Source organism: Neoarius graeffei, chromosome 21, assembly GCF_027579695.1.
Source record: "Neoarius graeffei isolate fNeoGra1 chromosome 21, fNeoGra1.pri, whole genome shotgun sequence".
Lineage (NCBI taxonomy): Eukaryota > Metazoa > Chordata > Actinopteri > Siluriformes > Ariidae > Neoarius > Neoarius graeffei.
Genome location: NC_083589.1, coordinates 34,169,635 through 34,457,992, shown reverse-complemented (window position 1 = coordinate 34,457,992; position 288,358 = coordinate 34,169,635). Strand labels below are relative to the sequence as shown.

Here is a 288,358-nt window from a genome sequence, read left to right as displayed (position 1 = left end):
CAAAATCTTGCTTTTAACCTATAAAGCTCTTCATGGTTTCACCCCTTCCTATCTCTGTGAGCTAATTCATTTGTACTGTCTGTCCCGCTCCATCAGATCTTCTGTCTGTGGACTTCTGACTGTTCCACATTTTAAACTGGTATCTATGGGTGGCAGATCATTCAGTGTTGCTGTTCCTAAACTTTGGAACTCGTTACCACAATCGCTTCGTGACTGTTCCACTCTCTCTTCCTTCAAAGCTAACTTGAAAACGTTTCTCTTTACCTCACACTACTCTTCCTAATGTGGCTTTTGTTTTTTTTTTTTTTTTGGTAACTCCTGTGTAAAGCGTCCTTGGGTTTGTGAAAGGCGCTATATAAATTTAACTTATTATTATTATGCATGGGCGGCACGGTGGTGTAGTGGTTAGCGCTGTCGCCTCACAGCAAGAAGGTCCGGGTTCGAGCCCCGCGGCCGGCGAGGGCCTTTCTGTGCGGAGTTTGCATGTTCTCCCCGTGTCCGCGTGGGTTTCCTCCGGGTGCTCCGGTTTCCCCCACAGTCCAAAGACATGCAGGTTAGGTTAACTGGTGACTCTAAATTGACCGTAGGTGTGAATGTGAGTGTGAATGGTTGTCTGTGTCTATGTGTCAGCCCTGTGATGACCTGGCGACTTGTCCAGGGTGTACCCCGCCTTTCGCCCGTAGTCAGCTGGGATAGGCTCCAGCTTGCCTGCGACCCTGAAGAACAGGATAAAGCGGCTAGAGATAATGAGATGAGATGAGATTATTATGCATACTTTTGCAACTCACAGAAAAAAAAAGCACAACTTTATTCATCACACACTTGTGAAATTCCTCTCTGCGTTTAACCCATCTGAAGCAGTGAACATGTGCACTTGCTGCTGCTTGCGGCTTTAGTTTTGGGTGATTTGAGCTACTTCCTTTTGCTGAGCGTGAAAAGGTTAGAACCAGCGAATTGCCATTTGCTGCAATATTTAGCTCTGCCAACTTTGTTGGAAGAGGTTTTCACTTCAGTTTGTTTGTTACTTGCGAAAATTGGAGATTTTTTGGTGGTCTAGCATTGTTAATTCTTGACCAATCTTCACCAAAATGCACAGGACAACTCATTAGGATCACACAAAGACATCATTAGTTTTTGGTGGGTCAAGGTCAGCAAGGTCAAATCTTGTCAAAACACCTAATCGGCCATAACTTCCGTTTCTTTGTGATTTTCATAAGTATCACGACTTTTTGTTTGTTTTTCTGTTCCCACTGTAATTCAAAAAGTCGTGAACAGATTTTGATGAAATTTTGAGCAAAGGTGGGCCAAGGAACAATCGATTAGATTTTGATGCAAATCTGGATATGTGGCTTGGCAGAGTATGCACTCTTCTGAGTGTCCTTCTAGTTGTTGTTGTTCAAATTCATTTGTCACATGCACAATCATACAGTGGTGCTTGAAAGTTTGTGAACCCTTTAGAATTTTCTATATTTCTGCATAAATATGACCTAAAACATCATCAGATTTTCACACAAGTCCTAAAAGTAGATAAAGAGAACCCAGTTATAGAAATGAGACAAAAATATTATACTTGGTCATTTATTTATTGAGGAAAATGATCCAATATTACATATCTGTGAGTGGCAAAAGTATGTGAACCTCTAGGATTAGCAGTTAATTTGAAGGTGAAATTAGAGTCAGGTGTTTTCAATCAATGGGATGATAATCAGGTGTGAGTGGGCACCCTGTTTTATTTAAAGAACAGGGATCTATCAAAGTCTGATCTTCACAACACATGTTTGTGGAAGTGTATCATGGCACAAACAAAGGAGATTTCTGAGGACCTCAGAAAAAGCATTGTTGATGCTCATCAGGCTGGAAAAGGTTACAAAACTATCTCTAAAGAATTTGGACTCCACCAGTCCACAGTCAGACAGATTGTGTACAAATGGAGGAAATTCAAGACCATTGTTACCCTCCCCAGGAGTGGTTGGCCAACAAAGATCACTCCAAGAGCAAGGTGTGTAATAGTCAGCGAAGTCACAAAGGGCCCCAGGGTAACTTCTAAGCAACTGAAGGCCTCTCTCACATTGGCTAATGTTAATGTTCATGAGTCCACCATCAGGAGAACACTGAACAACAATGGTGTGCATGACAGGGTTGCAAGGAAAAAGACACTGCTCTCCAAAAAGAACATTGCTGCTCGTCTGCTGTTTGCTAAAGATCACGTGGACAAGCCAGAAGGCTATTGGAAAAATGTTTTGTGGATGGATGAGACCAAAATAGAACTTTTTGGTTTAAATGAGAAGCGTTATGTTTGGAGAAAGGAAAACACTGCATTCCAGCATAAGAACCTTATCCCATCTGTGAAACATGGTGGTGGTAGTATCATGGTTTGGGCCTGTTTTGCTGCATCTGGGCCAGGACGGCTTGCCATCATTGATGGAACAATGAATTCTGAAATATACCAGCAAATTCTAAAGGAAAATGTCAGGACATCTGTCTATGAACTGAATCTCAAGAGAAGGTGGGTCATGCAGCAAGACAACGACCCTAAGCACACAAGTCGTTCTACCAAAGAATGGTTAAAGAAGAATAAAGTTAATATTTTGGAATGGCTAAGTCAAAGTCCTGACCTTAATCCAATCGAAATGTTGTGGAAGGACCTGAAGCGAACAATTTATGTGAAGAACCCCACCAACATCCCAGAGTTGAAGCTGTTCTGTAGGGAGGAACGGGCTAAAATTCCTCCAAGCCAGTGTGCAGAACTGATCAACAGTTACTGGAAATGTTTAGTTGCAGTTATTGCTGCACAAGGGGGTCACACCAGATACTGAAAGCAAAGGTTCACATACTTTTGCCACTCACAGATATGTAATACTGGCTCATTTTCCTCAATAAATAAATGACCAAGTATAATATTTTTGTCTCATTTGTTTAACTGGGTTCTCTTTATCTACTTTTAGGACTTGTGTGAAAATCTGATGATGTTTTAGGTCATATTTATGCAGAAATATAGAAAATTCTAAAGGGTTCACAAACTTTCAAGCACCACTGTACATAGTACAACATGCAGTTAAATGCTTATTGCAATGCTCTGTAAGTCATGAAGATAGTTTGGGGGGAGGGAAAAAGGAAAAGTAATCATTATCGTCATTTCTTATTATTATAGTCATACACTTCATAATCTTCAGGACGGCACGGTGGTGTAGTGGTTTGCACTGTCATCTCACAGCAAGAAGATTCTGGGTTCGAACCCAACAGCCAGTGGAGTTTGCATGTTCTGTACGGAGTTTACATGTTCTGTCTGTGTGGGTTTCCTCCAGGTGCTCTGGTTTCCCCCACAGTTCAGAAACATGCAATTAGGTAAAAATACCCAATCACTGGGGCATACCTGTCAACTTTGAGGTTTGAAAAAAAAGGGATATTTCCCAGATTTTTAACTCAAAATAAGGGAAAATTTCAGAAAGTCATACCCTTCACCAAAAGTGAGTGTGTAGTTGAATGGGGGGCAATTTTCTATCTAGTATTTGTGATTTCCTGTACTCTAGTGCATGTTGGTGATAGCCAAGACCCAAACTCAATATGCTTATGGTTTATAGAGTGCATTTGTGAATAAACTATACATTTATTTTTATTTGCTTTCAGTGGTACCAGTTATTTCCCAAATTAAGGGCTAAAATACGTATCTTATGTTAAAATAAGAAAGGTCATTATATAACCAGTCAATAAATTCAATTCCATTGCAATTTATTATGGTTTTACCATAGTCATGGCCTCAGAACACTAGATAGATAGATAGATAGATAGATAGATAGATAGATAGATAGATAGATAGATAGATAGATAGATAGATAGATAGATAGATAGATAGATAGATAGATAGATACTGTAGATAGATAGATGTAATAAAGAGAAACTAGATGTAATAAAGAGAGAGTAATATAAGATATTAAACCAAGAGTGATTTAAAATGGGTAAGTTTCAGATAGAAAATAAAATAGACAATGAGTGGATAAAACAGTTAATACACCAATTAGTTTACACTAGGCTATTTATGAGGTCTTAGCCAGGACATACTTAATGTAAACATGTGTAGCTTACCTTTGATTATTTGGGAGGCTTTCGTTTTCCCTATGGAAAATTTCTTTGCGATGGAAGAGTCTGGGAACATTCCAGCCACGCACTTGTCGAAATCATCAAAGAAAGAGAGGCTAATGTTTTTCTTAGCTATTAGCATCGCCATCTTCACCTCAGACCTAATCAGTGTTGCCAGATACTGCTGACATTTTCCAGCCCAAAATATGTTCAAAACCCGCCAAAATGCACTTGAAACCGCCCAACTTGGGCGGGAAACCACCCAATCTGGCAACACTGGACCTAATCACTTGCTCAGCCTCACCTCCGGACGTAGTTATGTAATTACTGATGCCTGAGAGGGCGGGGACGTGAATTCATGGCCCGACTTCCTGCTGTAAACTCCTGTCAGAGGCGCATCATGAATTCTGGACCTACCGACTTTTTTATATTGTGAAAATACGGGACTTTTATATAATGTGAAAATACGGGATATTTTCGTGAAAATAAAAAAAACGGGAAGACAGCGGGAAATAAGTCAAAATAAGGGATTTCCCAGGAAAAACGGGAGGGTTGACAGGTATGCACTGGGGTTGTACAAGACAGTGCGTACTTAGCACCGGTCCCAAGCCCAGATAGATCAGGGAGGGTTGTGTCAGGAAGGGCTTCCAGTATAAAAACCTATGCTAAATCAAATATGCAGAACAGATCTGCTGTGGCGCCCCCTAACGGGAAGAAGATGACACTTCAAAAACTTCAATTTCTTCATACACTTTATAATGTCAAGTCAAGTTTATTTGTATAGCGCTTTTAAGAATAAACATTGTTGCTATTTTGAATTGCAGTGGGAACAGAAAAACAAACAAAAAGTCGTGCAGAGCATGATACTTATGAAAATCACAAAGAAACGGAAGTTATGGCCGATTAGGTGTTTTTAGAAGATTTGACCTTGGTGACCTTGACCCACCAAAAATGTCTTTGTGTGACCCTAATGAGTTGTCCTGTGCATTTTGGTGAAGATTGGTCAAGAAATAACAATGCTAGAGCACCAAAAAATCTCCAATTTTTGCAAGTAACAAACAACCTGAGGTGAAAACATAACCTCTTCCAACAAAGTTGGCAGAGCTAAATATTGCAGCAAATGGCAATTCGCTGGTTCTAACCTTTTCATGCTCAACAAAAGGAAGTAGCTCAAATCACCCAAAACTAAAGCCGCAAGCAGCAGCAAGTGGGTTTCAGGCTTGAAAAAGCTGAGTAAAGTCACTTCAGCCAGTTTAATTCTGTTTAATCCTCTGGGGTCAAGAGCTTCTCCAGCGAAGCTCGGCAGGTTTAGAATGAGTAGGTCATGTATTGAGAAATATATTTGCAAGTTTTTTATCATACAAGTATGATAAACATATTGACAGAAATTTGATACTTTCCTATGTGCCCACTGCCAAATATTATTATAAATTACCTAAATTAGATGAAACCTAAAACTTGTCACCTCACACCAGAGTCGGAGCACTGAGCACGCACTTACACATTCATAAAAGACTATTCAGATGGTAATGGAATGATAATCACTTACACTCTTTTGGTTTCATTGGTTTCTCTTTCGCGGTGAGAACGCCCACTGTAAACAGGATAAAATCTGTCAGACATAGTTTAGGTTGTTTGGAGGTAAAACTTGTTTCAAGATGACACATGGATTTTATGCACTTCGGATGATTCAGGGCAGCAATTCAATTTAATCTTGAGAACTGTGACACTGATGATGAGCGGTGCCTTTTTTTTTTCACTTCAACTCAATCCAGCTAAAGATCAACTCGAGTAAGTGTAAATATTTATTGTATTTATTATGAGCTGATCGGTTGATCTGTGAGAGCTGTAGTGCATACACAGGAAAACTGACTGAGCAATTTTTCTAGAGTTAAAAGTGTTTTCCTCAAAAATCGTTAATTTTGCTCTACTTTGATTTTAGAGAGTAAAATTAAGAGAGTTGGAGTGGGAGCAAAATTACAGAGTAATTGTGTAACAGTGTTGGTTGTGGCTCTGAACTGAGTAAAATAGTACAAGAGTTCATTGCAAGACACACTGAATAGAGCCAAATACGAAAATAAAGTCAAATACAAGATAAATGAAGCTGTTGTAAAAAGCAATTTTAGAACTGTGTTGGAATGTGTGGGAAAACATGACCTTACCCATTGGGACTTGATCTGATGGGATTAAGAGTTGGCAGTGGGAGGGATTTTCACTCTTCTTATTGAATGGAATGGAAATTTTTACCCTTCTCATTGAATACCCCTCCCACTGCCAACCTTTCATCCCAAAACAATAGCACATACATTTTTGATGGCCAGTTAATTGTCCAAATCAATGGAGCAGATTTAGATTTTTTTGCTCAATACATTCCTAAGACTGAACAGAATCACTTCAAGTGGCCAAAACAGTTTGACACAATGGGTAAGGTCATGTTTTTTTCACACATTCCAACACAGTTCATAAACTGCTTTTTACAACATCTTCATTTTTCTGTTATTTTTTTAAAGTACAATCATGACATACATACTACAGAGATATTATTGTCGCTGAACTTGTGCTGAATACAAAAAAATCCATGTGACTTTGAAAATACTACTTAGATTTGTTGAAATTGATCAAATCAGAACATGCCAAAATCATTAGAGTGCCAGAAAATACCTTCAGGCCCCAGAGGGGTTAAAGAAAGTGCAAGACCGATCACACATTGATTTCATCACAATAATGTATGCAGAAAAAAAAAATCAAAACTCACCAACATGTCCATCTCGTAAATAATATCTTGTCTACAATATTGGGAGCTTATTGACAAAAACTGTTGATTAATATTTTCCTCTAATAGGGTCTGAGGCTTTTTTGTCAAGCACACTGAGCTGGACATGTGCGTCAATTTTCAAGTCAATCAGCATGAGGAGTGTGGCCTTCCCAAAATTCTGTTTTGTGGCGTTAATTACAGCGCTATCATCTGGTTGATTGGGGTCATGTTTCTTCGGAAGGACATGCACATCATTTCCAGTTATTAGGTCAAGTTTCACATTTCTAGTTCATTCCAGTACACAGCAATTTGAGCAGCAGTGACAGACAGACGACAAATAATAACGAACTGGCACAAACACAATAGGGTTCTACCCCTTTGGGTTTCGAACAACAACAACTGTAATAATCCATAAAAAAATTTTACCCTCAATATTTTTGGTTTATTGATTTTTTCAATGTCAACAAATATTAGGGCAAATACAATAATTTTCAATTAAAGCTGAAGATTTAAGATCACATTTTTTTATTTCATGGTTCTATCTCCTGTAGAGGCTGAGAAATAAAGGTTTTTAATGAATGTTGATAATTCTGTCAAGTCTTTAAGAAAATCCTCAGGGTTTAGAAGGTTGTTTCATATAACGCCGTTGGTCTTGTTTTTTAGGGTTTTAAGGTTTTTTTTTTTTAAGAGGACACCTTTGGTCATATTGGGTTAAAACAGCTATTTTATGAACCTTTATGTGTGAAGCCTACTGCGGTCGCTTTGCAGAAAATGTCAATAATAGACATTCTGACTGATACACACTCAGATTCTGGTTGCTGCAGTTACTGAGCACAATAATCAACACAAGATACAAAGGAAGATATTGAACTACATATATCTCAGTTTGAATGAGTCATATAAGTAGTGCACTGGTGCAGCTGCTAGCATTGCTGGCTCACTCATAATTTGATGTGTTGTAGGTGTAACTTGGATATGTGACTGACTGACATTTTGACACATTTTGACAGTTCCCAGGCTTTCAGAAGCAATTAAACAGGAAACCTGTGTGAAGAAACTCGGACGGGTTCAAACAAATCTAAGACGTACAACACAGACCGAGAAGAAAAAAAGAACAAGGAACTGTTTTTCTTCACTGTCCATTTCTCTTTTTCTTAATAGATCGTACTTCCTGCTATCCCAGGTCTGAAGATGCTGCTCCCCGATACAAGAGAATTTAATGATCAATTAGGTCTCATATACACACACACTAGGCTTGTAGTACTCGAGTCCGACTCATGCCCCAGTTTTAAGGACTCGTGACTCGACTTGGACTTGAGCACCAATGACTCGGACTTGGACTCAGACTCGTACATTAACTGCATTCAGACTCGTAAATTGGAGATGAGGACTCGGATTTTTTCTTTATTTTTTGTAACATGCCATAATAATTTGGCATAAGATATTTTTTATATCTACAATAATTTTGTACTAATTTTGTGCAAGTGTGTCACACCTGCGCGCCTTGGCGCGTGAATCAGATAGACTCTCGGGTGCGCTCCGGACAGCGCGTGTGCCAAGCAGACTCTTACGCACACCGTAAATGACTTGCACCTGCACAGGATTAAGGTGCAGTCAGCACGCCTATATAAAAACTGTGAAAACACACTTACTTTGTGAAGTATTGAGTTGCTGACACATTACTGAGCCTTATTTCCTTGTTTGGTTTCCTGTTTTTGATTCTGCCGAGTCTATGATAGCCTGTTTGTGCCTCGATCGACCTATTGCCTGTTTCACTGTTTTATGATTTTGCCTGCCATTCTGGATTATTTATCTGTCTTCACTTCTATTAATAAACGCACCTTCTGCATTTACATCCATCTCCCAACCATCTCTGACAGAATACTTCACACTCCCTGATAAAGAGAAGCACATTCACCTGTTCATACATCATGTTCAGGAACAAACTAATGTTAATGGTGCTAAAACAGCCACCATCAAATGGTGCCATTGGAGTCTTGTTCTTGGACTCGAATCGGATCAACAGTGGACTTGACTCGAAATGTTTTTAATGACTTGGACTTGAACACTGGGGACTCGGACTCAGGTTTAGTGACTTGACTACAACTGAATTAAATACAGTACATGGCAAGCAAAAACACTGATATATCTCAGTTGGGTGATTTTGAATTCTTATACAGTATATATTGCTTGATAATGGACTTAGATTAGACACAACCACCCAAGGCTCCCAACCCTGTCCTTATGAACACCAGTATTATCACAGTCACCTGGAAGTAAGAAGGTTCTAGGATCGAACCTCATCTACTGGGGCCTTTCTGTGTGGATTTTGCTTCACACTCCCTGATAAAGAGAAGCACATTCACCTGTTCATACATCATGTTCAGGAACAAACTAATGTTAATGGCGCTAAAGCAGCCACCATCAAATGGTGCCGTTGGAGTCTTGTTCTCGGACTCAACTCGGATCAATAGTGGACTCAACTCAATTTTTTTTATGACTTGGACTTGACTCAGACTTGAACACTGGGGACTTGAGACTAGACTCGGACTCAAGGTTTAGTGACACAAGTAGAGAGGCAGAGAGAAAACTGGGTAAGTGATGGTATGAAGCACCCATCCAACTACTGAGCTTGCATGCACAAGTTATGTGAATTATTCATACTGAATTTGCTTACATGATGAGCATGTAGATTTTAATATACAACCTCAATTCCAAAAACGTTCAAAATGTTGAAACTGAGAAATTTTATTGTTTTTTGAAAAACATATGCTCATTTCGAATTTGATGTCAGCAACACATTTCAGAAAAGTTGGGACGGGGCAATAAAAGACTAAAAAAAAGTTGTGTAATGCTAAAAAACCCTAATTTGGTTAATTGGCAACAGGTCAGTGACATGATTGGGTATAAAAAGAGCATTCCAGAGAGGCGGAGTCTCTCAGAAGTAAAGATGTGGAGGGGTTCACTGCTCTGTGAAAGACTGCATGGGCAAACAGTGCAACAATTTAAGAATAACGTTCCTCAATGTAAAGTTGCAAAGAATCTGGGGATCACATCATCTATGGTACATAATATCATTAAAAGATTCAGAGAATCTGGAGAAATCTCTGTATGCAAGAGACAAGGCTGAAAACTGACATTGGATGTCTGTGATCTTCAGGCCCTCAGGAGACACTGCATTAAAAGCAGACATGTGTCTGGGGTAGAAATCACTGTATGGGCTTAGGAACACTTCAGATAACCATCATCTGTGAAAACACTTCATTACTGCATCCACAAATGCAAGTTAAAACCAGATATAAACAATATCCAGAAACACCGCCACCTTCTCTGGGCCCGAACTCTCTTACGATGGACTGAGGCGAAGTGGAAAATTGTCCCAAGATCTGATGAATCAAAAATAGAAATTCTTTTTAGAAAGGCCGAGAGGGAACCAACGCCCAAAACTGGGTCTGGAGCTACACCACAACCAGCGGACAAAACACTCAAACAAAAACAAACATCAAACTATACAAACACAAAAAAGAAAAACAAAAGAGAGAATAAAATAAAATAAGAATAAAAAGCTCCAGTGAGAAGCGGCAGCCAGAACGCGCATGGCGTACTCTCAACCCGTGATAAAACGTAAAAGGCTAATTAAATAATCAGATGAACTGAGACAATCACATTCTGAAGCAAATTAAATAATCTTATACCGGTAACTTAAACACACAATACAAGTTACATGTATTAATCTAAATGCAGGTAAACAACGAGTGTTGTTTTTGTTGTTTTGTATCCAAATGAGAGCCGCATCTTACCCATCTGTGTTCTCACTCCCTTGAAGGCCAACCTTGTGGCTGATTGTTTTGAAAGAATCTGACTTTCAGTTGTTCGTTCAGTTCTCCATTCATTCGCTTCTTCCACGTAAGGGCGAGATATTGCTGCTGAGGCAAGCATATCCAATGGAGAAATCAGATGGCTGGTCCACTCATTCTCCATTTTCTCCATACGGAGTACTCCGCCATTACTGCTTGGCTCAGGCAATTACTAAAACTGCGGGGAGGTCACTGCCTGAGCGATATGTCACATCCCATCCTGTTCTGTCCCGGGTTTTAGTAACAACCCTCGGCTCACACTCCAGGAGAACTGATGCAACTGAACAACTTACTGTCCTTTTCTTGTAGTTTTCTTTTCCTTTAATTGTTGATACTGCACCGTCTTTCAATACGGGCTTATAGCCAATGCTCCTCAACAGCTCAGAGGTCTCGTACGAGTCTTCAGTAAAATGTGCAGAGCAGAGGAGAGACCACGTCATAGGCGCCCGATGTGCCCATGAACTTCTCGCAAAACGCGTCGAAATCTTTGCAGTTTGAACATTCTTGGGCCATGAATGCAACATAAATCCACCTTCTGTCATGTTGCTGCACCCGCCAGCAACACATCTACGTAGCATGGTGATAAATTAGCTCAAAATGGAAGCTTGAAGTTGCAGTCAGCTCTGTGTTTTAGTACAGCAGAAATGGCGATAAGACCGATAGCCTTCCTGCTGTGACGTCACAGATGTCAAGGTCATTCACTCAGACCACTACCTATATGAATCATTTCATTAAAATTACTATATTAGATTTATTGTTCACGTTTAAAACTATTCATATGCCATTCTTGAGGTCTCAAGGCATTTATAAACAAAAAGTGAGGCCATGGTTCTGCGTATCTCCTTTAAAAGGCTTAGGTGGCTGGCATAGGATCCTGACTTTATGGTGGCATTGCAAGATTGTAGAAATAGACAATGGTTCTATTCTGGCATTACTTCATTATGTAAGATATTTAAAATATGGGAACTTAATAGTATTGACAATCTGTGTCAGATGTATGGGTTGGACAGGCAGGACTTTTATAGGTATCTACAGCTTAGTAATTGTTTTTGTAAAGAGGTAAAAGGTCCAAATGCAAGAGAGCTACCAATTGTCATCCATATATTTAGTGATGCTTATAACTCCAAGTAATAAAGGCCTTATAAGCAAGTTAGCAAGTTACAGTGGCAGCCATTGAATTTGTTCCACGTTTCCATGACTGGCCCTCAGCAGGCCCTTGGCCGTCCCCTGACTGGTTCGTGACTGTCTGCCGATTGGTCCGTGCAGATAATTTATCCCCCACAATGACGTAGTCAATGCAGTCCTGACTGGTGACGCCCCTAAGCAGCTTGTGTGAAAACCAGCTGCTATCCCTCATTTTTCCATGGGGAGGAGCAGTGATTGTCCATTTCACGAAGCAGGTTTATCAAACGCTGAGAACAGCTGATTTCAGTTAGTTAATTCAACCCGGAGGACTTTCACCGGGAGTTAAAAAGCCATAAGATTTTAATGCGCTCATACAGCGAGTTTGAATATGTTTATATATAATTGAAATAAAAGATAGATTGATTGATTGAAGTGCGCATGCTCTCTACATAAACACTGTCTAGTGCAGCATAGGCATAAATAAATAAATAAATAAATAAATAAATAAAGCCTCCGCTACTGTCTAGTCCCAGGGAGGCTCTGCGTAGGCCACTGATGAAACTATTTGGCTGTCCTACTACTAGGCAACTACTTGTCTACTACTAATACTAGGCCTTTTGTAGTAGTAGTAATAATGATATTTGCCTACTGAAAGGTGATCAGGTGAAAAGTTGAAGCCGCAGCAAGACCTTTGCTATTAAGCCTTTTGTAGGTTAAACAGGCTTCGGCAGACAACGTTCTGGAAAGGCTGTGTTTTTCTTTGTTTTGATTAGCCTACAATTTAATCTTTAAACATTATGGTTTCAGCAGTTCGCTTAAACATTGGAGGCTGCAGAGTCGGGCTGCAAGATTTCCCGACACTTGTTTAAGATGACAAACTTCATAGTAAGGAGAAAATAATTCCACAGTATTTACTGCCTCGCCAGTCTCAAAAATTAATAGTGAAGGAGCAACGCGAATTAAGTCCCAAAAAAACATCTCGTAGACCTATATTTTACATTTTCAAAAAAGTCCGGAATTGGAAGTCGGTCAGTGGAGTGTAATGAAGTGTCTCATTCACTCAGCACAAAAGGTCGGAAAACAGTGGAGAAAACAGTGATTGCTTAAATAGGCTACTAATGTTTTACATTAGTAATTTAATGTATGTGACAAATAAGTTCATTGATTAAATAGATAAAGAATCCAATACTCCGAAGCTCAAAATTCAGGAAAGTGGCTCCGGTGTCACAAGTGCACAAGAACAGTAATTTGAAAGTTAACCTAATGAATTTGTGTGTGCGCGTGCGATTTCATGAAGAACCGGGACAATTGGCATTCGGTGAAAGATTCACACCTATGACTCATTATATTCGCGCGCGCTCTCTCGCCCACTGTTGCTTCGTTTTCCCGATTTACACGAGTGTCTGAAGATGGAGTTTTCAGAAATCTCCACTCTGCCCAGAGTTTGCAAAAGTAGCTGTTTTCAGTGACTGAAACCTCCGTATAGGTGTGAATGAGAGGTGCAACCGAATAAATAAATATGTGTCTTTTTTATCCGGCTACATGTAGGCTATCACTGCGCAAAGCCTCTAATGTTGAAATGGTAGTAATACTTGTTAAAATAATAGTAGGCTAATTTCCACATTAATCGGTAAAATGGCACAAGGGATGTGATGGGGGGATGGCCGTTTTATAAGGGGAATGATTTGAGATTTTTATTTCAGAAGGGGGATGCCTCCCCCCCCCAAACTCGAGTACTGCGTATAAGGCCACCGGACACAGGCCCTTCGATTTCCATCACTAGAGCGCGTCAAATTACTTTCGGTTTTGCCAGCATGGACGCGCTTCTTTTAAATGAAAGCACAGATGTGTCAGACATCGACAAAACAGTAAAGAATAAGTGGAGATGGGCTTGGCTAAATGAAATGGGCGATAATGGCAAGCCATTTAGTTCATGGTGCAAAAAGATGAAAATGGCAGGTGTGCGCTTTTGTGTAGTTTGCCATAAAAAAAAGTCTATGGAAGCAATGGCAAAAAACTAGATGCCTTTGGCTTCACTGCGAAGAAGCAGAAAAAGTGAACTTTCACTTTACTTTTCTTGCAAGTTCTTTCTGTTCCACTCTTTTGAAAGCATGGTTCAAGTTCAACTGCACTTGCACTTTTCTCTTAACCACTGTTGTGCATTACTAAAGTATTGTTGAAATAAATTTGCACTTTGCGCTGAAAACTTGATGTTTCATCATTTATAGCCAGTAATGACAATGGTAAAGTCTTGCCTTAACTTTAGTCATTGTTAAAATTATGTAAATGTACTATAAGTAGGGGCCGAGGGGATAATGGACAACACGGCATTTAAAATTTGACGCATCGCTGATGTGGTAGGGGCCAACGACATGGAGCTTTTTTTTCAGTCAGATGATTTTTTTTTTTTTGCTTTAATCCATGAGTGCAGACATCCCAAGTCTCCCGGACGTTCCGGGAGTCTCCCGCATATTGATAGTGGCTCCCTGATACCGGCAAATTGGAGAATATCTCCCGGAATCTAGAGCAAGTGAGCAAGAGCGCGCACGTGAAACATTAATGTCTGCATCGCGCATATGACGGAGTGTGCGAGGGAGCCTGTGTGTGTGCCTGTTCATGTAGCTCATGCTCGACAAAAAACATCCTGATTGGTTTACAGACATCCAAACTCATTTAGAACAGTGTAGAAATGAGCAGGAGAAAAACAGGGAGGGCTCGGAAAATGACTGCAGGCCGGAATCAAACCCAGGTCCCTGGATTTATGGTGTGGCACCTTATCCACCTGAGCCACAAAGTCCTGCTGACATTGCTTTTAAATAGCCTACTCAAATCCTTAAAATGAGTCATGTAACGCATGTCTTGTGTGATCTGATCTCCAATGGTGAAATAAACCAGTTGTGATATGAGTACAGTCTGTTGTTTTAGAAGATAAATTTAATATATAATTTAATATATAGCCTAATGAAAAATAATATTTTATAATATCACGACATATTACTGTCTGTAACTGTTCGTCACTAAAGCGTTTTCTAAGATCATAATGTCTGATATCTCATCTCATTATCTCTAGCTGCTTTTATCCTGTCCTACAGGGTCACAGGCAAGCTGGAGCCTATCCCAGCTGACTACGGGCGAAAGGCGGGATACACCCTGGACAAGTCACCAGGTCATCACAGGGCTGACACATAGACACAGACAACCATTCACACTCACGGTCAATTTAGAGTCACCAGTTAACCTAACCTGCATGTCTTTGGAGTGTGGGGGAAACCGGAGCACCCAGAGGAAACCCACGCGGACACAGGGAGAACAGGCAAACTCCACACAGAAAGGCCCTTGTCGGCCGCTGGGCTCGAACCCAGGACCTTCTTGCTGTGAGGTGACAGTGCTAACCACTACACCACTGTGCCACCATGTCTGATATTATTATTTTTTTATTACATATTAATACTACAACATCACTTTTAGCAATTTTAACAAAAGGTCTGCAAACGTTTTTTTTTCTCAAGACCACATTTACACCGTAATGTAATCATACGAAAAATACAATTACAGACTGGTGGAGCAGCGTGCCGAAAATAATATGTATTTGGTCCAAGGTGTGGGGTTTTTTTCATACGTCGCTGGCTCTTTTGCCAGTAGTGCATCACTTGCGCAGGTCTGGGGTTACCCTGCAATTTTCGGGTTGTTCTATTATTATTAGGCTACCACATAAAAGTGGTCACATTGTGTGCTCAATACCTGTATACAGCGCTGAAATAAATGTTTTCCAATGAATAAGAAGTGTTTTGAGTTAACAGCATATTTTTAACACTAGAAGGCCCAAAGTGCAGACTTTAGTCTGCAATGAAATCCCCCCCAATTTGTGAATAAGTCTAACGTACCATTACCTGCCTCCCATTGTTGTGTAAAGAAGCCTAATTATTGTGTTACCTGAGAAATAGCCTCTTTGTTTCTAACCCTAACCAGACTTCGTCACAACCAAGAAGGATCAGTTCTAACCCTAACCCCAAATCCTGGCTCTAACCCCAACCTGAGCTCACCCCTAACCCAACCCCTAGCCTTAGCCCCTAGCCCAAAACCTAGCCTCAAATAATAATGGAATAATAACCCAAATATAACATGGGGGTGCTGACCAGGCACTTGTGGAGCATTGAGGATGGGGCTTGGGAAGGACAGTGCACCCTGCAATAATAACAGAAGCACTGAACTTTGTGTACGCTGCCACAAATACATCTGTGGCAAATGTACCGTAGGAAAGACTCACCATGGGAATGTGGAAACTACTAGATGGGACAACTCTATGCTACATTTCTGTGCTTTGTATAGCCTCCATGTGTAGTGAGTCTGCTTTTCTTAGTGTGAAATAAATGTTTATTTTCTTCCTGAAGTTATACCGTCTGTAGTTTTTCCAAGCTGAAATTGTGTTTTTTGGGGCACTAATTCCAGTCCTCTGTCCTCTGACATTGTATAAGCTTGGCAGAGTAAATTGTCACTGAAATTAGGGTGTAACCTAAAACCAAATTACCATTCATGATTAGCAACCTCAGTGGGGGGGGGGTGGAGTGGCTGTTCACAATACAATGGAGACAGTTAGCTCCTTGAGAGGAATACACAATTTTTGCAGAGAGGAGGGGGCATGCAGCAGAAGTGAAAATCTCTGGGCCTTTTTAATGAACCATGTTTATCACATACGGTAACACATTATCAACAAAGAAAGAAAAAAAAAACAATGCCAAGGATCAGGAAAAGAACCACAGCGCTGTGATTAGTTGGGCTATCAATGACTGACAGGGCCCCGGCACGTAACTAAGCATTATAAAGTTAAAAAAATATTATTCTTATTGAAAAAACAAGAATGTAATGATTTCTAAAATTTCTAAAATGATTTTACCTAACGAAATTTTCTGCTTTAATCCACATTTGCTGGTGTTGAGCGTTTTTTTTTTTTTTGCTTCTCAAAATCATCTCATCACAGATCACTCGCTGCTGTGTGCAAGCTTCCCTGCCCCCTATTTGTTGAAAATCTTCTGTAGATGTCGGGGTTTTATATTGATTTATTATTATTATAATTGTTAATAATTAAACGTGATAAATCTGGTTATTAGGAACAAAGGAGGGCATAGTGGGAAATGATACGGTAACTGTCTCTTGTCAGTTCAAATACGATACTGTTTTGTGATTACACTGTACCGGTTAATAAAAATAGACAAATGGCATGAACCTCTCTACTGTCTCTTATTACACTAAAGAAAGGGCCTGGCCGAGTCATTGCGTATTACTGAAAAAAAGAAAGAATGAATGATACACGGATTGTGTATCATTCGTTCTTTCCATTTTTAATTGGCAATCAAAAAATGAAAAAAATAATTGCTTTTCATTTCAATTTTAGGCTCATATAAAAAAATGAAAAACCAGTCATTTTTTTTGTGTTAAAATAAAAACAAATAAAATAACCAGTCACTTTTTCATTTTTTGATTGCCATTTGAAAATAGAAAGAACGAATGATACACTGATTCATGTCCTCTAATAAAAAGCAAAGTTGGTCTGACACAATATGTTGAAAGCGACAAAATGAATGCCATGTTATCATTATTTATTATTACTATCAGTGGTTGAGTTGTAAAATCAAACCGGGGGGATGGTGAAATTTTTAGTCGCATGTCGACCCATCGGTCCGTCGGTGGGAAACTGGTTTGCTTTTAGGAGGGTTTGCATACAACGTAGGTCTGTGGACCTTGTTCATTTACCAGACATACAGTATTTTGTGCTGATAAAGTGTGTAGTACACACTGTGTACCCTTTTTATTGTTGTAAAAAAAAACATAATACACTGGTATTTTACTGTAAAACATGCACAGTGTGGATGTCGTGTCATATTTAGTCAGTCTCCTGGCTGACATACCTACCACATTCTCCATATTCGGGTGAAATGCAGATGACAAATTTGAAGTGCAACTTCATAGTCATGGTAGGCTCCTTTTAAATTATTTGGTAAATAATTTATTAAAACCTCAGCAGGCAATGTAAATGAACAACTGAATCTTTTCATATCAAGTCAATAGAATTTTTATTCAAAGCTGAACATTGGGAACATTGAATTAAATACAGAGGTAGGTAGGGAACCAATAAGCTAAAACAAGCAACAGTAAATTGTAAATCTTCAGCTCTTCAGCTGTTGGTTCTCCTGCTTGCTCGTCTCACACTCCGGGTCCTCCAGCTCCTGTCGCACTGTGTTGCAGTTGCTGCTGACTGTCATCTGGAATAAAGAGCAGTGGATAAGATAATTTAATTAAATATAATTATAATGTTATTTCTGATTTATTTATTATCTGAACAAGGATTTGAGCTTTGAAAAATGACCGGATTCTTTCTGTAACGTTGATTCCCGCTGTTATCTAGGTCACATGACACCTTAACATTGACGGTTACCAAGGAGCTGCCTTGGATACTTTGATACTTTGCTTCGATACATACCAGCACTTTGATACATACTGGATACAAGCTAGCAAAATGAGTTAAAAGCAGGCATCTTTGGAAAGTTTCTTTGGAAAGGGGAAAAGGCCCATTGAGGAGACAGAAGAAGAAGAGCCTATGACGAAGAAAAAGAAAGCTGCATTTTAGCAGACACTGTCGAGTCCGACACCAATCCTGCTCTGCCTTACATGTTGTGACCGGCTCTCTAATGAGGCAATGAAGCCTTCAAAACTGCTAGTGTGATTTATTTTAGCCTTCCTGTCTTGAATAACACTTTGTTGCCTGAAGAATAACAAACGAACATCCAGGCTGATTAAATTAATGGCCTTATACAAGAAATCAAAGCTAACATGAACCTGAGTAAGCTATCGATAGCTGGATAGACTCCAAACATTCATTATGATAGCTGTGTTGTTATCTGCCGCCCACAAATTAGGCTCCATATCGGTAACTTTACAGCATGATAGTGGGCTCACAGAAAGTGGGACTGATATTCATAACTCTTGACTTACCTCCTGAAATGTTTTTTTCTTGCGATCTTAAATCCGAACTTGCTTAGGTCTTGCTGTCCACTCCGCTTGGCCATGATGCTGCAATCCGCTGCTATCACTGACACCGAATGAAATAAAAAATAACGGAACTCCAACTGAATGTCACCTCCTCAAACACTTCGCTTGCGCGTGCCCTCTCTCGCGGTAGCTTACTGTATGCTCAGTTTCAGCAAAGCTACGTGGAATGGCATTTCTAATTCCAATGTTAAATAGAAGTAATGTCCACATTTATTGATAAAATTGCTCAAGGGAAGGGAGGGGGGATGCCCATTTTAGAGGGGGGATGATTTTGACCATTTTTTATTCCAGGGGGGATGGCATCCCCCCCATCCCCCCTCAACTCGAGTACAGATTACTATTATATTGAGATAATAATAATTAAGAGATCATCAGCTTAACATTAACAGCTTAATATATTAAATGAATAGGATGTATGAATAAGTTACTTGATATATACATGCACATGCAATTTTTCTGTTTCATAGACGCAGAGATGATGATGGACTGTCGCTGAGGATCATGGGAAGGCTAATGTAGCGTGGGGAATAGAGAAAATCAATAATCGTAAATTAGAGTTATTATTTCGTTTTGGTTTCCCTGTTTATTATTTGTTCTGTTTTGAGTTGGAAAAAGGAAAACAAACACCAATCCCTCATTTTTTGGTCATACAGAAAAACAGGAAAACGAAATATTGAGTGTTTTTTTTTGTTTTTCAGATTGAATGGAATACTTGAATGATCGAATGATACAAGGACCTACATGTAACACTAAAAAGTGCACAGTGCTTCATTGCAAGAGTCTTTTTTTTAAATATTTATTTTTGAGCGAGTAAACCCAAGGCAAGAATCGAACCATATTTCAGGAGTTACCGGTACAGGACATGTGCAATAACCACCAGACTACCAAGACCCGCAGTTTCGTCTGCTCCTGCACTGAAAAAGTAACCTACCGTATAGAATTTACCCAATAAATCTGAGGTAACAATTTGCATTGACTTGTTTGGGGTAGATTTAATTCCATATATTGAGTATAAAATAACTGAAATAAAAAGCTATGAAATACTTAAATTGGGTAAAATTTACCTCACATTTATGTATCTATTCTACAGCTACTTTCTCATTGAAATCGGGAAGTGCAGGACAACAAGCTTCACACAACATTTCAAGATTTTTTATGAGAGAAACGCCATCTAATGGCGACACCGTGGAATTGAATGAATGGGCGTGTTTAGAATTAAAATAGGGGAGGAAGGGGGTCTGAGCCATTCATGGCAGCCCCCTGGCGTTCAGCTGAGAACTGCATGGCAGTCGCATGGCAGGCGGTTGGAACGGGAAAAATTCAATTGCTGCTACTGTATATGCGAGTTGGCCTGGTGGCTAGCATGTCCACCTCTCAACTGGGAGATCATGAGTTCTACTCATAGTCGGGTCACTCCAAAGACCATCATAAAAATGGTACCTAGTACCATCTGGCGAGCCATGCTGCAATACAGATATGAGTAGGGATTCAAACCAGAGGACTAGCCCCGCACTGTAACCCTAGCTATGGAACAGGCGAGAAGCCGAGGCCTACTGAAATGGAGATCAGCACCACCCAATGTGCCTTGCAGGGGCGGAGCTAAGGGGTGGCCGGGGGGGCGTGACCACCCCAGGGCACGCCTTGGCCCTGCCCTGGCCACCCCAGGGCCAGACAATAAAATTTATAAAACCGATATGTCCCACAAAATGTTAGTTCAGCCCGCTGGATTTTTGTTCCTCCTATTTGGTTTCTGCGGGGATGCATATTACCGTAGCACAAACATTTTGTGTGTTCAAGCAGCAGGTGGTATCAGATAGTCATGCTCTAGTCCGACAACACAACAACCTACGAACTATGTGAACATGCGATTAATTTGGGATGTAAGTTATTCATCTCTTATACTCTCTTCAAGTTTTCTCACTTTGTAGACATACAGTTACAATTCTGTCCTCAGACAATTCAGAGTTTCCAGAAATCTCCACTTTGCCCGTGGTTTTCGAAAGTATCCGTTTTCAGTGACTGAAACCTTTGTTTACATGTAAATGCAACCGTATAGATAAATATGCGTCTTTATAGATATCCGGCTACAGTGGGATTTGTGCTGTGTGCACACATAGACAGATACTAGATAGAAAGCAAAACGTCGGTGGTTTTCGATTGTACGACTCAAAAGAGAAAATTACGTCGGCAAGTTAGCTGTCTGTGAATCACTTTGCTCACTCTAACCGCAGAATACAACTTTTAATGTTTGTCTGTTACATGAAACTATAGAGATGTTGTGTGTTACTGGTGGGAGTACACATTGATTAATAATTGTCACACTCACACATTCTCTCAACACACACTCTCCCCCTACCCCTCTCATGCACCACATTTCTATATTTACATGTAACACACTCACTCATACACTCATTCATACACAACACTTATGCACTCTCTTAACACACTGTCTATCTCACGCTCACACACACACACGCACACAATTTGTGCACTACATTTCCATGGGTGCAAGTATAAAATTTTCAAAAACCTGAAAAGTCTGACAAGGTCAGACGTGCATGGCGCAGCCATGCAGGGGGGGTTACAAAGGGAGGTGAGCCCCCCTTAGGGCTCGAAAAAAAATTTAAATTACAAGTTAAAATGGTTGCCTCTCATGCAATCTCATGCAAACATTTATAATATTAATAGTTATATGATTTGCATATTCACATCAAATGTTTAATACAGTTCATCAATTCATCTGAAATAATATTTCAAGTACAAGGCTTGATATTTCAAAACATCTAGCAACTACTAATTTAAATGTTGAAACAACCATTTTTAATATGCTTTTGCTGTGATACCTTTTTTACAATATACTGTATACACTGGCATAGCTGTGTTGATTTGGTCGAACAATGTGCTACGTGCGTGAAACATATCATCACACATGTATAACACCATGAAACAATGGGCTAGTCAGGACCGCTCGTCGGTGAGCGGTGTATAAATTGAATGAGGTTTGTGGCAAAGACGAGATGAAAAGATTTGTCTCGTGCAGAGACTGTACCGTGGTAACCTGGTAATACGCTGAGAGTAGAGCCAATGATTTTCCGTTTCAAAATCTGGCTTTTTCCGTTTTGGACAATGAAAAATTCCGTTTCAATTCTGTTTCACAATTTCAGTTCAAAATTGTTCTGTTTGGCTCCAATTTAGTAATTCTGGCTGGCATAATTTTACTTGGGTTTCAAAGTATTGCATCTCTAGACACAAATGGTCCTTTGCATGATGAAGTCATTCATGAAAAAAAAAATATAATAAAACAATTACACTGACAGCAAGCTGATAAATTGCATTAATAAAAAAAATTAAAGTGGGATCATAGATTGAGACAACTCAAAATATTTTACTTGACATACTGATAACAGATAAATCAAGAAACTAGGATCACGGTTAACTAAAAACCCATCTCATATATAATATATGCAATATAATAGCATATATAATATCTCAATATAATAGAGTACTGATAAATTAATAGGGAAAATTAATATTCAGTAATACTTATTGAGCCTGTAATGACAATACTCATAACTGACTGTTTAAAAATATTACTCTATTTCCAGCTTTTTAGTACACCACAAACTCGTGAAACAGTGTTTCCTAACAAAACACAGAACGCACTCTCAAACAGACTAGAATAGTTTGACTTTGACTGTAATGACAGTCCTGAATGTTCCTTGCAGATCAATCGTTGAGCGCTCTCAGAGTTCCGAGAAACGCTGCTCGATATTGCCATTATGATAGAGCATCATAAGTTGTTTAGTGTTGGTCTCCGTGAGACTGAATCTTCTGTCATTTAGAAGATGTTTATACATGGAAAAGGAGCGCTCAACGTCCACACTCGCCACTGGCAACCACATGGCATCCTTGGCCACCAGAGCATTCGTTTCTTTTTCCCGGTCGCCATTCTGGTTGCGACGCGGAGAGTGAATCTGTAAACAAGCAGCTCATTGGGTGACTGGGTGTGCCACAAGCCAATCAATCACCGACAAAGCTGCCTTGACCGGAAAGGCATGTCTGCTTGGGCGTTAGCGGCAGATACGCAGAAGCCTTCTGCGGCAGTTACACTTTGACACGCGAGCAATGTTTCACGATAAAAATTCCATAATTTCTTGGCCCTATGAGAGTGAGACAGTGAGAGGGCTACCCCTATACCCCCCAAAAAAAATCTTAACGGATTTACACGATTTGGAAAAATGACTTTTTCAGAACCGAAAAAAACAGAGCTTCCGGCACATGCCGGAAAACTTGCACCCATGCATTTCTATATTTACATGTAGCATTCATACACTCTCAACACAGACACACAATTCATGAACTAAATTTGTATATTTAAATGTAACACTCATGCACTGTCTTAACACTCTCTCTCTCATATATGAACACATACTTCACTCTCTTAATACACACTATGTCTTTCTCTCACTCACTATAAGATACAACTCATGCACTCTCAACACACCCCCTCTCTTTTACACACACACACACACACACACACACACACACACACACACACACACACACACACACACACCACTCATGCATGATGCACTACATTTCTATATTTACATGTAACACACTCACTGGTATACACAACACTCGTGCACTCTCAACACACACAACACTCGTGCACTCTCAACACACACACCACTCATGCGCTCTGAACACACACTCTCACACACACCACCCATGCACTACATGTCTATATTCACATATAACACACACAACACTCATGTACTCTGAACATACACTCTCTCTCTCACACACACACACACAACTTATGCACTTCATTTTTGTATTTACATGTACAGTAACATATCTTCACACACACACACACACACACACACACACACACACACACACACACACACACACACATTTTGTAACTCAACACATTTAGTTTGTACAGTACTTGCAATGGACAATATCACAACATGTTGTAAGTGTTTACATATGTTGTACAGTATGTATGAGTTAAGTATGCAAGTATTTTCCTTTTCCTGAGCAAAGCACTCTTTATTCAAGCCTGACTAATATCCTTACTACTTCCCAGGTGCCTGGGGCAGGTGATCTTTTAGTTTTTACTTTTGCATTTTAGTAGTGATCGTTAAAATCCTGATGCTTAACTAGAGTAAACAAGTTGGATGGTTTCTTTGTTTTGCAGATGCTTTATGTTACATAAATAAATTAATACATTCATTTCTGACCTCTTGGCTCACATGGGTTTTGTTCATGAGTTAGGCACCAGATATGCCACCAGATACATCAGAATACAGGAAATCAAATCTAGCTAATTCAAAATTTCCCGGGGGAGGACCCCCGGAACCCCCCCCCCCCCTTATTTAGTCACAGCATGGCCACTCCTTGTATATCCTTGGCCCCCTTTTGGCCACCCCATGTAAAAAATCCTGGCTACGCCACTGGTGCCTTGTGGCATGGGAAGGACTTTGATTTGAAGCAAGTTATACCATGGCATCACATCACTGAATAAGGACTCCAAGAGCTATGTGAAATAATTATGGGGAAAAGAACTGGACATTGAAATAATTGAGGACATGTGGCTGAATCCCTGGGAAATAGAGTCTTCCACCATCAATTCCTTGGCCCAGAGAGACTTCTGCAGGAAAAACTTGATTTGCTTTTTTATTACTCCGAAACAGAAGTCTAAACAAATGGGCACTTTTACAGTGATGCTGCTGGAGGGAATGTGGAGAAATGATGGCTGATTTTGCTCATGTTTTCTGGTCTTATGCCAATATTCAGCCTTTCTGGAAGGAAATGGTAGCAATCATTTCAAAGTTTATGGGTTTTAATATCAGTACAACCTTCACATCCATCTCTCTTGGACATATCCCTGATGTACAAAGTAAAGATGATCCTTCCTTCTGAAAGATCCTTTTAGCTGCAAGTAAAAAAGCCATTATAAAACAGAGGCTTCAGAAAAATTGCCCTATTGTTGGCTTTTTTGTCAATATTCAACAATTACACCTTCTCGAACAGATGACTTGGTCCATATGGTACTAAAAAGAGCTGGGAGAAAAAGTGGGGGAGAAAAATGTGGTTTTCAAACTGACAAGACAAACCTTCCATAATTATTCTATTTACGGATATTTTCTTTTGTTAAACATAGAGTGAACCCTCCTATTTGAGACTACAACCCCAAATCAGAAAAAATCAGGACAATATGTTGAAATTGAAATTAAAACTGAAGACAATGATTTGTCTTTGACCTGTATCACACTCAAAACTAGAAAAGCACTCGGAGAGCGCAGACCTCCACCAAGAACCCTTTAAAAAAATCCGGGATCCAGAAGGTGAACCGGATCACCGCCAAAATTTAATGTATTGTTACTTGTGCCCAGTCACACCTCTGGAAAAAATTTCAGAGCAATCCGTTCATAACATTATTTGGTGTTTAGCCTCATGAATTTTATTGTTTTTTCAAAATTTTGATTCTTGCAACGCATTTCAAAAAAAGTTGAGACGGTAAAGTATTTATCACTTTATAATGTTGCCATTCCTTCTCACAACACTTAAAAGATGTTTAGGGACTGAAGACACCAAGTGATGGAGTGTTTCAGGTGTTATTTTGTGCCATTCTTCCTGCAAACAGGTCTTAAGGTGTGCAACACTACGGGATCGTTGTTGTCATATTTCTTGTTTTGAAATTCACCACACATTCTCTATTGGGGACAGAAGGGACACACCCTCTTCTTCCACAGCCCTGCCTTTGTAATGTGTACAGAATGCGGTTTTTCATTGTCTTGTTGAACTCTCCCTGGAAAAGATGTTGTCTTGAAGGCAGCATACTGCATGCTGCTCCAAAATCTCAATGTACTTTTCTCCATTAATGCTCCATCGCAGAAGTGTAAATTTCCTTTACCAAGCGCACTTACACAACCCCATACCATAACAGACCCTGGCTTTTGGACTTGTTGCTGGTAACAATCTGGATGGTCCGTTTCTTTTTTGGTCCGGAGCACGGTGTCCATTTCTTCCAAAAATGACCTGTAATACTGATTCACATCTGATCACACTATACATTTCCACTGTATGATGGTCCACACCAGATACTTCTGCGACCAGAGAAGTTGATGGTGCTTCTGGACACAGTTAACATAAGGCTTCCTTTTTGCACAGTAAAGTTTTAACTGGAATTTGTGGATGTAAAGCCGTACTGTAGTGCTTGACAAAGGTTTGCCAAAATAATCCTGAGCCTATTTGGTTATATCAGCTATAGATGAATGAGGTTCCTGATGCAGTGCTCTCTGAGGGACCAGAGATTACATGTGTTCAGATTAGGCTTGAGCCCTTGCCCTTTACACACCAAAATCCCTCCAGATTCTTTGAGTCCTTTAATGATATGTCTCATAGAGGGTGAAGTATCCAAACCCCTTCATATCTTTCTTTGAGAAACATTGTTTTTGAACATTTCAATAATGTCCTCATGCATTTGTTGACAAACTGGAGCTCCTTGGCCCATCTTTGCTTCTCAAAGACTAGGCCTTTCCTGGATACTGATTTTGTACCAGCTCATGATTATAATCACTTGCTGACATCACCCATTTCAAATCACATCATTATTTAATTGTTTTCTCATTACTACCTCTAAATTGCCCCCGTACCAACTTTTTTTGGAATGTGTTACAGACCTGAAATGCAGGAATGGATGTATATTAGCAAATAAAATGAAGTTGACCAGACAAAACATGAAATACAAGTTAGAGTAAATTTCAAAATAAATGATTTATTTTTTATTTGCATTTTCCATAATGTGATTTCTGATTTGAGGTTGGATATAATGAGTGGAGCCAATGTCATTGTCAACTCTATGTGATGGTAGTTGTTTTTGTAGCTTTGCAGATGAACTCCTACACTAATATGGAATACTTAGGAACTATATGACTGCCTTTTCTCTTCCCACTGTGGTCACAAAAAAAGGGGATGCTAATATAGAACAGAGTATGGGGGCGGGCATGTTGATCACATGTGGGCCAAGCCCTTGACCTCAGTACATTCTAGACATGTCCATGGAAGAGGGTAGACAGTGTTTTCCAGCAAGAGCAGTGGTTGGAGTATTGGCAGGTGATGAAATTGGGAGATGTTGTCTGTAAATTGTAGACATTACATTATCAAGTACATGAAGTGGAAAAAAACTGTCTCAGGAGCAACAGGATGGAGAAAAGTCTCACAGCAAAAATAATAAAAAGTGTCTCTGAGGGCATAACAGTATTCTATCCACATTCACTGGACATGAGCAATCGTGCACTCTGATTGGCTACTCTACTACTAGGATATCAGCTTATATACTGTGAGTAGAGAAAAACAAAATGGCAGAGCGTGTTGCTGAACCAACCAAGGACGAAATAAAAACTCTACTCGAAAACAAAACTCCAAAAATCATCAAGTATTTAAAAGAAACAGAAATAGCTAAAAGAACATAGTTTTTCATTTGTTTGGTTCCCCCCCCCCCATATCTGTTTCACCCTCCAGCCCAGTTGGTGGCAGTGATGCACCTTTAAGTTGATTTGCCAACCACCAAAAAACCCTGAAGATGAAGAACCCCCCCCCAAAAAAAAAAATACAAAAACAAGCACCATAATATGGAATAAAAGTATTTGACGATAGGAACGCATCTTTTTTTTATTTTTCAAGAATTATTATTATTATTATTATTATTATTATTATTATTATAGCATTGTTCACAAATTACTACTGTCATTTCACCAGTTTGTTTACATTCTAAGTGAAAATTATTTTGTCGAATGTTTTGGATAAAGCTTTTATTTCTTGAATTTAAGCCAACTCGGTGCTACGCCCCTCATCGACCAACAGCTCACGTACCACTCGATTTCGTGGAATAACAGTCAAGTGGTTTTTTTTCATTTATATTTGTTTTAAGCTATTGATATCAAATATACAGTAAATGTTGCAATTAAAAAGAATGCAATTTTTGCCCTCCCTCAGAAGAGTCCATCCAAAAGCAATATCATAAGAGAAAAAGAAAAAAAAACCTGAGTGGCAACACCATGCACACAAAGTGGGAGCTTTTGGAGAAGAGTTTTCTTATACATGACTTCATTCATTATCAAACATGATTCCATGCTGCTTGAGACATACAAACCACCCTGTTTGCCCCCAGAGGGAGAGAAACCATCACACACAGCAAGCGCCTGTCTGTGCAAGCTCATACACAGGGGTGTGTGTGTGTGTGTGTGTGTGTGTGTGTGTGTGTGTGTGTGTGTGTGTGTGTGTGTGTGTGTGTTGTTTATGGGGCTTTAAATAGACAAGACTTTAAGTGGTTTTATGAAGTATGTGCTCACTGGACAGTGTTTTACAACATCAATGGAACATTACACACTGTCCCTAGAAATTATTTTGACATTAAATAAAATCAAAACCGAGAATCAATTGAGTAACTTCTCTCAAGCTAAATAAAGTCAATTTTCCCCTGAGTGTGTGTGCGCTTCTGTCTGGATGCGCCTTTTCCCTGACTTGTCAAGGTAATTTATGCCCCTTGCCCTTGTGGTTACATGTTCAGTCTTTTTCATCTTGTACAATAGCATAATTTGGCATGTGACTGACTGCATTACAAAATTATACTATTCATTGGGTTGTATTGATGAACCTTACTAAAATGATGCAATATTATCACAGCAAATGTAGTCATATTTGAAATTCACAGCACCTTCATGCCCCTGTACCGTCACACAAATCTTATGAATAACACAAAAACTTTTTTTATTTTCAGCTAATTTTGTATTTTGAACAGTTTTTCCAAGTGTGGATCACAATATGGGATTGTGATTGTCTGGCAAGATTTAGTTTATGCTTTACATTTCTGAGGGTCTCTTAGAACACTCTGAGCTCATCACGCTATCAAAACTAGACAGCAGGTGGCAAAACCTCATTTTAGTCCCAAGTCCTAATTTTTCTCCCATAGTCCCATACACATTTCAAGCAATAGGCCATTTGCAGGAATTGGTCCCATGTCAATTTTCCCCATAGCAACAAGCCCATGGTGGGCAAGCTAACTTAACATTCCTTGACGACCATAAGAGTTTGACTGGCGATGCAAAGCAATCCATTTCTATAATAGCTGTTTTTACCTTTTCTACTGTCTTTTTTGACCTGAATTTTCATGTGTACTTGGAAAAAGTTTGTGGTTTTAACTTCTGTCGTAAGTTAAAGCGAATCACCGGCCGTAAAAGAGTGTTTTTTGGACTCAAGTTGGTCGCCGCCGAAAGAAATTCACGTGCAAAATGGCGAATTTCTCAGGTATGTTTTTAACTTATAATTTCTCCTTTTCTACCTTTATCATTCGCTCAAAACCCCTTTTGCACTGTTTCTTTTGCAAACATAGCATTGCTTCTTAAGTATTTGAATCAGTTTCTTACCTGTCGACACGTCGTACGATTTTTCTTCTTTGCTTTACAGTACCACTCCAGTTAAAAACAGAAGGTACAACACCAGATTTTAGATTTCTTTTTCCTTTGGTAATTGTTGTTCGATAATCAATTTCTTTCAGCAGCGACCAACTTGAGTCCAAAAAAAACCTCTCTTTTACGGCCAATGATTCGCTTTAACTTATGACAGAAGTTAAAACCACAAACTTTTTCCAAGTACACACGAAAATTCAGGTCAAAAAAGACAGTAGAAAAGGTAAAAACAGCTATTATAGAAATGGATTGCTTCACATCGCTAGTCAAACTCTTATGGTTGTCAAGGAATGTCAAGTTAGCTTGCCCACCACGGGCTTGTTGCTATGGGGAAAATTGACACATAACCAATTCCTGCAAATGGCCTATTATTCTTTGAAGGTACAACATGTCCAATATTTGCATCTACAACCCCGATTCCAAAAAAGTTGGGACAAAGTACAAATTGTAAATAAAAACGGAATCCAATAATTTACAAATCTCAAAAACTGATATTGTATTCACAGTAGAACATAGACAACATATCAAATGTTGAAAGTGAGACATTTTGAAATTTCATGCCAAATATTGGCTCATTTGAAATTTCATGACAGCAACACATCTCAAAAAAGTTGGGACAGGGGCAATAAGAGGCTGGAAAAGTTAAAGGTACAAAAAAGGAACAGCTGGAGGACCAAATTGCAACTCATTAGGTCAATTGCCAATAGGTCATTAACATGACTGGGTATAAAAAGAGCATCTTGGAGTGGCAGCGGCTCTCAGAAGTAAAGATGGGAAGAGGATCACCAATCCCCCTAATTCTGCACCGACAAATAGTGGAGCAATATCAGAAAGGAGTTCAACAGTGTAAAATTGCAAAGAGTTTGAACATATCATCTACAGTGCATAATATCATCAAAAGATTCAGAGAATCTGGAAGAATCTCTGTGCGTAAGGGTCAAGGCCGGAAAACCATACTGGGTGCCCGTGATCTTCGGGCCCTTAAACGGCACTGCATCACATACAGGCATGCTTCTGGATTGGAAATCACAAAATGGGCTCAGGAATATTTCCAGAGAACATTATCTGTGAACACAATTCACCGTGCCATCCGCCGTTGCCAGCTAAAACTCTATAGTTCAAAGAAGAAGCCGTATCTAAACATGATCCAGAAGCGCAGACGTCTTCTCTGGGCCAAGGCTCATTTAAAATGGACTGTGGCAAAGTGGAAAACTGTTCTGTGGTCAGACAAATCAAAATGTGAAGTTCTTTATGGAAATCAGGGACGCCGTGTCATTCGGATTAAAGAGGAGAAGGACGACCCAAGTTGTTATCAGCGCTCAGTTCAGAAGCCTGCATCTCTGATGGTATGGGGTTGCATTAGTGCGTGTGGCATGGGCAGCTTACACATCTGGAAAGACACCATCAATGCTGAAAGGTATATCCAGGTTCTAGAGCAACATATGCTCCCATCCAGACGACGTCTCTTTCAGGGAAGACCTTGCATTTTCCAACATGACAATGCCAAACCACATACTGCATCAATTACAGCATCATGGCTGCGGAGAAGAAGGGTCCGGGTACTGAACTGGCCAGTCTGCAGTCCAGATCTTTCACCCATAGAAAACATTTGGCGCATCATAAAACGGAAGATACGACAAAAAAGACCTAAGACAGTTAAGCAACTAGAATCCTACATTAGACAAGAATGGGTTAACATTCCTATCCCTAAACTTGAGCAACTTGTCTCCTCAGTCCCCAGACGTTTACAGACTGTTGTAAAGAGAAAAGGGGATGTCTCACAGTGGTAAACATGGCCTTGTCCCAACTTTTTTGAGATGTGTTGTTTTCATGAAATTTGAAATCACCTAATATTTCTCTTTAAATGATACATTTTCTCAGTTTAAACATTTGATATGTCATCTATGTTCTATTCTGAATAAAATATGGAATTTTGAAACTTCCACATCCTTGCATTCCGTTTTTATTTACAATTTGTACTTTGTCCCAACTTTTTTGGAATCGGGGTTGTATAATTTTTCCCAATTCACACACAAATTAGCAGGCATGATTTGGTATTTTCATAAATCAGGGCTGAGGTGCATCATGGGTGCAGGGTAGCCGATATCTAGCCTTAGTCTAAGTTCGACATTTCCCCTCCCCACCAGCAGAGGTCACATCCTCCAGAATTGACGACGTCTTCCATATCTCACTTCTGAGTCATCTCCTGGTTTGACCTTATATAAAAGGATTATGAACATTCAGTTATTGCAAAGTCTTGCCAAGAGTTTCTACTGATTTACTTCTGAACTATGTCCTGTGTTTTGATCTTTGCCTTCTTGCCTTTTTTTGCCAAACATATTAAGTAACTATTAAACATAACCCTAATCACTGATTATTTTTTTAAAATTTGCTTCATACATAAGGTTTATGATATCCTAAAAGTATTCATGTAGACTATTCTGTATATCAATAATTTTAATGGAGTGGTTTTTTTTCTGTTTTATCAGGCAAGCTGCGTTAAAGGATTTCAGATACAGTGTCTTTGTGTTTGTCCTGTTTTTTCGTATTACAAGCTGGACTTAAAATGGATTGTTAGGGGGTTAGCATCATTTGATTTACACAACATGCCTACCACTTTAAAGGTGAAAATTGTTGTTTTATTGCGACACAAACAAGAAGATGAAAAAAAACCCAGAAATCTGGAGTGTGCATAGGTATTCACTCCCTTTCATATGAAACCCCTAAATAAGAGCTGGTCCAACCAATTCACTTCATAAGTCACATAATTGGTTGTTTAAGATCCACCTGTGTACAGTCAAAGTGTCACATGATGTCTGTACAAATCAACCTGTTCTGGAAGGACCCTGACTCTGCAACACTACTAAGCAAGCAACATGAAAACCAAGGAGCCTCCAAACAGGTCAGAGACAAAGTTGTGGAGAAGTATAGATCAGGGCTGGGTCATAAAAAATATCAAACTTTGAATATCCCAGGGAGCACCATTAAATCCATTATAGCAAAATGGAAAGAATATGGCAGCACTACAAACCTGACAAGACAAAGCCGCCCACCAAAACTCACAGACCAGGCAAGGAGGGCATTAATCAGAGATGCAAAAAAGACACCAAAGATAACACTGAAGGAGCTGCAAAGATCCACAGCGGAGATGGGAGTATCTGTCCATAGGACCAGTTTAAGCAGTTTAAGCTCCACAGAGCAGGGCTTTATGGAAGAGTGGCCAGAAAAAGTAAATTGTTGTAGAAAACACGTTTGGAGTTTGCCCAACAGCATGTGGCAGACTCCCCAAACACATGGAAGAAGATTCTCTGGTCAAATGAGACTAAAATTGATCTTTTCGGCCATCATGGGAAATGCCATATGTGGCACAAACCCAACACCTTGAGAACACCATTCCTACAGTGAAGCATGGTGGTGGCAGCATCATGCTGTGGGGATCTTTTTCATCTGCAGGGACAGGAAAGCTGGTCAGGACTGAAGGAAAGATGGATGGCACTAAATACAGGGCAATTCTGGAGGAAAACCTGTTTGAGTCAGCCAGAGGTTTGACATTCCAGCAGGACAATGACCCTAAACATACTGCTGAAGCTACACTGGAGGGGTTTAAAGGGAAACATTTAAATGTTTTGGAATGACCTAATCAAAACCCAGACCTCAATCCAATTGAGAATCTGTGGCATAATTTGAAGATTGCTGTCCAAGGAGTTGGAGCAGTTTTGCCTTGAGGAATGGGCAACCATCCCAGTGGCTAGATGTGTTAAGCTAATAGGGACATACCCCAAGAGACTTGCAGCTGTAATTGTAGCAAAAGGTGGCTCTACAAAGTATTGACTTTGGGGGGGGGGGGGGGGGGGGGTGAATACCTATGCACACTCCAGATTTCTGTTTTTTCATATTATTGTTTGTCACAATAAAACAGCAATTTTCACCTTGAATGTGGTAGGCATGTTGTGTAAACCAAATGGTGCTAACCTCCCAAAAATCCATTTTAATTCCAGCTGGTAATGCGACAAAACAGGACAAATGCCAAGGGGGATGAATACTTTTGCAAGACACTGTATAATAATAATAATAATAATAATAATATGGTGTAGTGGTTAGCGCTGTCGCCTCACAGCAAGAAGGTCCGGGTTCGAGCCCTGTGGCCAGCGAGGGCCTTTCTGTGCGGAGTTTGCATGTTCTCCCCGTGTCCGCGTGGGTTTCCTCCGGGTGCTCCGGTTTCCCCCACAGTCCAAAGACATGCAGGTTAGGTTAACTGGTGACTCTAAATTGACCGTAGGTGTGAGTGTGAATGGTTGTCTGTCTCTATGTGTCAGCCCTGCGATGACCTGGCGACTTGTCCAGGGTGTACCCCGCCTTTCGCCCGTAGTCAGCTGGGATAGACTCCAGCTTGCCTGCGACCCTGTAGAAGGATAAAGCGGCTAGAGATAATGAGATGAGATAATAATAATAATTCTATACAATAAATCATTATACTGTGGAATAATAATCTATATCTATACACTGTGGAAGATGCACAGTTTTCATTTTATTGCAGGGATGGATCCAGCCCAAGAGTCTGACAGATACATACTTGCAGAAATATTTTCACAAATTTACCAGATTGCTATGGATTTTCACCGAGGCATAGAGCACACTGAGCCCTTTCCGAAGAGGGCAGCCACAGCCCGCTACAACCACGGCTCGGTCTGCTATTCGCCCTCGAAACCCCGCGCAAGCGTTACTCGGTGAACACTTTAATATGAGCCCTGGCTCCAGCCGCACATGCATGTAGGGATTTAAAAATTCATAACTCTGCCACCGAAAGTCCTAGCCCCGCCAAACTTTACATGCACCTCCCTCTTCCTGTGCCCTTTTGAAACAGCCCAGGCATGGCCCACTACAACCGCAGCTCAGCCAGTTATTCGCAGCGAATTTCAACCTCTTTCTGGAGCATTTTATTGGTTTGACCTAGATTCTTTGTCTCAGGTCACTCAATACAAAGCATCATGAGAATACAGGTAATTAGGTCAGGTAAGCATCACCACTTACCACATGTGGTTGGATCCAGAACCATTGGTTTTTTGGTTGAGCGTGGCTATAGCCCATGTAGCCGGCTAGCGGTAAAGTAAACAAACGCCCTGTGACCAATGCCAAATGGTGCACATATATTTCTGCCCGATGCATGTGCATCAGTTGCATCAGTCTGGATCCATCCATGTTATTGTGCACTATAATTACGATACTCAAGAAAAAAAAATACAACCCCTAATCAGAAAAAGTTTGGATGGTATGGAAAATGCAAATAAAAAAAGAAAGCAGTGATTTCTAAATGGAATTTGACTTGTATTTCATTGCAGACAGAATGAACATAAGATATTTCATGTTTTGTCTGGTCAACTTCATTTTATTTGTTAATATACATCCATTCCTACATTTCAGGCCTTCAGACATTCCAAAAAAAAGTTGGGATGGGGGCAATTTAGGGCTAGTAATGAGATAAAACAATTAAATAAGGATGTGATTTGAAACAGGTGATATGAACAGGTGACTGTAATCATAATTCAGTACAAAATCAGTATCTAGGTAAGGTCTAGTTTTGAGGAACAAAGATGGGCTGAGGATCTCCAGTTTGTCAACAAATGCATGAGGAAATTATTGATATGTTCAAGAACAATGTTCCTCAAAGAAAGATATGAAATGGTTTGGATATTTCACCCTCTATGGGGCATATCATTAAAGGATTCAAGCAATCTGGAGGAATTTTGGTGCATAAATGGCAAGGGCACAAGCCTAATCTGAACACCTGTGATCTCCAATCCCTCAGACAACACTGCATCAAGAACTGTTATTCATCTATAGCTGATATAAATCACATGGGCTTGGGATTACTTTGGCAAACCTTTGTCAAGCTCTACAACATGGGGTTACATCCACAAATGCCAGTTAAAGCTTTACCATGCAAAAAGGAAGCCTTATATTAAATGTGCCCTGAAGTGCCATTGACTTCTCTGGGCTCAAAGGCATCTGGGATGGACCATCACAAGTGGAAACGTGTACTGTGATCAGAATCAGTATTCCAGGGCTTTTTTGTAAGAAATGGATGCCATGTGCTCCGGACCAAAGATGAAAAGGACCATCCAGATTGTTACCAGCAACAAGTCCAAAATCCAGGGTCTGTCATGGTGTTGGGTTGTGTCAGTGCCCTTGCTAAAGGAAACTTACACTTCTGTGATGGAGCATTAATTCAGAAAAATAAACTGAGACTGTACACTTGTGGTGATGGGAGCCGTCAAGCTGCAGGAGGAGTCCTATCGGGCTTAGTTAGCCTGTGGGTCTCCAGAGGCAGCTGACAGATACCAACGGGCCAAGCAGAATGCGGCTCTGGCAGCCACTGAAGCAAAAACTCGGGTGTGGGAGGAGTTCAGAGAGGCCGTGGAAAGCGACTTTTGGTCAGCCTTGAAGAGATTCTGGCAAACCGTCCGGCAGCTCAGGAAAGGAAAACAGTGCTCCGTCCCTACTGTTTACAGCGAGGATGGAGTGCTGTTGACTTCAACTGGGGACATCATCCAACGGTGGAAGGAATACTTTGAGGATCTCCTCAATCCCACCTTCATATTGCCTGGGGAGGACGCAGAGTCTGAGGGTGCTTGGGAGGACTCGCCTATCACAGGGGCTGAGGTTGCCAAGGTGGTTAAAAAGCTCCTCGGTGGCCGGGATCCGGGGGTGGATGAGATTCGTCCTGAGTTCCTGAAGGCACTGGATGTTGTTGGGCTGTCTTGGCTGACACGCCTCTTCAACATTGCATGGAGGTCAGGGACAGTGCCTCTGGATTGGCAGACTAGGGTGGTGGTCCCCTTTTTTAAAAAGGGGGACCGGAGAGTGTGTTCCAACTATAGGGGGAATCACACTTCTCAGCCTCCCTGGGAAAGCCTATGCTGGGGTGCTGGAGAGGAGAGTCCGGTCGATAGTCGAACCTCGGATTCAGGAGAAACAATGTGGTTTTCATCCTGGTTGTGGAACACTGGACCAGCTCTTTACCCTTGCGAGGGTACATGGGAGTTTGCCCAATTGGTCTACATGTGTTTTGTGGACCTGGAGAAGGCTTACAACCGTGTCCCTCGTGGTGCCCTGTGGGGGGTACTTCGGGAGTATGGGGTTCAGGGCCCACTACTGCAGGCCATTCGGTCCCTGTATGACCGAAGCAGGAGTTTGGCTCGCATTGCCGGCAGTAAGTCAGACTCATTCCCGGTGCATGTTGGACTCCACCAGGGCTGTCCTTTGTCACCGGTTCTGTTCATAACTTTTATGGACAGAATTTCTAGACACAGCCAAGGGGCAGAGGGTGTTTGGTTTGGTGGCATCAGAATCACGTCTCTGCTTTTTGCGGATGATGTGGTCCTGTTGGCTTCATCACTGTGTGACTTACAGCATGCGCTGGGACGGTTTGCAGCCGAGTGCAAAGCGGCTGGGATGAGGATCAGCACCTCCAAGTCAGTGGCCATGGCGCTCAGCTGGAAACAGGTGGAGTGCCTACTCCAGGTAAGGGGGGAGTTGCTACCTAAAGTGGAGGAGTTTAAGTATCTTGGGTTTTTGTTCACGAGTGAGGGTAAGGGGGAGCGGGAGTTGGACAGAAGGATCGGGGCAGCATCAGCAGTGATGCGGACACTAAACCGGTCTGTTGTGGTAAAGAGAGAGCTGAGCCAAAAGGCAAAGCTCTCAATTTACTGGTTCATCTACGTTCCCACTCTCACCTATGGTCACGAGCTATGGGTAGTGACCGAAAGAATGAGATCACGGATACAAGCGGTAGAAATGAGTTTTCTCCGCAGGGTGGCTGGGCTCTCCCTTAGAGACAGGGTGAGAAGCTTGGTAATTTGGGAGAGACTCAGAGTAGAACTGCTGCTCCTCTACATCGAAAGGAGTCAGTTGAAGTGGTTTGGGCACCTTGTTAGGATGCCCCCTGGATGCCTCCCAAGGAAGATTTTCTGGGCATGCCCCACCAGGAGGAGGCCCCGGGGCAGACCCAGGACACGCTGGAGAGATTATATCTTTCAGCTGGCCTGGGAACGCCTCGGTATTCCCCCAGAAGAGCTGGTGGAGGTGGCCAGGGAGAGGGAAGTCTGGGCTGCTCTGCTTAGGCTGCTACCCCGTGACCCGGATCCGGATAAGCAGTAGATGATGGATGGATGGATGGATGGATGGATGGATGGATGGATGGATGGATGGATGGATGGATGGATGGATGGATGGATGGATGGATGGACACTGAGATTTTGGAGCAACATATGCTGCCTTCAAGACGACATCTTGTCTAGGGAGATTTCAACAAGACAATGTAAAACCACATTCTGCACACATTACAAAGGCATGGCTGTGGAAGAAGAGGGTGTGTCCCCTCTGTCCCCAGTAGAGAATGTCTGGTGAATTTTGAAACAAGAAATATGACAAAGATGATCCTGTACTGTTGCACACCCTAAAACCTGTTTGCAGGAAGAATGGGACAAAATAACAGCTGAAACATTTCATCACTTGGTGTCTTCAGTCCCAAAACTTCATGTAAGTGTTGTGAGAATGAATGGCAACATTATAAAGTGATAAATGCTTTACTGTCCCAACTTTAATTTGAAATGTTGTCAGAAGAAACAAAATAAGTGTTTTTTTTTTTTTTTTTGGGGGGGGGGGGGGGGGGGGATACAATTAATGAGGTAAAATTTCATATAATATGCAGTTGTATTGTTTTGACTGCAGTACAGACTAAATATTATTTACAAATAACTGTTTTCAGTTTAAATTTCAACATACAGTCCCAACTTTTTCTGATTTGGGGTTGTAGTCTTAAAAGGAGGCATCACCCAATGTTTAAAGACAGAATGAGGAATGTGTAAAGGACATTAGACACTGGATGCTTATTAACTTCCTTCTGCTTAACTCTGACAAGAGAGAAGTACTTGTACTAGGACCACATGCAGCTAGAAGTAAGTTTTCTGATTACACAGTAACTCTGGATGGCCTTTCTGTTTCCTCATGTGCAGCAGTAAAAGACCTCAGTGTGATTATTGACCCCAGTCTTCATTTGAAACTCCTATTGATAACATCACCCGGATAGTTTTCTTTCATCTCAGAAATATTGCTAAGATAAGAAATTTAATGTCACTACATGACTCAGAAAAACTAGTTCATGCTTTCGTTACCTCCAGGTTGGATTATTGTAATGCCTTACTGTCTGGATGTTCCAATAAGTGCATAAACAAGCTCCAGTTAGTTCAAAATGCAGCAGCAAGAGTTCTTACTAGAACTAGAAAATATGACCACATCACCCCTGTCTTATTCACACTGCATTGGCTCCCAATCAAATTTCGTATTGGTTATAAAATACTACTATTGACCTTTAAAGCACTAAATGGTCTAGCACCATAGTACCTGAGTGAACTTCTGCTCCTCTATGACCTGCCACGCCTACTTAGATCAAAAGGTGCAGGCTATCTGCTGATACCTCGTATAGTGAAGGCTACATCAGGGGGCAGAGCCTTTTCTTACAAAGCTCCACAGTTATGGAACAGCCTTCCAAGTAGTGTTCGGGAATCAGACACCATCTCAGCATTTAAGTCTAGGCTGAAAACATATCTGTTTCGTCAAGCTTTTTGTTAATGGTGTTTATGAGGTAAAGGAGTAGATCTGGAGGGTCCTCAGACAGAGTGTTTTGGTAAACTGGGAAGTATGGATGCTGTCAGTCCCCACTCGCTTGCTCACTCGAGTTTGTTGACGGTGTAGTGGCTGGCTGCTTTATGTCCCGGGGCTCCCTCATGCCTGTGTTACCTTATGTCTCTCCCCTTTTAGTTATGCTGTCATAGTTAGTTTTGCCAGAGTCCCTGCTTGTACTCAGCGCAAAATGTATAGTTCCTACTCATCGGGTGACATTGGACATACCCAATAACCTGTGTTCTCCCCCATCTGTCCCTCTGAGTTACATGTCAATCCTGAGATGGAGATGCTGACCTCTTCTGCTCCTCAGACCTGTCTGATCCATCCTGATGCCCTACGTCTGGTTGGAGTCTCATCACATCGCTTATGTAGAGGACGGCCCCATATGGACAGTTGAAAGTCACACTTGGAAGATGCTCTGGACACTTACAGTAATGCTTTTATGGCTGAGGACTACAGTTGACTTGCTAACTTTAGGACTGCAGTTGTCATGAACAGTTTTGCACTCAAGCTTCCATCAATGAAGAGTTATAACATCAACGAAAACAGTTAAAACTGTTAATGTTATAATCATGTTGTCTGTTGTTGCCCAAATTAGGATGGGTTCCCTTTTGAGTCTGGTTCCTCTCAAGGTTTCTTCCTCATGTCGTCTGAGGGAGTTTTTCCTTGCCACCGTCACCACAGGCTTGCTCATTGGGGATAGATTAGGGATAAAATTAGCTCATGTTTAAAGGAACAGTCCACTGTACTTCCATAATGAAATATGCTCTTATCTGAATTGAGACGAGCTGCTCCGTACCTCTCCGAGCTTTGCGCGACCTCCCAGTCAGTCAGACGCAGTCAGACGCGCTGTCACTCCTGTTAGCAATGTAGCTAGGCTCAGCATGGCCAATGGTATTTTTTGGGGCTGTAGTTAGATGCAACCAAACTCTTCTGCGTTTTTCCTGTTTACATAGGTTTATATGACCAGTGATATGAAACAAGTTCAGTTACACAAATTGAAACATAGCGATTTTCTATGCTATGGAAAGTCCGCACTATAATGACAGGCGTACTAACACCTTCTGCGCGCTTCGGCAGCGCATTGATATCTGAGCTCCGTACCAATGCGCTGCCGAAGCGCGCAGAAGGTGTTAGTACGCCTGTCATTATAGTGCGGACTTTCCATAGCATAGAAAATCGCTACGTTTCAATTTGTGTAACTGAACTTGTTTCATATCACTGGTCATATAAATCTATGTAAACAGGAAAAACGCAGAAGAGTTTGGTTGCATCTAACTACAGCCCCAAAAAATACCATTGGCCATACTGAGCCTAGCTACATTGCTAACAGGAGTGACAGCGCGTCTGACTGCGTCTGACTGACTGGGAGGTCGCACAAAGCTCGGAGAGGTACGGAGCAGCTCGTCTCAATTCAGATAAAAGCATATTTCATTATGGAAGTACGGTGGACTGTTCCTTTAAAGTCATTTAAATTCTGTAAAGCTGCTTTGGGACAATGTCTATTGTTATAAGCGCTATAAAAATAAACTTGACTTGACTAGAATCTTAGTTTGGCAGGTATTTAGATGATACTAATTCCAGTTTAATTTCACACAGAATTATTGTGCGATTTTGTGAATACAAAATAGGTTCCAGTCTTTGTTGACTTTTGCATGTTCTCATGTGTACATTTCATTTGCTCTTTTTTTCCTCTTGATTAGCTGCTTTTTCCAGTGGGTGAGTCATTATGAGCAACTGCCAAGTGAATCTTACATGGTGAATAAAAATCAATATAAATCATGTGGTTTATTCCGACAGAACCTCTCATTGTGAAAAAGTGAGCAATGAAAAGACATTTGTTTACCTTGCTTGTAAGTACGGCCTGAAGCAATTATTCCGAAGTGCAGGTTTAACCATCAGCCATTAAATGAACGTTTGTCTTGGTGTGGTTTTTCCTCTGCTGCTGTTATCTTCACAGAAGGCAAACAAAGTTTATCAGTGCATCAAGTGCTTTTTATGTACAACAAAGATCCAAGTGTCAGAATTATGTTAGCATACTTTTACACACAGTCTTTTGTTGCTGGCATGCGTGTATGTGTGTATGAAAAGCTTGTAAGGTTTTGGTATGCACCCATATAGGTTCCCATGAAGGAAGGGTGTGCGTGTGTGTCCTATTATTCTTTTACTATGGTTAAGTTATCCTTTGCTCATTCGTTGAGCAGATGCTTTTTCCTGAAATGATCTGCCAAGTGGGTTCAAATCCAATTCAAGCAAAGAGCTGATGACACTTCCTTTTTAGATTATGATGGTATGTTGTGTATGCATGTTTCTAAAGCAGCTTTGAAATCATTGGATTGTTGACCATTCAGCTTTAAGGTTCAACATCAAATCCGAAAAGCTGAAGTCATCACTGTGATCTCTGTGATTGCGCTCCTCTTTCAGTTAGAAGATAGAGACATTGGAGTATTGTGTATAAAAAGACGCACGAAAAAATGACAAACAATTTACATTCTTAAAAATGCATTCAATTTGATGTTCCACTGGTGAGATCGGAAAATCCAAGATCTGACTACTTTTGGTCATCGTCACAGAAATAAATTTTTAAACTGCTTATAAGGGAAATGTTTCAGAATTATCGTGCTTGGTTTTTTATTGTTATACAGCAGTGTTGTAGTCGAGTCCCTAAACCTCAAGTCCGAGTCCAGTCTCGAGTCCCCAGTGTACAAGTCCGAGTCAAGTCCAAGTCATTAAAGAAAATTTTGAGTCAAGTCCACTACTGATCCAAGTCAAGTCTGACACAAGTCCCGCCATTGACAGGACAAATAACATGAGAGAGGGTTAACACTAGCAAGTTCATCAGTCAGCAAGCCCCGCCCACTATCAACAGAGCATTGAACATACAGTAGCATGTCACTTCCTTCTCTGAGTGGAGTCTTGCCAAATGATGATTGAAGTTCGAGGTTGTCCCCATTGTCTCCTCGATAGTTCTTCTACATATGGAACACATAGCAGTGTATTTTTTTTTCCCACTGCACGAGAAGTCTGAATAAGCAAAGCGGACAATCCCAGGGCGTTCTCTCCAGGCATTTTAGCGCCGTTAACGTTAGTTTGTTCCTGAACATGACATGAACAGGTGAATGTGCATTCTCTTGCATGAAATTAGGACAAAAATTAATGTACACTACCGTTCAAAAGTTTGGGGTCACCCAGACAATGTTGTGTTTTCCATGAAAAGTCACACTTTTATTTCCCACCACAAGTTGTAAAATGAATAGAAAATATAGTCAAGACATTTTTCTGGCCATTTTGAGCATTTAATCGACCCCACAAATGCGATGCTCCAGAAACTCAATCTGCTCAAAGGAAGGTCAGTTTTATAGCTTCTCTAAAGAGCTCAACTGTTTTCAGCTGTGCTAACATGATTGTACAAGGGTTTTCTAATCATCCATTAGCCTTCTGAGGCAATGAGCAAACACATTGTACCATTAGAACACTGGAGTGAGAGTTGCTGGAAATGGGCCTCTATACACCTATGGAGATATTGCACCAAAAACCAGACATTTGCAGCTAGAATAGTCATTTACCACATTAGCAATGTATAGAGTGTATTTCTGATTAGTTTAAAGTGATCTTCATTGAAAAGAACAGTGCTTTTCTTTCAAAAATAAGGACATTTCAAAGTGACCCCAAACTTTTGAACGGTAGTGTAGATATAAATATCTTATGCCAAATTCTCATCCCCATTCTCATTATCTCTAGCCGCTTTATCCTTCTACAGGGTCGCAGGCAAGCTGGAGCCTATCCCAGCTGACTATGGGCGAAAGGCGGGGTACACCCTGGACAAGTCGCCAGGTCATCACAGGGCTGACACATAGACACAGACAACCATTCACACCTACGGTCAATTTAGAGTCACCAGTTAACCTAACCTGCATGTCTTTGGACTGTGGGGGAAACCGGAGCACCCGGAGGAAACCCACGCAGTCACGGGGAGAACATGCAAACTCCACACAGAAAGGCCCTCGCCGGCCCCGGGGCTCGAACCCGGACCTTCTTGCTGTGAGGCGACAGCGCTAACCACTACACCACCGTGCCACCCCTTATGCCAAATTATTATGGCATATTACAAACAATAAGGAAAAAAATATCAGAGTCCTTGTCTCCAATTTACAAGTCTGAATGCATTTAATGTACTGTTTGAATCCAAGTTCAAGTCCAAGTCGAGTCACGAGTCCTTAAAATTAGGGCATGAGTCGGACTCAAGTCCGAGTCCTGGAATCGAGTACTACAAGCCTGTTATGCAGTGCTCTTATAGCAATAAGCCATGAGAGAGTGTGCATTACAGTGATTTCATGATGGGTAAAGGTGTGTTCTTAAAACTTCCTAACCTGAAATAAAGTTACTGTAATATACTCTAAAGTGTTTTATTGCTTTTATAAAATGGGGGAAAAGATAATATCCAGTGTTCAATCTATAATTGCATGAATAATATTCACAATATATGATTACTCTGCTATAGAATATAGTTTGTTACCAGTAAGCTTTGTTTGTTAAGCAACACAAAGATTAGAGCATTCAATGGCCAGAACAAATATACTGTATTTTGATATATTCAAGCTTCTTTGGTATTCATTGCAATGAATCTTGTACTCAACATCAAGTTGGAAGAACAGCATTGAGAAACAGCCAATGAGCGTCTGCTGTCATGCGCAGCAGATCTCTGAATCCAGTTCACATCCATCTAATTGGGTGAAAGAGTAAGAGTAAAACATATGAACAATAATATTTAAATAATATTGGCTGGCGTTGACTGGTGTATCAGATATATGCCATTCAGCAAGCATGACATTGAACTCATCTTCGACTCATTCAGTGCCATGCTAGCTGAATGAAATGTATCTGATATATCACAAAAAAAAGCCAGTCAATATTATTAAACATACACATTCCTTTTAGGTGTTCAACGCATCTTTCTCTTTCAAAATTCTCTCAAAATTTTCCATATTTAACGAAGCAAACCTGGCAGCCATGTTTGTTTCCAAATTGTCACAGTCACTCGCTAGCACAGAAGTTTTACGTCTCCGACGTGTCTCTTTTCCAGTTTTTCGATGTCCGTTTGTATGTTTTTCTCTTGTAAATATGTGTGAAGAATATCTAATGAAGTTTTGGTAGCCTTTCAGATGTTCAGCGTGTCTTTCTCTTTCCCAGCGAATACAGAAATGCACAGCAAAAAACTCTCTCATTGGATATTCACATCAGCTCCACCATATTACATCATGTTGCCTTGACAACCATGCAATAACGTAAACCATGTTCAATGCTCATTCTCCATTGGGTAGAGTGGCGTACAGTAATACATGTAAGATGAGCGATACGCTAACAATATTGCATGCTATCAAACCAAATGAATGAAACCTGCTAGAAGGGAATAGAACATTTTTATTCCATTGAAAAAGTGCCGTGTGTGTATAATAATTACTTTTATGTCCCTTATTAAAAAAATCCTGTGCAGGGATTGGCTCAGGGTGGTTCATGTGACATAAAATAGTTTCACCATCCATTAAGCAGTGTCTCTCATGACATCAAAAATAAAAAAAAATTTAAAAAAATGGATATGGTAGGAGGGTGGCACGGTGGTGTAGTGGTTAGCACTGTCGCCTCACAACAAGAAGGTTCTGGGTTCGAGCCCAGCAGCTGGCGAGGGCCTTTCTGTGCGGAGTTTGCATGTTCTCCCTGTATCTGCGTGGGTTTCCTCCGGGTGCTCCGGTTTCCCCACAGTCCAAAGACATGCAGGTTAGGTTAACTGGTGACTCTAAATTGACCGTAGGTGTGAATGTGAGTGTGAATGGTTGTTTGTCTCTGTGTGTCAGCCCTGCGATGACCTGGCGACTTGTCCAGGGTGTACCCCGCCTTTCGCCTGTAGTCAGCTGGGATAGGCTCCAGCTTGCCTGCGACTATGTCGAACAGGATAAATGGCTACAGATAATGGATGGATGGATGGATATGGTGGGAGTCAGTTATGATATATCTTGGATATACCATTAATTGAGGTCACAATTTCAAGCTATACAGCCAACTCGAGTCACAACTGTGGCTCCACAAGCATTTCATGTTGGAGAGGAACAAAGATGGTTGAGTTAGATCTCTTTTTTTTTCCTCAGATTTATTTCTAATTCTTTGTCGTTAACACTTTGCTTGGAATTTTTTGATGAAGGATATAAATCTAATATACCATGCAATGAAAGACACCGGTAATTATGGCATCTCTTCGGTGACTAGTATAGTACTATTTTCTTCAGGGCTGCGCCCCTCAGTCACCTCAGAGAATCCATCATTTCAACCACAGTCTCTCAGTGCATGGTATATTTGATGACTATCAGAAAGTATTTGGCATGGTCATTAGAGACGACAAAAATAACAAACATGACCGCTATAAAATAGCTATATTTCTTTTCACTATACTGTACCTCCAGTTCTCTTTGCAGAACAGACGATCCACACTTTGCCTGGGATCCCTCCAGGTGCACTTGTGTCATGGGTGAGAATTGTCTCTGAACACTTATGTAGTGTGTGCACCGTTACATCCACAAAACACAGTTTGCAAGTGATAAATGTCATGTAGTGTGAGCAGTACCGCAATTCTGAGATTTTGAAAATCACGTCGTGACTGCTAAAGGTTAGGGTTATGGTTGTATTGGTTTAAAATTTGGGGCATCAAAAGAGAAGTCAATTATTGTAATGTGGTCACTGGTGCGTGCGTGTGTGTGTGTGTGTATATATATATAAACTTTACAACAGCTTGTTGAACTGAACTGATCTGTTTTATCAGTGTTCTTTTTTATGCTGTGTGTCTGAACGCTGTTTGCGGTAACTGCTCTGCTGTCGTCTTGGCCATGTCTTGCTTGGAAACGATATTTTTCTCTCAATGTGACTATCCTGATTAAATAACAGTTTAACTGAATAAATAAATAAATAAACAAACAAACAAACAAACAAGATCAACTGTGAGCTACTGCTCACTTACGTCTCCCCCGCTCTTGCTTATATCAGAACGCAAGCAATCGAAGGAACAAGACACTTATTATGAATGTTGACTTCAACAAATAATTCACCCTGAAACGAGTAAGTAAAGAGCAGTGTCTCTCCCCAGGGATTTCAAACAGCATCCTGGTACACTGTCATTTTGAAACAGCATTTTGCTTCTTGAAATAGCATCAAAATCCACCCTATATGTTTCGTAAATACATTCAGTCGGTAAACAGGAAGTCAATGTACAACAGACCTGAAAATGGTACACACAGTATAGAACCCCAAGCTGAAGCTTGCTACCAAATATCAAGCAGTTGTGATTTGTAGTTGCTGAGAAAAACGTTACAAAATTTTGTAAATCCACGCTATATGTTTTGTAAATACATTCAGTCGGTAAACAGGAAGTCGATGTACGACAGACCTGAAAACGGTACACACGGTATAGAACCCCAAGCTGAAGCTCGCTACCAAATATCAAGCAGAACCCCAAGCTGAAGTTCGGTACCACGTGACTATGATTTGTGGTTGCTGAGAAAAAGGGTGTTTTGGACAGACGGAGATACAGATGGACAGAGGTAAATAAACCAGTATAGCCCCCTCCTTTGGAGCAGGGGTATAATCTCATCTCATTATCTCTAGCCGCTTTATCCTGTTCTACAGGGTCGCAGGCAAGCTGGAGCCTATCCCAGCTGACTACGGGCGAGAGGCGGGGTACACCCTGGACAAGTCGCCAGGTCATCACAGGGCTGACACACAGACACAGACAACCATTCACACCCACATTCACACCCACGGTCAATTTAGAGTCACCAGTTAACCTAACCTGCATGTCTTTGGACTGTGGGGGAAACCGGAGCACCCGGAGGAAACCCACGCGGACACGGGGAGAACATGCAAACTCCACACAGAAAGGCCCTCGCCAGCCCTGGGGCTCGAACCTGGATCTTCTTGCTGTGAGGCGACAGCGCTAACCACTACACCACCGTGCCGCCCCGGGGGTATAATAAATAAATTAATTTCTGGCATGGAAACTGTACTTTATTTTGCTATAAGAAAAAAGACAGGTCATAATAAGCGAGTGAGTGTTTTCGCTGCGCTAACACACCTGATTCACCTCATCAGGTAATTCCTGATCCCTCCGTGACCCGAGTCAGGTGTGTTACTGCAGAGAAAACATCAAACATGGAGAGCGTATGCGACCAGAGAGCCTGTAGACTAAACAGAGACACTGTGGGTTGAGCAGACTGATAAGCTGTTTTCAGTACAGTGTGACAGTCAGTAGAAATTATAGGGGTCTGACAGGATACAGTGATCACTAAATCAGAAATATCTGCACTGTTTACATTATGCTATACTGGTATAGTGTTGCAATTCTGCAACTTTTTTCTGTCTCAATGTCCCTCGTTCACAATGTGGGGCTTGGAAGATCAGGAATGATATCTCTTTAGAGGAATATAAAAGGAGACTGCTGATGACAATGGTGGCATGTTTGAGCCCATCATATCAGTCCTGTTAACAACCGACGCCCACAGTTGTATTCTCCAGCTTTGTGTTAGCTTCACAATTTTCTTTGCGCCATGCTAGTATTTGTGTAATACAGCATTATTCTACACTAAAGAAACGCTTCAAGGACAATCTCAAAGTGTCCCTCAAAACCCTAGAAATTGAGCTTAACTCCTGGAAGTCGTTTGCTCAGGATCGTCCAGCACCGCGAGCAAAGCAAAGTGACGCACACGCAGCGGAGATGAAACACATCACCGAGGCCCAGAAGAAACGAATTGCGTGGAAAACTTGAACCATCGCCACCCCCATGTGCCTGACATGTGGGCATACCTTCAAAGCCCGGATTGGCCTCATCGGTCACCTGGAGGTATAGTGAAAAGAATTGGAACAGTCATCATTGTCTGTCCACAATTTACAAAAATCGCTACTCCTGCTACAGGATTGATCGGATTTTGATCAAACTTACGTCCAGTGTTCCCCAGGTGGGTGCGTATAAAAGTTGACAAGATAGGTGCACCACCTGTCATATTTGCGTCTGAAATTTTTGGGTGACTAGTCACATTAAACACTATTCTTCGTAAACTGCTGGAACGTTTTCACTGAAACTCACCCAGAAGACTCTAAAGACATATTCCAACAAGAGTTGTTCACCAGGTGGCGCCACCTACGATGGATGAGGCTGCACGGGGGCTATGTGCAATTTCACAAAAATTGCTACTCCTCCTTCAGGAGTGATCAGATTTTGATCAAACTCATATGGAATGTTCTCCAGGTTGGTGTGTATAAAAGTTGTCAAGACGGTAGTACCACCTGTCATATTTAACATTTTATGGGCGTCTGAAAATTTTGGGTCACTCGTCACACCAAACACTACTCTTCGTAAACTGCTGGGACATTTTCACTGAAACTCACCCAGAAGACTCTAAAGACACATTCCAACAGGAATTCTTCACCAGGTGGCGCCACTTGCCATGGATGCAGCTACACAGGGGTCACAAAAATCACGACTCCTCCCACAGGATTGATCAGATTTCAAACTCGCACACAATAACAGTGACCGGTATGAGCTATAGCGTCATTGAGGCTATTTTTTTAAATATATGTACACTCATTCTGAATCTGATGCCTGCAACATGTCAAAACGCTTAGAAAAGTTGGGACGGGGCGTTTACCAATGTGTTACATCACCTTTTCTTTTAACTTTGTTGTATGCATTTGGGAACTGAGGACACCAATTGCTGCAGTTCTGAACGTGAAATTCCTGGAAATCATAGCTGCACTCTGTAAATATTGGATAACAATGGACTGGTGCCTTTGATTGCTGCCAGGAAACAGATTTTCTCCTCTGATTTGTGTTTGGAGAAAAGGAAGAGATTGTACATTTCGTTCATTTTTATTTGGAAGAGAGACGTCACATGGAACATTGCAGTTCGCAATGGTTTTCTGTTACTATTATGACTTTACTCACTCTGATGTTAATTTTCCAGCAGCAAGCTTCTTTTCCCATATTTCAGTCATAATGATGAATCTGGTGTCTGGTCTCCCAAACACGGCAAGCCTGATGTTAATTTATTTCTAGAGATGAGCAAAGTGAGTTATAAATAAGAAGCATGTTAAATAATTGAAATAAATGTACATGATTGGATAAACAGACTTAGCAGTTTTGCCAAATGTTGATCAACTCTGCTACGACATTTTACCAAACGTCTTTGTAGTTGAACTGGTTGCATTGGGATGGATGAATGTAGCACTCCTGACTACTAACATTTGTGCTTAGTTGCAACTCTCGCTCATCGTCATTCCCTAACACCGGTTTTTGATAAACAGGAGAAATTTACTTAGTTTTTTTTTTTTTCTTTTTTATCAGACATCTAATTTTTGGGTTTGTTTACCTGACATGTTTCGACGTGCAACTGTCGTCTTCCTCAGAGTGTCACCGGATGTTATTGGTGACGCATCTTTTATCAGCTGATGTTTCCGAAGGCGTGGCCTTCCTGTCTGGATTGACAGGTCGGTCACGCCTTCTACTGTCAGTTCGTCCCCTGCAAGATGGCACTCCAGGTATGGGAGAGCATATATGCTCCCTCATCTCGGTTGATGGTCCTCGGGCTTCGCTTACGGATCTCCATGGCCTCCCTGATCCAGCGCTGATGTTTATTATCTTCTGTGCAGATGACTCTGGCATTCCCCCAGTCCATAATATGATTTTCCCTTTTGCAATGATCTGTTATAGCTGACTTATAATTTTCCTGTTGTGCCTTTTCTTTTATTGTTCGGGTTTGTCTTGTAGCTGTCTCCTTTTCGCACTCTTTCTTATGTTCATTTTTTCTTGTGTTGAAACTCCTTCCTGTTTCCCCAGTGTAAGTTTTATTGCATAATTGACATGGAATCTCATATATGGTGTTGCATCTGTTGTCCGGATGTATTCTGTCTTTGGGATGAACCAGGATCTGACGGAGTGTTGTGTGTGGTTTGACAGGTGTGTTAATGTTGTATTTCCTCATTGCTCTTTGAATGCGTTCCGTTATTCCTCTGATGTATGGTAATGTCACTACTCCCCTGTGTTCTTGTTTGTTGGATTGTTTTTTCTCTTTCTTCTGTGTTTTGTTGTTTTTGACCTGTTCCGCCCCTTTGGATATTGCCCAAAAGGAGAAATTTACACTCATTGATCAATTCTGTCAAATCATACAGGTTAACATGTTTGTTTACAGTGACATTATGGCTTTTAACAGGTGAACTGCAGTCTCTTCTTCACCACCATAGGAACACTTCTATCCACATATTATTTGGACAGAGGATTCTCTTCAGTGCAGACACGATAGTGGCGTATGTGTCTGGCGCAGCACAGGTATGAGTGCATCAAGTGCAGGGGCATCACTGCTGGGTTGAGTAACAGTCTAATAGCCAAAAATATCCAGCCAGCTGCAGGGCAGAGGAAGATTAAACACACACTATACTGTATGTCTACAAGGTGGACCAACAGGGTAGATGTGTCCCAAAACATCAGTGTTCATATCATGTCTGTCTGTACTGCCATCTTGTGGCTAAATGCACACAGTGCAGGTTTTGCTCTAGCCTTAGACATGCATAACATCCCATCCTTCATCTTAGATCAGACTTAACAGAAAGGATCCAAACTATGGCAACAACGCGTACTTGTATTCTCGACACAAACGGCTGAGAGCTCTTCTTTTAAAAAATCATTTACTTTATCAGTATATTTTATATTATTCTATTCACATTCACTGGATATGAGCAATCACATGCTCTGATTGGCTGATTGGCTACTCTACTACTAGGATATCAGATCATATACTGTGAGTAGAGGAAAAACAAAGTTGCAGCTTTGTTATCAAGTATTTAAAAGGAGCAGAAATGGCTAAAAGAATATAGCCCCCCATATCGCCTGCTCCACGCTCCAGCCCGGTCGGTGGCGGTAATGCACCTTTAAGGCCAAGTTTACATTAGACCGTATCTGTCTCATTTTCTTCACGGATGCACTGTCCGTTTACATTAAAACGCCTGGAAACGCCGGGAAATGGGAATCCGCCAGGGTCCACGTATTCAATCCAGATCGTGTCAGCTCTGGTGCTGTGTAAACATTGAGATACGCGGATACGCTGTGCTGAGCTCTAGCTGGCGTCGTCATTAGACAACGTCACTGTGACATCCACCTTCCTGATTCGCTGGCGTTGGTCATGTGACGCGACTGCTGAAAAACGGCGCGGACTTCCGCCTTGTATCACCTTTCATTAAAGAGTATAAAAGTATGAAAATACTGCAAATACTGATGCAAATACTGCCCATTGTGTAGTTATGATTGTCTTTAGGCTTGCCATCCTTCCACTTGCAAGTAGTAAGTGATATGCGCTGGGATCACACACACAGCGGCTCAGTCCCGAATCGTGGCTTGTGCACTTCACTCGTGCGCTATGTGAGCTGCGCAGGGCCGGAGTGCGCACCCTCCAGAGGGCACTCGCTGTTCAGGGCGGAGTGATTTGGAGCGCAGGATGCCTGCGGAGCTGAGCGTATCCGTGTATTGGTGTTGCTGTGTGCACGCAAATCGTGTATTGGTGTTGCTGTGTGCACACTAATCGTTTTAAAAACGTTAATCTGATGATCCGCTGATACGGTCTAATGTAAACATGGGCTTAGTTGGTTTGCCAACCGCCAAAACAAACAAACAAACAAACAAACAAACAAACACCTAAAGACAATGACAAAAAAAATGGCGGAGCGTGTTACTGAACCCACCGAAGATGAAATAAAAACTCTACTCTAAAACAAAACTCCAAAAAAATGCAACAAAATGTGGAATAAAAATATTTGATGGGAAGAACATCTTTTTTTATTTTTCAAGAATTATCATCACATTTTTCACAAATTGCTCCTGTCATTTTGCCGGTTTGTTTACATTTTAAATGGAAATGATTGTGTTAGACATTTTGTATAAAGTTTTTATTTGTCAAATTTGCAAAAAAAAAAGAAAATTAAAATGCTCTGTTTCTCAAAATCCAGTGAACGTGGATAGAATAAAACAGTTATTCCACTCAATCTCATCATACATGGTTTATAGCCGACTCGGTGCTACGCTCCTCGTCAGCTATCAGCTCATGTACGACTTGATTTTGTGGAATAACTGTTAATTATCTATATTTTAATCAGTTTAATATTGCCTTTAAAACGGTTTAATATAAAATTGCATTTATCTTTTTTGTCTTTATATTATAAGGTTTTAAACATTCTACAAATTAAAATAACATGTATTTTTATTACCATATGTTTCCAAAATGCCCCGTCTTCCAACAAGTCTAGACAAGAAATATTTGAGATTTGCAGTCACTAATGCTGTGTCTTTATGTTTTATAAAACATAAATACAACCAACACGTGACATGATGTCAGCTCACATACTTGGGGTGGCACGGTGGTGTAGTGGTTAGCACAGTCGCCTCACAGCAAGAAGGTTCCGGGTTCGAATCCAGCGGCCGGCGAGGGCCTTTCTGTGTGGAGTTTGCATGTTCTCCTCGTGTCTGCGTGGGTTTCCTCCGGGTGCTCAGGTTTCCCCCAGAGTCCAAAGACATGCCGTTAGGTTGACATGGGGTGGCCTTGGGCTGAGGTGCCCTTGAGCGAGGTACTTAACCCCTGACTGCTCCCCAGGCGCTCTAGTGTGGCTGCCCACTGCTCTGGGTATGTGTGTGTGTGCGCACGTGTTCACTGCTTCAGATGGGTTAAATGCAGAGGATGAATCTCACTGTGCTTGAAGTGTACATGTGACAAATAAAGGTTTCTTCTTCTTAAGTAATCTATCATTTTGTGTGTAACATATTCCAGAAGAAACTTTGCTAATTCCACACTGACAATTTTTCCGAGTTATTTCACTGCCCACTGTCACATTTCCAATGTGGGAATAAAATAATGAGAGTATTGCTGGGGGTGGCACAGTGGTGTAGTGGTTAGCGCTGTCGCCTCACAGCAAGAAGGTCCGGGTTCGAGCCCCGTGGCCGGCGAGGGCCTTTCTGTGTGGAGTTTGCATGTTCTCCCCGTGTCCGCGTGGGTTTCCTCCGGGTGCTCCGGTTTCCCCCACAGTCCAAAGACATGCAGGTTAGGTTAACTGGTGACTCTAAATTGACCGTAGGTGTGAATGTGAGTGTGAATGGTTGTCTGTGTCTATGTGTCAGCCCTGTGATGACCTGGTGACTTGTCCAGGGTGTACCCCGCCTTTCGCCCATAGTCAGCTGGGATAGGCTCCAGCTTGCCTGCGACCCTGTAGAACAGGATAAAGCAGCTACAGATAATGAGATGAGAGTATTGCTGGAGTTGTAGTGTGCTACATTTGGTATAAGGTGGTCAGAATAGCTGGCTCAAGTCAGTCTTTTTCTCGTCTTGATGTTCTGATAAAATCAAACATGTTTAATATTATCTTTAGTCTTGGCTTGTGCAAATAGTGGCACTGCAAGATCCTCAGTCATCTGGTGTAAGACTTGCATAACTCTATGACTGATGACACATTGTCTTTAGATGTGAGAAGGTGCCGGACTTTAGTCTTTTAGAAGTATTTTCATAAACTTTTCAAAAGCTTCTAGTGCAGTGTTTCTCAACCACCGGGCCGTGATGTGCCATCTAGTGGGCTGCACATTTTTTTTCAAAGTTGAAGCTAATTTTTACTCGCAGTAGGGTATAATTGCTGAGTTGCATCCGACGTCACATCCGCCTCATTAAGCTATGTTCACACTCCAGCTCATGATGCTTTGCGAAGGGTTATCGATTAAAATGAGGCATTTTGGTGGCGATGCATGGCGATATACACGTGAGCTAAAAGTTGTGGTCACACAGTAGGTGAACACTTGACTGTCACAGCTTCACGCATTTGAGCCGCGCTCGCTCACAGAGCACTTTTTCTGCACTCTTGGGACCCAGTCGTTATGGGAAACACCTGATACTGATTTAAGTGCAATCAACACGTGCAGACACGGACGCTGTTTTCACAGAGGCTTTATGAAGTATTCTCATTATCACGGTCACGTTTGTTTCTAGCCATGTGTATAACTCTGTTTAAATACTCTGCTTTGCTTTCATTTTTGTAAACATCATGCCTAAACACGCTTCCTGCACTTAAATCCGTCTACCACCATCTATCTGGTAGTATCCTGATCCCCAGGTCTTTAACCCAGCCACATATAAAAAGTTGTACTCCTCCATGCTCTTCAAGGTTTTCATCTGTATGTCTGTGTAGAACGATGTCTGCAGCAGGTAGTTTGAGATGTCGGGGAACTCAACGGATGGATAATTTCCCAGCTCATCGGAAAAATCCTTCTTTGTTAGTGTAAGGATCTAATCCCATTGAGTGGTTTCTATATCCACTTCTTTTGAGTGTACTTCTGGGTTTTAATCACTTGCTTGTTTTCTGAACACAAACATGGCAATAAGTTCTTGTGTTAATGGACCAGACTCCACTTTTGGATCATTAATCCCTTTTGACTGAGAATGCCCTGCATGCATGGTTTTGTTGGCTTCTGGCACATCCATACAGTTTTAAATACAATACCTGCAATTAAAAACAGTGTGTTTTTGTTGTATTTAATTCCTGGGCTCCCATCTATAACAGAGAGTGATGTTGCATCTCATTAATACATGTTACAATAGATTATTAGACTCTAAAGAATAGATGAGACAAAATAATTGGGATTTTTTTTTTAATGGGCCCTGACTGGTTACAAGTATGAATAGGTGGGCCTTAAAGCAGAAAAGGTTGAGAACCCCTGTTCTAGTGTATGGTTAGAATAATTTTGGGGCATGGCCATTGATTGTGGGTGGAGTTAAGTTCAATTAAGTGCTTCTGAAATTTGATATGCTGCATCTATACGCTAATACATATATAATGGTAATATTTCTCAATCATCACCTGTCAGATTATAGTCCTATGAAAATCCATGACCTTGAGTTTGACATTTCAAAGTCATTCAAGGTCAAAAGTCATGGCAGCAACGGAAAGCCCATATGGCACTTCCTACAAGTTCATCTCATCTCATTATCTGTAGCCGCTTTATCCTGTTCTACAGGGTCGCAGGCAAGCTGGAGCCTATCCCAGCTGACTACGGGCGAAAGGCGGGGTACACCCTGGACAAGTCACCAGGTCATCACAGGGCTGACACATAGACACAGACAACCATTCACACTCACACCTACGGTCAATTTAGAGTCACCAGTTAACCTAACCTGCATGTCTTTGGACTGTGGGGGAAACCGGAGCACCCGTAGAAAACCCACGCGGACACGGGGAGAACATGCAAACTCCGCACAGAAAGGCCCTTGCCGGTCACGGGGCTCGAATCCAGACCTTCTTGCTGTGAGGCGACAGCGCTAACCACTACACCACCGTGCCGCCTTCCTACAAGTTGATAATGGTAAATATCTGTCTACCATCACCCGTTTTCAAGTTACAGCCCTCTGAAAATCCGTGACCTTGAGTTTGACTTTTCAAGGTCACTCAAGGTCAAAGATCATGGTGCCAAATGAAAGGCCATATGGGAGTTCCTACATGCTCATAATAGTAAACATCTGTCTATGACAACCGTTTTTGAGTTATAATGGAAAATGTTATTTTGAGCAAAAGATTGACCTTTCCGGTGACCTTGACCTGATTACCCCCAAAATTTAAATCAGGTGATTTATGGACTGTTGCCTACCTACCCTGAAAACTTTAAGTCAGTTGGTGCAACCATCTAGATGGTAGATTGTTAACAGGCACACACACAAACAGCACTGATTACAATACTTCGCTCTGCTTACTCCGTTGCAGGTGAGATAAAAACTCCAACGGCTAACCCCAGGCTAGACGGGACACAGCCTGGGTTGGTCTAGACCGATACGAGCTTACACAGTGGGCAAGGAAGCAGGGGAGAGGTGTAGTCTGAAGAGATGAGTCTTCAGTCTGCGCTTGAAGGTGGTCTGGAAGTCAGCAGTTCTGACCTCAATGAGAAGGTCATTCCACCAATGGGGAACCAGGACAGATAACAGTCTTGAGCGGGCTGGGCAGGAGAGGAGAGGAGGAGGGGCCAGGCGAACAGTTGTAGCGGAGCGTAGGGATCTGGCTGGCACATAGGGTCGGATCAGACTCTGGAGGTATGCATTTGAAAGGATTAACATTGAACTACCTTCATTACACTTGAGTGGTATGTTCCTCGAGGCACCATTGTTCCCATATGCAACCTCATACAAGCCATAAAATGTGCCTTTTGGCACATTTAGCACCACCCACCAAGACTAAAGATCATTTGCATAATGTGTGAAACTGATTTTTGACTGTCACCCATTGACAGCCTGGTAAGCTAGCATTGAGCAGGATGTTCATCAACCATCTCTTTAGTGTTCTATGGTGAGAATTGAGGTATTTCACCTGACGTCACAGGGTCACGTGACGCCCCGGTGTCCGCCATTTTGAACGTCAAGCTACATACTAACGCTGCAGACTGAGAGGGAGAACCAGCTTGAAAAAAAAACGTGTTACAGACACCTGGAATAGATTAATTTGTCAGTAAGCACTCTATAAATAACCATGGTGTTTGCTTGTTGTGCTGTGGGCTGCCACAACAGACAGGGACAGCGTGCAGGACGCTCCTTTTACCGGTTTCCGACTGACCCAGACAAGAGGGCCAAATGGATTGCAGCTGTGAAGAGACAGGATTGGGAGCCAACAGAGTACTCCAGACTTTGCAGTGATCATTTCATTTCAGGTTAGTTTATCAGTTAACGCAATTTTGATAAAATATATAGCAAAAAGTAAATGGGTCAGTGTTTGTTAACCCATCTGAGCAGTGAAACAAGGCAGTGTTAATTTGTCTAGGGTTGCATGTAGCAGGCATCAGAAATAAAACGCAATAACAGAGGCTAGAAAGAAACGGGACACAGAAATAAATAAACAGGGCTCCATACCAAGGCTGGGTACAGTGTTTGTGATAAAAGACAGATCCAATTTAACACGAATCACAGCTTACTTTCTTGTTAAAATGTGCAAAGGTCTCCACCATCTCATACCGCCTTGCACTGAAGGACTTAAGCGTACCGTCCAAAATGGCTGCGTCACGCGACTTGGTCACGTGGGTGAAATACCTCAATTGGCCTTCGAGTGGCGACACTTGGGAAGAGTGCTTGGACCCATCACAATCATCATCACACCAAGACAACATGATTTGAATGATGAACCCCCTGGAGGGTTTCTTTTATTAGACAAAATTATTTTTTGATCAAGTTGCACTTAGTAGTTTAAACAAAACGAAAAAAAAAATCCTCCTGTTTGAATAATCACAACAGAAACTCTGTATCAAAATGCACTATTCTTTAACAGTGTACACACACACACACACACACTCAGGCCTAAAGTAGCACTAACGATACGAGTGGATGGGAATACACGGGTCAGCCTGAGAGTTGTGCTTAGTAGATTCCACATGACGTGTATATATAGATATAACAGCATGAATATTATGCCTTTTTAGTGTTTAAGTTTGTGAAATGTCGATTTCATATAAAATGGAAAATGTGATGTACATTGTATAAAAAGTGTTCTAGTAGTCTGTTTGGTGAGGTGCTGAAATACTGAGAGTGCAACAGATACGAGACACTTCAAAATAAGTTAATATCCAGTGAGAAGGCTAGATGGAGAATACAGCATGGGTCATGTTCCATTCAAACTGGACCCGTTCTTACTTCTAAACACTTTGATCTGGTCAATCCCCGTAGTACTCGATGATCATTGGAAACAGGAAAAAAAAAACAACAACAAAAAAAACAAAAACTATGTAGTGCAGTAAATACAGTGATGACAGAGAAGTTAAGGAGTGTTAGCAGGAGGAATATCGGGACCAGCTGAAGTGTGTATACAGGTCAGTACACACACACATTTACAATCTCTCTATACTGTACTTTTTTATAGATTGTATAAAAGCCAAAATAATTGTTAGCAGTTCCAGACTGTAGGTCATTAGCATCCAGGCTAATGCAGAAGAATGGGTCAATTTGAATGTAGTGTTTACTGAATGAAAACATTTTTAATATCTCCTCTCATCTCATTATCTGTAGCTGCTTTATCCTGTTCTACAGGGTCGCAGGCAAGCTGGAGCCTATCCCAGCTGACTACGGGCGAAAGGCGGGGTACACCCTGGACAAGTCGCCAGGTCATCACAGGGCTGACACATAGACACAGACAACCATTCACACTCACATTCACACCTACGCTCAATTTAGAGTCACCAGTTAACCTAACCTGCATGTCTTTGGACTGTGGGGGAAACCGGAGCACCCGGAGGAAACCCACGCGGACACGGGGAGAACATGCAAACTCCGCACAGAAAGGCCCTCGCCGGCCACGGGCTCGAACCCAGACCTTCTTGCTGTGAGGCGACAGCGCTAACCACTACACCACCGTGCCGCCCCTATATATATGAGTGATTCCACGCTTATGGGTACTGAAATGGGGACATGAACTTATTCACCTAAAACCATTTCTTTTTTTTACCATCAGGTCACAAAACATGTAATCTTTAATGAATGATATGTTAAAAGATAACTTTAATTTTCTGAGATGTAATAAAAACATATTTATATGCCAAAGTCAAGCCTATGAGTTCCAAAATGATGTCTGTTACATTACTTCTGTTACGATTGTCCATCTCGCGTCTGTTACAAATTAATTACAATCTAGCTATATACCATGTTAATCTTATTGAAAGAATGTGTATGTTTATTCTACTACACATGTTTATTAATTATATTTGCTAAAACATCACCTTCCTATGTTTCAAAAAGTAATTCTACATTGTTAAAATTGAGAATATATATGTCCACAACACTTCTGTTACGTTCTGACTTTGGCATATAAATATATTTTTATTACATCTCAGAAAATTAAAGTTATCTTTTAACATATCAATCATTAAAGATTACATGTTTTGTGACCTGATTGTAAAAAAAGAAATGGTTTTAGGTGAATTTTTAAAAATAAGTTCATGTCCCCATTTCAGTACCCATAAGCGTGGAATCACTCATATATTTTTTTTCCCATCCCACTGCACAAAAAAGAGCAAGCCCACAAATAAAACGAAGCCATCTGCATGATTATGTAATACATGGATCTTAAAAACTGCAGACTTGTACACAAATTGTCTAGAACTGTCCTCCCTCCATCACAGTTTCTGTAATACTCTGCAACTTTCATCATCTCGACATTTATTCCTGAAGTAAACTGCAGTTACTGCATTTTCTGGAATGAAAGATAAGGCGCGCGGGACAGAAGGTGCTCTTTCTGCTTCAGGTGGAGCGAAAAAACATTTTTTAAACAAGTTTTGTTTTTCAGCGTTTGTGTTTTGAAATCTAATTTATTTACACAAGGCGATAATGTTCGCCTGAACTAATTTCAAAGATATTTTTCAAACGTGTTTTGTCCTCCACTTTTCTAACGCAGGAGAAAAATAGATCTTCCCTTCCAAGATCAAGCTCTCTCCTATACTTCTTGCATGTTAAAAAAAAATCATAGCAAATATAAACTGACAAAACACTGCTACTCTGTTAGATTTTTTTTTATTTTTTGTTGCTATCTGATTGCTTACTAACATTGACTTAAAAACAGGATTCACATCTTTCCCATGTTGCCAGTTTATTAGGTATGACTAAAAAAAAAAAAAGTTTCCATCTAGCATCTTAAAGGTTAGAGAAGCAGCTCTGGAATCAAAAGGTCACTGGATCTATTCCCTGGACCAGCAGGAATGGCTGAAGTGCCCTTGAGCAAGGCATCTAACCCCCAACTGCTCTGGGCATGTTTTATGTCACTCTGGATAAGAGTGTCTACTAAATCCCTGCAATGTAATGTAAAGTGTTCTTTAGTGCATGTCCTTGAAAGATTCTCCATAAAACGGTGCACCAGAGGTTTTCGCTTTCAGAGCGAAAGATATGAACTTAGGTTCCAAGATATGAACTTGGAGGTAGGGGTAACTGTATTTTTCTAAAGGTGTATGTAGTTGCATTGTGTAGCTTTATGAACGCACACTGAACACGTCAGTCTCTCTCTCTCTCTCTCTCTCTGCCCCGTCTATGAAAAAAAAGGAAGAACCCATGATAAACAGAAAGTAAGAATAAGTAGAAGTCGAGGTTTTCATCGCGAGTGGGATCCTCCAGGACCCTGAGGCCCAAGAAAACTGATGGAGGAACGGAAAATCTTGACGTTCTTGCATGCTGTTCGATATAAAGTTTGCAGGGCAAAGAAACACCACGTTCATTATTAACATGTTCTAGTACTCATGAGGCGCTGCATGATGGACTGTTTTCTTAAATTACGTACTGTAAATGTCTAATTCTGGTTGTTTTGACTAATTTTGCTTACATTTTGAGTAACAAAATTCATCAGAATGATGAAGAGAGTAATAATTGCGGAAATGGGTGGAACTGGGATTTAAAAAAAAAAAAAGTCTCAACACACCTCTAGTTACAAGTACCTAATAAACTGGCAGCTCATGTTCAGTATACTGACTAAATAAAGCTAAAGAATAAGTTATATATATATATATATATATATATATATATATATATATATATATATATATATAAATATGGCATGCCGTTCAGGAAATTAATCTTTGAATATATTGAATGAATCCCCAAATATATTGAATGAAACTTTGAATATATGGAATGAATCCCTGAATATATGGAATGAAACTTTGAATATATTGAATGAATCCCCGAATATATTGAATGAATCCCTGAATATATGGAATGAAACTTTGAATATATGGAATGAAACTTTGTATTTTGCCCCCGCTCCCACAGCTCGGCAGACAGACAACAGGTCCCAAGAAAAACTCTGACTCAGAGGAGAGTATTAGAGTATATTGAGAAACGCTGTAAAACTCGACAAACAAAATTTACAAATTAGTTTTATATACAGAAAACACTGTTATACAAATATGATCCACAAGGGAAATGACTTTGTCACCGTAGCTTCGTTGCACATAAAAGAAGTAAACACTAATAAAACCACAAGCATTCGCCAGAGTGTTAACAATGTCTTCATTGTTTAAAATAGCCGCAACCAAATCCCGAGCCGGCTGACTCATTTTTGCTGCAGGACGGCAGCAGTGCCTTCATGACGTCAGCCAAGTTTCATTCCATATATTCAGAGTTTCATTCAATATATTCGGGGATTCATTCCATATATTCAGAGTTTCATTCCATATATTCAGAGTTTCATTCCATATATTCAAAGTTTCATTCAATATATTCGGGGATTCATTCAATATATTCAAAGTTTCATTCCATATATTCAGAGTTTCATTCCATATATTCAAAGTTTCATTCAATATATTCGGGGATTCATTCAATATATTCAGTTTCATTCAATATATTCGGGGATTCATTCCATATATTCAGAGTTTCATTCAATATATTCAAAGTTTCATTCAATATATTCGGGGATTCATTCAATATATTCAGTTTCATTCAATATATTCAGGGATTCATTCAATATATTCAGTTTCATTCAATATATTCGGGGATTCATTCAATATATTCAGTTTCATTCAATATATTCGGGGATTCATTCCATATATTCAGTTTCATTCAATATATTCGGGGATTCATTCCATATATTCAGGGATTCATTCCATATATTCAGAGATTCATTCCATATATTCAAAGTTTCATTCAATATATTCGGGGATTCATTCAATATATTCAGTTTCATTCAATATATTCGGGGATTCATTCCATATATTCAGAGTTTCATTCAATAAATTTGGGGATTCATTCAATATATTCAATGTTTCATTCAATACATTTGGGGATTCATTCAATATATTCAAAGATTAATTTCCTGAACGGCATGCCATAATATATATGAAAGAGAGAGAGAGAGACTGCTTTTTGTGTAGCTGATGACAGTATTTTGATGCTGTTCTCTTAATAAAAAAAAAAGCAGCTTTTGTTACAAAACCTTCCCTACCCTGAGCGTGTGCCATGATTAGATCAGTGTACAGACATTTCTTCTTTTCTAATCCTGATCTGATCTCGCGATAGAAAGACTCCTGCAGAATGTGATAAGTTGGATGTTCGGTTTGCGCTGATGCTCGTGACTCATTACAGGGTTTTACTGTGTGGCAGAAGGATGACGGCAGAATTCAGGATCCACCCGGTGATCAAACTCTCTATAGACTTGCACAGTAATCACATACAGGTTTCTTTCACTGCATAAACCCTTGAGAGAGAGAGAGAGAGAGAGAGAGAGAGAGAGAAATCTCCATACTGAGGAAAAAAATGTGGTTCATGCAAAAAAAAAAAAAAGATATAATTTGGGATTTTTTTTCTAATCTTAGCTCATTTTTAAAAAAATATTTACAACCCCAATATAATAAACTGAGCTCAAAAATATGTATGCAGTATATACATATAAAATTGTTATGCTTGTGAAAAACTAAATTATTAAAAATGATATTGGAAAAAAAAATTATTTTCTCTCCAATTCATGCTATTAACAAGCATGGTTAAATACATGGGAAAAAAAAAACTTTCTGTACAATTTTAAATGTAAAAATTTGGAAATTAAAAAGTGTTGCTGTGAAGGATTAAACTATTTAAGTTGAGAAAACAAACAAACAAAATCTTTAAACAGTCAGCCAGTCATACGGTTGATCGGTATAAAGATCTGGAGCTGGTGGGACCTGCCGTGTCGGTTCGGAGGGCAGAGTGAGTCATGACGAGGAAACACACTAAACAAACCAAAGAGATCCCTCTCACACACACACACACACACACACTCTAGATGACCAGCAATTCTACTTTCTATCCATCATTATTCTCTCCAACACTCACTTTTTCACTTCATATTTCTCTCACACTCTGACGTATCTTTATCTCCCTCACTCACTCTAACCACAGTCTCTCGCTCTTTTGGTCCATGTCTTGACTTCAGTCCCCATCTCACATCCTCCCTCTCTTTCTCTCAGAGCAGCATCGACTCCTGCATGGCGAAGGCCTCTTGTCGGTAATGAACTCCTCCGAACACCGTAGGCATCTGTGTCCTGCCAGTCGCGGCTCTGTAGTGCATCACGCTGTCTGAGACGGGCACTGGTGGGAAGCTGAACTCCTGCCCGAGGTGTACAGGTGAGAGCTGGGCTTTCTGAAAGCTGGATGACCGGGGTAACCTACCCGGAGTGTGCAGGAACGCCACGTCCACATCCGTCTCACCGTGCCAGCCCTGGTCTTGCCACTGCCTCTCATATCGCTGATCTACGTGACGAGTAGGCTGCCTCAGGAAATGCCCGCTTTCAACAAGGTTGTCCATCTGGCCTACAAAATCGGGATTGCTTGGCTGGCGCCGGTATGTGGTGTAGCTGTTATTCATCAGCACTCTTTCTGGTGAGCGATTTGGGGGTGTGGAGCGTGTTGGAGTACCGTATGCCCTCTCGTCATATGCCATTCCATACGCTCGGTTTTCCGGCTGCATTTTGGGTGGATATTGGGAATAAACAGGCATCACGCCTGGTGTGTGGTGTGAAGGTTGGCGAGGGTCAGACATCAAGTGTACGGGTGGATTTTTAGGAATTCGGAAAGTTGGAGCAGCGATACCACCACTAGGGGGCCTTGTAGGGCTGCCGTGTCTAACAGACGGTGCGACGTGCTGATGAGAAGGTTCCGAAACTTGCGTAAAACCCATAACGTCTACAACATCTCCATCGGTCACTGGGACATTGTCATACTGTGATGCGTTAGAGCCACGGTTGGAGCCGGGCACGAAACCTCGCGAGCGAGGACGATGATGACGGCGCTGTTCGTTGGCCACTGACATGGCAGGAGAAGACGGCACCGTACCACTGAGGATCATGTGCCCCTCCATCATGGCCGCCAGTCTGCCCTCGGATGGTTTTACCCACCGTGGCCCGATGTCTCTCCGCCCACTGGGACCCAAGTTCAAGTTCTGACTCAATGACCCTTGTGGTTTTCCGCTCTCAGTGGGCGTGGCTTCTTTGGTCCCATCCTTTTTCTCTGCCTTTTGTGGTGTTTTAGTCACCGAGTCTTTTTTCTCTCCGTTTGCTGAAACGGTTATTTCCGTGGCTGTGCTTGGAGAGGGCAGAGCCTCCATACGCCCATTAGCGATGTGATTGGCTTTCTCTGGTGCCAATCGCTCAGGCTCTGGTGGAAGCTGGCCGAGTGGCTTTGTAGGAAACTCCTCGTCTTTACCTGTACAGGCGAACACACAAATCTAATCAGAGCACGAAAAATGACAAATATCACATGGACTTCAACCTCTGAATGAATTATCCTCGCGTTTTTCAACCTAGTCTCTATTCAGCGTGTGTGAGATTACACCTGACAAAAATTTCAACACGTTTTTCTGACCTGACAAAAAAAAAACCCTGTTTAGTCGAATACAGCTCTCGACAACAACGGATTCATAATAAGACAAACAAGAACGAATGTCTGATTTTGAAAACCAAAGCTGCTTTTGTCTTGTTTTTACGTAGACCAATACAAAATCAAGTAATTTTGCTCTCCATACAGTTCCATCAGACCGTTCAATTCAGAAAATTTGTCACATCTTGAAAACAGCGAATTTTAAAAATTACACCTCAATTTACAAGTACCTTTGACTGAAGAATTTATGAACGCATCTAATAAAAAAATGTTGTTTCACATGAACATTTATTGATTCCCAAATAACTGCCTGTAGATCAGCGTTAAAAGTGAGTTCTGAACAAACAGGTTTTAGAAGACGTACAGTACCAGTCAAAAGTTTGGACACACCTTCTAATTCCATGTTTTTTCTTTATTTTTATGAATTAAAAAAAGTCACTTCATGTCTTAAAGTGATGATGGATGTCGTTTCTCTTTACTTAATTGAGCGGTTCTTGACATAATATGGATTACTACAGTTGTGGAATCGGGCTATTTACTGTATTATTATTATTTACTATTTGATCCCAAACCCATTAAGGCAGCAAGAAATTGCACTAATTAACTTTTGACGAGGCACCTGTTAATTGAAAAGCATTCCAGGTGACGACCTCATGAAGCTGGTTAAGATGACGCCAGTAGTGCGTAAAGCGTCATCAAGGTAAACGGGAGCTACTCTGAAGACTAAAATACACTACCGTTCAAAAGTTTGGGGTCACTTTGAAATGTCCTTATTTTTGAAAGAAAAGCACTGTTCTTTTCAATGAAGATCACTTTAAACTAATCAGAAATCCACTCTATACATTGCTAATGTGGTAAATGACTATTCTAGCTGCAAATGTCTGGTTTTTGGTGCAATATCTCCATAGGTGTATAGAGGCCCATTTCCAGCAACTCTCACTCCAGTGTTCTAATGGTACAATGTGTTTGCTCATTGCCTCAGAAAGCTAATGGATGATTAGAAAACCCTTGTACAATCATGTTAGCACAGCTGAAAACAGTTGAGCTCTTTAGAGAAGCTATAAAACTGACCTTCCTTTGAGCAGATTGAGTTTCTGAAGCATCACATTTGTGGGGTCGATTAAATGCTCAAAATGGCCAGAAAAATGTCTTGACTATATTTTCTATTCATTTTACAACTTATGGTGGGAAATAAAAGTGTGACTTTTCATGGAAAACACAAAATTGTCTGGGTGACCCCAAACTTTTGAACGGTAGTGTGTGTGTATATATATGTGTATATATATATATATATATATATATATATATATATATATATATATATATATATATATATACACACACACACACACACTAGCAGGTTACCCAGCGTTGCCTGGGTTTTGCAAAATTCTGGGTTGCCCCCAGACTTCCATGTCAAATTTGGTGAAGATCCATAGAGAAATGGTGATGTTAACCCAAGACAAACAAAAATCCAAACATCCAACACCCAGGGACCCCCTGGGGCCCGAATATGGAATTTCTGAGTTCTGCCAAATTGTGGCTATCTCCTGTACCTACGTACCAAGTTTAGTGAAGATCTTTCAAGAGTTTGTGTTGATAAATGTAATGTAAAAGGCATTTGGGGCGGGTGGATGTTGTGCCCCCCAGGGACTTCCCTGGGGCCCGTACATCAATTTTGTTTATATCTGCAAAATTCCAGGTCATCCCCGGACCTACTTGCCAAATTTGGTGAAAATCCGTCGAGAACAGCGATGTTAGCTCAAGACAAACAAACAAACTTTGCCGCTTATTTTCTATTCATTTTACAACTTATGGTGGTAAATAAAAGTGTGACTTTTCATGGAAAACACAAAATTGTCTGGGTGACCCCAAACTTTTGAACGGTAGTGTATGAACCATTATTTGTTGAACACTTTTTTTTTTTTACACTACATAATTCAATTTATGCTCCATGTGTGATTTCACAGTTTTGATGTCTTCAGTATTGTTCGACAGTGTAGAAAATATTCAAAATACAAAAAATCGTCAAACGAGTAGGGGTGTACAAACTTTTGACTGGTACTGTGTATCAGCTTTTACATTAATCACACTACAGATGCCGTACACTGACTTTCAAGATTAGGTTGAAAAACACTAGAGTATCTGAAGAGTTTCATTCCAAAAAAGTTGTTTATCCATTTTTAGAGATTATTGTCGTGAAACGTAGGAAACCTGGGCAAGCATTTTATTCTTTCATTTCAGCACAGGTGTGTGTAAGAACATATAAATGTATTCAAATATATTAATGACACACTTTTTAAATTTATTAAAAAAAACCTATCAATTTATTTCCATCAGAACCAACAAAATTCCACGAGCTTGAACATTGAACACAACTAATATTAAAAATAAATTATTAATAGTCATGGATAGCAACACCAGAATGAGCAAAAGTATCATGCATAAAAATATTAAAATAATAGAATTCCACAAATTAATCAAATTATATTAATGCTTTTAAAATACCAAGTGTATAAAAAAAGCAATATCATTATCTGTTATTATTATTATTATTATTACTACTACTACTATTGCTGCTTTCTGAGGGAAATAAATTAACATTTTAAATGAACGATTTAAGTTTTAAATTAAATATTGACGTAACGTTGATGTGCTTGCCTTTTCACTGTGCCTCGTGTGAGCACGTCTTAAAATTATCCTCCTCCATAAAATAAAACTACAATCGATAAAACACATTTTTGCAAAGAAACTCCTCCTCGTTCAACTGCGTAAATGACCATATTTGCTTCTAATGTGATCACATAATTACTACATATGACTCATGAGCATTCAGCTTCACCGATATAAACATGAAGTGAAGATTTGGTGCATAACGCATTTTGGAAAACAACCTCATTTCAGAAAATCACACACAGCTCTGCAAAAAAAAAAAAAAAAACTATTAAACTAATAAATAAACAAACAGTGAAGTGTAAGCAGTCATGCAGCAGGACATCCTTCAGAGAATCAAAAATAAAATAAAAAGTTAGTATCCACATTCACTGTGAGGGAGAAAAAAAACGTCAAGCGACAGTGATCTCACCACATCAAATACAAACACTGATCACAAAGTCGTCGAAAACCACGTGAGGCCCAATTAAAACACAGCAGGATGTGTTGGGAGGTGCGACTCGTGACCATACAGGTGGCACACAGAAGGGAGACGGTGTTCAAGTGTGAAACAGAAACAGATAAAACAGACAGACACGTACACGGATGGTCATGTTGACACTGAGGCCTGTGTTAACGGGACTGGATCTGATTACAAAGTAGGATCCTTTCTCACGGACGAAGAGCACTCTTTCCTCGGTTGACACTTTATATTTCTAAAAGCATTTAACCCTTGGCTTTGAGAAATTCTCAGAAATTCCCTCCAAGCAGTCACGCATGTACAACCCCGATTCCAAAAAAGTTGGGACAAAGTACAAATTGTAGATAAAAACGGAATGCAATGATGTGGAAGTTTCAAAATTCCATATTTTATTCAGAATAGAACATAGATGACATATCAAATGTTTAAACTGAGAAAATGTATCATTTAAAGAGAAAAATTAGGTGATTTTAAATTTCATGACAACAACACATCTCAAAAAAGTTGGGACAAGGCCATGTTTCCCACTGTGAGACATCCCCTTTTCTCTTTACAACAGTCTGTAAACGTCTGGGGACTGAGGAGACAAGTTGCTCAAGTTTAGGGATAGGAATGTTAACCCATTCTTGTCTAATATAGGATTCTAGTTGCTCAACTGTCTTAGGTCTTTTTTGTCGTATCTTCCGTTTTATGATGCGCCAAATGTTTTCTATGGGTGAAAGATCTGGACTGCAGGCTGGCCAGTTCAGTACCCGGACCCTTCTTCTACGCAGCCATGATGCTGTAATTGATGCAGTATGTGGTTTGGCATTGTCATGTTGGAAAATGCAAGGTCTTCCCTGAAAGAGACGTCGTCTGGATGGGAGCATATGTTGCTCTAGAACCTGGATATACCTTTCAGCATTGATGGTGTCTTTCCAGATGTGTAAGCTGCCCATGCCACACGCACTAATGCAACCCCATACCATCAGAGATGCAGGCTTCTGAACTGAGCGCTGATAACAACTTGGGTCGTCCGTCTCCTCTTTAGTCCGAATGACACGGCATCCCTGATTTCCATAAAGAACTTCAAATTTTGATTTGTCTGACCACAGAACAGTTTTCCACTTTGCCACAGTCCATTTTAAATGAGCCTTGGCCCAGAGAAGACGTCTGCGCTTCTGGATCATGTTTAGATACGGCTTCTTCTTTGAACTATAGAGTTTTAGCTGGCAACGGTGGATGGTACGGTGAATTGTGTTCACAGATAATGTTCTCTGGAAATATTCCTGAGCCCATTTTGTGATTTCCAATACAGAAGCATGCCTGTATGTGATGCAGTGCCGTCTAAGGGCCCGAAGATCACGGGCACCCAGTATGGTTTTCCGGCCTTGACCCTTACACACAGAGATTCTTCCAGATTCTCTGAATCTTTTGATGATATTATGCACTGTAGATGATGATATGTTCAAACTCTTTGCAATTTTACACTGTCGAACTCCTTTCTGATATTGCTCCACTATTTTTCGGTGCAGAATTAGGGGGATTGGTGATCCTCTTCCCATCTTTACTTCTGAGAGCCGCTGCCACTCCAAGATGCTCTTTTTATACCCAGTCATGTTAATGACCTATTGCCAATTGACCTAATGAGTTGCAATTTGCTCCTCCAGCTGTTCCTTTTTTGTACCTTTAACTTTTCCAGCCTCTTATTGCCCCTGTCCCAACTTTTTTGAGATGCGTTGCTTTCATGAAATTTCAAATGAGCCAATATTTGGCATGAAATTTCAAAATGTCTCACTTTCGACATTTGATATGTTGTCTATGTTCTATTGTGAATACAATATCAGTTTTTGAGATTTGTAATTTATTGCATTCTGTTTTTATTTACAATTTGTACTTTGTCCCAACTTTTTTGGAATCGGGGTTGTACATGTCTAACAGAGCTCGGATATCTGAACTCTGATCCTGACTCAGTTAGAGAGTCTCCTGCAATGCTTTCAGCTTCCTCACAGAATGACTGCCACGCCGTTCTTGAGTTGTTCGAGAGCTATGTGCCATGTCGAAAGGGATAGACAGTGAGGGGGGAATAAATATTTAGACACTTTTTGTTATTTAATATAATCCCATTGCATATATCCACTTCAGACTTATATGTGAGGTCAGAAGTTTACTCATCATGGATGTACCGTGGCTATTTTGGGTTTTCAATTATTTCTTTGAATTGTTCTTTTTCTGTGGCAGAATGATTGTCCAACACGTATTAATGGGGGGGGGGGGGGGGGGGGAATTCGGTGCTTAAGTTTTAATTTGTGTTCTCTGAAATCAATACAGGGTCAAAAATATACATGCAGCACACCTAGTATTTGTTAAAATGTCCCTTAGAAAATTTTACCTTGAAAGGGTTCTCCAGAAAATCTGATGTAGCCGGCTAAAAAAAACAAAAAAACGCAATATCCCCCTGCTGGCAACTATGCCATAACTCTGGTAAAATGCGACTGAATTGAATGAAATTGCAATCTGCGTCTCTTGGGCAGCACGGTGGTGTAGTAGTTAGCACTGTCACCTAGATTAGATTAGATTAGATAGAACTTTATTGATCCCTTTGGGAGGGTTCCCTCAGGGAAATTAAAATTCCACCAGCATCATGACAGGATAAACAGAGAATAGAAAATAGAGAAAACTTCTAGATAAATTAAAATTATTTACATATACAAATATAAAAAGGAATAAGATATGGGAAAAGAAGAAAGAAAAAGTCCAGCAGGAGAGGTATTGCACATTTATACTGCACGTTGTCCAGTATTGCTTTTTGTCAGGCTAGGCCACTGCTCCTTCCTGTCCTCTGTCTTCCTGTTACCCCCCCCCCAGACAGGAGTTGTACAGTCTGATGGCGTGAGGGACAAAGGAGTTTTTAAGTCTGTTCGTCCTGCACTTGGGAAGGAGCATTTTGTCACTGAACAGGCTCCTCTGGTTGCTGATGACGGTGTGCAGAGGGTGACTGGCATCGTCCATGATGTTCAGTAGTTAACCTCACAGCAAGAAGGTTCTGGGTTCAAGCCCAGTGGCTGACGGGGGCCTTTCTGTGTGGAGTCTGCATGTTCTCCCCGTGTCTGCTCCGGTTTCCCCCACAGTCCAAAGACATGCAGGTTAGGTTAACATGGGGCAGCCATGGCCTGAGTTTGGGCTGAAGTGCCCTTGAGCAAGGCACCAAACCCCCAACTGGTCCCCGGGTGCTGTAGCATAGCTGCCCACTGCTCTGGGTATGTGTATGTGCTCATTGCTCACTTGAGTGTGCATGTGTGTGTTCACTGCTTCAGATGGGTTAAATGCAGAGGAGGAATTTCATTGTGTGCTTAAGTCTGTGCTTGAGTGTACGTGTGACGAATAAAGGCTTCTTGGCTTGGTATTACTGACATATAACAAAGAATCCTGCCAAGTTTCGTGAAATTCCTCCAAAAATTGTGAGAGGAGTTGATTTCAGAAGCTTCCCGGGACGGACTGACGAACATCGCCACGACATAATCCCCCTTCGGGCCTTTCAGCCAGCGGGGGATAATAATAAATAGTAGTAGGTGGCTCTGGAATTTGAAATTTACATGCCTTCTGGTGGCTGCAGGTGCATTCTTAGCTAATAAATTACTAACCATTTCCATGTAAAATACTTGCAAAATATGTATGAAATTTCCCACCAGATGTGTGCACGCTTGGCTTTCTTAGTTCCCCTCTGTAGTATGCTGCCTGGCTCTGTAACATAACTACATATGCTACGACGCGGTAACGTGGTTCGGCTCAGCCAATCAGAGAGTGAGAATCGATCTACAAATATGGTGTCGCTTCCGGTCATGTTAGACCCGAATTGAAGACAATTTCGTGGTGGAATAATTGGATCTGCAGTAAATTAAGCCTCGGTCACAACCGGCCGTACGTGCTCCTACGGCCGGTCTACGTGCAAAAAACGCAAGAAACGCACGGAGGGCGAGCGTGTGACGTGCTGATTTTCGAGCCGTAGACTGACCGCAGAGGTTCTTTGTCATGTCAAACAAACTCTACAGGCGCTTATGTTTTTTTTCAGGTTGCAAGACAAACTTACGGCCAACGTGCGTCTTTCTCCATGAACAAAAAAAAAACGCAGCGATTTGGGAAACGCCAAAAATCGCACGGCCAAAAAACCGTACGTCCGGTTGTGACCTAGGCTTTATGGGCAGCGGAGAGGATATAAACCGTTTGAACATTGAAAGGCAATTTTTTTTTTTCTGGGATCGAGTAGCCGGCGCAGACCGTCTGTGTAGCTGGAGAAAACCGCCGGTCGCTGGCGCTTGGGGACATCTCCGTCTTAACCAGATGCTTTTAGCAGCCGTTAACAAGCTTCTTACAAAATTCTGGTTGGATATTTGCCCACTCTTCTTGGCAGAATTAGCAAAATTCAATTACATTTTTTGGTTTTCTGGCATGGACCTGACTTTAAAGCATGGTCCAGATTTTTTCCACAGGGTTGAGGGTCAGGACTTTGGGAAGGCCATTCCTAGAGCTAAACATCAGCCTGCTTTATCCATTCCATAACCAGCTCTGATGAGTTTTTGGGGTCATTGTCCTGTGAGAAGACACAGTTTCAGCAGTCTAGCTGATGGTTTGAGGTCACGTTGAAGAATTCTGAGGTAGTCCTCCTTCTTCGTGATTCCGTCCACTTTGTTTATGCATGCTTAACAGTTGGTACAGTGTTCTTGAGTTGAATGCCTCACCTTTACTCCACCAAAAACATACTCCTGGTCACTGTGGCCAAACAACTTAATCTCTGCCTTATCTGACCATAAAAAATTCCTTCAGGCTTTTTCTTTGTCTATATGTGATCAGCTTCAGACTTTAGCCAAGCTTGAAGGTGTCGACTTTGGAGCAGGGGTTTCTTTCTTGGACGGTAGCCTCTCAGTCCATGCTGATGTAAAACTGGCTTTACCGTAGACCGTGACACTAGTGTTCCAGCAGCTTCCAGGTCATGGCAGGTCGATGCCTTGGAGGTTCTTGGGTTGTTCCTGACCATCCAAACCAATTTTCTCTCTGCTGAGGGTGACAGCTCGGGTCTTCTTCCAGACCTTGGCAAAGTGGCTACACGTCCCAAAAACTTGTACTTTCCAAACAAACCCTTTTTATGCTTTACAGAGAAGCTACCTGCTGTAGTCAACCATGATCACGGACAGGAAGTTAAGAAGCATTGGCCTTGACAGGTTCAGACGTTTTGGAACTTTCACCACGACTGGGTGTGTGAATATTTTTGACCCTGTATGTAGAATTTTAACTTTGTGTTGATTTCAGAAAACCTCAAATAAACTAAAACTAGGAGCAATTTATTGGTTTTTCTATTTAAGCTCTACGTTCTAAAATCATTCTTCGCCAGAAAAACAACAGTTCAAAGAAATCACTGAAAGCCCAATATTGCCTCGACATTCACGTCCATGATGAGTGTACCGTATGTAAACCTCTGGCCTCAGCTGTACACACATAACGTCTCTTGACTTTGTACTTACAAATGTGAACGAAGAAGTATGTATCCACAAGATTAAACAAAGATATGCTATATGGCCAAAAGCATTTGAACACATGACCATCACACCTATGAGCTTGTTGGACATCCTATTCCAAATATCACGGGCATTAATATGTAGTCAGTCCCGCTTTTGTGGTTGTAACAGCCTTCAGGCTTCGAGAAAGACTTCTGTACAAAGTGTGGAGTGTGTCTGTGGGAAATTGTTCCCATGGAATACGCACTGCAAGTACAGTATATCAAATAACAAAAACAAATATGTCTGAATCCTTACTCCTTACTTCCCTTCACTGTCATCTTCGAACTCTTTCTCTCTAAATTTTAGGTTTCACTGTCTCTCTTGTAATATTGTATATTATTCTATCCCCGTTCACTGGATATGAGCAATCACGCGCTCTGATTAGCAACTCTCCTATAAGGCTATCAGATCATATACCGTGAGTAGAGAAAACAAAATGGCGGCGCGTGCTGCGGAACCAACTGAGGATGAAATAAAAACTCTACGTGAAAACAAACCCCCAAAAAATACCAAAAAAAAAAAGCAACAAAATATGGAATGAAAGTATTTATTGGTAAGGGCGTATCTTTTTTTTTTCCCCCCAAGAATTATTATTATCGCATTTTTCACAAATTGCTCCTGTCATTTCACCGGCTTGTTTACATTCTTCATCTTTAAGCATTAAAATTTGTTGAATTTTTTTTTTTTAGACTGGTTCGAAAGCTCAAAGAAGTTTGAAAATTACAGAACTGAAATGTCTGAGGAAGAATTAAATAAATGTCTAAATCTATTCTATACCTCGGCACGACAGCAAGACGGCATTTTCTACAAAAAACAAACAAACAACAACAAAAAAACCCCACTAAAGTCAATTCATGCACCCATCGATAGGTTTTTAAGAAGTCTGCCTAAGCGGAAATGATTTTGTCCGATGTTTTGTACAAAGTTTTTATTTACTGAATTTGCAAAAAAAATAAAAATGCTCCGTTTCTCAAAATCAAGTGAATGTGGATAGAATAAAACAGTTATTCCACTCAATCTCATCGTACGTGGCTTATAGCCGACTCAGAGCTACGCGCCTCATTGGCTACCAGCTCATGTACGACTTGATTTCGTGGAATAACTGTTAATTATGTTTTAAGAAAGACATCCAGAAATACCCTCATATTATTATTATCCGCCTCTAGTAGTGATGATTTTGGATATTACCGTCCTGGTAAGTCTTTGAATAGATTTTATTTTTAGTACACAACAGATTGAGCGCCTCCCCATGGAGCTACCCAGGAGACAGGCCATTATACTGTCAGGCAGTAATATGTGGTCTAAAATAGTGAGCACACGCTCACTAATTACCTACCCTCAACTGCCCTCGCCTCATCAAATATGCTAATTCTAATGATTTTATCCTGCTCTGAAAACTTCTGCTTTAAAAACGCTTATTATGAAACATTTCTGGGGCTTTCAGTGGTCACAGTTGTTACAAGAAAAAAAAAATGAACAACACATACCGAGGCTTTGTTACTGACAAAAAGGACAGACGGAAGGATGTGTACGAGCATGAGTGTGTGTTCATTTTGAAGGGTGCAGAGGGCAAGGCGTGGGACACACAGGAGGATGACTGAAAGACAAACACCGTTGCCCACCGGTTGTGTTTGATGGAGGGGGTTTTGTCCCCTTTCCCAACTGCACTATTGTTGACTGGAGCCGAGTTCAGTTCGGAGGGAGAGAACGAGAAGATTAAGAGTCAGACAGATTAGATAAGATTGAGAAATTTAGACAAGTAGATCAGACGAGAGGAACGAGAGAGAGAGAGAGAAGCATCCAAGAGAAGATCAGATAAGGGGAAGAAAAAAAAATGAGAACAAGGTGGTTCTGTGAGAAGATCAGATGAGAAGAAAAACAGATAAGAAGAACAAAAAAAAAAGTCAGTGAGATGATAAGACAAGGGGAAAAAGTAGATAAGACAAGAATGAGATTAGACCAGATGAGGAAAATTAAATTAGAGACACCCAGAAGATTAGACACAAATAATGCACTGTATGGTAGCAGTCATATATATTTACTCTATGTGTGTGTGAATACAATTATATATGAAGAATATGAGACTTGATCACTATTACAGAATATATTAATATCACTCCAAAGTATTATTTGTTGGTGTGTGTGTTTAATGCCAATGACTGCTAATATCTCAGAACGGTTACTGAAAACTCATGAAGCACTCTTCTCACCACCACACATGAGCGTGTGGGCGTTACCTGGAGGAGGAAGCTCTAGTTTGTGGCGTCTGAGTTCAGACATCGACATATGGAGCTGCTCGATGACATAATCATCAGTGAAGAGGAAATCCTTCGAGAGAGCAACTTGGAGGAACTCCACCAGGTCCTCCATGGAGTGCTTCATCAGGGTCTCTGGACACACACACACACACACACAGACACACTCTTGTATCGCTGGAACCACATGTTCTCATCAGGTCAGTTTCACACATACACAAAGGTGCCATTACTTTTGTGGAGCTTGAGGATGGTGTAGGACATCGCAGGCAGAACTTTCTCTCCCTCGAGTATGTAGATGTCCCATATCCTGAGGGTTAATGTGAAAGGGGTCTGTCAAACAGGATGGAAAACACACACACACACACACACATACATTAAACAAGGGCAAAGAGAGAGTAAATGTGTAGGGGGTGATTTCATCTGTTAAAAATCACTGGGCTCCTTCTCCATTCAAGGTCCTTATTAATTATTCATAAGCAATAGGTGCTGTGAGGAAGCCCTGTCTCTACAAGGTGTTCCAGGGGGCGGAGCCACATTAATTAACCTCCACCTTAAAGGAGAACTGAAGGGAAATTTTTTATTATCAAAATTCTCTCATTTTATTAAATATCGGAACGCATTTTTGATCGCTATTTTGTCGCTGCTATAGTGAGTTATGGGTGTTTGAAATATGCTCTGTAATATATCAGTCCATATGTCAAAGCAACGGCCGTAAACGAGATTCGTTGAGACCTGTGCGAGACATCGTAGAACGGAAGTAAAACGTACAGCGGAAATCAAAGCGACCGACATCTGCCAACGTTGTCAAAAGACGCGCGCGCCCTCTTTCGAATGCTGATGTAATCAAGCCGGAAGTTTTGTTTGCTTTGATCACAATCAGGAAAGTTTGTAAAAAGTAGGCAGTAATTGTCATTTAGACTCATTTTTGTGCAATACTTCGTTTGGAAAACAGTTTTCAAAATGGCGACACTGACACCTGGCTGACACTTCACGTTTCGAAGTCTCGCACAAGTCTCGTGAAGATCGCGCGGATAAGCGACGCCTGCCGTGGACCAAACGAACTAAATTCAACATGACTAAAAACCGAATAGGCCGATAAGTATAATATTTAATTGCAATTAGTTGCCAATACGAGTCACGATAAAAGGTTACTAAAACCGAAAACATAACTGAATAACACGTTAAGAAATAAAGCAAATTTAAAAATGACTTCAGTTCTTCTTTAAATTATACTCTCGAAATCTTCCCAACTTCCCACCGCTGCAGTCTCAGGTGGCATTTAATGGCATCCTGTACAGACAGGAAGTTGGGGGGAAAAAACCCTTATATTTATGATATGTTAAACATTTCCAGCCCTAATGTCAAGTCATCCCAATTTCTGATTGGACTGAGGATGCAGTGTGTGAGAGTCTCTTACACGATCCAGAAAGCACTGAAAGAACCACTTCATGGTATAGAGACTGGTGAAAACCTCCTGACTGTCCTGTGGAGGGAAACGGAAACACACACAGTTATTAAAGAGTACGCTAAAGAAACATTTCTCCACTCCGTACCCTGTGACAATACACCGGCCGACTTTTCGTTTTCTGATACTAAGCTGTAACTCCAGTCGCAGACAGGTTTGTTGATGAAATGATCTAATCACTTAATCACTACTAATCACTTATTAACTGAGCTTTACAGGAAAATATCAGACTGAGGTCGACAGTACGGACTGAACTATACGCGAGGTCCGTACAAAAATATCTCGGTCTGATGTTTTCCCGTAAAGACCGAGCAAGCGAGGTTAATAAGGAGTTTATTACATGGCTTTTTTATTTCTAAGATTAAAATAGACGCTCATTACAATGAGGCGTGACGCTGCTTTCAGTCACGTTATATTTATAACAGTTGAGTCACGCATGCAGAATAAACAGCTAGCGGTTTCAAAACTGAATTTCTGCTAGCGGTTTCTGAACGCTCTTCGTTGCTCATTTCTTGAATAATTCTGACACTTTCTTTGTCTTTCGGCCGGTTTCGATTCGATTTTGAGTTCCAATTCTTTTTTTTTTTTTGTCATTTTGGTTTTTTGCATCATTGAAAGCCGGCGCCTTGGAAAGAAAGTCCGTAAGAAAGTCGCCCACGGGCATTATGAGAAAATACTGCCCGCCAAGGAACCAATCAGAGCGCACGATTTTACCGGAAGTAGCTCGTGCCTTATCATAAAATGTTATAATTATCATGTTAATAAATTCCACAATACATGGTAAATGTTTTTACTACAATAGCAGTTACTGTGCAATAACATGAAGCAGTATTGACAGTTTGTTACATGCTATTGTACATGCAAGGCTCACAAGAGGCTTGATAATTAGCGTGCGCGCGCACACACCTCCTGCCTAATGAGTTCCAATTCATTATAAACGTCTCCTTTCACCACACGTATTAATTAATCATTCACTGACATTTAGCTCAGTGAGATGTGCTTTCCAGATATATGCACGAAAATTATTAAACTAGTGAAAAAATGATAACTGAAATAATTAGGAATAAAAGTAATTCCTCATTATCTTCAGCAGTAACTGTAGCGAGGTAACAATCAGGAATGTCTGCTGTATTCAGTGACTGCAGGTTATTTTCATTCATCTGCTTTATTCTGCCTTATGTACTAATATTATCATCTTGTCTGTAATATCATATGTAAATACCTTTGGGATTTCAGACATCTCATCTCATCTCATTATCTCTAGCCGCTTTATCCTTCTACAGGGTCGCAGGCAAGCTGGAGCCTATCCCAGCTGACTACGGGCAAAAGGCGGGGTACACCCTGGACAAGTCGCCAGGTCATCACAGGGCTGTCACATAGACACAGACAACCATTCACACTCACATTCACACCTACGGTCAATTTAGAGTCACCAGTTAACCTAACCTGCATGTCTTTGGACTGTGGGGGAAACCGGAGCACCCGGAGGAAACCCACGCGGACACGGGGAGAACATGCAAACTCCGCACAGAAAGGCCCTCGCCGGCCACGGGGCTCGAACCCAGGACCTTCTTGCTGTGAGGCGACAGCGCTAACCACTACACCACCATGCCGCCCGATTTCAGACATAAAATTAAAAAGTGCTATAAATTAAGAATTACTCTGGCCATGTTGAATTTTCCGTTCTGATATTAATGCGCTTGTTCTCATTGTCATCATTTTCAGATTAACAGCTAATTCACAAAGACTCGGAGGGCAGGTGCTAAATTTTTCCGTGAGGAGATTTCACATTTTTGGAAGGAGTCTCCAGTGTCGACGCTTTGTAACATTCGGAGATAAAACTGTAACGTTTACCAGGCATGAAAACGGGTCGGGGTGAAAAAGGTGAGAAGGGTGCGCGAGTGGTGACATGGCCTCTGGTGTTGTTTTGTTTGGGGGGGGGGGTCCTCCCCCAGAATAAATATTATAGCCTCCTTACTAAGTATACTGTATTGACATTTGCACAAGGACATACAGTACAAATACATGTAGTTATAGTGAAATTATGCCCTGGAAAAAAATGCGAATAATAGAATGAAGAAAGTGGAGAACACGCAAGGAATAGTGATCATTTTTTCCTTTTATTTGCCTGGACCACCAGTGTCTCCATGGCCCGCTTTCGCCGAGTTGCCACATGTTTCAGCCTTGCCCGCTTCTCTCCTTCAGCAGTCGGTTTCATGGCCTGCTGAGCACTGCAAGTTGCTTGAGAGCCATACTTGCTCTGCTGCTTTCCCTCCTTGTTCACCCTCCGCTGGTGTTTGTATGTGGCTGCTGCAGAGTTAATGTCCTTGCACAATGTTCTGTCCACTTCCCCAAACTTCACGTCCTCCCTTCTAAAGAGCTGCATAGCTGTCTTCCCCCTGGACATCAGCGTGTACTTGACCGTCTGTATTGCATTAAATGTTTCCACATTCATGTTGCCACTCCTTTGATCAATTACATCATTCATCAGACTAAATGAGGACTCGACTCTAGGTCCATGAAAGATGGAGAGGCAACACTTAACCAGTGCACCCAGGGAGGGGTACTTGTCTGGTCTGTCGAAGACATGACCCCACCACTCCACGATGCTCTCTCCCTCCTTGAAGCTGGGGATGGTCAGGTCAACACTGAACCGCACAAGTTCCCTCTGGATATCCTGGTCTGCTGGCAAGAGGTGCCCCAGCATACCACTCAGCCTGCCAAGATATGGAAGTACCTGCAGCTTTCAGCTCTTTTTAAATCAAGGCTGAATACTTTCTTCTTTGCTGCTGTCTTTTATTAAATCAAATTTGAGACTTTTAATTTGATTTCTTTCAGCACGGACAGCACTACAAAATGGCGTCTCCACTATACAGTGCCCTATATAGTGAGTAGCGAGCAATTTCGGACACAGGGATTGTCAAAAGATGCGCGCACCCTCTTTCGAATGCTGACATAATCAAGCCGGAAGTTTTGTTTGTTTTGATAGCGATCAGGAAAGTTTGAAAAAAGTAGGAAATTCAGTCCGATGACTCAATCCAGCTTCCAGCGGTCTGGCCTGCACTCTGACTGATGTGTGCACGCTCTGGCCAGCAGGAGAAGAGGCACGAAATGATGCTGCTTGCCCTTCGCAGCGAGATGTACTCGTTGCTATGGCGTCAATATCAAAGCAGGAGGAAGAGGCGCAAACCGTCACGAACTGTCTATGGGTGCGAAGCGACCTCCTTGCCCTTTGGGTCAATATCAAACCCCCCCCCCCCCCCCAATTTTTTTTTCTCATCGGATCTACACGGTTCATGTAGGTCACCCATTTTGGTTTCAAAATGGCGAATTTCGCCGAAAGGTGAGGGATTTTCATGCATGGTTTACACAAGAAAGTGTTCAGGAAAGGGCACTTTACGATTTCTGCGTAACATCAAGTCGCTGTTTTTTGTTCGTTGTATTAACTTTAAGGCTGAGAAAAAAATAAAGAACAGCTTGGGAAAAATGACTGGTTTTCGCTGCAGTAACATAAGTGATAACAGGAACTAACTTGTCTTATGGACATCTCATCTCATTATCTCTAGCCGCTTTATCCTTCTACAGGGTCGCAGGCAAGCTGGAGCCTATCCCAGCTGACTACGGGCGAAAGGTGGGGTACACCCTGGACAAGTCGCCAGGTCATCGCAGGGCTGACACATAGACACAGACAACCATTCACACTCACATTCACACCTACGGTCAATTTAGAGTCACCAGTTAACCTAACCTGCATGTCTTTGGACTGTGGGGGAAACCGGAGCACCCGGAGGAAACCCACGCGGACACGGGAGAACATGCAAACTCCGCACAGAAAGGCCCTCGCCGGCCCCGGGGCTCGAACCCAGGACCTTCTTGCTGTGAGGCGACAGCGCTAACCACTACACCACCGTGCCGCCCCGTCTTATGGACATTTCACAACAATTCATGATTCGATTCAAGATATTGGGTTCACATGATTCAATTTTCCCCAAGATATTTTTTTGAAAACAAGACCAAAAAAAATTATTACCAAGAAAATGCAAAATTTATTTTCCTACTCTGTATCAACTTAAAAACACCTTTGTTAAATTAAAAAAAAAATTAAAAATCTTTCATTTAATTAATAACCAACAATAATTAATTACACACATTTGTAAAGGCGGGAGTGAAATATATATATATATATATATATATATATATATATATATATATATATATATATATACACAGGGAGTGCAGAATTATTAGGCAAGTTGTATTTTTGAGGATTAGTTTTATTATTGAAAAACAACTATGTTCTTGATGAACCCAAAAGACTCATAAATATCAAAGCTGAGTATTTTTGGAAGTTGGAGTAGGGCTTTCTTAGTTTTAGCTATCTTAGGAGGATATCTGTGTGTGCAGGTGACTATAACTGTGCATAATTATTAGGCAACTTAACAAAAAACAAACATATACCCATTTCACTCATTTATTTTCACCAGGGAAACCAATATAACAACTCAACATTCACTAATATACATAGCTGGCATTCAAAAACAAAAAAACAAAAACAAATCAGTGACTAATATAGCCGCCTTTCTTTACAAGGACACTCAAAAGCCTGCCATCCATGGATTCGGTCAGTGTTTTGATCTGTTTGCGATCAACATTGCGTGCAGCAGCAACCACAGCCTCCCAGACACTGTTCAGAGATGTGTACTGTTTCCCCTCCTTGTAGATCTCACATTTGATGAGGGACCACAGGTTTTCTATGGGGTTCAGATCAGGTGAACAAGGAGGCCACGTCATTAATCTTTCTTCCTTTAGACCCTTTCTGGCCACCAGCCATGCTGTGGAGTACTTGGATGCGTGTGATGGAGCATTGTCCTGCATGAAAATCATGTTTTTCTTGAAGGATGCTGACTTCTTCCTGTACCACTGCTTGAAGAAGGTGTCTTCCAAAAACTGACAATAGGACTGGGAGTTGAGCTTGACGCCGTCCTCAACCCGAAAAGGTCCCACAAGCTCATCTTTGATGATACCAGCCCATACCAGTACCCCACCTCCACCTTGCTGGCGTCTGAGTCGGACTGGAGCTCTCTGCCCTTTGCTGATCCAGCCACGAGCCCATCCATCTGGCCCATCAAGACTCACTCTCATTTCATCTGTCCATAAGACCTTAGAAAAATCAGTCTTGTGATACTTCTTGGCCCAGTCTTGACGTTTCATCTTGTGTGTCTTGTTCAGTGGTGGTCGTTTTTCAGCCTTTGTTACCTTGGCCGTGTCCCTGAGTATTGCACACCTTGTGCTTTTTGACACTCCAGTGATGTTGCAGCTCTGAAATATGGCAAAACTGGTGGCGAGTGGCATCTTGGCAGCTTCACGCTTGACTTTCCTCAGTTCACGGGCAGTTAGTTTGCGCCTTTTTTTTCAACGCGCTTCTTGCGACCCTGTTGACTATTTTGAATGAAGCGCTTGATTGTTCGATGGTCACGCTTCAAAAGCTGGGCAATTTTAAGAGTGCTCCATCCCTTTGCAATATATGTCACTATTTTTGACTTTTCTGAGTCCGTCAAATCCCTCTTCTGACCCATTTTGCCAAAGGAAAGGAAGTTGCCTAATAATTTTGCACACCTGATATAGGGTGTTGATGTCATTAGACCACACCCCTTTTCATTACAGAGATGCACATCACCTGGTATGCTTAATTGGTAGGAGGCTTTCAAGCCTATGCAGCTTGGAGTAGGCCAACATGCATAGAGAGGGTAATGTGGTCAACATACTCATTTGCCTAATAATTCTGCACTCCCTGTATATATATATATATATATATATATATATATATATATATATATATATATACACACACACACACACACACACACTAGTGCATCTCAAAAAATTAGAATATTGTGAAAAAGTTCAATATTTTCCATCAGTTATTTAAGAAAGTGAAAATGTTATATATTATAGACTCATTACACATAAACTAAAATGTTTCAAACATTTTTCTATTTTAATTTTAATCAGTATGGCATACAGTACAAAAACATAAAAAAAAAAACCATCTCAAAATATTAGAATATTTCATTTCGAGTTTGAGTAAAACAGTATGAACACAGTGTATCTCTCGGTCTAGGTCAGTACACACAACCACAATCATGGGGAAGACTGCTGACTTGACTGTTGTCCAGAAGATGATCACTGATGCTCTCCACAAGGAGGGTAAGCCACAAAAGGTCATTGCTGAAAAGGGTGGCTGGAAAAGGTGCACAAGCAACAGGGATGGCCGCAGTCTTGAGAGGATTGTCAAGAAAAGTTGATTCAAGAACTTGGGAGAGCTTCACAAGGAGTGGACTGAGGCTGGTGTCAGTGTATCAAGACCCATCACGAACAGACATCTTCAAGAAAGGGGATACAACTTTCGCATTCCTAATATCAAGCTACTCCTGAGCCAGAGACAATGTCAGAAGTGTCTTATCTGGGCTAAGGAGAGAAAGAAATGGACTGTTGCTCAGTGGTCCAAAGTCCTCTTTTCAGATGAAAGTACATTTTGCATTTAATTTGGAAATCACGGTTCTAGAGTCTGGAGGAAGAGTGGAGAGGCACAGAATCCAAGGTGTTTGAAGCCCAGTGTGAAGTTTCCACAGTCTGTGATGATTTGGGGTGCCATGTCATCTGCTGGTGTTGGTCCACTGTATTTTATCAAGTCCAAAGTCAACACAGCCATCTACCAGGAGATTTTAGAGCACTTCATGCTTCCATCTGCTGACGAGCTTTTTGGAGATGCCGATTTCCTTTTCCAGCAGGACTTAGCACCTACCCATAGTGCCAAAACTACTACCGAATGGTTTGCTGACCATGATAGTACTGTGTTTGATTGGCCAGCCAACTTGCTTGACCTGAACCCCATAGAGAATCTATGGGGTATTGTCAAGAGGAAGATGAGAAACACCCGACCCAAAAATATAGATACGCTGAAGGCCACTATCAAAGCAACCTGGGCTTCAATAACACCTCAGCAGTGCCACAAGACTGATCACCTCCATGCCACACCACATTGATACAGTAATTCATGGTAAAGGAGCCCCAACCAAGTATTGAGTGTATAAATGAATATACTTTTCAGAAGTTGGACATTTCTGTATTGTAAATCCTTTTTTTGATTGATCTTAGGGAATATTCTAATAATTTGAGATACTGGATTTCTGATTTTCATGAGCTATAAGCCATAATCATCAAAATTAAAACAAAAAAAGGCTTTAAATATTTCACTTTACATGTAATGAATATAGAATATATGAAAGTTTACCTTTTTGAATTAAATTATGAAAAAAGGAACTTTTTCATGGTATTCTAATTTTTTGAGATGCACTAGTGTGTATATACAGTGGGGCAAAAAAGTATTTAGTCAGCCACCAATTGTGCAAGTTCTCCCACTTAAAAAGATGAGAGAGGCCTGTAATTTTCATCATAGGTACACTTCAACTATGAGAGACAGAATGGGGGGAAAGAATCCAGGAAATCACATTGTAGGATTTTTAATGAATTAATTGGTAAATTCCTCAGTAAAATAAGTATTTGGTCACCTACAAACAAGCAAGATTTCTGGCTCTCACAGACCTGTAACTTCTTCTTTAAGAGGCTCCTCTGTCCTCCACTCGTTACCTGTATTAATGGCACCTGTTTGAACTCGTTATCAGTATAAAAGACACCTGTCCACAACCTCAAACAGTCACACTCCAAACTCCACTATGGCCAAGACCAAAGAGCTGTCAAAGGACACTAGAAACAAAATTGTAGACCTGCACCAGGCTGGGAAGACTGAATCTGCAATAGGTAAGCAGCTTGGTGTGAAGAAATCAACTGTGGGAGCAATTATTAGAAAATGGAAGACATACAAGACCACTGATAATCTCCCTCGATCTGGGACTCCACACAAGATCTCACCCCGTGGGGTCAAAATGATCACAAGAACGGTGAGCAAAAATCCCAGAACCACACGGGGAGACCTAGTGAATGACCTGCAGAGAGCTGTGACCAAATTAACAAAGGCTACCATCAGTAACACACTACGCCGCCAGGGACTCAAATCCTGCAGTGCCAGACGTGTCCCCCTGCTTAAGCCAGTACATGTCCAGGCCCGTCTGAAGTTTGCTTGAGAGCATTTGGATGATCCAGAAGAGGATTGGGAGAATGTCATATGGTCAGATGAAACCAAAATAGAACTTTTTGGTAAAAACTCAACTTGTCGTGTTTGGAGGAGAAAGAATGCTGAGTTGCATCCAAAGAACACCATACCAACTGTGAAGCATGGGGGTGGAAACATCATGCTTTGGGGCTGTTTTTCTGCAAAGGGACCAGGACGACTGATCCGTGTAAAGGAAAGAATGAACGGGGCCATGTATCGTGAGATTTTGAGTGAAAACCTCCTTCCATCAGTAAGGGCATTGAAGATGAAACATGGCTGGGTCTTTCAGTATGACAATGATCCCAAACACACCGCCTGGGCAACGAAGGAGTGGCTTCGTAAGAAGCATTTCAAGGTCCTGGAGTGGCCTAGCCAGCCTCCAGATCTCAACCCCATAGAAAAGCTTTGGAGGGAGTTGAAAGTCCGTGTTGCCCAGCGACAGCCCCAAAACATCACTGCTCTAGAGGAGATCTGCATGGAGGAATGGGCCAAAATACCAGCAACAGTGTGTGAAAACCTTGTGAAGACTTACAGAAAATGTTTGACCTCTGTCATTGCCAACAAAGGGTATTATAACAAAGTATTGAGATGAACTTTTGTTATTGACCAAATACTTATTTTCCACCATAATTTGCAAATAAATTCTTTAAAAATCCTACAATGTGATTTTCTGGATTTTTTTTTCTCATTCTGTCTCTCATAGTTGAAGTGTACCTATGATGAAAATTACAGGCCTCTCTCATCTTTTTAAGTGGGAGAACTTGCACAATTGGTGACTGACTAAATACTTTTTTGCCCCACTGTGTGTGTGTGTGTGTGTGTGTGTGTGTGTGTATGTATATATATATATATATATATATATATATATATATATATAGCTGGGATGTCTGTATCGTGAAATACTGTGACTGAGGAGGCCCTCTGGGCCGAGGTCAGTATTCAAGGCCGAGGTCACAGTATTTCACCATACGGACCGACCTTCAGCTGGTAAATAATATATTAATTTTTTTCTTTACCAAATTCTAACAGAAAACAAGAGCGCCCGAAAGGTAAACCATATTTAGAACAAACCTGCTACAAGCTCATAAAAAACCTGTTTGACAAGCTACGTCAGCTCGAAATTTTCCAAAAATAAAAAACTTGATCTCTGCGACACAAAACCAGGTGCTTTCGCGTTCGCTGTGAACACTGTCGTTATCGCTATCCATGCTGTAAAATTAATGCTATTATACTGAGAAATGCGAAAATAAATGTTGACAAAAAATTGCTACAATGTTTGTTGTTGTTGTGAACGAGCGAGTCGCCAAAGGTCCGTAACCAGGGTCCAGATCGTAGGATTCCGGGCCGCTCGTGATCCAATCAGAGGGCATGATTTGATGGAAACTGGACTGCGAAAAAAATATATACTTATTGACTGAGTGGGAGGGCTGGACGGAAAAATATTTGGCTCGAGGTCATACAGACAGAGTGCAACTAGGTCCGTACAAATGACCAAGAGCCAAATATTTTCCCATCTGGCCCAACCTAACACAGTCAACAAGCATTTTATCATATATATGACCTTTACGTCAGGTCCATCGTTTAAATTTCCTCTCTTCTCTGCTTGTATATAGAAACTACATAGCAAGCTGTCTAACTCCTTAGAGGGGATGACTTGTATCTCTTTCCTCCTTAACTTCATCAAGAAATCTTTTGAAAATGTTCACGTCGTACTTAGGTTTTTTTTTTCACTGCGTTTTCTTGTTGTCCTTGTATAAACAAGTGAATTTCTTTGCTTGAAAGTATCTTTTTTCCCCATTTTCTTTGACAATTTCAGCTTATTCAATTGGGTCTGTGTCTAATAAATAATCTAGATAATAAAATTCACTCTTGCTGTGCTCAGTTGTGTTGCTCATTTTTCAAAGTAACAATTCAGAGCAAAATGAAAACGGCGGAACCGACGGAAACGGGTCCTGGGCCACATATGGCTTTTTCCGAACTAGATTCAAAACACTGTATCTGCCCAGTCACGTGACTTTTTCCCAATGGTTTTATTAAGAGCACGCACACGGGTCCGTATGGATCATATGATAAAATAGCCTATTAACTAAAGTATTCCTTTCATTCCAAAGTGAAAAGTTAAGAACAAATAGGTCTTTTCTTAATAAACATTTATGAACATCTGCATTCCCTCCATCTGCTTCGCTTTATCTTTCAGCAGTCTGTAAAAACAGAGCTCTGATGTTTTGTTAAATCTATTTGTACAGTCAGTCAATCATACAACAGCTCTTTCACGGTTTAGATCTGGTTTTTGTGCGTTTTTGCGGCATTAGAGCTGTGTGACTTCCACTTACAGTGAAGTCACATGTATTCCCACTATTGTACGTTATTCTGCCCTCTGCTGTCTAAACAACACAATTACAGCTAAGAAAAAAAAACAATTACACAGCCTGATAATAATCGCAATTCATTTTTTTCTTTAATCGATTCAAATCATCATAAAATGGTATCATGATTTATCATCGCACAATATATTGTTACATGCCTGTTAAAAGGCACATTCTGTTCTTAATGTCTAAAAAAAAATTGCTCGCATCTCAAAACTGATGTGGTATAAAAGGAATAAAACACTCCGGGACACACTGCATCAACCTGATGAGTATTTTGCTCGTACTGCACGCCTCGCTGAGTTATCCCTTACACATATTACGATCAATGATTAAATTATGCATTTATGATGCACGAACACTATTCTAAATACATGTGATATTCTAAAGCAGATGATTTACACAGATAGATAAAATATTATAATACAAGGACATGAGTGTTTTACTGGGAAATACACCACTCGTATTTTTCATACGAGCGCCATCTGGGACATGGAGAACCAAAAGCGTGACATAAATCTCTATACGTCACTCATAAGGAAGTCGGTGAATTGTTCTGATATATTTTGGAACTTTTTAATTGTGAATATGTCTGTATAAGAAAAAGAAAATCACATGTTGGCTTGAAGATATGAACTTTATCTTCTCATGCTGAGAAACTTGCATTTTTCATACAAAATACATCGCGGATCTGAGTAACAAATTTCCAGATATCTCACGCCGATGACGTCACTCCCAGTGTTTTCTCACTGACTGGATGCGTGTTGTCAAAATGGTGAACCGGTTCAACATTAAAATTATTTTGAGTAACTTGCATATTTTTCGTGGATGTGTCCACATGACACGGTGGCGCGAAGACATGAAGTTGATCTTCTCATGTTGAAAAATATTTTCACTCGTTTGCTTCGCTCACTCATGATGCATACATTCTCCACTCGAAGATAAACTTCATATCTTCACACCACCGTGTAATATTCTCTCTCATTTATCTATATAATACGCGGCAAAGTTTGTTTGTTTGTCTTGAGCTAACGTCGCTGTTTCTCGACGGATTTTCACCAAATTTGGCAAGTAGGTCCGGGGATGACCCGGAATTTTGCAGATATAAACAAAATTGATGTACGGGCCCCAGGGAAGTCCCTGGGGGGCACAACATCCACCCGCCCCAAATGCCCTTCACGTTACATTTATCAACACAAACTCTTGAAAGATAAACTTGGTACATAGGTACAGGAGATAGCCACAATTTGGCAGAACTCAGAAATTCCATATTCGGGCCCCAGAGGGTCCCTGGGTGTTGGATGTTTGGATTTTTGTTTGTCTTGGGTTAACATCACCATTTCTCTATGGATCTTCACCAAATTTGACATGGAAGTCTGGGGGCAACCCAGAATTTTGCAAAACCCAGGCAACCCTGGGTAACCAGCTAGTGTGTGTGTATATATATATATATATATATTAGTGCTGTCAAGCGATTAAAATATTTAATCGCGATTAATGTCGCGACTGTCATAGTTAACTCACGATTAATCGCAATTTAATCGCACATTTTTGTCACATGAAAAAACATTGTAATTCTCTTATCAGCATAAAAAAGTGAATGGGCTTGCTCACCGTTCGAACTACGGGGGTACTCGGGGGATCTGAGATCCCCTGAAACAGACATGAGATCCCTTGAAAACATGATTTGGGAAATGTTGGGGGGTCTCTAAAATATTGGCAAAATGATGTTTACTGACATAGCAATCGTGTGTAACGGGAAGCATTTGCATATCCGAAGTGAGCGCGCGATGGAGATCAAGCGCAAGCACCCCCCCCAAGGGAAAAAAAAGGGACCCCCCGAAAATATCGGCATAGTTCGAACACTGGTTGTACCAATGTGTTTTTTTTTTTATTGCAGAGCATAACACGTCTTGTCACAGCCACTGCAAAGTGCGGCTGGAGCCGCCGATGGGAAAACGAAACTTAAGCCGAGCACCGTGGCTCTTCGGGGGAGGGCAGAGGACTCTGGCTGTGCGGGGTGTGGCATCATGTCACAGAGCGTTAATCTCGCGATAAAAAAATTATCGCCGTTAAAATTGAGTCAAGTTAACGCGTTAATAGCGCGACATTTTTGACAGCACTAATATATATATATATATATATATATATATATATATATATATATATATATACACACACACACACACACACACACACACACTCCCGTTCAAAAGTTTGGGGTCACCCAGACAATTTTGTGTTTTCCATGAAAAGTCACACTTTTATTTCCCACCATAAGTTGTAAAATGAATAGAAAATATAGTCGAGACATTTTTCTGGCCATTTTGAGCATTTAATCGACCCCACAAATGTGATGCTCCAGAAACTCAATCTGCTCAAAGGAAGGTCAGTTTTATAGCTTCTCTAAAGAGCTCAACTGTTTTCAGCTGTGCTAACATGATTGTACAAGGGTTTTCTAATCATCCATTAGCCTTCTGAGGCAATGAGCAAACACATTGTACCATTAGAACACTGGAGTGAGAGTTGCTGGAAATGGGCCTCTATACACCTATGGAGATATTGCACCAAAAACCAGACATTTGCAGCTAGAATAGTCATTTACCACATTAGCAATGTATAGAGTGGATTTCTGATTAGTTTAAAGTGATCTTCATTGAAAAGAACAGTGCTTTTCTTTCAAAAATAAGGACATTTCAAAGTGACCCCAAACTTTTGAACGGTAGTATATATAAAAGTCACTTCTTTGATGAAACACTTCAACCATATTTCCAGATTTAACACGTGTATGTCTTACTAGATGTTGTTTAAGCTTGGGGATCATCTTCTTCAAGATGCGGTCATGATGCTCTTGGAAGCGCAGCAGCTTTGGAAAACCTGGCACGAAAAATCCTGAACACACACACACACACACACACATACACACAGTTTAGCGTCACATCACTGAAGATCAGTTCAGCTGAAATGAAAAGTGTCGCTCACTAAACCCAAATGTAGCTGAACTGTCAGGACATGTTGTGATATTCGTTTCTTCTTTCTGCACCGGCGCTCGAAGGCTCATGTTGCTAATTATGAAAAGAAGTCTGTTTGACCTGGAACATTTTCATTTCTAACCATTTATACATCATAGCTCCAGGGATACAAGGATTTTTGCGTATTTACAATGCTTTGCAGAAGTATTCACCCCCTTGGACTTTTTTTTTTCCCACGTATTGTACTGCTCCAAGCTGGAAATCAAATCGAGGTAATTAGGACTATACCAACGCTACACAATAATATCGCACTGGATGAGAGGAGGGGAAAAAAACAAAACAAAACTATCTAGTTTTATAGTTTACAAAGCTATAAAAATAACATAGGAGCAGTGATTACAACTGTATTTGCACCTCCATTGTTGTGAAACCCAACAAGCTGCCATTAAAATCAACAGAAATAAACCTGTTATCTGTGGTTGGTAGAAGAGAGCAACTGGACTTGCTTGAAAAGTCTTGAAGACGTTTCGCCTCTCATCCGAAAGGCTTCCTCAGTTCTGTCTGTCTAATAGGGAGTATCAAGTATTTATCCTCTCATGGATCATCATAGAATCCGAATCAGAATGCTGATGGCTGCATTGTAGTCCAGTTGCTCTCTTCTACCAACCACAGATTACTATGTACCTGGATGACTGAGTATCTTCACAGATAAATAAACCTGTTACTCGAAGTAAACTAGCTTCGTTAGAGAACGTACGGAAATAAAATACAAGGTTCGGTCAGGATTTTCGAACCAGTCCACAGTTTTCCTCGACAGAATCTTATTAGAAATGTTGTGAAATCTGTCTCAAGATTTTTTGTTTATAAAACCAAACATAAGTGTTGTGCAAGTAATGTTACAGCCATATATAATGCATGTATGTGTCTTCTGTATAAAGTGATCGTGTAGAGGTGTGTGTGTACCGTGCATCGCATGTTTCTGTCCAGACAGCAGTCCGACCAGAGCCCAGAACGCGTCCTCTTCAGTCATATAAATCAGGAGGAGAGCAGTGATCTGGCTCATACCTTGACAATATCCCACCTCCTGCACACACACAATTATAGCTGTATGGTATTTCCTTTAAATCCGTGTATTAGTCAATCAGTCAGTTTTGAATAAATAGCTGTTATAAGTTCCTCGTTTTGTACAGAGAGCAATTTCAAATCGCAATATCTTGAGTTCATCTCAAATACAAATAATACATCCGTTTCCTGAATCGTGTGAGGTTTTTAAAATCGCTCTTATGCTAATTCCTGAGTCAGAAATTAACCCAAATGAGTTCTGGGACCTGCCAAGAGCATGCAGCTCCAAAACTGTGCACCAGAGTGTGATGTATTCTAATAAAGCAGCTTGGCATGCGTGAATTCATCCTCTCATTGAATCCACGCTAATGAGTTTGTTTCATTAAGGATGCTCGGCTCACCAACCGTGCCTCAAAATAAACTGATGATTTATGCGGAGACACCCAGACACGATCAGTACGGAGTTCAAAAACCCTTCCTTGAAGAAATTAAAGATCCAGATCTTTCTGCCAAACATACTTTCACGAAACTGTATATATAATTCATCAGAACGAAAAAAAAAAACCCCAGAAATGTTTGTTTATTTTGTAATCTAGCCTAGGCTTTCTGCAAAGATCATGCTGGGTGAGGAGTTGAACAAACATGGTGGTAGAAACAGTGAGCTTGTCTCAAGGTGTCTAAAACCGAGCTTGCTCAGTGTGATGACCTCACACGGTGAATGTCAGGCTGTGATCAAGTTGTTGGATTGCTGTGTGCTGTATGTACGGTAGCAGGACAGACACAAGCTGAATCAATTCAGGTTGTTATCAGATCCCAGCTATCATAATGTCCCTGATGCCGATATATACAAACGCTTCTTCTTCTGCCCCGTGTCTCCACTGGAGAAAAGGGCCATTAGTTTTTTGATGTTTTCCATCCGCCCATCCCTGATGCGTGCTTGTCTGGTTAATTCCATCCAAGATGTTTTCTTTCCTTCTCGACAGTATGTCTCTATGTCTCTTTTCGTCTTCCTCGTTTGCGTTTACCGTCCATCTGGTGTCCATCTAAGAGCAACTGAAGGGTTCTTGCTGTTTCTGTCGTTATCTAGTCAAGTCAAGTTTATTTCTATCGCGCTTTTGACAATAGACATTGTCGCAAAGCAGCTGTACAGAATTTAAATGACTTTAAACATGAGCTCATTTTATCCCTAATTTATCGTCAATGAGCAAAAGCCTGTGGTGACGGTGGCAAGGAAAAACTCCTTCAGACGACATGAGGAAGAAACCTCGAGAGGAACCAGACTCAAAAGGGAACCCATCCTCATTTGGGTTCTTTCTTAGGGCCCCAAGATGGCCCCCAGACCCCCGGCTCCATTGTTCTGGGCCTTTGGTCTGTCATCCGGACAGGCTGAAATTGGGAAGGACGGACAACATTTCAGACTTGCCTGTCCTGTGACATTCTCCTTATTTCCCACACTGCACCGACTCATTCATAGCGTCTGTATTTTGAAGAACAGAACAATACTGAAAACATAAAAACTCTGAAATAACACAGGGAACATACACTACCGTTCAAAAGTTTGGGGTCACTTTCTGAAATGTCCTTATTTTTGAAAGAAAAGCACTGTTCTTTTCAATGAAGATCACTTTAAACTAATCAGAAATCCACTCTATACATTGCTAATGTGGTAAATGACTATTCTAGCTGCAAATGTCTGGTTTTTGGTGCAATATCTCCATAGGTGTATAGAGGCCCATTTCCAGCAACTCTCACTCCAGTGTTCTAATGGTACAATGTGTTTGCTCATTGCCTCAGAAGGCTAATGGATGATTAGAAAACCCTTGTACAATCATGTTAGCACAGCTGAAAACAGTTGAGCTCTTTAGAGAAGCTATAAAACTGACCTTCCTTTGAGCAGATTGAGTTTCTGGAGCATCACATTTGTGGGGTCGATTAAATGCTCAAAATGGCCAGAAAAATGTCTTGACTATATTTTCTATTCATTTTACAACTTATGGTGGGAAATAAAAGTGTGACTTTTCATGGAAAACACAAAATTGTCTGGGTGACCCCAAACTTTTGAACGGTAGTGTATACGGAATTGTGTGTGTGGGGGAGACCTTAAAAAAAAAAATTTTCATATTTTAGATTCTTCAAAGTAGCCAGTGTTTACCTTGATGACGCTTTACACACTATTGGCGTGATCTTAACCAGCTTCATGAGGTCGTCACCTGGAATGCTTTTCAATTAACGGGTGCCTCGTCAAAAGTTAATTTGCGCAATTTCTTGCCTTCTTAATGCGTACGAGATCAAACAGTCAACAGTAAATAACAAAAATACAGTAAATAGCCCTGTTCCACAACTGTAATAATCCTTCTCAAGAGCTGCTCAAGTAAGTCAAGAGAAACGACATCCATCATGACTTCAACACATGAAGTCAGTGTCTTAATTAATAGATTTAGAAGGTGTGTGAAAACTTTTGACTCGTCCTGTATACGTGTCTGACTCGGCGTATCTCTTCCTGTAAATCTGTAAACCCAGTATAATTTTTACAAATGCTTTTCAGATACTTAATTTGAGCTGCATGTCCATGAGCTGCTCTGTTTTTTATGCCTTGCTGCCATCATGCCTCTCGTACTTTACATAACACAGCAACGGAAACGTGCATGAAGGTGACTTGGCTTCTGTAGTCAGCATTTCTTGTACTGGGAATTATTTAAAAAAAAGAAGTTGTAAATCCGAGAATAGGGTACTGTATGTGTAACCGAGCAGATGCCCAATAGGGGGCAGATCAGTGTTGTTTCCGTTTAGCTGTGTCAGTTTTGTTGATCTGTAAAATACAAGTGATTTGACGTCAACTATTTCAGAGATGTAAACATCACTGTAGATATCATACTAACGCTAACCGGCTCGTCATTGTTATGGGTGAAACAGTTCGTTCCAACTGCTCCAGACACTGTATCACATAATGCTGTACCGTCCCTATATGACTTATACACTAGAGTTGAGCCGGATACTCGGCTGAAACGAGTATCTGGTATGGATAAAGCACTTTTGCCGAGTATGAGTATTATACGAGTAATACGAGTCAATATCTGTGCTCGGCCTGAATGAAAATCCTCACACAGCGTCACAGCGCCCCTCCCCTACACACACCGCTCTGCTCACTCACACAGAGAACAGCTCTCTGTCTCTCCCTCAGTCACTCAGGTTCGCGGCTCTTTTCCGTTAACGTTTCAGGTTTCTTCAGCTTCAAGTTTGTTTTTATTTCAGTTTGTACTTACTTATAACCAGTAGAGTTCTGGTAAACGTGGGTTCGTTCAGACGTGGTGCTTGGTAGAAAGCGACTCGCGTTGTGTCTCTGCCTGTCGGAGATTTTTTTTTTTAACCGTCAGTTAAAACAGTTTTTTTGACTTCACGCATTGAGTGTCTGACACTTTCTTGCTGTAATTCATGTAAAAATAAAGGTAGTAGTGGTATAAGTATTACAAATTAAGCTACACACACACACTCATGGGCGCCGCCGGGGGGGAAAGGTTAGAACAATTCTAGGGGCCCAGCACTGCCATGGGGCCCTTTAAGGGGCTGATAATATGCTTTTAATGATTTTAATAAGACTTTTGAAATAACAACAATGCAATATTCCATCTGGTAAAATGAGCTAATTGAACAAGGTTGTCTATTTCTTGAGTTCTTCAACATATTGTCATTTAACCCTCCCCCTTTTGCGAAATGGTACGGTCCAGTTCTGGTAGAAGCGCGATGCGTTAAACCTGTGTGCTAATCAGTGCAACGCTACTTGCTGCTGTGTCGCGGTGTAGCAGCCAGCCAGCCAGCAGTGGAGTGCGTACAGTCTATGATCGCTAAATATGAAGAGTGGCTGTCAAAAACGTAAAGAAAGGCAGCTGAAAGCTGAGAGGGACCGGAGAGGCAGGCAACTGGTCACTCAGTTTTTCCCAAAGAAAGGTAGCTATCGCTCACATGTGTGTTCAAAATATTAGCGAATGGTAAATGAACAGTATGAACGTGGTTGGATTAGCCTATCAAGAGAACACTTTTACAGTTTGTACAGTGACATTTTTTCCATTTTAATAACTGAACTGACTTGTGTGATAAACAAGATGAAATATTACGTTATGCTGGTGCTAATAACCAGTGCTAATAACCAGTTTCATAACTAATGGGGTGCCCTAAATATGCACAGATTCAGCCTCAGGGGGACCTCTGCCCTACCAAACCACTGAACCCCCCCTTTGGAGAAGGAGGTAAGCAGCAATACAACCCATAAATGCTTTAGGATTTAAGTTTTTAATGAGCGAGCGCCATATACAGTTTGCTAGATTAAAGTGTTGTTAATAACGGACAGCAGTCACATCACACATTTCACTACCAACTGTCCTAGCACAAGAAGGCATGTGGCAAAATCTTGAATTTTCATTTGTGATTGTAAATGCACCAGAATTAGTCACTGACCAGTTTTCATCTAGTCCCTGGTAGGTTAATACATAAAATGTAATAACAAAGTCACAAACTCAAGGTCCATGGGCTATCAAAAGTCAAATAATGACAATAGTGCAATTGTGACGAGGGTGGGCAAAGTTGGGGGGCCCAAAATTCTAATCTTTCATGGGGCCCAACATTTCTGGCGGCGCCCCTGCACACACTCTCTCTGCCGGTCGTCAGAGTTTTTTTTTTTTAAACCGTCAGTTGGCTCTACCCAGTTTTATTTTACTTCACGCACCGAGTGTCTGACACTTTCTAGGTAGTAGTGGTATAAATAATATTACAAATTAAGCTACACACACACACACCTGGTGTGGAAATAAAATAAAAAATAAAAAAGAACACCCCCCCCCCCAAAAAAAAAAAAAAAAAAAATATCACACTGATCATAAAAAAATTAAAAGTTAAAAAAAGAAAGTTATGTTGAGTATGAAAACTCTTGTTCATTACATTTCATAATTGCAACCGCATGTGTTGTATTCACTGTTGCAAAATTTGTTCTGTAAATAGTTCGTTTGCTATCGTGATCAAAACCATTGATCTGAAGCTCAATGCTGATGCTGTCCTGTAAATAGTTTTCTAATCAGCAATAAATATAACAATTTCTGATCAACCCATATCAACTGCATGCTTAAAATAACATACTGGTTAAAGCCCCGCCCGTTTCAAGACAACCAGACCCACTTCCGTGTTAAATCCCGCCCACTTCCGGGTTAGGCCCCGCCCACTCCGAGTACAGAGACAGATAATTCATATGGTTAAACAGATACAGATAATGCTGTACTCGCTCATCCCTAATATACACTTATTAACCAGATTAATGCAATTCCTTTTCAGAACAACAACTTTCATCTCGTCTTTAACTGCAATCTACTGTGAATCAAGTCCACAATCTTGAGGATGGTGCAGATGTTGCAGTGACTCACCCTGTTGTACATAGAGTAGGCCGTGAGGACGTGGAACAGGTCCTGCTGTCTGCAAACACAAAACATGCGCATCAATAATCAAACACGGTTTCGGTTAATCAAACATGAGAAACGAGCCTACTTAGCGCACACATGCGGTTAAAGACATGCAGTGAGGTGAACATGGGGCAGCCATGACCTGACGCTGGGCTGAACCTCCGGCTTTGGCCCATATTTGGGGTCAAAACTAGACAGTAATGACAGAAAAGCAAATTCTGTATCTTCTTTTAAATCACGCGCAAGAAAGAAGGATCTTACATCGACAGTACAAGGCAGCTGTGCCTCATGCTCTGCGAGTCAAAGTTAAGATACCACGACCTAGAATACATAACACCACAGAATTTCATACGGAAATTTAGATTTTAAGAATTGAGGAGTTTTATTTAGAATATACATTAAACATTAATATAGAATTAAGATTTTATCATATATATGGGTCCGTCTCAGAAACTGGTCTCTCATTTGGGACATTATGGTCAAAAAATAAATTTTCTAATTTTACTTTTTTTTTTTGCATTTACCTAACACTCAATGTTTTTGTCATGTTTAATAAGAATAAAGATAGCATCTTGCTTTATCTGGCCTCCAGTGTGGAAAATTTTTTACGATGTTCTGAAGTTCACTTGCGTAACATGGAAACGTATGCATTTAAAAACCCTCTTTCATAACTAAGGAATATCTTTTTCTGTACATATATTTGTTTCTTTAAATGCAATTATTGGACAGAAAAACAAACGTGTTATCATTATTTTTAAAATTTTACTCCTTGGTTTTGAATGTTCATCAGTTATCATACATTTTATTAAACTTTACTTTGTTGTGCCTGCAGAATGTCATGTAGATACGCCCCTTATTTTGTACTAAATTATCAATTAGCATAATAGTAATACACAGACAAAAGGTTTGAAACTGTCACACAATATCCCATTGATTTATTCAATTATTTGCTTTTTTCATCACATGGAAATGTTTATTTTTCTACTTTCTTTTTACAATGAAGATATCATTACTTATATCACATCTGAACAAGTTGCAGATTTACACACTGCATTAAAATGTAATCATTCTCACAACTTAAAGTTAAATTATATTTTGATTACAACTCAAATGCTTTTGTAAAATTGATTTCCATATAAAATAACTACATTGTGAAGAATTAAAGCTCCTCCTTCACAGAGGAGTGAAAATATTGAATACATTTCCTCTTTTTGATTGCTTGGGTTAAAAATGGCAAGTTATGATGACTGAATTGATGATTCACTTAAATATGAATAATATGATACAGTTTGGGTATTTGATATGGCGAAATAGGACACAATGGAAAAATCAAGAACGCACCGGAAAGATGAGAATAACGGCGGTGGTAAAAGAACAGCGACTGTACCGGCTGAAGGTCGCGCGGGTCTCTGCTGCGGCGCGCGAGCAACGGGACATCACTACCGCACCGGACGGAGTGGGGGCGAGGCAAAATGACTGGCCATAGATTCTATCAAAAGTTCGATCTAAATTGACCATGGTTGCAAAATATTGGCCAAAAATACGCAAACACTATGAAATATGAAAGTAAGATGAAAAAGAAACATTCTATTGCCTTATACTGCAAGACTAAAACAAAATAAAACTGTCAAAACTCACCTTTTCAGTGATAACGTCTGAACAGATCACCCGCGTAACAAAGACCGCAAATGGAAGCACGATCAACTTCTAACTGCTGGAGTGGAAAATTCCATTCTACACATGCAAATTGTTAATGTGCGTCCTTCCCCGCACACAAATAACACGCTACGGTAAAAAAATAGACCACAACTCATTTTATAGCTCAGAAATTCATACAAGACCAGCTACCATCGTAACATATTCTGTAAGAAACATATTCTATACCGAACTTTCAGCTTTCGTTTAAAAAACAAAATCGCAGATTTATAACTAAATGTTTATATGGCGTAGTGATTTTAAGTTCCTACTTTTGGTGAGGTAGTGACCTCGACCCTGAGGCTTTCCGTTTAAATCAAAACACACGATCATATTGGTTTTGGGTTTGCGGAAAATAGAGTTACAACGGTGATCGAATATTTTTCATGATGTTTTATTACGGTTATGATTATTCTGTGAGTGCACCAATCCTTAGGTGTATAAAGTTACAGCTTAAAATACAATTAGTGATAACTGTAGACTTTTCAGTGGACTACAACCTTTTTAAGGGAATGCGATGTAGTCAACCGTTTATCATGTCCCAGATCAAGCCGCCATTTTTCCACAAATTTGCAGAATTTTTGCCAAATTCTGAATAGAGTATTCACATCACAGATTTAGTTTTATCTGTATTATTTCTTTCATCATTTTATTTCAAATTAAAACCAACAACACCATTCAAAACCGTATAGTTTATTGACTGAGTATATTTAGTGGGGTACCCCCACAGTACCCAGTTTCTGAGACAGACCCATATATATATTTAAGATTATAGATTTGTGTATATATTTATTTAATATTTCCTTCATATCTATTTATTTATATTCCATTCTAATCAAGGATATTTATTTATTTGTCAAGAATAACAGTTAGGACTTTCTAAGTTAATATATTTCAGATTTTATTCATATTTATTTATTTACAGCTAATGTCCCCAATTAGTAGGATACTCGTGGTCAGCTACTGTATAAGTTTGACACTTTAATAAAGTTGCTGGCTGGTTGACTGATTTGTTGAAATGCCCTTGAGCAAGGCACTTAACCCCCAACCAGGCTTGTAGTACTTGAGTCCAGGACTCGTGCCCTAATTTTAAGGACTGGTGACTTGATTTGAACTTGAGCACTGATGACTTGGACTCGTAAATTGGAGACGAGGACTTATATTTTTCTTTTTTTTGTAACGTGCCATAATGATTTGGCACAAGATATTTATATCTACATTAATCTTTATACTAATTTGGTGCAAGAGAATGCACATTCACCTGTTCATACGTCATGTTCAGGAACAAACTAACGTTAATGGCGCTAAAATGCCTGCAGAGAAGCCCCTAGGATTGTCCGCTTTGCTTATACAGACTTCTCGTGCAGTGGGAAAAAATGCACTGCTACTGTATGTGTTCAACATGTAGAAGAACTATCGCGGAGACGACGGGGACAACCTCGAACTTCAATCATCATTTGGTACGACTCCACCCAGAGAAGGAAGTGACATGCTATGTTCACTGCTCTGTTGATAGTGGGCGGGGCTTGCTGAGCGATGAACTAGCTAGTGTTAACCCTCTCTCATGTTATTTGCCCTGTTGATAGTGGGCGGGGCTTGCTGAGCGATGAACAAGCTTTTTATCTGTAGCCTGTTAACTAAAACGGGGCAGTCGAGCAGGAATGTTAGTCCGACGCAGCAGCAGAGACGCTTTCACATAAAGGCAGCAACAGCTACTGTCAAATGGTGCAGGTGGAGTCTTGTTCTCGGACTCGAAATTTTCTTTAATGACTTGAACACTGGGGACTTGAGACTGGACTCGGACTCGAGGTTTAGTGAATCGACTACAACACTGCCCCCAACTGCTCCCCGGGCGCTGTAGCACAGCTGCCCACTGCTCTGGGTGTGTGTGTGCACGTACATGTGTGTGTTCACTGCTTCAGATGGGTTAAATGCAGAGGAGACATTTCACTGTGCTTAAGTGTACATGTGATAAATAAAGGCTTCTTGTCTTGACCCATCTTGTGTGTGTGTGTTAGAAAAACAGATGCCGCACATTAGAAACACAACCCAAGCCAAATGTGTTCTACTCTGTCTGTCCCCTTCTATCCCTACTTCCCTTTTATTATAATAAGCTGTATAAAATGTTGAAGAATGCAGTGTGTGTGTAAGCCTGTGTGTACATGACAGTGTGTGTATCACGCACTTGACGTCATAGCGACGCATAAACATGATGTGGTCTCTGTATGTGCGGTTCACATCCAGATCTATTTGACGAATATCAGGGGACAAACCTCTCGCTCTCATCTTCAGCTTCTGCAGAGAGAGAGAGAGAGAGAGAGAGAGAGAGAGCACAAAAGAGAGAGAGAGACAGATAGAGTGAGCGCACAAGACAGAGAGAGAGCGAGACAGAGCGTTCATGCGCGAGAAAGAGAGCGTGAAAGAGAGACAGAGAGCGAGCAAGAGAGAGAGAGACAGAGTGAGAGAGACAGACAGACAGAGCATGCGAGAGAGAGAGAGACACAGCACGAGAGAGAGACAGATAGAGCGAGCGCGAGAGACAGACAGAGAGTGTGCACAAGATGGAGAGAGAGAGCCCAAGAGAGAGTGAGAGAGAGTGAGCAAGAGACAGAGCGCGCGTGCGAGAGAGAGACAGACAGAGAGCGAGCAAGAGAGAGAGAGAGACACAGACAGACACAGACAGCGAGAGAGAGAGACAGACAGACAGAGCGCGCACGAGAGAGAGAGAGAGAGAGAGAGAGAGAGAGAGAGGGCGCAAGAGAGAGAGAGAGACAGAATTAATAAAAATGAACGTTAGCTAAATTAAAAATCAACACTACAGTTCAAATAGGACTCTTCTAGCAGAGAGAGGGGCAGCCAGCAGTGCAATCAACACACACGTGCAGATGTGTATTTATACACAGTGTTGGTCAAAAGTTTGTACACCCGTACTCATTCATAGACTTTTCTGTATTGTGACTATTCTCTACATTGCAGAACATTACTGAGGACACCAAAACTAACGAAAGAACATCTGGAACATACATGGAATTATGTGGTAAACAAAAAAGGGCTTAAAAAAACAATATGCTTCATATTTTAGATTCTTCCAAGTAGCCACCGTTTACCTTGACGCTTTACACACTACTGGCATTATCTGAACCAGCTTCATGAGGTCGTCACCTGGAATGCCCTTCAATTAACAAATGTGCCTCGTCAAAAGTTAATTAGCACAATTTCTTGCCTTCTTAATGCGTTTAAGATCAAATAGTAAATAATAAAAACAGAGTAAATAGCGCTATTCCACAACTGTAGTAATCCATATTATGTCAAGAACCGCTCAACTAAACAAAGAGAAACAGCATCCATCATAAGTTTAAAACACGGTCAGTCAGTCTGAAGAACTGCAAGAACTTTGCATGCATCTTCAAATGCGGTTGTCAAAACTAATCGAATGCTCTGATGAAGCTGGCTCTCCTGAGGACTGTACCAGGGAAGGAAGACCAAGTTTTACTTCTGCTGCAGAGGATAAGTTCATTAGAGTTACCAGCCTCAGGAACAGCGGATTAACAGCACCTCAGATTACAGCCTACACGAATACTTCGGAGTTCAAGTAGCAGACACATCAGCATCAACTGTTCGGAGGAGACTGCGTGAATCAGATCTTCACGGTCCAATTGCTGCAAATAAACCACTACTGAAGGAGACCAAAAAGAAGAGCAGGAGAACTGCTTGGGCCAAGAAACACAAGGAATGAACATTCGACCAGTGAAAATCTGGACTTCAGTGTGAGGAGTCCAAATTTGAGATTGTTGTTTCCAACCGCCGTGTCTTTGTGAGACGCAGAAAAGCAGGACGGATGGTATCTGCATGTGTGAAGCATGAAGGAGGAGGTGTGATGGTATGGAGATGGTCTGCTGGTGACACTATAGGCAATTTGTTCAAACTGAAGGCACAATTCACCAGCATCACTACCACAGCGTTCTGCAGCGACATGCCATCCCAGCTGGTTTGGGCTTAGTGGGACCATCGTTTGTTTTCAACAGAACAATGACCCAAAACACACCTGCAGGCTGTGTAAGGGCTATTTAACCAAGAAGGAGAGCTGCATCAGAAGACCGAGCCTCCACAATCACCTGACCTATACCCAAGTGAGACAGTATGGGATGAGTTGGACTGCAGAGTGAAAGAAAAGCAGCCAACAAGAGCTCAACGCACAGTATACGAGAACGCTTGCGAGACTGGTGGAAAACCATTCCAGGTGACTGCCTCATGAAGCTGGTTGAGGGAATGCCAAGAGTGTGCAAAGCGTCATCAAGGTAAAACAGAACATTCTGGTTTGTTTGGACCTTTTTGCTTACTACACAATTCCATGTGTATTTCACAGTTTTGATGCCTTCTGCATCGTCCGACAACAGAGAAAATAATAAAGAAAAAGCAGTTTAATTACAAGGTGTGTCCAAGACTTTCGACTGGTACTGTAAGAAAGAGCAGAAAGATTCATTTCTAACTGCACCATGTGTTGCTTTCTGGAAAATCACTGGTGAGTGTTTTCTCTGTGGCTTCTCTCTCTCTCTCTCTCTCTCGCACACACCCCATGGATTAAAGCAAAAAATAATAATTTGACTGAAAATTTACGAGGGGGGGGGGGGGGGGTTATGGGTGGATTTCGATGAAATTCCACAGGGGGGGTTATGGCTGGATTTCGATGAAATTCTACGGGGGGGGGGGGGGGGGGTTATGGGTGGATTTCGATGAAATTCTACGGGGGGGTTATGGCTGGATTTCAATGAAATTCTACGGGGGGGGGTTATGGGTGGATTTCGATGAAATTCTACGGGGGGGTATGGGTGGATTTCGATGAAATTCTACAGGGGGGTATGGGTGGATTTCGATGAAATTCTACAGGGGGGTATGGGTGGATTTCGATGAAATTCTACGGGGGGGTTATGGCTGGATTTCAATGCAATTCTACGGGGGGGGTTATGGGTGGATTTCGATGAAATTCTACAGGGGGGGTATGGGTGGATTTCGATGAAATTCTACAGGGGGGTTATGGCTGGATTTCGATGAAATTCTACGGGGGGGGGTTATGGGTGGATTTCGATGAAATTCTACGGGGGGGGGTATGGGTGGATTTCGATGAAATTCTACGGGGGGGGTATGGGTGGATTTCGATGAAATTCTACAGGGGGGGTATGGGTGGATTTCGATGAAATTCTACAGGGGGGGTATGGGTGGATTTCAATGAAATTCTACGGGGGGGGTTATGGCTGGATTTCGATGAAATTCTACAGGGGGGGTATGGGTGGATTTCGATGAAATTCTACAGGGGGGGTATGGGTGGATTTCAATGAAATTCTACGGGGGGGGGTTATGGCTGGATTTCGATGAAATTCTACGGGGGGGGGGTTATGGGTGGATTTCGATGAAATTCTACGGGGGGGGTTATGGGTGGATTTCGATGAAATTCTACGGGGGGGGTATGGGTGGATTTCGATGAAATTCTACGGGGGGGGGTATGGGTGGATTTCGATGAAATTCTACGGGGGGGTATGGGTGGATTTCGATGAAATTCTACAGGGGGGGTATGGGTGGATTTCAATGAAATTCTACGGGGGGGTTATGGCTGGATTTCGATGAAATTCTACGGGGGGGGGGGTTATGGGTGGATTTCGATGAAATTCTACGGGGGGGGGTATGGGTGGATTTCGATGAAATTTTACGGGGGGGGTTATGGGTGGATTTCGATGAAATTCTACGGGGGGGTATGGGTGGATTTCGATGAAATTCTACAGGGGGGTATGGGTGGATTTCAATGAAATTCTACGGGGGGGGTTATGGGTGGATTTCGATGAAATTCTACGGGGGGGTATGGGTGGATTTCGATGAAATTCTACAGGGGGGTATGGGTGGATTTCGATGAAATTCTACAGGGGGGTATGGGTGGATTTCGATGAAATTCTACGGGGGGGTTATGGCTGGATTTCAATGCAATTCTACGGGGGGGGGTTATGGGTGGATTTCGATGAAATTCTACAGGGGGGGTATGGGTGGATTTCGATGAAATTCTACAGGGGGGTTATGGCTGGATTTCGATGAAATTCTACGGGGGGGGGGTTATGGGTGGATTTCGATGAAATTCTACGGGGGGGGGGTATGGGTGGATTTCGATGAAATTCTACGGGGGGGGTATGGGTGGATTTCGATGAAATTCTACAGGGGGGGTATGGGTGGATTTCGATGAAATTCTACAGGGGGGGTATGGGTGGATTTCAATGAAATTCTACGGGGGGGGTTATGGCTGGATTTCGATGAAATTCTACGGGGGGGTTATGGGTGGATTTCGATGAAATTCTACAGGGGGGGTATGGGTGGATTTCAATGAAATTCTACGGGGGGGGTTATGGCTGGATTTCGATGAAATTCTACGGGGGGGGGGGTTATGGGTGGATTTCGATGAAATTCTACGGGGGGGGGTTATGGGTGGATTTCGATGAAATTTTACGGGGGGGGGGTTATGGGTGGATTTCGATGAAATTCTACGGGGGGGTATGGGTGGATTTCGATGAAATTCTACAGGGGGGTATGGGTGGATTTCGATGAAATTCTACAGGGGGGTATGGGTGGATTTCGATGAAATTCTACGGGGGGGTTATGGCTGGATTTCAATGCAATTCTACGGGGGGGGGGTTATGGGTGGATTTCGATGAAATTCTACGGGGGGGTATGGGTGGATTTCGATGAAATTCTACAGGGGGGTTATGGCTGGATTTCAATGCAATTCTACGGGGGGGGGGGGTTATGGGTGGATTTCGATGAAATTCTACAGGGGGGGTATGGGTGGATTTCGATGAAATTCTACGGGGGGGTTATGGCTGGATTTCAATGCAATTCTACGGGGGGGGGGTTATGGGTGGATTTCGATGAAATTCTACAGGGGGGGGTATGGGTGGATTTCGATGAAATTCTACAGGGGGGTTATGGCTGGATTTCGATGAAATTCTACGGGGGGGGGGGGTTATGGGTGGATTTCGATGAAATTCTACGGGGGGGGGTATGGGTGGATTTCGATGAAATTCTACGGGGGGGGTATGGGTGGATTTCGATGAAATTCTACAGGGGGGGTATGGGTGGATTTCGATGAAATTCTACAGGGGGGGTATGGGTGGATTTCAATGAAATTCTATGGGGGGGGTTATGGCTGGATTTCGATGAAATTCTACGGGGGGGTTATGGGTGGATTTCGATGAAATTCTACAGGGGGGGTATGGGTGGATTTCAATGAAATTCTACGGGGGGGGTTATGGCTGGATTTCGATGAAATTCTACGGGGGGGGGTTATGGGTGGATTTCGATGAAATTCTACGGGGGGGGTTATGGGTGGATTTCGATGAAATTCTACGGGGGGGGGGTATGGGTGGATTTCGATGAAATTCTACGGGGGGGGGGTATGGCTGGATTTCGATGAAATTCTACGGGGGGGGGGTATGGGTGGATTTCGATGAAATTCTACAGGGGGGGTATGGGTGGATTTCAATGAAATTCTACGGGGGGGGTTATGGCTGGATTTCGATGAAATTCTACGGGGGGGGGGGTTATGGGTGGATTTCGATGAAATTCTACGGGGGGGTTATGGGTGGATTTCGATGAAATTCTACGGGGGGGTTATGGGTGGATTTTGATGAAATTCTACGGGGGGGTTATGGGTGGATTTCGATGAAATTCTACGGGGGGGGGGGTTATTGCTGGATTTCGATGAAATTCTGAGAATGGTTAACTTAGAACTGATAACTATTATCAATTAATTAATGGATTAATATATTCAATTTATTGCACTTTCTTTCCATTGCTTCCATATATTTTTTTTTTGTGGCAAACCACACAAATGCAAGCGCCTGGAATGTTTAGTTTTCTGCACCATGAACTAAATGGCTTTCCGTTTTCGCCTATTTCGTACAGCCAAGCCCACCTCCACTTGTTTTACACCTTTATCGATGGCAGACACATCAGTGCCTTCTTTCATGTAAAGCGCATCCATGCTGCCGAAACCGAAAGCAGAATGACATGCTCCTCTATGCTCGACGTCAACATAGAAAATTCGCTTAAATTAAAATTAAAATTATAATTTGACCTTACTTTGTGTTGAATACGACTTCAAAAACAATTCAAGATTTTATTAAGAGAAATATTGTGGCCAACACGAGTGTTAAGTTCCCTAAAAGATCGCGTGAAGTTGGCTGCTATCTACTTTGTGTTCATTCTCATTTTCCTCCATCATTTCATAGGCCAGAAACAGATGTTTTGACGTAATTTAACTTAGTAGGCTATGATTATTATTTAACCGTAGTCTTAGACATTTTTGACTGTTTGGGGCATTGAACGCTGGTGTATGATTTTCAGGGAATAAAGTTTAGCGCATGTCGGAACATCATTGCGCTCGCAGCCTCCAACTCCTCAAACCTCCTTTAAATTGTGATATAACGTAGGCTATAAGGCACGGTTCTAACATACCTTACACACTGGCCTAACGAAAATAATAATTGTTGGGGCGTCTGCTGATTTGTTAGCTATAAATTTAGGTCTAATTACTTCTGACAGTCTGCAAGCATTGCACCGTCAGGTCTTCAAGTCTGGCTGAAGCAGAGGAGCGGGCTTTCCGGGGTTTATTTTTTCGTTTTTTTTTTTTAACATGCTCTATTTCTATATGTCCAAGTTTGAACTAAGTCATTTTGGCAAGATTTAATTTAATACAAAACAGAAATGGTCAGACACAAGCACGCGGGAATGTATTTTGCCAATTTTGACAGCGCATGCTTTTTTAATGCCGCACCGTAGACAGCGAACGTTTAAACATGATCAAACATAGGAAATGAACGACACAAAGCATGGCTCAAAAACAAAAAAGTTAAATAAACCCTGCTGATAGTTGATGGTGTTGCAACACATCAGTGTTATAACCCAATCTCTACCCAACCACCCGTCATTTTAATTCTCCTCGGATCAGCACCGACCTCACATTTGGCCTTGGGAGAGTTCAGTTGACGGAAATCCGTCACACGATGGAAAACTTTAATCCATGCACACCTACTACATTTTACAGTACACGAGGGGAGAGTCAGGATGGATGCTTTTGAATGGCACAATTCATAATTCACTATGTGGGTGTACTGTATGTGTATGCGTGTGCACACATACGCAAGCACCAGCCGGATGTGTCTCGATAAGCAAAACCGAATACACCAAGTCACTGTTTTATCAAGTATATCTACATGATCTACATGTACTCCACTTTGCAGGTATGCAAATCTCAGTGTAGTTGTACAGTTACAAAAGGACCTACATGGAAGTTAAACCTGTTAAAGGTGCCAGTCAGTTCAATTTGTTCTAACGTGTCTTTCGCTGATGGTTCATCGAGTGTGGATTAAAGCAAGTAGACCCAGAAAGATATACCCATCACTGACTATGCTAGAAACACCTCATGGATGCACTGGGACGCATCCTCAGTGATGTATCCTGGGGTCCTCGGGTGTTTCGGGTCTCGCAACATCATACACCCTCACCCAGGCGACCCAGCCGGGGTTGATCAAGCCCCGACTTGCGTCCCAGTAGCAGTCCACGGATCACCCCTTTTAATCCAAAGCCACCGTGTGGCTTTCTCTGCGGCTTCGCTTGCGGATGCAATGGCCGTCTTCTTAGCTGCTCCTACTATGCCCAAGCGACTCAGGACTTTGCAGAGGGAGCGCCCTGCAAAACCCCTACAGCCGACTTCTATGGGCTCGTAGAGTTTCATAACAACGTAATAATAATAATCATCATCTTTTCTTCTTCTTCTTTTGCCTGCTCCCGATTAGGGGTCTCACAGTGGATCTTTCGTCTCCGCTGCTCCCTGTCTTCCGCATCCTTCTCTACCACTTTCATGTCCTCTCTCACCACATCCATGCATCTCCTCTTTGGCTTTCCTCGTTTTCGTGTGCCTGGCAGCTCCATCCTCAACATTCTCCTTCCAACATGCTCTGCGTCTCTTCTCAGGATGTGCCCGTACCATCTCAGTCTCATCTCTCTTAGCTTCATTCCCAAGCTCTCCACATGTGCTGTCCCTCTGATGTGCTCGTTCCTTATCCTGTCCAACCTCCCATCGCAAACCTTAACATCCTCAACTCCGCCACCTCCAACTCCACCTCCTGTCTCTTCGTTAAAGGAACAGTCCACCGTACTTCCATAATGAAATATGTTCTCTGAATTGAGACGAGCTGCTCCGTACCTCTCCGAGCTTTGCGCGACCTCCCAGTCAGTCAGACGCAGTCAGACGCGCTGTCACTCCTGTTAGCAATGTAGCTAGGCTCAGCATGGCCAATGGTATTTTTTGGGGCTGTAGTTAGATGCGACCAAACTCTTCCACGTTTTTCCTGTTTACATAGGTTTATATGACCAGTGATATGAAACAAGTTCAGTTACACAAATTGAAACGTGGCGATTTTCTATGCTATGGAAAGTCCGCACTATAATGACAGGCGTACTAATACCTTCTGCGCGCTTCGGCAGCGCATTGATACCTTCACTCCTGTTTTCCCCCTCTCCCCCGCCCCCCGGACTAGACTGTGTTCCAAGGAGTGCAGGCTACTTGTCTTGGTGGTCACGTTGGTTGTATTGACGGAAGTTAGGGGGGGCGGGGGAGAGAAAAAAAAAACAGGAGTGAAGGTATCAATGCGCTGTCGAAGCGCGCAGAAGGTGTTAGTACGCCTGTCATTATAGTGCGGACTTTCCATAGCATAGAAAATCGCCACGTTTCAATTTGTGTAACTGAACTTTGTTTCATGTCACTGGTCATATAAACCTATGTAAACAGGAAAAACGTGGAAGAGTTTGGTCGCATCTAACTACAGCCCCAAAAAATACCGTTGGCCATACTGAGCCTAGCTACATTGCTAACAGGAGTGACAGCGCGTCTGACTGCGTCTGACTGACTGGGAGGTCGCGCAAAGCTCAGAGAGGTACGGAGCAGCTCGTCTCAATTCAGATAAGAACATATTTCATTATGGAAGTACGGTGGACTGTTCCTTTAAGGGTACGGTCTCCAATCCATACATCACAGCTGGTCTCACTACTGTCTTATACAGCTTACCTTTCACTTTAGCTGGGACTTTCCTATCACAAATGACTCCTGAAATCCTTCTCCAACTGCTCCACCCTGCCTACACTCGCTCTCTCACCTCACTATCGCAGGCCCCATTTTCCTGCACAGTTGACCCCCAGGTACTCCTCTTTTCAAGCCGCATGTTAGGTTTGGCACAGTTTTATGCCGGATGCTCTTCCTGATGCAGCCCTCTCCAATTTATCCGGACTTGGGACCAGCACCAAGAGTATGTTTATGCACCCCAGTAGCTGGATTAACAACAACAACGACGACGAGACCATCAATGACGGCGTAGCTCACTCCGGCCCGTCTAGTCCAGAAGGAACGATCTAAAGTGGGCCACCTTGTGCAAGAAATGCTGCAAGCTATATACGTCCTAGGAATACTTACTTATTTGCCAGAAAGAATCCAAAACAGCGAGGAACTGACTGAGAAGACATGATTTTTATTGTATTGCTCATTAAGGCTTAATTAGTCCATAACATCATTCATAATTGTAATTAAGCAAATCTGGGTAGAAGTTATATGCACCCTAGGTACCCCGACCTTCAGGCCAGAAAATCAAAATCGGTGAAGAATTGAGGGAGAAGAAGCGATTTTCATGAAATGTAGACGACGCCGGATGACAGATAACACATGATGGCATTGGCCAGATGAGAGAATAATAATAATAATAATAATAATATGAAGAAGAAGAAGAATAGATGTTCAGTCGGCTCAAATCTTTGTTTTACAACCCCGATTCCAAAAAAAGTTGGGACAAAGTACAAATTGTAAATAAAAACGGAATGCAATGATGTGGAAGTTTCAAAATTCCATATTTTATTCAGAATAGAACATACCGGTAGATGACATATCAAATGTTTAAACTGAGAAAATGTATCATTTAAAGAGAAAAATTAGGTGATTTTAAATTTCATGACAACAACACATCTCAAAAAAGTTGGGACAAGGCCATGTTTACCACTGTGAGACATCCCCTTTTCTCTTTACAACAGTCTGTAAACGTCTGGGGACTGAGGAGACAAGTTGCTCCAGTTTAGGGATAGGAATGTTAACCCATTCTTGTCTAATGTAGGATTCTAGTTGCTCAACTGTCTTAGGTCTTTTTTGTCGTATCTTCCGTTTTATGATGCGCCAAATGTTTTCTATGGGTGAAAGATCTGGACTGCAGGCTGGCCAGTTCAGTACCCGGACCCTTCTTCTACGCAGCCATGATGCTGTAATTGATGCAGTATGTGGTTTGGCATTGTCATGTTGGAAAATGCGAGGTCTTCCCTGAAAGAGACGTCGTCTGGATGGGAGCATATGTTGCTCTAGAACCTGGATATACCTTTCAGCATTGATGGTGTCTTTCCAGATGTGTAAGCTGCCCATGCCACACGCACTAATGCAACCCCATACCATCAGAGATGCAGGCTTCTGAACTGAGCGCTGATAACAACTTGGGTCGTCCTTCTCCTCTTTAGTCCGAATGACACGGCGTGCCTGATTTCCATAAAGAACTTCAAATTTTGATTCGTCTGACTACAGAACAGTTTTCCACTTTGCCACAGTCCATTTTAAATGAGCCTTGGCCCAGAGAAGACGTCTGCGCTTCTGGATCATGTTTAGATACGGCTTCTTCTTTGAACTATAGAGTTTTAGCTGGCAACGGCGGATGGCACGGTGAATTGTGTTCACAGATAATGTTGTCTGGAAATATTCCTGAGCCCATTTTGTGATTTCCAATACAGAAGCATGCCTGCATGTGATGCAGTGCCGTCTAAGGGCCCGAAGATCACGGGCACCCAGTATGGTTTTCCGGCCTTGACCCTTACGCACAGAAATTCACACACACAGATGATATTATGCACTGTAGATGATGATATGTTCAAACTCTTTGCAATTTTACACTGTCGAACTCCTTTCTGATATTGCTCCACTATTTGTCGGCGCAGAATTAGGGGGATTGGTGATCCTCTTCCCATCTTTACTTCTGACAGCCGCTGCCACTCCAAGATGCTCTTTTTATACCCAGTCATGTTAATGACCTATTGCCAATTGACCTAATGAGTTGCAATTTGGTCCTCCAGCTGTTCCTTTTTTGTACCTTTAACTTTTCCAGCCTCTTATTGCCCCTGTCCCAACTTTTTTGAGATGTGTTGCGGTCATGAAATTTCAAATGAGCCAATATTTGGCATGAAATTTCAAAATGTCTCACTTTCGACATTTGATATGTTGTCTATGTTCTATTGTGAATACAATATCAGTTTCTGAGATTTGTAAATTATTGCATTCCGTATTTATTTACAATTTGTTCTTTGTCCCGACTTTTTTGGAATCGGGGTTGTATAATGAACTTTTGTGTAAACTGTTTTTCAACAGTCTTTCATAAACATTTTTACTTTTGTTAATGATTTCTTACATTACCCACAACTGCCTACTGCAAATGGCACCGGTGGGATGCTAGTCTGGACCTCCAACTTCCAACTAGGAAATACGAAAGAAAATTCCCCCTCGAGACAGAATTTCTACTCAGAAAGTTGGGACGGTCTCGTGGCCTGCGATTGACATGAAATCAACATGGCTGCTCACAACATCAACAGTAAACAAAGTCAGCCTTCGTTACCTTTAAATGAGTTAAACTGCAAATACAAGTTTGCTTCAGATCTATCAAAACACACACACACTTGTGAAATCTACAACACTGACTATACAGTTCACTGTTCCGAGGTAAATATACTTCACTCATCATAGTTAGCTTGTGAGATTTTTAAAGCCAAGATGAACATGGAGGCCATGTTTTTTCCCCCACTTTGGAGTGCACAGAAGTAAAAAACAATGTTATTCCCAGTTCCGACTTCCAGCTTCCTCAAGTTAAGGCCTTTACTGTGTCCAGCTCTCCCTCGGTGTCGTCAGCTCCATCATGCTTGTCCTAGAACTCACAGAACACGAACTAGCTGAGCCCAGTCTCCGCTCCAACCCATACAGTCAGATAGCTGTACTGTATATTCCGGTACTTAGAATCCAACTTTCACTGTCTCTACTAATACTGTGCTGGATTTCTCATGAATATGAAAAATGAACACTGCTAGAAAAGAGTGAGTGAGAAAAGAGCAAAAAAAAAAATCATTTTTGCCAAGACTGAATCTCATATCTGAAATTAATGAAAAATGTTCTCCAATTAAACAACATAAGTGTGTTAACAGTGTCACTCTGAGACATCAGCATACCACAAGACTACGAACTTCTCATCGGAATAATAAGAAAAAAAAAATAAACGTAGCACCAACCGACAGATTAGCAGAATCACTAAACACATCATAAATATTTAAATATAAACATTCAAGGGGAACTGAAGGCAAATTTTTTATCATCAAAATTCTATTTCTCATTTTATTAAATATCGGAATGCATTTTTGAGAGCTATTTTGTCACTGCTGTAGCAAGTTATGAGTGCTTGGAATACGCTCTGTAATATATCAGTCCATATGTCAAAGCAATGACCGTAAACGAGATTCGTTGAGACCTGTGCGAGACATCGTAGGACGGAAGTAAAACGTACAGCGGAAATCAAACCCTGTGTCCAAAATTGCTCACTAGTTCACTACTCCCTACTCACCATATAGGGAATTACTATATAGAGGACTATACAGTGAGCTCATTGGTAAAATGAAAAAACACTTTTGGACACTACTCCGTCGCGCTGGTATTTACGTCATTACTGTCGCACAGCTAAAACGTGCCAGATCAGTCAACTGCTGGGTTTTCAAAATAATAAATACATGCGTGTATTTTTGTGATAAATCCATATTATACTGAGCGCATTTCCTACATTAATCAATACAAAGCACCTGCATCTTTCAGTTTTTTTTTTAAATCAAGGCTGAATACTTTCTTCTTTGCCGCTGCCTTTAATTAAATCAAATTTGAGACTTTTAATTTGATTTCTTTCAGCGCGACCGCAATGCATGATGGGATATATTGCTTTGGTTAGTGACTATCGGTTGTACACTACTTTTCGTGATGCATTGTGGGATACTTTGAGTGCACTATATAGGGTGTAAATAATCCTCACTAAGGTTTCGGACAGCACTACAAAATGGCGTCCTCACTATATAGTGCCCTGTATAGTGAGTAGGGAGCGATTTCGGACACAGGGAAAGTGACCAACATCTGCCAACATTGTCAAAATGTTGCACGCCCTCTTTCGAATGCTGATGTAATCAAGCCGGAAGTTTTGTTTGTTTTGATAGCAATCAGGAAAGTTTGAAAAAAGTCGGCAGTAATCGTCATTTAGACTCGTTTTTGTGCAATATTTCATTTGGAAAACGGTTTTCAAAATGGCGGCACTGACACCTGGCTGACACTTCACGTTTCGAAGTCTCGCACAAGTCTCGTGAAGATCATGCGGATAAGCGACGCCTGCCGTGGACCAAACGAACTAAATTCAACATGGCTAAAATCCAAACAGGCTGATTAAGTATAATATTTAATTGCGATTAGTTGCCAATATGAGTCACGATATAAGGCTACTAAAGCCAAAAACGTAATTGAATCACACGTTAATTAAGAAATAAAGCAAGTTTAAAAATGACTTCAGTTCTCCTTTAATGTATTACAGCATGGACTTTTCCTTTAATAAGCATGCAGGGAGGTGTGTGTTGGTGTGTGTGTACCTCGTAGAAGTCCTTCTTCTCCTCTTTGATTTTAGGGACGTCAAGGAGGAGACACCAGACCTGTCCTCGAAGCTGTAGTGGGATTCCTTTATAGATCCTCCTTACCAGCTGCACACACACACACACACAGAGTTTTGTTAGAATCAGAACTCTAGCACATCTCGCTGAACAATAAAACAAACAGCTGTATGATGAGCTTGTACCACAATGTGAAACAATACATCGGCTTTATAAGTAGTTCGCATGAGCGGATCGGCGCTTATTGCTCCATCTCCTGTACTAAAAATCACACTAGACGCGTCTAGGTTTCATTTCAGCTTTACAGGAAACACTGTTCATGCTGCCTGAGTCATCGTATGATTAAACACTAAACATTACAATCAGGGATATTTTTGCTCGGGATATATACGGGATGCATATGGCTCTTCGAGACACACACTGTTAGTACGATAAGCAATTCAAATCACCGTCATCCTCTTTTCGATGAAAATGCTGCAGTTGCTGATGTTCTCTCTCTCCTGCTCAGCACAGAACTGGGGCGGTTTTAAACCGAACAGTATGTCGGGGCAACTTTTCTAGCCAGTTGGGGTTAAGCTGACGACGTGGGTCTATACACATGAACAGTTTAACAAAAGTTTATATTTGTGTATGCAGGCTTGTAGTACTCGAGTCCGACTAGTGCCCTAATTTTAAGGACTCGTGACTCGACTCGGACTTGAACACCGATGACTCGGACTTGGACTCGTGCATTAACTGCATTAGGACTCGGATTTTTTCTTTATTTTTTATAACATGCCATAATAATTTGGCATAAGATATTTATATCTACATTAATTTTGTACTAATTTCATGTAAGAGTGTCACACCTGCGCACCTTGGCGTATGCATCAGATAGACTCTCGGGCGCGCTCCGGACAGCGCGTGCACCAAGCGGACTCTCGCGTGCGCCATAAACGACTCACACCTGCACAGGATTAAGGTGCAATCAGCGCGCCTATATAGAAACTGTGAAAACACGCTTACTTTGTGAAGTATTGAGTTGGGTTGCTGAAACATTACTGAGCCTTATTTCCTTGTTTGGTTTCCTGATCCCTGATTTCCTGTTTCTCGTCTTTGATTCTGCCGAGTCTACGATAGCCTGTTCGTGTCTCGCTCGACCTATTGCCCGTTTCACCGTTTAACGATTTTGCCTGCCGTTCTGGATTGTTTACCGTCTTCATTTGGATTAATAAACACCTTCTGCACTTACATCCGTCTCTCAACCATCTCTGACAGAATACTTCACACTCCCTGACAACGAGAAGCACATTCACCTGTTCATACGCCATGTTCAGGAACAAACTAATGTTAATAGTGCTAAAACAGCCACCGTCAAATGGTGCGGTTGGAGTCTTGGACTCGACTCAATTTTTTTTTTTAATGACTTGGACTTGAACGCTGGGGACTTGAGACTGGACTCAGACTCGAGGTTTAGTGACTCGACTACAACACTGTGTGTATACATCACTTCCTCTCGAACCATGATTAGCATATATGCCCCATGTTACCTAAAATACAGACTGGAAACACTAGACATTTACCTTCCATCCAATCCAGACTGCTCTAAGGTGGTTGTTGCGTCATGATCAACAGTTGGAAGTAATGAAGTACAAATACTTTGGTACTGCACTTTGAGTTTTCAGGTATCTGTGCTGAGTTTCCTCCAAAAGCATCGTAACACAAAGATCATCGTTAAATGGTAGAACGAGCAGCACAATGAACACTCTCTCTCCTAGTTAAGATACTCTTAGTTTTAAGAGGCTTTTGGGAAACTGACCACTGTACTTTGAGTATTTATTTTTCCTGACAACTTTTTACTTTTACTCGCTACATTTTAACACGGATGTTTGTACTTTCAAATCCTTACATTTTCAAAATCAGGCTCGTTATTTCAGTTTTAAAGGAGAACTCAAGTCATTTTTAAACTGGCTTTATTTCTTAATTAACGTGTTATTCAAGTACGTTTTCGGTTTTAGTAACCTTATATCGTGACTCATATTGGCAACTAAGTGCAATTAAATATTATACTCATCAGCCTATTCAGTTTTTAGCCGTGTTGAATTTAGTTCGTTTGGTCCACGGCAGGCGTCGCTTATCCGCGCGATCTTCACGAGACTTGTGCGAGACTTCGAAACGTGAAGCGTCAGCCAGGTGTCAGTGTCGCCATTTTGAAAACTGTTTTCCAAACGAAATATTGCACAGAAACGAGTTTAAATGACGATTACTGCCTACTTTTTACAAACATTCCTGATTGCTATCAAAACAAACAAAACTTCCGGCTTGATTACATCAGCATTCGAAAGAGGGCGTGCGCGTCTTTTGACAACGTTGGCAGATGTTGGTCACTTTGATTTCCGCTGTACGTTTTACTTCCGTCCTACGATGTCTCGCACAGGTCTCAACGAATCTCGTTTACGGCCATTGCTTTGACATATGGACTGATATATTACAGAGCATATTTCAAACACTCAGAACTTGCTACAACAGTGACAAAATAGCGATCAACTAGATAGAACTCTATGCCAACGGCGTCGATGGGGATGCCTCCGCCTGGTAGACTACACGCCTTAAGTTGTGATTTGGGGATGGACATTTGACCTCACAGTAATCTTGTCCTGTGACCTTTAAACCTCAAAATCTAATCAGTTCATGTTTGTCCCAAAGCGCACCAATGGTGAAAGTTTGGTGAAATTCCTTTCATTAGCCTTTGAGATATTATGTTCACAAGGTTTCGGGACAGACGCACGCACGGACGGGACCTCACAGTAATCTTGACCTGTGACCTTTTAACAGGCATGAAAACGGGTCGGGGTGAAAAAGGTGAGAAGGGTGCGCGAGTGGTGACGTGGCCTCTGGTGTTGTTTTATTTTGTTTGGGGGGGGGTCCTCCCCCAGAATAAATATTATAGCCTCCTTACTAAGTATACTGTATTGACATTTGCACAAGGACATACAGTACAAATACATGTAGTTATAGTGAAATTATGCCCTGGAAAAAAATGCGAATAATAGAATGAAGAAAGTGGAACACACAAGGAATAGTGATCATTTTTTCCTTTTATTTGCCTGGACCACCAGTGTCTCCATGGCCCGCTTTCGCCGAGTTGCCACATGTTTCAGCCTTGCCCGCTTCTCTCCTTCAGCAGTCGGTTTCATGGCCTGCTGAGCACTGCAAGTTGCTTGAGAGCCATACTTGCTCTGCTGCTTTTCCTCCTTGTTCACCCTCTGCTGGTGTTTGTATGTGGCTGCTGCAGAGTTAATGTTCTTGCACAATGTTCTGTCCACTTCCCCAAACTTCACGTCCTCCCTTCTAAAGAGCTGCATAGCTGTCTTCCCCCTGGACATCAGCGTGTACTTGACCGTCTGTACTGCATTAAATGTTTCCACATTCATGTTGCCACTCCTTTGATCAATTACATCATTCATCATACTAAATGAGGACTCGACTCTAGGTCCATGAAAGATGGAGAGACAACACTTAACCAGTGCACCCAGGGAGGGGTACTTGTCTGGTCTGTCGAAGACATGACCCCACCACTCCACGATGCTCTCTCCCTCCTTGAAGCTGGGGATGGTCAGGTCAACACTGAACCGCACAAGTTCCCTCTGGATATCCTGGTCTGCTGGCAAGAGGTGCCCCAGCATACCACTCAGCCTACCGAGATATGGAAGTACCTGCAGCTTTCAGCTCTTTTTAAATCAAGGCTGAATACTTTCTTCTTTGCTGCTGTCTTTTATTAAATCAAATTTGAGACTTTTAATTTGATTTCTTTCAGCACGGACAGCACTACAAAATGGTGTCTCCACTATACAGTGCCCTATAGATAGTTTTCACTGACGTCACGGCATTCCGGGGAACGCCCCCCAGCTGCCATCTTGGGGGGCAAACAAAACGAACCATCGCCACTACTAGCTACGCTATCTCGGACGAATTTATGAAGTTATATAGTCAGTTTTCTAAAATAAAGATCAATGTCGGCAAAATCAAGCAAACAGAAGTATATAGATACATTAGACAACAGCTCATGACAACGGTATGCAGCCAAACTGGCCTTGATTGGGGGAATTGACCCCTACGAAGTGGACAAAGATGCATTTTCAAGTGACTATGCAGGGCTGCCAAAGCCTGAAACTGCCAAAGCCTGCTCCAAAGCCTGAAACTGACTTCATCAAACTTGAAAGGCTGTCTGATATATACAACTTTATATATTCACAGCGCGCCTTTTGGCGGATGCCGCCTGAATCACGCAGATCCGATTTTTTTTTTTTTTAGGGGGGGCGTTGGAGTGTCTGATTATAATTTCAAAGTAAATTCTGTATTAAAATTACTAAATAAGCAAATCCGTTACAGTCCATGAAACAGGAAGTATAAGGATGAGGAAAAAAACAGTTTAAATCGCAAAGCTACGCACATTTGTGCAGCCCGAGCGGTGTGCAGGACTGCGCAAATGTGCGCAGCTTTGCGATTTAAGCGATTTAAACTGTTTTTTTCCTCATCCTTATACTTCCTGTTTCATGGACTGTAACGGATTTGCTTATTTAGTAATTTTAATACAGAATTTACTTTGAAATTATAATCAGACACTCCAACGCCCCCCCTAAAAAAAAATCGGATCTGCGCGATTCAGGCGGCATCCGCCAAAAGGCGCACTGTTTGCATCCCAAACACAAATCAAATCATACAGAATAGACCTAAAATGTTTTTCAAAAATGACCCTTGCGTGAGTGAAGTGACAAGTTTCAAATAGAAACGTGACAAACGAGCGATATTAAGTGTACATTACAATGTAAATGTACACTCAGCGGTTCCAGTTAGGCATTCTCCAGAGATTGTTCTCATGATGTTTTGGTTTCCAAAAACAAACAAACACAATTGATTGTTTATTTAAACAACTTACCACTTATAAAATGATCGGAGCAGACTTTGCTGTGTTTGGAAGGCTGATAATCCTTGCAGTTGATTCTCGCAAGCCATAGATTTCTCCTTTGTATGCTGAGTTTGTTTGCTCGCCTTCGTGCTCCCGTACAGTGGGAATTCCATAAAAGCTCCGCTTGACTTCATCATCTGACCTATTACGACAGCCATGAATACAACAGGTGTGCACCATTGCTAGCTTTAAATAGCCTGCTTGGGTTCTTTTGAAGACTTTGTACTCGCGCGTTACAATGTGTGCTCAGTCACCCGTACGGTAAGCTTGACCCCCAAGATGGCCGCCACTAGAGAATCCCCGACTCTGTGACGTCATGTGAAAACTATCTATATAGACCCCTTTGCAGTAAACGTCATTCATACGCAAGAGGAAATTGCGCGCGCAGCCTGGACTCAAAAAAGACTCAGAAATGCCTAGTTGTTGTGTTTTCGGGTGTCAGAATCGTAGCAGTGATGGGGTTAAAATGTTCAGAATTCCAGCAGGATCTCACCCATTCCAAAAAAATCGCCGACGTCTATGGCTACAAGCCATCAAACGTGTAGACTGGGATGAAAGCACTATCAAAAATGCGCGGGTTTGCAGCGCCCACTTCATCACAGGTAAGATCAGGCTATTTATTAAACCTTTCTTTTTTATTCTTTCTAGTCTTCGTTTATTGATGTAGCAAAATACTTTGGTAACGTTTGTCTGATTAGCTGGGTCATAGTTACACAATGTAATGAATATTGTTAGCATGTTAACTTAGCTTTGCATGCAATTTTGTTTGTAGGAGAGGTCTCGCTTGACTCAAGCAGTCCAGATTTTGTGCCATCATTATTTGTGTATGCCGAAAATCACAATTTTAAAGCAAGGATGGAAAGGTAAAATTGTGTGCCCTCACTCTAAATGCCAACTTACAATTTATTTTGGTTGCGATTCCAGCTTTCTCGTTTGCGCTCCCTGACTTTTTGCTTGCAGTTTTGGCACAAACTTCACGTGTGGGTGGGCTGTCCAGGAATGCATTCCCATTGGCTAACTTGTGTTTGACTGACAGCTACGCTCAGCCATTCCCTACTCGGATTCTGGCGGACTGTTTAACGAGTGACCGATCCATTGACGGTAAACAAGGATCGAGTGGACTTCAGTAGCGACTATGATATTGAATTAACTCAACAAAGTGTAAATTCAATATCATAGTCGCCACTGAAGTCCACTCCATCCTTGTTTACCGTCAATGGATCGGTCACTCGTCAAACAGTCCGCCAGAATCCGAGTAGGAAATGGCCGCAACAGCCTCCGGGGGAAATCGCTGAGCGTAGCTGTCAGTCAAACACCAGTTAGCCAATGGGAATGCATTCCTGGACAGCCCACCCACACGGGAAGTTTGTGCCAAAACTGCAAGCAAAAAGTCAGGGAGCGCAAACGAGAGAGCTGGAATCGCAACCAAAATAAATTACGTCAAACAAAACTGAGAAAGACGCGGAACAAAAATAAAAGGTTTCTGAAGAGTAATAGACTGATATTATGCACGATTACACGAATAATTTGTTTGCCAGTCTAAAAAAATTGACTTTTTTTTTGTTTTTTTGTATTTTGATTTGTCGTTTTTGTTTGATATTTCAAAAGTATTGTATGAACATTTTGGCACAAAATTGATTCCATAGACTCCTCAGATATATTACGCGAGATCAAGTTAGCGTGGCACAGAAACTGCCAAAAGAAATGTCCTTCTAAGGGTTAATTTTTACTTTGACACTTTGCGTACATTTCAGAGCCTGTACTTTTACGAGAGTTTTTTTTTTTTCTTTTCCACAAGGATCTGTACTTATACTTCAGTAGACACCGTGTATACTTTTGTGACCACCGGTCACGGTGTATAATCCACACTCATTCGTGTGTGATCCTAAGACACGCTCCCTGCCATGGGCTTTCTCTGCCTCCAGACCTGCCTCCAAACCTGACACTAGCGTGGTTCCTGCTGCTTTTTCACGCCGCCATTTTGCTTGTACAATTCACGTTCCTGTCACAGTGAAAAACCTTTTCCCGAAGCCTCAGTGACTGACACTTTCCAAAAGCTGCCTCTGTGATTATTACTTTATAAGCTACGATATTAGTCTCGGCTCATATTAAGACTCTGGCAAACATACCGACACGTAATATCCTGTATATTATCAAGACGGTTAATCTGACTTGTATTTGCTTTTTATAACCCAAGCACTATTATACTTTCATTAATAAGGTTCATGTGAAAATCCCACTGTCCAGTGTCACCCTGAAGATGCTCAATTTTTGACTCTGGCTCCTCGTGTCGTCTTCGGGAGTGTTTCCTTGCCACTGTTGCCTCTGGTTTGCTCATTAGGGGACTAAACCTGTGTCGGAACAACTGGAAGAAGAGCCACGGGATGTTTGGTACCATGATGCAATGTGTGGAGGATTATCTCTCGTCTCTCCTTCTCATTGCTATTTCCACACTAACCCACTGTCTTACCGTGCCCTCAAGTGCCCAAAAGTAGTGCTGTAGCATTCACATGGGACACACACACACACAGCATTATAGATTCAGCAGAGCGCTCATTTTCCGCTAGTTACTGTTAAAAATTCAGTACACACACACACACACTTGGTCAAAGAAGATGAGGCTTGTGTGAATAAATATTCTGACCTAAAGAGGTTAAATAGGCATACAACAAAGAGCCAAATCTAACATGTTTAAACATAACGTTAATGGCGGTGATCATTAGAAAGTGAATAAATACTAAGAGTGTAATATTCGGACGATTTGGTTAGGACACATTTTTGAATGGAGGCTATTCAACTAAATCGCCTTGTATCGTATCTGGTCCAGGGATATCGTCAGATATTCAGGAATTTTACAGCAGCATATTAGGGCCAGTGTAGGTTAAAAAAAAATTCAGTTCGGAAGTAAAATTACGAAGCTGGGACAAGGGAGGGGTATTCCTTTAAAAAAAAAAAAATTATATTTAAAAAAAAAAAAACGCTCAGCATTACCAAGTCATAAATTTCCCCAAAAAATAAAAAAATAAATTCTCAGAGAATATCTGAGGGTTATCAAGTCATAAATTTACTAGGTTAAAAAAAAAAAAAAAAACTTAGAAAAATTGTTTTTTTATTTTCTTTTTTTGGTCGAGGAACCACATCGATTCACTTTTCCGGCTCAACATCACGGCTGAGCTGAGAGTAAAAGCATGTGCAGTTTTTCCTTAGAGAGAGAGAGCGAGAGATAGATAAACTCAATCAATCAAGCAAATTTTCTCCTACATTTCCGAGAAAGCAGGGCGGCACGGTGGTGTAGTGGTTAGCGCTGTCACCTCACAGCAAGAAGGTCCGGGTTCGAGCCCCGGGGCCGGCGAGGGCCTTTCTGTGTGGAGTTTGCATGTTCTCCCCGTGTCTGCGTGGGTTTCCTCCGGGTGCTCCGGTTTCCCCCACAGTCCAAAGACATGCAGGTTAGGTTAACTGGTGACTCTAAATTGAGCGTAGGTGTGAATGTGAGTGTGAATGGTTGTCTGTGTCTATGTGTCAGCCCTGTGATGACCTGGCGACTTGTCCAGGGTGTACCCTGCCTTTCGCCCGTAGTCAGCTGGGATAGGCTCCAGCTTGCCTGTGACCCTGTAGAAGGATAAAGCGGCTACAGATAATGAGATGAGATGAGATTTCCGAGAAAGCACTGCAGCAGGGAAGCATGTGATTGTTTTCTCAGAGATTTATGACTTTACAATCTCGGAAATGTTCTTGAAGGGTTTTTTTTTTTTGTCTTGTACTATCACCCCTCCCCAGCTCTGTAATTTTTAACCTTTTTTTTCCCCCTCCATAAATTTATAACTTTGATTTCAGAGTATATCTGCTTTTTTTTCCTTGCAAATTTATGACTTTATAATCTTAGAAAATCAGTTTTTCTTGCAAATTTAGGCCTTTAATCTTGGAAATTCTGAGTTTTCCTCTGAATATTACCACTTTCCCTCAGCTCCGTAATTTTTCCCTACAAAAGCCCAAATACACCGTCGTAATAATTGGCCTAAGAGTTGAAATTGTACTGTAATCACAGCATGTTCAGTGGCATCATCAAAGATCACATCTTTGCCTTAAAGGAACAGTCCACCGTACTTCCATAATGAAATATGCTCTTATCTGAATTGAGATGAGCTGATCCGTACCTCTCCGAGCTTTGCGCGACCTCCCAGTCAGTCCGACGCGCTGTCACTCCTGTTAGCAATGTAGCTAGGCTCAGCATGGCCAATGGTATTTTTTGGGGCTGTAGTTAGATGTGACCAAACTCTTCCGCGTTTTTCCTGTTTACATAGGTTTATATGACCAGTGACATGAAACAAGTTCAGTTACACAAATTGAAACGTGGCGATTTTCTATGCTATGGAAAGTCCGCACTATAATGACCGGCGTACTAACACCTTCTGCGCGCTTCGGCAGCGCATTGGTACGGAGCTCAGATATCAATGCGCTGCCGAAGCACGCAGAAGGTGTTAGTACGCCTGTCATTATAGTGCGGACTTTCCATAGCATAGAAAATCGCTACGTTTCAATTTGTGTCACTGCTCATATAAACCTATGTAAACAGGAAAAACGTGGAAGAGTTTGGTCGCATCTAACTACAGCCCCAAAAAATACCATTGGCCATGCTGAGCCTAGCTACATTGCTAACAGGAGTGACAGCGCGTCTGACTGACTGGGAGGTCGCGCAAAGCTCGGAGAGGTACGGAGCAGCTCGTCTCAATTCAGATAAGAGCATATTTCATTATGGAAGTACGGTGGACTGTTCCTTTAAGGACTGAAATTGGGTCGTGATGTGTGGAAGCTGCAGATGCGTTCAACCGCAAGCAGACTGACAGGTCAAAATATTCAACCTGTAAAAGGATTATACTGAAAATGTCCTGGTTTTGTGTGTGTGTTTACTGGACACTAATGCAGAAGCAGTTAAATATCCACCATCCGGCTGAGTTTTTGAAATCGCCACAGCTGACACACACACACGCGTCTCAACTGCAGAGCAGAAAATATTATTACACCAGTTTATACTTTCCTTAAACCTGAAATGGTGGAAATGTACAAGTATATCCAAATCCTCTTTATTTTAAGCTATCAGTTCTGGATGATTAAATCATTCATCAGGGCTTTTTTTTTTAAAATGTAAAAGCCCAAACAGCGAAACAAACACACACAAACAAACCTTCTCACTGTTCTTGTACTTGTCCCAGCTTTTCAGCATCTTCAACCATTTTTCTGTCCTCTCCAGTTCCAGATGCTTTTGCTGCATGAAAAATACAAATTCCATTGAACAATCACATCATTCAACAAAAATATACACAGGACTGTGCAAAAGTCTTCGACGCCCTCATTTCTTTTCTTTTTCATACAACTTTATCGATTTCTATTTGATGACTTCGACATTATCGAGTCGGTACAAAAACATTTTAGAGTTCCAAACGTTCGTATTTTTTCCAGCACAAAATTAAATGTTACAGAAAAAATAAAAAAGTGTTTGTATCTGAGCAGCATATTACATAAGAGAGCACTTCATCTCATCTCATTATCTCTAGCCGCTTTATCCTGTTCTACAGGGTCGCAGGAGCCTATCCCAGCTGACTACAGGCGAGAGGCGGGGTACACCCTGGACAAGTCGCCAGGTCATCACAGGGCTGACACATATGCCGCTTTTCCACTACCAACGCGGCTGGGTTGGGCTGAGCCGTGCGGTGCTGAGTTGGGCTGAGTCGAGCTGAGTGAGGCTGTTGGAGTTGCATTTCGACTACAACCGCGCTGAACCGTGCTGGCTGGAAGTGGGTGGACACATTGGGTGGAGTTAGCGAAAGTGGGTGGACGTCACGTGATGTCATTAGGCGGCCCAAACAGTGACATCAGTGATCTTTTAAGCGGTAGTCTCACGACCCGGATAGTAAACAATAAACATGGAGGACATGGAGTCGTTAGTGTTGCTGGTCTTGGTTCTGTGGCTTGTTGTCACCGACAACGCCAACAGATACTGGCAAGAGCGTATAGATGAGGCGAGGCGCATAAGGCTTCAGAAATTCTCGTAATTCTCCTTCTTCCGGGTTTACGGTGTTTACAGATCCCAGCGTGCTCGCAGGGCGTGTGTGGGCGTGTGAGGACACTCCTCCTCACCAATCAGTGCACAGGGGAGTGTCTCCTCACGCCCCTAGCCCCACTCAGCTCGGTTTGGCTCGCTTCAGCCCCACTCCAAAACCGTGCGAGTTTTGGGTGCTAAGCAGGGCTGAAGCGAGCTGAGTCGTGCTGTTCTGAGGTAGTCGAAACGCGAGCCATGTCGGGCTGAAGTGAGCTGAAAAAGGGTAGTGGAAAAGGGCCATTAGACATAGACAACCATTCACACTCACATTCACACCTACGGTCAATTTAGAGTCACCAGTTAACCTAACCTGCATGTCTTTGGACTGTGGGGGAAACCGGAGCACCCGGAGGAAACCCACGCGGACACGGGGAGAACATGCAAACTCCACACAGAAAGGCCCTCGCCGGCCCCGGGGCTCGAACCCGGACCTTCTTGCTGTGAGCCGACAGCGCTAACCACTACACCACCGTGCCGCCCTAGAAGAGCACTTTTCAAATTAAAAAAGAAAACATAATGAAGGCGGCTGGGTTTTGGTGCAAAATGAAGACGCGAGCGTGACAGTCAAAGCGTCCAGAAGAACTGTGGCTGGTTCTGTAAGACGCTCAGTAAAACCAACAGCTCATTTCTGCATAAAACTGCACTCACTGGACCTGACACTACTATTTATTTCTTTTTAAAGCAAAGGGTCGTCTCACACCAAATACCGACTTTGTTTCATTGATTATGACTTACTGCTTACAGCATTTTGTAATGTTGAAACATTTCATTTCATTATTTTTAAGCTATTTTTTTGATCTACAGCATTTCTTTACATGTGCCCAAGACTTTTGCACAGTACTGAAAATGGACTTTATATCTAAAAAAACAAAACAAAAAAACAAAACCTGAAATAGCATAGTTTGTCCATTAAGACCAGATTTGACGAAAAATATTCAGTGAATATTTTATGAAACGTTTTTATCCTAATGAGCATGGTCTCCTTGAAGATGACAATGCTCACGCCACAGAGCACACAACGGTTTGAAGATTACAAAAATGCTGTTACTCATACGCTATAACACTCACTCATTATCTTTCGACAAACCAAATCAGCAAATTAAAATGAATGTCTGCTCAGAATCCAGTGCTGTTCATCATTGCTTCAGTCTGGTCGTTACCCTGTTAGAAGGCACGCCAGCATTTCCGGTCAACTTCGTCTGAGTCCGAAACATCAGATACTGTCAACTGGTCGATTCAGGAGTCTCTGGAGACCCTGATTTTCTGGTCATTGCTTGTTAAAATATTCATTTGACCAAACCAAGTTCGCGACGTAATGCGTAAGGGATTTCGCAGACCGTTCCCGACAAGATAAAGCATCTGTGTAATTTTCCCAAATTACCCCTGATAGCACAGAGCCGGAATGTCATGTTTCACTCCCTTCCTCAACATAAACAGCATGTGGCCATGTCCATTTAGCAGATTACATTCAAGTACCATTACCAAGGGAGCTCTGCGTTTGCAGAGAATTATATTACATAAGCTTATTTTCTCTGGACTTACAACCCCGATTCCAAAAAAATTGGGACAAAGCACAAATTGTAAATAAAAATGGAATGCAATGATGTGGAAGTTTCAAAATTCCATATTTTATTCAGAATAGAACATAGATGACATATCAAATGTTTAAACTGAGAAAATGTATCATTTAAAGAGAAAAATTAGGTGATTTTAAATTTCATGTCAACAACACGTCTCAAAAAAGTTGGGACAAGGCCATGTTTACCACTGTGAGACATCCCCTTTTCTCTTTACAACAGTCTGTAAACGTCTGGGGACTGAGGAGACAAGTTGCTCAAGTTTAGGGATAGGAATGTTAACCCATTCTTGTCTAATGTAGGATTCTAGTTGCTCAACTGTCTTAGGTCTTTTTTGTCGTATCTTCCGTTTTATGATGCGCCAAATGTTTTCTATGGGTGAAAGATCTGGACTGCAGGCTGGCCAGTTCAGTACCCGGACCCTTCTTCTACGCAGCCATGATGCTGTAATTGATGCAGTATGTGGTTTGGCATTGTCATGTTGGAAAATGCAAGGTCTTCCCTGAAAGAGACGTCGTCTGGATGGGAGCATATGTTGCTCTAGAACCTGGATATACCTTTCAGCATTGATGGTGTCTTTCCAGATGTGCAAGCTGCCCATGCCACACGCACTAATGCAACCCCATACCATCAGAGATGCAGGCTTCTGAACTGAGCACTGATAACAACTTGGGTCGTCCTTCTCCTCTTTAGTCCGAATGACACGGCGTCCCTGATTTCCATAAAGAACTTCAAATTTTGATTCGTCTGACCACAGAACAGTTTTCCACTTTGCCACAGTCCATTTTAAATGAGCCTTGGCCCAGAGAAGACGTCTGCGCTTCTGGATCATGTTTAGATATGGCTTCTTCTTTGAACTATAGAGTTTTAGCTGGCAACAGCGGATGGCACGGTGAATTGTGTTCACAGATAATGTTCTCTGGAAATATTCCTGAGCCCATTTTGTGATTTCCAATACAGAAGCATGCCTGTATGTGATGCAGTGCCGTCTAAGGGCCCGAAGATCATGGGCATCCAGTATGGTTTTCCGGCTTTGACCCTTACGCACAGAGATTCTTCCAGATTCTCTGAATCTTTTGATGATATTATGCACTGTAGATGATGATATGTTCAAGCTCTTTGCAATTTTACACCGTCGAACTCCTTTCTGATATTGCTCCACTATTTGTCGGCGCAGAATTAGGGGGATTGGTGATCCTCTTCCCATCTTTACTTCTGAGAGCCGCTGCCACTCCAAGATGCTCTTTTTATACCCAGTCATGTTAATGACCTATTGCCAATTGACCTAATGAGTTGCAATTTGGTCCTCCAGCTGTTCCCTTTTTTGTACCTTTAACTTTTCCAGCCTCTTATTGCCCCTGTCCCAACTTTTTTGAGATGTGTTGCTGTCATGAAATTTCAAATGAGCCAATATTTGGCATGAAATTTTAAAATGTCTCACTTTTGACATTTGATATGTTGTCTATGTTCTATTGTGAATACAATATCAGTTCTTGAGATTTGTAAATTATTGCATTCCATTTTTATTTACAATTTGTACTTTGTCCCAACTTTTTTGGAATCGGGGTTGTATTACCCGACTCATCAGTAATCACATACGTCCTCTCGGAGGTAAAACTGAAGCGACTGCAACACAGCTTTACTTGTTAACTCAATGTACTTGATGGCATTTTTATATAGATTTAAAAAAAAATTTAAAAATGCATGTGATCAGTAAATCCACAAATCCAGTCAGTTACAACTCATGACTCATGTACGACGACAGCGTCTACACTTTCTATAGAGACTAAAGAGAGCCTGTCCATCCTCGCTACATTTTTATAACAGCACTGCTGAAAGTGTTTCGTCCAGTGGCATCACTGTCTGGTACTCCAGAGTCTGGCAGCGGATAGCGAGAGCTGCTGAGGAGGTCATCGGAGTGTATCTACCTTCCCTACCACAAACACACACTCATCTGGAGCACAGAATTGTGGAAGACCTTTCTCACTCCTTACGTGAACTCTTTGCTCATCTGGAAAGTGGTGCCGAAGAAGCCAGACTGTGTAAGAGTTTCATACCACAAGTTATCAGCTCGTCGGTCTTTACTTGATATAGCTCCTACTCAAATGCTGCCAATAACTGCTCCTGTGTACTGCTACTATGGGTTTTTGCACCGTGGTCCATGGAGATACATGGTTCCATCTCACTATGTACATAGTTGCTGAGGACAACAAAGAACCCTTGACCCTTAACCCCTTAACGTTCCGACATCTTCAACAGGACTTAAATACATACATCGCCTGGCCAAGAAGAAGTTACGCACTATTTTATTGGACCACGTTTTCCTTAGATTATGGTGCACATTCATCATGGCATTGTTTCAGCGTAGTCATAGCGTTTATTTCCATCCAGATTTGCATTAATTTTTCACCAAGATCTCATCTCATCTCATTATCTCTAGCCGCTTTATCCTGTTCTACAGGGTCGCAGGCAAGCTGGAGCCTATCCCAGCTGACTACGGGTGAGAGGCGGGGTATACCCTGGACAAGTCGCCAGGTCATCACAGGGCTGACACATAGACACAGACAACTATTCACACTCGCATTCACACCTACGGTCAATTTAGAGTCACCAGTTAACCTAACCTGCATGTCTTTGGACTGTGGGGGAAACCGGAGCACCCGGAGGAAACCCACGCGGACACGGGGAGAACATGCAAACTCCGCACAGAAAGGCCCTCGCCGGCCACGGGGCTCGAACCCGGACCTTCTTGCTGTGAGGCGACAGCGCTAACCACTACACCACCGTGCCGCCCTTTCGCCAAGATATTGTACTGAAAATGAGAAACTTTCAGAAAATCTTCTCCAGCATCCCAAAGACTTTCGATGGGGTTCAGGTCAGGACTCTGTTATGACCAATTCATATGTGAAAATGATTCATTATGCTCCCTGACCCTCTCTTTCACAATTCGAGCCCAATGAATCCTGGCATCGACGTCCTGGAACATACCCGTGCCGTCAGAGAAGAAAAGGTCCATTGATGTGATAACCTTAATACAATTCAGTCCATTCAGGTCTTCAGCTGACTTCATTTTATTGCCCCATAACGTTGCTGAGCCTCGACCTGACTCAGTGAAGCAACCTCAGATCATCACACTGCCTCCAGAGGCTTGGACAGTGGCCACTATGCACGATGGGTGCATCACTTCATGCGCTTCACTCCCTTACTCTGACACGCCCATCACTCAGGAATCCTTGACTTGCAAGCAAGCAAAATAGAAACCCGGATGTCGGCCACGTTGGTGGAGATACAAGTGCGGGGTCAAGTGACATTCCGTACAAAACAGTCATGCGTGCGCAACTCTCTTTGTTTTTCCACTGTTTTAAGCGTTCTTTTACCTACGTCATATCTTTGTGCTGTATACGGTTGTGGTCACAACAGTACTCGTGACCGTGGCACGTTCCGATTTTTTAGAATCCCGTCCGTGATTCAGAAAGAGGGCGAGGAAACTCTGAGGCTTAGTACGGAGAGGAGACGAGCACGGCTGAACAACATCTAACAGAGCTGATCTAACGGAGGCTGAAACCAAAACAGCTCATGTTTGCAGTAATCATTTTATCTCCGGAGAGATTCAAAAGCTTTCTCGAGAATATCATGGAAGAATTCTATTTCGTGGTGCTAGAATTTTGCTATGAAATGAGCGTTCTCTTGTCGTGGTTCACTCGGTCGTTGTTATAATTTTAACATGTGTATTACCATTTCGCTTCTAGGAGCGCCAGCAAAATTATACGATAGAAACGCGCTGTCGGCTCACAGCAAGAAGGTCCTGGGTTCGAGCCCCGGGGCTGGCGAGGGCCTTTCTGTGCGGAGTTTGCATGTTCTCCCCGTATCCGCGTGGGTTTCCTCCGGGTGCTCCGGTTTCCCCCACAGTCCAAAGACATGCAGGTTAGGTTAGCTGGTGACTCTAAATTGACCGTAGGTGTGAATGTGAGTGTGAATGGTTGTCTGTGTCTATGTGTCAGCCCTGTGATGACCTGGCGACTTGTCCAGGGTGTACCCCGCCTTTCGCCCGTAGTCAGCTGGGATAGGCTCCAGCTTGCCTGCGACCCTGTAGAACAGGATAAAGCGGCTAGAGGTAATGAGATGAGATACAATCCAGACTGGGCACCCACTCAGAAAATGGGCTATGTTTCGTCCAAGGTCGGACTTGATTCTTCGGCAGCCAAACCAGATAGAACATGATATCTGGGTACTCGATGGTCAGTCGAAGCGTCTTATCTTCAGAAAAATCTGACTTTTTTTAAATAATATGGGCCAAAACCCACACACTTCTATCTTCTCTTTGTATTGAATCTTCGCTCGATCGTTCAAATCATGGTAATACTGAGAAAATTCAGCATTGTTTACAGACACACTTTCAGCGGCTGCCATCCTAATTGCTCTGTATATCCACCATCATGGCGGACGCTCATAACGTAGCACATTTTGATCACGTGGTTGCAAGTCATCTATAGGGTCAATCTGGACACTTCAGTCCAGGCTTTAAGCTCCCTCACAAACTAAAGCCTTTTCTTCGGATTAGTCTCATTAACAAGTGGTTTTCTTATGGACACACAGCTGTTTAGTCCCGATTCGGCGAGTTCTCGTCACATTGTGAATACAGAAATGCTCTTAATTTCACTCTTAAACATAGCCGCGAGTTCGACTGCCAATTTTTTTTTACAATGCGACTTCACCATGTATGTAAGTGATCTCTGATCATGGTCAGTCAAGATTTTTTTCCGACCACCTTCCTTCAACAGAAGTTGATGCCTCACCACTATCCTTCCAGGTTTTAATAACACACTGGACAGTTCTTAAACCAATTCCAGTCATTTCAGTGATCTCCTTAGTTGATTGCTTGATCCAGGCCAATAATTTGACCCTTATAAAACACTAACATCTTTTTCATGAGCACAGGATACGTCTTCTGACGCAGCTGTTTAAGAAATGAGAAGCTACTCACTGCATCATTTAGAGTTAAACGAATTGTTGCCAGCTGAAACATATTAATCACTGCAGTAATTATCCAATCAAAGACTCTTAAGAATTTATTTAGTCATTTAATTCCAAATGGTGACTTTTTATTGGCCAGGCAGAGTGTGTGTGTGTGTGTGTGTGTGTGTGTGTGTGTGTGTGTGTGTGTGTGTAAATAAAAATTCCTCTCTTTTTCGCATTGAAGTTTTTGTGTTAGTAAGGGATCAAATCAACTAACATGGCATGAGTGGGAGGCAGGAAGAGAGAGAAGGAAGGAAGGAAGGAAGGAAGGAAGGAAGGAAGGAAGGAAGGAATGGAAGAGAGGAAGGAAGGAGGGAGGGAGGAATGGAAGAGAAGAAGGGAGGGAGGGAGGGAGGGAGGGAGGGAGGGAGGGAGGGAGGGAGGGAGGGAGGAAGAGAGGAAGGAAGGGAGGGAGGGAGGGAGGAAGAGAGGGATGGAGGAAGGGAGGGAGGAAGGAAGGAAGGGAGGAAGGAAGGGAGGGAGGAAGGAAGAGAGGAAGGAAGAGAGGAAGGAAGGAAGGAAGGAAGGAAGGAAGGAAGGAAGGAATGGAAGAGAGGAAGGAAGGAGGGAGGGAGGAATGGAAGAGAAGAAGGGAGGAAGGAATGGAGGGAGGGAGGGAGGGAGGGAGGGAGGGAGGAAGGAAGAGAGGAAGGAAGGGAGGGAGGGAGGGAGGGAGGGAGGGAGGAAGAGAGGGATGGAGGAAGGGAGGGAGGAAGGAAGGAAGGGAGGAAGGAAGGGAGGGAGGAAGGAAGAGAGGAAGGAAGGAAGGAAGGAAGGAAGGGACGGAGGAAGGAAGGAAGGAAGAGAGGAAGGGAGGGAGGAAGGAAGGAAGGAAGCTATTCAGCCAGATTTTAGTTTTATAGAGGGTTTACTAAAACATTCAAAAATGTATTTGTGAAACAGTAATCATGCATAATAAGCATCAGTTGAGTAATAGAGTGCATTATTGCTAATGAAATCAAATCAGGTCGGCAAAATGACATATTTGCAGATATCTTGGAGAGTTTTCTTTTTTTGTGATTAAATGGGCTTTGTAAATGTGCCTCATAAACATCATCATCGTTATTATTCAGCAGGGTGATTATGATTATATCTAAGTGTAACGGGATCATGGTGCTCACCTTTTCCTCCATGGCATTAGAGGCTGGAAGTTCCTCCTCACTAAAAGAAAGGACGGACACACACACACACACACACACACACACACACACTTTTCAGATATTAATTCTATCCTATTGCAGTATTATTTCATCATTCTGCCCACAGGACAATTATTCCTCTAATTATTCCTCCTTGTTATTTTACTTTCCTCAGTGAAATGTCTCTAAAATCACAACAATGTCTAAGTAAAAGCTGGAAACACACATTTATGCCACTAACTAAGTGAAAACACTGGCGTGGCAGTAGAAGGTAGCTAGTACAAACCAATAAATCATAAGCCATCATGTTGCTGAGGTCACTTGTGGACCAAAAAAGGAAACAATCTGTTCCACAGGAAGTGGATTCGCTAAACACATTAACATCGCTATGACAACGGGTCACCCGTGACGCCACTCAGCTCAACCGGGTTCAAAGTGAGGAATCATTGACATTTACACAAACAGGAAACGATAACATTCCATGTCAGACATTTCGGGTTATTTGGTCTCGCTTCGTAGCCGGGGCGAGCGTGAACGCTCCTGCAGCGCTCTCTCACACTGACCAACTTGCCCTGTCTTTCCCTCAGGTTAAATCCTCACTCATGATCAGATCAAGTGAAGTTTGTCAGACTGCTGTTACATGAGGGATTCAAGTCCACTCAGGAATGCATCTTACCCACAAGGCATTGCAAACTGATGCAATTTCCTTTTAATGCAGAGAAAATAAAACACATTTGTATGGAAGCCGCGAGAGGCCCTTCATATAATCTTTTTTTATTCACCTTGCTATCCCGAGATAACAACATAATTAATTCAGGATCTCGAGAAAACAACACAACTAATTCGAGATCTCAAGAAAACAAAACCGTTATTCCGAGATAACGACATAATTCAAGATCTCGAGAAAACAACACAACTAATTCGAGATCTCGAGAAAACAAAACCGTTATTCCGAGATAACGACATAATTAATTCAGGATCTCGAGAAAACAACACAACTAATTCGAGATCTCGAGAAAACAAAACCGTTAATCCGAGATAATGACATAATTAATTCAGGATCTCGAGAAAACAACACAACTAATTCGAGATCTCGAGAAAACAAAACCGTTATTCCGAGATAATGACAATTAATTCAGGATCTCGAGAAAACAACACAACTAATTTGAGATCTCAAGAAAACAAAACCGTTATTCCGAGATAACGACATAATTAATTCAGGATCTCGAGAAAACAACACAACTAATTCGAGATCTCGAGAAAACAAAACCGTTATTCCGAGATAACGACATAATTAATTCAGGATCTCGAGAAAACAACACAACTAATTTGAGATCTCAAGAAAACAAAACCGTTATTCCGAGATAACGACATAATTAATTCAGGATCTCGAGAAAACAACATAATTTGAGATCTCAAGAAAACAAAACCGTTATTCCGAGATAACGACATAATTAATTCAAGATCTCGAGAAGAAAAAAAAACGTTATTCCGAGATAACGACATAATTAATTCAGGATCTCGAGAAAACAACACAACTAATTCGAGATCTCGAGAAAACAAAACCGTTATTCCGAGATAACGACATAATTCAGGATCTCGAGAAAACAACACAACTAATTCGAGATCTCGAGAAAACAAAACTGTTATTCAGAGATAACAACATAATTAATTCAGGATCTCGAGAAAACAACACAACTAATTCGAGATCTCGAGAAAACAAAACCGTTATTCCGAGATAACGACATAATTCAGGATCTCGAGAAAACAACACAACTAATTCGAGATCTCGAGAAAACAAAACCGTTATTCAGAGATAACGACATAATTAATTCAGGATCTCGAGAAAACACCACAACTAATTCGAGATCTCGAGAAAACAAAACTGTTATTCAGAGATAACATAATTAATTCAGGATCTCGAGAAAACAACACAACTAATTCGAGATCTCAAGAAAACAAAACCGTTATTCCGAGATAACGACATAATTCAAGATCTCGAGAAAACAACACAACTAATTCGAGATCTCGAGAAAACAAAACCGTTATTCCGAGATAACGACATAATTAATTCAGGATCTCGAGAAAACAACACAACTAATTCGAGATCTCGAGAAAACAAAACCGTTAATCCGAGATAATGACATAATTAATTCAGGATCTCGAGAAAACAACACAACTAATTCGAGATCTCGAGAAAACAAAACCGTTATTCCGAGATAATGACAATTAATTCAGGATCTCGAGAAAACAACACAACTAATTTGAGATCTCAAGAAAACAAAACCGTTATTCCGAGATAACGACATAATTAATTCAGGATCTCGAGAAAACAACACAACTAATTCGAGATCTCGAGAAAACAAAACCGTTATTCCGAGATAACGACATAATTAATTCAGGATCTCGAGAAAACAACACAACTAATTTGAGATCTCAAGAAAACAAAACCGTTATTCCGAGATAACGACATAATTAATTCAGGATCTCGAGAAAACAACATAATTTGAGATCTCAAGAAAACAAAACCGTTATTCCGAGATAACGACATAATTAATTCAAGATCTCGAGAAGAAAAAAAAACGTTATTCCGAGATAACGACATAATTAATTCAGGATCTCGAGAAAACAACACAACTAATTCGAGATCTCGAGAAAACAAAACTGTTATTCAGAGATAACAACATAATTAATTCAGGATCTCGAGAAAACAACACAACTAATTCGAGATCTCGAGAAAACAAAACTGTTATTCAGAGATAACATAATTAATTCAGGATCTCGAGAAAACAACACAACTAATTCGAGATCTCGAGAAAACAAAACCGTTATTCCGAGATAACGACATAATTCAGGATCTCGAGAAAACAACACAACTAATTCGAGATCTCGAGAAAATAAAACCGTTATTCAGAGATAACGACATAATTAATTCAAGATCTCGAGAAGAAAAAAAAACGTTATTCCGAGATAACGACATAATTAATTCAGGATCTCGAGAAAACAACACAACTAATTCGAGATCTCGAGAAAACAAAACTGTTATTCAGAGATAACGACATAATTAATTCAGGATCTCGAGAAAACAACACAACTAATTCGAGATCTCGAGAAAACAAAACTGTTATTCAGAGATAACATAATTAATTCAGGATCTCGAGAAAACAACACAACTAATTCGAGATCTCGAGAAAACAAAACCGTTATTCCGTGATCTCGAGAAAACAAAATTATTTTGTGATCTCAGCTGGATCACTGTATCTCCGTCGGTAGAGACGAAGCCGGGCCAGTCTTCTGCGGAGGTGCCGCGGACTAATTTTGAAATGATCCCTTATTAAAAGACTTAATGCAATCTCTCCCTGTGTCAGCCCCTGATCAAAATATTGCCTTATTAGGTGATCGATTACTCCAGACATTCTAATGACCAAAGTTGCGTCTATACAGAATGAGAAATAGCCCCAAAGTCAGCATATCACAAGTCTCTTGGCGCACCTGCATGAACCATTTCTCAGCTGTTTACTCGAGATCATGAAATAATTGTTTTGTTTTCTCGAGATCACGGAATAACGGTTTTGTTTTCTCGAGATCCTGAATTAATTATGTCGTTATCTCGGGATAACAAGGTGAATTAAAAAAAAAGGATTATATGAAGGGCCTCTCTCGGCTTCCGTACATTTGGATGTTGGACGCCATAATTCTGAATGGCAGTACAGTCATATAAACATCACCACGAATACCTCATCATCATCAGTCCACTGCTCGTGTGTCCCACACACTCTGATGATGTTATACACCACATAACACACACACGGTGGTTTTTACAGCCTTTATAGTGGAAAAGGTGTGTCGTTTGGGACACACAGTGGACTGACTATAGTGAGGTATTTGTAGTTGGGTTTATGTGGCTTGTATAGTGAATAAGGACTGTGGTTTTGGACAACAGGACATCAGTACACGCCGGTCCATGGAACTCACCTTACCGCACAAAACATTCACCACAATGGTCACAAGAAGAGAGATAAATTCCCTCAGCAAAACAAAGTCATGGGGATACAAAACACTCAAAGCAATTCAAAGATTAAAATAAACACTAGAGTGAGTAAGCAGTGTGGTTTGGGATGCATCCATGATCCGCTTGGTGGGAGGAGGCTGATGTCCTGCTATCAGTAGTGCCTTCACTGTTGATGCGTCCCGTACTATTTGCACTATACAGACCACATTAACCACCGGTAGTCCATTGTGGATGTGCTTCTTATCCACGATACGGTCTATTCTCCTCTGTGAACTGCATTGTGAGTGTTCTGTCCATCCATAGTTTTGTTTTGATGAGGGAATTTCACTTGGTCTCTTTCAAACATCCCACTTGATGTTATTTCCCATCTTGTAGTCAGTATAACACTTGTGCTGCAAAGCCACTTGCTGGATCGTTCCGTTGTTTACCTCGATGATAATCGTTCGCTTCTCTTCTGCGTCTACCCCGCCCATCCCTCTCACAGCGGGGGTATTGAACATTTTTACCCTCTCCAAAAACCCTACCCTTTTCCACCTGTTATTTACCATTTCACAAGCCTACCCTCTAACATCCTTTTGTCTTTCCCACTGCCAGAACACACTCCCTTTTTCTTTGTAACCCTATGATTGTGGCTTCCTGCTCTGCCAGCCACACGTGGAGGCCTAGAAATATCCCATAGTACACTGCTGTTTAAGAAACCTGGGAAAGCCACAAAACTCCATGCCAGAGGAAGAAGGAGCAAATAAGGTAGATACAGAAAAGAACAGTAACGGCGTAGAAAAGTGTGCATATACAGCAGCATGCAGGTGCATGGAAGAGGAGAGACTTTGCAAAGATGTTGTCTGTAGCGTGTGTGCAGAGGTATCAGGAACCAGAAGTATTGGGGTGTGTAGAAGTATGTTGGGGCGTATACAGATGTATAGACTTGTATAGAGGTACAGAGGTGTATAAAAGGTGTGTAGAGGAGTAGAGAGGTGTGTAAAGGTCTATACAGAGGTGTACAAAAATGTATAGAGGTGTTATAGAAGTGTGTAGAGGTTATAGAGGTGTACAGAGATGTATAAAGGCGTGCAGAGGAGTACAGAGGAATAGAGGTAGAGAGGTATATAAAAGGTGTGTAGAGGTATGTTGAGGTTATAGAGGAGTATAGAGGTGTACAGAGGTGTGTTGAGGAATACAGATGTGTAGACAGGTGTGCAGAGGTGTACAGAGATGTATAAAGGTGTGTAGAGGAGTACAGAGGAATAGAGGTAGAGAGGTATATAAAGGTGTGTAGAGGTGTGTAGAGATTATAGAGGAGTACAGAGGTGTATAAAGGTGTTATAGAGGTGTGTTGAGGTTATAGAGGTGTACAGAGGTGTATAAAGGTGTTAAACAGATGTGTTGAGGTTATAGAAGAGTATAGAGGTGTATAAAGGTGTGATAGAGGTGTGTTGAGGTTACAGAAGAGTACAGAGGTGTATAAAAGGTGTTAAACAGATGTGTTGAGGTTATAGAAGAGTATAGAGGTGTATAAAGGTGTTATAGAGATGTGTTGAGGTTATAGAAGAGTATAGAGATGTATAAAGGTGTGTAGAGGTGTTAGAGGTGTGTAGAGGAGTACAGAGGAATAGAGGTAGAGAGGTGTATAAAGGTGTGTAGAGATTACAGAGGAGTACAGAGGCGTATAAAGGTGTTATAGAGGTGTACAGAAGCGTATAAAGGTGTTATAGAGGCGTGTTGAGGTTATAGAAGAGTATAGAGGGTATAAAGGTGTTATAGAGGTGTACAGAGGCGTATAAAGGTGTTATAGAGGCGTGTTGAGGTTATAGAAGAGTATAGAAGGTATAAAGGTGTTATAGAGGTGTACAGAGGCATATAAAGGTGTTATAGAGGTGTGTTGAGGTTATAGAAGAGTATAGAAGGTATAAAGGTGTTATAGAGGTGTACAGAGGCATATAAAGGTGTTATAGAGGTGTGTTGAGGTTATAGAAGGGTATAGAGGTGTATAAAGGTGTTATAGAGGTGTGTTGAGGTTATAAAAGAGTATAGAGGGTATAAAGGTGTTATAGAGGTGTGTTGAGGTTATAGAAGAGTATAGAGGGTATAAAGGTGTTATAGAGGTGTACAGAGGCGTATAAAGGTGTTATAGAGGCGTGTTGAGGTTATAGAAGGGTATAGAGGTGTATAAAGGTGTTATAGAGGTGTGTTGAGGTTATAAAAGAGTATAGAGGGTATAAAGGTGTTATAGAGGTGTGTTGAGGTTATAGAAGAGTATAGAGGGTATAAAGGTGTTATAGAGGTGTACAGAGGCGTATAAAGGTGTTATAGAGGTGTGTTGAGGTTATAGAAGGGTAGAGAGGTGTATAAAGGTGTTATAGAGGTGTGTTGAGGTTATAGAAGAGTATAGAGGTGTATAAAGGTGTTATAGAGGTGTGTTGAGGTTATAGAAGAGTATAGAGATGTATAAAGGTGTGTAGAGGAGTACAGAGGAATAGAGATAGTGTATAAAGGTGTGTAGAGATTACAGAGGAGTACAGAGGTGTATAAAGGAGTTATAGAGGTGTGTTGAGGTTATAGAGGAATATAGAGATGCATAAAGGTGTGTAGGAGTACAGATGTGTATAGAGATGTTATCAAGGAGTATGGAGGTGTACAGAGGTGTGTAGAGGTTATAAAGGAGTATAGAGGTATGCAGAGGTGAATAAAGGTGTTATACAGGTGTGTTGAGGTTATAGAGGAATAAAGAGGTAGTGAGGAATATAAAGTTGTGTGGAGGTGTTATAGAGGTGTGTAGAGGTTATAGAGGCGTACAGAGGTGTGTAGAGGTGTTATAGAGGTGTGTAGAGGTTATACAGGAGTATAGAGGTGTACAGAGGTGTATAAAGGTGTGTAGAGGAGTACAAATGCGTGGAGAGGTGTGCAGAGGTGTATAGAGACATTATCAAGGAGTATGGAGGTGTACAGAGGTGTGTAGAGGAGTGAAGATGTGTATAGAGATGTTATCAAGGAGGATGGAGGTGTACAGAGGTGTGTAGAGATTATAGAGGTGTGTAGAGGTTATAGAGTCGTCTAGAGGTGTACAGAGGAGTAGAGATGAGTGTAGAGGTGTATAGAGATGTTATCAAGGAGTATGAAGGTGTACAGATGTGTATAGAAGAACACAGAGGTGTGTACACACATACAGAGGAGTATAAAGTGTGCAGAGCAATACAGAGGTGTGCAGAAGAGCATAAAGGTGTGTCGAGGTGTGTAGAGGAGGACAGAGTTGTGTACACAAGCATACTGTAGGTTTGTCAAGAATATCCTCTATAGACCTGTACATTGTATGAGTGTACAACTATATAACGGCGCATAGAGGTATGTAGAGGAGTAGAGTACACATCTGAGTGTACAAGAAGTACAACCCCGATTCCAAAAAAGTTGGGACAAAGTACAAAAACTGTAAATAAAAACGAAATGCAATAATTTACAAATCTCAAAAACTGATATTGTATTCACAATAGAACATAGACAACATATCAAATGTCGAAAGTGAGACATTTTGAAATTTCATGCCAAATATTGGCTCATTTGAAATTTCATGACAGCAACACATCTCAAAAAAGTTGGGACAGGGGCAATAAGAGGCTGGAAAAGTTAAAGGTACAAAAAAGGAACAGCTGGAGGACCAAATTGCAACTCATTAGGTCAATTGGCAATAGGTCATTAACATGACTGGGTATAAAAAGAGCATCTTGGAGTGGCAGCGGCTCTCAGAAGTAAAGATGGGAAGAGGATCACCAATCCCCCTAATTCTGCGCCGACAAATAGTGGAGCAATATCAGAAAGGAGTTCGACAGTGTAAAATTGCTACAGTGCATAATATCATCAAAAGATTCAGAGAATCTGGAAGAATCTCTGTGCGTAAGGGTCAAGGCCGGAAAACCATACTGGGTGCCCGTGATCTTCGGGCCCTTAGACGGCACTGCATCACATACAGGCATGCTTCTGTATTGGAAATCACAAAATGGGCTCAGGAATATTTCCAGAGAACATTATCTGTGAACACAATTCACCGTGCCATCCGCCGTTGCCAGCTAAAACTCTATAGTTCAAAGAAGAAGCCGTATCTAAACATGATCCAGAAGCGCAGACGTCTTCTCTGGGCCAAGGCTCATTTAAAATGGACGGTGGCAAAGTGGAAAACTGTTCTGTGGTCAGACGAATCAAAATTTGAAGTTCTTTATGGAAATCAGGGACGCAGTGTCATTCGGACTAAAGAGGAGAAGGACGACCCAAGTTGTTATCAGCGCTCAGTTCAGAAGCCTGCATCTCTGATGGTATGGGGTTGCATTAGTGCGTGTGGCATGGGCAGCTTACACATCTGGAAAGACACCATCAATGCTGAAAGGTATATCCAGGTTCTAGAGCAACATATGCTCCCATCCAGACGACGTCTCTTTCAGGGAAGACCTTGCGTTTTCCAACATGACAATGCCAAACCACATACTGCATCAATTACAGCATCATGGCTGCGTAGAAGAAGGGTCCGGGTACTGAACTGGCCAGCTTGCAGTCCAGATCTTTCACCCGTAGAAAAAACATTTGGCGCATCATAAAACGGAAGATACGACAAAAAAGACCTAAGACAGTTGAGCAACTAGAATCCTACATTAGACAAGAATGGGTTGACATTCCTATCCCTAAACTTGAGCAACTTGTCTCCTCAGTCCCCAGACGTTTACAGACTGTTGTAAAGAGAAAAGGGGATGTCTCACAGTGGGAAACATGGCCTTGTCCCAACTTTTTTGAGATGTGTTGTTGTCATGAAATTTAAAAATCACCTAATTTTTCTCTTTAAATGATACATTTTCTCAGTTTAAAAACATTTAATATGTCATCTATGTTCTATTCTGAATAAAATATGGAATTTTGAAACTTCCACATCATTGCATTCCGTTTTTATCTACAATTTGTACTTTGTCCCAACTTTTTTGGAATCGGGGTTGTATAAATAGACAGTAAAACTAGAATAAGTATAAAAAGGGGTAGAAATGAGTACTGAAGAAGAGAGATGTGCAGAGAAGTATAAAGAAAAACAGAGGAGTGCAGTGGTGGGTTTCCCAAAAGCCTCTCAACACTAACAGCATCTTAACTAGGAGAGAGCGAGTGTTCATTGTGCTACTCGCTCTACCATTTAACGATGATCTTTGTGCGATGATGCTTTTGGGAAACTCAGGCCAGAGTGGTACAGAAGAAAACATTCAGCATTTAGAAAGATGACAGTGGCGTATGATAAAGGGGTATAAATGAGTGTAGAACTGAACAGAGGAGTAGAAAGGTGTATAATGGGACAGCTGTATCAAGCTCCAGGTCGACGTGCGTGTTAAGTCTCTTACTGCAGGAAGCCGAAGCGGTCCACCACTTTATAGAGGTCATAGTTCGCCTCTTCCCACGGCTCAACCGAACCACCTTCCACGCCCTGAGGAGAAAACAGACACAAAGTCAACAGTACAGATCTGTTTACACATCCTTGGTGTGTGTGTGTGTGTGTGTGTCACTGGCTTGGTTTTAAGAACACAGCAGTCTGTTAGATTGAGGGCAGGCAGCCAAAGTGAGAAGTGCTCATAAATATTCATGTATATTAATATCAGATGCATGGCAATGTGCAGTGTGAAGGCATCATGCTGGGTGTAATTTAGTGTCATGGACTGGAGTGACCTTGATACATGTTTGGCACACAAATTCAGTTCCTAAAAGTCACAAACACTGAAAAAAAATAAGAATAAGAATATTGAACTTTAACGTAGTAACTGGCTTGTAACATATCGATCCTGGTAACTCGTACAGAATTATTTATTGATGAATGTCAGAAAAGATTTCCAAGATGATTTGGGATCGTTGTGAAAAAGTTACCATCGCCAGCGTGACTTTGCACAGGAGTCGTTTTCTTTGTGCAACGTTGATGCGACAGCTGATGGTTTTCCAACAAAAAAATGTACCGCAACCTTTTCCTGGCATTACACACACACAAGTCCAGAAGGTTTCTTATAAATAAACCACATGTATGTTCATTAGACGAGGCTACAGGAATGTTCTACTTCCTTGTCTCCAGACCACCAGATGGCGCAGTTTAGACTGTGTGAAACCCCTTGCGCTAGCCACTCATGGGGGAGTGGCACCTGAACGAGGAGGTAGTTCAGATAATTTGGAAAACATACAGACCAGCGGAGGTGGACCTATTTGCCACCAGAGAGATGACCCACTGTCCGAAGTGGTTCTCACTGCAGGGCGAGCCTGGGTCCCTGGGGCAGGATGCGTTGGCCCATCAGTGGCCAAACCTGAGGCTGTATGCGTTCCCTCCGTTCCCACTGATATGGCAGATACTCGAGTGCATACGGACGACCAACCAGCCTGTGCTTCTGGTCGCACCATACCGTGTATACAGTCCCTGGTTTTATCTTCTGAAAGCACTATTGACAGGTCCACCCAGCCCTCTACCAGTCAAGACAGACCTGCTGACCCAGTTGAATGGCAGTCTGTGGCACAGACACCCTCAGAGACTGAAGCTCTGGGTCTGGCCCTTGGGGGCTCACCCGGCATACTAGAATGTTCACAGGGGGTCAGGAACACTCTTCTAAATGCTCGTTCTCTATCTACACACCTGTTGTATAGTGGCAGATGGAAATATTATTCAGCATGGTGTTCTGAAAGCAGTATTGACCCAGTGGCAAGTACTTTGAAGAACATTTTGGAATTTCTGCAGGGCCTTTTGGAGGCTGGTCGCTCTGCATTGACCCTGAGAGGATATGTGGTTACGATGTCAGCCACAGGGGTCCAATTGATGGGCACCCTGTCGGGGCGCATAAGATGATTGTGACCTTCCTGAAAGGTGCAAAACGTTTGAATCCACCTCGCAAATGCATCGTACCTCAGTGGGACCTCCATATTGTGTTGAACAGTCTCTGTAGCCCTCCATACAAACCTCTGGGGAGTGCTGACATTAAGTGGCTTTCAATGAAGACTGCTTTCCTGATTGCAGTGGCCTCAGCGAAAAGGGTAAGTGAGCTGCAAGCACTCTCCGTCAGCCCACTGTGTCTGCAGTGGGGGCCAGAGATCTCACGAGTAATGTTGTGGCCGAACCCTACTTTTCTACCTAAAGTGTTAGTTCCAGAGTTTGTTAACAGGCCTCTGATTATTTCTGCTTTGGATCCTTCAGATAATACACTGAACATGGACCTTTGTCCTGTTAGGGCACTAAGGCAGTATGTGACAGCCACAGCAGACTGGCGAACCACTAACCAATTGTTTGTGTGCTTCAGTGACAGATGTAAAGGAGCGGCCTTGTCTAAGGATAGGTTGGCTCATTGGATTACAGACACTATATCTTACGCTTATTCTTCTACAGGCCATGACATGCCGACGGCAGTGAAATGTCACTCCACTCGTTCTGTGTCTACCTCTTGGGCTGCCCTGAAGGGTGTGAGTCTATTGGATATTTGTTCAGCCGCAACCTGGACGTCGGCCTGCACATTTTCCAGGTTCTACAGGATAAATGTTGCTACTAGTTCTTCATCATGCATGCAGGCTGTGTTTAGCGCTGCTCCATCTGTTCATTAGCTGTGGACAACAGCAGTTCCTTTCATGGGAGGTGTGAGCTTTACAGCCTCCACCAGTTCTTGATTGTTACAAATGCAATAATAGAAGTGTAACTAATCTGACTTGTTCAATAAAGTGAAGTCAGTAACATAACACTAGTCTGTGGTGTTTTTTCCTTTGTTATGTCTTATGTATTACTGTAGTTGGGCCCTCGTGACAGCTTGGACATAAGTCTTCCACACAGTATAAACTGCACCATCTGGAGGTCTGGAGACAAGGAAGTAGAACGCTGGTTACGTAGGTAACCGTGGTTCTACGACTGGTGGAAGACCGCCAGATAGACCAGTCACTCGGGAGTCACTGGCGAGAAAGGCTCCAGCCAATAATAGACGTGTGTGCTACTGTTTTATCATTTAGGGCAAGTCATACGTCACGAGTTGACAACTTTGGTATAAATTCTCGGCAAGAGATGCGGCTAGCGCAAGGGGTTTCACACAGTCTAAACTGCGCCATCTGGCGGTCTTCCACCAGTCGTAGAACCATGGTTACCTTGGTTCTAACCAGCGATCTGGGCTGGACTAAGAAGACTGCTCTGCTGTTTCATCTGCACACACACCAGGCGTGTAGTACTCAAGTCCAGGACTCGGATGAGAGTCCAGGACTCGTGCCCTAATTTTAATGACTCGCGACTTGACTTTGGACTTGAGCACTGATGACTCGGACCTGGACTCGTACAACCCCGATTCCAAAAAAGTTGGGACAAAGTACAAATTGTAAATAAAAACAAAATGCAATAATTTACAAATCTCAAAAACTGATATTGTATTCACAATAGAACATAGACAACATATCAAATGTCGAAAGTGAGACATTTTGAAATTTCATGCCAAATATTGGCTCATTTGAAATTTCATGACAGCAACACATCTCAAAAAAGTTGGGACAGGAGCAATAAGAGGCTGGAAAAGTTAAAGGTACAAAAATGGAACAGCTGGAGGACCAAATTGCAACTCATTAGGTCAGTTGGCAATAGGTCATTAACATGACTGGGTATAAAAAGAGCATTTTGGAGTGGCAGCGGCTGTCAGAAGTAAAGATGGGAAGAGGATCACCAATCCCCCTAATTCTGCGCCGACAAATAGTGGAGCAATATCAGAAAGGAGTTCGACAGTGTAAAATTGCAAAGAGTTTGAACATATCATCATCTACAGTGCATAATATCATCAAAAGATTCAGAGAATCTGGAAGAATCTCTGTGCGTAAGGGTCAAGGCCGGAAAACCATACTGGGTGCCCGTGATCTTCGGGCCCTTAGACGGCACTGCATCACATACAGGCATGCTTCTGTATTGGAAATCACAAAATGGGCTCAGGAATATTTCCAGAAAACATTATCTGTGAACACAATTCACCGTGCCATCCGCCGTTGCCAGCTAAAACTCTATAGTTCAAAGAAGAAGCTGTATCTAAACATGATCCAGAAGCGCAGACGTCTTCTCTGGGCCAAGGCTCATTTAAAATGGACTGTGGCAAAGTGGAAAACTGTTCTGTGGTCAGACGAATCAAAATTTGAAGTTCTTTATGGAAATCAGGGACGCCGTGTCATTCGGACTAAAGAGGAGAAGGACGACCCAAGTTGTTATCAGCGCTCAGTTCAGAAGCCTGCATCTCTGATGGTATGGGGTTGCATTAGTGCGTGTGGCATGGGCAGCTTACACATCTGGAAAGACACCATCAATGCTGAAAGGTATATCCAGGTTCTAGAGCAACATATGCTCCCATCCAGACGACGTCTCTTTCAGGGAAGACCTTGCATTTTCCAACATGACAATGCCAAACCACATACTGCATCAATTACAGCATCATGGCTGCGTACAAGAAGGGTCCGGGTACTGAACTGGCCAGCCTGCAGTCCAGATCTTTCACCCATAGAAAACATTTGGTGCATCATAAAACGGAAGATATGACAAAAAAGACCTAAGACAGTTGAGCAACTAGAATCCTACATTAGACAAGAATGGGTTAACATTCCTATCCCTAAACTTGAGCAACTTGTCTCCTCAGTCCCCAGACGTTTACAGACTGTTGTAAAGAGAAAAGGGGATGTCTCACAGTGGTAAACATGGCCTTGTCCCAACTTTTTTGAGATGTGTTGTTGTCATGAAATTTAAAATCACCTAATTTTTCTCTTTAAATGATACATTTTCTCAGTTTAAACATTTGATATGTCATCTATGTTCTATTCTGAATAAAATATGGAATTTTGAAACTTCCACATCATTGCATTCCGTTTTTATTTACAATTTGTACTTTGTCCCAACTTTTTTGGAATTGGGGTTGTACATTAACTGCATTCAGACTTGTAAATTGGAGACGAGGAGTCAGATTTTTTCTTTATTTTTTGTAACATGCCATAATAATTTGGCATCTCATCTCATTATCTCTAGCCGCTTTATCCTTCTACAGGGTCGCAGGCAAGCTGGAGCCTATCCCAGCTGACTACGGGCGAAAGGCGGGGTACACCCTGGACAAGTCGCCAGGTCATCACAGGGCTGACACATAGACACAGACAACCATTCACACCTACGGTCAATTTAGAGTCACCAGTTAACTTAACCTGCATGTCTTTGGACTGTGGGGGAAACCGGAGCACCCGGAGGAAACCCACGCGGACACGGGGAGAACATGCAAACTCCGCACAGAAAGGCCCTTGCCGGCCATGGGGCTCGAACCCGGACCTTCTTGCTGTGAGGCGACAGCGCTAACCACTACACCACCGTGCCGCCCATAATTTGGCACAAGATATTTATATTTATAGCTACATTAACTTTTATCCTAATTTGGTGCAAGAGGATGCACATTCACCTGTTCATACGTCATGTTCAGGAACAAACTAAGATTAATGGTGCTAAAATGCCTGAACAGAACGCCCCTAGGATTGTCCGCTTTGCTTATACAGACTTCTCGTGCAGTGGGAAAAAAAAATGCATTTGTGTCGGACTCGACTCGGATCAATAGTGGACTCGACTGGAAATTTTCTTTAATGACTTGGACTTGAACACTGGGGACTCGAGACTGGACTCGAGGTTTAGTGACTCGACTACAACACACACACACCATGAACAGTGTATGTCTTGAAGTCTATTAAAGGCCAGCAGAACTTTGATCAATACACATCACAGACAGGACTTTTTCCCCCCTCCCTATAATTGTAAAGCGACCTTGGGTTTTGAGAAAGGCGCTACATAAATTGAAATTATTATTATTATTACCTCAGCTAACAGCATCACAGTCACCTAGAACAAGTGTTTATCTTCATAGATCTAATGTTTTTTTTTCCACCAATCTACCAATCTCAGATGTAACCCAACACGCTAACCAAACGTCATGATGGGCATGCATTTGAGTCTCCCTTCCTGCTACAGCCCTCGAGCAGAACTAAACATCAAGCTTAACACGATCACGTGGCTCATCTACCACACAAGTCCGAACGTACTGCATAAGTAAAAGCTGTTAGTACACAAAAGATAACGAGCGCATTGATATAAAACTGTGATCTGAATGAAATCCAGCACTGGCAAAACCTTCTGGCCAATCAGAACGGAGAAATCCACAGAGGTGTGGTTTCAAACTGGTTCCATTAAGCAGTAGTTAAGAATAGTGGAATAGTTTGCATCTCTCTTTCTGAGAGTGATAGATATATTCCTGAATATTTCGAGAGCACAGAAACACCATATTAACGTTTTTTTATTCATTTCTTTCCAACTCAATAATGCTTCTTTATTTGCCATTCATTTCTGGTACACTGCTGCCACGCCAGAAAAACGAACACGGATCAGTATCACGTTAAAACGTGAACAGTTTATTGTTATCATGATGCTTGGCATGTTTTAACAGATATTTTCAGGTTATTATGATACACTTATAAAAAACTTTTCCTGTTATTATAATAAACTATCTTGTTATAACGTGATAAATTACTGTTATAACAAAATGTTTCACGTTACAGCTTAAATTATCTTACTACAGTGTGAACTGTTTTATGTTATAATAATAATATATCACGTTATAACGAGATAAATAGTTTACTGCGATAACAAGAAGCATGATAAGTTTGTATTCCGTAATAATGTGAAAAATAATATCTTGAAACTCATGTTTGAATGAAGAAACGGTGCATGAAGAACAGATAAACTGAAGAATCTGGCTCACACAGTTTTTAAGTTCTACTTCATGCTTCGGTTGAAACATGGGGAGAGTCTGCTGTTATTGATCATGGAGGATAATAATAATAATAATTAGTATCGGTAATCGTATGGTTCCTCGTAAAATTAAGGATTAATTTCACGAGTGATTTCGAAGTTTTGAAAATTCGACTCGGGCAATTTCAAAACTTTCAAATCACGAGTGAAATTGATCCTTAATTTTACGAGGAACCATACGATTACTTGTTTATAATATATAGGGCCAAATTCATACTTCGGAAGCCATTCAAGTTCACAACATTTGTCATTCACGTTTTCTGAACCAATCAGGGCGCGAGACTATCTTGCACGTTTGAATCAGTTTCTAAAGCGTCTTTCATCATGACACGGCGACACGACACGAGGATTTTGAAAGTGGTTTACAAAATTTTATTGGAACTTCTTTACAAAAGCCTGCATTACTTTGAGAGAGTCTGGTTCGTAGTTTTCCCCGTTTTCTTTCCTCACTTCTGCATAAAACTGCGATAGCACCTTGTCTAACTCACAGCATTCATATGCCACTAGAGTGTCGTTTATTTGTCTTTCCGTGGCCCATTTCTTAAACACGGAAAGCCAAAAATTCTTACTTTTTTTGGTATTTTCATTTTCGCTTGCAGCTTTCAATTGGTTTATCATTTCTTCGTCAAATATAGCGAAACGCGGCATTGCGGAGTCAGCAGAGTCAGCCATTTTGTTGACAAAATTTGCTAATTTTTGTAACCGTTAACCAAGCAACAAACTAGCCAATAGCATTTCAGAAATACGGCCCCGTGTGAAGGAAAAAAGCCCTCCTTGATGGACCGATCAGAATTGAGTAATTTGGCCCTATGTATAATAATAATAATAATAAGAAGGAGAAGAATGTGAATCCTTACAACATGAAACATTTCATGTCAATACAATTTCTTATGTTTTAACATGACGTTTTACGTCATAAGATAAATAGTACATGCCTTTAAAAAAATATATGTCATGTCATAACAAATATCTTGTCATCACAAACTTTTCACGTTATAACCTGACACTGATCCGTTTTTCGTTCTCCGTCATGGCAGCAATACGCGTCTGTAAATTTTCTTTACTTCTTTACACTACTTTCATTTTTCATTTGAGGATCACGGTAAGGGGTGAAATGTGTTCTCATGTCAATTCAATATTAAATAAAGTTACGACTTGACCAAAATTCAATAGGCATTTATTCTATCCATCCATCCATGATCCATAACCGCTTATCCTGTTCTACAGGGTCGCAGGCAAGCTGGAGCCTATCCCAGCTGACTACGGGCGAAAGGCGGGGTACACCCTGGACAAGTCGCCAGGTCATCACAAGGCTGACACACAGACACAGACAACCATTCACATTCACATCTATGGTCAATTTAGAGTCACCAGTTAACCTAACCTGCATGTCTTTGGACTGTGGGGGAAACCGGAGCACCCGGAGGAAACCCACGCGGACACGGGGAGAACTCGCCGGCCGCGGGGCTCGAACCCAGAATCTTCTTGCTGTGAGGCGACAGTGCTAACCACAACACCACTGTGCCGCCCTCAATAGGCATTTATGCAAAATTAAAATAGAATGAATGAATAAATAAATAAATAAATATATACCCTTTTATCAACTCCCTTCAATGGGAAGAAAATCAGGGTTTGTAGAACAAGTTAGAAGCTTTTTTTTTTGAATGGGGAGCACAGTGTGTGAGAAAATGAGCGCAGCACTGATACATCACATGCACTGAAAACCAAAAGCAACACTGAATGATGTACATGGTGCAGAGGAGCCGTAAACGACATCTCAAACCTGCAGTGCAATAAAGCTGGAATTAAACATGGGCTAATGGAACCCAAACCCCACATTAAAAACAGATATTTCATCTTTCAACAGATAATATTTCATAATTTCATCCACACAGCGACCCATTAATCTTTCTATCCATCCACCCAGCCCTCACTAATCGATGTAACCACTCACATGGCAAATCCCTAAAGGCACATCTTTCTGCAGGGGTGTGTGCGTGTAAGCAAGGAGAGCAGAAAGGACATTCGGAACTAATTAATGAACACGTCAGTCACCTGACAGACAGCCACGCTTACACTCAATTACACTCCAAAACGTCCTCAACTGTGGGGACAAATCAAGACAACCACGGGCCATTAAACACACACTCATGCTCACATCCAGCATAAACATAAGAGAGAGATGAAAATGCACTAAAAGTACAGCGTCTTGCAAAAGTATTCATCCCCCTTGGTGTTTGTCCTGTTTTGTTGCATTACAAGCTGGAATTAAAATGGATTTTTGGAGGTTTCACACCATTTGATTTACACAACATGCCTGCCACTTTAAAGGTGAAAAATTGTTGTTTTATTGTGACACAAACAATAATTAAGATGGAAAAAAAAACAGAAAGGTGGAGTGTGCATAGGTATTCACCCCCTTTCATACGAAACCCCTACATAAGAGCTGCTCCAACCAATTCACTTCATAAGTCACATAATTAGTTGATTAAGATCCACATGTGTGCAATCAAAGTGTCACATGATGTCTGTATAAATCAACCTGTTCTGGAAGGGCCCTGACTCTGCAACACTACTAAGCAAGCAACATGAGAACCAAGGAGCCTCCAAACAGGTCAGAGACAAAGTTGTGGAGAAGTATAGATCAGGGTTGGGTTATAAAAAAAATATCCCAAACTTTGAATATCCCAGGGAGCGCCATTAAATCCATTATAGCAAAATGGAAAGAATATGGCACCACTACAAACCTGACAAGAGAAGGCCGCCCACCAAAACTCACAGACCGGGCAAGGAGGGCATTAATCAGAGATGCAACAAAGACACCAAAGATAACACTGAAGGAGCTGCAAAGATCCACAGCGGAGATGGGGGTATCTGTCCATAGGACCACTTTAAGCCGTACACTCCACAGAGCGGGGCTTTATGGAAGCATGGCCAGAAAAAAGTCATTGCTTAAGAATACACGTTTGGAGTTTGCCCAACAGCATGTGGCAGACTCCCCAAACACATGGAAGAAGATTCTCTGGTCAAATGAGAGTAACACTGACCTTTTTGGCCATCATGGGAAATGCCATGTGTGGCACAAACCCAACACCCTGAGAACACCATTCCTACAGTGAAGCATGGTGGTGGCAGTATCATGCTGTGGGGATGTTTTTCATCTGCAGGGACAGGAAAGCTGGTCAGGACTGAAGGAAAGATGGATGGCACTAAATGCAGGGCAATTCTGGAGGAAAACCTGTTTGAGTCAGCCAGAGGTTTGAGACTGGGATGAAGGTTCACATTCCAGCAGGACAATGATCCTAAACATACTGCTAAAGCTACACTGGAGTGGTTTAAAGGGAAACATTCAAATGTGTTGGAATGGCTTTGTCAAAGCCAAGACCTCAATCCAATTGAGAATCTGTGGCATAACTTGAAGATTGTTGTACACCAACACAACCCATCTAACTTGAAGGAGTTGGAGCAGTTTTGCCTTGAGGAATGGGCAAACATCCCAGTGGCTAGATGTGCTCAGGTAATCGAGACATACCCCAAGAGAACTGCTGTAATTGCAGCAGAAGGTGGCTCTACAAAGAATTGACTTTGGGGGGAGTGAATACCTATGCACACTCCAGATTTCTGTTTTTTCATCTTAATTATTGTTTGTGTCACAATAAAACAACAATTTTCACCTTTAAAGTGGTAGGAATGTTGTGTAAATCAAATGGTTCTAACCCTTCAAAAATCCATTTTAATTCCAGCTTGTAATGCGACAAAACAGGACAAACGCATGAATCACGCATGCGCATTCTGTGCTACGCACTTCCTGGTTCCTGAGCTGTTTGCGGCGAGTCCTTTTTTTCCCCACGAGTGTTGGCGTTAATTACTAATCTTTTTTTGTTTATTTCTACAAGTAATTTTCCAGTATCATCTTCATTTTTATTGTACTGTCGTTTTCTTTTTGTACTTTCCACTTTCGCTTTCCTTTTTCCGTTTTTTTTTCTTTTTTTCAGAAGAATGCCGAGACCGGAAGCTTTCTTATTCTTTTTCTTTCTCCTCCTGCGTAAAGACCACAAGTGGAGGCCATCCACATCGGATCTGCTTTAATATCGACAGATCTTCGATTAAGGTACGTGAATCCTTTCATCATAGCACACCTTCAGCCTGTTCAGTGTGCTGAGCGCAGGATGTTTAGTCATTCTTCCTCCGTCGCTAGCGATAGCTTTACTTGTGATAAGTGCAGATTAGTTAGCTCTCTGACGGAGAAGATTACAGTGCTAGAAGCATGTATCCAGGCTTTAGAGAAGGTCAGTGAGCATGAGAACAGTGTAGTTTCTGTAGAGGAAAGTCTGGATGCCCTAGGTGGAGTTAGTAATCCCCCAACTCTGGCATTAGAGCCTTTACAGCGGAGCGAATGGGTGACGGCTCGGCAGCATAAGCGTAGAGCCAAAGCTACTGCTGAGGCTCGGCCACGGGAGCACCACTCCTCTCTGCTTCACGTGTCGAACAGGTTTGCTCTCCTTAGTGATCCACCCACTGAGAAACCTAAAAGAGCTCTGGTTATAGGGGACTCTATCATACGGCACATGAAATTAGCTAGGCCTTTAGGGGCACCAGCAGCTTTAGTGAGGTGTATACCGGGAGCCAGGGAGCCGGACATAGCAGGTGATCTCAGGGTCCTAGGCAAGCACAGGTTCTCAAAGATAGTTATCCATGCAGGAGCTAATGATATATGCCTTTGTCAGTCTGAGATTACGAAGAGTAACTTTGTAGAGGTGTTTAAATTAGCGAAGGCGATGTCCGATGCTGTAGTATGCTCTGGTCCCATCCCAATGCGGCGTGGCGATGTAGCTTACAGCAGGTTATGGTTGCTGAACTGCTGGCTGTCCAGGTTGTGCTCTGAAAACAGTGTGGGATTTATAGATAATTGGGCTAATTTTGAGGGCACTGCTGGCCTGTTAGGGCGGGACGGTATCCATCCCACTTGGGAAGGTGCTGCTCTCATTTCCTGCAGCATAGCTCATAGTCTCAGAACAGACCTAGTTAAATTTCTGACAATCCAGAGCCAAGGCCAGGGAGCAGACAAACAGGCTAAACTGACTGTCTGCTAGCTGCACAGTCTCATCACTCAGGGTCCACTACATCGAGACTGTGTCTGTTCCCCGAGCTCAACAAAAAGGTAGAAATTTTCAGAGAGAGTTTGTTCCAGTAACATACTGTAATCAATATAAAATTAGATCATACTGACTGTACAGCTGCTGCCAGCACCTTTGATCTAAAGGTGGGGCTATTAAATATTAGATCTTTTACATTTAAAGTAGTAATGAACTCATTACTGATCAGGAGTTTAATGTACTTTGTTTAACTGAAACATGGATGAAGCCAAATGAATATATAGCATTAAATGAAGCGAGGGGCGGCACGGTGGTGTAGTGGTTAGCGCTGTCGCCTCACAGCAACAAGGTCCGGGTTCGAGCCCCGTGGCCGGCGAGGGCCTTTCTGTGTGGAGTTTGCATGTTCTCCCTGTGTCCGCGTGGGTTTCCTCCGGGTGCTCTGGTTTCCCCCACAGTCCAAAGACATGCAGGTTAGGTTAACTGGTGACTCTAAATTGACCGTAGGTGTGAATGTGAGTGTGAATGGTTGTCTGTGTCTATGTGTCAGCCCTGTGATGACCTGGCAACTTGTCCAGGGTGTGCCCCGCCTTTCGCCCGTAGTCAGCTGGGATAGGCTCCAGCTTGCCTGCGACCCTGTAGAAGGATAAAGCGGCTAGAGATAATGAGATGAGATGAAATGAAGCGAGTCCTCCTGGATACAGTTATATACACCAGCCTCGTCTAACTGGCAGAGGAGGAGGCATTGCAGTTATTTATAATGATTATCTAGGTGTAACAAAAACCTGGTTATAAATTGAATACATTTGAAGTTCTTCATACTCATACAGTGTATGTAGCCTTGAAAAATACGTCTACCCAGTTAATTCCATTGCTTATTATTTACAGGCCCCCGGGGCCATATTCTGAGTTTCTTTCTGAATTTGCAGATTTTATCTCAGATCTGGTTATTTCCTTAGACAAAGCTTTAGTTGTCGGAGATTTTAATATTCACTTCGATAACCCAGAAGACCCTTGAAAAACAGCGTTTGTGTCCATTTTAGATTCAGTAGGGATTAATCAGAATGTCATAGGACCGACCCATAATGGTGGTCACACCCTCGATATAATACTAACATTCGGGTTAAACATAGACAATATAGTCATACTTCCACAGTCTGAAGTTATCGCAGATCATTATCTCATCTCATTCAAACTATGTCTGAGTAATAATATATGCACCTCACCACGCTACTGTATTAAACGTACATTCGCGTCAACTACTGCACAGAGCTTTATAAATGATCTCCCAGAGTTATCAGCTTTGATTGGGTCACTGTCAGCCCCTGCAGAACTTGATCAGGCAACTGAATGCTTAGAGTCAACATTCCACCATAAAAGGAAAATGGTCAGAGACAAAAAATTAGCACCCTGGTATAATGATGACACTCGCACTTTAAAACAGACCACTCAAAAATTGGAACATAAATGGCGTCAAACAAAATTGGTAGCGTTCAAATTAGCGTGGAAGGAGAGCTTCCTGAAGTATAGAAAAGCGCTTAGTTCTGCTAGATCAACATATCTCTCCTCTCTAATAGAAAGTAACAAAAATAATCCTAGATTCCTATTTAATACTGTAGCAAAATTAACCAGGAATAAGTCCACTATCAACACATGCACACCTGCAGTATGTAATAGCAACGATTTCATGATTTTTTTTAATGACAAAATTGAGAATATCCGACAAAAAATTCAAATTACTAATTTAAGGTTAGACAATGAAAGTGACCCTGTAGTTAACAATATAACTGTGTCAGATCAGCAATTAGAATGTTTTACTCCCCTAAAAGAAACTGAATTACTTTCATTAATCTCGGCATCAAAAGCCTCAACTTGTGTACTAGATCCCTTACCTACACGTCTATTCAAACAGGTAATACCTGAAGTAATTGAACCGCTTCTAAAAATAATAAATTCTTCTCTTAGGATTGGCTATGTACCCAAATCCTTTAAACTAGCAGTTATCAAACCCCTGATTAAAAAACCTGACCTTGATCCCTGTCAGCTGTCCAATTATCAGCCAATATCAAACCTCCCCTTTATCTCCAAGATCCTTGAAAAAGCTGTGGCACAGCAGTTATGCTCATATTTACATAGGAATAACATCCATGAAATGTATCAGTCAGGATTTAGACCTCATCATAGCACAGAGACAGCTTTGGTTAAAGTAGTAAATGACCTACTGTTGGCATCTGATCAGGGCTGTGTCTCGCTGCTTGTGTTGCTTGACCTTAGTGCAGCATTTGATACCATTGATCATTCCATTCTTCTGGATAGACTAGAAAATGTTGTGGGAGTTAGGGGAACAGCCCTCTCCTGACTGTTCCCCTAACTCGCTATCAGTATGTTGATGTAAATGGTGATATTTCTAGACGTACTGAGGTAAAGTTTGGTGTTCCACAAGGTTCTGTCTTGGGTCCACTGCTTTTTTCTTTATATATGTTACCTCTGGGTGATATTATTCGTAAACATTGTATTAGTTTCCACTGTTATGCTGATGACACACAGTTGTATGTTTCTGCAAAACCAGATGACAGACACCAGCTTAATAGAACTGAGGAATGTGTTAAGGACATTAGACACTGGATGCTTATTAATTTCCTTCTGCTTTACTCTGATAAGACTGAAGTACTTGTACTAGGACCACATGCAGCTAGAAGTAGGTTTTCTGATTACACAGTAACTCTGGATGGCCTTTCTGTTTCTTCACGTGCAGCAGTAAAAGACCTCATCGAAACTCACATTGATAACATCACCCGGATAGCTTTCTTTCATCTCAGAAATATTGCTAAGATAAGAAATTTAATGTAATTACATGACGCGGAAAAACCAGTCCATGCTTTCGTTACCTCCAGGTTGGATTATTGTAATCCCTTACTGTCTGGATGTTCCAATAAGTGCATAAACAAGCTCCAGTTAGTTCAAAAGACAGCAGCAAGAGTCCTTACTAGAACTAGAAAATATGACCACATCACCCCTGTCTTATCCACACTGCATTGGCTCCCAATCAAATTTCGTATTGATTATAAAATACAAAGCACTGAATGGTCTCGCAACACAATACCTAAACGAACTTCTGCTCCTCTATGACCCGCCACGCCTACTTAGATCAAAAGGTGCAGGCTATCTGCTGGTACCTCGTATAGTGAAGGCTACATCAGGGGGCAGAGCCTTTTCTTACAAAGCCCCACTGTTATGGAACAGCCTTCCAAGTAATGTTCGGGAATCAGACACAGTCTCAGCATTTAAGTCTAGGCTGAAAACATATCTGTTTAGTCAAGCCTTTTGTTAATGGTGTTTATGAGGTGAAGGTGTAGATCTGGAGGGTCCTCAGATATAGAGTGTTTTGATAAACTGGGATGTATGGATGCTGTCAGTCCCCACTCGCTTGCTCACTCGAGTTTGTTGACGGTGTAGTGGCTGGCCGCTTTATGTCCCGGGGCTCCCTCATGCCTGTGTTACCTTCTGGCTCTCTCCTTTTAGTTATGCTGTCATAGTTAGTTGTCGGAGTCCCTGCTTGTACTCAGTGCAATATGTATACTGTTCCTACTTATTCAGGTGACATTGGGCATACCTAACAACCTGTGTTTTCTCCCCCCCCCCCAAAAAAAAAATCTGTCCCTCTGAGTTACATGGAGTCAACAGGAAATCTTTTGGTGGAGAGGGTGGAGACCTCGACTGGCTATCGTAGCCTGCAGGGAATCGGCCGTCAGACATTCTGTCGCATGTCCCAGACCTGGTGAAATGTAACTGAATTGTCTTGGCCAGCCCTAAGGGTCCCATCTGCATCCCATCATTGCTGAGGGGTGTGCTCCTATCACCCAATCAAGCATCCAGCCAGAGCAGGTCATATTTTTTAACCATATTAACATGCCATTGTTGTGTGTTATGCCTGATGTCAAGACTCTCGTCTCTGCGAGCCTACCACACAGATTTAATACCTGTGTCATTTTTAGGGCATACCTAACAACCTGTGTTCCCCCCCCCAAATCTGTCCCTCTGAGTTACATGTTGGTCCTGGGATTGAGATGCTGGCCTCTTCTGCCCCTCGGACCTGCTTGATCCATCCTGGTGCCCTGTGTATGGTCGGAGTTTTATCGCATCGCTCCTGTGAAGGACGGCCCCATGAGGACAGTTGAGGGTTATACCTGGAGGATGCTCTGGACTCTTACAGTAATGCTTTTATGGCTGAGGACTACAGTTGACTTGCTAACTTTAGGACTGCGGTTGTCATGAACAGTTTTGCACTCAAGTTTCCATCAATGAAGAGTTACAACATCGACGAAACTGACTTCATGTTAAAACTGTTATAGTCGTGTTGTCTGTTGTTGCCCAAATGAGGATGGGTTCCCTTTTGAGTCCCGGTTCCTCTCGAGGTTTCTTCCTCATGGCGTCTGAGGGAGTTTTTCCTTGCCACCGTCGCCACAGGCTTGCTCATTGGGGATAGATTAGGGATAAAATTAGCTCATGTTTAAAGTCATTCAAATTGTGTAAAGCTGCTTTGCGACAATGTTTATTGTTAAAAGCGCTGTACAAATAAACTTGACAAACACCAAAGGGGATGAAGACTTTTGCAAGACAGTATATTTGAAAACCAGAGCTACAGTCGTTTAAGGAGAGCAAAAGTGACCAAAATTTGCTGCAGTGCTAATAAGGAAGAATTAAGTGACAATTCAATCTTCATGGTACACAACACTCATATTCAGGCCATTAAAGGAAGAGTTCAGCAAAAAATAACACTTGCACAAAGTTTCCTTTTCCCCTAAATGTACCAATGACATATTTAAGGTTTTGCGCTGGAGCTACGAGGCTAAGATGGTTAACAAGCAAGTAAAGCCGTTCACTAACAGTTTAGCACAAAGCCATGCATTCTTAACCGAAAGTGTGTTTACCCTGAATAACCACAGTGTACACGCTCACAAAAACCTCTGAAAGCCAGGAGCAGATAAATAGTAACGGCTGTAGGGCTCAGAAGAGCTGCACATCTGGAGAGGGTGAAGGCTCTCTATATGATGGGAAAAATGTGGGATCGGTTGGGAATGGGAACAATGTGAGTTTGCTCCTCACTCTCACCTTGTCATATCTGGCTACGATTTCGGCCCGTTCCTGATCCAACTTCACAGCGGCATCCTGCTCTCCGTCAGAAGCTGAGGAGAGAGAGAGAGAGACGCACACAGAAACCGAGAGAGAGACAAAGAGAGACACACAAAGAGAGAGCGAGAGAGAGACACACACAGACAGAGGGGGGGAGAGAGAGAGAGAGAGAGAGACACGCACAAAGACACAGAGAGAGAGAGAGAGAGAGACAAAGACATGCACACAGACACGGAGAGCGAGAGACAAAGAGATGGGGAGAGAGCAAGCGCAAGACACACAGACACAGAGAGAGAGACAGAGAGAGAGACACACAGAGAGAGAGAGAGAGAGAGAGAGAGAGAGAGAGAGAGAGAAATTCAGTTTATTATTAACAAACATTAACACACTATACAAGCGCATGCAATTACATTGTAAAAAAACCTCCTCACACACACACACACACACACACACACACACACACCTCATTACTGAAATCACCAAACTACTGTACACAGGAAAGTCCCTGCCTCAGTTTATGTGCATTTACAATGCAGGTATAAGCCAGACACACACACTTTCATGGATCTAATTAATGCAACCACAGTGACCAGAGAAAGGAAATGTTTCACTTAATGAACACATTAAATTCCTGACAGTTTGTGTGCGCGCGCGCTTTCTTCTCCGCACTGGGGGCCTTCATTACCCAGAGCAACCCGCCTCAGCCTGCACGCTGCTTCTTTACTTTTCCCCACCTGCAGTGAGTTTGGAGAAAGCAAAGATGCAATGTGGTAGGAACCAAAGGATGAAGTGAACGAGGGATAGATAAAGGGAGGGAGTGTGTTTTAATTGCCTACATGTTGGTGGGCACCGGTACAAGGTGCTGGACTCCAGCCCACCCTCAGATGTGGGCGTTGTGAACAGAGACATCTGAGGCCATAAAAGGTTAACCAAACTCTCAGATGGAACATCTGAGACTGACACACACACACTCACACACACACACACACAGTCTCACAAAACTCCCACGATCTTTTCCCCTTTTGAACCAACATTCTACTGGAAAAATAAAAGTGACAGTAGGCCTATAAGATTTAATTACTTTGGCCATAATCTGATTTTCCATTAATCCTAAGTGTGCACAGCCCAACACAAATCACTCCACCAGTCTCAATATTCACAAATCCCCCTTTCACACAGGAGCTCACAGTGGGGATGAGTTAGCCTGGCTAACGTGACTTCAAAGCTCTACGCGCTATTGGTCTGGCCAAGATATTCAGCCCAACCGTTTCCCAGAGCCCGTGGTTGACCCGCCTCCCTGAAATGCCTCAGTTTGCTACTGGTCGAAGCCAGAAAAGGCTGTGACGAAGCTTAAACCAATCACATCACTCTTTCCTCTGACGTATGCGACGCGACGGGGCTAACTGGTAGATTAAACTCTTACCGAAGCCGGTCGGGAGCAAGGCAAAAACGTCCTTCCTTTCAATAAATACCTCCAGGGCTGCTCTTTGCTCCGTTTTCAATGAGAACTTCCCTTTTGAATGCTTTCAATACAGCATGATTCTGTAAACAATCTATGGCTTCCGGTCGCAGTTCTACTACGTCAGTGCCTTGAACACGCCTCCACCCAGGGCCGTTGGAGATGCTCAAAGTTGATTGGCTCCCGATTTTTCCGGAGCTTGGAAAAGCTGGAGATAGCTTGCCTGGCCAGACTAAGCTCGCAACAGGCCCTCGTGTTGCGTCACGCTTAGGATGGGCGGGCCCAGGCTAGGGATGAGTCGAGTTCAGTCCAAAAGCTCACTACTCTGGTATTCACAATGCTCAGAGACGCAATGTTTATCATTAAAACCTGTGGAAATTTGGTTGATTGCTGATTCGAAGCATAATTACAGCGGAAATTTAAATGCATTCAGTTTTATCTATGGGGAAAAAAAAAATCACTTTTTCAGTGCTTGGACCAACTCGCAATCTCTGAAATAAAACCCCCATTCGGTTTCTTTCGGGCCATTTCAGAACACGTGTGCTTCAACGAGCCGTTCAGATCCGGCGCCCCTTCTTACCTAAAAAGGGGAGCTCATTAGAATTATACCGCCTCCTCATCTGGATATCTCCGCCCACAGCTTGAGAACTGGCTTTATAACGAAGGCACCACTTTATTCTTGCAAGTCTCAAAGCTACTATGTTTAAGCGAGTCAAGTACAGGAACGGCTCTGCAGCAAAGACACGTCATTTCATCGACCCCCAGCCTCAGAAGACAGAACAACTGGGTGGGCCGAGTTTATTTCTGATGGCAACGTCCCAGCTACAGTCGGCAAAACTGCTCCTGTGTGTGCGACATTGCAGAGCTATCAGAGTCAAGTTTTACCTAGTTTTCTATTTATGATCATGTGACCTTAATACAGCGAGGCAAACTGGGTTACAGGAGATATTTTAATCTTCATGTGCTCGACTCCTTCTCAAAACTACATCACCACTCTGGAGTGATGGCGAGCCAGGCCGGAGAAGGGGGCTATCCCGGGAACCTGAGGCCACCACGCAAGCGCAGAGCAGAGCCTCCAGCACCTGGTTAGCACTCCCGGTCATACTTTTTGCTTACGTCTAGTCTCTGGGAAATAAAACGGACGACCTGCTTCCTTGGCTATCTACACAGAGGTATTTTCAGAACTGCTCCGTGCTGTGTTTCTGTGAAACATGGCTTAGACAGTGGACCCCGATGAGTCCGTAACACCAAGAAGTTACACGGGTTTCAGAACCAACCAGAATGCAGCAGCGGTTTTGCTACAAAGTTTTGCCGGTTTTGGTGGAGAAGGAACATCGGTTCTCATTAAACAGCCCTGGTGTACCAACAGTGGTGAACTGATACTATTAGAGCTGAGATTTGAGCTCAACCAAAACTTAGTCAGACACCCAAAAAAAAAAACGGGACAAAGGATTTTGCAAGGTATTAGCGGTACTGCCAGGTCGCTCCGTTGTGTGTAGCTGTCGATGTTGATTTTAAAAGTAACTAATGCCGCTTTTCCACTACCAACGCGGCTGAGTTGGGCTGAGCCGTGCCGTGCTGAGTTGGGCTGAGTCGAGCTGAGTGGGGCTGTTGGAGTTGCATTTCGACTACAACTGCGCTGAACCGTGCTGGCTGGAAGTGGGTGGACACATTGGGTGGAGTTAGCGAAAGTGGGTGGACGTCACGTGATGTCGTTAAGCGGCGCAAACAGTGACATCAGTGAGCTTTTAAGCGGTAGTCTCACGACCCGGATAGTAAACAATAAACGTGGAGGACATGGAGTCGTTAGTGTTGCTGGTCTTGGTGCTGTGGCTTGTTGTCACCGACAACACCAACAGATACTGGCAAGAGCGTATAGATGAGGCGAGGCGCATAAGGCTTCAGAAATTCTCGTAATTCTTCTTCTTCCGGGTTTACGGTGTTTACAGATCCCAGCATGCTCGCGGGGCGTGTGTGGGCATGTGAGGACACTCCTCCTCACCAATCAGTGCACAGGGGAGTGTCTGCTCACGCCCCCAGCCTCACTCAGCTCGGTTTGGGTCGCTTCAGCCCCACTCCAAAACCGTGCGAGTTTTGGTTGCTAAGCAGGGCTGAAGCGAGCTGAGTCGTGCTGCTTTGAGGTAGTCGAAACGCGAGCCGTGTCGGGCTGAAGCGAGCTGAAGTGAGCTGAAAAAGGGTAGTGGAAAAGGGCCATAAGTAACAGGGTATCTGCACATTTTTCAAGTACAAATTTAAAGACTTTTAAGACCTTTTCAAGACCTCTAAATGGAAAAATTAAGACTGTACCACGGCAAAGAAAACGATAAATACGACAACTTAAAACTGTTTTCTGCAATAGTTTTTTTACTAACTTTAAGAAGAATGCACACAATTGGTGAACAACAGGGTGCATCAATGGCAACTGTTAGACATGCAAACAGCTGAAGCACAGTCGTGTGTTCTGGGCTGCAGAACTACTGTAGCAGCAAGGAGAAGACTGGGGTTTACTGGAGAAAACACCATGAATCATTTCAAAAACGAAAACAATAAACGGCAAGTAGAACCAGCTGAACAACCTTAGCCGGCATTATTTCAATCCCCAAAGATTATCTCTGATGTGTCATTTTGTGTCCGACAGCAAAATCAGTCTGAGTGTGGTACAGTATACAGCTGGCTGAGGAAGTTCTCGAGTATCTTCTGCATTATAGCAGGAAACAGCATGAACCCGTTTCTGCAGTCATACAATCATCAGAGCGTTACATTAAACACAGAAAAACAACTGTCACCTTTCATAACCATTATCCATATTAATCAATGTGTTGTAATAACTAAACTAATTATCATCAATGCAATTGTTATATCAATGTTTATTATTCAAAAATAATCATTAATTATTATCTATAATCCATGAATAATTGTTTGTACTACTACTACTAATAATAATAATAATAATAATAATAATAATAATAATAAACTACTTTTTTATTAATAATTAAAAAAATTAACTCAATTTTATAACATTTTAATAATCACTACTTATTAGCTATATTAATTAATAGAGTAGCAATTATAATTCAGTATTATTAATTACTACTTAATTAATAAGCAGTGATTATCACAATGTAATTTAATAATTAGTAATTATTATCAACTACTAAACTATAATAATAAATAAGTAGTGATTATAAAAATGCTATAAAATTGAGTTAAGATTAGTTAAAATTATTATTAAAAAAGTAGTAATTATTAGTAGTAGTATTGATAAACTATTCATGGATTATAGATAATAATTTGTTTTTAATAGTGAACACTGATATAACAATTGAACTGATAATAACTAACAAGTATTACTAGTAGTATTATTGTGTATTATTAGTAGTAGTACAATTATTTTATATCTATTTAAAAAAATTATCTATAATCCATGAGTATGTTTGTATTCTACCAATTACTACTTTTTAATAATTTGTAATAATTATTTTAATAACTTAATTTTATAACATTTAATAATCCCTAGTACTTATTAATCACTAATTCATAAGTAGTAATGATTAATAATCAATAATAGTTACTATTACTACTAATTATTATTAGTGGTTGTTAATATTCTTATTATTATATTAAAAACACTGTTGTCGACGATAAGTAATAAAACTAAAAAACTTTTTGTACAAATTATTTATATTGTACTATATTTAGAATTATTGTATTTTCTGGAGTTTTTTGTAATTGAGTTTTGAAATAAAGGTTGTTTATATATTTATATTAAACTTAGTACAATAAACAATGTTAGTTTGTTTTTTTTTTTCTTTTTTATCAGACATCTAATTTTTGGGTTTGTTTACCTGACATGTTTCGACGTACAACTTCCGTCTTCCTCAGAGTGTCACCGGATGTTAATTGGTGACGCATCTTTTATCAGCTGCTGTTTCTGAAGGCGTGGCCTTCCTGTCTGGTTTGACAGGTCGGTCACGCCTTATACTGTCTGTTCGTCCCCTGCAAGATGTGACTCCAGGTATGGGAGAGCATGTATGGGAGAGCTGATAAAAGATGCGTCACCAATTAACATCCGGTGACACTCTGAGGAAGACGGAAGTTGTACGTCGAAACATGTCAGGTAAACAAACCCAAAAATTAGATGTCTGATAAAAAAGAAAAAAAAAAAAAAACTAACTATATTTAATATAAGACATAATGAACGTAATCGAAAGAATAAACAATGTTAATTATGTAAAAAAAGATGCTAATCATTATTATTAGTAGTATTTCCTATAAGCCCCATTTTCCACCTGACTCTTGTGCGCATGTGCGAACTCCCCTGCGTTTCACTCCGGAGCGCTTGACCTCTAAGGCGCACGCGCGCCTCGTGTCCGTGAAAAGCCAGTTTCCCAGTCCGCCGTGTCCCCAGCGCTGCAGTATCGTCTTTAAACACATTTGTGCGATCCAGCGCTTTTTATCGCAAACGATTCTTCTCCTTATTTTGAGGGTATTTGTCATCCCCCAACCACTTATCGTTAAACAGACATCTTCCCATAATTATCAACGCTTTCTAGCGCCTGCGTAAGCTCCCTGCGCATCTCTCACTCTTCACAACCACTGCACCACACCACACCGCCTCCACTGCACCGCACCACACCGCCTCCACTGCACCGCACCACACTTCCTCCAGTAGCCTCCTAACGTTAGCTCTTGATCTACGGAATGCACAGAAGACGCACAGAACCAATGCTGTCCCCAAAAGGTACGCTGGTCACTTTTAAAATTACGGTTAAAAAAATACCCCAAACCGGATGGAGACATTTCACTCGTTCGGTCCAATATTAAATTTAATACCTCCCTTTCGAAAATTCCAGTCATTCCAAACAATTTAAGACGTTTTAAGGCCTTGAAAACCGAAAGTTGTATTTAAGACTTTTTAAGGACCCGCGGGAACCCTGAGTAAATTACACTGGGAAATGAATACTTAAGTCTGAGTGAAAAATACTGTGGCGAGCGTGTGTGTGTGGAAGAAGAGTCTGGAGACAGAAATCTTAGTTTCTCTGTCGTTAGCCTGTGCTACTTGCTCTCGACAGCACTGGCTTGACCACTTTATTAACATTCTCCAACACTACTGATGAACGCTACACCGGCTGGAAGATGACTTCACTGCTGCACTGACAGCACCAATTCGCGGTTAAGCTCGTGTTGGCCTTCGAGAACGCCGAGGGTGATGAATTTTTGGTCCCTCCCATTATAAATCAAAATCTGATTGGTTAATTCATCTGTCGCTTCCTACATAAACATACACTGCCATGGCCTTGGTTATTCCCAGCAATGAAGTCCGAACCAATGAGTGAGCCAGCTCTAAACTCTTCTCAGCCTAGAGACAACAAACAAACAAATCTCATTGGATAATTCGATTTTAATGTTTTCAGGACAGTAACCCTTTCATTTCTGAAGCAGATTTGATAGAAAATGAAATCAAATTAAAATTAGAAGAGAATAATTATAATGAAATTATGAAAAGAGGAAAGAAATTAAATATAGCATTTGAAATGCTGATACATTTGGGCCTTCTCTGAAGGCCCTGACGGTTCCCTTCTGTGTACCGACACTCGGGTAACATCCCAGTCCTCTTCTGGGGACGTGGAATATTATTTAAAGTGCTGGCCATTTTATTTACCAACAGAACTGCAATGCATATCCTGAGTTTCGTTTACTTTTCTCGTCTGCCAACAAGGATTAATTACACTGCATTCACAGTACGCCACTCTTGTTGTTTTGTGGGATTTGAATCACTGAGTGCGTTTACATGCACATGGAGAAAATCGAATTTCTGCCGTAGCTTGACTGAAATCGAAGTTCTAAATGCCATGGATACACCTTAGCTCGGCTGAAATCGAAACGAACTGGATTTCTCGTTATCGAGCTACGCGACCTAGATTATGCGATTGTGGCCGAGCTACTTAGTGCATGTAAACCCTATCGAGCTACGTAGTCGAGCTACTTACTTCCCTTCCGGAAGTGACGAGTGACGAGACCACAAGCGGGAAACACAACAGCCTCGGTCGGCATGACAACAGTAGTAGTAGCGAGCAGCAGAAGAGGTCAGGAGGAACAAGGAGACAAAAAACAAATGTTACAATTGAACTTTTTGTGTGTTTATTAAGACACAAGTTTAATTGTAAGCAAAAAATGGACTTTAGAAAAATATACAATTGTGCAAAATAAGTTGTCTTACGGGCGGCACGGTGGTGTAGTGGTTAGCACTGTCGCCTCACAGCAAGAAGGTCCTGGGTTCGAGCCCCGGGGCCGGCGAGGGCCTTTCTGTGTGGAGTTTGCATGTTCTCCCCGTGTCCGCGTGGGTTTCCTCCGGGTGCTCCGGTTTCCCCCACAGTCCAAAGACATGCAGGTTAGGTTAACTGGTGACTCTAAATTGACCGTAGGTGTGAATGTGAGTGTGAATGGTTGTCTGTGTCTATGTGTCAGCCCTGTGATGACCTGGCGACTTGTCCAGGGTGTACCCCGCCTTTCGCCCGTAGTCAGCTGGGATAGGCTCCAGCTTGCCTGCGACCCTGTAGAAGGATAAAGCGGCTAGAGATAATGAGATGAGATGAAGTTGTCTTACAAAACAGTGGTCTGCGCAGGACAGTTTGTAGCCAACAGGTGGCAATGACATGTGGTGTGAATGTAAAGTGGAAATCACTCCTCTTCTTCATGACGACAACCGGAAGTGTACCAACACGATGGGGCGTGTAGCGCCACCTGTGGCTCGGGTGCACAATGCACCTCACACAATAGCTCGATTTCCTTGTGTGCATGTAGGATTGGATTTCTCTGGCACCCTGCTGGGACCCTTAGCTCGATTACTGACAGCAGCTCGATTTGGATGTGCATGTAAACGCACTGACTGTAATCTTTGGAGAATATATATACACGACCATTCAAAAGTTTGGGGTCACCCAGACAATTTTGTGTTTTCCATGAAAAGTCACACTTTTATTTACCACCATAAGTTGTAAAATGAATAGAAAATATAGTCGAGACATTTTTCTGGCCATTTTGAGCATTTAATCGACCCCACAAATGTGATGCTCCAGAAACTCAATCTGCTCAAAGGAAGGTCAGTTTTATAGCTTCTCTAAAGAGCTCAACTGTTTTCAGCCGTGCTAACATGATTGTACAAGGGTTTTCTAATCATCCATTAGCCTTCTGAGGCAATGAGCAAACACATTGTACCATTAGAACACTGGAATGATATGGCCCTTTTCCACTACCCTTTTTCAGCTCACTTCAGCCCGACACGGCTCGCGTTTCGACTACCTTAGAGCAGCACGACTCAGCTCGCTTCAGCCCTGCTCAGCCCCCAAAACTCGCACGGTTTTGGAGTGGGGCTGAAGCGAGCCAAACCGAGCCGAGTGGGGCTAGGGGCGTGAGGAGACACTCCCCTGTGCACTGATTGGTGAGGAGGAGTGTCCTCACATGCCCACACACGCCCCGCGAGCACGCTGGGATCTGTAAACACCGTAAACCCGGAAGAAGAATAATTACGAATTACGAGAATTTCTGAAGCCTTATGCGCCTCGCCTCATCTATACACTCTTGCCAGTATCTGTTGGCGTTGTCGGTGACAACAAGCCACAGCACCAAGACCAGCAACACTAACGACTCCATGTTTATTGTTTACTATCCGGGTCGTGAGACTACCGCTTAAAAGATCACTGATGTCAATGTTTGCGCCGCCTAACGACATCACGTGACGTCCACCCACTTTCGCTAACTCCACCCAATGTGTCCACCCACTTCCAGCCAGCACGGTTCAGCACGGTTGTAGTCGAAATGCAACTCCAACAGCCCCACTCAGCTCGACTCAGCACGGCACGGCTCAGCCCGACTCAGCCGCGTTGGTAGTGGAAAAGCGGCAATAGTTGCTGGAAATGGGCCTCTATACACCTATGGAGATATTGCACCAAAAACCAGACATCTGCAGCTAGAATAGTCATTTACCACATTAGCAATGTATAGAGTGTATTTCTGATTAGTTTAAAGTGATCTTCATTGAAAAGAACAGTGCTTTTCTTTCAAAAATAAGGACATTTCAAAGTGACCCCAAACTTTTGAACGGTAGTGTATTTAAAAGATAGTTATATGTTTGGGCTGTTTAGCACTAGCTAATGCTAACAGCTGAGGCAGTAGATGTGCGCTAATTTTCTAGAAAGTTATTCATGTCACTTGCTACAGGAGCAACAATACGGTTAACGCTACGAGTTTGTTAGCTGTAAAAGTCGGATCAGCCGTCAGAGAAAAGTAAAGAAAAGTGGGGGGAAAAAAAATGCCTTGGTTCTTTCCCCCCCCCCATCCGGTTTTAGCATGGATTTTGCACTGTGCATTGAAATTTAAATATGTAAATAGCTTCAGTCTGATTGGTCAACATCCATCAATCAGCTATCCGGCTGTAAAATACTTGGTGGATCAGGAGTCGGTTTCACAAACATGGTGGTAAAAATCGATCAGCCTAAAACGTCTAGTTAAGTGTGAATTCCTCACACAGTGAATGCCTAGATGGGCGAAAGTTTGCGGACACCTGACCATCACAGCCAAAAGGGCTTGTTGAGCATTTCACTCCAGATTTAGTCCCCTCCTGCTGTAATATTAACCACCAGTCTTCTGGGAAGGCTTTCCACTAGATTTTGGAGCGTAGCGATGAGGATTTCTGCTCATTCCGCCACAAGAGCACGAGTAAGGCCAAATACTGATGTTGGTTGAGGAGGCCTGGGACCAGGAAGTCAGCATTCCAGTTCATCCACTCCAACCTAAACACGCATGCTGCTTGCTTTGTGCACAGGTGCATTGTCATGCTGGAATAGGATTGGGCCTCTTAGGCCAAGTTTACATTAGACCGTATCTGTCTCGTTTTCTTCGCGGATGCACTGTCCGTTTACATTAAAATGCCTGGAAACGCCGGGAAACAGGAATCCGCCAGCGTCCACGTATTCAATCCAGATCGTGTCTGGTCCGGTGCTGTGTAAACATTGAGAATACGCGGATACGCTGTGCTGAGCTCTAGCTGGCGTCTCATTGGACAACGTCACTGTGACATCCACCTTCCTGATTCGCTGGCGTTGGTCATGTGACGCGACTGCTGAAAAACGGCGCGGACTTCCGCCTTGTATCACCTTTCATTAAAGAGTATAAAAGTATGAAAATACTGCAAATACTGATGCAAATACTGCCCATTGTGTAGTTATGATTGTCTTTAGGCTTGCCATCCTTCCACTTGCAAGTGGTAAGTGACTTGCGCACAGCGGCTCAGTCCCGAATCACTGCTCGTGCACTACACTCGCGCGCTCTGTGAGCTGCGCAGGGCCGGAGTGCGCACCCTCCAGAGGGCACTCGCTGTTCAGGGCGGAGTGATTTGGAGCGCAGCCGCTGAGGAGGAAGCGATGAGCCGCACTGACAGATTTCAACTTACGTGCCGAATTAGTCATGTGATTAGCGTATCCGTGTATTGGCGTTGCTGTGTGCACGCGAATCGTGTATTGGCGTTGCTGTGTGCACGCTAATCGTTTTAAAAACATTAATCTGATGATCCACTGATACGGTCTAAGGTAAACCCCACCTTAGTTCTCGTGAAGGGAAATTATCACCCAACAGCATACAAAGACGTTCTAGATAACTGTGTGCTTCAAACTTTGTGGCACCAGTTTGATGAAGGAAATCAGAAGAACCATAATTCGATTCTGTCCGTAATCAGTTAGCGGCTATCCGAATGCCCGTGATGAACCTGTACTGCAGTCAGAAGAGAAGACTTTAAAAATGCTTCGCTTGTTGGTGAAAAGAAACATTTTTCAAAAATCATTATAAAGCCTGTAATTTTCTACGATGCTGACAATAACATTTCAAAGAGAAGAAAAGAGATGAATATGCATAGCTTGCGCAGCATGGAAGTGATCGTTAATATTTTTAAAACTAAAACTTCTATCATTAGGCAGTGAGAGAAGAGCATCACGAACCTTTCGGAGAGAGAATTTGTCATGTCTTACTGTTTAGTTTCTGCACCAGCACACATCCACCCCCTCCCGCACCCCGTACACACACATGCTGAGTGGGTGTTATGTGCAAGGCTTTAATGATCCAGTGTGGCTTTGCAGAACAGTGTGTAAGTGTGTACTGGTGTCTTTTTCAAAGCCAGAACCACATAATGAACTCCAGGTCCAGTGCAGAAACATGATTCACTATTCTGGCTCCGGTGTAATGGAGTTAAACTAATGAGTGAGCTCAGATCACACTGCCACGGTTTCCTCACGCACAGCACTACACTGCCCACAAATTCTGAAAAGGATCGGTATTATTGGGTTATGAAATACCCAAGGTCCGCTTTCAGTGGCTGTATGCACACTTGCGGGCTAAATATTTGCCATGCCTTGAAGATACACAAGGGATCATGTGCAGCCAGTCAGTCTTTACTGCAAAACAGACCAGGATGTGAAGCACTGACTGCAAAGATGACTAACTCGCCAAACAAATTATTTGATTATCATTAAACCAGGGGGGTCAAACTCAAATACACAGTGGGCCAAAATGTAACACTTGAACAAAGTCGCGGGCCAACATTGAACAAATGAACCTTTTAATATGGACCCAAACAAGTTTTGCTTTAACATTGAATATGGAACAAGCAACGCTTATTACTATACAATATATAACAATAGTGCAGACATGCTAAATCGAATTTCAAATTAAAAAAAAAAAAAAATCAATGGCATTAATTTATTAAATGAAATTTAAATAAAAATAGTATGCCTCTTTTCTATTTGCAGCCTTCTGATTTAAATATCAAAATAAACTTTTTCCACAGGCTAATAATTTTAAAAATAAAACAATAATAAATCAGGGTGGCACGGTGGTGTAGTGGTTAGCGTTGTCGCCTCACAGCAAGAAGGTCTGGGTTCGAGCCCCGGGGCCGGCGAGGGCCTTTCTGTGTGGAGTTTGCATGTTCTCCCCGTGTCCGCGTGGGTTTCCTCCGGGTGCTCCGGTTTCCCCCACAGTCCAAAGACATGCAGGTTAGGTTAACTGGTGACTCTAAATTGACCGTAGGTGTGAATGTGAATGGTTGTCTGTGTCTATTGGCCCTTTTCCACTACCCTTTTTCAGCTTGCTTCAGCCCGACACGGCTCGCGTTTCGACTACCTCAAAGCAGCACGACTCAGCTCGCTTCAGCCCTGCTCAGCTCCCAAAACTCGCACGGTTTTGGAGTGGGGCTGAAGCGAGCCAAACCGAGCTGAGTGGGGCTAGGGGCGTGAGGAGACACTCCCCTGTGCACTGATTGGTGAGGAGGAGTGTCCTCACATGCCCACACACGCCCCGCGAGCACGCTGGGATCTGTAAACACCGTAAACCTGGAAGAAGGAGAATTACGAATTACGAGAATTTCTGAAGCCTTATGCGCCTCGCCTCATCTATACGCTCTTGCCAGTATCTTTTGGCGTTGTCGGTGACAACAAGCCACAGCACCAAGACCAGCAACACTAACGACTCCATGTCCTCCATGTTTATTGTTTACTATCCGGGTCGTGAGACTACCGCTTAAAAGATCACTGATGTCACTGTTTGCGCCGCCTAACGACATCACGTGACGTCCACCCACTTTCGCTAACTCCACCCCATGTGTCCACTCACTTCCAGCCAGCACGGTTCAGCGCGGTTGTAGTCGAAATGCAACCCCAACAGCCCCGCTCAGCCCGACTCAGCCCAACTCAGCCGCGTTGGTAGTGCAAAAGCGGCATATGTGTCAGCCCTGTGATGACCTGGCGACTTGTCCAGGGTGTACCCCGCCTTTCGCCCGTAGTCAGCTGGGATAGGCTCCAGCTTGCCTGCGACCCTGTAGAACAGGATAAAGCGGCTAGAGATAATGAGATGAGATGAGATAATAAATCAATCAACCAAGGAGTAGCAAGAAAAAGTGCATAAAGAAAAGGTTAATTATTGCTCAGTTTGCTACACACTGATCTAATCTGATGTGCCCAAGCCAGATACCTGGCATCTCTTCTTGGATGCTAGTTCATCAATGTCTGGGCTCAGGCTCTGAGCTGAGGAAACCCTCAGTATCGAGCGAAGGTATTCTTCCTCCCACCTGTCCAGAAAGCTCTGGTTTTCTGCCTTTCTTTTCGCCATTTTTGGGAAGGGGTAGCACGATGAAAGTTGTAGCGTGAAGTCGCTATGGCAACTGTCCATTTGTTGTTGAACGTTTGGACGTCCTACTGCGTTTCTGGGTCCTGTCCTGATTGACGCGCCAAAACAACAGCAGAGCATTATGGGATTTGTAGTATTAGCGGTGAATGCGCTGTATACACAAATCCGACGAGTAGTCATTTGGGATTGCCTCGTGGGCCAAATATAATTACACTGCGGGCCAAATTTGGCCCGCGGGCCAGAGTTTGACACCCATGCATTAAACTTTCCAACAGCCACGATTTTTCTGTACTTTAGGAGTTTTGACCAAATCTAGCTGAGGCTACTGACAACAAAAATGTCATACTGGACGTCCATTTTCTTTTTAAACTGCGCCTACATTTTAGTTTATAATGGAATTGCCAGTGATGAATTGCTTCAGCTTAGTTTTTAATGGAAAGTTCACGGAAGTGCAATTCATCGTCCCCCAGAAAGATTTACAGCATGCTCTCGGACTAACGATAAGAAAACAGCGGTCATTCAAAACCAGTTTCAGCATGGTCTAAAAGCAGCAGGAACAACCGTTACACAGAAAACAAACACTGAACTGCACCGCACCGCAATCGTCCACTCAAAATCACACACAAAACCATTTCTGATTTCTAAAATCAGACCTCTTTTGGAACAAAGAGACAAAACAAAAAAAAAAAAGAAGAAGAAAGAAATCTTTGGCAATAATTCAGCTCGTGTTTGGTGAAAGAATGTCTGCGTTTATGATCCCAAGAACTCAACACCCACAGTGAAGTATGGAGGTCGGGGTATCATGATATGAGGGCTGCTTTAGTGCAAACAGCTCTGGGGCATTACAAGTCATAAAAGAAATCATGAACAGAGCAATGTACCGGGACATATTAGAGTAAAATGCTTCATCAGTTTCATCAGTTCAGAAAATGAATCTGGATAAGAGATGTGGGAAAGACGACATCCCTGAAACATGAAGTCAAAATAACTCAAGAAGACCTTGCATGGCCGCGCCAATCTCCTGACTTGAACCCGTTTGGAAATTTATGGAGGGTTTTGAAATTCTGACCGAGTTCATACTCAACTCGTAAACTCTGGGAATTGAAGAAATTTAACCAAAAGGAACAAGCCAACACTGAATCATGATGCTTCAAAAATCTACCTGCTTCTTACCATAAACGTCTCGAAGATGTACTTACAACCAACAACTTTGCAACAAAAGTACTAATGTTGGTAATTTGTGGTGTCCGATTTGTTTTCGCGATCAATTTCATTTTTTGAACATGCTCTATATGGCCAAAAGTATGTGAACACCTGACCATCACAACCATACATGGTTCTTCTCCAAACTCTTGCCACAGAGTTGGAAGCACACAACTGTATCGGATGTCTTTGCATGCTATAATATTGCAATTTCTCTTCATTGAAACCAAGAGGCCCAAACCTGTTCCAGCATGACAAAGCCCCTGTGCACAAAGCAAAGTCCATGAAGTAATGGCTTGCCAAGGTTGGTTGGAAAGAACTCCAACGTCCTGCACAAAGCCCTGACCTCAACTCCACTGAACACCTTTGGGATGAACTGAAATACTGGCTCTACCCCAGGCCTCTTTACCCCGACATAAGCCTCCTCACCCAACCTGACTAATGCTCTTGTGGCTGAATGAACGTGCCAAAATTGAGTGGAAAGCCTTCCCAGAAGAGTGGAGGCTGTTATAGCAGCAAAGGAGGAACCTGCACTATATACATGATGCCCATGATTTTGAAATAAATGAAAACAAGCATGCAGGGATGTGATGGTCAGGCGTTCACATACTTTTGGCCATGTGGTTTATGGATACAAGTACATTTTTTGTTCATATCAATAAGTTAAAAGACATTGTCCGAACAACAAAACACAAAAAAGTGTCCGAATACGGATTTCCCCACACTGTATATGGTTCATTCTAGAATTCGGGGTACATTTCGTGTCTCCGAGATAAACCTTTTTTTATTTTTCACAAAAGAAATATTCATTGAGTCAGTTTTGAACAATAATGCAAATCATGACACAATTTCACCAATAGCAGTGCTTGACGTACATTTTAGACCCAATTTATCCATAAAACATTGACTAAATGGCTCCCACCCCTCCCCCCACATTACTGACGGTCTTCGACTCCTGATACATACATTCAACTTGAATAAACATGAAGTGATTCAGTCGAACAATCTGTTTTGGGGGCTTATTCAATGAACTGTTATAAAATCAATTGCACAGAAAGTCTATTTTCTGTATTATGTGAAGTTTCAGTAAGAATTTTTTTTTTTAATCCATCCCAATGTTCTTGTCAACTCTGTTAACCCTGTTATAAAACCGCATAAAAAAACGCAAAGACTTTTAATAACACACATGACACCCGCACCGAGAGAGGTCACTTCCTCTGGCGGGAAACTTCAGAAAGGCAGTGAGGTATGTTATGTTTCTTCTCTCGTTAATTTGGAGAAAGAGAAAAAAAAAAAGAGTTGCAGATACACCAACAGTAGATTAATTATTCGTCAAATCTGTTATTGTGATACTGGAGTGAATCTCTCACTCGTTTTTTTTTTTTAAACAATAGGATTAAAATCCATAAAATTCTGTTTTTATACGGTACACGCCGTGTGGTAGCTAGTTTGAGGTTCGCATGTGGAGTTAAGACACAAAATGGTGGGAAATGTCAACTCTGTTATCGTCGATTCTGTCAACGGTAACGGAGTCGACGATGACGAACAGAGTCAACGCTTGAAATGTGCCCGCAATTACAGAATGGACCATATGCTCATGCTGGCTAATATTAGCGAACAATTTCAATCAGTGGTTTTATTTAGTAAACAACATGGCAATGTGTCGGTGCACTCGAGTCAGAATAACAGTACGCTTTTTCCCATCCTTTGGAATTGCCCAACTTCGGTGACGTTTCGCAATCTCGGCCTTTCAAATGGGATAATATTCACTGAACCTCCAAATGCTCCAAATTAATTAATTAAATAAATAAATAAAGCGAGCTCCAGACATCTCCTACACAGACTGCAATGTCTGAACATCTGACCCACTCAGCCCGTGACTGTCCTCTCGGTATTCATTAACGGACAACTGATTTTTCACACACGCCGAACACTGGATGAAGGAAGGTAGAAGTATCAAACAAAAATGTGAGGTGGATCATTAATCCAGGATCAGATTCATCAGGTCTTTCAGTACAGCTCGAGAAACTGGAGAGAGATGAAGAGATGGAGCTCTTACTGAGAACTGAGCTGCTTTTGTTCGTGCTGTCACTCGGCCTTGAGAGCTGCCCAGATTGTGCTCGCACTGTTCTAACTAACACACACACACACACACACACACACACACACAAATGCATACATCAAGCTCAGACGGGAGTCAGACTGACTGTGAGACATTCTCAAACTATTTTAACCAAATGCTTTTAGAACTTGGATTACTTCTAATTTTATCTTGAATTAGACACATACAGAGCATTGTGTGTCTTCATTACCAATATCTCCGAGAGAGAGAGAGAGAGCTTGAGGTATGCCAACATGGCTAACAACAAATAAAGTCAACATAATCTGCCTCAATTTAACTGTTTACATGCTACACAAGTCTCTGTCTGACAAAGAAATGTGTCTTGATCACCAATATATCCAACACCTCCCCCACCACACACACACACACACCCACCCCTTAATCTCATTTAGCTTGAATCACATGCTAACATGGCTAACAATAAATGGAAGCCAGCACAGCATCCAGTCTCTGGTTCACTGTTAGCTTCTTTCTAACTCTTTAAACGCCACACAAGCATCCATTTGGACATAAATATTATAATATTTCCTCATAAGGTCACGGTTTTCAACTTTCTAACAAATATTTAGTGAATAAACTGGACAAAAATATCGATGTAAGATGGTGGTTCTGTTTTTTTTTCTAACAATATATTAGACATTGACGGGTGACATGGTGGTATAGTGGTTAGCGCTGTCGCCTCACAGCAAGAAGGTCCGGGTTCGAGCCCCGTGGCCGGCGAGGGCCTTTCTGTGCGGAGTTTGCATGTTCTCCCCGTGTCCGCGTGGGTTTCCTCCGGGTGCTCCGGTTTCCCCCACAGTCCAAAGACATGCAGGTTGGGTTAACTGGTGACTCTAAATTGACCGTAGGTGTGAATGTGAGTGTGAGGCCAAGTTTACATTAGACCGTATCTGTCTCGTTTTCTTCGCGGATGCACTGTCCGTTTACATTAAAACGCCTGGAAACGCCGGGAAACGGGAATTCGCCAGGGTCCACGTATTCAATCCAGATCGTGTCTGGTCCGGTGCTGTGTAAACATTGAGAATACGCGGATACGCTGTGCTGAGCTCTAGCTGGCGTCGTCATTGGACGACGTCACTGTGACATCCACCTTCCTGATTCGCTGGCGTTGGTCATGTGACGCGACTGCTGAAAAACGGCGCGGACTTCCGCCTTGTATCACCTTTCATTAAAGAGTATAAAAGTATGAAAATACTGCAAATACTGATGCAAATACTGCCCATTGTGTAGTTATGATTGTCTTTAGGCTTGCCATCCTTCCACTTGCAAGTGGTAAGTGACGCACATGCCCGATATGCACTGGGATCACACACACAGCGGCTCAGTCCCGAATCACTGCTCGTGCGCTTCACTCGCGCGCTCTGTGAGCTGTGCAGGGCCGGAGTGCGCACCCTCCAGAGGGCACTCGCTGTTCAGGGCGGAGTGATTTGGAGCGCAGGATGCCTGCGGAGCCGAGCGTATCCGTGTATTGGCATTGCTGTGTGCATGCGAATCGTGTATTGGCGTTGCTGTGTGCACGCTAATCGTTTTAAAAACGTTAATCTGATGATCCGCTGATACGGTCTAATGTAAACCCCACCTGAATGGTTGTCTGTGTCTATGTGTCAGCCCTGTGATGACCTGGCGACTTGTCCAGGGTGTACCCCGCCTTTCGCCCGTAGTCAGCTGGGATAGGCTCCAGCTTGCCTGCGACCCTGTAGAACAGGATAAAGCGGCTAGAGATAATGAGATGAGATGAGATGAGATGAGATAGACATTGACAAAACCATGCTGGTCAAAAAAGTTGTTCTCTCCATACAGCCAACATCATCTAATAAAGGGTCGGATTTTTATTATCATTATTGTTATTTTTATTACAGTAGCTTATAATACATAGGGCCAAATTACTCAATTCTGATTGGTCAATCAAGGAGGGCTTTTTTCCTTAACACGGGGCCGTATTTCTGAAATGCTATTGGCTAGTTCGTTGGAATGGGTAAAAAGCCAAACAAGTCCAAAAGCCTGACGAAACAAGATGATATTCTGTGGAAATGCGGTCCTCGTGTCGTGTCGCCGTGTCATGATGAAAGACGCTTTAGAAACTGATTCAAACGTGCAAGATAGTCTCGCGCCCTGATTGGTTCAGAAAACGTGAATGACAAATGTTGTGAACTTGAATGGCTTCCGTAGTATGAATTTGGCCCTATATATTATAAACAAATAATCGTATGGTTCCTCATAAAATTAAGGATCAATTTCACCTGTGATTTGAAAGTTTTGAAATTGCCCGAGTCGAATTTTCAAAACTTCGAAATCACTCGTGAAATTAATCCTTAAATTTTACTCGGCCCCATACGATTACCTATACTAAAACTACAACCACATAATATCCAAGTTGTTCGAATACGTTCTCTGGGTGGAAAATTCACGTGCCAATTAAAAAGCCAAAATGTTATGGTACACATTTAAATAATGGGATATACACACAATACCAGTCAAAAGTTTGTACACCCCGACTACTCATTCATAGGTGTTTCTGTATTTGGACTATTTTCTACATTGTAGAACAATACTGAAGACTTCAAAACTATGAAATAACACATGGAATAGATTTGGAATTATGTCTCATCTCATCTCATTATCTCTAGCCGCTTTATCCTGTTCTACAGGGTCGCAGACAAGCTGGAGCCTATCCCAGCTGACTACGGGCGAAAGGCGGGGTACACCCTGGACAAGTCGCCAGGTCATCACAGGGCTGACACATAGACACAGACAACCATTCACACTCACATTCACACCTACGGTCAATTTAGAGTCACCAGTTAACCTAACCTGCATGTCTTTGGACTGTGGGGGAAACCGGAGCACCCGGAGGAAACCCACGCGGACACGGGGAGAACATGCAAACTCCGCACAGAAAGGCCCTCGCCGGCCACGGGGCTTGAACCCGGACCTTCTTGCTGTGAGGCGACAGCGCTAACCACTACACCACCGTGCCGCCCCAGTGCCATCTCTAACAATAAATATTACTGATAAACCCTTGGTAGTGTAATAATTTAATAACATTTAATCCCTTAAAAGAGATACGCAGAACCATGGCCTCACTTTTTGTTTATAAATGCCTTGAGACCTCAAGAATGGCACAGGAAAAGTTTTAAGTGTTAACAATAAATCTAATACAGACCTTGACATCTGTGACGTCACCGCAGGAAGTCTATTGGTCTTATCGCCATTTCCGCTGTACTAAAACACAGAGCTGACTGCAACTCCGAGCTTCCATTTTGAGTTCATTTTTTCCCCATGCCATGTAGATGTGTTGCTGGCGGGTGCAGCAACACGACAGAAGGTGGATTTACGTTGCATTCATGGCCCAAGAATGTTCAAACTGCAAAGATTTGGACGTGTTTTGCGAGAAGTTCATGGGCACATTGGGCACCGATGAAGCGGTCTGTCCTTTGCTCTGCACATTTTACTGAAGACTCGTACGAGACCTCTGATCTGTTGAGGAGCGTTGGCTATAAGCCCGTATTGAAAGAGGGTGCAGTACCAACAATTAAAGGAAAAGAAAACTACAAGAAAAGGAAAGTAAGTTCAGTTGCATCAGTTCTCGCGGAGTGTTAGCCGAGGGTTGTTGCTAAAACCCGGAACGGAACGGGATGGGATGTGACATCGCTCGGGCAGTGACCTCCCCATGGTTGTTGCTAAAACCGGTGACATCCCGTCCCGGGTTTTAGTGATTGCCTGAGCCGAGCAGTAATGGCGGAGTACTCAGTATGGAGAAAATGGAGAATGAGTGGACCAGCCGTCTGATTTCTCCGCTGGATACGCTTGCCTCAGCAGCAATATCTCGCCCTTACATGGAAGAAGCGAATGAACGGAGAACTGAACGAACAGCTGAAAGTCAGATTGTTTCAAAACAATCGGCCTTCAAGAAGCGAGAACACAGACAGGTCAGCTCCGACTCGCATTTGGATACAAAACAACAAAAACACCACCACTGGTCGTTTACCTGCATTTAGATTAATCCATGTAACTTGTATTGTGTGTTTAAGATTATTTAATTTGCTTCAGAATGTGATTGTCTCAGTTCATCTGATTATTTAATTAGCCTTTTACGTTTTATCAGTGAAAATGCATGCATGTACATGTATGTTGCATAAGTTATGTTGCACCCATCCTGTTTTAATGAGAGTCAACCCACAATCAATGAAGTCAAATCAGTCTTAGTTGAGCGAGTCGGTAACGCTATTTCTTACTTTCACCATAAATGTTTATTTATATGACTTTGGTCTATAGCTGTAAAAGGCCTCGGCCTTAAAACCGGTTACCGCTGTGACGTCACGCACTCAGGGCTGGCTGGCTCAGCGGGGCAGCTCGAATGCCAACTTTGCGGTCGATTTTAACTCTCAAAAACATATTCTTCTGTAACTTCTGACTTAAAATATGAACGCACGTTAGATGACGATCAAAAGTGAAGCCAATTTCACTGGACACACCTTTAACAGGAATCTAGAAATCAACGCGAGTCCAGTGGTTCGCCAACAGTCTACCAGTGAGTGCCCTTTCTAAGGGATGCATTCCTATTAATAGAGAAAAGTAAACAACACTGTTCTTATCCCAATTATCTTTTAATGGAACTACTGTACCTGCACTGGCTTGGTTTATTAGCACATCCGGCCATCGTGTGTTGTCCGTCGTCCACACTTCATGAAAATCGCTTCTTCTTTCTCAATTCTTCAGTGATTTTTATTCTTTTTAACAGGAAGGTATATGGGGTGCATATGGCTTCTACCCAAATTTGCATAATTGCAATTAATAATGAAGATATGGAGTAATTAAGCCCTAACGAGCAGTTTCCACCCAAATTGCTGCTTCTCCTTCAACTCTTCACCGATTTTGATTCTTTCTGGCATGAAGGTAGGGGTACCTAGGGTGCATAGAACTTCTACCCAGATTTACTTAACGACAATTATTAATGAAGTTATGGACTAATTAAGCCTTAATGAGCAGTTCAACAAAAGTCGCTGCTTCTTGGTAAAGTCCTCGCCGTTTGGATTCTTTCTGGTAAATAGGTCGGTATTCCTAGGGTGGATATCGCTTCTATATATAGCTTGTGTATAGCGTATATAGCTTGCAACATTTACTGTGCAAGGTGGCCCACTTTAAGCCTTGGTCACAACCGGCCGTACATGCTCCTACGTGCAAAAAACGCAAGAAACGCACGGAGGGCGCGCGTGTGACGTGCTGATTTTCGAGCCGTAGACTGGCCGCAGAGGTTCTTTGTCATGTCAAACAAATTCTATGGGCACTTAGGTTTTTTTTTCAGGTTGCAAGACAAACTTACGGCCAACGTGCGTCTTTCTCCACGAACAAAAAAACCCCAGCAATTTGGGAAACGCCAAAAATCGCACGGCCAAAAAATCATACGTCCGGTTGTGACCTAGGCTTTAGATCAGACCTGGGCATTTTACGGCCTGCAGGCCACATCCGGCCCTTTGGTTCGTTCTGACCGGCACACGTAAGGTTAATTAGAAATTACAAAATAAACGTATTTTCTAATTTTACCTCATGCATGGACTGAATGTGCATTGCTTTTATTTTGAAGTTGTGTTCAACAAAAACGCAATGTGCGCGACATGAACATGACATGAAATCGCACGAAACTTAATCCCGCAATAACTACTTCCGTAATTTGTCCAGACCAACCACAAACTTGTACGTCATCCTTCAAACGGTCCAGCCAATCACACAGTGTGACGTCACCAGCAGGCGCCGGAGCCCGAGCCGATCTGTAGATCTGATGCCTACACCGAATTGATGTTGTTGCGAGCAGGTCACAAGAAGACTTTAGCCCCAAAAATGTCCGCAAAAAGAAGAAAGGTAGATGCCGAATGCAGGGCTTTCAACAAAACATGGACTGCTAAGTATTTATTTACTGAAGTCAGAGATAAAGCCGTGTGTTTAGTTTGCGGAGAGCAGATCCGAAAAACTGAAAAACACCAAATGAGTGTTTAAAAAAAAAAAAAAAAAAAAAAGGTACAAACGTTCACATTTTGTTAACCATTGTTTTGGGAAATTTGATTGAATAAATGACATTTTTTGTTAGGCAACCTCGTTTTTTCCATACTCTTACCAGTCTTAGCAGCTTGTAAAAACAATGTCATTTACTGCTTTATATAAAGAAATACAAGTAATATTATGCAGAATTTAGTTCAGCCTTTTGGTCCGGCCCTCCACAAAATTTTCTGTTTCTCACGTGGCCCCATGGAAAAAATAATTGCCCACCCCTGCATTAATTAAATCGTTCCTTCTGGACTAGATGGGGCCGGAGTGAGCTACGCCGTCACTGACGGTCTCGTTGAATTATCAGTGTATTCTACTGAATGAGTAAATGCCAAGTAAACAATGCACAGTACATGTTGGCTTGGTTATTGTTATTAAAGGAACAGTCCACCGTACTTCCATAATGAAATATGCTCTTATCTGAATTGAGACGAGCTGCTCCGTACCTCTCCGAGCTTTGCGCGACCTCCCAGTCAGTCAGACGCAGTCAGACACGCTGTCACTCCTGTTAGCAATGTAGCTAGGCTCAGCATGGCCAATGGTATTTTTTGGGGCTGTAGTTAGATGCGACCAAACTCTTCCGCGTTTTTCCTGTTTACATAGGTTTATATGAGCAGTGATATGAAACAAGTTCAGTTACACAAATTGAAACGTAGCGATTTTCTATGCTATGGAAAGTCCGCACTATAATGACAGGCGTACTAACACCTTCTGCGCGCTTCGGCAGCGCATCGGTACGGAGCTCAGATATCAATGCGCTGCCGAAGCGCGCAGAAGGTGTTAGTACGCCTGTCATTATAGTGCGGACTTTCCATAGCATAGAAAATCGCTACGTTTCAATTTGTGTAACTGAACTTGTTTCATATCACTGGTCATATAAACCTATGTAAACAGGAAAAACGCGGAAGAGTTTGGTCGCATCTAACTACAGCCCCAAAAAATACCATTGGCCATGCTGAGCCTAGCTACATTGCTAACAGGAGTGACAGCGCGTCTGACTGCGTCTGACTGACTGGGAGGTCGCGCAAAGCTCGGAGAGGTACGGAGCAGCTCGTCTCAATTCAGATAAGAGCATATTTCATTATGGAAGTACGGTGGACTGTTCCTTTAATGTCAGCAAACCAGATGCATTGATTTTTTTAATTAAAATGCCCCTTATAATATTTATACCAGAATGCTTGTGGTCATAAACATCAATTCCACTGGTTGTCGTTGACTGATCTGCCAGGGACGTTAGACCTCCTGAACAATCTCGTCTGATTGCACATGGCAGGTAAAATCGTCTTTTTTTTTTTTAACTTGCATTTGAGAGTCAGAATTTACCTGGATGAATGAATATTTGCTCATTTTTCCAAAGCTAATTTTTTTCCACGTAGGTGTGACAGAAACTGAATTGGACATCTTTATTCCTGATCTTGAAGAAGACAGGAGGCTCAAACTGGCACTTTCCCCCCTCGGAATTTCAGTTCAGAAAGTGTTTGAGTGTGTGAGGTTTAACAGAGCAGAAGCGCACAATCAAACTGAAGTGCGATGACACCCAGCTTGTTGTCTCCTTTCTTTCACTTGTCAAATCTGCAGGCGCTCAATCAACCCGTTCCTGACAAGCTTGCGTCATTCCACTCCTCATTGTCTTCATTTCTCTCCCTAGTCATCCATCACCATCTCGCTCCCTCTCTTTCTCCATCCAGCCTCCTTGGCAGTCGGATTCATTTCCTGCCTCTCGTTTATAGGCGTCACATTTCTACAGTCATCATCTTTGTCTCAATCATGGTCACCTTCATGCCCTTCTGTCTCTGTTCCTCACTTCTCCGCTCTCTCCACGTAATCCACCATCCCCGGCATGCAATCGAATAAAAAGCATGATTGGAGGCTCGAATATTTCCCTCCATTTGTTCTCTGCTCCCTCTTTCGGTTCATACAGGACAGAATATTATGAAAGACAGAAAAGAGATGAATGATGAACTGCTGCTCAATCTCACAGATGTGCCCAGAAACGTTAGAAATCGCAGACAGATCGTGTCACATCACGCAGACACAAGTGTGTAAGAATACACCAGCTATCCACACAACACATCTGCATTAACATCACCAGGCATAACGGGTCATGAACTGGTTTTAATATTGTATAGGATATCACGGCATTTGGCGGCACGGCGGTGTAGTGGTTAGCGTTGTCGCCTCACAGCAAGAAGGTCCTGGGTTCGAGCCCCGTGGCTGGCGAGGGCCTTTCTGTGCGGAGTTTGCATGTTCTCCCCGTGTCCGCGTGGGTTTCCTCCGGGTGCTCCGGTTTCCCCCACAGTCCAAAGGCATGCAGGTTAGGTTAACTGGTGACTCTAAATTGACCGTAGGTGTGAATGTGAGTGTGAATGGTTGTCTGTGTCTATGTGTCAGCCCTGTGATGACCTGGCGACTTGTCCAGGGTGTACCCCGCCTTTCGCCCATAGTCAGCTGGGATAGGCTCCAGCTTGCCTGCGACCCTGTAGAAGGATAAAGCGACTACAGATAATGAGATGAGATGAGATCACGGCATTTTGTATAATCTTGGAGAAAAGACCGCCATTACCTCTGGACACATCTGTAATGCTGCAGAGTTATACCCTGTCCACACTAGGGATTTTGTACCGATACGAAACTACTTTCGTACCGCAACACCTGTCCACACTAGCAACTATACCGGTACTGTAGCGGTATAACTGTATCGGTACGAAACCCACAAATGTATGGGTTTCGTACCGGTACAGTATCGGTACTGTAGCGCTTCGCTGTAGTGTGGACAGATGAAGCGGTTCGGTATCGATACAAATATAATGCGCATGTGAAAACGAAACGACCGTGGAGCTACATGGAGCAAAGAAAGGGGGGAGAGAGGGAGGAAGAAAGGAGGAAGTGAGGGGGGAGAAAGGAAGATTCGTTTTCTTTGTTTCTTTCTCAACTGCCTCGCGCGTTTTATACGATTCGACTGAATAAATGACCACCAGAAATACAGACTGTACACTGACAACAAAAAGCAAACACACGTTGTTTCATCCGCCATATTCTCAGAAGGAAGTTACTCGGTAACCACGGAAACATTTCACGCACGCACATTTCAACTACCGTGAGAGAAAACCGCAAACATTTCTCACTAGTGTGGACAGATGCACTAAACTGTACCGGTATACTTTGTATCGATACAGTTATACCACTTTCGTACCGGTATAAGTGTGAACACAGCATTAGTGAAGCCTGAGGACGTTATTATGGTCTAGTTAGACACAATCAAGTAAACACACACAAAGATTTATTTTAAATATCATAAAGCTCTAATATTCATAACATAGCACTCTTTCAATGCTTGTGCAGTGCAAAAACATCAGCAATAGCAATAATAATGTTCAGATCTGACATTTGATTGTTCGTTCCTTTGCTCATTTATTTTCAGTAACCACGTGTCCTCTGTGGTCATGTTCATGCTGAGATATTTAAGTTATTCCACGAAATTGAATCGCGTCGTGCCGAGTCGACTATTAAGGCCTCTGCATGCTCTTGCGACAAGGCTTTCGCAGACAGCTTTTCGCAGACAGTTGTAATTTATCGTTGAGCGGGGAGTAATAGGCGTGCGCGATGTTATTCACCGCCACAACGCAAGGGGGCGCGAAGTCGCGAAATCGCTAGGAGTAGTTGGTGGGTGTGGTTAGTGGAGTGTTTATCCTCCGGTTACTTATAATGACTAGAACTGGAGTCGTATAGATGTACGTACTTCCTCACTTCCTCGATCAACCGCTCTTCGTGCTGCTCCATCTTCGCTCGTGTTTTTAAAAATGGCGGTCGTGAAAACAAAACAAACCGGGAAAGGAGGGAAGTGGAAGTGCGTGTACAGCGGATGTAGAGTGGACCAATCAGAGCCCTCTTGTCTGCGACGCTGTCTGCGAGGCTTCTGCGGTGGTCACAATTTTTGGGAGGTGCGCGCAGAGCGTCTGCGAAGGTGGGAGGGGCTACGCAGACACTGTCTGCGACGCTATCTGCGAGGACTGCGTTGTCAGCATAAATTGGCCTTAAGCCATGTACGACGAGATTGAGTGGAATAACTGTTTTATTCTATCCACAGTCACTGGATTTACACATAACAGCCAACACAATCATTTCCACTTAGAATATAAATAAACTGGCGAAATGACAGGGGCAATTTGTGAAAAACGTTCCAATAATAATTCTTGAAAACAAAATTTTTTTTAAAAAAAAGATACGTTCTTACCATCAAATACTTGTGTTCCATATTTTGTTGCTTTTTTGGGGTTTTGTTTTCAAGTCGAGTTTTTATTTCGTCCTCGGTTGGTTCAGCAACACGCGCCGCCATTTTGTTTTCCTCTACTCACGGTATATGAGCTGATATCCGAGTAGTAGAGCAGCCAAATCAGAGCGCACAATTGATTGATCATATCCAGAGAACATGGACAGAATAAATCTCGATATATCGAATGCTGAAACATGTGACTTCCATCCCTCCAATCATCAATTCTTCCAAAAATAAAACATTTAAATAAATAAATAAATAAATCCCGTTTCCACAAGTTTTTTTTTTTTTCCCCCGCATCTCATTTTAGCATCTGAGTAAAGCGTAAAATCATCTTTGCAATTTTTTTTTCCCCTAAATTTCTGGCTTTTCTGTTCATGGTTTTTGAAACTGTTATTGCAAATTCATATTAAGATGAAGAGAGATTGAAAAATCTTTGCCTGGTCTAATTACCTCCACCGAGGAGATTGTTTTCAGTGCAGTTTGTTCGTCTGGCTGTGAGCAGGACTGAACAAAACCTACCAACCAGATTTTAATAATAATAATAATAATAATAACGCAATTCTAATGACATAGATCAGTGTTTATCAACCTTTTTTCAGTCACGGCACCCTTCAGAAGTATGCAAATTCTCAAGGCACCCCTATATAAAATATACGCAGTCACGCTGACCCCGGCAGTGACGTTGTGACATGGGAAAGGGGGCCGTGAGACAAATTTTGATGATGCATGAGGCGGCGATGATCTGCATTAGTGTAACTATTGTTTTTTTTTATTTTAATTCATTTTATTAATTTCAATGTTAGAATATATAATTTTTTGACGGCACCCCTAACGAAGCCAGACGGCACCCCGGTTGAGAAAGGCCGACACAGGTGCCCCACACTTCCACCAAAGGCGCACGAAGGTATGCCCCACACCACCTGCACAGCCAGCACAATCCCACCGGGCAACATCGCTCAGAACACCACACCATGGATCCACAAAGCGAGCACAGAAGCTCCGCTGCACAGAGCGCTGGACAACTCTGATGTTAAAGAGAGCAACGAGGAGCACAGGTATCACCCACGGCGGACCAAGGCCTGAGGAAACAGACACCCAAAACCGGGTCTTCGGACTCGGTGTGCTATTACTTTGTTCATCAAAATCACCCGAAATTTCCCATTCATTTCTATGGAATTTTTTTTAAAACTTTGCCAGCCCCAGAACCGTCTGGCGCAGAGTTGTGAAATTTTGCACAGTGATTCTTGACAAGCTCAAGGTTCTTCTCAGCAAGTTTCAAGTCACCACCTTTAACTCTCTAGCGCCACCACCAGATCAAAGTCGCATTTCTGTACATTCGTACATTTCTGCTTGTAACTTTTGCACCGTTGGTCCGATTTCCAAAACCTTGGTATCCCTAGATTCCTTGGGCCAAGACGAATCCAACGCACCCTATGACGTCATTTTCTGCCCGGATAGTTTTCCCGCCATTTTGAATTTTGTGAAACTCAACTAAAGTGCTACTCCTCCCTCAATTTTTGACCAATTTCTCCCAAACTTGGTACATAGCAACTTTGGACTAAGCTGCACAAGAAACTTACCTGGTGTTCAGAATTGCGTAAGCGTTTGGCCGTGGCAGCCGATCAAAATTGCGCCAGCAGCTCCAAGTTGCAGGTACATTTCTGCTCGTAACTTTTGAACCGTTGGTCCGATTTTCAAAAACTTGGTATCCCTGGAATCCTTGGGCCAAGACGAATCCAGTGCACCCTCTGACGTCATTTTCAACCCCGGAAAGTTTTCCCGCCATTTTGAATTTTGTGAAAATCACTTAAAATGCTTCTCCTCCCTCAATTTTTGACCAATTTCTGGAGCTTCACCACAACCGGTGGGCAAAACATTCAAGTAAAGAACAAACATCAAACCATAAAAGCACAAAAAGAAAAACAAAGGGGGGGGGAAGAAAAACAAAAAGTTCTGGTGAGAAGCGGCAGCCAAAACATACACAGCGTACTCTCAACCAGAAATGGGAAAAAAAAATGTTCAAAATGTAACATTTTTCCATGAAACTTGGTGGAAGGGTGTGGCTTGGGCCAAGGAAAATCCCATTACATTTTGAAATGGATGCGAAACACGGAACAGACCCACACATTTCGTTTCACTTTCACAAATGCTGCGAGATATTATATGATATTTGGCTTTCTATGTTTAGATCTTTGCCCAGTTTTGAAGACCGGATCCCAATCTGCTCTCCTGCTGTTGTAGCCCATGTGCCTCAGGGTTTACTGTCTTGTGCTTTCTGAGATGCTTTTCAGCTCTCCACGGTTGTAAAGAGTGGTTACTTAAAATTACCATAGCCTTCCTGTCAGCTCCGCCCAGTCAGACCATTCTCCTCTGATCCCTCTCATCAGTATAGGGGTGTTCACACAGCAACTTTTACTCCGGTGTAGCACTGGGGCTGCCCCAGTAGAGCGTTCACACGGTACAAAGTTATACCGGTGTAGCCCCTGAAAGCTGCTTAAACCGGTGCAAATCTAACCCTGCTCGGGAGGTGGTTTAAGAAATTTACTCCGGAGTAAATGCTAGTTTGCGGGGCAGCACCGATATAAAATGGGACGTCTGAACGCTACAGGGGTAGACTCGCTACGCGTGAGGAGAGTTGATTACATACGGGCATTGCATACGTGTCTTCATCCACGTTGTTTTCCCGGCGCTTGGTGATGCCATGACAACCGTCCACATGGCCATGAACGACATGAAGTCGTCGATTTGTTGCCGAATGAATTGTAGAATGCGTTGTTTTCGTGCTCTCTTGTACTTGTGCAACCTTTCCTTTCTCTCTTTTACCCTTTTATGGTGTCTGATCGACCACAACGTAGAAAGTTTGTCTGAAGAAGTATAAACCATGGTTTTTCGATACATCAATCACAAACAAGGCGGGAAAAGGAAGTACATTTTCACGCATGTGCATATTTCATTTCCGCATTATTACTATTGTATAGCACGGTCGCAAAAACTGCAGTGTGAACGCAAGTGGGGCTGCACCGGTACTAACACACTTCTCTCTAGTAAGCAGGGTTGTGACGTGTGAACGCTCCACAAAATTTACACCGGTGTAAGATATATCGCAACAAAATACATCGGTGCAGCATCGATGCAAATATGTGCCGTGTGGACACCCCTGAAGATGCACTGTGTGAGAAAATCCCTGGAGATCCACAGTTGCGTCCTCCCAATCCCATTTTGTCCTAATTCTGATATTTTACGTGAACATGAAATGATTCTCTTGAACTGCATACACGTGATCTAATGCCCTGTGCTCCTGCCACATGACTGGCTGACCAAAACCCTGCACGAATAAAGAGGATGTTGAATTATACACACACGCGCACACTATATATATATATATATATATATATATATATATATATATATATATATTTTACACACACAGTGGTATGCAAAAGTTTGGGCACCCCCAGTCAAAATCGCTGTTACTTTGAACTGTTAAGCAATTTGAAGATGAAATGATCTCCAAAAGGCATAAAGTTAAAGATGATTCATTCCCTTTATATTTTAAGCAAAAACTATTTTTTTTTATTTTCATCTTTTACATTTTCAAAATGACAAAAAAGGAAAAGGGCCCGAAGCAAAAGTTTGGGCGCCCTGCATGGTCAGCACCTAGCAACACCCCCTTTGGCAAGTATCACAGCTTGTAAACACTTTTTGTAGCCAGCTAATAATCTTTCAGTTCTTACCTGGGGGATTTTCACACACTCGTCCTTGCAAAAGGCTTCCAGTTCTACAAGTTTCTGGGGCTGTCTTGCATGCACTGCTCTTTTGAGATCTAGCCACAGATTTTCAATGATGTTTAGGTCAGGGGACTGTGAGGGCCAGGGCAAAACCTTCAGCTTGTGCCTCTTGAGGTATTCCATTGTAGATTTTGAGGTGTGTTTTGGATCATCGTCTTATTGTAGGACCCGTCCTCTTTTTAACTTCAACTTTTTTACAGATGGTGTGATGTTTGCTTCCAGAAATTTGCTGGTATTTATTCGAATCCATGCTTCCCTCGACCAATGAAATGTGCCCTGTGCCACTGGCTGCAACACAACCCCAAAGCATGATCGATCCACACCCATGCTTCAGAGTTGGAGAGGTGTTCTTTTCCTGGAATTTGGCACCCTTTTTTCTCCAAACATACCTTTGCACATTGTGGCCAAAAAGTTCTATTTTGATTTCATCAGTCCACAGGACTTGTTTCCAAAATGCATCAGGCTTATTTCGATGTTCATTTGCAAACTTCAGATGCTGAATTTTGTGGCTAGGACGCAGGAAAGGTTTTCTTCTGATGACTCTCCCATGAAGGTCATATTTGTTCAGGTGTCGCTGCATAGTAGAACAGTGCACCACCACTCCAGGGTCTGCTAAATCTTTCTGAAGGTCTTTTGCAGTCAAACAGGGGTTTTTATTTGCCTTTCTAGCAATCCAACAAGCAGTTCTTTCAGAAAGTTTTCTTCATCTTCCAGACCTCACCTTGATCTCCACTGTTTCTGTTAACTGCCATTTCTTAATAACATTACAATCTGAGGAAACAGCTACCTGAAAACACTTTGCTATGTTCTTGTAGCCTTCTCCTGCTTTGTGAGCATCAATTATTTTATTATTCAGAATGCGAGGGAGTTGCTTAGAGGAGCCCATGGCTGTTGATTTTAGGGACAAGTTTGAGGAATCAGAGAATTTATACAGCTTTGAAATCTGCATCATCTGACCTTTCCTAACGAAGAATTTGAACAAGCTACAGTTCAATAAGCTAATTAAGGTCTGGAACCTTGGTAAAAGTTACCTGAGAACTCAAATGTATTAGGGTGCCCAATAGGGCTGTAACGATACACCCAACTCACGATTCGATTCGTATGGTGATTTTTGACCCACGATTCGATACGCCCACGATTTTTTTAAAATGTTTTTTTAAAGCAGTAAATTTGACTTATTAACATTTACTTACTTACATTAACTATTTAATAACAAATAATTCAGACCACTGCAGAAAATGAGTAATATGTATGCAAAAATGAACAAATGTATATCCAAAGATTGTTTTATTTCTCAAAATAATACTGTTGAGCCGGAAGCTCTGTTTTTTTCGGTTCTGAAAAAGTCATTTTTCCAAATCGTGTAAATCCGTGAAGATTTTTTTTGGGGGGGGGGGGGGGGGGGGGGGTGGCTCTCTCACTGTCTCGCTCTCATAGGGCCAATGATTTTCTGTGATCGCGGAAAACGGATGGAAATTACGGAATTTTTATGGTGAAACATTGCTCGCGTGTCAAAATGTAACTGCCGCAGAAGGCTTCCGCCCAAGCAGACATGCCTTCAGTGTTGCCAGATATTGCTAACGTTTTCCACCCCAAAATATGTTCAAAACCAGCCAAAAAGCACCTAAACCCGCCCAATCTGGCAACACTGCATGCCTTTCCGGTCAAGTGATTGCGATTGGCTTGTGGCACACCTAGCCAGCCAATGAGCTGCTTGTTTACAGATTCGCTCCCCGCGTCGCAACCAGAATGGCGACCGCTTAAAAGAAATGAATGCTCTGCCAGTGGCGAGTGTGGACGTTGCGTGACTCGCAGAAGATTGTCGCAGGTCGGCGAAAAAACGACTTACTAATAGATATAAAAAAAAAAAGTAATTTAAGTAAGTTTAAAATGTAATTTAAATAAAAAGTAAAGTATTCATAAATTGAAGTTTGGAAGCGCCTCTGTTTTTGGGCTGAGGAGAAGTTTGAAAGGGTGTACCGCGATTCTGCCTTCTTGTATCGCGATACGGATCGTGGCTCTGCGTATCGCGATTTCGATTTCGATACGCATATCGTTACAGCCCTAGTGCCCAAACTTTCGCATGGTGTTCCTTTTCTTTTTTCACTCTCCAATTGTACAAAACAAAAACACACAAACCTTGCAGAAAACGCTGAAAAGAAATGTCTCGTCTTTACCTTTATGCCTTTTGGTGATCAGTTCATCTTCTGCTCACTTAACTATTCACAGTAACAGACATTTTCAGTAAGGGTGCCCAAACTTTTGCATGCCACTGTGTATATACTTTACATCACTGTTCATCCCTGTCATGGTGTCTGTCGAACTGAGCGATCCTAATTCTGGACTAAAATGTCTCTTCACTGTTGCCCCTTTTCCACCAAAGTAGTTCCAGGGCTGGTTCGGGGCCAGTGCTTAGTTTGGAACCGGGTTTTCTGTTTCCACTGACAAAGAACTGGCTCTGGGGCCAGAAGAACCGGTTCCAGGCTAGCACCAACTCTCTGCTGGGCCAGAGGAAAGAACCGCTTACGTCAGCGGGGGGGCGGAGTTGTTAAGACCAACAACAATAACAAGACCGCGAAAGATCGCCATTTTTAAGCGACGAGAAGCAGCAGCTGTACAAACGCGGTCATCCTTTATTATTATTGTTGTTGTTTCTGCTGCTGCTTCTTCCGTGTTGTTTTTGCTTTGATATTCGTGCCAAGGTTTATGCAAACGTAGCGACGTAACTGACGTATACAGCGACGTAATGACGTATACAGCGATGTAATAACGTATACAGTGATGTAATGACGTGGCTCCGCTTAGCACCGCGAGCTATGGAAAAGCAAACTGGTTCTCAGCTGGCTCACAAGTTGAACGAGTTGTGAACCAGCACCGGCCCCGAACCAGCCCTGGAACTGATTTGGTGGAAAAGGGGTATGTGATGTCACAACACTGATCTTTAAACAAGCTGAATGATGACATCATCTCTTACCGTGCTCCAATTCTTCTTGTATCTCCTGAGTAAAGATCTGCCTTTCCATCAGTCTGAATCTCTCGCTCGCTCTCTCTCTCTCACACACAGTCAGTAATTAACCTGACCTGTTGTTCATACTGTCCTCAACAGTGTCATCTTTCTCTTCAGCCTACAATATGAGGCTTTTTACAATTCCCATGATTCCCCAAAACACCAAAAACACGGAGAAGACGTGAAAAAAGAAAGGAGCTGGAGACGACAGTGGGATAGCGTGAAAAGAAGACTAACAAGGAGACGCTCCAACAATGCGACTGTTTGTTGACTTCAGAGACACGTCAGTGGACAGACCCACACACTACATACCAGCCCGAGCCTCCCGCTCACTCACACACACACACACACACACACACACACACAAATACCAGCCTAATAGTGAACAAACACACACAAACTACATACCAACCTTCACAACAAACAACTGCTCCATCACACACCTCATTCTGACAGCACACACATCTGCAACACACTTACACAATCTCCGATTCTCTGACTAACTTAAACCTGAACTTTTTTACTAAATTTGGCACGAACAATCTAAATACATAAACCCTCAGACTGCTTTTCCACCATAACCCTGTTCCCATTCCAGACATAACTTCAGATTCAACTAGATAATGAAAGTAGGAGATCTGACAACAGGCTTCACAGATCGTATCTCTACCAGGAGTCTTCTTTCCCCCCCGACAGTCAGAGTAAATTACGTTTAAAAAAAGGAATAAATCATACCTGGGTATACTTTTAGCTCTATGGCTGTGCAACATGGGCTCTTAAACAACAACAACAACTACAGCGTTTGGATGCATTCCATCACAACTGCTTACGAAAGATTTTGAATGTCCGATTTGACGATCACGTTTCAAACCGCGAGATAAGGAGAAGAACTGGGTGCTCCACACTAGCAACCATCATCAGTCAGTCACCGACGTCTCCTCTACTTCGGCCACGTAGCAAGAATGCCAAGTGAAAGGCTCCCGTTACGTCTCCTCTACTGGTTGCCCACTCATGGGTCTCGACGCGTTGGGCGTCCCAGGCTATCCCTGTTGAAGATCTTAGAACAAGATCTCCGGCTCCTCTTGGGTGACTATTGCAACGTCTCGGATGGTGTGAGACTAGCATTAGATTGCAACAGGTGGCGTCGCCTCTTGTTAACCGCACTGAACAAACGCAAAAAACGTGAGCAGGCAGAGCTGTCACCCGACGACGACTGAAGACCTGGACAAGATGAAGATGATGCATACTTTTATGGGGGGAAATCACTGACAGTGTTGTGTTACCCAGGCTTGTCGTACTCGAGTCCAGGACTTGTGTCCTAATTTTAAAAGACTCATCACTCGACTTGGACTTGAAAACTGATGACTCAGACTTGTGCATTAACTGCATTCGGACTTGTAAATTGGAGACGAGGACTCAGATTTTTTCTTTTTTTTGTAACGTGCCATAATAACTTGGCATAAGATATTTATATTTATATCTACATTAATCTTTATACTAATTTGGTGCAAGAGAATGCGCATTCACCTGTTCATACGTCATGTTGAGGAACAAACTAACGTTAATGGCGCTAAAATGCCTGGAGAGAAGCCCCTAGGATTGTCCGCTTTGCTTCTACAGACTTCTCATGCAGTGGCAAAAAATGCACTGCTATGTGTTCAACATGTAGAAGAACTATCGAGGAGACGACGGGGACGACCTCGAACTTCAATCATCATTTGGTACGACTCCACCCAGAGAAGGAAGTGACACGCTATGTTCACTGCTCTGTTGATAGTGGGCGGGGCTTGCTGAGCGATGAACTAGCTAGTGTTAACCCTCTCTCATGTTATTTGCCCTGTTTACAGTGGGCGGGGCTTGCTGAGCGATGAACAAGCTTTTTATCTGTAGCCTGTTAACTAAAATGGGGCAGTCGAGCAGGAACGTTAGTCCGACGCAGCAGCAGAGACGCTTTCACATAAAGGCAGCAACTTGGACTCAAGGTTTAGTGACCCGACTATAACACTGGTGTTACCAATGTAACAGCACATCCTGAAGTGTTTTATTCCTTTTATACAGCAGCAATTTACCAATGATGTACAGTGGGGCAAAAAAGTATTTAGTCAGTCACCAATTGTGCAAGTTCTCCCACTTAAAAAGATGAGAGAGGCCTGTAATTTTCATCATAGGTACACTTCAACTATGAGAGACAGAATGAGAAAAAAAATCCAGAAAATCACACTGTCTGACTTTTAAAGAATTTATTTGCAAATTATGGTGGAAAATAAGTATTTGGTCAATAACAAAAGTTATATACCCTTTGTTGGCAATGACAGAGGTCAAACGTTTTCTGTAAGTCTTCACAAGGTTTTCACACACTGTTGCTGGTATTTTGGCCCATTCCTCCATGCAGATCTCCTCTAGAGCAGTGATGTTTTGGGGCTGTCGCTGGGCAACACGGACTTTCAACTCCCTCCAAAGATTTTCTATGGGGTTAAGATCTGGAGACTGGCTAGGCCACTCCAGGACCTTGAAATGCTTCTTACAAAGCCACTCCTTCGTTGCCCAGGCAGTGTGCTTGGGATCATTGTCATGCTGAAAGACCCAGCCACGTTTCATCTTCAATGCCCTTGCTGATGGAAGGAGGTTTTCACTCAAAATCTCACGATATATGGCCCCATTCATTCTTTCCTTTACACGGATCAGTCGTCCTGGTCCCTTTGCAGAAAAACAGCCCCAAAGCATGATGTTTCCACCCCCATGCTTCACAGTAGGTATGGTGTTCTTTGGATGCAACTCAGCATTCTTTCTCCTCCAAACACGACAAGTTGAGTTTTTACCAAAAAGTTCTATTTTGGTTTCATCTGACCATATGACATTCTCCCAATCCTCTTCTGGATCATCCCAATGCTCTCTAGCAAACTTCAGATGGGCCTGGACATGTACTGGCTTAAGCAGGGGGACACGTCTGGCACTGCAGGATTTGAGTCCCTGGCGGCGTAGTGTGTTACTGATGGTAGCCTGTGTTACTTTGGTCCCAGCTCTCTGCAGGTCATTCACTAGGTCCCCCCGTGTGGTTCTGGGATTTTTGCTCACCGTTCTTGTGATCATTTTGACCCCACGGGGTGAGATCTTGCATGGAGCCCCAGATCGAGGGAGATTATCAGTGGTCTTGTATGTCTTCCATTTTCTAATAATTGCTCCCGCAGTTGATTTCTTCACACCAAGCTGCTTACCTATTGCAGATTCAGTCTTCCCAGCCTGGTGCAGGTCTACAATTTTGTTTCTGGTGTCCTTTGACAGCTCTTTGGTCTTGGCCATAGTGGAGTTTGGAGTGTGACTGTTTGAGGTTGTGGACAGGTGTCTTTTACACTGATAACGAGTTCAAACAGGTGCCATTAATACAGGTAACGAGTGGAGGACAGAGGAGCCTCTTAAAGAAGAAGTTACAGGTCTGTGAGAGCCAGAAATCTTGCTTGTTTGTAGGTGACCAAATACTTATTTTACTGAAGAATTTACCAATTAATTCATTAAAAATCCTACAATGTAATTTCCTGGATTCTTTCCCCCCATTCTGTCTCTCATAGTTGAAGTGTACCTATGATGAAAATTACAGGCCTCTCTCATCTTTTTAAGTGGGACAACTTGCACAATTGGTGGCTGACTAAATACTTTTTTGCCCCACTGTATATACGTTAGATTTTTTTTAATAAAAAATGACACATTCTCCTTTTTTATCCATTTATAGTCACATTTCATTTTGTGGAACATCTGTTAAACCACTTAGTCCTTGTTTTCACTTCCAATATTATAAGTACTTAGAATTTTTTTTCTTTAGGAATTTTAAGCCTTTATTCGTCACATGTACATGAGCTCACAGTGACGTTCTTCTTCTGCATTTAACCCACCTGACGCACGCGCGCACACACACAGAGCAGTGGGCATCTACGCTGCAACATACGGGGAGCAACTAGGGGTTAGGCACCTTGCTCAAGGGCATTCATTCCCTCCACCCACACTTTTCTGTTTTCTTGATGGTGCAGGGAATCGAACCAGCAACCTTTTGGTCTCAAAGCTACTTTCCTTTTTCTCCATTTAATATCTTGCAGCTTACAAGATGATTAAAAAAAAGAAAAAGAAAAAAAAAAACCCTGCACATTCTGTGACGGAAAAATGATGAACTGCCAACCCTAGAGGCTCCTTCTAAAATTGTTAATCAGCATCTAGTGACAAAAAAAAAATGAACACAACCCACACCACAAGCCGTGTTTCCCTTAACCTGCTACAAATTCTATAACCCCAGTAAAAAAAAATAAATACATAAATTTTTTTTTTTTAAAGAGTAATTTTCAAAGAACATGTCAATTTTGGGGGAAAAGATACTCGCAAATATCACAAAAAAAAAGTTTATCTGCTCACATAATGATTCAAGAAAGCAATTATTTCGCAAAACGGAAACAGAATTTTTCATATTTCAGTCACATGACATGACATGAGCAAAAGGAAACGCTGCCTTTCTGAAAAGACAGCGGTCTGGAAGAATCGTCTTGAGAGGAGAAAACCCAGCTTTCGTTACATAACATCACTTCACAGAAACATCGACCGTTCCCAATTTTTGGCAAGTTTTGCCGAAATGTTGAAAATATTGCTTCTATTTTGCACAAATCTGCAATGGAAACTCCGCTACAGTTCAACAGCAGCTCATTTTCACTGTGCTTTATACCGCAGCGTGGACGAATGGTGAAATCTGATTGGTCAGAAGGTGTGCGTTAGTTTTGTACGACGGTGCAGGAGGTTGCGGTTGGAACATGAACGTTAATATTAATGAGCTCATTAAAACAGGATGGTGACGGATCAGACACAGGGATTTGTACAGCAGATGTCAAGCATCATTAAGACCAAATAATAAACAGATTTAAAAACCTGTTGTTTAACAACATAATTATCATCATTGATGAGAAGTTGTTTTGTTCCGAGATGTTGACTGAACATTATGGAAGAAGTCTTGGTTGTAAGCACTCCTGTGTGTGTGTGTGTGTGTGTGTGTGTGTGTGTGTGTGTGTGTGTGTCTCTGATTGGGGGGGGGTCAATCTAAGGGCCTCTGCATGCTCTTGTGACAAGGCTTTTGCAGATAGCTTTTCGCAGACAGTTGTAATTTATCGTTGAGCGGGGAGTAATAGGCGTGCGCGATGTTATTCACCGCCACAACGCAAGGGGGCGCGAAGTCGCGAAATCGCTAGGATCTTATTGATCAAATTGAAACGTAGCGATTTTCTATGCTATGGAAAGTCCGCACTATAATGACAGGCGTACTAACACCTTCTGCGCGCTTCGGCAGTCCATTGATATCTGAGCTCCGTACCAATGCGCTGCCGAAGCGCGCAGAAGGTGTTAGTACGCCTGTCATTATAGTGCGGACTTTCCATAGCATAGAAAATCGCCACGTTTCAATTTGTGTAACTGAACTTGTTTCATATCACTGGTCATATAAACCTATGTAAACAGGAAAAACGCGGAAGAGTTTGGTCGCATCTAACTACAGCCCCAAAAAATACCATTGGCCATACTGAGCCTAGCTACATTGCTAACAGGAGTGACGGCGCGTCTGACTGCCTGGGAGGTCGCACAAAGCTCGGAGAGGTACGGAGCAGCTCGTCTCAATTCAGATAAGAGCATATTTCATTATGGAAGTACGGTGGACTGTTCCTTTAATATCTAGAACCTGTTAATTAATACGCATTTTGAAAAATTAATTATTTCAAGGCCTCCCCCAGTGCTTTCTGTCGCTCTGACTACGTCACAGTCACTGTTGCGCTGATTGGTCAGAGCGTTGGCCTATACGCACAGAGACAGTTTGAAAGACAACGGGTTGTTCCTACCCACACCCTTCGGAAATGTCTACGACCGAGACCAGACTAAATATTCACATTTAGTCTGGCTTGCCAGGCTAGTGATCTGACACTTTTCCCGTAAAGACCTCATGCTCAGTTAATAAGTCGTTAATCCCACACTACAGACTGTGGTCTTGGTGAATACAGTGAACTCGTGTATGAATACTCAACTGCGGTTTGCGTTCCAGCAGCCACTACAGTCAGCGCTGCTCTTACGGGAAATAAACCAACACCTTCTGACCGATCACATTTGAATATTCAACACTGCCGTCATATAAAGAATGGAGAACTTTGTTCTTTTTGTTTTCTTCCCATTTATAATCAAAAAGTACTAAATTCTGCTATTTTGTGTGACATAATTGTAAGTGTTTATATAGACAGGATATTACATGGTTTATCTTCGACTGGTGAATGGATACATCACGAGTGAGCGAAGCAAATGTGATATATTTTTCAACACAGAAGATAAACTTCACATCTTCGCACCACTGTGTAACGTTCTTTATGTTATACGGACACAGCCACAAAAAAGACGCAAGTCAATCAAAAGAATATTAATCTTGAACCGGTTCACCATTTTGACAAAGCACGTCTAGTCAGCAGGAAAACACTGGGAGTGGCGTCATCGGAGTGAAATATCAGGAATTATTATACATACAGGACACTTTTTCCATGGAATAAAAACGTACTCTATTCCCTTCTAGCGGGTTTCATTCATTTGCTTTGATAGCATGCAATATTCTTAGCATATCGCTTATCCTACGTGTATTACGTCACTCTACCCAATAGAGAATGAGCGCTGAATATGGTTTACGATACTGCACGGTTGTCAAGACAACATGACGTCACATGTCGGAGCTGATGCAAATATTCAATGAGAACGTTTTCCGCTGCGTATGCACAGAAGCATGTCTTTGTTCGCCGGGAAAGAGAAAGACGCATTGAACAACCGAAAGGCTACTGAAACTTCATTAGATATTCTTCATGCGTATTTACAAGAGAAAAACATACCAACGGACATCGAAAAACTGGAAGAGAGATCAACAGCTGAAATACTGTCAAAAGGGGTGTTCACATGGCACATATTTGCATCGATGCTGCACCGATGTATTTTGTTGCGATACATCTTACACCGGTGTAAATTTTGTGGAGCGTTCACACGTCACAACCCTGCTTACTAGAGAGAAGCGTGTTAGCACCAGTGCAGCCCCACTTGCATTCACACGGCAGTTTTTGCGACTGTGCTATACGATAGTAATAATGCGGAAATGAAATATGTGCATGCGTGAAAATGTACTTCCGTTTCCCGGTTGTCATGGCATCACCAAGCGCCGGGAAAACAACGTGGATGAAGACACCAGTGTTGCCAGATGCTGCTGACGTTTTCCAGCCCAAAATATGTTCAAATCCGCCAAAATGCACTTAAAACCGCCCAATCTGGCAGCACTGGAAGACACGCAGTTCTGTTGTTGTTGATATTCGCCATTTTGGAAGCGCAAAATAGCAGGATGCAAATTATGCAATGCCCGTATGTAATCAACTCTCCTCACGCGTAGCGAGTCTACCCCTGTAGCGTTCAGACATCCCATTTTATATTGGTGCTGCCCCGCAAACTAGCATTTACTCCGGAGTAAATTTCTTAAACCACCTCCCGAGCAGGGTTAGATTTGCACCGGTTTAAGCAGCTTTCAGGGGCTACACCGCTATAACTTTGTACTGTGTGAATGCTCTACCGGGGCAGCCCCGGTGCTACACTGGAGTAAAAGTTGCTGTGTGAACACCCCTAAAGTTCTACTTGGAGGTGAGAAAAAGCGACGGAGACTTTTACCAGAGGACTTCACTAGATTCGGCATTAATCATCATTTGAAAGATACATATAATGTATAATAATAATAAATAATAATAATAAATAATAATGGCTTTTTTCGTGGTATATCAGTTATATTCCACTCAGCTACTTGTCTTTGACTCGTTCAATATCATGCTCGCTGAATGGAATATATCTGATAGACCATGCAAAAAAGCCAACCAATATTATTTAAATATACGCCACTCCGATCCGCGATGCATTACGTATGAAAAATGCAAGTTTTTCAACACGAGAAGATAAACTTCATATCTTCAAGTCAACGTGTGATTTTCTTTTTATTATAATCGACACATTCACAAACAAAAAGTCCCAAAATTGATCAAAACGACGCCTCGATTTCCTCACGAGTGACAGAGAGAGATTTGCGTCACGGTTTTGGTTCTCCGTGTCCCGGATGGAGCGCGTATGAAAATTACGAGTGGTGTATTTCCCAATAAAACACTCATGTCCATATCATGTTTTTCTGTAACATGTGCATTTATCATCTAAGGTGATAACGAAGACAAGCGCACACACAAGAGGAAACTCGCAACGCAGAAGGAGGAGGAGGCTCGAATACGGAACGGACTTTTGCCCAAGAACGAGGTTTACGAGGTCAGTAAAATGCTGTCGTTGTTTATATTGTCTGCCTTTCCTGCTGGTGTGAATAGAAAAGCGTGTCACACAGCAGTGCCTTCTGGGTAAGCTCGACTCTTGGTGACGATCCCTCAGGCCTCTGAAGAGTACTGGAAGAGCTGTTACTCTGGAGAAGGGAATTCCCCCAATGGAAACAAGTGACCGGAATTCGACTAGGACACTTTACACACAGGACTGGAACGAAGCCCAAAGCTCCCTCCGACTGGTGCGACTCGCTGAATGAGAGAGGAAGAGAGAAGCTGATTAATTATTTACACATGCTCACGTTACCGCGACATACCGCTGATTGCTCTATCTAGCTTTCTTTCAGTCCGTCCTTCCATCTTTTTTCCCTTCCAGTTTCCCCATCTTTCTTTATTTCTTTCTCATGAATATGCCTTTGTTTTAATTTCTTTCCTCCTTCCTCTTTCTTTCTTCCCATCTTTCCATTATTCATCCTAACTTCGACTCCATCCACCTTCCCCCATCTTTTATTCCTTCCACCTTTCTTTCCTTCCATCTTTACATCTTTCCTCCTTCTCTCCCAGCAGCGACAGTGACCTGTTGATCTGTGCTCTTCACAGTGGTGTGTGTGTGTGTGTGTGTGTGTGCTACAGTGCGCCACACAAACGTCTCACACTAAATATTTTATGACAGCATCTGTAGCGTTTCCCTGACTGGAGGCCTACATGCGTAAAAGAGTGTGCTGTGAGTCTTCACAGCTGAAATAAGAAAGCATAAAAGACAACATGGGGCAGAGACAGAGAGAGAGAGAGGAAGCCAGAGACAGAGTTAGCAAGAGATAGACCAAGAGAGAGTCAGACACAGAGAGAGACAACGCACGAGAGACTGAGACAGAGAGAGCAAGAGACAGAGAAAGGAGACACCAAGAGACAGACACCGAGAGAGAGTGTGTGCGAGAGACAGAGACAGAGCGAGCGCGCATGCGAGAGACAGAGAGACAGAACGAGAGACAGACACAGACACAGAGAGAGCACGCAAGAGACAGAGAGACAGGGAGACACAGAGCGAGAAACAGAGAGAGAGCGCACGTGTGAGAGACAGAGACAGAGACACAGAGAGCAAGAGACAGACACAGAGAGAGAGAGAGAGAGAGAGCGCGAGAGACACAGACAGAGCAAGAGAGAGAGGGAGAGATAGAGCAAGAGAGAGACAGACACGGAGTGAGAGACAGACAGACATGGAGAGAGAGAGACACAGAGAGCAAGAGAGAGGGAGAGAGAGCAAGAGAGAGACCGACAGAGTGAGAGAGAGAGAGAGAGAGACAGGGAGAGAGAGAGAGACAGAGAGCAAGAGAGGGAGAGACAGAGCAAGAGAGAGACAGGGAGAGAGAGACAGAGACACAGAGAGCAAGAGAGAGAGGGAGAGACAGAGCAAGAGAGAGACAGACACAGACACAGAGCAAGTGAGAGAGACAGGGAGAGAGACAGAGCGAGAGAGAGAGAGACAGAGACAGAGAGCAAGAGACACAGAGCAAGTGAGAGAGACAGGGAGAGCGAGAGAGAGAGAGACAAAGAGACAGAGAGAGAGAGAGAGACAGGGAGAGAGAGAGATACACAGAGAGCAAGAGAGGGAGAGACAGAGCAAGAGAGAGACAGACAGAGACACAGACAGCGAGAGAGGGAGAGACAGAGCAAGAGAGAGACAGACAGGGAGAGAGAGACAGAGACAGAGAGAGCAAGAGAGAGAGGGAGGGAGAGACAGAGCAAGAGAGAGACAGACAGACACAGAGCGAGTGAGAGAGACAGGGAGAGAGACACAGAGAGCGAGAGAGAGAGAGACAAAGAGACACAGAGAGAGAGAGAGAGAGAGAGAGAGCGCAACAGAGAGAGAAAGGACCGTGAGGTGAAAAGTAGCCGAGTGGTTTATAAAGCAACATCACATTTCACACCAGCAAAATGTCACAGGATCTCTCACAAAGAAAGCCCTGAGCTCGGGGTGTGTGTGTGTGTGTGTGTGTGTGTGTGTGTGTGTGTGTGTGTGTGTGTGTGTGTTTTTCTTTCAAACTGTATCGATGTCCAACTGCAGGAGGCTTTTTAAGAAGCAGAAATGACAGGACAAACCGATCAATAGTGATTAAAATCAACATCACTGTGTGTTCAGCTGCCTAAAGCTCCTTTCAGTCTGTATTAATAAAAATCATCATCATCAAGTGAGCAACTGTAAAAACTTTATTTTGGTTCTTCAATGCCATTAAATGTGCGTCACTATTATTTATTTTGTTATTTTAGTCCAAAGAATCAGCTCAAGGAGGAACTGAAATCATGTTCAAGGCCATTTGCTCTGTATCAGTCTGTAAGAAGGTTTAGATCCTTAAAGGGGAACTGAAGGCAAATATTTTTTTTTATCATCAAAATTCTCATCTCATCTCATTATCTGTAGCCGCTTTATCCTGTTCTACAGGGTCGCAGGCAAGCTGGAGCCTATCCCAGCTGACTACGGGTGAAAGGCGGGGTACACCCTGGACAAGTCGCCAGGTCATCACAGGGCTGACACATAGACACAGACAACCATTCACACTCACATTCACACCTACGCTCAATTTAGAGTCACCAGTTAACCTAACCTGCATGTCTTTGGACTGTGGGGGAAACCGGAGCACCCGGAGGAAACCCACGCGGACACGGCGAGAACATGCAAACTCCACACAGAAAGGCCCTCGCCGGCCACGGGGCTCGAACCCAGGACCTTCGTGCTGTGAGGCGACAGCGCTAACCACTACACCACCGTGCCGCCCTCATCAAAATTCTATTTCTCATTTTATTAAACATAGGAATGCATTTTTGAGAGCTATTTTGTCACTACTATAGCAAGTTATGAGTGTTTGGAATACACTCTGTAATATATCAGTCCATATGTCAAAGCAATGGCCGTAAACAAGATTCATTGAGACCTGTGCGAGACATCGGAGGACGGAAGTAAAACGTACAGCGGAAATCAAAGTGACCAACAATCTGCCAACATTGTCAAAAGACGCGCACGCCCTCTTTCGAATGCTGATGTAATCAAGCCGGAAGTTTTCCCTGTGTCTGAAATCGCTCCCTACGTCGGGCACTATATAGTGTGGACGCCATTTTGTAGTGCTGTCCGAAACCTTAGTGAGGATTATGTGGGAAATGCGCCGAGTATAATCGGTATTTATCACAAAAATACATGCGTATATTTATTATTTTGAAAACCCACCAGCCGCCTGATCTGGCACGTTTTAATTGTGTGACAGTAATGATGAAATACCAGCGCGACAGACTCGTCCTTATACTGTCATCTTTCCAACTCTCCTCTACTCCACGGTGGTTAGAAGTCGTATGGAATAATCTCCATCACTGATGAAGCTGGCAAATCTCAAAATTAATCTAAATCGGAATAATATGGCGATCTGGCCGCCGTGTAAACAGTTTTCAAAATGGCAGCACTGACACGTCACGTTTGAAGTCTCGCGCAAGTCTCGTGAAGATCGCACAGATAAGCGACGCCTGCCGTGGACCAAATGAACTACATTCAGCATGGCTAAAAACCGAAAAGGCCGATAGGTGTAATATAATATGCCAATATGAGTCATGATACGAGGTTAATAAAACCGAAAATGTAATTGAATAACGTTAATTAAAGGAGATACGCAGAACCATGGCCTCACTTTTGTTTATAAACGCCTTGAGACCTCAAGAATGGCACAGGAATAGTTTTAAGCGTTAACAATAAACCTAATATAGTAATTTTTATGATTAAAGTGATTTATATAGGTAGCGGTCTGAGTGAATGACCTTGACTTCCGTAACGTCACAGCAGGAAGTCTATCGGTCTCATCGCCATTTCCGCTATACTAAAACACAGAGCTGACTGCAACTCTGATCCTCCATTTTGAGCTAATTTATCGCCATGCCACGGAGATGTGTTGCTGGCGGGTGCAGCAACACGACAGAAGGTGGATTTACGTTGCATTCATGGCCCAAGAATGTTCAAACTGCAAAGATTTGGACGCGTTTTGCGAGAAGTTCACGGGCACATTGCGCGCCTACGAAGTGGTCTCTCCTCTGCTCTGTTGAGAAGCGATGGCTATAAGCCCGTATTGAAAGAGGGAGCAGTACCAACAATTAAAGAAAAAGAAAACCACAAGAAAAAGTATTTATTTTTATTTATTTTAAAAAAAGGAAAGTTCAGGCGGCACGGTGGTGTAGTGGTTAGCGCTGTTGCCTCACAGCAAGAAGGTCCGGGTTCGAGCCCCGTGGCCGGCGAGGGCCTTTCTGTGCGGAGTTTGCATGTTCTCCCCGTGTCCGCGTGGGTTTCCTCCGGGTGCTCCGGTTTCCCCCACAGTCCAAAGACATGCAGGTTAGGTTAACTGGTGACTCTAAATTGACCGTAGGTGTGAATGTGAGTGTGAATGGTTGTCTGTGTCTATGTGTCAGCCCTGTGATGACCTGGCGACTTGTCCAGGGTGTACCCCGCCTTTCGCCCGTAGTCAGCTGGGATAGGCTCCAGCTTGCCTGCGACCCTGTAGAACAGGATAAAGCGGCTACAGATAATGAGATGAGATGAAAGGAAAGTTCAGTTGCACCAGTTCTCCCGGAGTGAGCCGAGGGTTGTTGCTAAAACCCGGGATGGAACAGGACATGACATATCACTCAGGCAGTGACCTCCCCGCGATCGTTGCTAAAACCGGTGACATCCTGTTCCGTCCCGGGTTTTAGTGATTGCCTGAGCCAAGCAGTAATGTCGGAGTACTCAGTATGGAGAAAATGGAGAATGAGTGGAGCAGCCGTCTGATTTCTCCGCTGGATATTGCTGCCATCTCGCCCTTACGTGGAAGAAGTGAATGAACGGAGAACTGAACGAACAACTGAAAGTCAGATTGTTTCAAAACAATCGGCTACAAGATCGGCCTTCAAGAAGCGAGAACACAGATGGGTAAACTCCGACTCTCATTTGGATACAAAAAACCTGCATTTAGCTTAATCCATGTAACTTGTATTGTGTGTTTAAGTTACCAGAATAAGATTATTTAATTTGCTTCAGAATGTGATTGTCTCAGTTCATCTGATTATTTAATTAGCCTTTTACGTTTTATCAGTGAAAATGCATTCATGTACATGTCTGTTGCATAAGTTATAACACCCATCCTGTTTTAATGAGAGTCAACCCACAATCAATGAAGTCAAATCAGTCTTAGTTGAGCAAGTCGGTAACGGGATTTCTTACTTTCACCGTAAATTTTTATTTATATGACTTTGGTCTATAGCTGTAAAAGGCCTCGGCCTTAAAACCGGTTACCGCTGTGACGTCACGCACTCAGGGCTGGCTGGCTCAGCGGGGCAGCTCGAATGCCAACTTTGCGGTCAATTTTAACTCTCAGAAATATACTTTTTTTTATTCCCATTTATGCCACATACAAGAGTCAAGGATGGAGATACTATCCACTCAGAAATGTATTTAAAAATAAAGGTTCTGCATATCTGCTTTAAGAAATAAAGCAAGTTTAAAAATGACTTCAGTTCCCCAGTAAACCGCTCAAGTCTGTTGCATACTTTTCTGGACACAAGCTTCAGGATCATGAGGACTGCAATCTGTCGGATTCTCCACATTTCTGTACAAACGTGTAACAGAACACACACACGATCATCTGACACCCTGAAAACAATCCTCACTGCAGAGCGCAGTGCAATCACAGGACGGAAAAAAACAGCAACTATTTGTCTGATTACGTTGCGATGCACTGTTCTGAAATACTGTGGAAACCGTGATTTGTTTATTACGTCCGATTACTGAAACACTGATCTTCTCCAAAAAAAAACATGAAATAATACTTTCATTAGTGAGGAATTCATGACTCATGATGCGTTTTTAAATGTTAATTCAAAATATTTATATTATTGACTGTAAAAAACACGGACAGCGTAACATCTCTGAAATGTGAAGCAGCCACAGGTCTAGCGCCCCTGCTGGCTGGCTGCAGTATAATGTGTAGCTCCGCCCATACCAATGTGTTTCAATGAAAAAACTGCCGATTTTCCCATGTCACCTTTCTCATCTCAACTTTTCCATCGACACAGCGTCGAACTCGAACACTTAGGGTTGGGTTTTTTCCCTATGATCATATCAGCATTTTTTTCCCCCCAGAAATTAGTTTTTAAAAAACATTATAAGTCACGAGCTACTTCCTGTAAAATCGTGGGATCTGATTGGTTCCTTGGCAGGCAGTATTTTAACATAATGCCCGTGGGCGACTTTCTTACGGACTTTCTTTCCAAGGCGTCGGCTTTCAATGTATGGAATCAATTTTGTGCCAAAATGTTCATACAATACTTTTGAAATATCAAACAAAAACAACAAATCAAAATACAAAAAAAAAAGTCAATTTTTTTAGACTGGCAAACAAATTATTCGTGTAATCGTGCATAATATCAGTCTATTACTCTTCAGAAACCTTTTATTTTTGTTCCGCGTCTTTCTCAGTTTTGTTTGACGTAATTTATTTTGGTTGCGATTCCAGCTTTCTCGTTTGCGCTCCCTGACTTTTTGCTTGCAGTTTTGGCACAAACTTCCCGTGTGGGTGGGCTGTCCAGGAACGCATTCCCATTGGCTAACTTGTGTTTGACTGACAGCTACACTCAGCCATTCCCTACTCGGATTCTGGCGGACTGTTTGACGAGTGACCGATCCATTGACGGTAAACAAGGATGGAGTGGACTTCAGTGGCGACTATGATATTGAATTTACACTTTGTTGAATTAATTCAATATCATAGTCGCCACTGAAGTCCACTCGATCCTTGTTTACCGTCAATGGATCGGTCACTCGTCAAACAGTCCGCCAGAATCCGAGTAGGGAATGGCTGAGCGTAGCTGTCAGTCAAACACAAGTTAGCCAATGGGAATGCATTCCTGGACAGCCCACCCACACGGGAAGTTTGTGCCAAAACTGCAAGCAAAAAGTCATGGAGCGCAAACGAGAAAGCTGGAATCGCAACCAAAATAAATTACGTCAAACAAAACTGAGAAAGACGCGGAACAAAAATAAACGGTTTCTGAAGAGTAATAGACTGATATTTTGCACGATTACACAAATAATTTGTTTGCCAGTCTAAAAAAAATGGACTTTTTCTTCTTTTTTTGTATTTTGATTTGTTGTTTTTGTTTGATATTTCAAAAGTATTGTATGAACATTTTGGCACAAAATTGATTCCATATCAATGTTGCAAAAAACAAACAAAAACAAAACGACAAAAATAAATAAATAATTGAAAATCAAAAGACAATAAAAAACGTCCGAAAGATAAAGTGTCACCGAGTTATTCAAGAAACGAGCAATGAAGAGCGTTCAGAAACCGCTAACCAATTCAGTTTTGAAACCGCTATCCGTTTATTCTGCACGCGTTATTGAACTAATACGTTACAAATATGACGTGACTGAAAGCAGCGTCACGCCTCATTATAATGAGCGTCTGTTTTAATCTTAGAAATAAAAAAGCCATGTAATAAACTCCTTATTAACCTCGCTTGCTCGGTCTTTACGGGAAAATATCAGACCAAGGTCTTTTTGTACAGACCTCGCGTATAGTTCAGTCCGTACTGTCAAGACCTCGGTCTGAGATTTTCCCGTAAAGACCTCGCGCTCAGTTAATAAATAATTATTATTCGTAAGAAGGCGTGGCTGGATGAAACCAGCTGTAGCACCTGCATCGCTCCCTGTCTGTGCCGAGTTTCCCAAAAGCATCGTAGCACAAAGATCGTCGTTAAATGGTCGAGCGAGGAGCACAACAAACGCTTTCTCTCCTAGTTAAGATGCTCTTAGCGTTGAGAGGCTTTTGTTTGTCACATGGAGCAGCTGAGTTTCTTACAACCGGTAAATTTTCATCTCTTTAAGCCTAGGTCACAACCGGACGTACGATTTTTTGGCTGTGCGATTTTTGGCGTTTCCCAAATCGCTGCATTTTTTTTGTTCATGGAGAAAGACGCACGTTGGCCGCAAGTTTGTCTTGCAACCTGAAAAAAACGTAAGCGCCCGTAGAGTTTGTTTGACATGACAAAGAACCTCTGCGGCCGGTCTACGGCTCGAAAATCAGCACGTCACAGGCGCGCCCTCCGTGTGTTTCTTGCGTTTTTTGTACGTAGACCGGCCGTAGGAGCACGTACAGCCGGTTGTGACGAGGCTTTAATTGAAATCTATCAAAGTCAAGCTTTCAAGACTCGTCCCGCTATACAGTAGCTTTCTCCGACTACGATCAAACGAAGTCTGAAGTGTTGGCAGCCGTTGTGTGTTAACACGTGTGAAACAACTTCGCAGCTTGTCAAAAGTCAAGAACAAATGAAGAGTCTTGCAAGAGAAAACACCAGCGTCAGCCTTTCACGCTCTCTCTCTCTCTCTCACACACACACACACACACACACACACACACACACGTTCTTCCTTACAAGGAGCGCTAATAAGGTACACACACACACACACGAACCTGCAAACCTGGAGCCGGCACGGTGTCGAGACGGAGACACCAACTCTTTCACAATCTGAAGGACCTGCATGATCAACTGAAGGAGGAGTCAAGTGCTGAATATGGGGCGGAGTCAGCATCGGAGGCAGGGCATGTTGGGATGGGCAGAACAAAGATCGCCCGTCGATCCCAGAGAGCCTCACTGCCATCATACAAAGACGGAGACATCTCTCTCTCTCTCTCTCTCTCTCTCTCACACACACACACACACTCCAGTCCAAGCCTTGGTGTCAGTGTTTTTTCTTCATATCATCAGATATTAAATCCTCGTTAAGAGAGAAATCAGTTCCTAAATAAGTTCACACCCATCTGTCACATTTCAATGACCAGTTAAAGAAAAAGAAAGAGAGAGAGAGAGAAAGAGAGAGAGAGTGAATGAATGTCTCCAGGTCACGCCGAGTCCTCCAGCCTGATTAGCGACGAGTAATTAGCGGCAATTAGCAGCTGTTCACAATAAACCAGTCCTTTGATGCAACAAGTCGCGGCTTGATGACAAGCTCCTGCGTCCTGAGCGCGCACTGCAGCCCGCTTCACCACTAAAGCACACATACACTCCTCCATCCCTCCATTCTCTCCATCTTTTCATCCTCCGTCCTCCGCGCTCTGAGGTCTCCCAGCACACTGCTGCTCTGAACCCAAGACCAGCTCCTCTCTCTCTCTCTCTCTCTCTCTCTCCCCCCCTCCCTCTCTCAGATAGCTCACTCACTCATACCGTCTCACTCCATCTTTTCTCTCTCTCTCCCCCCTCCATCTGCCTTTTTTCTCTCTTTATAACTCGCAATCATCTCTCACTTGCTTTCTCCTCCCCTCTCCTTTACTCTGAAATGAGAGGCATCAAGTTTCCCCTCTGCCCATCTCTTTCTCTCCTTCCTCTCTTTTCTCATCCTCTAATTATTCCCCTCTTTCTCCATTTTCCTAGCTCACTCTCACCCACTTCACCATGCCACATGCTAAGAAAGAAAGAAAGAAAGAAAGGGATGAGGAAAAAGAGAAAGTGAAGAGGATAAGTTGGCAAAGAGAAAGACAAAGAGCATAAGGAGAAAAAGAGAGAAGGATGAGGTGCTGAAAGAGTGAGAAGAAAGAAGGGATTAGGAGAGAGCACGGTGCATGAAGAGAGAAGGAAAGTTGAGAGGCGGAAGGGGAGAGGAAGAGGGAGAAAAAGAGATGAGAGTAGATAAAAAGAGAGAGAGATGACAGAAAGAGGGATGAGGAGTGAGAGAGAGAACGCAAAGCAACCCACAGAGATTCTTATTCCTACCTCCTCATCCTTGTCTTTCCCTTCAGACTCATCTCTCTCTCCTCAGCCCCCTGTCTCCTTATCTCTCTCTCTCCTCACCCCCTCTGACTCCTTATGTGTCTCTCCTAACCCCCCTCTGTCTCCTCATTTCTCTCTCCTCACCCCCATCTGTCTCCTTATCTCTCTCTCCTCACCCCCTCTGTCTCCTTATCTCTCTCTCCTCACCCCCTCTGTCTCCTCTCTCTCCTCACCCCCGTCTCCTTATCTCTCTCTCCTCACCCCCTGACTCCTCATCTCTCTTTCACCCCCCTATCTCCTTATATATCTCTCCTCACCCCCTCTGTCTCCTTATCTCTTTCTCCTCACCCCGTCTCCTTATCTCTCTCTCCTCACCCCCGTCTCCTTATCTCTCTCTCCTCACCCCCTCTGACTCCTCATCTCTCTTTCACCCCCCATCTCCTTATCGCTCTCTCCTCACCCCCGTCTCCTTATCTCTCTCTCCTCACCCCCTCTGACTCCTCATCTCTCTTTCACCCCCCTATCTCCTTATCTCTCTCTCCTCACCCCCTCTGTCTCCTTATATCTCTCTCCTCACCCCCCTCTGTCTCCTTATCTCTCTCTCTTCACCCCATCTGTCTCCTTATCTCTCTCTCCTCACCCCCATCTGTCTCCTTATCTCTCTCCTCACCCCCGTCTCCTTATCTCTCTCCTCACCCTGTCTCCTTATCTCTCTCTCCTCACCCCCTGTCTCCTCATCTCTCTCCTCACCCCGTCTCCTTATCTCTCTCCTCACCCCCGTCTCCTTATCTCTCTCTCCTCACCCCCCTCTGTCTCCTTATCGCTCTCTCTCCTCACCCCCTCTGTCTCCTTATCTCTCTCTCCTCACCCCCTCTGTCTCCTTATCTCTCTCTCCTCACCCCCTCTGACTCCTCATCTCTCTCTCCTCACCCCCTCTGACTCCTCATCTCTCTTTCACCCCCTATCTCCTTATCTCTCTCTCCTCACCCCCGTCTCCTTATCTCTCTCCTCACCCCCGTCTCCTTATCTCTCTCCTCACCCCCTCTGTCTCCTTATCGCTCTCTCCTCACCCCCTCTGTCTCCTTATCGCTCTCTCCTCACCCCGTCTCCTTATCTCTCTCCTCACCCCCTCTGACTCCTCATCTCTCTTTCACCCCCTATCTCCTTATCTCTCTCTCCTCACCCCCGTCTCCTTATATCTCTCCCCTCACCCCCCTGTCTCCTTATCTCTCTCTCCTCACCCCCATCTGTCCCCTTATCTCTCTCTCCTCACCCCGTCTCCTTATCTCTCTCCTCACCCTGTCTCCTTATCTCTCTCCTCACCCCCGTCTCCTCATCTCTCTCCTCACCCCCGTCTCCTTATCTCTCTCCTCACCCGTCTCCTTATCTCTCTCCTCACCCCCGTCTCCTTATCTCTCTCCTCACCCATCTCCTTATCTCTCTCTCTCCTCACCCCCATCTGTCTCCTTATCTCTCTCCTCACCCCCGTCTCCTCATCTCTCTCCTCACCCCCGTCTCCTTATCTCTCTCCTCACCCGTCTCCTTATCTCTCTCCTCACCCCCGTCTCCTTATCTCTCTCCTCACCCATCTCCTTATCTCTCTCTCTCCTCACCCCCATCTGTCTCCTTATCTCTCTCTCTCCTCACCCCGTCTCCTTATCTCTCTCCTCAACCCCATCTCCTTATCTCTCTCCTCACCCCGTCTCCTGATCTCTCTCCTCAACCCCGTCTCCTTATCTCTCTCCTCACCCTGTCTCCTTATCTCTCTCCTCACCCGTCTCCTTATCTCTCTCTCTCCTCACCCCCTCTGACTCCTTATCGCTCTCTCCTCACCCCGTCTCCTTATCTCTCTCCTCAACCCCGTCTCCTTATCTCTCTCCTCACCCCCGTCTCCTTATCTCTCTCCTCACCCGTCTCCTTATCTCTCTCTCTCCTCACCCCATCTGTCTCCTTATCTCTCTCTCCTCACCCCGTCTCCTTATCTCTCTCCTCAACCCCGTCTCCTTATCTCTCTTCTCACCCCGTCTCCTTATCTCTCTCCTCACCCCCTCTGTCTCCTTATCGCTCTCTCCTCACCCCCATCTGTCTCCTTATCTCTCTCTCCTCACCCCGTCTCCTTATCTCTCTCCTCAACCCCGTCTCCTTATCTCTCTCCTCACCCCGTCTCCTTATCTCTCTCTCCTCACCCCCTCTGTCTCCTTATCGCCCTCTCCTCACCCCCTCTGTCTCCTTATCACTCTCTCCTCACCCCCTCTGTCTCCTTATCTCTCTCTCCTCACCCCTCTGACTCATGTCTCTCTCCTCACCCCCTCTGTCTCCTTATCGCTCTCTCCTCACCCCCTCTGTCTCCTTATCTCTCTCTCCTCACCCCCTCTGTCTCCTTATCTCTCTCTCCTCACCCCCTCTGACTCCTCATCTCTCTTTCACCCCCTATCTCCTTATCTCTCTCTCCTCACCCCCGTCTCCTTATCTCTCTCCTCACCCCCGTCTCCTTATCTCTCTCTCCTCACCCCCGTCTCCTCATCTCTCTCTCCTCACCCCCGTCTCCTCATCTCTCTCCTCACCCCCGTCTCCTTATCTCTCTCTCCTCATCCCCCTCTGTCTCCTTATCTCTCTCTCCTCACCCCCTCTGTCTCCTTATTTCTCTCTCCTCACCCCCTCTGTCTCCTTATCTCTCTCTCCTCACCCCCTCTGACTCCTCATCTCTCTTTCACCCCCAACCTCCTTATCTCTCTCCCCTCACCCCCCTGTCTCCTTATCTCTCTCTCCTCACCCCCATCTGTCCCCTTATCTCTCTCTCCTCACCCCGTCTCCTTATCTCTCTCCTCACCCTGTCTCCTTATCTCTCTCCTCACCCCCGTCTCCTCATCTCTCTCCTCACCCCCGTCTCCTTATCTCTCTCCTCACCCATCTCCTTATCTCTCTCCTCACCCCCGTCTCCTTATCTCTCTCCTCACCCATCTCCTTATCTCTCTCTCTCCTCACCCCCATCTGTCTCCTTATCTCTCTCTCTCCTCACCCCGTCTCCTTATCTCTCTCCTCAACCCCATCTCCTTATCTCTCTCCTCACCCCGTCTCCTGATCTCTCTCCTCAACCCCGTCTCCTTATCTCTCTCCTCACCCTGTCTCCTTATCTCTCTCCTCACCCGTCTCCTTATCTCTCTCTCTCCTCACCCCCTCTGACTCCTTATCGCTCTCTCCTCACCCCGTCTCCTTATCTCTCTCCTCAACCCCGTCTCCTTATCTCTCTCCTCACCCCCGTCTCCTTATCTCTCTCCTCACCCGTCTCCTTATCTCTCTCTCTCCTCACCCCATCTGTCTCCTTATCTCTCTCTCCTCACCCCGTCTCCTTATCTCTCTCCTCAACCCCGTCTCCTTATCTCTCTCCTCAACCCCGTCTCCTTATCTCTCTTCTCACCCCGTCTCCTTATCTCTCTCCTCACCCCCTCTGTCTCCTTATCGCTCTCTCCTCACCCCCATCTGTCTCCTTATCTCTCTCTCCTCACCCCGTCTCCTTATCTCTCTCCTCAACCCCGTCTCCTTATCTCTCTCCTCACCCTGTCTCCTTATCTCTCTCTCCTCACCCCCTCTGTCTCCTTATCGCCCTCTCCTCACCCCCTCTGTCTCCTTATCACTCTCTCCTCACCCCCTCTGTCTCCTTATCTCTCTCTCCTCACCCCCTCTGACTCATGTCTCTCTCCTCACCCCCTCTGTCTCCTTATCGCTCTCTCCTCACCCCCTCTGTCTCCTTATCTCTCTCTCCTCACCCCCTCTGTCTCCTTATCTCTCTCTCCTCACCCCCTCTGACTCCTCATCTCTCTTTCACCCCCTATCTCCTTATCTCTCTCTCCTCACCCCGTCTCCTTATCTCTCTCCTCACCCCCGTCTCCTTATCTCTCTCTCCTCACCCCCGTCTCCTCATCTCTCTCTCCTCACCCCCGTCTCCTCATCTCTCTCTCCTCACCCCCGTCTCCTCATCTCTCTCCTCACCCCCGTCTCCTTATCTCTCTCTCCTCATCCCCCTCTGTCTCCTTATCTCTCTCTCCTCACCCCCTCTGTCTCCTTATTTCTCTCTCCTCACCCCCTCTGACTCCTCATCTCTCTTTCACCCCCAACCTCCTTATCTCTCTCTCCTCACCTCCTGTCTCCTTATCTCTCTCCTCACCCCATCTGTCTCCTTATCTCTCTCTCTCCTCACCCCATCTGTCTCCTTATCTCTCTCCTCACCCCCATCTGTCTCCTTATCTCTCTCCTCACCCCGTCTCCTTATCTCTCGCCTCACCCCCGTCTCCTTATCTCTCTCTCCTCACCCCATCTGTCTCCTTATCTCTCTCTCCTCACCCCATCTGTCTCCTTATCTCTCTCTCCTCACCCCCATCTGTCTCCTTATCGCTCTCTCCTCACCCCGTCTCCTTATCTCTCGCCTCACCCCGTCTCCTTATCTCTCTCTCCTCACCCCATCTGTCTCCTTATCGCTCTCTCCTCACCCCCTCTGTCTCCTTATCGCTCTCTCCTCACCCCGTCTCCTTATCGCTCTCTCCTCACCCCCTGTCTCCTTATCGCTCTCTCCTCACCCCCTGTCTCCTTATCGCTCTCTCCTCACCCCCTCTGTCTCCTTATCGCTCTCTCCTCACCCCCTCTGTCTCCTTATCGCTCTCTCCTCACCCCCTCTGTCTCCTTATCGCTCTCTCCTCACCCCCATCTCCTTATCGCTCTCTCCTCACCCCGTCTCCTTATCGCTCTCTCCTCACCCCGTCTCCTTATCGCTCTCTCCTCACCCCCTCTGACTCATGTCTCACTCCTCACCCCCTCTGTCTCCTTATCGCTCTCTCCTCACCCCCTCTGTCTCCTTATCGCTCTCTCCTCACCCCCTCTGTCTCCTTATCGCTCTCCCCTCACCCCCTCTGTCTCCTTATCGTTCTCTCCTCACCCCCTCTGACTCCTCATCTCTCTTTCACCCCCCTATCTCCTTATCGCTCTCTCCTCACCCCCTCTGTCTCCTTATCGCTCTCTCCTCACCCCCTCTGTCTCCTTATCGCTCTCCCCTCACCCCCTCTGACTCCTCATCTCTCTCTCCTCACCCCCTCTGACTCCTCATCTCTCTCTCCTCACCCCGTCTCCTTATATCTCTCTCCTCACCCCCCTCTGTCTCCTTATATCTCTCTCCTCACCCCCATCTGTCTCCTTATCTCTCTCTCCTCACCCATCTCCATATCTCTCTCCTCACCCCGTCTCCTTATCTCTCTCCTCACCCCGTCTCCTTATCTCTCTCTCCTCAGCCCCGTCTCCTTATCGCTCTCTCCTCACCCCCTCTGTCTCCTTATCGCTCTCTCCTCACCCCCTCTGTCTCCTTATCGCTCTCTCCTCACCCCCTCTGTCTCCTTATCGCTCTCTCCTCACCCCCTCTGTCTCCTTATCGCTCTCTCCTCACCCCCTCTGTCTCCTTATCGCTCTCTCCTCACCCCCTCTGTCTCCTTATCGCTCTCCCCTCACCCCCTCTGTCTCCTTATCGTTCTCTCCTCACCCCCTCTGACTCCTCATCTCTCTCTCCTCACCCCGTCTCCTTATATCTCTCTCCTCACCCCCCTCTGTCTCCTTATATCTCTCTCCTCACCCCCATCTGTCTCCTTATCTCTCTCTCCTCACCCATCTCCATATCTCTCTCCTCACCCCGTCTCCTTATCTCTCTCCTCACCCCGTCTCCTTATCTCTCTCTCCTCAGCCCCGTCTCCTTATCGCTCTCTCCTCACCCCCTCTGTCTCCTTATCGCTCTCTCCTCACCCCCTCTGTCTCCTTATCGCTCTCTCCTCACCCCCTCTGTCTCCTTATCGCTCTCTCCTCACCCCCTCTGTCTCCTTATCGCTCTCTCCTCACCCCCTCTGTCTCCTTATCGCTCTCTCCTCACCCCCTCTGTCTCCTTATCGCTCTCTCCTCACCCCCTCTGTCTCCTTATCGCTCTCTCCTCACCCCCTCTGTCTCCTTATCGCTCTCTCCTCACCCCCTGTCTCCTTATCGCTCTCTCCTCACCCCCTCTGTCTCCTTATCGCTCTCTCCTCACCCCCTGTCTCCTTATCGCTCTCTCCTCACCCCCTGTCTCCTTATCGCTCTCTCCTCACCCCCTCTGTCTCCTTATCGCTCTCTCCTCACCCCCTCTGTCTCCTTATCGCTCTCTCCTCACCCCCTCTGTCTCCTTATCGCTCTCTCCTCACCCCCTCTGTCTCCTTATCGCTCTCTCCTCACCCCCTCTGTCTCCTTATCGCTCTCTCCTCACCCCCTCTGTCTCCTTATCGCTCTCTCCTCACCCCCTCTGTCTCCTTATCGCTCTCTCCTCACCCCATCTCCTTATTGCTCTCTCCTCACCCCGTCTCCTTATCGCTCTCTCCTCACCCCCTGTCTCCTTATCGCTCTCTCCTCACCCCCTCTGACTCATGTCTCTCTCCTCACCCCCTCTGTCTCCTTATCGCTCTCTCCTCACCCCCTGTCTCCTTATCGCTCTCTCCTCACCCCGTCTCCTTATCGCTCTCTCCTCACCCCGTCTCCTTATCGCTCTCTCCTCACCCCGTCTCCTAATCTCTCTCCTCACCCCCTCTGACTCCTTATCTCTCTCTCCTCAGCCCCTCTGACTCCTTATCTCTCTCTCCTCAGCCCCTCTGACTCCTTATCTCTCTCTCTCCTCAGCCCCTCTGACTCCTTCTCTCTCTCTCTCTCCTCAGCCCCCTCTAACTCCTTATCTTTCTCTCCTCACCCCGTCTCCTTATCTCTCTCTCCTCGCCCCTGCCCGTCTCTCTCTCCTCACCCCTCTGTGTGTGTGTGTGAAAAAACAGATGCATCAGTATTCGAGATAGAATTTCATAATTAGTTTGATGGCAATCAGATGTACTTCAGCATATTTTGAAAGTCTCTCTCTCTCACACACACACACACACACACATCTCTCTAACTTTATCTTTCAGTGTGACCAATTATCTTCAAGGACAGTATGCACTCCTGCACGTGTGTTTGTGTCTGAGAGAGAGACACACACGCCTCCATGTGCTATAAATCAATCTCACTCCAACAGCCTTCATTCCATCCTTTCACACTGTGACTCAGTACAAAACACCATCCTGCACCAATGCACTAAAAACTGCATCACTCCACAGCTGCGTTCTTTACTGAATCTCGAGACATCACCTCCACACACTGTCTTACTAAAACACTGCCACAGCCACACTGAACTTCTCCTCACTCACTATAACTGCAATGCGAATGCAGCGAAAGCACAAACCAAATCCCGAGGAGCTGCAGGAATCTGAACCGACTGTTTCTGCGACTGATTTTATTTTCCCCCTTCACCATGTCATGATGTTCTGCGATAAAGAAATCAACCTGCTACAAGCAGGCATTTACTGATCACAGTATCTGCCAAACCTTTTACTGCAGTTTACAATACACCGCATTTCTTAACTTTCAGGATCACCAATATGTACAGTGGTTTGCATAAGTATTCACCCCCTTGAACATTTTTCCATCATGTCCTGTTACAACCTGGAACTAAAAATGACTTAATTGGGATTTTGCATCATCACCCAACACAAAACTGCACAGGATATTGAAGTGAAAGTGCGTGCGTGCGCGCGCGTGTGTGTGTGGAGGGGGGGACTGACTGCATAAGTATTGACCCCCTATTCTGTAAAACCTCTAAATTAGTCCTGAAGTGATCAGCTGCCATCAGAAGTCACACAGTCTCAATAAAACCGCACCTGTTCCTGAAGCATCATAAAAACTAAATCCGCTAACAAAACAAGTTCTTAAAGTAGCAAGCTGGGTTTATTTATAAAAATATCCCAAACTCTGAACTTCCTCTGTGACTCCATTAAACCAGTTCTCAAAAAAAAAAAAAAGAAAAGAATTCAGTGCATCTATAACTCTGTGGGAGGCCATCCACCAAAAGTCAGTGACCGGGAAAGGAGGACATTAGTCAGAGAAGTAACCAGAGAAACAACTTGGAGGCTTATATCGATTTTCCTGCACTTTGATATTATGGGCTATTTTGCGTCAAAAGTCAGCCAGTGAAGTTTGAAACCCAAATGCAGTTTTAATACTGTAGAACGTGGAAAAGCTCAAAGGGAGTAAATACTTACGCAAGCCACTGCATCTACTAGCAACACACATCAGACTCCTGTAGTTTTGTCCAAAATAATTAAGAAATAAAACTCTTTGGAGCTGCTCTCGGAAAATTACCAATAACGGCATGGAGTGATGCAACAATTTTGATCAGTTACGTATAACATTAGATTCAAACACTACTAGTTTTTAATACACACACACACACACACACACCAAATCAGCTTTAGTCATCGGCTGTCCATCACTAGCGATGATGACTACTTCATTAGTATGCGCAGAAACGCAGATGGGCCACAAGGCCTGCACCAGACTTAGTCTCCTCTCCTAATGAAGTGCCTTGCACAGTAAGGGAAGACAAACAACGTCGTGCCCTCATCATGTTATCTCTCTGGACCTCCAGACCTGATGCCAAGTGGTGCACAAAAGTGCCACAGACCTGATGGGTATGGAAGTTGCCCCGCAGTGACAATTGACTTGCCGAGTGATGCCATCCACTGGCCATTTGAGTGGCTCTTCCGCATGCCATCTGGTGGTGCGCCATTGACCCTGTTGGGTTCACCTGCCACATTGCACCGAAAAGTGCCCTGCTGCCAGTGCCTTGTTGGTGATGTACTATTTAACCCATGGCTGGAACCCAGGCAGGTGCTACCACTCCGGGTCAGAGCGGACCTGGAACCAATGATGGTTAAGGGGTAACTCCACTTTCCCCAATACTAAAGTCCTCCCGGACTGGAGACTCACCACCATTTGCAGTTTAAAGTTAAACCCAAGACCACCTAGTACTGTGTAGGTCCTACTTGTTTCACCAAAACAGCTCTGACCCATCAAGACATGGACTCCACAACACCGCTGAAGGTGCGCTGTGGTATCTGGTACCAAGACATTACCAGCAGATCCTTTAAGTCCTGCAAGTTGCAAGGTGGGCCTCCATGAATTGGACTTGTTTGTTCAGCACATTCTACAGATACTTAATCAGACTGAGATCTGGGGACTTCGGAGGCCAAGCCAACACCTTGAACTCTGTCATGTTCTTCAAACCATTCCTGAACGTTTTTTGAAGTGTGGCAGGGAGCATTATCCTGCTGAAAGAGGCCACTGCCATTAGTGAATATCGCTGCCATGAAGGGGTGGACTTGGTCGCCAACAATGTTTAAGTAGGTGGTGCATGTCAAAGTAACAGCCATATGAAAGCCAGAACCCAAGATTTCCCAGCAGAATATTGCCTGGAGCATCACACCACCTCTGCCGACTTACTTTCTTCCCAGAGTGCATCCTGGTGCCATCTCTTCCCCAGGTAAGCGATGCACATGCACCCAGCCATCCACATGACTATAAAGAAAATGTGATTCATTAGATCAGGACTCCTCCTTCCATTGCTCCATGGTCCAATTCTGATGTTCACGTGACCATTGTAGGTGCTTTCGATGGTGGACAGGGGTCAGCATGGGCACTCTGACGAGTCTGCAGCTACGCAGCCCCATACACAGCAAACTGTAATGCACTGCGTTCTGACACCTTTCTGTTTTACTTACTTAATCCTCTTTGCCCCAAGTGGGGCATAAGGACAATAACAAGCACCTCCACTTTTGACGGTCTTTAGCAAGATGTTGTGCCTTGCCCCATGATAGATTTAACTCTGATAACTCAAAGGTGATGGTTCTTCTCCAAGTGGTCTTAGGTCTTCCAGGCTTCCGCCTTCCAGGGGGTATCCACACGAGGGCAACTTTGGGGATCCACAGCTGGTCCATACGTAAGACACGCCCAAGCCATCTCGTGCGTTGGTGTTTGATTTCATCAACCACGCTGTGGCTTCTGGTGTTTTTGTATAGCTCCTGGTTAGATATTACTGCTGGCCAGAAGATACCACAAATCCTTCTCAAACATCCATTGTGAAAAACGTCCAGTTTCCTCATGTCACTCTGTACCAGTCTCCAACATTCTGAGCCATATAACAAAACTGACTTGACATTGCTGTTATATACCTTTCTGTTTTAGCCAGCATTAACATTTTCAGCAGTTTGTGCTACAGTAGCTCTTCTGTGGGATTGGACCATATGGGCTAGCCTTCATGCCCCATGCGAATCAATGACCCTGTGACACCCATGACCCTGTCACAGGTTCACCGGTTGTCCTTCCTTGGACCACTTTTGGTAGGTACTAACCACTGCATACCAGGAACACCCCACAAGATGCACCATTTTGGAGACGCTCAGACCCAGTCATCTAGCCATCACAATTTGGCCCTTGTTAAAACTCGCTCAGATCCTTACGCTTGCCCATTTTTCCAGCGTCCAACACCTCAACCTCGTGAACTGACTGTTCACTTCCTACCCAATATTTCCCACCCCTTGACAGGCATCACTATAAGGCGATAACCAATCAACATTATTCACTTGTCAATAGTTTTAGAAGTTCTTTCTGATCAATGTCTATTAAAGAACAGCATACTGTACTTTTTATCCATTTATAGTTAATGCTATGGAATGTCCCAATGTCTGTGTCTGCTGCGTAAAACTCCACTTCTCGCAAGAGTTCACCGAAACTGTTACTACAGTAGAGTTGGTGACATGAGTGGATATATTTTTCATGAATAACTTCTGACTTAACATATGAAAGCTTCAAAGTTGAAGATCAAAAGGAAGACGTGAAGCCCAATAAGCGGTACATTAGCCAGCTAGCGACAGGCTGTCCGTCAGTGTCCCTTCTCAGGGATCCATTTCCATTAGCAGAGCAAAAGTAAAAACACTTGGCCATATTGTGTCTAAAATACCAGTTACATGATATTAATTTTTATAGAACTGTTATTTTTCCCCTACAAGTAGGGTGACCATTTCCATAACACCAAAAAGGAGGACATTATTTGGATGGGGGGTCTGGGGGCCCTCCCCCAGAAAATTTTGTATTTCTTAGATGCAATTTCCTGCATTCTAATCAATTTTAGGGTGAATAATGGCAAATCCCATCTGATTCATAGCCCTCAAATTTTTATGTAAACCACAGTGGCAAGATTGAGAATGGATTATTTTTATGCAAGTCACTCAAGTTTGGTGAAATCAACATCGCAATTTTGTAGGGTTAAAGATTATGATTGTGGGGAAAAAAAAAGAGTAAGGTCAAAGCATTCACAGTATTTATTATAATTCATTTATTAGCTCTTAATTGGCTAGAACACACAGTATTTATATTTATTAAAAACATTGTGGAGTTAACAAACCACTGAAATTAAACTTAAGGTGCTGAGTACCAAAAAGCACAACATTTGTAGATTCTCAAAGAACAAATAGGCAACATAACCAGCAACATTATAAAATGTTTTAAAGCATTCATAGTATTTATTATAATTCATGTATTAGCTCTTAATTGGCTAGAACACCATATTTGTATTTATTAAAAACATTGTGGAGTAACAAACCACTGAAATTAAACTTAAGGTAGTAGATGTGCATTTGCACTGTCATCCATATCCTAACAAGTTAAGTTGTGAGCAGCTGGTCTACCAGACAGACTCGTGTTTCCAAGTCCCAGCCAGGGCCAGGGGGGCAGGGCACTAGGCACGCGCCAGGAAGATCATCAAAGGATAGAGCGCAACGCGTTCTAGAACACGGTGCGGAGTTTGCATTGCATGCCAAAAAACATCGAGCCATAGACTCTTTATTGTAGATTACTAGTGTGCAGCACAGATCTGCAGTTTCCCTACAAAACGTTATTCTAGAACTCTGCTCTTCCAGTCTGGCAAGTCGATATTATAGAATTCCGCTCATCGTCTCTAAAAGGAGGACAAATGTGCGTCCGGCTTGATGCTGCGCCGGACGCCGGACAAGACATTGAAAAGACGGATGGTCCGGCCTAAAGCCGGACGTCTGGCCACCCTACCTACAAGAGTTACAGTCTCTGAAGCTTAAAGGTGGGGTATGAGATTTTGGAATAACGGTTCCCGCAAGCCATATTTTGAAAAGAAACACGCCCGCCCTCGCCATGCTCCCACCCCCCGGGTCTCCACCCCTCCTCCCCCTTATAAAGCCTGAGAAAATCAGCCTTTATAATGGGTGTCTATTGCGTTACACACCAGTGGAGCAGAGTGTAGAGAGCTTGGAAAAATAGCTCAAACTTTCTCATTTAAACTGTGTTTTCAGCCCCAATTTTCACTCCACACACAATTTTCTCAAAAGTAGTAGCCACACTTGTCCTGATTCACACAATGTGTCTACCTACACGATAGGATTTACAGTCTTTGAATGAGAAGCCTGAAAATGAGGAGAGGGCAGGCGTGCAGCCACATAGACTGCCATTATAAACTTGGCAGAAAAAAATTACATCAGTGTGTTCAGGAGAGCCTTGTGGCGCTCACTGTGAAAGAATTTTGTGAATATCTCCTGTTTTCGTGTAAATCCCCGTTGTTTGGAGGGAGCGCACTGAGAAAATCCTGCGCTCTGTGTGACACTTTGCTCGCAGCGCACGGGTTGGGGGAGGGGCTGCTCGCTCTCACACACACACACACACACACACACACACAGAAGGGCCGGGCTGCTCGCGGGCTTCAGTCTGATTGACGTGTCAGTATCCAATCATTTTGAGGTGGTACCTCGATAGGATTGGATGGTGTTTTTCCTTTATTTTACACTGTAGACTGGATTAAAGTATTTCGTTTTTGGGTCAAACCTTATATTGTACTGCTTGCAACATGGATGTGAGGAGCTTTTCAAGCAATATGGTAAAAAATACTCCTGAAAAAAAATCTCACACCCCACCTTTAAAGCTCCAACCTACAAGTCTTAAGGCCAATTTATGCTGACAACCCAGTCCTCGCAGACAGCGTCGCAGATAGCGTCTGCGTAGCCCCCCCACCTTCGCAGACGCTCTGCGCGCACCTCCCAAAAATTGTGACCACCGCAGAAGCCTTGCAGACAGCGTCGCAGACAAGAGGGCTCTGATTGGTCCACTCTACATCCGCTGTACACGCACTTCCGCTTCCCTACTTTCCCGGTTTGGTTTGTTTTCACGACCGCCATTTTTAAAAACACGAGCAAAGATGGAGCAGCACGAAGAGCGGTTGATCGAGGAAGTGAGGAAGTACGTACATCTATACGACTCCAGTTCTAGTCATTATAAGTAACCGGAGGATAAACACTCCACTAACCACACCCACCAACTACTCCTAGCGATTTCGCGACTTCGCGCCCCCTTGCGTTGTGGCGGTGAATAACATCGCGCACGCCTATTACTCCCCGCTCAACGATAAATTACAACTGTCTGCGAAAAGTTATCTGCGAAAGCCTTGTCGCAAGAGCATGCAGAGGCCTTTATACTTCAGCAATACCGCACTCGCAGTTATGCCGATTGATAAAGGCTGTAGGGCACCTCACACTTGTAGGAAGAGGCAAAGTTATCCGATATGTTGTGTATACAGAATCCTATTAAAATCACAAAACCAGCTGATTAATGATGGGAAGCAGAAAGAGGATGAGGAGGATGATGATGATGATGATGTCCTTGCTGAGAAAATGAACACTCAAGCCTTGACCAAAATTACACTCATCTATAAACAATGCTAAAAAGTGTTCCGTTTTCACTTTCCTTTCCTTCAGTCTGCCTTTTGTTCTCTTATTATAGAATCGTCTTTTTCATCCTGTCTTCTGCAGCCACACAGCACCTTAACTCTGCCTTAAGCACAGCATCAGCTCGAATAAATCTGCAGTGAGAGCTGTTAATAAAGTGAAGCTGATCACTCGTCTTTAATAATGCATGATGGAGTGAGCCCCAGGGTGACGAGCTCGATTGGGAGTCAGAGAGTGAAAGAGAGAGAGAGCGTAGTTTGAAATGACAATTGAATTAAAATTGATATTTGAGAAGCACATTATGAATATTTGCTCTTTATTGTTAATCTTTTTTTGTTTTCTCCTGAAAGTGAGAAAGAGGAAGGAAGGAAGGAAGGAAGGAAGGAAGGAAGGAAGGAAGGAAGGAAGGAAGGGAGAGAAACATAAAAATATAAACAGACAGACAGACAGACAGACAGACAGACAGACAGACAAATAGTAGGCATGTGACGATAGATCATGTGACGAGAAATAAAAAAAAAATGATGATTCAACTTCATAAAATTAAAATCCCGATTAGCATCAGGCTGCATAAATTGCTTCGTTTTCTCGAGCTGCAACTTTGTTGCTTAGACAGCAGAGGGTGCAGTAACATACATTATTATACATACAGGACACTTTTTCGTGGGCGGCACGGTGGTGTAGTGGTTAGCGCCGTCGCCTCACAGCAAGAAGGTCCGGGTTTGAGCCCCGTGGCCGGCGAGGGCCTTTCTGTGTGGAGTTTGCATGTTCTCCCCGTGTCCGTGTGGGTTTCCTCCGGGTGCTCCGGTTTCCCCCACAGTCCAAAGACATGCAGGTTAGGTTAACTGGTGACTCTAAATTGACCGTAGGTGTGAATGTGAGTGTGAATGGTTGTCTGTGTCTATGTGTCAGCCCTGTGATGACCTGGCGACTTGTCCAGGGTGTACCCCGCCTTTCGCCCGTAGTCAGCTGGGATAGGCTCCAGCTTGCCTGCGACCCTGTAGAACAGGATAAAGCGGCTAGAGATGAGATGGAATAAAAACATGTGTTCTATTCCCTTCTAGCAGGTTTCATTCATTTGGTTTGACAGCATGCAATATTGTTAGCATATCACTGATCCTACGTGTATTACGTCACTCTACCAAATGGAGAATGAGTGTTGAATATGGTTTACGATATTGCATGGTCGTCAAGACAAAATGGCGTCATGTCGGAGCTGATGCAAATATTCAATGAGGAAGTTTTCTGCTGCGCATGCGCAGAAGCATTTCTTCGTTCGCCGGGAAAGAGAAAGAGATGCGTTGAACACCCGAAAGACTCCCAAAACTTCATTACATATTCTTCATGCATATTTACAAGAGAAAAACATACCAACGGACATAAAAAAAACTGGGAGTGTGTATGTATTGTTGTAATAATAATAATAATAATAATAAAATAGCTTTTTTTTCTGGTCTATCAGATATATTACATTCAGCTAGCTTGATACTGAATGAATCGGAGACAAGTTCAGTATCATGCTAGCTGAATGGAATATATCTGATATACCACTCAACGCCAGCCAATGTTATTTAAATAGCTGGAATGCACGTGACTTCACTCTAGGCGGACGTAACACAGCTCTAATGCTGCAAAACAGCATCCACTGTGTACTTCACCTCTCACCCATAGTCAGCTGGGATAGGCTCCAGCTTGCCCACGACCCTGCACAGGATAAGCGGTTACGGATAATAGATGGATGGATTTCATGGTCCATCATATACACAGTTTATAGAATAGAGAGTGAACTCAAAAACCTGTCTTTATTCATGCCTGATCTGCTCTTTCTTCTGAAAATGTTCTTACCAATCTCATTTCCTCCTGCTACTTCATCATCTCCAAATGTTCCTGAAGCCCAGCATCCACTTCACGGTTCTTTCTTTCTAGGCTTTTTATTTTTCCATTCAGAAACTAAGAGACTGACCATTATTGTAGGAATTAGCTCGCCGCATGCGTGACGAGGCAGACCTGCATCACCCAGGAAACACAGAGCACGCACCGCTCAGAGGGACGGCTATGAGGAGGCGGCGTGGAATCACAGTTTATTCTGACCAATAAGTCTCCTTGGCGGTAGTGAAGTCATTCCTCGTCTGTACGGTTATAAAACGCATGACGTTCCTCAGCCACCCAGGGGACATTTACAGTCTCGGGGACACTTAATAATTTATGGTAACTTGCATTACTCTCCTGGGGATACAACACAAAAGTGTGTGTGTGTGTGTGTGGGGGGGGGGGGGGGGGGGGGGGGTCTTTTAGGGACGAAAATGTTCCCACAGTGATAGCAAAATAATTGTGGGAACTTGTGCACTTTGTGGACACACACACAAAGTTTGAGGGATTTGCATAAACTTCTCATCTCATTATCTGTAGCCGCTTTATCCTGTTCTACAGGGTCGCAGGCAAGCTGGAGCCTATCCCAGCTGACTACGGGCGAAAGGCGGGGTACACCCTGGACAAGTCGCCAGGTCATCACAGGGCTGACACATAGACACAGACAACCATTCACACTCACATTCACACCTACGGTCAATTTAGAGTCACCAGTTAAACTAACCTGCATGTCTTTGGACTGTGGGGGAAACCGGAGCACCCAGAGGAAACCCACGCGGACACGGGGAGAACATGTAAACTCCGCACAGAAAGGCCCTCGCCGGCCACGGGGCTCGAACCCAGGACCTTCTTGCTGTGAGGCGACAGCGCTAACCACTACACCACCGTGCCACCCTTGCATAAACTTATTTAGCTGAATAGATAAATAATTTATTGAAGTGAGACATAATTTTTTGCCAACCTTATATTAAAATGTTCAACCACGTCTATTTTAGAGGTGTGCTAATATTAAAATAAATTACGCAAACTGGACAGCCAATCAACTCTTGTGTAAGAAGCGTAGCCAGTCCACAGTCAACTCTAAAGCTACTACAGAATTGTGTATTATTTCATGAACAACTGTTTATTTACGTGATGCACAGACACAGAACTAGCCCACTACCCACCTCATCCAAAGGCAGACTTGTCCATTTGACAACACTGAAAAAGAGTTCGAATAGCAAAATAAGAGTTTTGAAGAGGATGAACAAGGTTTAGAAAGAGCAGAGTTGAAAAAGGGTCTGAAGTGCTGATGCTGGATTGGAGCCCAGCGCATTGATCACACTGGGAGTCTCAACACAGACCTGTGGAGTCCAACACCGTCACAATATAACTCCACTCCAGACGAACTTCACTCAAATGCTTTCAAAACATAGAAAGAAAAGACTGAAGTAAGAACTGATATGAGCAGAAGAATAAATGATGTGAAAAACGTCAGAAATGCTGCATAATTTAGCTAGAAAGGCACTCGGAGAGCGCAGACCTCGGCCAAGGACAGCAGTCGACTCTTCTACAATATGCAAATGCAGCCACTGTGCGCGCGTGTGTGTGTGGATATTTTAAAAATAAGAAATTATGCGCCTCCATGTCTATCCCAGAGAATTACTGGTACTCATAAATGTGGATAATGAAATGGAATAATCGTATTCCTACATTGGTTATGTTTTTTACACAATTGAACTTTACTGCTATCTACCGGATTGAAGATGTATGCCATTTTCGCCACAGACTTCCACCAAGGCCCGATGCAGTCTCTCAGAATGTTCGCGAAAGTGTAAATAGATCCATGGATCCGCCCCGTGACCTGGATCCTCTCCAGAATTTAATGGGTTCTTCTCTGGCCCAGGCTACACCCTTCCACCAAGTTTCATAGAAATCAGGTCAGGAGGTTTTAAGCAATCCTGATGAACAAACCACACCAAAAATATAACCTCTTTAGCGCAGGTAATAAAACCAGTGTTGTGTTTCTGGGCAAGTCTAATACTGAAGGTCTAAAGACACATCCAATCAGAGGGAGTGGCAAGACAATAGCTCGGGCAAGTTATTTCAAACATAAGAATTATGGTGCCTACATGTCTATCCCAGAGGATTACTTTTACCTGTAAATGTGGATAATGAAATGGAATCATCATATTCCTAAATTGGATATGTTTTTTTTTTACACTATTGAACTTTACTGCTATCTACCGGATTGAAAATGTATGGCATTTTCGCCACAGACTTCCACCAAGGCCCGATGCAGTGTCTCAGAATGTTCGCGAAAGTGTAAATAGATCCATGGATCCGCCCCGTGACCTGGATCCTCTCCAGAATTTAATGGGTTCTTCTATGGCCCATGCTACACCCTTCCACCAAGTTTCATAGAAATCAGGTCAGGAGGTTTTAAGCAATCCCGATGAACAAACCACACCGAAAATATAACCTCTCAGGGCTCGACATTAACAGTAGCCCGATTGCCCGGGGCAACCATTCAATAGATTCGGACAACCAGACTCTCACAAATGCTTGCCCGATCGGGCAACTACCCAAATATGTCAACTTGCGTGAAAAACGATGTTTATTCATTCATATTATGATGAAATTCCATCACGATTTGCGATTGACTCGGAAAGACCGCGTCCATATCATTATGGGATGTTCAACAACTAGCGGAATTCACATTTGCACATCGCGGGCTCGCAATGCAGTTTCCCATTGCTAATAATTATTGCGTAGTGCATATTCAGTGTTCTATTCAGACCCTCCAGGATTTCGCGATGTTGCGATTTGCAAATTCAACCAATCCCCGCAAATTCAGGGCGGTGTTGCAATTATATCCAATCACCACAACTTTCCCGCAAATTTGACCAATCGTTGGCGTCGTCTTGAGGTGACGTCGACAAACTACCTTCCGCCTTACTTCCATGTATACGTTCAAGAGAAGCAGCATGTGCGCAGTGTTGCCAGATTGGGCGGTTTTAAGTGCATTTTGGCGGGTTTTGAACATATTTTGGGCTGGAAAACGTCAGCAGTATCTGGCAACATTGCATAATGTGCGAGTCAGTGTTTATATAGGCTTAAACTGTTTCTGTTACTGAAAGTGTGTTATGTTTACAGTGACGGACTGTGCGCACTTTACATTATTTTTTTTCCTTAATACAAGAAATTAATGGATGCCAACATTTTTGCCAAAATGGTATTTTATTTTCCATTGTTTAGGCAGCTTCAGCATCATACTGTGAGATTCTGTTCAAATAGTTTTTTTTCTTCTATGAAGCCTGAGCCATTTATTTTATTAGTTTATAATTATTGTATAATTTAGTCTTCAGGAGAGACTGCCTGCACACAGTACTAGTATTAATAGTTGTTTTTTTTTCTTACATGAAAGCTGAGGCATTTATATTATATTTTAAGGTAACTTCATGTTGTGCTGTGAGGTTCTATGCACTTTAACTTTTGAACCAACAGGTGCATTTGGATAAGTAAAGCCTATTTTTCTGCATTTTTGTAGTCCTGGTAATCTTTTATATTGGTAAAGTTGTTTATAGGACCATTTCTCAGTGTCTTTGTTTTTTTAAACAATAGTTTTTCAGTAGTAACTTAATATTTAACATATCACTCAATTTTAATCACAAAAAGAGAAAATCGCAACAATTTCTCGCAACTTTCACTTCCTCCCGCAATGTAATCGCAACAAAAACCTAAAAAACACCGCAACTTTCATCGCAATTTTTTGGAAAAACCCCTGCAACATCAGACATTTTAGCCCGCAACAATCACAAAAAAGGCCCGCGGAATCCTGGGGGGACTGATTATTGGTATGTCCTTCACTACATGACTAATTACCGCATTACTCGCACGGGGCGCTAGTGTCAATGCTTGTTGATACAGACAGCGTCTGAGAAGGTTGAATAAAAAAAAAAAAAAGTAATATTTGGGCAACCACGTCTCAAAATTAACATAGAGCCCTGCCTCTTTAGCGCAGGTAATAAAACCAGTGTTGTGTTTCTGGGCAAGTCTAATAATGAAGGTCTAAAGACACATCCAATCAGAAGGAGTGGCAAGACAATAGCTCGGGCAAGGTATTCAGTCCTTTCTCTGGCAGGAGAGAAAGAATGCCATGGTAATATCTTGATGAAACTGTATCCTTGTTTCAGTGAAGTCTCTCACCTGAACGCTGTAGATTTGAACCCAAGAACTGCTGTAATCGTGACGCCCGAGCAGTGTTCATTCGCAATATTCTCAAACTGAACATCCTTTCAGCTTAGTAGTCTTTGCCTTTACTCTTCTACACCTGTATCCTGGAATGATTTATAATCCGACTATGCGATGTCACAGAGAGGAGGAACGGTTTCCTTTCGAGTCTGGTTCTTCTCAAGGTTTCTGCCTCATGACTTCTCAGGGAGTTTTTCCTTTGCCATTGTCGCCACTGGCATGGTCAGAAGAGATCCTTTATTGATAATATAGACCTTTTATCTATTATTCTGTATGTCAAGTTTGAAAAAGAGCGAAATTGATACTTCTGGTTCATTTAATATTTCATTTGTTTGGTTTTATTAACATATGCAATTAACAAACAAACAAAAAAAACCCACAAACATTGGCTAAGGGGCATGTCTTTCATTCATTTGTCAGAAAAGTAAACATACCTTTACTAAGTGCATGCAGAAATAATTTAAAAAAAAAAGCACAAAGTCAGTGCTTTTAAAAAAATACCAAATTATTATACGAGTATCCAAATCAAAACATTTTATGCATTAAACCAAGTATTGTTTGTTATGCCTTTCTGTTCTTTAGTCCATATCGCATTTCCGTAGCACATCATCTCTGTTTTTTGGCTCAGTTTACACCTCGAGGCTTGACAGAAAAAAAAAATGTGGCCAGTAACCCAAAATGCACAGCGTGATCAGTCCACTTGAGGCAGATGAAGTGATTCAGGAAATGCTCAACAAATACAACTGAAACTGATTCAAGTTTCTGATTCTGAATCAGTTTAGCGTAACAGATGAAGTGCTGCGAACAATCAAGAGGAAGCAGTGTGTAGGAAAAAGAGCAAAATGTTTCACTGACATGAAACCGAGCTAGAAAAAGCAGCAATACCGGCAAACTTTTCACTGCGACACAGCCTTAGGGGAAGTAGCTGGCTTGGTCTGCTTTGAGGAAAATAATTTTATCATGATCTTGGAAGAAGCAGCTTTTCTTCAGATCTGGGCAACGAGTTACATTCTTAGAATGTAAGAATACCAACTTGGGTCTAAGCTGACTGCAAAAGCTTTCATTTCACAAAATGTTTGAAGTAAGGCATCAGTAAACAGTCCGCGGTGGCAGAGCAGGTAAACGAATGTTACAGACACGCTAATACATTTTACTTTTAAAACGGCATTTTAAAACAAATGATTTCCGTCTAGACGAGCGTTTTAGCTCCTTATCAGAGATAATCTCTGGCTGTACTAACACTCCTGAAAATGCAGATATCATGCTGTTCGTTTTCTTCCGGAAAAGCCTCACGTAACAGGAGCGTGACGAAATCAGGGAAGGATACATCGTAACAGATAAGACCCAATCAGGACGCAAATGTGGGTGTCGGCACTAGGGATGTTAACCGATGACCGTTGGTTGACCGAATCAACGTCAACCGGTTAATTTTTTTTTGGTTGTCGGTTAAAAAAAAAAAAACAATCGTTTTGAAGCTGCCGATTTTGGAGCGGAGGACTTGGAATTCTGTGTTGTAAACGCTTGGGGCGTGCCATGTGGTGCAAAGACGACAGCTGACGAATCAGAAACACCCATTCAGTCATGTCCCGCCCTCCCGCCCCAGTTAAAGACAGCTACCAAATCAGAAACACCCATTCAGTCATGTCCCGCCCTCCCGCCCCAGTTAAAGACAGCTAACAAATCAGAAACACCCATTCAGTCATGTCCCGCCCTCCCGCCCCAGTTAAAGACAGCTAAAAAATCAGAAAACACCCATTCAGTCATGTCCCGCCCTCCTGCCCCAGTTAAGACAGCTGACAAATCAGAAACACCCATTCAGTCATGTCCCGCCCCAGTTGAACACAGCTGCCACTCGGCGAAAGAAAAAAGTGTAGACAGGCTTTTTAGCTTACAAATTACTATTCTGTTTGTTTTTGTTTTTTTTTATTATTATTAGAAGGCACATGGAGTTTAGTCCTGCCTTGGCCAGTGCATTCTGAAAGTATGTTTCGGTCTGTAGCCAACAATGCATGTTATTGCAGATCATATCTCTCCACGCAAACTAAAGGCGCAAATGCCGACTTTTTCACGGCTGAATCGTGCAGATCCGATTGCTTTCCTTTGAGCATACAGAATTTACTCTGATGAAATTATTCAGACACTCCAACGCCCCCCCCCAAAAAAAAAAAAAAATCGGATCTTTGCACGATTCAGCCATGAAAAAAGCGGCATCCGCTAAAAGGCGCGCCGTTTGCATCCCTGTTTAAACTCATAGGTTAACTGACTTTAACCAGCTAATGAGGCTCGGTGGTCGGTCAAGATTTTTTTTTAGTTTTCGCCATCCCTAGTCGGCACCACCGTTTCCAAACGTCTTCGGTTTTGCCCGTCGACACTGAACTGCTACCCTGAAGCATTTTTATAAACAACTAAAACAAGGCCAGCAGGATTTCCAAAAGTCTCAAAAACTGGAGCAGTGTGAACGCCAGGCGTAAACGTAACAAAAGTGACGCGGTTTAAAAGGTATTAGTGTGGACGTAACCAAAGCTGTGAAAGACATGCTGTGATCAGATAAGGACATACTGCAGGAAATAAACACAAAGTCAATACCGCAGTCGGATTTGTCTTGAAGCAATCTGTATACGTTTTTGAGGAAGGATTTAATAAATGCCACTGGGCTACAAGTGAAGAGGAAGCGACGCATTGTCTTGGTTTCAAATCATGTGACGAGTACAGGGTGTTTGATCAAATTAACATACGGACCATTACAGCCTTCATCTCTGCTGCCGTTACATCACTACCTCAAAGTCTGATGGAAGACATTTTTGAGAAATTGCTATTGAGTGAAAAACAGAAAGGAAAGCTATTCCAATTTGTTTTTTCAACCGTAGTCCTGACTACAGTGAAGTATTCTGCCATCAGCTATCTGAACTACAGTGTCTTGCAAAAGTATTCATCCCTCTTGGTGTTTGTCCTGTTTTGTCGCATTACAAGCTGGAATTTTTTTTTTTTTTTTGGGGGGGGGTAGGTTTAGCACCATTTGATTTACACAACATGCCTACCACTTTAAAGGTACAAACTTTTTTTTTTTAAATGACACAAACAATACTTAAGATGAAAAAAACAGAAATCTGGAGTGTGCATAGGTATTCACTTCATAAGTCACATAATTAGCTGATTAAGATCCATCTGTGTGCAAAGTGTCACATGATCTGTCACATGATGTCTGTATAAATCAACCTGTTCTGGAAGGACCCGGACTCTGCAACACTACTAAGCAAGCAACATGAGAACCAAGGAGCCTCCAAACAGGTCAGAGACAAAGGTGTGGAGAAGTATAGATCAGGGTTGGGTTATAAAATAATATCACAAACTTTGAAGATCCCAGGGAGCACCATTAAATCCATTACAGCACAATGGAAAGAACATGGCACCACTACAAACCTGACAAGAGAAGGCCACCCACCAAAACTCACAGACCGGGCAAGGAGGGCATTAATCAGAGATGCAACAAAGACACCAAAGGTAACACTGAAGGAGCTGCAAAGATCCACAGCGGAGATAGGAGTATCTGTCCATAGGACCACTTTAAGCCGTACACTCCACAGAGCAGGCAGGGCTTTATGGAAGAGTGGTCAGAAAAAAGGTCACTGCTGAAGAAATCACGTTTGGAGTTTGCCCAACAGCATGTGGCAGACTCCCCAAACACATCGAAGAAGATTCTCTGGTCAAATGAGACTAAAATCAAACATTTTGGCCATCATGGGAAATGACACATGTAGCGCAAACCCAATACCCTGAGAACACCATTCCTACAGTGAAGCATGGTGGTGGCAGCATCATGCTGTGGGGATATTTTTCATCTGCAGGGACAGGAAAGCTGGTCAGGACTGAAGGAAAGATGGATGGCACTAAATACAGGGTAATTCTGGAGGAAAACCTGTCTGAGTCAGCCAGAGGTTTGAGACTGGGACGAAAGTTCACGTTCCAGCAGGACAATGACCCTAAACATACTGCTAAAGCTACACTGGAGTGGTTTAAAGGGAAACATTTAAATGTCTTGGAATGGCCTAATCAAAGCCAAGACCTCAATCCAATTGAGAATCTGTGGAATAACTTGAAGATCGCTGTACACCAACGCAACCCATCTAACTTGATGGAGCTGGAGCAGTTTTGCCTTGAGGAATGTGCAAAAGTCCCAATGGCTAGATGTGCTCAGATAATCGAGACATACCCCAAGAGACTTGCAGCTGTAATTGCAGCAAAAGGTGGCTCTACAAAGTATTTCCTTTTTTTTTTCCTTTTTTTTGGGGGGGGTGGGGGTGGATACCCATGCACACTCCAGATTTCTGTTTTTTCATCTTAATTATAGTTTGTGACACAATAAAACAATTTGCACCTTTAAAAGTTGTAGGCATGTTGTGTAAATCAAATGGTTCTAACCCCCAAAAAATCCATTTTAATTCCAGGTTGTAATGCGACAAAACAGGACAAACACCAAAGGGGATGAATACTTTTGCAAGACACTGTGCATTCCAGAATACAGATGTGAACATCCTTCCATACGAAGATCAGCAATCCTTTGGTTTTCCTCTCCTCGAGCTGTGACTCGAATCGGCCATGTAGCTTGAAATTGTGACGTCAGTTCATGGTATATCCAGGATATACCATGACTGACTCACACCACATCCTTTTTTTTTTTTAACGTCACATGATATATTGCTTAGTCAATGGTGGAACTATTTTATGTCACGTGAGCCATCCTTGCACAGGAATTTTTGTCCTTTGACAGCTCTTTGGTCTTGGCCATAGTGGAGTTCGGAGTGTGACTGTTGGAGGTTGTGGACAGGTGTCTTTTACACTGATAACGAGTTCAAACAGGTGCCATTAATACAGGTAACGAGTGGAGGACAGAGGAGCCTCTTAAAGAAGAAGTTACAGGTCTGTGAGAGCCAGAAATCTTGCTTGTTTGTAGGTGACCAAATACTTATTTTACTGAGGAATTTACCAATTAATTCATTAAAAATCCTACAATGTGATTTCCTGGATTCTTTCCCCCCATTCTGTCTCTCATAGTCGAAGTGTACCTAGGGCTGGGCGATATGGAGAAAAAAATATATATATGAGTGATTCCACGCTTATGGGTACTGAAATGGGGACATGAACTTATTTTTAAAAATTCACCTAAAACCATTTCTTTTTTTACCATCAGGTCACAAAACATGTAATCTTTAATGAATGATATGTTAAAAGATAACTTTAATTTTCTGAGATGTAATAAAAACATATTTATATGCCAAAGTCAGAACGTAACAGAAGTGTTGTGGACATATAGATTCTCAATTTTAACAATGTAGAATTACTTTTTGAAACATAGGAAGGTGATGTTTTAGCAAATATAATTAATAAACATGTGTAGTAGAATAAACATACACATTCTTTCAATAAGATTAACATGGTATATAGCTAGATTGTAATTAATTTGTAACAGACGCGAGATGGACAATCGTAACAGAAGTAATGTAACAGACATCATTTTGGAACTCATAGGCTTGACTTTGGCATATAAATATGTTTTTATTGCATCTCAGAAAATTAAAGTTATCTTTTAACATATCATTCATTAAAGATTACATGTTTTGTGACCTGATGGTAAAAAAAGAAATGGTTTTAGGTGAATTTTTAAAAATAAGTTCATGTCCCCATTTCAGTACCCATAAGTGTGGAATCACTCATATATCTCGATATGCGATATATATCTCGATATCTATGCAGGAAAAACAACCCCCAAAAAAGAGCAATTCCAGCGTTATGGACGTGACACTTGAACTCAAAATGGCAACAAATGACCCAGTGCATGTTTTATCGTCTCCCAGTATTTAAACAGGTGTTGCATATTTTAAGGCTGTACCATACTGGAGAAGTGATAGAACAAGAACAATTCCCATAGTACATCTAGGGCATGCCAGAAAACGCCAATAAAAGATGCGTTATGGATGTGACAGAAAAAGTATCACTTTTCTTGGGTGACTGTACATTTTTATCAAACTCTGTGAGATTGTCAACCTAATGTCGAAATGGAGATATCCATTTGATAGAGGGGTCCAAGGTGAATATTAAAAAATCTTTGTTTAAAATATTTTGTATTTCATGCAGAGTTTCGGAAGGAAAAGTCAGCGTTATGGATGTGACGAAATTCCGTTATGGATGTGACGCGTCTGAAATAGATATGGCATATGTTTAGAAAATCAGCAATTTAACCACCATAACCCTTTGAAAAACTCTAAATATCAGCTAAAACTATCAAAGTTCTTAAATAATATTTAGGATGGCTATTGTTTTGCTGTTTAGTGGATTTTAGCATACATTTCTGTGGCTTGTGGCAATAATATAGAATTGTACATGATCAAAGTTGATTTTAGCTTGGGTTTTACATTATAAGAAAGAAAGACTGACAGTGACACATTAGGTTGGTTACAAATTGGTTCAACTTATTCACATCTGTAAAATACAGGCCTAGGTGATATCTCTGGGAGTGGTTTTGATGTATTACATGTTGCTTTAATTTTGCATGGTGAGGTTGACATTTACATGGAATTGCCCAAAACAGACACACCAAATTCAGCAAGGTGTACCTGTAAATGGTTGAACAGGTTCGTGGTGCCCGATGCTTTGGTTGCCACCAATTTCTTGCATTCCCGGCAGTAGACCTCTTTCTGTTGTTCGTCCGACGGTTTAAAACCAAAATATTTCCATATAATGGAGCCATTTGTCCTTTTTTTTGGTACGAGTTCTGCCCCCTCCGGGCTTTCTGTGGGCGCCGCCATGCTGAATGAGTTAACACGCCGCCTACACGCGAGGGGAGGGGGTACAAACGCAAGAAGGAGGCGGGGCAGGCAGCACCATAGCACAGTGAAGGAAATTAAGCACAGTGGTGAAATCATATTAATTTAGAGCATTAATCTCAATATATACACGATATGCCAAAATCTTTTTCGTGTTCATAAAACATATCGATATATCGCAAATCTCGATATATCGCCCACCCCTAAGTGTACCTATGATGAAAATTACAGGCCTCTCATCTTTTTAAGTGGGAGAACTTGCACAATTGGTGGCTGACTAAATACTTTTTTGCCCCACTGTATAAGGTTATCCTGCCTGTTTTTACTCTTGTAAGCTTTAAGAGGTCCTTATTCTATTGGCAGATAATTGCTTCTTCATAAAGATAAATGCTCAAAAAAGTCAAGAAAAAAAATATATATGGCAATAGAATAAGCCTATTGCAAGCTTTAAAATAGGAAAGACTACATATTTGGTTGACTAAAGAACCCGCTGCCATTATTAGTTCTAAAAACAAAAAAAAATAAAATTGAAAAAATCAGCACAAAGTTCTCAGTAAGGAATGGATTAATGAAGATAGCGCTGTGAACAGACGGGTGGTGCCACTGGTGCGTCATGTGATGTCTGTGGTTTGAAACATTTCCTCTATTTTACTTTCTAGTCATAAGATGTGAGAACTAGATGCAGGAATACAGGTAGGAACCCGAAAGCTGTGAGGGTAAAGAATTTGGGGAACGACTTACATGAAAGGAGAAACTCAAATATCGCGCATTAGTGTGGCTGGACTCACGGCAAGTCTTTCTCAGGAAATGAATCTTTACTTTGTTCCTTTCTAGTGTGAATGCATGGTTACTCTGTGTGTGTGTGTGTGTGTGTGTGTGTGTGTGTGTGTGTGTGTGTGTGTGTGTGTGTGTATCCACACCCACAGGGTACAGGTTCCACTTCTTCCTTTCTTGCTGTTTACTATGAATGTAATCATAATACTGAGTGACTTCCTTCCCTCGTTCATCCATCTTTTCTCTTTCTCTCTCTCTCCACACACACACAAAAAAGAAAATACACAGTCACAAGCATTACCTAAAAATTTAACGAGGACCAAAGTTGTGTGTACGTTGATACGGAGTTGGCAAAAAATAAATAAATAATACTGAGAACAGCAAAAACAGAGGAGGAGGCCGATATATATATATATATATATGTGTGTGTGTGTGCGCGCATGAAGATATTATAACATATATCAGGTTCTAAACCTCATATCCTTATGGTGATAAACTGTGTAACAATACACCTTACTGAGATATCGTTTGTTTTGCGAGATCTTCTTGCTTTGAATAATGACAATTTAAATGGAACTGAATGGCTACAGCCGATTTGGAAATAAAACTTATTGAATTGTAATTTTTTTTTTTTTAACAGATTTCTTCCAAATCTGTATGAATAAAAATACCATCGAACACCGATTAACGATTCTTAATTTGAACGCAGCACAACTGCTTTTCTGGCAGAGGGGTTCATTAGGGTTGAACTCCGGGCCCTGTGAAGGCCATTCGGGTTCTTCCACTCCAACCTTGTCAAACCGTCACTTTGTGCACGGGGACATTGTTGTGCTGGAACAGGGTCTGGGTGTGTTAGTTGTGCTGAAGGGAAACTGTAAAGCTACAACATACAAAGACGTTCTAGACAACTATGCTTGCAAATTTTGTTGGCAAGAGTTTGGGGAAGGACGGCACGGTGGTGTAGTGGTTAGCGCCGTCGCCTCACAGCAAGAAGGTCTGGGTTCGAGCCCCGTGGCCGGCGAGGGCCTTTCTGTGTGGAGTTTGCATGTTCTCCCCGTGTCCGCGTGGGTTTCCTCCGGGTGCTCCGGTTTCCCCCACAGTCCAAAGACATGCAGGTTAGGTTAACTGGTGACTCTAAATTGACCGTAGGTGTGAATGTGAGTATGAATGGTTGTCTGTGTCTATGTGTCAGCCCTGTGATGACCTGGCGACTTGTCCAGGGTGTACCCCGCCTTTCGCCCGTAGTCAGCTGGGATAGGCTCCAGCTTGCCTGCGACCCTGTAGAACAGGATAAAGCGGCTACAGATAATGAGATGAGATGAGAGGAGTTTGGGGAAGATCCTCATCCGGCTGTGATGGTTTGGTGTCCGAAAACTTTTGGCTATGTAATTTTCCAACACACTGCTCCACAGTCACTCGTCTTCCGCATTGTCTTGCAATATGGAAAGTAACCTGCTACAGCCGAACTTTCTCAAGCCATTGCCTGTCTGTCAGGCTGCTATTAAATGAGTCGGGATGAGCTCGTGAGCCGAGATGGATGGGAAGGTAATCTGAAGCATCTTATTCAGTTCAGTTCTTTGGTTTAGCTCGAGCACCCACACACTGGCCACTTTAACAGGAACTTGTTCTTGAGTCTAAGATTCCTGTTCTTGGCTGCAGGAATGGAACCCAACATGGTTTTCTACTGTTGCATGCTGAGATGCTTTTCTACTCACCACGGTTGTAAAGAGTTGCTATATCCTTCCTGGCAGCTCGACCCAATCTGACCATTTTCCTCTGACCCTCTCTTATCAACAAGGCGTTTGTTTCCACCCACAGAACTGTCGCTGACTCAATGTTTTTTTGTTTTTCGCACCATTCTGTGTAAACTCGAGAGACTGTTGTGTGTGAAAGCCCCCGGAGATCAGCAGTTTCTGAAATATTTATATGCCAAAAGTTCGTAGTTGGAGTTCGTTATAGCACGGTTGCCGATGTTACCCGGCCTTCTCCAACATGGTTTGGCGGTGCCTGCACCTAAACCTAACCCTAACAGTAATGAAAAGGAAATTTTTGGCTCTTTTATTTATTTTTTATAAATAAACAAAACAAACACGTTCCTTGTGGGGACCATCCAGATGTCCTGACAATGTCAAAACTGAGATTTTACTATCCTTGCGGGGACATTTGCTCCTTGGTACTACACATGCACACACAGACGGTGGCTGTCCATCGCTACCAATGACGACTGCTTCGTTAGGATGCGCAGAAACACAGACCGGCCACGAGGCCCGCACCAAAGTGACAGTGTCGTCCATAGCGGTGGCACGAATGGCCTGGCTGAGCTGCTATGGAACATCTGGTTCCGTGAGCCCTCGTATACTCCCTCTGACTCTTGTCTTCAATTGTGGACACTGAGCTTTTAACTTCGCTTCACCATGTTGCTCTATCCGAGGCGTCTGCTTTCCCACGCCCGATCGATAATTCCGGCATTCTTCATGTTCCTCTTCAAGACATCTTTGTAACTCAGTTTCTGCTCTCCTCGTCTCAGTTCTCTGTCGAAAACGGCTTTGGGTAGTCATGTGTCCACCCCAACAACGTTGGGAGGCTGTGATCAGGGCTTCCACACTTACTGTACTGGCTCGCCTGAGGACTTCTACTTGTCCTGTTATCTTATTTTGAGGATTTGACGCAGGTGTTGGAGTTGTAGCCTGGTCAGTTTCTTGAAATATTTACGGTAGAGCATCATGCATTCAGTGGCATAAAGCAGAGACGGTAAGACTGCAGCGTTGTAGACTTTCGACTTGGTGGTTCTCTTGATGTCATGGCGAGACCATTGTTGCCTTTGTAATGCACCGAAGGCTTTGGTGGCAGCTTGAATCCGGTGGTCTACCTCCAAGTCTGAGGAGTTTGTGTTGGTAACTGCACTGCCGAAGGAGATGAAACTCTCAGAACTCCCAAGAGGCGTTCCATTGACCTAAACAACGTTGCTTGACCTTGTGGTTTGGGTGAGGGTTGGTACAGGAGTTCTGTTTTCGTGGTATTGATTTTCAGTCCAAAGAGGGTCGCAGCTGTGGCAAAGCGAGCAATGATTTCCTGCATGTTATCCAAAGCTGTTGCTACAAATGCAGCGTCATCTGCATACAGCAGTTCTCGCATGCAAATCTGCCAAGTTTTGGTTGAGGACACACACCCACACCCAAACCATATGTACTGAGATGAGTTCACTTCAGGGCGGTGTTGTTTTTGGTCTGAGTGCTACGAGGCTATTTCTGTTCTACTTCAAAGAAGAGAAACCTTTGGTGCGAACTGTTATTAGAGAAAGAAAGGAAGAGGGGGAGGAAAAGACAGATCAACTATTTATTTGTTTGTTCATTCATTCAGCCTGCCTTGTTTTTGTGCATACTGCGAGCTGTTTATTGACGTCCAACCCTAATTACTTTCATAGTACGGACGATGCGTGGTTCTTGTTTAATGCAGATTTTCACTATAATATCGAATAGTTTGTATACGTGGAGAATCCGTGCTGCATTTTAAATAATTAATATTGTCTTCTTTACATGTTTTATAATCTTTACTTTTACAGTCTCTGCATGTTTTAAATTTTACTGAACTTTTATTCTATTTTATTCTGCTGGGTTTCCCCCCCATTTGAACTTCTACTTCATTTTATTATTTTATTTCTACTATTGTTTAATTCTTATTATATTTCTTCCCATTTATTTTATTCTCTATTGTTTACTGTTTTGCTTTTACTTCTGTAAAGCACATTGAACTGCCACTGTGTATGAAATGTGCTATATAAATAAACTTGCCTTGCATACAAGCTAATGACAATATCGGTACGAGAATTTTTATTTTTTTGTGGATGCTTCAAAACATATTCACTCTGGAAGAGTCTGGAACAACGGCTTTCATCGAACGTCTCTTGTTTTAGATGAATATAAAACAGAACAGGCATGTTCTGCTTGTGTCCGCATGGGTTTCCTCTGCGTTCTCGGTTTTCCTTCCGGCTCACAAAACATGCAGATTAGCTACTCTGAATCATCACTGTGTGTGAACATGGTGCATCGGTACTGCAATGGTTCCGTTCAGGGTGTATTCCTACCTCACGCGTGTTCTCCGAATGCACCACAATACTGACCGGGATAAAGTGGTCAGAAGACATCATCCATAATTTTTTCGTTTTCAGTCAAACCTTAATATTAAAACGATCAAGGCTCTTAGGCTACGTTCACACTGCAGGCTGAAGTGACTCAAATCCGATCTTTTCGCCCATATGTGACCTGTATCCGATCTTTTATTGACAATATGAACGACACAGATCCGATTTTTTCAAATCCGACCCAGGCCGTTTGGATATGTGGTGCTAATTCCGATTCCTATCCGCTCTTTTCATATGCGACTTCAGTCTGAACCGCCAGGTCGCATTCATCCGACTTACACGTCATCAACAAGCCACAAACGTCACTATTCTGCGCTGAAGTAGGCGGCGCGTCTCTCAAAAAAGTTACAACAACATGGCGCATAATCACGGGCGCAGATAGAGGGTGGGACGAGTCATATTTAAATTCACCTCGTTCGGTCCCCCCCACTTATAGGGAGGAAAAAACGTCTATGCTGTCTTTCTTTGCATAAGGCAAACCTCACGGAAAAATCAAAAGACTAATTACCATTCGGTTTATTGAGGTGCGCAGCAGTGTATACATATAGTTGCAACAACTCACATAAAACAAAACAAAGACTGATATTCAGTTGGTTGAGCTGCGCAGACTGCACAGGTTGCGAGCTCGAGCTTGGTTGCTATGGTTACTAACAACAAGTTTGACAGGCATATCGGGGTTGGGGTTGGTTTGCTGGCAGCTTTGTCCTCCCCAGTTTTTTGTCCCCCCCAGTTCAAAAAACGTATCTGCGCCCCTGCGCATGACATCAATGCGAGGGACGCTTCGGGCTGTGAAGGTTCTGAATCTTCTCAATGGAAGGATGCAGAGGTTAGGGAGCTGATTTCCATTTGGGGGGATGCAGCTATTCAAGCTAGATTGGATGAGTCCTACCGCAACCGGGCGGTTTTACTTCCGTAAACACTGGCCATGCTCACTGCGTGTGACGTCGTCGTATCCTGCAGTGCGCATGCGGAACACTTTTAGGTCGCTTTTCGTTCATACTGAGGATCACATACAAGTCGCATATATTTGTTAATGTGAACGACCTCACAAAAAAATCGGATTTCACAAAAAAATCGGAATTGAGCATTAAGCCTTGCAGTGTGAACGTAGCGCTAGAGTATATATTTACAGCCCAACACAAGGACATCTACACTGATACAGCTTTTTAGTACTTCCAACACTTATGTAGCACACACACACTTCCAGACAATAGGCAATAATTGAAGCTGACTAATTTCACTTGAGCCGTATGTCCAAGCCAGTCGGAGACCAAACAGCAAGGTGTGGGTGTGTTTGTACTCACTCATACTGCGAGGCTGGTTTGTGGTCGACAGGTGAGCTCCAGGTGAGGCTGTTCATCCACAGATGTTCTCCCCACTGCACTCATGACCTGCATGCAAGAGAGTCAGTGGTGACGAAAAAAAATCAACTCGAGGGCAAAGAGTCAAAAAGGAAACGAAAAGAGAGAATTTTCTTTTGTGAAAATGTTCGGCACGTATCGAGTCGCCTGATTCATGATTCGTTTCGCGATACTGGTGTCACGATTCAATTTTCCCATAAAAATTTTATGACCCAAAAAGAAGCCACATTAATTGTCCTAATCTTTATCTCCCTAAATATTCTTTTCTTTAAATAAAAAAACCCCTTTTGTTTCATTTTCTTAATAACCAGTAATAATTATTACCCACTTCTGTGAAGGTTGGAGTAAAACACAAGAGCCTTTTAACTAAAATATTCCTTTTATTAAAAATGAAAACGTTAAATCATGAATAGCCCTTTTCTTAATAAACATTTGTACCCTCTCCATTTGCTTCGCTTTTCTTTATCTTTCAGCAGTCTGTAAAAAGAGAGCTCTGATTTCTTGTTAAATCTATTTGTACAGTCAATCACACAACAGCGCTTTCCCATTTTAGATCTGTTTGTGTGTGGTTTTGCGGCATTAGAGCTGTGTTACTGCCGCCTACAGTGAAGTCACGTACATTTCTGCTATTTGAATAATATTGGCTGGCGTTGAGTGGTATATCAGATATATTCCATTCAGCTGGCACGATGCTGAATGAGTCAAAGACAAGTTTCATGATTGTACCACAAAAGAAAGCCAGCCAATATCATCATCATCATCATCATACAGTGCTGAGCGTAAATGAGTGCACCCCCTTTGAAAAGTAATATTTTAAACAAGATCTCAATGAACACACACAATTTCCAAAATGTTGACAAGACAAAGTTTAACATAACATCTGTTTAACTTATAACGTGAAAGTAAGGTTAATAATATAACTTAGATTACACATTTTTCAGTTTTACTCAAATTAGGGTGGTGCAAAAATGAGTACACCCCACAACAAAAACTACTACATCTAGTACTTTGTATGGCCTCCTTGATTTTTAATGACAGCACCAAGTCTTCTAGGCATGGAATGAACAAGTTGGCGGCATTTTGCAACATCAATCTTTTTCCATTCTTCAACAACGACCTCTTTTAGTGACTGGATGCTGGATGGAGAGTGATGCTCAACTGGTCTCTTCAGAATTCTCCATAGGTGTTCGATTGGGTTCAGATCAGGAGACATACTTGGCCACTGAATCACTTTCACCCTGTTCTTCTTCAGAAATCCAACAGTGGCCTTAGATGTGTGTTTAGGATCATTGTCATGTTCGAAAAGTGCACGACGACCAAGCGCATGGAGTGATGGTAGCATCATGTCTTTCAGTATAGAGCAATACATCTGTGAATTCATGATGCCATCAATGAAATGCAGCTCCCCGACACCAGCAGCACTCATGCAGCCCCACATAAGGACACTGTCACCACCATGTTTCACTGTAGGCACCAGGCATTTTTCTTTGTGTTCCTCACCTTTGTGACACCATACAGTTTTGAAGCCATCAGTTCCAAAAACATTTATCTTGGTCTCATCACTCCAGAGTATAGAGTCCCAGTAGTCTTCATCTTTGTCAGCATGGGCCCTGGCAAACTCTAGGTGGGCTTTTTTTGTGCCTGGGCTTTAGGAGAGGCTTCTTTGGTGGATGGCATCCATGCAGCGTATGCCGTATTGTGCCATGGGAAATAGTCACCCCAGTTTGGCTTTCTACTTCTTTAGATAACTGCAGTGAACTCGCATGCCGATTTTCTTCAACCCTTCTCATCAGAAGACGCTCCTGTTGACGTGTTAACTTCCGTGGACGACCTGGACGTCTCTGTGAGATGGTTGCAGTTCCATCTTTCTTAAATTTTTGTACCACTTTTGCTACAGTATTCTGACTGATAAGTAAAGCTTTGCTGATCTTCTCGTAGCCTTCACCTTTGTGGTGGAAAGAAATTATTTTCTTTGGGGAATTCTGAAGAGACAAGTTGAGCATCACTCTCCATCCAGCATCCAGTCACTAAAAGAGGTCATTGTTGAAGAATGGAAAAAGATTGATGTTGCAAAATGTCGCCAACTTGTTCATTCCATGCCTAGAAGACTTGGTGCAGTCATTAAAAATCATGGAGGCCATACAAAGTACTAGATGTAGTAGTTTTTGTTGTGGGGTGTACTCATTTTTGCACCACCCTAATTTGAGTAAAACTGAAAAATGTGTAATCTAAGTTATATTATTAACCTTACTTTCATGTTATCAGTTAAACAGATGTTCTATTAAACTTTGTCTTTTCAACATTTTGGAAATTGTTTGTGTTCATTGAGATATTGTTTAAAACGTTACTTTTCAAAGGGGGTGCACTCATTTACGCTCAGCTCTGTATATATGTATTCCTTTCAAGTGTTCAACACATTGTTCTCTTTAAAAATTCTCTCAAAATCTTCCGTATTTAATGAAGCAAATCTGGCGGCCATGTTTATTTACAAATTGTCCCAGTCGCTCAGTAGCGGGGAAGTTTTACGTCTCCGACGTGTGACGTCATGTTGCCTTGACAACTGTGCAATACTGTAAACCGTATCCAACGCTCATTCTCCATTGGGTAGAGTGACGTAATACACATAGGAGAAGCGATATGCTAACAATATCGCATGCTATCAAACCAAATGAATGAAACCCGCTAGAAGGGAATAGAGTACATTTTTATTCCATCGAAAAAGGGCCCTGTCCATGATTGTGCCCTCTGCTGTCTTAACGACACGATTACAGCTCAGAACAACAGAGATTCCGCAGCCTGATAATACTCGCGATTCATTTTTTATTTCATCAATTCGAATCGTCATAAAGTTGTCTCGCGATTTATCAATGCATGCTCTATCGTCACACGTCTCGAAAACGTACAAAAAAAAAAAACCTAGCTAGAACTCGACGTCGATGGGGATGCCTCCGCCCGGTAGACTACACGCCTTATTAAGCTGTGATTTGGGGATGGACATTTGACCTCACAGTAATCTTGACCTGGTGAAATTACTTGTAGTAGCCTTGGAGATATTGTGTTCACAAGGTTTTCGGACAGACATTTGACCTCACAGTGACCTTGACCTTAGACCTTTTGATCTCAAAATCTAATCAGTTTATCTTTGTCCCCAAAGCGCACAAATGGTGAAAGTCTGGCAGGGGCTTCAAAGTTTGGGAGAATAGCAGGGTACAAATAATTTACAGCAGGGTGCAAAATGGTAAAATGTCTGCCAGCGGCAGACATAATGCACGCAAAGCGTGCAGGGATATATATATATATATATATATACACACATACACACACAGGGGCGGCACGGTGGTGTAGTGGTTAGTGCTGTCGCCTCACAGCAAGAAGGTCCTGGGTTCGAGCCCCGGGGCTGGCGAGGGCCTTTCTGTGTGGAGTTTGCATGTTCTCCCCGTGTCCGCGTGGGTTTCCTCCGGGTGCTCCGGTTTCCCCCACAGTCCAAAGACATGCAGGTTAGGTTAACTGGTGACTCTAAATTGACCGTAGGTGTGAATGTGAGTGTGAATGGTTGTCTGTGTCTATGTGTCAGCCCTGTGATGACCTGGCGACTTGTCCAGGGTGTAACCCGCCTTTCGCCCGTAGTCAGCTGGGATAGGCTCCAGCTTGCCTGCGACCCTGTAGAAGGATAAAGCGGCTAGAGATGATGATGATATATATACACACACACATACACAGAGAGAGAGAGATGCAAGTACGAATTTTTCATGGGGCGGGCTGGTTTGGAACAGGCCATCTAAAATTGGGATAACATTTACCCGGGACGGGTATTTGAGGCGGGTCGTCTAGCTTAAGCTTGATTAGCGTCGTTACGCACGCCATTGTTTCCCACAGAAATTTTGGAGACTATGGGGGAGGCGCGGGGGTTGATTAAAATTGAGTGATATGTTAAATATTAAGTTATTACTGAAAAACTATTGATTAAAAAAAAACAGACACTGAGAAATGGTCCTATAAACAACTTTACCAAGATAAAAGATTACCAGGACTACAAAAATGCAGAAAAATAGGCTTTACTTATCCAAATGCACCTGTTGGTTTAAAAGTTAAAGTGCAGAGAACCTCACAGCACAACATGAAGTTGCCTTAAAATATAATATAAATGCCTCAGCTTTCATGTAAGAAAAAAACCTATTAATACTAGTACTGTGTGCAGGCAGTCTCTCCTGAAGACTAAATTAAACAATAATTATAAACTAATAAAATAAATGGCTCAGGCTTCATAGAAGAAAAAAAAAACTATTTGAACAGAATCTCACAGTATGATGCTGAAGCTGCCTAAACAATGGAAAATAAAATACCATTTTGGCAAAAACGTTGGCATCCATTAATTTCTTGTATTAAGTAAAAAAATATGTTGCCAGATACTGCTGACGTTTTACAGCCCAAAATATGTTCAAAACCCGCCAAAATGCACTTAAAACAGCCCAAACTGGGCGGGAAACCTCGCAATCTGGCAACACAGGCGGCAGTAATGGCTGCATTCATGTCGAGGATGTAAACACAGCTGACGCGGCAACGGACATACATGACATAGTGGATGTAATTTACGTTCACAACTTTTTTTGCTGTCAGAAATATTTAATATTAAATTTTGTGACTCGACTGACAATAGCCGGCGGCATAACAAGCCATAGCCGGAGATTTGCCGCTGGTGACCGGCTACTTTTGAGACCGCTGGTCTGGTGAAATTCCTTTCATTAGTCTTGGAGATATCGCGTTAACAAGGTTTCGGGACGGACGCACGCACGGACGGACGGACGGACAACCCGAAAACATAATGCCTCCTGCACCTTACGGTGGCGGAGGCATAAAAACAACATGCGATGACACCTGATGTGACTATTGTGTTCAAATAACTTGCTGCATTCAACAGTGCTGTGGTGTCATAGAATAATATATACAGGCAGATGGCAAATTCGAAGAAAAACCAAACGGAATAAAAGGGAAGCGAGTGGCAAAACCAAGCTGCTTCCAGACAGGTGATGTGTCGTGCAATGATGTAATTAGGTTACTAATATCCTCCCACGTGCTGCTGCGTGTATTAAAAAAAGCCACAGAGGCCCAAATGACGACGAGTTCTAATCAAGGGTGAAATGACTTTGAAAGAGGATTCATTATTAGAGTACAGATGGTAGGAGTCACAATGACTGCTCAACTGGCTGGTGTATGAACAGGAACAGTGCATCAGTTTAAAAAAATGATCAAAAGTGCACATTTCATGACCGAGAAGCTCGTCTATTAGTTCGACACGTGAAGCGAAGAACAGAAACCCAGCTGCTGTTTGAGAGATGACTGAGAAAGTCAATGAAGGACATGATCAGAACATCATGGTTGTGTTTTTTTTTTTCTAGGTCTATCCCTGCTTTAAGGCCAATTTATGCTGACAACGCAGTCCTCGCAGACAGCGTCGCAGATGGCGTCTGCGAAGCCCCCCCCCTTCGCAGACGCTCTGCGCGCACCTCCCAAAAATTGTGACCACCGCAGAAGCCTCGCAGACAAGAGGGCTCTGATTGGTCCACTCTACATCCGCTGTACACGCACTTCCGCTTCCCTACTTTCCCGGTTTGGTTTGTTTTCACGACCGCCATTTTTAAAAACACGAGCGAAGATGGAGCAGCACGAAGAGCGGTTGATCGAGGAAGTGAGGAAGTACGTACATCTATACGACTCCAGTTCTAGTCATTATAAGTAACCGGAGGATAAACACTCCACTAACCACACCCACCAACTACTCCTAGCGATTTTGCGACTTCGCGCCCCCTTGCGTTGTGGCGGTGAATAACATCGCGCACGCCTATTACTCCCCGCTCAACGATAAATTACAACTGTCTGCGAAAAGCTATCTGCGAAAGCCTTGTCGCAAGAGCATGCAGAGGCCCTTACACTACACTGCACCACGTTACACTATACTCACACTAAGACCCCGTCCACACGTAGCCGGGTATCTGCTAAATCGAAGATATTTTTCTACGTTTTGGCCTGTCATCCACATGAAAACACATCAAAAACGAATATTTAAAAAAACTCCGGGCAAAGTGAAGATTTTTGAAAACTCCGTGTATGCCTTTTCGTGTAGACAGAGATAACCGGAGTTTTGCGTTTTAGAACGTCACAATCTGCGCCAAAAAAAAATTACAACAAATCTGCCCTGACGTCAAACGTGCAACCTTTGTTTACTGCAGAAGCCAGATCAAGCATGGACTTAAGCTAGCCGCACACTACGGCGATCCACGCGGTACCGAACCGACCCATTTCAGAGCCGACTCCCGACTGTTGACGAGTGCAGTCGCGATTGAAGCGACACGTGACAACTTAATAGCTTTGTGATTGGCTATTGGATATAGTTACTGTTAAATCCAACACTTGAAGATGCTACAGGCTGAATTACAAATGACACAACATGGAATATGTAGCGCACTATCTAGGCTGCATGAGCTATTATTTCCAACCTTAAATAGTGCACTTGTATAGGGGAGTTAAAGCGATTTGGAATTCAGCCACACAACTTGAGCAGAGTGGCTTTCCAGCCCACTGTGTCTATGGATAAAGCTTCAGTCTATGGAATTACAGTATATACCTGCATTAGGTGCTACCAACACGGATTTCTCGCGCTAGAAATTGTGTTTAATGATGTCACGTGTTATATGCGAAAGATATGATTGGCTATTGCTAGCGACTCTCGCCGATCAGTCTGGCTCCCGATTAGTTTTTCGAATCGGCTGTGAGATGAGTCGGTACCATCGAAAACTAGTCTTTACGCCTGACTCGCGACTTCAGTTGGCTCGGTACGCTGAAAATCGGCGTAGTGTGCGGCGAGCTAAAGAGTAATGGATCGGAGTAGTGCCTTGAAAGCGTTAATTATTGTGCAGGTGCTATTTACATGTTTAATTTTAGAAGCCCAACTACTGCTCCAAGAGCACAGGCGATGTGATTAGGGGGTAGGATTTGGGGAAATAATGCCATCTACAGGTTTGGAATGCTTATGAATGTGATTGAAAACGCAGATGTTCGGTTATGTGTGGAAGGGATTTTTTTCGAAGACGAGGTGGTGTGGATAAAACATTTTTATAAACGGAGGGGGGGAAAATGTTCGGTTTTAAAAATACCCGGCTACGTGTGTACATGGCAATAGTAACGCTGGAAGCTACAAGCTGCAGCGAGCCAGCAGCTAAATAACTTTTCAAGTGCATGCACAGGTTGCTTGCAGCGTTATTGTGCAACGGTTACGCTTATCTATCGGATTTTCTGACCATACACCGCTACAGTAAACATAACAGCACGCACACACATTAGTTAAGTTGAGGTCTTTTATTTTACGTATCTGTGATTGCGTAGGCGAGAGCTGCATTTTCCCGTTGCTTCACTGTGGTTGTTCACTGCAGGACTTCCAGGTTCCTGGGTCAAAGGACCCGAACTACGAAGGCCAGGGTGGCTTTGTAGTGCCAGTCTCGGGCACGCGCACCAACTTGTGCATGGATTGGAGTGGTTTCACCCAATTAACATCATGTGTATTGTTAAAAAAAAAAAAGTATGCATTTATTGTAATTGGGTATTTTGTTTATGCATGGAGGTTCATTTATTTTTCACACAGGAAAAAAATATATAATTAATTCAGGGATGCGCAACAGGCACATCAGTCTCAAGTGAAATGTCAAATGAGTCTCACGTTGACAAAGATGATACGTACAGTAAGAATGTGTTAATTTTTTGTAAAATGGGCGGCACGGTGGTGTAGTGGTTAGCGCTGTCGCCTCACAGCAAGAAGGTCCGGGTTCGAGCCCCGTGGCCGGCGAGGGCCTTTCTGTGTGGAGTTTGCATGTTCTCCCCGTGTCCACGTGGGTTTCCTCCGGGTGCTCCGGTTTCCCCCACAGTCCAAAGACATGCAGGTTAGGTTAACTGGTGACTCTAAATTGACCGTAGGTGTGAATGTGAGTGTGAATGGTTGTCTGTGTCTATGTGTCAGCCCTGTGATGACCTGGCGACTTGTCCAGGGTGTACCCCGCCTTTCGCCCGTAGTCAGCTGGGATAGGCTCCAGCTCGCCTGCGACCCTGTAGAACAGGATAAAGCGGCTACAGATAATGAGATGAGATGAGATGACTCTTTGCAGGAGATAACATGGGGCCTACGGACGCTACAGGCAAGTTAATTGTCCTGCATTTTATAATTCAGCAAGACATTCCAAGTACCATATAAACATAGGTGTTGTGACTAAAGACCCTTCATAGTTACAGTGGTGCTTGAAAGTTTGTGAACCCTTTAGAATTTTCTATATTTCTGCATAAATATGACCTAAAACATCATCAGAGTTTCACACAAGTCCTAAAAGAATTCAGTTGAACTCAAGCCATTTGAGGCGAATTGGTCCGCCTCTGAAAAAACTTGCCATTTGGATTTCCCGGGAAACATTGATTTTCGTGACGTCGCGTGCGGGACGCCTCCCTCTGAATCCTACGTCAGCGCTGGTTTGTTTATGAGAAAACGACCTGATGGTTTTCTGCAAATTTCTTCAACGTTATCGTGTAATTATTAAAATGGTTAGCAGATGTATCGTAGGAGGGTGTAGCAACACCAATCATGATGGGATTAGTACTCATCGTTTCCCAAAAGACCGGACAATGAGAGAGAAATGGGAGCGCTTGGTCTACACAGGCTGTGCACTGAAACCGTGCAAAGCTCGCGCAGCCTGCTGGCGCTTCCGCAGGTGACGTCACGAATCTGGCTCCAGACTCCCTTGGGATTTTTCCAGACGTGTTTTGTTATTTTATTTTTTTCTGCTGTAGACAGATGGCCTTGTGCAAAATTTCCCTTCTGGATGAGTGTGTAAAGGGACATACTTTCATATAAAAAAAAAAAATGGTCCAGAATATGCCCTTTAAAACCATGTTGTTTTGTGCGTTTTCACGACATTCGAGTTGAATGTTAAAGTGACCCAGATCGATGTATTAAAAAGATGAATAGTACCCTGTGGAGCTAGAATAACCCCTCGCTACTTGAATCACACGCTGTATTGCCCGCTGCCTCATGCCTGTGAAGGAGAATCAGATAATGTTTACACTTGGGTACGGAAACAGCTAAAGTTTATCCTCATTATAATATTATAACGAACAAGGTCGCAACAAACATGGCGGAACCGGTGGCCTCCGACACAGAAGTGAGCGCTCGAGAACAAGAATGTTTACTCGGCTTGTCCACTGTGTTTTTCTCTCCTCTCTTTTCTGGTGCATTTTGTCTCGGACAATGTCAGATACTTCCTTAAAATCATTGGCTTTTTTGTCTCGATTTAGGAGTCTTCGTTCGATCTGGGTGATCCGCCATGTTTGCCGTGGCTCCACGATCGCGACCTCACGTGACTTTTCCGAACCGGCTGCCGAATGCGTGGTTTGTAAAGAGACTAACACGTGGTTAGGACGCCCCGCATTAGGAAATAAAATGTATTGAAACAAGATGACGCGTACCAGCTATGGGGATGGGTATCAGCTCGAACAATTCAGAAAGGGGATTAAATGATTCCTGAACCAGCACATCGACCTGTCTCACTTTAGCGTCGCCTCTCACAGGCATGCAAACTGGTCAGGGGTGAAAAAGGTGAGAAGGATGCACGGGGACAAGGCACGCGCGCAAAAGTACATTTCGTAGTCTACGTTACAAAAAAAATTGCAACCAGTGACATCTTGAATTTAATACAGTACAAAATAACTTTCCATAAACATGTCTTAAGTTACTGTTGAGTGGCCGGTAAATTGTACCATTTATTTGTCAGTGGCCGGTAAAGTTTGATATTTTGTGAAGTTAATTTTCACCCCTGTGTACAACACAGTGGGCCATTTACAAAAAGGTATATATTACTGCCTGTGCTATCTAACAGACGTACCCCAGAGGACACACCTGGCCAATCCCTGTCTGTCAATTTTCTTAAAGACATCACCTATGTGAAATCAGGGGCGGATCTAGAAAAATATTTATGGGGTGGCAAGAGGGGGGCAGGAATTTTTGAGGGGTGGCAACGTATTACAGACATGTATATATACTGAATTTAATCACAGTTTGATGACAAATAGTATGTACACACTACAAAAGGGCACAGACTGCCATTTACAAACTCATACAGATAAACTTAATCTCATGCCTTTATTGTTCACGAAGAACACACATTCTCAGATGAGGTCTATACCGTTTCTGGACAGTTTTATACTGTATATGCAAAAGAACAGACACTAAAAAACAACAATAACAACACTGCTTCAAGTTCAGCATGATTTAAACCATTTACACCAGTGTCACATTTTATAGTTTTTTTTCCTCACGCTTTGTAAAGGCTCACCAGTGAGCATAACATGAACTTGTCATGCCTACAACAGCTGAATGCGGCGATTTCCATGTTGCTCAGCAAAACGCTTCACAAATTTATCAAGATCTAATGCTTTTGTGCGCTTTGATTCAATGCTGAGTACAGCCAAACTTGATAGTCTCTTTTCTGTCATAGTCGACCGCAAATAAGTCTTTATGAGCCTGAGAGATGAAAAACTTCGTTCACAGGATGCACTGCTCACAGGCAAGACAACCGCTATTTTACACAACCTGAACAACTCAAAAAAAAAACAACATCATCATCTCGGTATGGGTCCAAAAACAGTGAACTCCATGAGAGTGGTAGGACTCTCCTGTTCCCCCTTTTTTCTGTCTAGTACTCTCCTCGTCTGATGTAACTCATGTTTAAGATCCTCAATATTTGAATCATAAGCTTCAGCCAATAGCAATGTTTTCCTTGACAGACGGTGAATCAATATTAACTTTTGTGGCCGACTTTACACAAAACTAATGTCAGACCTAGCTAACATTAGGCCAAAAAAAAAAAAAAAGTGTGTTTCAGGTAACATGAAATACTAAAATAAGGTCGGTAGGTAGGAAATTTTTTTCTTAATTTGTTTTATTTTGTTCGAAAAAATTAACACAAGTAAACATCTTACAAAATAGCATTTTGGCACAGAATCCTTTATACCACACATCATAATAAAATAAGTGTTTTAAATCTTTAAACGAATAAAAAAAATATCGCAAGAGTTCGAGTTATGATCTGCGGAAGCGTATTGCTGCCACACTCAAAAAAAAAAATTGGCTTAGACTCAAGTAATTACGTGAAAAGATATTGTTAACAGAGTTATCACGTTTTTACAATATATTTATCATGTAATAACATATCACGTAATTTCATGATATTTTCATGTGATAATGTGAAAACACCTTATCAAGAAATAACGTGAAAATATGGTTTAACGTCCTAGGCTAGGCTACTTCCATTAAAAGCAGACGGCCTCGCCTCGCCTACTGTAGAACTTGGGTCGAGCAAAAACACGGAGCAAAAACATGGCTGAATCCTGAATGACTCCTATTTGTATAAATAGGGGACTACATAGGCGGCAAAATGTAGTGTTTTTCCCTGCCATGGAAGTGCACTTGTATACTGAAGAGGAAGCAATTTGCATTACAGCCAGGAGGGCTGATAGAAGTGGCAAAACATTTTACTTTTTATCGTTTCTTTCACAACTTGAATGCGTTGAAACAAAAAATTATGACAAACTAACGCTGCTTACACTAAAATATCGAGGGAAATTTGTAATAAAAACTTTACGGTCGGCAATTTCGACGCGGAAATTCTCGATCGGTCGGGTTACCGGAAACACACTTTTTTTTTGCCTTACATGTATAGTTAGCTAAATAACCTTCTCCAACCTGATTTTTATCCTCTCAAAATTAGCATCGCAACTATGCTAGCACTGTTCATTCATTATAATTTCATTTTTTGATAGATAGTTAATCAGCTTTTACCCCTTTCCTCCCGTGTCTCCTTTCCTCGCGACTCCTGGCTCCCTCGCTTCGCGCCTCTCAATTTTCCAAAACAACCAATCTCTGGCGTTATCTCGTGCTGCATTCGCCGCAGTCAGACGTTGGAAATTCGCGCACGTAAATGTCAAATTGGCCGTAATTTTTCTTTGAATTCGTCGCTGCCAACTGGGGTAGCAGCAGGGGTGGCAAGGCTTTCTTTTAGAGTGGCATATGCCACCCCGGTAGATCCGTCCATGGTTATTCACCCCCGAGCGCGCTGGAAACTGTTCCATTGGTATTCAGATTCAGTCGCGAGATGAGGTTGCCAGATCTCTCCATAAAAAGGTGACTTTGCGGTCTGAATCTGTGGAATATTCGTAAGCGAGGACTGGCAACCAGCAGTGGGTTGTGCACCAGCTGATCAGAACTCCAATGGAAAAGAAGCGTGTTAGTAACTGTTTATCTTGATTGGCTGTAACCTTGTAAGTGAAATGTTTGGCAACAATAGCGTTGTAGCCTGCCTACCCCCCCCCAAAAAAAAACTCTTCGGATCTACACGATTCACACAAGTGACCTATTTTGGGACCAAAACGGCGAATTTCGCCGAAAGGTGAGGAGTTTGCATGTGTGTCTCAGTCGGTGGGCGTCGCCGCAGTCACTCCTGCATACGGTACGATGATGTCCGTGTATACCCTCGGACAAGAGACGATGCGATTGGTCACACGGTCTAGATACCATAAATGCAGTGACATTCTGAATATGCTCCAGCTTGTGGTGGCCAAACAAAAGGAAACTCAAATGCTAGAAAAATGAAAAAAAAAACTGTGTAAACTCTCTTTAGAGGTGAATACACGCCATTTCAGAAATGCAGGAAGTCCACGAACACTGTTTACACGCGTTTCGCCTCCACTACAGCTGTTTCCATGTTGCTCAGCTGACCCCGAAGTGCACGGAGCCAAATGAAAATCTTTGCAAGATCTCATGAAAGCATTATCTCTTGACCCCCTGCAGGGTAGCCTGGCAAGCCAGACTAAATGTGAATATTTAGTCTGGCCACGATCCGTAGACATTTCCGAAGAGGGTAGGAGGAACAAACCGCTGTCTTTCAAACTGTCTCTGTGCGTATAGGCCAACGCTCTGACCAATCAGCGCAACAGTGACTGTGACGTAGTCAGAGCGACAGAAAGCAGTGGGGGAGGCCTTGAAATAAATCATTTTTCAAAATGCGTATTGATTAATAAACAGGTTCTAGATATTAAGAAGTTTGGAGATAATGACCACAAGTTTGGAGTCTGTACCACATACTTAACATACACTTTTTTTTTTCAAGTGTTTTTCAAGGGTTTGCTTAAACTGTTTTTGAGAGTTTTTATTTAGTGGTGTTTGGTGAAATAATTTCCCTTAAATTTAAAATAACGGGAAAATAAGAAACAATCAAAAAGTAATGTTTCAAAGCTGTTTATTAATTCTTCGTACTGCACAAACTAGCCCCATCCTTTTGGCTACGAGCGGAGCCAGCTGGTAGATCAGACTTTTGCCATAGCCGGTCGGCAAAACAGCGAAAACGTCCTTCTTGAAAAGGAATGAGCGGAGAGCCTCTTCCTGCTCATGTTTCAACGAAAACTCCAAGTCTAATTCTTCTAAAACTGATTCCAAAGCGGAGTCAAACATGCGCTGTTCACTAGCCGTAGCCATCTTTCCTGCTGTGCTTTCTCCAGCGTCGCGCAGCTTTGTCGTCACGCCTACAAAAGCCCGCCCAAAGAATCCAAACAAAAACCTTGCGTTGTGATTGGCGGGCACGATTTGATGCCCGGGGTGTTTTGTTTATATGGTGCGAGGCTAGACCCACTCGCTAGGCAAAAAATATTTTTGGCTGCTAGGCGGGTGGGTCTAGTTTACTCGGCTACCTGCAGGGGGTTTTCTAGAAAAATTTAGTATGAGGGCGCTCACCATGGCGAGGGAGCGAAGCGGGGGGGGGGGGGGGGGGGGGGGGGGTGCCAGTTGTCCGTCCCTCCCTCCCTCCGCAGCCTTTGAAAAATTGAGGCTACAATGGGACACTGAGGCTATCTGAGAGGGAAATTGTAACAAATTGTCAACATTGAAAAAGAAAAGTAATCTTCTTCTGCCCCGGACAGTCTTTGGCTTTCTTCCGTTTCGTGCCGCGGGATGACCTCTTTAAATGCCCAAGTGTCAACAAAAACAACTCGCGAACTACTTCTGTCAAAAGCTCCCGCGCCGGTGGGTGAAAGGTCATTCAGTCTCGAGAAATCTCGCTCTACAAGTCAGCTGACCTTGTATGTAACCCATGTCAAATCTCGCGAGAGCAGTTGCGACAACTAAACAACATGGCGCCTCAGTCTGGAAAACGCCAACTCGGATTGTTTTTGCACCGTCTGGCGGTGTATCTACTATGATTGGAATATTTTTGGAGTAATTATAACATATTTGATGATCAGACACATTGTTGCGTGGTGTTGCTGGGATGTTTTCATGGAGAAAAGATCGTTTTGAGAAAGACTGCATGTTGTGCAGTAGCATATAAGTGCATGGCCTGAGTGTGACTTGGGGTTCAATCGGCATTTCGGCAAGAGGGCGCACGCCGAGAGTAAGAGGGCGCAGCGCCCCTGTTTAGATGAAAGCCTGCCCTGTATGTCCTTTCCAGGACTCTAGTATTGCATGAGGTCGGATAAACATTTAAATATCATCAAGTCCATACTCTGTCCTCTGAGACAGGAGCTATCTGTTTATCTCGAAGACAAAAAAAAAAAAAAAAACACGCCTCGGCATGCCGTTTTTCACAAGTGAGCATTTTATCATGCTATAATACCAGAATCTGTGCTCACTCTAGGACCCAAATTGTTTTAGCGAAAAGTGCGAAAGACTCAAATTTTTCTTTAGCAATTTGCAATTTCGCTTAGCAAGAAATGCTAAAAGAACAATTTTCTTTTTAGCAAAGTAATTTTTTAATTTATACCATCTACTGTGATAGGCAGTACCTTTTATAGACAGGGACAGGCTGTTGAACAGGCAATTCCCATCACCAAGTGTTTGGATCGCTCTCAGATTGCTGTTTTTGACATTGGACAGGGCGAATCTGGGGGAATGAGGGCTGTGGAGAATTCATCAACTCGCACCTTGCAAGGACTACTCAGACTGGCCTGTGTGTGTGTGTGTGTGTGTGTGTGTGTGTGTGTGTGTGTGTGTAATCGGGATCCGTGTGTGTGTTTAGGGGGAGGGGGGGTGTCTTTATGGGTAGGATGAAGGGAGCTCAGGGAGTTAAAATCGATGCTTGTTTCTTATAAATTAATCTCATAACCCAAATATAATGATCTCATCTCATTATCTCTAGCCGCTTTATCCTGTTCTACAGGGTCGCAGGCAAGCTGGAGCCTATCCCAGCTGACTACGGGCGAAAGGCGGGGTACACCCTGGACAAGTCGCCAGGTCATCACAGGGCTGACACATATGGCCCTTTTCCACTACCCTTTTTCAGCTCGCTTCAGCCCGACACGGCTCGCGTTTCGACTACCTCACAGCGGCGCGACTCAGCTCGCTTCAGCCCTGCTTAGCCCCCAAAACTCGCTCGGTTTTGGAGTGGGGCTGAAGCGAGCCAAAGCGAGCCGCTCTTTTTTCTTGTATGTTCTCCGTTTGTCGCCTTCCTCGCATTCAAACCAATTCGAGCCGAAGTCCGCTACATGTCCAAAATGGTGGTCGCGTTTACGAAGGTCACGTGACTGAAAAGGGTCTATACGCTCTTGCCAGTATCTGTTGGCGTTGTCGGTGACAACAAGCCACAGCACCAAGACCAGCAATACTAACGACTCCATGTCCTCCATGTTTATTGTTTACTATCCGGGTCGTGAGACTACCGCTTAAAAGATCACTGATGTCACTGTTTGCGCCGCCTAACGACATCACGTGATGTCCACCCACTTTCGCTAACTCCACCCAATGTGTCCACCCACTTCCAGCCAGCGCGGTTCAGCGCGGTTGTAGTCGAAATGCAACTCCAACAGCCCGACTCAGCTCGACTCAGCCCAACTCAGCACGGCACGGCTCAGCACAACTCAGCCGCGTTGGTAGTGGAAAAGCGGCAATAGACACAGACAACCATTCACACTCGCATTCACACCTACGGTCAATTTAGAGTCACCAGTTAACCTAACCTGCATGTCTTTGGACTGTGGGGGAAACCGGAGCACCCGGAGGAAACCCACGCGGACACGGGGAGAACATGCAAACTCCACACAGAAAGGCCCTCGCCGGCCCCGGGGCTCGAACCCGGACCTTCTTGCTGTGAGGCGACAGCGCTAACCACTACACCACCGTGCCGCCCAAATATAATGATATTCACCATTAATTTCTCAAATGAAACACTTGCAGTCAAAACTTTGAACCATGTGCGGCAAAACGCTCTGAAAACAACGTACACTTGGTCGATATATCCTGGTTCATCTGTGAGTTCTTCCAAAGTTCTGTCAGGGTTGATATTATGTAGAAAATACGTCTTTAGAATGGCTATATCATGTTTTTATCCCTAACTGAGAAAGCTAACAGAATATTCTAATATGTTCTCACTTTTTAGATAAGTTTTTGTCATACGTAAAGTCGGATAGTTTATTTTAAACAAACCTCGCTATAATCTTGTTCGCTAATGAGCGAGAATTGCCGACATTATCAGCGCAACGCGGAAATTGATCATTTTATATGTAAGGTCCGATGCTATTGGAAGACGTAATTTGCGGCCAACCAATAAGAAGCTTCGAAACTCGGGGGTGTTGGTTATAAATCAAAACATCGAAGATGGACACGAAAGGTACTGTTTATCTTGAGAAATCGCAATTGCTTGATGGATTTTGCTTAAACTTTAAATGACTTTTGCATAAAATGCGAATACAGATGATTTTCTTTTCGCAAACTGGAATAAAACTTCGCAATTTGCGGACGTGTGAGCGGCTACCGTGAGCCCAGAGAACAGCGCTCGAAACTAACGGTGTCCCGACGTCCCGGGGACCATAAAAAATGTCATTGGGACACAAAATTATCATATCTGGGACAATCCCGGGACAATGGGAAAAAAATAGATCTAGAAAAAAAGTTCTACATTAATATTATTTACAAAGCCGTAACACATACGTAGACATTCACCTAATTTGTCAAGTTTAATTTTAAAACGTTAACAGCGAAAAATACATAGTAGCTACACTTTCGATGCACCTGCATCCGTAGGCTACAGAGCAGCGCATTCTGTTCTAGAATCTTCGGCCGGAGTCCGCATTATATGGACTTGGAATGGAATTGCTACCGCACACGCTGCGCCGACTCTTGCCAGAACAAAAATGCTGAAGTGGTTGAAGCGGACCGACCGCGGGGAAGAAACTGAAAGCCCAGACATAACGTCTCCGGGACCTTCAGGATCCAAAGTGTCATCGCCTGGTCTGCAGGCAACGCGAGCAACTGAATGAACTGAATGAACACTGTTAGACACGTTATAAAATACAACAGGAATGATGTGGATGATATTGACGGAAGATACCGTTCAACAGAATAAGTGAGTTTTCTTGGTGTCTTTCTAGTTCAGAAAGTTTAGTCAGTCAGCAGCACAACTAGGCTCGGACCTGCCACTATGCTGATGTTGCTAACATTTGCACCCACGCTTCGGCAGCGAAAGTTCATAAAAATGGATAACGGTAATGGATAACGGAAAGTTCATAAAAATGGATAACGGTAATGGATAACGGAAAGTTCATAAAAATGGATAACGGTAATGGTGAAAATTATAAGTTGGCCTTATAAGTGCCAACAGATATTCAAGGTATAAGTAGATGAAATGAACATAAAAGGGGTCTTATTTTCAACTAAAGTGTACTGCAGATGTAGTGAGTTGAAACATTTTCTGAATGAGCTAGTTGGCCCCTTTAAATAAACGGGTATCTATTCATACAGTGAGATCGCCAAAGTTTAATAAACTGAAAATGCAATAACTGTAATTTTGAAGTAGATGATGTATAGGACATGTGTCGCTTGTGTCTTGTGACTTATTGTAAAAATGATATAAAGGGTTCAAAATCGCATAGTTACAAATATAATAGTAACTTCATATGATAATATTAACCACTGGTTATTTCAGAGAGGAAAAAAATGGGGACACTATTGCTTCCATTCGGGACAATACAACACGGAATTCGGGACCACTGGGGGACACAAAGAAAAAAAGTTAATTTCGAGCCCTGCCAGAGAATACCAGTTTTTTAACAATAAATTTGGATAAACTCGAAAAGGTGGCGGGTAAAGTTGGTAAAGGCGCAAAAAAAAAAAAAAGCCTCTCCTTTTTCCCTCAAAGACTCAAAGGCACTGGAAAGTAGTTTGTGCGTCCTCATTTCCACTCCTTTATCTGCATCACTTCCAGCGCCTCATACTGAACACTGTCTATCATTATAGTAGTGTAATGACCTCTCTCTCTCTCTCTCTCTCTCTCTCTCTGTCTCTGTGTGTGTAATAAGGGTAATCAGAGCAAGCTGGAAGGGGCAACTGAGGAGAGTGGAGGGTAATAATAATAAATGATAATAACAGTAACAATAGTGAATCTGCTGATACTCACAAGGGTGAAACACAAGGACATGGCAGACAAATAGAGAGGGAAGAGGGCAGAGAGAGAGAGAGAGAGAGAGAGAGAGAGAGAGAGGAGATATCTATGAAGAAAGAAAAATATCGGATGATCTATACCAAGGGAGACGGAGAAACCAACAGACTGAAGAGAACGAGAGAGAAGGTAAGATGGTTACAGAAAAAGGAGCAAATGGTGGCGAGAGGAAAGAGCAAGAAAGATTTACACTTGGGATTACCGACACCATATGTCCACCTGTGAGCTGACGAGGTCATCGTTGGATCTCAGACCTCCGTGTGTGTGTGTGTGTGTGTGTGTGCGTGTGTGGTCTACAGCCAATAGGCACATGTGGCTCGGTCAAAATAAACCTACTCGTATTAAAACGTTCATAATATTTACATCTGATGTGTAACATTGGGGGTAACGACACTTTCGGTGCTAAATCCAGAGCTATTAAAAACACATACAGTACCAGGAGTCGAAAGTTTGGACACACCTTCTAATTCAATAGCTTTTCATTATTATTATAGCCTGGCTAATGCGACTTCAAAGCTCTACGAGCATTTGGTCTGGCCAAAATATTCAGCCCAACCGTTTCCCAGAGCCCGTGGTTGACCCGCCTCCCTGAAACGCCTCAGTTTGCTACTGGTCGAAGCCAGAAAAGGCTGTGACGAAGCTTAAACCAATCACATCACTCTTTCCTCTGACGTATGTGACGCGACGGGGCTAACTGGTAGATTAAACTCTTACCGAAGCCGGTCGGGAGCAAGGCGAAAACGTCCTTCCTTTCAATAAGTACCTCCAGGGCTGCTCTTTGCTCCGTTTTCAATGAGAACTTCCCGTTGAATGCTTTCAATACAGCATCTACCGCTGTGTTAAAGGCTTGCCGCTGCTCCATGTTCGTGATGTGAATGAAGCGCTTCCGGCATAGATTCTGTAAACAATCTATGGCTTCCGGTCGCAGTTCTACTACGTCACTGCCTTGAACACGCCTCTACCCAGGGCCGCTGGAGATGCTCAAAGTTGATTGGTTCCTGATTTTTCGGGAGCTTGGAAATGCTGTAGATAGCCTGCCTGGCCAGACTAAGCTCGCAACAGGCCCTCGTGTTGCGTCACGCTTAGGATGGGCGGGCCCAGGCTATTATTATTATTATTATTTAAAAGACACGTCATGTCTTAAAGTAATGACGGATGTCGTTTCTCTTTACTTACCCGAGCGGTTCTTGACAATCTGGATTCATGGATGCAAACGGCGCCCCTTTTGGCGGATGCCGCCTTTTTCACGGCTGTCTGGGGGACTTGTGTGAACCGTGCAGATCCCTGGGGGGCGTTGGAGTGTCTGATTATAATTTCATCAAAGTAAATTCTGTATTAAAATTACTAAATAAGCAAATGCCGTTACAGTCCATGAAACATAGGAAGTATGAGAAGAAAACAGTAAATCAGAAAGCTGCGCACGTAAAGCCAATTGGCTGCGCGCCATTATCTGCTGCTGGCTGCACTTCACTGCACGTGCAAGGATTTCCATCAGGCCAACGTAAGTTACGTAATTGGCTTTACGTGCGCAGCTTTCTGATTTACTGTTTTCTTCTCATACTTATACTTCCTGTTTCATGGACTGTAACGGTATTTGCTTATTTAGTAATTTTAATACAGAATTTACTTTGATGAAATTATAATCAGACACTCCAACGCCCCCCTCCCCCCCCCCCAAAAAAAAAAACCTCATCGGATCTGCACGATTCACACAAGTCCCCCAGACAGCCGTGAAAAAGGCGGCATCCACCAAAAGGCGCGGCGTTTGCATCCATGTGGATTACTGCAGTTGTGGAATCGGGTTATTTACTGTATTTTTATTATTTACTGTTTGATCTCAAAACACGTTAATAAAGCAAGAAATTGCACTAATGAACTTGTTTTTCACGAGGCACCTGTGAATTGAAAAGCGTTCCAGGTGACTCCGTCATGAAGCTGGTTAAGAGAACGCCGATAGCGTGTAAAGCGTCGAGGTAAACACTGGCTGCTCTGAAGAATCTAAAATATCAAACATTTTGTTGTTGTTTTTTAAACACTTTTTGTTTTGTTGACTACGTGATTCCATATATTATTTCAGAGTGAACATAAGGGGGGGGACACATTATATGATCAAAAGTTTGTGCACACCTGACCGTATGTAGTTCTTCCCGAAACTTGCCACAAAGTTGAAGCACACAACTGTCTCGAACCTCTTTGTCCGCCGTAAAATTACAATTTCCCTTCACTGGAATTAAAACCTGTCTCATCATGACGAGATCCCTGCGCACAAATCCAGCTCCATGGTGTGTTAAGGTTGTCGTGGAAGAACTCGAGTGTCCTGCACAGAGCCCTGACCTCAACCCCACTGAACACCTTTTGGGATGAACTGGAACACCTCCAGGTTCTCCGGTTTCCTCCAACTTCCTAAACACGTACCAGTAAGCAGACTGGCTACTCGAAACTGCCCTGAGGTGCGAACGAGTGTGTGAATGTGTGTGGTGTCCTTTGATGAACCGACATCCTATCCAGGGTGTATTCCCGTCTCACAGCCAGCGTTCCTGAAAAGGCCTTCACCTCCACCAGGATAAAGCGGGAACTCAAAGTGAACGGGTTTGACAACCGGAGGAAGTGATGTAGATCCTGCTTGTCTCTTTCCTCATTCCACTACGCTGCTGACACTGACCCTGCTCTGAACCACTGAGTGATGTCAGGGTGTGTGCGCGTCGTGTGAAAACACAAGACAAGTCTGTACTCGTACTATTACACACCAGAAGCACTTTCTTCACTGCCAGCCTCGATTCACACCAACCTACAGTATATTTTGCTGAAGGCTCTGTCTGTGTGCGCCTGTTGGCGGGAACAACTCAACAAATCCCTTCACTCTTTTTCCTAAAGATCCCGGTCTCTTTTTAGAGCTGGGGTGTTAAACTGGCCTCTGCTTAGCATTTATACAATATATTATTATATCATTTCATTAAAACACGTTATCAGAGCTGCATTTTTTTTTAAGGTTACAGAAACCACGCTGAAAATAACCACAGATTCTTGGTTGTACTTTGCCCTGGGAATGAGGTGGGCGTTTAATAAAACAGGTCCCTAGAAAGAACAATTCAGGACAAATCTTTCAACCCACACCAACTCAGCGGGGTTCAGCACTCACGTCCAACTAAACGTCACTGCGTGCATCCTGCTCTGTTTTTCTTCATGCATGCAGTGGTGAATTTTGCTCACTTGTGCAATGTTATGGTGGCGTAACTCCAGTAATAACACTCTCCATTTCAGCCTGTGGTAGTCCTACCGACCCGAACGGCATGTTTTGAAGTGAACTGTGCTGTCATTACAGCCGACCTAAAATTCAACTGTCCTCATCACCGCGAGCTGTGTGTTAGAACAGAACAGAACACAACATATTTATCATCATTGCACAATTACAGTGAAACTGGGTTTGCAACTTCCTTCCTAGATGCTATATAAAAAAATAAATAGTATAAAATTTAAAAAAGTATTCTAAATCACCATATAATGACCTATCGTGGGATGATAAATCGCGATACAAATTTCTGATAAGTCGAATCAACGGAATAAAAAAACTGAAATCAGGATTATCATCAGGCTGCGTAATCTTAGTTTTTCCTCGCTGTAAATGCACTGTTTAGGCAGCAGAGGGAGCAATAACATACAACAGCGGGAATGCGCATGGCTTCGCCCCATGCAGAAGTAACACAGCTCTAATGCTGTGAAAAAAAGAAAAAACACATCTAAAATGGGAAAGATTTAATAGGAAATCAGAGCTCTCTTTTTTTCTTTTTTAAACAGAGTCTTGAACCCAAAAAAAAAAAGAGAAGCAGATTGAGGGAGTACAAATGTTCATAAAAGTTGATTAAGAAAAGATGTGTATTTGTTATCAACTTTTTTAAATCAAAGGAATATTTTACTTAGGCTTTTAGATTTTTACTCCAACCTTTACAAATATCAGTACATTATTATTATTATTGTTCATACAAAAATGAAACTAAAGTTTGTTTACTTTTTTTTTAATTTAACAAAAAGAAGCGTATTTAAGTTGACAAAAAATAAGAAAAATAGATGTTGTTTACCAGCTGGGAGGTCCGTATGGTGAAATACCGTGACCGAGGTCTTGAAAGTACTGAGCGAGGCCCTCTGGGCCGAGGTCAGTATTCAAGGCCGAGATCACGATATTTCACCATACGGACCGACCTTAAGCTGGTAAATAATATATTTATTTTTTTCTTTACCAAAATTCTAACAGAAAATGAGAGCGCCCGAAAGGGAAAACCGAGCCGAGCCGCCATTTTGAATCCTCATTCACGGCTGTAATGCAAATGGCTTCCTCCTCAGTATACAAGTGCACTTCCATGGCAGGAAAAAAACTACATTTCGCCGCCTATGTAGTCCCCTATTTATACAAAACTGAGTCATTCAGGATTCAGCCATGTTTTTGCTCGGCGTTAGCAACAGTTACAGGTTTTTAGCTTTCTCCTGAAATGTTTTCTTTTATTTCTTCTTCCTCAGGGTAGTAAAACTCACTTTCGCTGTGAACACTGCCATTATCGCTATCCATGCTGTAAAATTAATGCTATTCTCCTGAGAAATGCTGGCAAAAATTTAAGGATTTTTGATAAAAATCTTATAAATAAATCTTATAAAAAAGATAAATGTTGACAAAGATTGCTACTACGTTTGTTGTTGTGAACGAGCGAATCGCCAGAGGTCCGTAACTGGGGTCCGTACCGTGGGATACGGACCCGCTCACCAGCCAATCAGAGCGCAGGATTTGATGAAAACCGCACCACGAAAAAAAATAATTTTATTTAATTGGTAATACAATTTTCTTTGTTTAAAAAAATATCGTCGGAAAAGTGAATCATGAATCGAATGGAATCGTGAACCGGGTGACTAGTTACACGTCGATCACCTTATGGGGCTTTTCCACTACCAACGCGGCTGAGTTGGGCTGAGCCGTGCCGTGCTGAGTTGGGCTGAGTCGAGCTGAGTGGGGCTGTTGGAGTTGCATTTCGACTACAACCGCGCTGAACCGCGCTGGCCGGAAGTGGGTGGACACATTGGGTGGAGTTAGCGAAAGTGGGTGGATGTCACGTGATGTCGTTAGGCGGCGCAAACAGTGACATCAGTGACCTTTTAAGCGGTAGTCTCACGACCCGGATAGTAAACAATAAACATGGAGGACATGGAGTCGTTAGTGTTGCTGGTCTTGGTGCTGTGGCTTGTTGTCACCGACAACGCCAACAGATACTGGCAAGAGCGTATAGATGAGGCGAGGCGCCTAATTTGTTGTAATTCTTCTTCTTCCGGGTTTACAGTGTTTACAGATGGTGGTTCCCAGCGCGCTCGCGGGGCGTGTGTGGGCATGTGAGGACACTCCTCCTCACCAATCAGTGCACAGGGGAGTGTCTCCTCACGCCCCTAGCCCCACTCGGTTCGGTTTGGCTCGCTTCAGCCTCACTGCAAAACCGTGAGAGTTTTGGGTGCTGAGTGAGGCTGAAGCGAGCTGAGTCATGCTGCTCTGAGGTGGTCGAAACGCGAGCCGTGTCGGGCTGAAGTGAGCTGAAGCGAGCTGAAAAAGGGTAGTGGAAAAGGGCCATTAGCGTGCGACGATAGGACTTGAGTAACATTATAAACAGTATAAACCGTGTTTGACAGTAATAGTGCAACCGCTCAGATGTATAAAGCAGCAACTGTACAACTGCGTATTATTTTTCCACTTGTAGTGGCTCCTGGGTTACGACTGGCTACTGTTAGCAAACACAAAGTCAACGCGGAGGCTTTACGCTGCCCCGGATGGATGTGGAGTCATATTTGGAGCCACGTTTTGGCAAATTTATCCATCTCAGTTATCAAAAACATGGCTGTCTGTAGACGGGAATTTAAATCTTCATCATTAGCGCCTTCTTTCCCCTGATACAGTCAGAGAAACATTCAGCTCACACCGTTTCAGCTTTGGAGGATTAACATTTGCTTAATCCGCTCACTGTACGTTTACGTTTGCCTAAATGGTCAAAATTTTCACAAATAGTGACGAAGAGATCGGACACCCAACACTTTCACCGTATTGCAGTTCGTCAGCCCTGTGGTGGGAATTATTAGAGTTCGAGTGAAGGCTTGTTTATCTCCCTTTAGTTATGAAAATAAATAAACACGTCCGTTTCAAAATGATGTAACTACAGTGTTTCCCTTCCATTATATGGGGGGGGGGGGGGGGGGGGGGAGTCAAAAGTCCCCCCACACACACACAAACACACGCACACATTTTAAGGTTCAGAAAAAAACAAGAGGAGTGCAGTTGTATTGCAAAAATTGTTCTAATTACTGCTCGAAAATAAATGTGAAGACTTAGTTTGTCCAGGCCCAAATGCTCTGTAACAAGAGCCACGGGGAGGGGTCCTGCATCCTCATACAGCAAACCCCCACCCCCCGAAAAAAAAAATCAGTAAACTTGGGGGAAACAGTGAACGGTCACGACCGACATCGGTCCCCATGTGCTTTACGTTGGTGTGGGGTTTAAGCAATGCATCCACTAGAGGGCAGCTCGGAGTCAAAACTTACTTTTCCTTCGCAAGCATCCAACTCGCATTTAATTCTCATCCAAACTCCTCCCAGCTGCTCTGTAACATCTATTTGTCTTTGTCCCCGGGCGAAGTAACAGCATATAGATGGTTCAAATTTCTTACTAAATCGCGTAACGTGTCCTATCGTTTGTATTTGTTAAAATCCTTACCTCATAAGGCAGGCACTGGAATTCTCACAGAGACGTGATTATTTAAAGCCTAGGTCACAACCGGACGTACAATTTTTTGGCCGTGCGATTTTTGGCGTTTCCCAAATCGCTGTGTTTTTTTTGTTCGTGGAGAAAGACACACGCTGGCCGTAAGTTTGTCTTGCAACCTGAAAAAAACGTAAGCGCCCGTAGAATTTGTTTAACATGACAAAGAACCTCTGTGGCCGGTCTGCGGCTCGAAAATCAGCACATCACACGCGCCCTCCGTGCGTTTCTTGCACGTAGACCGGTCGTAGGCGCACGTACAGCCGGTTGTGACCGAGGCTTAATGTTGAGAGACGCCCTCAACTCATTTTTATTACTTCTGGTCATTTTGAACTTCGAGATCAAAACAAAGCACTCCATTAGGCAGTGTTTTAATCTCCGAGAGCCAAACAAACCGCTAATCCTGGACCGTGAGGGCTGATCAGTGGCACGCCTGCGGTCGGGGAAACGCCGAGCTCAGCAAAACTGCACTCCGGAGTGAGCGAGAGAGAAACAGTGCAGGGAGGAAAGAGAGCGATACTGCGCTGAACGACAAAGCAGTGCCTCTTTAAATCAATGGAGAGATGAAGGAAAGGAGCGATAGTGCAGGACTGAGGAATTAGAGAACTGAGCTTAGTCCTGAGACTAAAATCAGCCGTCTTGGTTTTGTCACGAACACGAGTGGAACTTTATTCGGGCTAGTCTCGGGTTTGGCTGATGAACCAAGCCAAGACTGGAACATCGTTTTCATGAACAAGTACATATATGTTATTTCCCAGCTGGGAGGTCCGTATGGTGAAATACCGTGACCGAGATCTTGAAAGTACTGAGCGAGGCCTCTGGGCTGAGGTCAGTATTCAAGGCCGAGGTCACGGTATTTCACCATACGGACCAACCTTAAGCTGGTAAATTATATATATATATATATATATATATATATATATATATATACACACATTTTTTTTTTTTTTGCTAAATTCTAACAGAAAACGAGAGCGCCCGAAAGGGAAAACCGAGCCGAGCCGCCATTTTGAATCCTCATTCACGGCTGTAATGCAAATTGCTTCCTCCTCGGTATACAAGTGCACTTCCATGGCAGGAAAAAAAACTACATTTTGCCGCCTATGTAGTCCCCTATTTATACAAAACTGAGTCATTCAGGATTCAGCCATGTTTTTGCTCGGTGTTAGCAACAGTTAGAGGTTTTTAGCTTTCTCCTGAAATGTTTTCTTTTATTTCTTCTTCCTCAGGGTAGTAAAACTCGCTTTCGCTGTGAACACTGTCGTTATCGCTATCCATGATGTAAAATTAATGCTATTTTGCTGAGAAATGCTGGCAAACATTTATAAGATTTTTGATAATCTGATAAATAAATCTTATAAAAAAGATAAATGTTGACAAAAATTGCTACTATGTTTGTTGTCGTTGCGAACAAGTGAGTCGCCAGAGTCCGTACCCGGGGTCCGTACCGTAGGACACGGACCCGCTTGCCAGCCAATCAGAGCGCGGGATTTGATGGAAACTGGACTGCGAAAATAATGTGTAATATTCTTGCTACAGTCTAACACAGACACGTCTCTCTCTGCATGGGGAGTTAGAGCACATAAATTTCAAGTGGATAGGTTTTTCAAAACGCTTAATTCCTGAATGTTTGAAGAATGACGTCATTTGAACTCCCCCATGTAACGATATGAAATAGGAAGACTTGCTAGAAGAACGGCCTACGCTTAATGTATTATGTACATCTGGGTGCTTATTTATATAAAATGATAGAAACAAAGTCGAGGAGTTTGTTTTCATTAATTCAAGAGAAAGCTAATGTCAGGTTAGGAAAATACTCCAAACGACATTAAGACGCCTGAACATCTGGTCTCGGTCTTGACGTGGATTCGGTCTCGCCCCATGTCACGCACTGCCTTGGCTCGGACTCCACGGGCGACAGGCTTGGTCTTGACTCCTGTGTCGGCTCATGCTAGGATGATAGTTTTGTCTTTCATGATGGTCAGATTAGGCGACCACAGTGCCAGAAATTCCTGTGTCTTAAGCTGGGCAGACACTGTGCGATTTTTTCAGTCGCGGTATTCATCTGCTGCTCACACTGTACGAGTGAATCGCAGGGGTAAACAGCACGCAGCTTACGATTCCTGTTCTCACACTATACGATCCGATGCGATCTGACTGCTCACGCTGTACTTCCATACACGACTCGTCGGATTCTTGTATCTGGAACTGCAACGTGAAAAAGAAGAAGAGGAGACCGGAAGTCTCTGTTTTCTCTTCCGTATCTGTGTTCGCATGTGTAGTGTGACAGGTTGAGGTAAATCGGCTCGTGACGCTGCTTCAACAGTGCGATTAGCCTCACGATGGGCGACCAGGATTTCAAACAGGTTTGATTTTCATCCGATCAATCGGGAGGAGGTCGTGAGGTGTTAATCACTTGTCGTTACCCCATGTATACTACACGATCCGAGATGCACGACTGAGCCAAAACTCGGCCCGATCTCCAAAATAGTCGCACGAGTGAAAATTGTGTCAAAATCGGGCCAAAAATCGCACAGTGTATGCCCAGCATTAGTCAGGAGACTGGCAACACTACAAGTTTGATTCTGACCAATCAATCACGCTCATACTCAAGCTCGCACGAGGTCATCGGGGGGAAAAAATGGGTCGAGAAATCATCAGTGACGGCCATCAAGGAAACTAGGCCAGAATATACAAAAATAAATAAATTCATGGGGCGTCCCAAACGCATACTTGCCAACCATCGGTGAATGAAAAGTGGTAGACCAGGTTGTGCCTTTCCGGGGATTTTTTTTTTAAGAGAAAAAAAATGTGTAAAATGGTGAATTCTCCTACATTCTGGAGTGCCATATATAAAGAAACCCGATCGAAAAAAATCAGAACGACATGCTTGAACAAACTTTAACCAAGCCGCCTTGAACTTGTCATAGCAAATCTTTTTTTTTCCTTCTTCAGAGTTTTCATTGTTCATGATCACCAGCGTGTTTATTTTATTTTATTTTTTACAAGTACTGGTGCGATTTGTGATAATGCGTGACCTCATGGCTGACTGGCGAGAACCAGAATGAGAACCAATGGAATGGCGTGATAGAGCGAAACGATTTAGATTCATCATCATGTTTGCATCATTCCATTGGCTCTCGGCTTCACTTAACTATCTGACGCTATATCCTTGTATCCCGTGTGCCGAAAACAGCTGAAGCGAGATCGGAAAACCGAATCCAAGTGTTCACGGATTATTTTGTAATGCGGTTAGTCTGGTTAACACCAGACCATATCACAAGTGAAATATGGTCTGGAATCCGCCTATTGAATTTCTCGTAGGGGAGGTGTGGTTTACGATTGTCAACGGCCGTTTATTGGACGTTGCGAATGTCTATCATTTGGCGTATACGTAGCCCATGGCCAATCATGGCAGTTGTACCCGGTGACGTAGTTAGAGCGACGAAGAGGCGAAGAAGAGAAGGAAAGAGAAAGAGAAGGCAAAACAAAAATAGGAAAACAATGGCACCGAACGATTACTGCCGTTTGTGCAAGACAAATATGAGAGAAGCTGGACCCTCCGTATTTGGACATTCAACGCCATGTTAAACGTGATCCGTAAACAGTCCCAAATAAACTACAAGCTTCCGTTTGTTGAGTAGTACGCGTCACCGTCTTTCCACCCCTCCCCACTCTCTGATTGGCTCCCTAACTCAGGCGAGCCTTTAGACCATAGTTTCCATGCTGTCTTTTCAGATCGGAACGATTGTGCAAAGCAGCATGGGATTTCCCAGGCTATAATGCGGTAGTTTTTAGAACTAAAAGTCGTAGGTGATATTCACCTGTCAAAATCGGTAGAGTCGGCAAGTACGCAAATGCTGCATTGCTGTTCATCGATTACATCATACGACAAGTCTGTTTGCCACAACGCTGGAAATTTGTCAGCCGTGACAAAACCAGTCTGAATCTGTTTATGGCTGAGGACTACAGTCGACTGGCTAACTTTAGGACTGCGGTTGTCATGAACAGTTTTGCACTCAAGTTTCCATCAGTTGAAGAATTATAACATTAACGAAACTGACTTCATGTTAAAACTGTTAATGTTGTCTGTTATCACTCAAATGAGGATGGGTTCCCTTTTGAGTCTGGTTCCTCTCAATGTTTCTTCCTCATGTCGTCTGAAGGAGCTTTTCCTTGCCACCGTCGCCACAGGCGTGCTCATTGGGGATAGATTAGGGATAAAATTAGCTCGTCTTTAAAGTCATCCAAATTCTGTATAAAGCTGCTTTGCGACTGTGGCAGTGGGGGCGTGGTCAAGTGTCAGTCTGTGACCGGAGGGCGGAGTCAGGGAAGGTAAGTGGCAGAATCACTACACCGGAGGTGAATTAACCTGTTTGTGTGTCTCCCCAGCTACCGCGCCCTATATAAGGAGAGAGAGAGAGCAGAGGAAGAGCGCTCTCCCGACCAGAACATACACGTGTGTGTGGCGTGTGTATGAGTAAATGTGTCGAAGCTGAAAAGCTGACAATAAAAGAGTTATTGAGAACTCAGTACTGGCCTGCCGTGCTTCTGTGCTCCACCCACCTAGAACACTTGCTACAGCGACAATGTCTATTGTTAAAAGCGCGATAGAAATAAACTTGACTCTGCGTAGTCGGATCCTGGTATCGGGTGGTCTAGAACCCAAGACTATGAGAAAAAGCCACCTTTATTTGTCAAATGTACACTTTAGCACAGTGAAAGTCCTCCTCTGCATTTAACCCATCTGAAGCAGTGAACACACACGTGAGCAATGAATGCGTGTGTATGCGCGCACACATACCCAGAGCAGTTGGCGGCTATGCTTCGGCACCCAGGGAGCAGTTGGGGGTGAGGCGCCTTGCTCAAGGGCAGCATGGTGGTGTAGTGGTTAGCGCTGTCGCCTCACAGCAAGAAGGTTCTGGGTTCGAGCCTAGCAGCCGGCGAGGGCCTTTCTGTGCGGAGTTTGCATGTTCTCCCCGTGTCTGCGTGGGTTTCCTCTGGGTGCTCCGGTTTCCCCCACAGTCCAAAGACATGCAGGTTAGGCTAAGATGGGGCGGCCTTGGGCTGAAGTGCCCTTGAGCAAGGTACCCCGGGTGCTCGAGTGTGGCTGCCCACTGCTCTGGGTGTGTGTGTGTGTGTGTGTGTGTGTGTGTGTGTGTGTGTGTGTGTGTGTGTGTGTTCACTGCTTCAGATGGGTTAAAAGGCTAAATTCAGGAGCAAGATCAATGTAATTCTCCTATTTTATATTAAACTTTGGTCAAATATCTGTCACATTTTGTGCAATTTTTTTTACCTTGCGCAATACCAGAAAAATTCAGTTGAAATCAAGCCATTTGAGGCGAATTGGTCCGCCTCTGAAAAAACTTGGCATTTGGATTTCCCGGCAAACAATGATTTTCGTGACGTCGCGTGCGGGACGCCTCCCTCTGAATCCTACGTCAGCGCTGGTTTGTTTATGAGAAAACGACCTGGTGGTTTTCTGCAAATTTCTTCAACGCTATCGTGTAATTATTAAAATGGTTAACAGATGTATCGTAGGAGGGTGTAGCAACACCAATCTTGATGGGATTAGTACTCATCGTTTCCCAAAAGCCCGGACAATGAGAGAGAAATGGGAGCGCTTGGTCTACACAGGCTGTGCACTGAAACCGTGCAAAGCTCGTGCAGCCTGCTGGCGCTTCCGCAGGTGACGTCACGAATCTGGCTCCAGACTCTCTTGGGATTTTTCCAGACGCGTTTTGTCATTTTATTTTTTTCTGCTGTAGACAGATGGCCTTGTGCAAAATTTCCCTTCTGGATGAGTGTGTAAAGGGACAGACTTTCATATATAAAAGAAAAAAAAAAGGTCCAGAATATGCCCTTTAAAACCATGTTGTTTTGTGCGTTTTCACGACATTCGAGTTGAATGTTAAAGTGACCCAGATCGATGTATTAAAAAGATGAATAGTACCCTGTGGAGCTAGAATAACCCCTCGCTACTTGAATCACACGCTGTATTGCCCGCTGCCTCATGCCTGTGAAGGAGAATCAGATAATGTTTACACTTGGGTACGGAAATAGCTAAAGTTTATCCTCATTATAATATTATAACGAACAAGGTCGCAACAAACATGGCGGAACCGGTGGCCTCCGACACAGAAGTGAGCGCTCGAGAACAAGAATATTTACTCGGCTTGTCCACTGTGTTTTTCTCTCCTCTCTTTTCTGGTGCATTTTGTCTCGGACAATGTCAGATACTTCCTTAAAATCATTGGCTTTTTTGTCTCGATTTAGGAGTCTTCGTTCGATCTGGGTGATCCGCCATGTTTGCCGTGGCTCCGTGATCGCGACCTCACGTGACTTTTCCGAACCGGCTGCCGAATGCGCGGTTTGTAAAGAGACTAAGGGTGTATTCAGACCAGGATAGTTCGATAGTTCACTTGGTTTGGTCCGAACCAAATGTTTTTTTTTTTTTTCTTTCATTTTGGTGCGGTTTGCTTTCACACTGTACATTTTAGTAAGCGGACCAAAATCCGTCAACAAAGCCACACGCCCTGAGGTCGTTCAGCTATTGGTCAGAGACGACACGCGCACAAAGCGTTAAAGGCCCGGTCCCACTGGCCGATGGACACAAAACGTATGCAAAAAGGACACAGCGGACGAGCAAAATTTCGGGGGTGGCTCTATCCGTTTTCATCCGCTCCAGAAATGGACAAAATTGGCGAAAATTTGCGAAAACAGAACAGAAAAGAACGGACGTGGGTAGTATATAGCGGGGATGTTAAACGCATGTTCATAGGAAGCCTAGCGGATGGAAGTGGATGACAGCTCCGAAGGGGTTACCGGTGATAACTGAGAAGCGGACGCATAGCAGAAAGAGCAGATGCATAGCAGATGAAGGGGATGCATCACGTACGCCTAACGGAAACAAAGGGGATGTTGCGCGGATGTATATCGGATGCAGACCGTTCACTGCGCATGCGGGGGGTATGAATTGCGTCTGCTCTGCGGATATAAAGGGATGCAGCACGCACGCCGTCAGCATAAAGCGGAAAGACGTGCTGGCGGCTACATCGATACATCTCTACTACTAGATGATTTTCTCCCCCTTTTTATACAAAATATCGATTGTCCGCTAAGTGTCCTTCTACATACTCTAGACATACTCCAGACATCCTAAATATACGAGATACATCCCAGATATAAACGCTTTGTCCGTTTTGAATACTTTATATACGAGATGCATACGCTTACATCCTTTCTATTTCCGTGCTACTAACGATGAATAGACGTTTCATGTACCTTATCTTTCCTCCCTCTTTCCGTTTTCAGCTGCAGCGGATGTGAGTTGCGAGGATGCCCAGAGGATGCAGAGAGGATACAGCAGACGTTTAACGGATGATAACGGACATAGAACGTTTGTTGTTCGTATATGTCGCGGATTTACATCGTACACGGCGGAAAGTTCATCCGTTCTAAAAGTTTTGTGCAGCTCAAAACTTTTTGCGCGGATGAAATCACAGTGGACGGATGCTCGATGGATAGAGCGTATGAAGCACGTATGCAATGAGTACACAACGGATGCATAGCGTTTTCCAACGGATGGCAAAGATTTTTTTACGTTTTACATCCTCTTTGCATCCGTAAGTGCAGTGGGACCGGGCCTTAAGTTCAAAAGTAGTCATGGAGGCTTTCCGTGCTGTTATTCTTTCTAATGTCATCAAAGCTATATGTTTTTTCCAGTTTTTATTGTTTTCACAATTGTGCGATTACTATGCTGTTGTACAAGTAATTTATCAACGACGACGACAAAGGGCAAGGCGGCTACGGAGGATAGCGCTGATGAGTGCACATCAGTTCTGGCTCTTCACGCAATAGATGAATTTCTTTTTTGCGTCGCTAGTACCGCCACTTTTTGAAAGAATGTCCCTGATTTTAATGTAGGTCTGACGGAGTTTCTTCACTTTTAGCCGACATTGTTCTGGGGAGTGCGTGAACCCCTTCTCCTTCATTTTCTCACTGAATACAGCAAACACGTCGGCATTTTTGTGTGTTCTCTCCAAAAGCTCAGATATGTGAACATCTGCCCATATATCCACAAGGGTACGCGTTTCTTCCTCGGCCCACGTTTGCCCCTACTCATTTTTTGTACTCCGTAGTCTAGCCTACCACTGGTCTGAATGACTGAACGACTGTTGTAAGGTTCCCTTGACAACCGAAACAGTGTTTGCACTTTGCGGTGGAGTGTCAAGACTCTGTTTCCCATAATGCTCGACAAACGACGGAAGCTCCCGAGGTACAAAAAAGCAAAACTGTTGGATTAGGTCCGGTCTGCTTTCACACCTCCAAAAGATCCGCACCAAAGTTCCTTTGGTCCGGACCGAGTCCGACCCTGCAGCTCGGTCTCGGTCCGCTTGTTTGGTCCGGACCAGAGTTCGGTGGTTTGTATTCAGACCAACCCAAAAGGTTCGGACCAAGGGAAATTTGGTTCGTTTGGTCCGGACCAAACATAGGTGTGAATACGCCATAACACATGGTTAGGACACCCCGCATTAGGAAATAAAATGTATTGAAACAAGATGACGCGTACCAGCTATGGGGATGGGTATCAGCTAGAACAATTCAGAAAGGGGATTAAATGATTCCTGAACCAGCACATCGCCTCTCAGTCAGTGGGTGTCGCCGCAGTCACTCCTGCATACGGTACGATGATGTCCGTGTGTACCCTCGGACAAGAGACGATGCGATTGGTCACACAGTCTTTATTTTATTTTTTTCTGCTGTAGACAGATAGCCTTGTGTAAAATTACCCTTCTGGATGAGTGTGTAAAGGGACATACTTTCATATTAAAAAAAAAAAACACAAAATTGGTCCAGAATATGCACTTTAAATGCAGAGAATTAATCTCACTGTGCTTGAAGTGTGCATGAGACAAATAAAGGTTTCTTCTTCTTCTTCAGCCATGATAGAGACGGAGGTTAACGTGCTGTTCATTCACTCAACTCCGCTCACATTTTTCCTGCCGGTCCCAGGAATCAAACCGGCGACCCTTTGGACCCAAAAGGAATTGAGTAAAGGAACACGAGCACAGTGCCAAGTGGAGCAGCAACAGCGCACACAGGAGTAAAGTGAGCTACTGTGTAAAGGCGCATTAGTGTTTACTCAGTCAGAGGTCTACTGCACTGCCAAGCAAAACAGTGCCCTTCGGAGAAAGGAGCAGTTTATGAAGTCAAGGTCCAGTATTTCCCTGAAATATTAAAAAAAAAGTCTTTCACATTCCAGCCTGAATTTTATCATCTGAAATGAGGTTTGAAAACTTAATCTTTGGATTTTTTTTTTTAAACCCAAAACCAGGTTGATGGAAATCTTTCCTAGTAAGTGCCCTACAAAAAAAAAAAAAAACACTACTGAATGAGCTAGACTCAAACAAACCTACTCAAAGCAAGGAAAAAGAGTTTACACTACAAGACTGGAGGATAAATAAACAAAAAAAAAGTAAAATATATTTTATTCACAAAGCCCAGACTAAAACTTTCACAATCGTTCTTCTCCGATTCCTTTCTGTCCTGATAAATCATCCGACCTGCTCAGACCTTGTGAGTGACAGACCGCTCGAGCCAATCAGAGACCGGGATCGGTGATCTCTAACCAATAGCGAAGCAGCATTTCTGTTTACGACCCGCCTGTCAGTTTCCGGACTCTGCCGCTGTCCTGAGTCTGTGGCTAATAATTGTTGGCTAGGCCTTAATGAAACGCACCAAAGAAGAAAGTGTGAAGCCGAATGTACTTAAATTACAAGCAAACAACAAGTCCATTATCCAGCCATGTCCTGCTGCGAGCGCAGGAGGAAAGAATCCCCTCTGTGAGAGTTTATTCGGCTGTAGAGAGCGCTGCTAGCGCACTGCTTTAACTTAAGCGCCGCCATTAGCCTGCCGATTTGTAGACACACGAGTTGTATTTAATCCCAATCAGGAAATAAACTGCTTTACCTGGGTGCATTTCCGGTCTCGTCTATTCGATTCATTTCCCCGCAGCTGAAGGAAATGCCCATCGCGCCCTGGAGCAGGAAACCCAGCGCTCCTTACCCGCTGGAGTGCAGAGTTGGGAAAGTCAATATGGAAAGCCCTAAGGGCCAAAACTCAGCCAAGCGCCAAACCAGGTGGAGATCTGAGCGCCACGCCCACCTCTCCATTCATCAGGACTACCACTAGGACAGGCTTAGGTGGGGTTTACATTAGACCGTATCAGCGGATCATCAGATTAACGTTTTTAAAACGATTAGCGAGCACACAGCAACACCAATACACGGATACGCTCGGCTCCGCAGGCATCCTGCGCTCCAAATCACTCCGCCCTGAACAGCGAGTGCCCTCTGGAGGGTGCGCACTCCGGCCCTGCGCAGCTCACAGAGCGCGCGAGTGAAGCGCACGAGCAGTGATTCGGGACTGAGCCGCTGTGTGTGTGATCTCAGCGCATATCACTTACCACTTGCAAGTGGAAGGATGGCAAGCCTAAAGACAATCATAACTACACAATGGGCAGTATTTGCATCAGTATTTGCAGTATTTTCATACTTTTATACTCTTTAATGAAAGGTGATACAAGGCGGAAGTCCGCGCCGTTTTCCAGCAGTCGCGTCACATGACCAACGCCAGCGAATCAGGAAGGTGGATGTCACAGTGACGTTGTCCAATGAGACGCCAGCTAGAGCTCAGCACAGCGTATCCGCGTATTCTGAATGTTTACACAGCACCGGACCAGACACGATCTGGATTGAATACGTGGACGCTGGCGGATTCCCGTTTCCCGGCGTTTCCAGGCGTTTTAATGTAAACGGACAGTGCATCCGCGAAGAAAACGAGACAGATACAGTCTAATGTAAACTTGGCCTCATAGTCTCTGTTACCCCTTTTCCACCAAATCAGTTCCAGGGCTGGTTCGGGGCCGGTGCTGGTGCTGGTTCACAACTCATTCAGCTTGCGAGCCAGCTGAGAACCAGTTTGCTTTTCCATAGCTCACGGTGCTAAGCAGAGCCACATCATTACGTCGCTGTATACGTCAGTTACGTCACTACGTTTGCATAAACCTTGGCGCGAATATCGAAGCAAAAACAACACGGAAGAAGCAGCAGCAACAACAACAATAATAATAATAATAATAATAATAATGCATGACTTCGCGTTTGTACAGCTGCTGCTTCTCGTCACTTAAAGTGCCATTCCACCATTGGATGTATTCTTTGGCATAAAATACAATATATTTTATGACAACATGACTAGACAGAGAAATCTTTTAGCTTCAAAATGATATATCAAACATAATTTTTTGACAACGACAAGTATATTAATTTTGCGACCAAAGTCACCTACCCTTTTAATTCCCGCGCGGTAGTGAAACGTGATGTCATCGGCAGGTTCCCCTTCTTGTGTACCACGTGTCGGTCTATTTTTAGACCAGGAAACCCCCAAAGTGAGAGAGTCATTTCTCCTCGTATATGGGGGCCAAAAAAATTGCGCAAAATTTTGAGTTAATCTTTCAGTTAGATAGATTTATTGGTATTAGCTAGATTTATTGGTATTATTTTTATCGTGTTCTATCTGCCATTGCTGATAATATGTGCCACGTCACACATCACGTGGTACACAAGAAGGGGAACCTGCCGATGACATCACGCGCGGAAATTAAAAGGGTAGGTGACTTTGGTCGCAAAATTAATATACTTGTCATTGTCAAAAAATTATGTTTGATATATCATTTTGAAGCTAAAAGATTTCTCTATCTAGTGATACCATTTATATATGTTGTCAAAATATATTGTATTTTATGCCAAAGAATACATCCAATGGTGGAATGGCACTTTAAAAATGGCGATCTTTCGCGGTCTTGTTATTGTTGTTGGTCTTAACAACTCTGCACACCCCCCCCCCCCCCCCCCCCCCCCGCTGACGTAAGCGGTTCTTTCCTCTGGCCCAGCAGAGAGTTGGTGCTAGCCTGGAACCGTTTTTTCTGGCCCCAGAGCCAGTTCTTTGTCAGTGGAAACAGAAAACCCGGTTCCAAACTAAGCACTGGCCCTGAACCAGCCCTGGAACTGCTTTGGTGGAAAAGGGGCAATAGGGGTTTGTTTGTTTGTTTGTTTGTTTGTTTGTTTGTTTGGGTTTGTTTGTTTTATCCGTAACCGCTTATCCCGTGCGGAGTCGCAGGCGGCAAGCTGGAGCCTATCCCAGCTGACCATGGGCGACGGGCAGGGGCGTGTGCTCGTGAAACCCCCATTGTCAGACCACACATTTGTTCAATAGCTGCATAAGAATATTCGAAGAAATATGTTATTTCCCAGCTGGGAGGTCCGTATGGTGAAATACCGTGACCGAGGTCTTGAAAGTACTGAGCGAGGCCTCTGGGCCGAGGTCAGTATTCAAGGCTGAGGTCACGGTATTTCACCTAAGCTGGTAAATAATATATTTATTTTTTTCTTTACCAAATTCTAACAGAAAACGAGAGCGCCCGAAAGGGAAAACCGAGCCGAGCCGCCATTTTGAATCCTCATTCACGGCTGTAATGCAAATGGCTTCCTCCTCGGTATACAAGTGCACTTCCATGGCAGGAAAAAAACTACATTTTGCCGCCTATGTAGTCCCTTATTTATACCAATAAGAGTCATTCAGGATTCAGCCATGTTTTTGCTCGGCGTTAGCAAATTAGAGGTTTTTAGCTTTCTCCTGAAATGTTTTCTTTTATTTCTTCTTCCTCAGGGTAGTAAAACTCGCTTTCGCTGTGAACACTGTCGTTATCGCTATCCATGCTGTAAAATTAATGCTATTCTCCTGAGAAATGCTGGCAAAAATTACTAAGATTTTTGATAATCTTATAAATAAATCTTATAAAAAAAGATAAAATGTTGACAAAAATTGCTACTGTTTGTTGTTGTTGTGAACGAGCGAGTCGCCAGAGGTCCCTAACCGGGGTCCGTATCGTAGGATATGGACCCGCTCGCCAGCCAATCAGAGCGCGGGATTTGGACCGTGAAAAAAAAATATATATGTTATTTCCCAGCTGAGAGGTCTGTATCGTGAAATACCGTGACCGAGGTCTTCAAAGTACTGAGCGAGGCCCTCTGGGACGAGGTCAGTATTCAAGGCCGAGGTCACGGTATTTCGCCACACGGACCGACCTTAAGCTGGTAAATAATATATTTATTTTTTCTTTACCAAATTCTAACAGAAAACGAGAGCGCCCGAAAGGGAAAACCGAGCCGAGCCGCCATTTTGAATCCTCATTCACGGCTGTAATGCAAATGGCTTCCTCCTCGGTATACAAGTGCACTTCCATGGCAGGAAAAAACTACATTTTGCCGCCCATGTAGTCCCCTATTTATACAAAACTGAGTCATTCAGGATTCAGCCATGTTTTTGCTCGGCGTCAGCAACAGTTAGTGGTTTGTAGCTTTCTCCTGAAATGTTTTATTTTATTTCTTCTTCCTCAGGGTAGTAAAACTCGCTTTCGCTGTGAACACTGCCGTTATCGCTATCCATGCTGTAAAATTAATGCTATTATACTGAGAAATGCTGGCAAAAATCTTATAAATTGTTGATAATCTTTTAAATAAATCTTATTTAAAAAAAAGATAAATGTTGACAAAAAATGCTACTGTGTTTGTTGTTGTTGTTGTTGTTGTTGTGAATGAGTGAGTCGCCAGAGATCTGTAACCGGGGTCCGTACCATAGGATACGGACCTGCTCGCCAGCCAATCAGAGCGCAGGATTTGGACCGCGAAAAAAATAAGAAACCTTTATTTGTCACATGCACACTTCAAGCACAGTGCAATTCATCCTCTGCATTTAACCCATCAGAAGCAGTGAACACACAAACACACACACACACACACACACACAGAGCAGTGGACAGCCACACTACAGCACCCGGGGAACAGTCAGGGGTTAGGTACCTTGCTCAAGGGCACCTCAGCCCATGGCCGCCCCACATTAACCTAACTGCATGTCTTTGGACTGAGGGGGAAACCGGAGCAAACCCACGCAGACACAGGGAGAACATGCAAACTCCACACAGAAAGGCCCTCGCCGGCCACTGGGTTCAAACCCAGAACCTTCTTGCTGTGAGGTGACTGTGCTAACCACTACACCACCATGCTGCCCAGTGTAATTTTTCTAACATTTTTTTTTTTAACTAGATTGTCACCGGGCGGCACAGTGGTGTAGTGGTTAGCACTGTCGCCTCACAGCAAGAAGGTTCTGGGTTCGAGCCCCGTGGCCGGCAAGGGCCTTTCTGTGCGGAGTTTGCATGTTCTCCCCGTGCCCGCGTGGGTTTCCTCCGGGTGCTCCGGTTTCCCCCACAGTCCAAAGACATGCAGGTTAGGTTAACTGGTGACTCTAAATTGACCGTAAGTGTGAATGTGTCTATGTGTCAGCCCTGCGATGACCTGGCGGCTTATCCAGGGTGTACCCCGCCTGTCACCCATAGTCAGCTGGGATAGGCTCCAGCTTGCTTGCGACCCTTTAGGACAGGATAAGCAGCTAGAGATAATGGATGGATGGATTGTCACCTCAGCCTCATTAGGGTTTCTATAACCTTGTATGGACTTCCTGTGGTTTGGGCGCGAAAACCCAGTTTGTCAGTGTGTGTGCGGGAGAGGCGGCTGTAAGTGCAGATATGTTAAAAAATACACAGTGCGATATGAGCATAAAGTGCGTGAAACGCACACAACAGGCAAACAGCAGGCAGAGTCGTATTCGAGGAAACAGGCAGGAGGTCAATCGAGGCGCGGACAGAATATCAGAGGCAAAACTATACAAGATCAAGGGACGAGAAACAGGAGTCGAAAAACCAGGAGGGTTCAACAAGAACAGGGACAGGAAACAAGGCTTTGCAAGGCACACTAGATGCGGCATAATACTTCGCATTGTCCTTGCATGGGTGCGGTCCTTAAATAACCCAAACATAGTTCATTGATTAAAGACAGGTGTTCTTTGTTAACGGCACGCGTGCTGGAGCTCGTTAAGCACGCGGGCAGGAGGCGCGCCTTCAGGTGCACAAGCCAAGGCGCGCAGGACTGACACAGTTCTGCGCAAGCGCAACACGATCACACTAGAAAGCATGTTCAAGCTGCCAGTGTAGCTGCAGTCTTTTTAGTTGCGAATTACGAGTATTTCCTCTTGTGTTAATAATTCGCCATGTCAAAACAAGCAAAACTTTCCTCCTTCTTTCGATGTGAAGAGAGGTAAGCAATTTATTATATATTTTTTCCATCAAAGTTGCATTTTGTGGCTTCGAAGCCAAGTTTTAGTGCCGTTTCTAGAACACAACATCAAGAAAACGTGGAAGAAACAGCAATAATGGAAGAGACAGTTTCTAAGCTACCTAAAACTAGCAATGGTAATTATTTTTTGTTACATAATGTACCCAGGCTGCCAGTCAGTGTGTGATCCCCCCTTTGAAAAATCCGACCTATGCCCCTGAGAGGCAGGGTACACCCTGGACAAGTCCCCAGCTCATCGCAGGACTAATACACACAGAGACACAAATAACCCTTCACACTCACTTTAGAGCCACCAATAGGCCATTTGCAGGAATTGGTCATGTGTCAATTTTCCCCATAGCAACAAGCCCGTGGTGGGCAAGCTAACTTGACATTCCTTGATGACCATAAGAGTTTGACTGGCAATGTGAAGCAATCCATTTCTATGATAGCTGGTTTTACCTTTTCTCCTGTCTTTTTTGACCCGCATTTTCTTGAGTACTTGGAAAAAGTTTGTGGTTTTAACTTCTGTTGTAAGTTAAAGCGAATCATTGGCCGTAAAAGAGAGGTTTTTTGGACTCAAGTTGGTCGCCGCCAAAAGAAATTCACGTGCGAAATGGCAGATTTCTCAGGTATGTTTTTACCTTATAATTTCTCCTTTTCTACCTTTATCATTTCCTTCCTGTAGTTTGCACCCTGTCCGGGCTTTTTGACCATGAGATCCTGCACTTTCGGCGGCGACCAACTTGAGTCCAAAAAACTCTCCTTTACGGCCGGTGATTCGCTTTAACTTACGACAGAAGTTAAAACCACAAACTTTTTCCAAGTACACACGAAAATTCAGGTCAAAAAAGACAGTAGAAAAGGTAAAAACAGCTATTATAGAAATGCTTTGCATCACCAGTCAAACTCTTATGGTCATCAAGGAATGTCAAGTTAGCTTGCCCACCACGGGCTTGTTGCTATGGGGAAAATTGGCATGTGACCAATTCCTGCAAATGGCCTATTAACCTAGCCTGCATATCTTTGGACGGTGGGAGGAAACCCACGAAGACACAGGGAGAACATGCAAACTCCTCTTTGTCAGCCGCTGGGCTCGAACCCAGAACCTTCTTGTTGCAAGGTGACAATGCTAACCACTACACCACCGTGCCACCCACATGGGGTAATTTCCTGTTTTACAGGTGCTGCCATGTGATTTTTATTTTCATCCAGATTGGCCATGTTTTTCTCCATCATCCTCCTCTGAGAAAACTACAACCCAAATACTTACAACACTGCAGTGGTTAGCACTGTCGCCTCACAGCAAGAACATTTCAGGTTCGAACCCTACAGCTGATGGGGGCCTTTCTGTGTGGAGTTTGCATACAGACTATCTGGAGCAGGAGTCTGTACAGTAGAAATGAGAGTCAAAGTCAGTGACACCGAATCACTTGGCCATTTGGTGCTGTGTTCGAATCTCATGCCTCTCTGTTTGATCACAACTCTGTGATCTACAGCAGATATAAAAAGTGTACACACCCCGTTAAAATGATAGGTTTTTCTCATCTCATTATCTGTAGCCACTTTATCCTGTTCTACAGGGTCGCAGGCAGGCTGGAGCCTATCCCAGCTGACTACGGGCGAAAGGCGGGGTACACCCTGGACAAGTCGCCAGGTCATCACAGGGCTGACACATAGACACAGACAACCATTCACACCTATGGTCAATTTAGAGTCACCAGTTAACCTAACCTGCATGTCTTTGGACTGTGGGGGAAACCGGAGCACCCGGAGGAAACCCACGCGGGCAACATGCAAACTCCACACAGAAAGGCCCTCGCCAGCCACGGGGCTCGAACCCGGACCTTCTTGCTGTGAGGCGATAACGCGAACCACTACACCACTTGAACTAATGCTTTGTTGAAGCACCTTTCGATTTAATTACAGCATTCAGTCTTTTTGGGTCAGAGTCTATCAGCCTGCCACATCTAGACTTGGCAATATTTGCCCACTCTTCCTTGCAAAAGCGCTCCAAATCTGTCAGATTGCGAGGGGAACTCTTGTCCACAGCCCTCTTCAGGTCACCCCACAGATTTTCAACTGGGTTTAGGTCTGGGCTCTGGCTGGGCCATTCCAAAACTTTAATTTTCTTCTGGTGAAGCCATTCTTTTGTTGATTTCGATGCATGCTTCGGGTCATTGTTGTGCTGAAAGATGAAATTCCTCTTTATCTTCAACTTTCTAGCAGACACCTGAAGGTTTTGGGCCAAAATTGACTGGTATTTAGAACTGTTCATAATTCCCTCCACCTTGACTAAAGCCCCTGTTCCAGCTGAAGAAAAACAACCCCAAAACATGATGCTGCCACCACCATGCTTCACCGGGGTTATGGGGTTTTGTTGGTGATGCGCAGTGTTGCTTTTGTGCCAAACATACCTTTTGGAATTGCGGCCAAAAAGTTCAACCGTGGTTTCATCAGACCATAACACATTTTCCCACATGCTTTTGGGAGAGTTGATATATTTGTTTTGCAAAATTTAGCCGGGCCTGGATGTTTTTCTTTGACCCTACCTCATAGTCCAGACATGTGGAGAATACAGGAGATTGTCATCACATGTAGTATGCAACCAGTATTTGCCAGAAATTCCTGCAGCTCCTTCAGTGTTGCTGTAGGCCTCTCGGCAGCCTCCCTGACCAGTTTTCATCTTGTCTTTTTCATCAATTTTGGAAGGACGTCCAGTTCTCAGTAATGTCACTGTTGTTCCATATTTTCTCCACTTCTTGATGCCTGTCTTCACTGTGCTCCATGGTATATCTAATGCCATGGAAATGTTTTTGTCCCCTTCTCCTGGCTGATACCTTTCAACAATGAGATCCCTTTGATGCTTTATAAGCTCTCTGTGAACCCTGGCTTTTGCTGGAGGATAAAACTGAGTAAATGTCTGAACTTTATTTGGGGTTAATCAGAGTCATTTTAATTGATGGCAGGCGTGAACCCAAAAAGACTGAATGCTGTAATTAAATCGAAAGGTGCTTCAACAAAGTATTAGTTTAAGGGTGTGCACACTTATGCAACCAGCTTATTGTACTTTTTTTAATGTTTTTTCCCCCTAACAGATTTGTTTGTTTTTCAACTGAATTGTACAGGTTCTAGGTCACATTAAAGGTGGGAAAAGTTTTGAAATTATTTATCAGGGTCTCTTTTTTTTTACATCAGAAAAACCTATCATTTTAACAGGGTGTGTACACTTTTTATATCCACTGTATGTGACAAATTAAATTAAAATGATTTAACCATTAACATTCATCAGCAACTTTAAAAAGAACTTGTTGTTGGTTCTAAGATTCCTGTTCTTGGCTGCAGGACTGGAACCCGATGTAGTCTTCTGCTGTTGCATGCTGAGATGCTTTTCTGCTCACCACGGTTGTAAAGAGTGATTATTGTATGTCCTTCCTGGCAGCTCGAACCAGTCTGGCCATTTTCCTCTTATCTCACTTATCAACAAGGCATTTGTTTTACCCACAGAACTGTCGCTCACTCACTCAGTGTTTTTTGTTTTTTGCACCATCCTGTCTGGGTAAACTCTAGAGACTGTTGTGTGTGAAAATCCCAGGAGATCAGCAGTTTCTGAA

The 288,358-nt window shown here is 42.8% G+C and overlaps 1 protein-coding gene across 5 annotated transcripts; it reads right to left on the bottom strand.

Annotated features, from left to right (window-relative positions):
- Positions 1-60,737: 60,737 nt before the first annotated feature.
- usp6nl (USP6 N-terminal like) lies at positions 60,738-279,604 on the bottom strand. 5 transcript variants are annotated; one of them, XM_060903023.1, is made up of 15 exons: positions 279,484-279,604; positions 244,162-244,248; positions 159,154-159,227; positions 142,488-142,570; positions 133,098-133,137; positions 124,469-124,549; positions 114,321-114,428; positions 100,729-100,838; positions 96,813-96,861; positions 91,306-91,426; positions 90,168-90,262; positions 76,784-76,849; positions 75,597-75,696; positions 75,346-75,498; positions 60,738-64,267 (listed from the first exon to the last, which is right to left on the bottom strand). In XM_060903023.1, exons 2-15 carry the CDS (start codon positions 244,163-244,165, stop codon positions 63,030-63,032), a joined length of 2,322 nt encoding a protein of 773 aa, XP_060759006.1. In that variant the 5' UTR covers positions 244,166-244,248; positions 279,484-279,604; the 3' UTR covers positions 60,738-63,029. The 5 variants fall into 5 exon arrangements, with proteins under 5 accessions (XP_060759006.1, XP_060759003.1, XP_060759005.1 ...); XM_060903020.1 differs by lacking the exons at positions 244,162-244,248; positions 279,484-279,604 and adding an exon at positions 210,062-210,799; XM_060903022.1 differs by lacking the exons at positions 244,162-244,248; positions 279,484-279,604 and adding an exon at positions 193,210-193,258.
- Between the last annotated feature and the right edge of the window lie 8,754 nt (positions 279,605-288,358).

Bases quoted from the DNA above. Each gene is read 5' to 3' on its own strand.
- usp6nl (XM_060903020.1), bottom strand. From the start codon at position 210,131: ATGCAGGTCCTTCAGATTGTGAAAGAGTTGGTGTCTCCGTCTCGACAC. The intron at 159,228-210,061 runs GTTCGTGTGTGT...CTCTCTCCTCAG, and splicing joins TGCCGGCTCCAGGTTTGCAG to CTTCTGACGGAGAGCAGGAT. The intron at 76,850-90,167 runs GTAAGACATACA...TTCCCTCCACAG, and splicing joins CCAAGCTTAAACAACATCTA to GACAGTCAGGAGGTTTTCAC.